The following is a 288,358-nucleotide window of genomic DNA, read 5'->3' as shown; positions in this document are numbered from 1 at the left end:
CTGGAGCAACCGGGTCAGTATAAACAAAATCAGCCCATAACGTATAGGAAGAAGCTCTGAGTTTGATAATGCAGCAGAACAAGGAAGATAGCAAACTGGAAAAGGAAAGTAGCTAGGTGCTGGACCAAAGAGTCTGAGGAGGGGGAAACACACCAGGGGAATTAATTGCTCAAAGAACTAGGTAGGAAAAGAGCTAGTATGGTGTAGCAAGCAGAGTGCTGGACTTGGACCAGAGAGACCCGGGTTCAGATTCTTGTTCACCCTCTCTCAATCAATCAATCTCGTGGTGTGTCGTATGGAAAAAACATTGGATACTGTTCTGTATATTGTTCTGAGTTCTTTCAGGGTGGGCAGGATACAAATGCAATAATAGTTATATGAACAGCTATTACTTAATTATCAGCCCCATATTTAGTTATGTGACATACTTGCCAGGGAATAGAAGAATGTTCTACTCACTAATTTATTTGTTTATTTATTTATACATAAAGGCTGAATATTCAGGGAAGGGGCTTGGAATATTCATGAGAGAGCCTGGTCGCTGCAAGGCTATGGCCCTTGATACATTGAGAATTAACTTACAACAAACCGACCCCAAACACCCTCATCTCAGTCACCTTCTGTGTGCCACCACAACAGATGCTTACGAAGTGCCTTTCGGTATGCCCCAGTGGTTGCTCTGTCAAATTCCATCCACCAGACAAATGGCTGTTTCCAACACATAACTGCCCCTAGCGCTCCCATTATAAGATTGCATGCCAAGCATTCAGAAAGCAAAGCAAGAGCTCCTGCAAATGTCCCCAACAGCTCCAGCCCTGGTGCTGTCGATAATATATGCTACCCCTTACCTGTTCCAGAGGCGCAGCCTGGGCAACAATGAGCACAATAACATTTCCAAAGGCCACTGTTAACAGCCAGCCTGCCTGCAGCACCGACTTCATGCTGACAGGAGCCTGAAAAAAGAAAGGAACCCGATAAGCACAATCTACTCCCAAACAACAACAAAATATTTCATTTTCTCAGTTCCCACAGAATATAGAATACCATGCTGGGACTGAATCCAACCAATTTCCTACTCTGTGAAGAAGGAAGCATCATCATCATCATCATCACCACCACTACCACCACCATCATTATTATTTTATTTTATTATGCTTTTCCACAAAAAAAGTTCACAAAGTGGTTGGCATAGAAAAATAAATAAGAGTAAAATCCATTATAGTTCTGAGGTTCAGTTCACCCATGGGTGCACATCACTTGGTCATTTGTTTCAACTCTTACTTGCTTACAACTGATCACTTACAGCCAAATGTATGAAATGTCATAATAAGAAAACATCTTATCTGTGGTGAAGTGAGGTGACAGAAAAGTTCTATCTAAGAGGTTTGGTCTGTGAGTAAGTTACATTTGACGATGCAGCCATCAAGTGATGACTGGGCAGGTCCAGGACATTTTACTCTGTCCTCCAGCAGCACTCACTTTCCCCCTCAGCTGTGTCATGTGGGGTTTTTGTTAGAGATTGTCGATTTTTACCCTCAATTGGTAAAACAGCAGAGCATTAAGGAATGAACACACACACCAGTTACAGAGTGGGTAGCGGAGGATGGTTTCTTATTGCAGCTATTTAGAGAAAACACATGGAGATCCTTGTATAACTGAATACTAAATGTGTATTGGTTAAATACACTTAGATAGGAAAGACCTATATCTAATCTAAAGGACTACATAACGGATAGGTAAGGAGAGAGAGATGTTTCCATCTGCTCTCTAGGAGGAAATGAAGGATGACTCAGCACAGGAAGTGCTGCAGAGTCAGTCCAGGGTCATAGAGTAGGGACAGCTAGGGAGACCCTTACTCACTGTTTGTACTTCCAATGCCCCTAGTGGTCATTAGGACAGTTGGTGCAAAAGGTCGATGCACTGGAAGTCCATTTCCAACAGTTTTTCTCTTCATAGTCTGTCAGGATCACGAACATAGGGAATGTGGGAGATGAGAATAATCCTACATTACCTATGAACTCAGCCCATCAATAATTGGCTTTCAATAACCTGTTCTTTTTCTGGATTACTCCTGGAAGAGGTCACAGTTGGGAACTGAACCATGGTTATGATAGCACAGTATGAGGCGTTTCTCACGATAGCCAGGGTGCACGGGTGGGCGGGAGTGGGGAAGGGAAACCTTACCTTCCCCACAGGTGATGAAGGCAAAGGTGATGATAGCATGCTACGAGCTCCCACACCAGCAGCCCTGCTGTCCGTGGAGTACAGAGCAGGGCAGAGGGATCTGGTGCTGGAACTTGATGTTTCAGCCTCCGGGTATCCCACAATGCAATGCCTAGCACACATGTTGCATTGGCCATTGGGAGATTCCCCCATCAGATGGGCACTCTATGCACCTGTCTCTGTGTCTCCTCAGGCTGAACTCAGGTTTCATACCCAGCAGCCAGGTTAAGGCTGTGAGCTCACCCATAACATCAGCTGATAGCTGGGTTTGTTTACTGGGTTAGGCAGGTGGGGAGTGGAGGGATCTGCAAGGTACTACTTTTCTTTGTGGTTCTAGGAAAGCACTTGAGAGAGGACATAGGGTCCAGTTAATCTAATCCCAATTATCTTCCCTTTCACATTGTTACAAGCATCATATATTTCTAGACCTTAAGGTTTAAAGAGATTATTCAGAATTGCTTAGTATACTATGAACTATTTAGATTTTCCAATCACCTTATAAACTAGGTCATCAGTATTATACTGTGATAGCCAAAGCTAATTTTTCCATTTACTCTTGGAATCATTTAATATTGTTCCAGAGAGTAATTGCTCCTGTAAATGTTCAGTTCTGTGGACATTTCCTATCCATTTGATCTAGTTCCTACTTCTCACCATTGTTTATCATTATACTTTACCATCATCCTATAATAGATGAAGGTTTCTGTAAAGCTGCATATCTTCTTCCCATTATATACTTCTAGACTCAGATTAAATTATGTTTCCTTTTGTCAAATTATGTTCTTAAGCCAAAGTATTGAATCATTGTCATTAGAAATGCTTCTCTCATTCCTTTTCCTTAAAAAAAAATCTCATTAGAGAGCAAAATGAGCACAAGCAAGCAGCAATGTTTTCACTTGTGCCCTCCTTACTCATACTATTATGAGTAAGAGTGTGTGCCTAATAGTGCCAAAACACTATTATGGCATGGCCATGTCATTGTACAAGAAGATGAGCTGCATAGTGAAATTACAGGTGCGTAAAGAGCAACTGGACAGGCCTTAGGACTAAAGGGAAAACAGCCAGAATTGAGATATAGCAGAAGTCCAGCTGGAAGGAAAATGATGGACTAGGAAGAACAGACAGGGAAACTGAGGTGGATAGATGAGCAAAGAGGCCAAGGATGAACTGAGCTACTGCTTCCCTTGAATGGGCAGTGGATGCCATGTAAGGCCTCAAGATGGTGTAGAAGCATCCGCTTCTGAAGTAATCTCTGCTTTAATCTTGGGAAGAATCTCTTATTCTCTAGTAATATTCCTCTCATCTCCATCTGAGAGCATGCCATAGGTAAGGGGTAGGTCATAACACAGCTATATACATGTGATCCATTTTATTTTCTGAATTAAATTCTGCACAAACCAAACCTTGTAGTGTGAAATGTTAACATCATATGCAGGTTTCAACATTTAATTAAAAAAAAATTTTTTTAATGAACAGAACACATGACAGTAGTTATACCCAGACACCCCCAGTAGTTGCAATGGGTATAATGTCTAAAGCAGTGTAGTGATATTTTATTTTATTTTATTTATTTGTTCATTACATTTCTAGACCGCCCCATCCAAAGGTTCCAAAGGCACAAGAAGTTTAAAAAGACATAAAAACAAACACCATTTAGAACACACTGTTTAAAACAATAAAATAACAATTCTAAAACAATTCAAAACCATTTAAAACCAATTAAAATACTAAAAACAATTTTAAAACCTTGGAAGGCCAAGCCAAACACATAAGTTTTTAGGGCTCTCTTAAAGGCCAACAGCGAGCCTGAACTGTGGATATCTGCCAGGAGTGCATTCCATAGGCCAGGAGCAGCTACAGAGAAGGCCCGGTTCCGAGTCGCCACCAGACGTACCAGTGGTAACTGGAGACGGACCTCTCCTGATGACCTCTATGTGCAATCATACAGAAGAAAGCACTCTCTAGGGTAGCCCGGACTCAAGCCATTCAGGGCTTTAAAGATAAAAACCAACTCTACTTTGTATTACACCCGGAAACATATCGGTAGCCAGTGCAACTGTTTTAAAATAGGCATAATATGGTCTCTCCGGGTTACTGCAGAGACCAGTCTGGCTGCTGCATTTTGAACTAACTGAAGTTTCTGAACTATGTACAAAGTCAGCCCCACACAGAGCACATTGCAATAGTCATGCCTGGAGGTTACCAGATAATCCACCACTGTTTTGAGATTATTCTCTTCAAGGTATGGATGCAGCAGTTGAATCAGCCAAAGTTGATGGAAAGTGCTCCTGGTCATAGCCTCCACCTTACCAGGGTGAGGCCTGGATCTAAGAGCACTCCCAAGCTGTGTACCTGTTCCTTCTGGGGGAGTGTAACATCATCCAGCACAGCAAGATCTAACTCATCCCTCAAATTCCAATCCCCCAGAATGAACAGCTCTGTCTTGCTTGGATTCAGCTTCAATTTATCCCTCATCCAGCCCACTACTGCTCGTAGGCAAGCATTTAGGGAGTGAATGCCATTTCCTGATTATGCTGATAAGGAGAAATAGATTTGGGTGTCATCAGCATACCGATAACACCCTGCATCAAATCTCATGATGACCTCACCCAGCAGTTTCATGTAGATATTAAAAAGCTTTGGTGACAGAATGGATAGTCAGGCTTAAGGAAGAATTAGGCCTTCTTGTAACTGCTTGGAGGGTGGGCATTTCCAAATAAGGAAGGAAGCCAGTGAAAGTCAAATCCCTGTAAACCAATCCAGAGTGAGGAGCAGGGTTTACTGGTCAACAGCCTATAAAGCAGTAGGACAGGGGTATGTTGGGTTCAGTTCAGAGGCATATCTAGGGAAAATAGTGCCTAGGGCAAACACTGAAATTGCGCCCCCTGTCCAAACATATGACACCCATCTTTCAGATAACTTTACCATACTATCAGCTCAAAAATACAAGTCAAGCTCATCAATCTATTAATATTTCAAAAACTATTTAGCAGTGGACGTAGCCAGACCAAAAAATGCTGGAAAACTACAAATTTCAGGATGTTGGGGCTCATGAAATACCCAAATACTATGTGGAGGTGTACTTGGAAAACTAAACAGAAGTGCCTGTCTAATTCTCTACTATGCATTGTAGCATCACTATTACATAAGTTTTAAAAATAAATGGAGAATTTGACTTTTCACAGACACTCTGAAAATAATTAAAGGATATACAGAATAAATTGTGTCACTGCTTAGAATATATTCTAGTATTTCAGAAAGACAGTTAAAATGAGAGAAAGAGAGCAAGAAACTCCCAGTGGGCCTTAATACTAAGGATTTCACACTGATTCAAAGACAAACTCACCATTAATAGCCATATTATTAAGACGTCACATTTAACTCACTTATCACAAGAAGCAAAGTAAAAGCAAATGAATACAATCCTAGCTCATAAGCTTCAGCTCAGTATTCACAAGCCCTGATTCTCTGTACATAGTGGCAATCTGAATATGTGTACAGTGACATATTAAATTTTTAAAAAAATCTTTTTTACCTGTAGATCTTTTGGGGGGCTTCCTAAAGGCCATGGGGGGTCTGCAAAGGTTCCCCCTCCCCCTGCTGGCCTCTAGGGCCTCACAGGGACCATTTGAGCATGTGCAGTGGCCATTTTTTAAACTTATTTTTTTAAAAATGGCCACTGAAAACAAAATGGCCACCATGCATGCTCAAATGGCCTCTGCAAGGCCTGGCATGCCCTAGGGTCTCACAGAGGCCATTTGAGCATGCACGGTGGCCATTTTGTTTTTGGTGGACTTTTTTTTTTTTTTTTTTTTAAATAATTTTAAAAAATTGCGCCACCCTTCAAGTGGCACCCAGGGCACGTGCCCTGCCTGCCCTACCCTAGATACGCCCCTGTTTCAGTTCTTCCCTGGAGGCCTCTGAGTGGGGTCTGATCAGCAACTACTGTAGGACAACGGGAGTCTAAGAGCCTTGGGCTGGGAATCAACTGGGAGTTCCTAACCTGGAAGTAATTAGGAAGAATAGGGACCAGTTTAGCTAGACACATCAGGGAATTTATTTTTCTTTAAATGCTGGATCCGACTGCATAGTTCTTGTAGTTCCTGGGGAAAGGTTTTACTTGAATGGAAGCAGCGATTGTTGATGGCTCTATAGTTCTCCTTCTCATCCAATTATTAATACATCCTTTTTGTTGTTGAAGAGTGTCACTCCTTATTGGGCCCTAGTCACATGCTCTTGAAGGCGTAAGACTGCTCAAGCCTTTCTTGTAGGGAGGGGTTTGTAGGGAGAATATTCTCTAGGAAGAATGAATCTGCTCATATCTAAAGTAGATGGTGGCAGCCTAGTCAGGACTCCTCACAGGGATTTTGTACCCCGCCACACACCTTGATCATTACAAGCAGCATTTTGTTTCTGTAGCTCAGATTGCTTTCACCCTTCCCCTGATAGACTGGCACTCATCAGCCCCCATCAACTAGGTTGCTGGCCCAGGGCCCCTCTGCCCCATCCTTCAGTGACATCAGCAGAGGAATGAGTTGTGGCTTGTTACCACTGCAACCCCACTTGCTAGCAAATAAGACACAGTCAGTCAATGTGGTCAGCTTTTTAGTGGAGATCCATAATGAGGCTGTTCTCAGGAGCAGCCAAGAGTGAGCGAAGGCAGCCAAGCCCGCTCTTGGCTGCTCACATGAAGCGGCAGGAGGCAAGCGGCCGCTGCCACGGCAAACCCGCTTGTGCAGCCCTCCTGCCAAATGAGGTTCAGAGAGTAGCTGTGAAGGGAGACCTCATTTTCTTGGTCGTCTGCTAGCCCCAGCTGCTTGCATCGGGGGAATTGTGCAAAGCATTGGGTGTGTGGCGGGGGTGCACACTTGTGTGGTGCATTGGTGCGGGGGGGGGGTGGCTGGGTGCCGCTTCCTATCCCCTGACCCTCTGTGCTGCGGGCAGCTACCAGCAATCGTGTGGGTGGGCGATTTGCCCACCCAGAAAGAGAAGAGGAATCGTTGGTGGGGAAGGTGAGTGCTAGCACTGAGCAGCCGTCCTCCCTGCTTTCCCTCAAGCCCTTTCTCACCAATCATGGCCTCCCTTCCCATGCACCAAACATATCAGATGTCTAATTTTTTTTTAACTCCATGCTCTAAGGTCTATGTTTACTACCTGGGAATAAGAGAAAGCAAGGCCTGTAATGGAGAACATCACCTCCCCAGCGGATATTAATAGGTACTGTGGGATCTGCCATGAAATATGGACATTATTACTTTTGATGTCTTCTGTCTTCCATGCTTGGATAGTCTTTGCAGAAGTCTAAGGGGAAAGATAGGAAAAAATGTTGGTTCCATGACAAAACTACACAATCTCGACTGCATTTAAATCAGTCTATAATCTATAGTGCTATCCTTCCTAAGACCAAAACAAATGTTCCTCTCCTGGATCCACTAAACAACCAGGAATTCTGTTGAAGGACTAAAATAATACTAAAAGCATCAGCAAACTTTGCTTTTGCCAGGAAGGTACTGGGGTTGTTTATGAGATGCATTTAATCACCATAAAGGGAGAGACAACCACAAGAAGGTCTGTTTAAAAATGCTAAAAGGGGTGAGTGGTAATTGTGAGCATTACTCATCGGACTATGGAGAAATGTCACAAACACCTCAATAGAAGTCTGATGTTGACAAAAGTTTGAGAGGACAGAAAATAATGATGGCAGCGATCTACCTGCATTTTAGTCATATTAGAGTACCATACGCATAAGGTAGTTTCTTTATAGACAAGTCACAAAGCACAGTAGATCCGGTTATTCTAAAAAGTATATATATAATTACAAAAGTTAGACTGGAGAAGGTCAGTCACTTGATAAATTTGAAGAAGAATAGCTATATGAAAAGGAAAGGGATACTGCCAAGAGAACACTCAAAACAGGTCAAGTTGAGTGCCATCAATGTAGTTGCATCCTGATACATACAAATAAACCCTTGATTAGTCAACTCACAACCATTATCTAGGTCTCTGCTTGTTCTAAATGCAATATATCTTTCTCATTACAATGCAGCTATATTTACTTTAGACCTTCCACCCCTATCACCCTAATACACAACATTATCACTTGGAAGGTAATGGTTGCTTCACATGCCATAGAAATATTGAATGCTCATAGTCATGCCTTGTATATTGTGCCAGCCCAAGGTATTTTGCTGCCTGAAGTGGAACACCAAAAGACACCCTGTCCCATTTAGAGTGGTTAAAGAATGGTATATGGACCTTCCCCTCTACCAAGCCTATTATGCATTGCATTCTGCAACAATATTTGCAAATATAGAACAGATAGTAGTTAATCCACACTGATAAATAAGGGCCAGATCTGCCTCCTTGACATCTGTGTTTCTGCTCAGCCACAGTATCAAGAATAAGTAACATCAGGTAGCAGTGTTCCTTCATTATGGCTGGGCCACCTGAGCTAATTTTAGTTGCAAGAAACTGGCATGGTGCCAATGTGGAACTTCCATGTTCAGAGGCAGTATACCTCCGAGCACTAGTGGCATTTGAAATATCAATAATGTATTCAAATTCTTTCTCAGTCTACAGGGTAAGGGAGAGTCTTAGGACAATATAATTTCTTTTTTTAAAAAAATATATGCCATATATATATATATATATATATATATATATATATATATATATATGTGTGTGTGTGTGTGTGTGTGTGTGTGTGTGTGTGTGTGTGTGTTCAGGGTGGGCAGGCACAGGAAGCGCAATGCATCCACAGGACGTGGTGACAGCCAACAACCTGGATGGCTTTAAGAGGGGTTTGGATGACTTCATGGAGGAGAGGTCTATCAATGGCTGCTAGTCAGAGGGCTGTGGGCCACCTCCAGCATCAAGGGCAGGGTGCCTCTGAGTACCAGTTGCAGGGGAGTAATGGCAGGAGAGAGGGCACGCCCTCAGCATCTGTCTGTGGCTTCCAGAGGCATCTGGTGGGCCACTGTGCGAAACAGGATGCTGGACTAGATGGGCCTTGGGCCTGATCCAGCAGGGCTGTTCTTACGTTCTTATGTTCTTATGTACAGCTACCTGTCTATCTGCAGGCTCCACCTGAGTGCAGATTAGCTCCATATCCTCCTCTGACAAGATGGCCATCTGTGTCTGTGACATACTCAGGCAGGCAGCACAAGTTGAGGATGCAGCATCAAGGAAAGGTGACATGCTCTGTGTCCCACTAGTCACCCTCCCAAAAAAGGGCTCCTGTATCCTCCGTTCTCTTTACAGGGCTCCACCTTGCAGAAACCTCAGCTGCTGCTGGTCAGATCTTTCTTTCCCTTCCCTTCCCACCCATGAGTACCTCCTCCTCACCCTCCAAACTCCCAGGACAACCTGGAAGAGCATAGGGGTTTGTACAGGATGCTCTGCCACCTTGTGTGCCGCTGGGCAATATTGGTATGGTGGGACCCATGACACCTCACGGGCTGTGGGCCATGAGGCAGGGTTGCCACTCCGCCCCTAATATGCACCACAGCACCCCCAAACCCACACCTGAAGCAAGATCTTCCACCTCACTTCATGAATGGGTCAGCTGTACATACTGTCGGTTTTGGATCACATGTACTCTATAGGCACCTAGTAGACTATTATTGCCAATTTCAGCTGCTTAAGAAGAGGCACTGAATTCCATTGATCTCAACTGAACTTTCTCAACATAAGGCTTATCACAGTTGCAACATCTCACACATGTACCTGGGAAATAAGTTCCGCAGATTTCAACAGCACTGATTCCCCAGTAAGTGTGCTCAGGATTACACCATAATGCCACACACACTTATTTGGAAGTAAGCCCCATTAAACTCAGTGTGACCAACTTCCGAATACAAACACATTAGATCAGGCTACGTACTTGAGTCCTGACATAGAACAGAGAGGACAAAAAACTGCTCTCATCTTCCTAAGCTCAAAGTACAGAAGTGTCAGCCTCCCCGATCTTAAAGTTATGCATAATGGCTTCTCTAGGGCTCTTCATAAGAGTTTATTAAAATATATGGGCTTCATATGGTCGCAAGAGAATCCATTTGCTGACAGTCTATAATTGATTTTATCAATAATGATAAATATTTAAATAAAGTGAAATAAAGCAGGGCTGGTTTCCCAGCCAGAGGGAAGAGAAGTGCCCAGATTGGCTAGATTCAAATGTTGTCCTGAAACTCTAGTCTCTCCTCGTTTATAGAGCTGCAAATAACAAATTGCAAAGTATTAAGCAAACAAAAAGAAGGGGAAGAAAAACAAATTTTGGTAGTCCTGTGAGAGTTATGGGTGAGAATTGCATTTTTGCCAGATGTCCTTTTCTTTTTTTGTTCATCTGTTATGTTTCTATTGAATTTTCCCATAAGGAGAAATGGAGATAAAGAGACTGTTATTATATCTGTCTGTCCATTCATTTTGCTATTAATCTGTCCACCCATTTGTCCAGCTTCTCTGAAATCATTGCCTTTGCAGACCAACTTGTGCATATTCACTTAGCAATACGTCCTATTGTTTTCAGTGGCCAACAGGACATGCAGTTCTAACAGCAATGGTGGAATTTGGGATGCTGCTACAGCAGATCTGGAAGCTGCGGCACCACTGTAGAGAGCCAGTATTGCACAAGCAGTGTCACCATATTTTCCCCCCATTATCATGAATGGGAAAGCCTGTGGTAGTGCTGCAAGTTCAGCTGCTGGCTCTCTGGAGAAGTGTTGCTTCTTCCAGGTCTGCAGCAGCATTGCTGCAAGTCCCACTGTTGCCATGAGGACTGTGCATCACGTCAGCCACTGAGGCATGTGTAGGATTACACATTGCTCTCAGGCATGTGTAGGATTACAGCCTTAGCATGCCGTCTCTTCTTTCTCTCTCTGTTGTACCACTGCAAAGGACACCTGAATGAGTGTGGATGGAGAATACGATTATGGCCCCTTCTGTGGATGGCTGAACAAAGTTGGGCAAGATGCAGTCAAAGTTCAGCATTTAAAAATCCCATTGACTTAAAAGGGGGAGAGAGCTACCATCAGGAAGACGTAAAAGTGCTTGGCTGTGGCTGCGTGTTTGCAGAAGATGCATGACATTTGCCCATTTTATTCTGCTTGCAGCTAACTTGCAGACCGCTACAACTTTGTTTTTCTGTTTTCTGACATGCTGTAAATAAAACAGCTTCATTTCTGCCACTGGAAGAGGCTCTGTCTCTGTCTCTGAATACATACTGCTTTGCATATGAGGTCCAAGGTTCAACGGCATTTCTAACAGTCAAGAGATCAACCCAGAAATGAAAAAGCCATGTAAACGTCAAAGGGCAACTCACATTTGTTATAACAACAGTGTATGCTGCTCCAAAATCAAGCAGGCCTAGATGCAGGATGAATTCTTCTGCTCCCACTTGGCATTTCACATTGTTGTAGCTTGATATGAAGAGGGAATACAATAGTTCCTGGTTAGCCTCTCATGGCCAAAAAGCACAGGGCACAGTTTTCTTACAAGCTTCGTCAAGCTGATCAGGGGCAATCAATAACCCACGTTTTCCAGTCCTGTGTTAAGCACAGCATGTTACTAGCATTTTAACCTTCAGTGCTATCCTTTTAGGAATAATTGAAGGACATTGATTAAAATTAATTTTGCACTGCACAGTAAATTGCCAGCATTGTTGAAAACATTCTTGTTTCCTTGTGAGATAAATCATCTTACATTCCAGGGTGGTTGGTTGATTTCCAAGTTTCATCTGGTGTGGTCCCCCCACACACTTCCACCCCCGGCTGCCTCACATATAAAGAGTAATGGACCCTTAAATCTATTTCGCAACACCATTAATTAATTAATTAAATTGGTCTCAGCTCTCTCAGACATGCAAGTCCCTAAAAGAGACTTTTTATACAGATTGGTGCATTGGAATGCAAAAGAACATCACAGGTTTTCTGCATGAATGGCTTAAATTTACGAATGTCAGCAAGAACAACCTACCATGAGGGCTGGAAAGAAGAGCAACCATTTGCACTAACCTTTCCCCTCACATAGGTTAGAATACTAGAGTCCTGCCTCGCTCTTCATGCTTAGAGCAGCGTTCATCTGAAGAGATGAACACTGTAAGCGTGACTGCCTCCATTTCCGTGATTGGGAGACTATGCCAGTCTCCCAATCTGGACCAGTCTCCCAATCACTGAAATGGAGGCAGTCACACTTACAGTGTTCGTCTCTTCAGATGAATGCTGCTCTAAGCTTAAAGAGTGAGGCAGGAGAGTGAGTGATGGGCTGGGGTTGGACTTCCGTCCCACTTCCAGCCCTGTGTGTTTGACAGCATTCTCTTTGAATGTCTAGACAGGGGTTAGGTATCAAGATGAGATGTGTACAGTAGGGATGCCAGAGAAGTTCTCCCAAGCCAGATTTGAAAATGATACCTCCTTAGGAACATAGGAAGCTGCCATATACTGAGTCAGACCATTGGTCTATCTAGCTCAGTATTGTCTTCACAGACAGGCAGCGGCTTCTCCAAGGTTGCAGGCAGGAATCTCTCTCAGCCCTATCTTGGAGAAGCCAGGAAGGGAACTTGGAACCTTTTGCTATTCCCAGAGCGGCTTCATCCCCTGAGGGGAATATCTTGCAGTGCTCACACATGTGGTCTCCCATTCAGATGCAACCAGGGTAGACCCTGCTTAGCTTATGGGGACATGTCATGCTTGCTTCCACAAGACCAGCTCTCCTCTCCTTATCCAAGAGGAAGTAAACCCCGAATTCTCCTCTGACTCTTATTAAAATCCAGACCAAAGGAGAATTGCCAGCTTGCAGGGGAAAGCCATTGCCCCCATGGAAGAGTTGTGAGGAGTTTGTTTCCTCCTCCCATCCTTGGTTTTCTTGGTTCTCCCACCCTGATGAATCTGAATTCACTCCTGTTGTTCAGTGCAAGGCAGCCACCAAGCTCCGTTACACGGAAGAAGAGGAGATTCCTCCCCTTTTGCAAATAATTGGGGCTAAAAAAACCCCAAAAACCTGCATCCTCTCCAGGGTACCCTCTTATCACAACCCCCGTCCCATCAGGATTGGCTTTTGCCTCCCTGTTCCAGTTTTCCAGGGTACAGCAGTACTTCAAGGGGGGCGGTGGAAAGTGTATCCACTGCTTAGTTAGGAGACTTCTAACAATGCACAGCAATGGAGATGTTTTCCTCATGTTTTGTCAGGGGACTGCTTTTTCAAGCCTTGGAGTGGTTTGGATAAAGAACCAAGTTATTTCCCTTATTTTTAAAATAACTCACTTTTGAGTCTATACGAGGAGAGCTGGTCTTGTGGTAGCAAGCATGAATTGTCCCCTTTGCTAAGCAGAGTCTGCCCTGGTTGCATTTGAATGGGAGATTAGAAGTGTGAGCACTGTATGAAATTCCCCTTAGGGGATGGAGCCACTCTGGGAAGCAGAAGGTTCCAGGTTCCTTCCCTGTCATCTCCATATAGGGCTGAGAGACACTCCTGCCTGCAGCTTTGAAGAAGCCGTTGCCAGTCTGTGTAGACAATACTGAGCTGGCTGGACCAAAGGTCTGACTTGGTATATGGCAGCTGCCTGTGTTCCTAAGGCAAGTCTCTAGTGTGATGCACACACATTTCTTGGGAAGACGCTCTGTGGTAGAGCACATGCTGCTGTGCCTATGAAGTCCAGGGGTTCAATCTCTGCCATCTCCAGTAAAAAAAACTCTGAGAACCTTTCTGGGAAAGACCTTTGCCTGAGACCTTAGGGTCTCCTGCTAGCCAGAGTTGACACTACTGAGCTAGTACGCTCAATAGTCTGACTTAGTATAAGACTTCATACATCTTTCCAAATGTAGCTCTCCATATAGCTTCAGTCTACGTACTTCTTGATCTCTGTTCTCAGATATAGAATGGCTGTTATGAGGAGAAGAGACAAGGGGAATCAGGAAGAATTAACTGCATCTCTTCCCACTTCCCTACCAGCAAAGTTCCCAGTTTCATGTACCAGAAATGATAGCACTTGCTCTGTGCATCATCGCCTACATTTTTGATCGTGCAAAGAGAGGAAAGTCCAGCAATTGTTCATCTTTCCCCAGGTTTCATCCTTTCTTTTTTATTATTTATTCAGTTTTATTTAACATAAAAAGAAAGAAAGAAAACAATAATGATTACACAATCATCTCTTGAGCTTCCGAATTCAGTGAATATATATTACTTATTACAAATAACAATCCAAATTTCCCCTTCCACCCTTCTTTCATCCTTGCCCTGTAGTAAAAATTACAAACCAGTATAAGTAATGAATAAACCACCCTCAGGTTTCATCCTTTCACTTACCAATGGTGAAGCTGAGTTAAAGTGAAATCTCTCAGAAAAGTTCAGGGATGCAGGACATGGCTATAGTGGCTTTACTCTAGAGCAGGCCTGCTCAGGCCCCCCAGCTGTTTTTGGATTGCAACTCCCATTATCCCCAACCACAGTGGCCAATAGCCAAGGATTATAGGCATTATAGGCCAGCAACTGCAGGAGGGCCAAGGGTGAGCAGCCCTGCTCTAGAGAAATTAAGTACAACAAAATGCTCAAACATTCTCCCTCTCAACAGTGGATCAGCAACAGTGATCCACTGTTGGAAGAAACATTCTCCCAACAGTGGATCAGCCCTATCAATTCTAACAATGCAGATCACTTGTTGTGGAATATGTGTGAAGGGAGGGCATGGACTGATTGTGATTAATCCCAGGGTGCACCTGTATATCCAGTCAGGGTCACACCATGCAATCATTTCTGGCTGGGAAAGCTCCACATGAGTGCCATCAAGTCAAAGGAGCTCTGGCTTTTTGTAGCATATAAACTATGTTTCCTGCCTAGACCATTTTCCTTCCATCCAAGAGACTTTTGTTGGGCCATCTGATTATTCAGATTTGATATAATTGAGCCTGTTTTTTGAAGGCCCTGGATGTGGATGAGATTGATAGTATCAGAATAAAAGCAGAGCCAGAAGAGGAGCTGTAGCTCAGTGGAAGATCACCCACTCTGCATACAGAAGGTCCCACATTCAATCTCTGACTAGGTGGGCTAAGGGTCTGACTAAATGAGGCTATTCATACGTGTGTGCAAAACTGAGCTAAGGAAGCCCAGCCCGGTTTTGCACATGCATGTGCACCACTGGGATTGGGTCCAATCCCAGTGGCACTGTGGCAGCAAACCTGCCTATGGAGCATCTCTCTAAAACGAGGTGAGGGGGATCCCCAAAATGCATTGCGCACTCACACGGGGCATTATTGGAGCTCCAGGGGGAGCAACATGGAGTGATGAGTCCTGGTACCCTGACCCTCAGAGCTACTAGCAGCAGCCGGTGCTCATCTGGGCAGGTGATCTGCCTGCCCAAGGAAAAGAAACTGCTCATCTGCAGGGAGGTAAGCTCTTCAGGGCTTCCTCCCCTCTAACCCGATTGCCCTTTCTCACTGATCGTGAGAAAGGGTTCAATATAAGGCAGTTTCTTATAGTTACCTGACCAGAACGAGCCCTGAAAAATGTGCCTGCAGTGGGAAGTAAAGACATCATATGCTTATTATACTCATGTTATCTCTTTTCCTGCAATGAATGCAAAAAGGCTATATTCAAAATGGGACCAGAGATGCCACAGAGAACCCAAGAAAGGAAACTGAAGTTAGTTCAGAGCACGGAGATTTCCCACAAAACCTCACCTTCCCCGTGTCAGGGTCTTGTAGCTTGAAACACCATAACTTTTGTTAACACTGACAAACTCCTCATTGCCAAGAGTGATATTGACATCCTGGTCCAAAGTATTAATGAATCTGTAAGGAAACTTGATTTCATCATGACAGAAAATAAATAAAGTAAAATAAAGCATTAGATATTTTACTGGAGGCAGGCAATATATTTGAAGAGAAGATTTCATCTGTCTCTTAATGTTTATGGTAAGTTCGCCAGCCAAAAAAATACTATCAGTTAATAATTGTTTCTTGCGCTCATATATTTAACCTCTAAAGCCATGACTCCTCTCTTTGTAGGAGAAAGAGAATGATTGTTGCAGGTAATCCCTTCACAGTGGAATGGGATGGCTGAAGGCCAAACTACGTGTATAACATTATGTATCGTTTGGCCTTTAGGACAAAAATAATAACTTCTAGGGCTGTGCATCGTATTGGGTCCAGCAGGTGTGTTGAATCTTATATGCCCCTTTGTTGGGCATTATCAGACAGAGTTTCACCACAAAGGCAGGGAGCCCTTACAGTCGGGAGTCTAACTGAGATCCCTGCTGATATGCTTGAACTCCATCACAGATCTGACATGCTTGCGGGACCCCCGTCCTCCCCTGCCTTGCCCTCTCTTTCTGTCTCCTTCTCTCCCTTCCTTACCAGGACCATGAGACAGCATATGAAATATCCTCGGCCTTGCTGCTTGCCTTTGACTCACTTTCCTTCTTGGCCATATCCTGTTATGGACCATGGGCTGGCCCGTCCATTTTCAAAATATTTATCAGGAAGGGTACCTTCCTGCCGCCCCTACCCCTGCTCCTCGCCAAAAGGCTTCAAAAGCCTCACTGAGTGTGCTCGTCACGTCCTGTGTCACGTGCGATACACGGAGGTGACACGTGCGACATGTGTGCATGCAGTGAGGCTTTTGAAGCCTTTTGATGAGGAGCGGGGGTAGGGGCGGCAGGAAGGTACCCTGCCGCCCCAAATGCTTACAAAGCAGGGAGAGCTGGCGGAGGGAAAGCAGGGGGAAGGGTAGGTACACCCTCTCCCCTTAAAGATCCACCCCCCTGGCGTCGAACCGGCCCCAGGTCCTGACCGGTCTGGAGGCCCTTAGAATGGGCTCCAGACCGGTCCGTGCACATCCCTAGTAAGGATATAGGGAATTCCCTCCTCTTTGCTGCTCAGTGGCTTATTCTTATCCCTTCCTATCCTTTTCACTTCCTCACCAGCTACCACTGGGTGTAGCCAGAGCAAACAATTGTTACACAAAACAGCCCTTGCTCTAATTGTATTGATGAGATCCAAGACCTAGATAAACTGGGGCTAGCAGTTTCTGTCATACTAGAACAGCAAAGTAACAAATCACCAAAAGCCAGTTCACACCTCACAGCTGTCATTCCTTCTGTTTGCTTTTCTCCCAGGTCTTCAACCTAAACCCAAAGAAAAGCACAATCAGTGTATAATTGCTATTTAAATAAGGACTTTCTTACAACCAAAGAGCATTAGCATGAAAACCTAGGTTCTGAACATAGGCCTGTTGAACAGAGGGAAATTCTAGCAATGTGCTCTTTATTGGGTCCTGGATAGTTTAAATTCTGTAATGAAGGTATTTACTTCCCAAGCCCACACTGGAGTAAATGAGAAGCAGGGTAACTTTCTAAAGCCTCCCATTTCCTTAATGAGATGAAACCCTGTTGCCTCCAACACTTGTTCCTCTATTCTGAATTGGGTACATTCTTTGACAAATGTAAGTGATCAGCCAATCATGCTTTGGTTCCACTGATCAGTGGGGGGAGAGAATTGGAAAGAAAAATGAAGAGAGATTTACCAGGGTCAAGAGCTGGGTAGAGGCCCCCTCAGATGCAGTTACAGATAGGAAGTGTACAACTATATGTGCATTGAACATAATGTGTCTTCATGCATGTAGACCTGTACGTACATACATTGTATAAAGATTGTGCATACATTGAATATGACGTGAAAATAGGGCTATGGATGGCTGTGTATGTCCATGCAGTCTGAGGGTGATAGGCCACCTCCAGCCTCAGAGGCAGGATGCCTCTGAGTACCAGTTGCAGGGGAGTAACAGCAGGAGAGAGGGGATGCCCTCAACTCTGGCCTGTAGGCTTCCAGCGGCATCTGGTGGGTCACTGTGTGAAATGCTGGACTAGATGGGCCTTGGGCCTGATCCAGCAGGGCTTTCTTATGTTCTTATGGACCTCTGGCAGCAGCAAGAAGCACAAAGTCACAAGCCCTGAGTGATAATGGGTGACTGTTTGGGTGAAGACAAGGAAGCAGCAGCACTTCCCTTCAGCTGCGGCACCAAGAAGGGTGGGAATCGACAACTGCTTTTAGTGGAGGGGCTGTGTGTCTTCAGGTGTGCATATTCCCCAGTGCCAGAGCCCAATTTCAACACTCCTTTTAGAGAGCTGATTTCTTGATCTGCCCCAGCTGCAGCGGAAGTGTACAGGAAAGGTGTACAGGAAAGAAGTGTACAGGAAAGTAATATTGTCTGGAAGCATGGAAAAGCTCTAAATAAAGTAGTTTGTTTAGGAAATCCATCAAAAAGATAGATTAAGACCTATCATGCCGCGCGGCACCATTTTTGAGCAGCTTTAGCCAGTGCTGGGCTCCCAACCCTGCCTTTACAAGCAGGGAAAGGTGCTCTGGCTTGAACGTGATATTTACTTGCAAATGGGCCCTTACTTGCAGTCCTGTTTGCAGACTCAACCACACCCATGAGGCAGCGTCTGACATCAGATGTGCATGGGGTGTGGCTTGGGTGGTGAGGGGCTGCTGGTGTTCTCCCTGTGCCATGGCATAGCTTTAAATGCTCTCTTCCTCTAATTAAAATGCTTTTTAGGCTGCAGTTTCTTCTGAATAATAAAACACTCTCCCTCTCCCTCTCTCTCCCTCTCCCTCTCTCCCTCCCCCCAATTCTTTCCTTCCATGCCTATAAAAGGCCTTTGAGTGCTGTGGCAGCTTTCTATTGGTAAACAAACAACAAATTGTACAACAAATTGTACATAAACATGATAAATAATGAACAAATTGTTTGCAAACAATCAACAGCAGCATTTCCCTTGATAATGAATTCAAAATGATTACCATCACATTAGTAGATTCATCCAGTTATCAGGGCTGACCGACACTGATAAATTTTTCATCAATGGTTATAATGCTAACAAGTATACAAAGATGTTACTAAAACCATTCTCCTCCTCAAAAACAACTACTGCTAGCAAAAAAACAAATCAACCAACCCCAAACCAAAGACGTTAGAGCTGAATCAGAAAATTATACTGGCACAGCTAAGCCAGTATAGTTAAGATGAGGAGTGTTTTCAACATTCTGCCATTATAAGCCCGGAACATTCTATTGCTTATATAGTCAAATGTATCCACCCAATCCCTCTGAAATCGTGCACATGTCAACTAGGGGGCAAGAGACACCACCCTTCCAAATGTAGTGCAAATCCATTGTGAAATGGCTGAGATAACAGCAGTTTAGGTTTTTAACACCTAAAAAGAGGTTTCAAAGTTCTGGTGAGCTTTTTTCACCACAGATAGGGAGGCTGTTCTCATGACCAGCCTAACTGTGCCTGGGCTGGTCAAGAGAAGTGGCATGATCCTCATGGATCCTTCCGCTTCCCACCTACCTGACCCCCTTAATGATCCCAGCTTTTAGCCAAGGTCAAGGGTGCTCTCTTGCACCCTTAACCCAGCTACCAGGTATTGCGTGATTCCTTGGGCTACATGCATATTGGTTTCTTTGCAGAGGGGGTTGGTTTTACTGCCTTGCACTGTCTTGCTAGATCTTGTTTGTTTGTGGCTGTTGCAGCAGTCTGCAGTGTTTGATTTGGTTCCCTTGGATTTGCAGTTGTGCGGGCACAGCAGCAGCAGGTCTGTCGCTGTGGTGGTTTTTTGGTTTTCAGCTTGGTGTCTTTTTAGTTGTGTCACTGCATGTTGGTGTTGCAGCCTGCTAGGGGCACAAAACCAGGGTGGGTAGTAGGCACCCATGGGTGCCAACTGCCATCTAAACCCCAAAGCAATCAGGCACTCCTGTGATATTAGGTTATTTTTGAAAAAATCTTTTGCATGTTTTTCATTTCTCCCATAGGGGACAATGGGGATTTGAGGTGGCCCAGCTGGTCAATTCTCCCCTTTGGGGGTGCCTGGGTACCCCAAAGTGGGTTTGGGGGCACAGCAGGTTTTGCTACAACTCCCCCTAGGCAGCCCAAGCTTGTGGGGCATGTGAGTGTGTGTGTGTGTGTGTGTGTGTGTAAGGTTCTTCATAGGGATTCATGGAGAAAACTCATACAGCAACCAAGAATCCAATTTGTGTTTGGATTTGCTGCTGTATGAGTTCTCTCAATTAATCCCTATGAACTTTTCACACACACACACACACACACACACACACACACACACACACACACCTACTCTGATAGAGATAGACTTTTAAGAGGCCAGAAAAGAAAAAATTCCTGGTGCGGGGGACATATACCTCACCAGCTTGGGGCTGCTGGGAAGAATTGTGCTACAACCTGCTGTGCCCCCAAACCCACTTTGGGGTGACCACGCACCACCCTCAGGGTGGGAATGGGGCTGCCTCAAATCTCCATTATTCCCTATGGGGGAAATGCAAAATGTTTGCATTTTGAATTTTGAAAAATCTTCAAAAATCATTTAAAATCACAGGAGTGTCCAATGGGTAGGCACTCACCCCAGTTTTGTGACCCTAGGTCAGGGCTGCACAACTCAAATGCCCTAGTGGGCCGGAACCATCCACAATGTGGAGTGCAGGGGCCGAGATCAAATTTTTAGCACATTATTACATTAAAATTTAAATTATTATATTAGTTACTTGTGCATCTATCCCCCCGTCAATGGACCCATAGTTTTAACCAAGGATAGTGGTCAGATAATAGGTGCTGTCATTGTGTTCAATGAGTGGGGCCTCTAGAGTGCATGTCAGCCCCAAACAAATGCCAAGTCCTCTCCTCTCCTTAAACTGTTGTTGCTTTCAGGCTGCAATGCTAGGCATACTTACATGGGAGTAAGCCTCACTGGGAACATCATGGAGCATATTTCTGAGAACGCATGCACAGGATGGCGCTATAAGGCACTTTCCAGCTCTTGTGTTGCTGCAGAATACCTGAGGCGCCAGTAAAATAGTCTCTGCGGGCCGAATCCGGCCCCCGGGCCTTATGTTGTGCAGGCCTGCCCTAGGTGCTCTGCATAGGGGATAATGGGCCAGTTCGAGTCCCCATTATACTCTATGTAGAACCTTTTAGACCTGTTCAAATTTGAACCAAATGGGGAGTTTGAGCAAAACCAAAACTAAACCTAGCCACCCTGGTTCAAAGCTGGTTCGAATTCGAACCAAACAGGCCAAGCCGTTTTTGTGCACAGCCCTATACTGCAATCCCAATGAATCTGTAGCATTCCCCTGGTGCTGCTTCCACCGTGGCCATCTCTGGTGCAGTTCATTACATTCCTGGTACTGGGAGGGCCTCTTCTGCAGGAAGCAGAGCCCATGGGGCTGAGAATTCACAAGGACACTGGGAAAGCATATGGGGACATCTGAAAGTGTACTTCCTCCCAGCTCTCTTTCCATGGCTGCGGTAGAGTGAACTTGTGAGGGAATACAAGGAGGTGGCAACAGGTTGTGGAAGAGAATTCAAGCTAAAGTGAATGCCTATGAGGAAGCACAAGCTGATGACAGGGAAACGGGGGTCCTTGCAAGCTATATGAGGCAGTGGGTGCAGGGCAACTAATGGACTAATGGCGAGATTATTCGGGCCTTGCGTGGCATATAAGGTGGTGGCAAAAACAAGAAACACAGAGGTTTTACATCAGAAGTATGATGTAAAAGAACTGGAAGACTTCACTTTAAGAGCATGGGTAAGCTCTTCTACATGGTGTCCAATCAGATTTCCTTTTTAAAACTCCTGGAAATTCAGTAATCCAAAAACCTTTGGTTTGAGATGAGAGTTAAGATGCTTTACATTTTCACTCGTTCTCTAAAAATAATGGAAATTGTAAGTTAAAGTACCCATCTTAACTTAAGAACATAAGAGCATCACTGCTGGATCAGACCCAGGGCCTATCGAGTCCAGCATCCTGTTTCACACAGTGCCCACCAGATGCCTCTGGGGAGCCCACAAGCAGGAGGTATGTGCATGCCCCCTCTTCTGCCATTGCTTCCCTGCAACTTCTGTGCTATATAAACTGTAAAGACTTTGTATATTCTGATATATGATGATGGCTGTAAAAGAGAAGCTCCATGAACCCATGCTTTGCCTCGGTCCTTCATTTAGACATTGGGCTGCGAAGCGATGCATCCAGGCAGGCATTGAACAGGTACAGCTTCCCCAACCACTTCCTAGAGATACCCCTGATGAATTTCTGCCTGATGATCTCCGATCAAGGCGAAGTGTGGGTGTATGGAGCCTCATTACTAAATCCATCATCATATACCTGACTGTACAAAGTCTTTACAGCTTATATGGTGAGGAAATTAAGATGGGCACCTTAAGATGCTTTACATTTTCACTCATGCTCTAAAAAGAATGGAGATTGCAAGTTGAGATGGGCACCTTAACTTGCAATTTCCAGTCTTTTTAGAGCACGATTAAAAACGTAAAGCATCTTAACTATCATCCCAAATGAAAGGTTTTTGGATTACAGAATAAATTGTTTGACTTCTATGGCATGAACAGGTGTCTAGTAGGAACATAGGAACATAGGAAGCTGCCATATACTGAGTCAGACCATTGGTCTATCTAGCTCAGTATTGTCTTCACAGACTGACAGTGGCTTCTCCAAGGTTGCAGGCAGGAATCTCTCTCAGCCCTATGTTGGAGATGCTGGGGTGGGGGTGGGGAGTAAAGAGGAGAGAGAGCAGGACAGAGAGAGACAGAAAGGTTTGGCTTCATTTTGCACACCATGGCATCTAGTTATAACTATTGCAGGATCCAGAGAATGGAAGCACTAAAAGGCAGATGCCAGCTACATAAGAACATGGGAAATGGAATGAAAAAAGAACCAAGGGGTCAGAGGACATAAAGTCCATTAGAGAAGGGACACTCCTAACATTAAACTCTTGCCAACATCTCTAGGACTGCATTGTAAATTGGGTTAAATAATTACCTTTGTGATATCAATAGCATAGCATACAATAGTATCTTAAGACTACAGAACCGTAGTGTCATAGGATCTGAGTTAGAGGTATCTTCTAATCCAACTGCTCTGCCCCCCTCCCTTGTTTAACAGCCAGAAAGGCCCAATCCAGATTGGGGTCACGGGGTCAAAGAGTTAAAAACCCCTCCCCCTCCCCCCCCACATCAGAATCTGAGGGGTGAGTTAGATCTTCCTGTGCTAGTTGGGGATACACTCCCCAAGAAGGAGCAGGTGTGCAGCTTGGGAGTACTCCTGGACCCAGGCCTCAGCCTGGTATCTCAGGTGGAGGCCATGGCCAGGAGTGCTTTCTATCCTGCACCCATTCCTTGAAGAGGATGACCTCAAAACAGTGGTGCATCTGCTGGTAACCTCCAGACCAGACTACTGCAATGCGCTCTAAGTGGGGCTGCCTTTGTACATAGTCCGGAAACTTCAGTTAGTTCAGAATGCGGCAGCCAGATTGGTCTCTGGGGTAACCTGGAGATACCGTATTATGCCTGTTTTGAAACAGTTACACTGGCTGCCGATACGGTTCCGGGCAAAATACAAAGTGCTGGTTATTACCTTTAAAGCCCTGAATGGCTTAGGTCTGAGTTATCTTAGAGAGCGCCTTCTTCTACATGATCCCCACCACATGTTAAGGTCATCTGAGGAGATCCGTCTCCAGTTGCCACAGGTTCGTCTGGTGGCAACGCAGAGGCAGGCCTTCTCTGTAGCTGCTCCTGGGCGGTGGAATGCACTCCTGGCAGAAATTCGTAATTTGAGATCATTACTGTCCTTCAGGAGAGCCCTTAAAACCTATCTGTTTGGCCTGGCCTTCCAGGGTTTTTAAATGATTGACAAACTGTTTTAAATTGCTGCTCTAATTTCCAGGGTTATTAAGCTGTTTGAATTGTTGAATTGGTTTTATTCTGTTTTTATAGTTTAATTTTAACTGTTAACTTGATTTAATTGTTTTTATCATGCTGTAAACCTCCCTGAGCCATTTTGGAAGGGCGGTATATAAATCTAATAAATAAATAAATAGTAAATAATAAATCATGATCCTGATCTTGTCAGATCCTCCCATGGCTGTTACTTTCAGGAAATAGCAATAGCACTTACATTTATATACTGCTCTATAGCCGGAGCTCTCTAAGCGGTTTACAATGATTTAGCATATTGCCCCCAACATTCTGGGTACTCATTTTACTGACCTCGGAAGGATGGAAGGCTGAGTCAACCTTGAGCCCCTGGTCAGGATCGAACTTGTAACCTTCTGGTTACAGGGCAGCAGTTTTACCACTGCGCCACCAGGGGCTCAAATACCAAAAAGAACCCCACCAAAAACCCAAAAACCCACCAACAACAACAAACCTTCAAACAAGCACATCACAGCCAATATAATGAGGCTATTCCCATGATCCCTAAGCCTGCTCTCCCTGCAGACCCAGAAGAAGCTCTTCTCGCCAATCGTGGGAAGAGCTTCACTGTGTAGTTTGGCCCTCAGATGCCATGAAGCCATGTAGCAGAAAAATATGGTTTTGAATTCCAGGGTGTGTGGTATGCAGGGTTACTCAGAGGGTTCCAAACCTAAAATGCTACAATTGGAAAATTGAATTATCAGGCCCAGCACATTCATACCCTCAAATATCTGGTGGATTGTTACCATTAAATCAGATACCACGACTGCAATCTTCCCTTTGAATTCACCTGGTAATATATAGAATACTTGTTTTTTTCTCAAATATCTGGTTTTGCCCCATTCGATCTCCACACTTACTAAGTGGCTTGTTAGGCTTCCTTCTGCCTTGTAGACAATTAAGCTGTACATTGACTTTTCGTGGATAGTATGATTAAATATGGAAGGTGATTCTTGGTCCTGGATCTTAAAAAGAACACTTTGTTGATCACTGTTCAGAATTAATTTGGAGTAATCAGCAGGGTCCTGTGGAAAAGGAAGGGGGAGAAAAGGGGGGAGTTTATTCTGTGAAGAAAAATATCAAACATTTTCCCGAGTAATTCTGAATCAGCTAGTGCAGAGACCATATTTATCTTCAGTGTGATGAAGTTGCCATAAAAATATTTAACATTGTCAATTTCACCCGGACAATTTTGGGAGGGAAACATGTTCCCCCTTGTGGTGGCAGCTGGAATTTACTGCTGCTCGTACTTATGAAGCTTTTCACCAGACATAATAAATACTAGTTGTTGTTGTTTACATTTATATCTCGCTCTTCCTCCAAGGAGCCCAGAGCGTTGTACTACATACCTAGGTTTCTTCTCACAACAACCCTGTGAAGTAGGTTAGGCTGAGAGAGAAGCGACTGGCCCAGAGTCTGCCAGCAAGTATCACGGCTGAATGGGGATTTGAACTCGGGTCTCCCCCGTCCTAGTCCGGCACTCTAACTACTACACGTCATTAATAAAGCATATACCTCCACAAGAAATTGACAGTGTAACTGACCATTACATTCTATGCCCAAGTGAAACCCATGGGACAAACTGCTTTTTGTCAACCTAACCTGTAGCACCTTTTCAAAAGAGAAAGGCCACATTCGCACATAATGTGAAACCAGAAGTCACAGGACCTGCGGTTAATTGGTCTAACCATGAATCGCATCACAGCTGTTCGTCTAACTATGGTCCGGCAACCTCCGGAGCCCCTCCCTCTTCCTGGTCTGTCAAGGCTGCATCCCAGCAAGCTCCATAGTGCTCACGTCGCCAGACTGTGGGCAAGGCTTCAGCACTTGGCGTCAGAGTGGCAGCCATTGGTCACAATTGTCAAGGGGGTGTACTGAGCACGATCATACCTTTTCAGAATGGTCCACCCACCCTCAGCAGGGAATGGGTATTTAATTCCCTTTAAATGCCATGACATGCCAGCCCTTCTTCTGGCAGCGACTGCACCGCTGCCATCCTAAGAGTCCCAAAATGAAACTGTCTTGCACAAGCACAATGGTTGGCGGGTGGGGGTCTGGGGGGGCACTATTTCCTGTTACTAAGGAAAGGAAAGGGAACATGATGACTTTCTAGGAGAGGATATGTATATGAGGGAGGGCAAAGGATCCTAGGTTCTTGCCCACTGTGGCCAAGGATGCACTTGCGAGGACTCACCCCGGCAAATCAATCCATGGAGACCAAGCCACACTCCTGCCTCTGTGGCAGCTTGTCACCAGTAGACTAGCATTCTCATGAGAGGGTCAGTCTACTGAGGAGGACCTTGGGCTCAAAAACCTTTGATCTTCCATTGTACTGCACGCCCATGAGGGACAGCACCCAACAAAGGAGGCCCTGCTTGCATGCCGCCCCCCCCCCCCAGCTCTCTCTGGTTATACAACTTTTGCACAGCTACCCCCCTCCTCCCCAGGGAAACCTTTCACACACCCAAAGGAGATTTTGATGCTCCAAGTGTCAGAGTGTAGCTGCCTTGTGCAGACTGGGGAACAGATCTTTACTCTCATCTGAAATCCCCAGGTTCAGACCAGTGTTTCACTGTATGCAGATCTGCCTCCATGGGGAATTGTGGAAGAGGAGAGCCCTGATTTCCAGCGGCCCCAGGAGAGTGGGGTCACCGTTCTAGGCACAAGTAAAGGTGGACATGTTCAAATGGGTGGATGGGCTGGCAGGGGGCATGCTCTGAGAGCTTCTTGGTGACAGTCAAGAGAGAGCTGTTGCCAGGGTAGCTGTCCCCACAGCTTGCTTATATAGAGCCATCTGGCTGGGTGGCATCTGTCATCTGGCCCCCATGAGAGAGTGATCCATGGGAGAAGTGGGACTGTCGTCAAACATTGTTAGAGATTTTGGCCAACACCCCTGTCCACACATACGGTTCTTCTCATGCGTTCTGAAGGGGGTATCCGCAAGGTCTTACACTCTCATGAGTGAGCAGTCTGTTCCAGATCAGCATCTGTCATCATAACATATGACAAATTGCTCCTTTCACTGGGGCAGTGCTGAACCTGCCACCTGGCCCTTCTCATGAGTAAACCAAGGGGATGAGCCCTGGGTATTGCCGCCCTGCCATATGTTTTCTTCCCAGTGCTCTCATGGGGTTGCCCTGCCCGTGTAGCCATCTTGAAGGGGTGTACTTGTGAACATACACCATTGTTGCATCATTTGTGGGGAGCAAAGCACCTAGTGCCCATCTTTTCATCCTGTCGCTTTTCTTTCCGGCTTGCCAGGAGGGGGGAACAAGGGACAGAGTGGGAGGAGGGAATGCCCCTGTGTGACTTGCCATTTGACAGGCTGACAAGCCTAGGCTGGAACATGGCAGCTTCCCTGTTGCCCGGCAACTGCTTTGTTGAATCAGAGTCAGGGGGACAGGGCGAGTGCCGGAGAGACCACCAATAAGAAGCACTGCAGGCATGGAGTGAGTGCGATCTCAGGCGGGTCTACGCTGCCCTCTCTATGATTGCGGCTCCAGAAAGTGAACAAAACCACGATTATGGCACCATCCATGTTTGGACAGAACAATGCTGCCACCAAACCCCAGGTTGGGGCAGCAAAACTTACTACAAATCGAAGGTTCAAACTGGAGTTTGGTGAGGCAAACTGCAGGTTGCTTTTGCCACAAAACCACGGTTGCATGAATTTGGATGGAACTGAGTTCCAACCTCTGCCTTGTTTAATTGCAGTTTCACGTTACATGCTAATGTGCTCATAGTCTTGCCTGTTACTCACATTTATCTATGTCCTGGTAACATCCAGATTTGACCACTACATTGCATTGAACATGGAGATGCCCTTTGTGATGAAATATGTTAGGAGGAGAAAGTATGTATTGGATTGGATCATGTGGCGTTTTAGGATGTAATTTGTTCAGGACGGGGTTAACTCTAAGCTCTGCAATCAGGATGGGAAACCCCTGGTGGAAGGGAAAGTGGCAGCTGAAGAAAGAAAATATCAGTTAATGTATGCTGATGGGAAGAACAGCCTGGTGAAGAAAAAGCTGGGGAAACAACAACAGTATATGGTTTTGAATTACAAAAGCTTGGGTCATCTGTAAAAGCTGTGGAGAAATTATAAGACATTTCCAATGAGGACTCTGTATGACTTGTGTGTGTGAGGAACGAAACTGTGTAAAGTGTAACATAACAGTTTAATAACAAAGTAAGCCAGCAAGCCTACTTTTCAGTCATGGAGGGTCATTAGTGGGAGGGGGGTTAGGAGTTCCAAAATTGGACCCCCTGTAAGCCCTTTAACACCCCTAAAGAGGCACCCAGAATGGTCATGCTTGCCCATAAGAGGGTCCAGGAATGAGGCAGTGGTTCCAGAAGCCTCTTAGGGTGACCAGCTAAAGAAGGAGCCTAGCAGCCACTCCCCATCTGTCTAGGCACCCCGGTCTAGGCACCCCAATCCCTCAAACCAATTTCCCCTATGCATTCCATCCTGAAGACCTAAGGGCAAAGCAGCCAAGCTCACCTTTTTACCGATTTACTCAGTTGAACTCCTGACCTGGACACTAAAGTCATTCAGTCAGTCTCTCAAGCTCTATCTAGTCTCCAGAATCAACATGCCAGTGTTCCAAAAGTCAACATTTAGCCTTCATCCTCAGGAAATCATAGGGACATAGGAAGCTGCCATATACTGAGTCAGACCTTTGGTCCATCTAGCTCACTGTTGTCTACACAGACTGGTAGTGGCCTCTCCAGTGTTGCAGGCTGAAGTGTTTCTCAGCCCTATCTTGGAGATGCCAGGAACCTTCTGCATGTAAGCATGCAGATGCTCTTCCCAGAGCGGCTCCATCCCCTAAGGGGAATATCTTACAGAACTGGATCATGATCCATTGCATTAATAAGGAATGGGTTCTGTCCCTGCGCAGGGACCTCGTGGGTAGACTGACTAGCAACTTGTGACGCCCACTCTGCCCTGCACGTGCTCTGTGCTTCCGTTGAAATTGGCAGTTGGCGGTGCCATTTTCTCAATTTCTATTTGACCACCAAAGCATCAACACATCGTTGCTGGCTCCTCGGTTTATCTAGAAACAAACAGAAAAGAAAGAGAAACACTCATACTTTGGACTTCACTGACTTTAGGACTGTTTTAAGACCATTCTTTGCTTAATGGATTGGATTGGTTAAACGGACTTTACTTTTGCTGCCACGGGAGAAAACCTCGGGGCATTCCTTGTTGACATGGAATTGAATTTTTTTTTTAAAAAAACATGTGTAGACTGCTGTGCAAAGTACCATCAACGGACTATCATGACTCATGTTTACTGTGTTTGGGAGACCAACACAGCACTACAATGTGTAAAATTTGCTGCTCATTTTCAAAACAATGAAGAACAGAGCGCTCCACCTTGATGAGGCATTATGACCGGCAACACCGAGACCGAACTTCCCTTCGACATCAGGGTCGCAGACATGCTCGATGCCAAGCTCAATACTGAGCATGCAGGGATCTCCGGATGCACAGTCTAAAACTGCTGCTGAGGGAGTAGAGCCTGTTTTTAAAAGACCAGAGGAGTCAGTAAGTCAGCTCACTGTCATAAAGACAAGAAGCACAAACACTCCTCAGATGAGGAGAGTGATTCTCTGCCCCATAAGAAGCACCATAGCAAAGCCAAGGGCAGTACACCGTCCCCAACTGCAGTGCAAGCGTACAGTCAGCATTTGGTGTCGGGAGTGACTCGGTCGACATCAATGCAACAGCACGACATTGGGGTCGATGCCAAAGGCTCCAACATCAACATCCAATTCTACCGTAACCTCAGACCACATGATGGTATCGATGTCGATGCAGCCTTTTTGGCACTGACAACGAAATCAGCGGCTTCTCCTCTAGCAGCAGTACCACCCATAAGATTACTTCTGCTGTCTCCAGCAAAAACACCCATGCAATCCCTATGGACTCCCCAACATGAGAATATGGGGGAGAAAGGGGATTTCTTGGATCTGGCAGCAGAGCATAAACAAGATGATGATGTATCCTTAGACCAAAATACTGCTACTTCTTTACTGGCAATGTTGGATTCCTCGACAAGCATCCCTTCGGGTTTGATTTTTCATGAATTCCTTAGTAGTGGCCTCGACATTGAACAAGATGTCAAGGAAGTGCCCATGTCATATCTAAAAACTCCATCAATGTCGCCACTACACATCATTACTATAACATCTACGATGCCCTTCCAAATGATGTCTCCCTTGTGCATACCAGAGCCTGTAGTGACGTGTACTGTCCCTGTATTAACGAGACTAAAGGCACCAGCTACGATGACATAAGTGTTTGTGCCACTCACATGGAAGTCGCATGAAGTCACAAGGTGCAGTATGTAAGTACTCAGGGGTTCCTGCAGCACAACGTTTAAGGACTGCCAAGTCAAAGAGAGCTTACACATTAATGTTGTTTTTGGCATTCAGCATTGCCTAATCTACCGGATGATTGTGTAGAATACCTCCAGTGGAAGGCGCAACCCAGTACAGCCTGCAGAAAGCATACAGAGGTTATTGGGACTAATGGTGTCCTGCAATGCCACGGTACTACAGGTATACACACGTCTGCGTATGATGCCACTGCAGAAGTGGTATCTCAGGAACTTCCATCCCAATGTCGACAGCCAAAAGAAGCTGCTGACACTCCCACAGACGGACTACATTCTCTACGCTGGTGGACAGTGAGGACCAATCTGTTGGAAGGGGACTAGATGGGCCTTGGGCCTGATCCAGCAGGGATGTTCTTATGTTGGTGACGATGGATGTGTCCCTGTTGGGATGGGGGACCCATTGTGCTGAGCATCAATTGCAAAGGCAATGGACAAAACAGAATACCCAATGGCACATAAACTACTTGGAACTGCTAGCAGTATTTATGGCACTAAAAGCTTTTGTACTGCTGCTCAGGAACACAGTGGTGTAAATCCAGCTGGACAATACAACAGCTATTGCGTATCTCAGCCGACAAGGTGGGACAGTATCCTATTCGGTCTGTGCCTTGAGCATACCGATATAGGAATGGTGCATCACCCATGGAGTGTATCCTCTAGCCAAACACATAAGAGGTGTGGACAATATATTAGCGGACGTCCTCAGTTGCTTGAAACAGCTCAACCAATGCCATGAATGGGAGATCAACAGCATCTGTCTCCAACAGGTTTTAGACTCGTGGGGACTTCCAACTGTGGACAGGATTGCAACTGCTGCTAACAGAAAGTGTCAGAGATACTGCTCACGTGCAGGAGTCAGCAGGAGATCACTGGGAGATGCCTTTCAACATCAGTGGAACAAGGGCCTCCTATATCTATTTCCATCATGACCGTTAGTCAATCGTGTGCTGGCACTGATCATGAGGGACAACTCAACCTGCATTCTGGTGATGCCACGGTGGCCACAGCAACCCTGGTTTGCACCGCTACTCAAACTCTCAAGGAGGAGTTACCACTGGTCCTTGACCAGACCTTCTGGTATGGGAAGGTGGAAAGGTGCAACACCCAGATATGAAGATTCTGCAAATGACAGCGTGGAGAATCGGGTTTTTAAAGCGATTTTACTTAATAATCGAAGACTGTCAACAAGAAAAAATTATAGGAGCAACTGGAAAAGGTTCACATTATATGCACATAAGCATGATTATCCCCTAGAAAGGCTACTTTAAAACAGATGTTGCAGTACATGACCTCATTGAAGCTTAGTGGCTTGGCAAATGTGTCCCTAAGGGTCCATCTAGCTACTATATTGTCAAAGCATAGGAGGTCGGATGGATCAACAGTATTCTCCCACCCTGACTGTAAAAGATTTTTAAAAGGAATTAATAATTTATATCCACCAATAAGGAAACTAATGGAACAATGAAGTTGTCCTTGGTATTGTTTTCCTTAACTGAAGGCCCCTTTGAGCCAATGAAGGAGGCGACTCTCAAATTAGTCACTTTAAAAACTGCATTCCTAATTGCCATCACTACTGCCAGGTGTGTGAGCAAGTTGACAGCGTTGCGTACAGACATCCTGTACACTCAGTTCTATCTGCAGAAGGTAGTCATGAGACTGGACCCCAATTTCCAACCAAAGGTAGTGATGGAGTTTCATCTAAGCCAAGAAATAACCCTACCAACCTTCTTTCAAAATCCAGAGACAACACTGGAGAAGGCACTACATTCTTTGGATGTACGTCGTTCACTGTTATATTACTTGGAAAAAACCAAAGCAATAAGAAAAACAAAGAAACTTTTTGTAGCTTACAAAGGAGAAGGCAAAGACCAACCAATCTCGAGACGGAAACTGGCGCATTGGTTGGTGGAGTTGATTGTGCAGACTTACAAACTGGTATGGATGGATGGATCCCCCATGCACAATAAGAGCACATTCAACGAGAGCATACGCTGCTTTGGCAGCACATTTGTCGGGGATTAGGATGGCAGATATTTGTGCAGCTGCGACATGGTCTTCTCAGTAGCCATTTGTAAAACATTATGCCATTGACCTGCGATTGACTGAGCAGGCAGGCTTTGGGAGGAGTGTGTTGAAAAGGGTGTTGCCATAGACTTCTGGGTCTTCTGTGCCCTCCACCATATTGAGAAGCTGGCTAGGCACCCATTCCTTATGAATGCAATGGATCACGATCCACATAAACAAGTTGCTCACCTATAAATTATGATCTGGTAGTGATCTGTTGTATTCATAAGACACCCCCACCCCAAACCTCCCCACAACAGTAGTAAAAAACAAAACCAAACCTTGAAGGATCATAAGAAGATTGTCAGGATATGGCAGTCTACAAGAAACTGAGAAAATGGTGCCCCCAACTGCTGATTTTAATGGAAGCATAGAGCACATGCAGGGCAGAATGGGCATCATGAAGAGCTAGCCAGTCTACCCACAAGGTCCCTGCACAGGCTCAGAACCCCTACCAGATCATAACTGAGCAACCTGTTATGCTCATTGTAACGAACAGGCAGTAACAGCCTTTCTTTTCCTGTAAAGAGCGAAATGGAAGTGTACCCTGTCCTGACTGACAGGCTAGGGATCAGCCATTCAGCCCACAGTGGGTGGGACCTAGAGGCCATGAGGCAGGAAGAGAAGCATGCCTTGGTTCAGAAGGAACTAGGTGGGAGGCGAGGAAAGCAAAGGCAAAAAGGCTTAGTGAGGAGCAATGGCATTTTGTTCCCTCATGGTCAAAAGCTAGCCTGGAGATTTCTCTCAAGAAGCTGGAAGCCGGCTGATGAGCAAGAGGGATGCAGCCAGGAGCAGTCTGGCTGCAGGGGAATCTCTCTCTGCAGGTCCAGGGAAAGCCAGGAAACTTGAATCCTCTGCCATGGCTTTGGTGAGTTCAAGGAAAGAAGCCAGGGTTTTGGCTTCAGAAAGGCTTAGTACTACCGTACTGCTACTACTACGAATATCTATATATCGCTCTTCAACAAAATTCTCAAAGTGGTTTACATAGAAAAATAAATAATACATAATTAAGATGGTCCCCTATCCCCACAGGGCTCACAATCTAAAAACAAACATAAGGTAGACACCAGCAACAGCCACTGAAGGGATGCTGTGCTGGGGTTGGATAGGGCCAGTTGCTCTCCACCTGCTAAATATAAGAGAATCACCGCTTTAAAAGATGTCTCTTTGCTCAGTTAGCCAGGGAATAATTTGTAGTTAGAGTGTGTTAGATTGCTTTTCTTTTTGCGCTTTGCAAATCCTTACTACTGGTCTATTGTGTTTTATCTATAACGTAACTAAGCTAAGGAAAATGAACCAGCATCCCTTTCCAACTAGGATGTTGCAAAAGTCTCGGTAGACTCTCAAAGGTGTTTTTTGTATTTTCTTACATTTGTGTTCTTTCCAACTGTATTTTCTTACATTTGTGTTCTTTCCACGATTTTTAAAATGTGCCACCCCAGTATCATTTGAGGGTGCTTTTTTGATGTATTCTTGTAGTTACTGAGTGTTCCTTTTTCCTGTAACTTAAAGCCTCAGATTGAAGCAGTCTGTAGTATTTTGAATAAAGTTTTCTCTTTTTGTTCTTTGTATTTTACCTGCCTCTGAGTGGATTTCTAACTCAGGAAAAGGGGTTTTTTACTCTGGTGCAAACACATCTCAATTTTAAATTGCTCAGCAACACTACTGGGTCTTCTCATCACATGTAGGCCACATGTGGAAGGCTTTTTAGACTTTTCCCTTAGAAAAGAGAAGGAGGGTCTCCCTGGACATTCACCCAAATCTGGGGGTGGGAGCAAACCCTGTAATAATTAGGGTGTGGTGGCAGCAAATCAGCTACTGAGGAAGCAGTTTAAATTTTTTAAAGGAACAGCCTTGGTTGAGCAGACATGGAGGGAATGGTTCAGCATTTTTCTTTCCCCCATGTGGGTTGGTTTGTTAACAATCATATAGTAGAGGTAAAGTAATTAGCCCAGACATGTGAACATCTTGCATATTCTGTGTAACGTGGGAATACCCATGTGTCCTATCATAGACAAACTGCCTGTTTTATAACCTAACTTACAAGGTCCCTCAAGAGTAGAAAGCTCCCCTCATAACAAACCAAGCCAGTATTAGAACTTGTAAATAAACATCTGTTTTATTCCACTAAGAGAGAAATCTGTGAATAACCTGATTAAAACTCCTCCATGCCTATAAACTCATGTTACCTCAGTGAAAATAAAACTGGCAATCAATACATAAATGCAGTGACTTTGGATGGTGGCAGTGAAATAAGGAAGAAGGAAAAAGGAATAAAGACCTTTAGCAGTCATAGGGAGGCTTCATTCATATACCTCCCCCACATGCTTTTTCTCCCCTCCCCAATTTCACACACACACCCCTGAAACCACACCATTGAAAACCATTTGAATCTTCAGTTAGTTCAGGGTATGGCAGCCAGATTATTGTTTGGCACTATGACTACCAACCCTACAGGACTGGCCTGGAGTTTCCTGGAATCAGTATCAATCTCCAGGTCACACTTGAAAGCAATACTGGAGATTTTAATGGCTTGATATTCTGAAAATTATTGGGGAAAGTATTGCTGGAAGGCAGGGGGAGGGGAATCTCCAGAAATATCTTCAGTCCGAGTTGGAAACCCTATCTGGTATTGGCTGTTCAGATACATTTCACTAGTATTAAGTAATCTTCACAGATTACTTTCCATTTGTTTAGAGCAATGGTTCCCAACCTAGGGGCCTCCAGATGTTGTTGAACTGCAGCCACAATTTATTGTGGCTGGGGATGATAGGAGTTGTAGTTCAACATTTAGAGGCCCCCAGGTAAGAATCATTGGTTTAGAGTATTGTAACTATCGAATGACCTGTAACAGGGTCAGTCTGTTTTGATATTTACAGATCTTTGATATCTACGTTTGACATCTCCTACCTGCTCTTTGATATCCATATTGCAGGCACAAAAATGGTGCCAAAAGAGAGAAAGGATATAGTTCTAGTCTGATGAAGATTTAAACATTATATTTTTATGACTACATTGGATTACAAGGAGCTTGATCTGTTTTCGCTAATGCTACTGATGAAGACTATATTTTAGTCTAAACGCATCTGGCTTGTGATATAGGATTATCAAGAATCTCCTTGCACCATATCACAAGAGGTCAACCTTCATGAGGAACATTCAATTGTGGATATTTATTTATTTATCATTTTTTATACCGCCTGATATGTATATCTCTAGGCGGTGTACAAAATTGAAAAAATTTAAAAGTCGCAAATTAAAATACATGATAATAAAAATAGAATAAAATAATTAAAACAAGTTTTTACAATTATTAAAATTAATTCTGATTAAAAGCCTGAGAGAACAGGAGGGTCTTGAGGTTCTTCCTGAAAACAAACAGAGAAGGAGATGCTCTTATTTCAGAGGGTCACCACCAAATGAGCCGGTGGCAACTGTAACCGGACCTCTCCAGAAGATTGTAACAGGTAGCAGGGATTATGACAAAGGAGGTGCTCTCTCAAATAGCCTGGACCCAAGCCATTAAGGGCTTTATAGGTAATAACCAGAACTTTGTATTTTACCCGGAAACATATTGGCAGCCAGTGCAGTTCTTTTAGAACTGGTGTTATGTGGTCCCTTCGTGTTTTTTATCTATCTATCTATCTATCTATCTATCTATCTATCTATCTATCTATCTATCTATCTATCTTGTATACCACCCTTCCAAAATGGCTCAGGGCGGTTTACAACTAAAACACACCACTAAAACAGTAAAGAGCTAAAACAAATTAAAAAACAATATAACAACAATTTTAAAAAGTTTTAAAACAACAATTAAACAATTACAGTGATTAAAAACCCCGAAATCGGGTTTTGAATTTTAAAATAAACCAGAAATTAAAACCCCCAAAATTTAGGAAGCTGAGAAAGCTTGGGTGAAAAGAAGGGCTTTCAGGTGTTTTTTGAAAATTGCCAAGAGATGGGGAGGATCGTATCTTAGCAGGGAACGCATTCCACAGGCCCATCTCTGTGTAGCCACCAAACGAGTTGGCGGTAACTGGAGACGGACCTCTCAGATGACCTCAATGGGTGGTGGGGCTCATAACGAAGAAGATGCTCTCTTAGGTACCCAGGGCCTAAGCTGTTTAGGGCTTTGTAAGTTATAACTAGCACTTTGTATTTTGCCCAGAAACCTATCGGCAGCCAGTGTAACTCCATCAGTAAAGGAGTAACATGGTCTCTCCGAGATGACTCAGAGATGAACCTGGCTGCCGCGTTTTGAACCAACTGAAGTTTCCAGACTACGTACAAAGGCAGCCCCATGTAGAGCACATTACAGAAGTCAAGTCTGGAGGTTACCAGCAGATGTACCACAGTTTTGAGGTCATTGGTCTTGAGAAATGGGCGCAGCTGGCGTATCAGCCAGAGCTGATAGAAAGCACCCCTGGCCACTGCCTCAACCTGAGAAACCAGGGAAAGGTGTGAATCCAGAAGTACTCCCAGACTGCGAACCTGTTCCTTTTGGGGAAGTGTGACCCCATCGAGAACAGGTAGATCAAAATTGTCTCTAGAGTTCTGACCCCGAACAATAAGTACCTCCATCTTATCTGGATTCAGCTTCAGTTTATTCTCCCTCATCCAGCCCATTACTGCTTCCAGACAGGCATTTAGGGAGGATATGCCAGCTCCTGAAGAAGTTGACATGGAGAAGTAGATCTGGGTGTCATCAGCATACTGGTAACACCCAGCTCCAAATCCCCTGATGATCTCTCCCAGCGGTTTCATGTAGATGTTAAAAAGCATTGGAGAAAGTATGGAGCCTTGAGGGACACCATACTTAAGCTCAGATTTTGAAGAGCAACAGTCTCCAATCAACACCATCTGGAATCTATCCGAGAGGTAGGAGTGGAACCACTGTAAAACAGTGCCTCCCACCTCCAACACCCTCAGATGTTCCAGAAAGATACTATGGTCAATAGTATCGAAAGCCACCGAGAGATCCAAAAGGACCAACAGAGTCACACTTCCTCTGTCAATTGCCAATTGGAGATCATCCATCAAGCCGACCAAGGCAGTCTCCACCCCATAGCCCGCCCGAAAACCAGTATGAAATGGGTCTAGATAATCAGTTTCCTCCAAGACCTCCTGGAGCTAAGAGGCCACCTCCCTCTCAATGACCTTGCCCAGCCATGGGAAGTTGGAAACAGGCCTATAATTGCTCAACTCAGAGGGATCTAATGCAGGCTTCTTAAGAAGAGGTCTAATGATTGCCTACTTAAGACGAGGAGGCATCCTGCCCTCCCTCAGAGAAGCATTTATGATTTCTACCAGGCCACTTACAACAGCCTCCCTGCTAGATAGAACAAGCCATGTTGGACAAGGATCAAGAGGACAAGTGGTAGGCCTCACCGATCCAAGCAGCTTGTCTACATCCTCAGGAATCACAAACTGAAACCGATCCAGTCGAATCACATAAGAGGAGTCGTTGGGCACCTCCAGCTCAGATATCAAATTAATTGTGGAGTCTCCATCTAGGTTGGCCTGAATCCGAGAGATTTTATCTGTGAAAAACTCTTTAAACACATCACAGCGGGTAACTGATGACTCCAAATTCTGGTTCAAGGGATGGGGGGCAAATACTAATCTCCTCACAACCCTGAACAACTCCACTGGATGTGAATTCGCAGAGGCAATACGGGCAGAAAAGAACTGCCTCTTTGCCACACGTATTGCCTGAGCATAGATCTTTATATGCGCGCCATTCATAATCTGTCGGATTCGAATCGAGTCTTTCTCCACTTGTGCTCCAGTCACCTGCCTTGCTGTTTCAGCCCCCGTAGATCTTCCGTATACCAAGGGGCCAATTTTGAAGCGGGTCGGAGGGGACACTTGGGAGCAATCGTGTCTACTACCCTGGTGAGCAAGTTGTTCCAATTCTCAACCAGGGCATCAACAGGATCACCAGCAAAGCCAACATTAAATCCCTCCAAGGCTTATTGGAATCCTACTGGATCCAATAACCTCTTCGGGCGGACCATTCTAATGGGCCCCTCGCCCCTGCGGAGGTGGGAAGTGGTTGTAAGTCCAACCTTAACCAGATGGTGGTCCATCCATGACAATGGGGAAATCACAGGAGTCCCCACCCACGGAACACCATCCTGATCAGATTAAAAGACCAAATCAAACGTGTGACCTGTAATATGTGTCAGTCCAGAGACCGCTTGGTATAGGCCCATAGTTGTCATGGCCGCTATGAACTCCTGAACTGCCTCGGACAGATTGGTCCCAAAATGAACATTGAAGTCTCTCAGCACCAAGAGTCTGGGAGACTCCAACACGAGTTCAGCAACCAAGTCCGTGAGCTCAGTAAGGGATTCCACTGGGCAGCGGGGCGATTGGTACACCAACAGAAGTCCCAATCCATCCCTGGTCCCCAAACTCAAGTACACAAATTCAATATGGTCCGATACCCTGACAAGGACCCTGGTAAGGGAGATGTTATCCTTATAGACCACAGCCACCCTACCTCCCCACCCTCATTCCCTCACCTGCTCCTCTACAGAATATCCTGGAGGGAGAAGCTGGGACCAATCTGGACCACTAGCCTCCCACAACCAAGTCTCGGTAATACATACCAGGTTGGAACCTTCATCCATGATCAAATCATGGAGGAGTTCAGATTTATTTGGGACCGACCTGGCATTACAAAGGAGCAGGGGAAAGCTATGTGGGTTGTTGGCAGTGCTCAGAGAGCTGGCAGGACAGCTGGAAGGGGAAACACATTACAGCAATTTCAACCCAAGTCTAAAACAGCTTAAAACTAATTAAACAGAAGCCCTCTTGCCCTCACCCTTGTTCTCCCCTGAAGTGGCTCCCCCAATGCGGCAACCCCCTTTGGTGTCACCCCTTCGGTGGCGACCCCGCCAGTGGCAGGCCCGCTGCCACAAGGAACCTTCCTATAGAGCCCAAAACTGAGCAGGTGACCTGAGGAACAGCTGAGTCACTCAGGGGCTAGTCCCACAGGGGAAGCAAAAGCAAGCAGGAAACAGCAGAAGGAACCCCAGCACCCACCTGGTCTCTCACTCCAGGCAGCACTGGGTGGGAGCTAGATGGACTCTCCCTTTCTCTCTCTGCTGGGCTTCTACAGTGTTGTCCCAGATTGGTGTTGTCTCAGAGACCAATCTGGCTGCCACATTCTGAACCAATTGTAGTTTCTGGACTACGTACAAAGGCAGCCCCATGTAGAGCACATTACAGTAATCAAGTCTGGAGGTTACTATCATATGTACCACTGTTTAAAGGTCATTCACCTCTAGAAATGGACGTAGCTGATGTATCAACCAAAGCTGATAAAAAGCACTCCTGGCCACCACCTCAATCTGAGAAACCAGGGAGAGATTTGAGTCCAGGAGCATTACCAAGCTACGTACCTGATCTTTCACGGGGAGTGTAACCCCACCCTGAACAGGCAGATCTAAATCATCTCTCGGGTATCGGCCCCCCTACAGTCAGTATCTCCATCTTATTTGAATTTCACTTCAGTTTGTTATCCTTCATCCAGTCCATTACTGTCTCCAGGAAGGCATTTAGGGAAGATATGCAATTTCCTAATGAGGTCGGCATGGAGAAGTAAATCTGGGTGTCATCAGCATGTTGATAACACCCAGCACCAAACCTCCTGATGATCTCTCCCAGCGGTTTCACGTAGATGTTGAAAAGTATTGGAGACAGTATGGAGCCTTGTGGGACTCCACACTTCAGTTCTCGCTTAGCGGAACAACAGTCTCCAAGCGACACCATCTGGAATCTGCCAGAAAGATAGAAGTGGAACCACTGTAAAATAGTGCTACCCAATCCCACCTCCCTCAGGTGGTCCAGAAGGATACCATGGTATATGGTATAGAAAGCCACAGAGAGAGAAAAGGACCAGCAGAGTCACACTCCCTCTGTCGATAGACAGTTGGAGATCATCCATCAGGCCAACCAAGGCAGTCTCAACCTCATAGCCCACACAAAAGCCAGTTTGAAATGGGCTTTCAAACAAAGAAAATTTGACAAAGAAGTGTGAGAAATTCCCTTGGAGTATATGATTCTCATTGAAACAACATGAGAAACATCCTTTGAGACTCTTTCAAGATTTTACAATAGAAAGATTATCTATATATTTAATTCTCTAAGGCATACCCGTGACTAATCCCATGAGTGGCAGCTCTCACGAGAGTTTTGAGAGCTGCTGGATAGCCATGGGACAGGTGGAACAGAGGAAAATGGTGGCTGCAGCCCATGAAGAAAATGGCGGTTGCAATTGGCGAAGAAAATGGTGGTTGCAACTAGTGGTTGCAATTCCGGCTAGCCAGCCAGAAAGCAGGGGGTGGGAGAAACTGGGTTAGGCGGTGGGAGAAGAAGCCGGCCCACCCGCCAGCCACCCAGAAAGGAGGGGGGGAGAAGAAGCCAGTGCCCGGCTGGCCAGAAAGCGGCAGGCGGGTGAGCCTGCTAGAAATGGGGGGGGGGGAGAAGAAGCCAGCCAGCCCGCCTGCCCGAAAGCAGGGGGCGGGGTGGGGGCGGGGGCGGGGGCGGGGGCGGGAGAAGAAGATGGCCCCTGGCTGGCCAGAAAGTGGCGGGTGAGCCAGCAGGCCAGAAATGGGGTGGGGGGGGTGACGGGAGGGAGAAGATGCCCACCCACCCATCTGAAAGCGCAGGGCGGGGAGAGAAGAAGCTGGTGCCTGACTGGCCAGAAAGCGGGGGGGGGGGGGGACAAGAAAAAGGAGGTGTGTGGGCCAACAGGGGAAGAAGGCGGCGGGTGGGTGGGGCGGCCAGAGGCGCAGATATTCTGCACCCAGCCCAGCTAGATTGATATATTTCTATGATGACTTTGATTTTCATAACTGAGAGTGAGTTTTGCTAACTGATTGTAAATTGAATATCTGGGTTATCTCTCTGTGTGTGTGTGTGTGTGTGTGTGTGTGTGTGTGTGTGTGTAGGGAGAGAGAGAGAGAGAGAGAGAGAGAGAGAGAGAGAGAGAGAGAGAGAGAGAGAGAAGAGTTATAGATTGTAGATCTACATTGCCTAGTTTGTAATTTTATCTATATTTCTGATTAAAATAAATTCGAGCAGACTGAGGAGTAGATTATATTTTGGGGCACCTTCTTTTCCATCTCTATATGGCCTGGAACCAGAGTATCTGAAGGACTGTACTCCTACCAGCTCTTTGTATTACCTGCATTACCTATTGTACCTGTATTCCCTATATTACCTATTGTATTACCTATCCGCTCTCTGTATTATAGGCACAAAAATGGTGCCCATCAATTTTCGCTTCCCCAGCTCTGTGGCAGCAGAGGGGAACTGATTTAAGTTGGAGAAACGGCATGGGACAAAGGGTAAACTTCACACACGACAGCCCTAAGCCAAATCAGGGGGTATTTGGCTTATGGCCATCATGTGTGTGAGGTATGTGTTTGTGGTACAAAAGTGTCTGTAGAATGGGCAATGGAGGAGGACATGCTCTGTTGTTTCAACTTGCCCAGAATCACAGGGGCACAGGTGTTCCAAGAAGGGGGTCTTCCTGTATCTGCCTTCTAGTACAGCTGAGGGGAGGATACCGCAACGGGCCAGGGTGCAGGGGCGTATCTAGGGTAGGGCAGGCAGGGCACATGCCCCGGGCACCACTTGAAGGGGGGCGCCATTTTTTAAAATTAAAAAAATAAATAAAAATGGCTGCTGAAAACAAAATGGCCACTGCGCATGCTCAGATAGCCTCTGTGAGGCCCAAGGCCAGGCCTCGCAAAGGCCATTTGAGCATGTGTGGTGGCATGGCCACCACACATGCTCAAATGGTCTCTGTGAGGCCCTAGAGGCCAGTGGGGGAAGGGGAAACCTTTGCAGATGACCCTCCACGGCCCTTAGGAAGCCACTCGAAGGGGCTACAGGTAATTTTTTTTTAAAATAGAATATAAGTCACTGTACACATATTTCGTTTGGCACTATGTACAGAGAATCAGGGCTTGTGAATACTGAGCTGACACTTATGAGCTAGGATTGTATTCATTTGATCTTACTTTGCTTCTTGTGATAAGTGAGTTAAATGTGATGTCTTAGTAATATGACTATTAATGGTGAGTTTGTCTTTGAATCAGTGTGGAATCCTTAGTATTAAGGCCCACTGGGAGTTTCTTGCTCTCTTTCTCTCATTTTAACTGTCTTTCTGAAATACTAGAATATATTCCAAGCAGTGACACAGTTTACTCTTCATATCCTTTAATTATTTTCAGAGTATCTGGGAAAAGCCAAATTCTCCATTGATTTTTAAAACTTATGTTGTAATGATGCTACAATGCATAGTAGAGAATTAGACAGGCACTTCTGTTTAGTTTTCCAAGTACACCTCCACAAAGTATTTGGGTATTTCATGAGCCCCAGCATACTGAAATTTGTAGTTTTCCAGCGTTTTTTGGTCTGGCTACGTCCACTGCTAATTTTTTTTTTGAAATATTAAAAGATTAACGAGCTTGACTAGTATTTTTCAGCTGATATTATGGTAAAGTTAACTGAAAGATGGGTGTCAGATGTTTGGACAGGGGGCGCAATTTCAGTGCTTGCCCTAGGCGCTATTTTCCCTAGATACGCCTCTGCCAGGGTGAAGGCCCTTCTGTGTTTTGGGGCTTCCGGCTGCATTAGGTATACAGCAGGAGATGCAAGGTATCTTAGTCTTTAATTGATGAGGCAGTTTGGGTCCCTACTTAAATCTGTTTGGTGTTCTATGTCCATTATGCATTGTTTGATGAGTGTTTTTGCCTGTTCATAGCCCAGGAAAAGTTGGAGGGGAGGGGAGAGCCCCAGGGATGACATTTTTTTGTCAGAAGTGTCCGTTTCCAGGTGGACTGGTAGTTGTCCTGTAGTGTTACGGGGGCTAGACCCAGTGGGATGAAGGATAATCTTAACCAGCAACTGAGTATGGCCATCCAAACTCTGACCTCCAATTGATTTTTGATAAAAGAAAAAAATGTCTGAAGTTCCAATAACAGAACTCCCACGTTACATCTAATTTGGTAGTATGAATGCAAGAAAAAATGGTTTTGGAGGCCTGCTCATTGTTAGGGCTGCTACTGACATTTATTCCAAGCCCATTTTGGTCCTTCTCCATTCATCCGGGGACCCATTTCGAAGATTCCAATTTATTTTGTGTCTCCATTCATTTCTTTTTATTTATTTAAACTAAAAGAAAGTCTTACTTGAACTCAGCTTTAGCCACTGCCTGAGTCACCGTTGGCAGGAGCTGCAATGAGTTGCTCCCATAAAAAATGGTGGCTGTGAGTGTAGCAGCCACCATTATTTCTGTAGCTGCAGCTATTTTTTATTTTATTTTTTACACTGTGAGGCGAGCAAGGGAAAAGCCAGGAAGAAGGATGGCACAAGGCTTCAATCCAGACTTCTTTAATAAATTTAGGCTTTGGTATAAGCAAACAAATCAAGAAGTGGAGCATAAACAATAACAGATCAGGGGATCTGGCATCAAATGCATCTCTCCTTAAATGAATATCAGTAAGCACGTTATGCAAAATAACAACACACACACAAAAACCCTGCCCATTGATGCACTCAGTATGCTTGTACTTCCTTGTAATGAACCTGAAATTATGGGGACAGGAGGAGATTCACATTTTCAGATTTGTGTTTTAGGTTAATGACTCCTTCTTTATATGCTTTTAATGCATTTCTTTTTATTCTTCCTGCTCAAACATGTCCGTTCTTCCAGATCTAAACTGAAATACTACTTGAGCATGAGCAGCAGGAAACATAAGTTGCATAAAGGGGCTCTTTTTTGGCACATATTCATCCCAGAAGAATTAACCTTTTTTCCTAATTATAAGTAAATATAGTCAGCCATCTGTGCCTTTTCTGTTGAAATACACTGGGGCTTTTTTTGCTGTCAAAGGCACAGTGCCCTGTAGATACATGCCACAGCTCTGTATGGCAGGATAGACACAGGGAGAGGAAGATCAAATCTTCTTGTTCCTCTGGACATATAGGGAAATAAATGCTTCCTTTTTCATGCAGTAGCGATAGCCTGAAGTGAGCAAAGGAGCCATACAACAGGAAGCACATATAGAATGTAAAATACATACTTGAACTAACAAACATCACACTCACTTTGCTTCCCCCTGTGGTTTCCTGGAAATTTACCAAAGGCCTATTGACTTAAGCAGGAACAATCACATTGACTCTGCTGCCCAGCAAGGAAAGGAGAAAGAAGCTCACCTGAAAAGGTTTGATTGTCAGCTGAAAGAGGTGATAATCTTGGATTGCAACTTCAATATCCCTGTCTGCCAAATTCAAGACCTGAATGTAACTTTCTTTTGGAACTGGTGCTGGCATAGCATTTTCCTAATTAAAAGAAAGCATTTTGTTACAGATACTTCCTCAGTGAATATCTACAATACTGTGCATAGGTAGCCAAGGCCCCTTCACCTCCTTTATACAGGCCTGGTTTACACAATCATTCAAATCTAGGTTTAATGTGGGTTACTGATATTAGTGTGAGTGTATGAACCCATGCCAAGGTGGGAATCTCAGATTAATCTCCAGCCATGAATCATGTTTGCATAGGGTAACATAATCACATTGATGTTGTTACTCCATATTAAACCTAGATTCGAACAATTGTGGGAATCAGGCTATAAGTTCTGCAATGACAATAGATCATCCAGGGAGATATTAATGGATAGTGCCTTGTTGCTATACCTTGCTATAAAATTGGTGACTTCCACTCATGCATAGACCTTGTTTGCATCTGACAATACATATGAGAATACATCATATACACACAGTTTTGCAATCTTAGGGTTTTATAGCATGATTGCCATTTCGTTGTGTGGCATCAGTAACGTCTGAAACAGGGAAACCATATGGGATAGGCAGATGCCATGATTAACTTCTCAAGCCAGTAATATCAGCTCCACGAGATGTGGTTCTGGTTAAGAATATCCAGAATATTCAAAGAAGGGGCTGGTTAAGAATATCCAGAATATCCAAGGAAGGGCTCTGCTGGATGAAACCAAAGGTCCATCTGGTACCCCATTCTGCTGCAGACTGTGGCCAACTAGATGCTTCCAAGTAAGGGATGTAGGTAAATAGTCTTCTCCCACCATTGATTTTAAGCAACTGGTATTCAGAGGAACGCTGCCTTTAAACCTGTATGTTGCATTTAGCCATCATAACTCGCAGCCATTGATAGACTTGTTTTCCACCATAAATTTATTTAATCCCGTTTCCAAGTCATCTAAGCTAGTGGCCATCACCACATCTTGTGGCAGTGAATTCTACACATTAATTTGTTTTATTTACGATTTAGAAAGAAACCACATCTGTTCATCTCACATGGGCATTCTCTTTCAAGTATTAGCAGTTTGGCATGAAACCCCAACCACATGGAACCAGCAACCATATCACAAAGTAATGTAAGAATCAACTCTTAGGACCAATTCACCTGCAACATCACATGGTTATGGATTCCAGTGTAAGATTGCTGGGATTATGTCTGCCAAATTCAGAATCTGAATAGAAACTCATTTTGGAAATGAGTAATTTCCTAATGAAAAGAAAAGAATGCTAACAACATATTGATAGTGGGCAGCATTCAGACTAATGCTGCCCTCACATTCGAACGGTTCATGTATGCTAAGATTTTTCCAGTTGCCTCTTCCCTCAGCTGCCCTGAGGTCCCCCAGCCCTCAGCATTGGGAGCAGCATGGACATCTGTAAGGGGAGCAGTTGACTCCCACATGGCTTTGAATGTGTTTAGATTTCTATGTACATATGTGCTGTTTGTGTGTATGTCCGCCAAAAATTCTGCAGACACCCATAGAGGGCTGCAGAGGGGAAGAAGGGGTTGCAATTCTGGTGTCTTTTAAAACATGTATTCAGCAACCAGTAGCATTGAAAAAAAGTAATTGGTTTAAAACACACACACACACACACACACACACACACACACACTGCATTATGCAGAAAGAATGTACTTGTTCCAGCTTACATGCAGCTGCTCAGTGCTTACCTCTATCTTGAGTTCAACAATAGCTGCAGCAGCAAATGCCAGGCCCCCAAGAATCATTCCAGTTGCCATCTTTTTAATGGGTCTGATAGTAAATAAATGTAACTCAGTTACAAAAATGTTCAGTTTAAGATGGATCATGTAATTCCTCTGAGTCTGAGGTCATTGCACATTAAGCCATAGGAAGAGGCAGCATTTCAGGAAGGTACTGCTGAATACAACAATTCTTTAATTTAAAACCTCCATGTTATATTACTATGAGGATGCAATCAAGATCTATTCAAATTGTTACACTATTTTTTTAAAAAAATGCTCTGTGCTTGCAGGTTTCATACAGTCTTGCTCTTAGATCTTCCAGGAGGGACTGTTGTTTGGCATTTAGTTAATGTGTGAGGTAGAGGAAAGCACCACTGATGATTTACTTTCCACTCCTTTTGTGAGGGAAGACAGAAAAATGGCCTTGGGTTATTAAACTATGAGAACCGAAAGAATGTAAGATATATATTGCACATTTCCCAAAGCTCCTAGACCTATAATGACCTATTATTTTCAAAGTGGGATAGTCACATGCAAATACTGCTTAAGTTTAAATGGTGAAGGTGGGGGGCGGTCAGAAGACTGTTTCAGTAAGTGGAGACTCCCTATGTTAGCAGGAAAATATAGGAGGACTGAAAATATTGGCGCCGCCCCTGAAAACCTTCCACCCTCCCGCCCAGATGGTGGGGACCGAGGGCTTTGCATGCATGTAGAAGTCATGCTGGCAGGAACTATCTAATAGTAGTAGTCTGCTTCATTTTCTACTGCCTGAAAGCTGCTAAAGAGTACTTATTTTCCTAGAAACTAAACCAACAGAAATAAAGGTATTCTTCCTTCCGTTACCATCCTTACCTTATTTAAGTTGTATAAGCATTGTGTAAAGGGCTTATTTGTAATTGTATACATTTGCAATACAAATAAAATAAAATAAATCATGTTTGATGGCTAAAATACTTGGATGGTGCCAGCCTACAAGTGTGTGTGCGTGTGCGTGTGCATATGAATCTGCAGTATACTTCATGAAAAAGAGAAACACCATAGTTAGGTGGTGCTAGGTACTTACGTGAAATTAAATTTGCAGAGGTTTATCAAGGGATATAGCCCAAAGTCAAAAACCGGGATGAAGACAAGAATCAAGAGAGGGTTTAAGAACTGTAATGACAAAGAATGCAAGAGATTAGCAATGTGGATGCCAGAAGTCGACACTAACTCAACGGCACACATTTCCTTTCCTTTAACTAAGGACTATTAAAGGCCTGGTTCACACATAATGCATTAGTTGAGGTTCCCCTAGCCTGAGAAATGAAGGGAAACTGAAGCTGGCACTGCAAACAATCACATACCTCAATTTGTTGAAAGTAGTCAAGTTGAGACAGAGGTACACCCTCTGTTTGGGCCTCCCCAGAGGCATAACTAGGGAAAACGGCGCCCGGGGCAAGCACTGAAATGGTGCCCCCCACCGTGCCCCCCCACCGCCCCCCCAACATACTACATTATACTTAGGTTTTTCCTCACAAGCGCCCGCCGCCAAGCCAGGTCACTGACTGGCCGCCAGGCGCCAGCAAAGCAATGGGGGGGTGCAGGCGGCACGGAAGGGACCGCTCGTGGGGAAGGGGGCACCGACGTGCTCCCCTGACTGCTGCAGTGCTGCTGCACTGAGCAGGAAACATTTGTATTAACAAAAAATTTAAAAAATTTTTTAAAAAATTGGTCATGGCGGCGCCCCCCATGTGACCAGAAAAGATGGCGCCCGGGGCACGTGCCCCCCCTGCCCCCCCTATAGTTACGCCTCTGGGCCTCCCCAAGAGACCCTGGATGCTCTCCCAGTCTGCCATGTGCTGCCTTGCAGCCATTGGCCCTGATGGCAAAGCGAGTGGATTTGCCTGGAATTATCCAGAGGTTCATGAAGAGCGTAGGTTCAGACGTAACCTGCAGCTCAGTAGGAGCAGCACGATTTGGCAAGCCAACTTCAAATCTTGATTACACATCTTGGTTTGAGGCCCTGAATGAACCTCAGGTTCCTTCCTTGGCACGGGTTCAGACAACCACAGACAGGTCGGTTACTGACTTTGCAAGTAGGTTCTGCATCATGTGTGAATGACCCACCCATAGCCATTCTTCAGAAACAGTGAGGTAAGACACAAACAAGTGCTCTGAAGCCTCCATGAAAACATTCACATTTTGTTTTGTACAGGACTTCTTTCTAGTTTTGACATAACATGTGACTGCTCACATGTCCATACCATCCACAGCAGATTCTGATTGAATGGCAACATACAAGGGCTGTTCTCAGCCTTATTATTAGGGAAGGAGAAGCCTCCTACCCTGGTTCAGGAGCGATGCATGTTCCCACTATTTAATAATGTGTTAGACAGAAGCAAGGTCAGAGGCAGGGAGTTTGCTCATCTGCCAGGCCCCAACTGGGTAGTAGGGTTTTTCCTGCTACCTTGTTCCAAAGCTTGGGCAGAACCTGAGTAGGGTGTGCTTGTCCTACTCAGCTGGGGCTTGACAGACAAGCAAGCTTCCCACCTTGTTTTTATCTACTACATGATCAAATGTCAGGGACGCTTTTTCCTACCCTAATTCTGATTGTGAGGACAGCCCTATAATCTATGATTTGATATATTAAAATGTAAGGTGTTGAATAATTAAATAATTATGTAGGGCACTGGTGGAGTGTCAAACCAGAGTGCCTAGCCTTGAAGCAATGTTACCTTCTGCATTACCAGAGCCGTTTGCCTTAAATGTCTGGCAAACTGAGCTCTGTGGCCATCATCCAGATTGCATTACCAGCTGCCTAAGATGAACAGCAGTGCCCAGGGTGACCTAGCAGGTGATCTGAATAGTCATTCAGCATATAGGTGCTTATATGCCAATGTCCGAAGCCTCCGGGCCAAGTTGGGTGAGCTGGATGTCGAACAGGTTTGTTTCCGAACTGGTTTGTACATCTCTAACAGTGACTGGGAGTTGCAGAATGAACTCAGGGAGACATCAAAGAGAGACAGAGATGTAATAATGGGTGACTTCAATTACCCACACATAGACTGGGTAAATTCACATTCAAATAATGACAAAGAGGCCAAATATCTGGGTACGCCGAATGACTGCTCTCTAGAACAGTTGGTCATGGAACCAACTAGACAGAAGGTGACCTTGGACTTAATCCTGAGTGGTGCACAGAACCTGGTGTGAGAAGTCAGTGTCGTGGAACCTTTAGGGAACAGTGACCATCGTGTGATCAAATTCAGCATATATGCGAGGAGAGAATCACCAAGGAAATCTCAGACACTTTGAAGTTCAGAAGAGGAAACGTATTTAAAATGAGGAGTTTGGTGAAAAGAAAACTGAAAGGGAAAATCAGGGGAGTCATTTTGCTCCAGAATGCATTGAGGTTATTTAAGACCACAATAAACCCAGTTAGAAGAAGCCCAGTTAGAAAGTATACCAAAAAGGAGGAAAGGTACCACCAAATCCAGGAGGATGCCAGCATGGCTAACAAGTAAAGTCAAGGAAGCTATAAAGGGGAAGAAGACTTCCTTCAGAAATTGGAAGGCCTACCCAAATGAAGAGAACAGAAAGAAACACAAACTCTGGCAAAATAAGTGCAAGGAGATAATAAAAGATGTGAAAAGAGAGTTTGAGGAACATTTAGTTAAAAGCATCAAGCGGAATAACAAAAACTTCTTTAAATACATCAGAAGCCAGATAGGCAGTTGGACCATTACAGACCAGTTAGCTGTATGTCTGTTTGGTGCAAATTGTTGGAAAGCATTCTTAAGGATAAAATTGTTAAGCATTTAGAAGAAAAGGCCCTGCTGAAGGGGAACCAGCATGATATCTGCAAGTGTAAATCTTGCCTCACCAAACCTTTGGAGTTCTTTGGAAGTGTCAACAGGCATGTGGATAAAAGTGATGCAGTTGACATATTATACTTGGATTTTCAAAAAGCTTTTGGAAAAGCTTTTGACAAAGCTTCCTCATCAAAGACTCTTGAGAAAACTTAGCAGTCATGAGATAAAGAGACAGATCCACATGTGGATTTGTAACTGGTTGAAGGACAGGAAACAGAAGGTAGGTATAAATAGACAGCTCTCAAAATGGAGGGAGGTAAGAAGTAGAGTGCCCCAGGGATGGGACCAGTGCTTTTAAATTTATTAATAAATGATCTAGAAGTTTGGGTAAACAGTGAGGGGCCACATTTGTAGATGATACCAAACTATTTGGGGTAGTGAAATCCAAAACATTGCCAGGAGCTCCAAAAGGATCTCTCCAAACTAATTAAGGGTGTGAGCTGTCAGTGACTGAGCAGGAGAGAGATCTTGGGGTCATGGTGGACAGCTTGCTGAAAGTGGTCAACACAGTGTGCGGCAGCTGTGAAAAAGGCCAGTTCCATATTTAGAATCATTAGGAAGGGGACTGAAAATAAAACATATAATATCATAATGCCCTTATACAAATCTATGGTGCGGTCACATTTGGAGTACTGTGTACAGTTCTGGTCACCATAACTCAAAAAGGATATTCTACAACTGGAGAAGGTACAGATGAGGGCAACCAAGATGATCAAGGACCTAGAGCACCTTCCTTACAAGGCAATACTACAACACCTGGTGCTTTTTAGTTTAGAAAAAAGATGACTGAGGAGGCGACATGATAGAAATCTATAAAATTATACATGGTGTGGAGGGAGTGGATAGAGAGAAAATTTTCTCCCTCTCTCATAACACTAGAACCAGGAGTCATCCCATGAAACTGATTGCCAAGAAACTTAGGACTGACAAAAGGAAGTACTTTTCCACACAACACATAATTAACCTATGGAATTCTCTACCACAAGATGTGGTGACAGCCACTAGCCTGAATAGCTTTAAGAAGGGCTTAGATAAATTCATGGAGGATAAGTTTATCAGTAGATACCAGTCTGAGGGCTATAGGCCACTTCCAGCTGAAGAGGCAAGATGCCTCTAAAGAGCAGAGGCACAGGGGCAACAGCAGGACAGAGGGCATGCCCTCAGCTCTTGCCTGTGGGCTCCCCAGAAGTGAAACAGGATGCTGGACTAGATAGGCCTTGGGCCTGATCCAGCAGCACTGTTCTAATGTCCACCAGTTAACGTTAAACCCTGTAGTTAGTTAGTTAGTCAGCATCTACTTCTGAGCACCTTTTCTCTGGAGTAAGGAAACTGCCTAAGTTCCTGTACCCTTTCTCCGATTGCTGTTCTGGATCCAGACTTCTGCCAGTTTATGGCTACACCTCTTGATCTTCTGTGGCTGCCTTGGATCCCCACTCCTGTCTGGCTTTGACTATGCACCCACACCTGGCCCCTCTGAACATTATTTCTTTTACTCTGGAAAACAGCGTATTTATTTGAACATGTTCCTGTTTCTGGTCTACTTGGACTGACCCTGGAACCCCCAGCCACGGGTGCCTGACCCTTGCTGAGGCCTTACAAATTGGTGCTACATAAGTGCAATCAATGGGAGTACAGAGATAATGGAAATATGCAGCAGTGGATAGTTACTGCCCTACCTGCATTTGGTCAGGTTGAAGGATAAATCCTCCCTGAAATGTAATGACATTAAAACTGGTTAGCAAACAAAAAACAAGGCCACTGTGGCAGAACTGACATCAATGAAACAGTCAGCTACCACATGGGGGTTCTTAGCAGCTGAAATGACTTCTCAGTGGCTCCGTGTTTATTTTCATGGACGATTCCACACTCTTCTTGACATGAATGGAACAATGTTTTAGACGCAAGCCATCTGCAGAACATAACAGAGATCCCAGACCAGAGATCCCATCCTATTTATCACAGGACCAAACTCTGTTTAGACAATTTCTCTAAACAGTTGCAAGGACTAGTCAGGGATCTCAGGGACCTTATTTGTTTTTAAAGTAGAACTTTTATTAATATGGCACACACAGATAAATGAATATTTATGTGATGCTTCAACAATTTTGATTGTACTTTGCCCTCAGTCCTGCCCTATCAAACCACCTGATTATCTCTGAGGTGGAGCTAATTTAAATTGGTTCTGTTCTGCCTGTGGGTGTGTATTAGTGAGTAGAAAATTGTGCTTTTTGGGTTGTGGGGCTTGAATAAGATCTTTAGGACCCTTCCAGACTACATGTTGATAATTAAGGTCCATTTCAGAAAACAGGGCTGTTCCCACGATGATGAATAAGGTAGGAGACACATCCTACCCTAGCCCTGGAGCTACGCACGTTCCCATTTTCTGCTCATGCATGAGCTAAAAACATGGTCAGACAGGTGAGAAAGTGATCACCTGCAAGGCTAAATTTTTTAAGTTCTGTTTTTCTTTATTTAGCGTGGGAAGAACAACTGTGCCTATCCAACACCAGCACAGCATCCTTCCAGTGACTGTTGCTAGTGTCTACCTTATGTTTCATTTTAGATTGTGAGCCCTTTGGGGACAGGCAGCAATTTTATTTCTTAATTATATCTATGTAAGCCACTTTGGAAACTTTTGTTGAAAAGCGGCATATCCACATTTGTCGTATTCATGTTTAGTCAGAGGGCTCTGTCCTACTTGGCAGTTATACTCAGTTCTTTAAGGAGGTTCATAATCATGTGTTCACAATCATGTGAACGAGCCTATTATGTTTTGTCCCATGTTTGCTTCCTAGTTCCTCTTGGTTCTGTGACTATTCCTGTATTCCAGCATCAGGAGCATGGTTTCCCCACAAGCCCATGAGTAAAAGAAGCCTTTCACTCATGTATGAGTTATTCCAGGGATAGTGCTCTGAGCAGGGCATCCATCCCCTGCTCAGATATTATGTTGTACCTGCATCCAGATGTCACTCTGTACACGCGTACACGTTTTTCCATGAATGACTGTCCCTGCATTCATGTCCATTAACCTGGGCACAGGTCCCTCAGATGCATGGTACAGACAGGAAATGTAATGCTATACCGACATTCAACATAACGTGGCAATAATTGTACCTGTGTACAGATCTGTACCTGTATACGCTATACACAGACTGTATGAGTGTTGAATAGGGCTATAGTTCTGCTGAGGGAACTATGGGGAAGCCACTGCAGTATAGAGGAACCAGAGCTAGGAGACAAATTATGGGACTTGGCCTTGATTTCAAATCCCCACTCAGCCATGACACTCACTGTGCAATTATCTCTCAGCCTAATATATCATACTGGACTGTTGTGAGCATAAGATAAGCCCTGAGCTCCATCAGGAAAGGGTGAGATGTAAATAAACTAATTTGTGAAGCTGCCATACTGAGTCAGGCCATTGGTCCATCTAGTTCAGTACTATCTACTTTGACTGGCAACAACTCTTTAGTGTCTCAGAATAAGGTCCTTCCCACTCTGCTGCCTGAGATCCATTTTTAATAGGAGATGACAGGGACTGGACCTGGGGCTTTATGCAAACATAGTAGGTGCTCTACCACTGACCTATGGTCCTTCCCCAAAGCTGAATCAATTCAAACAGCAGCAGCAATAACAGTAAAGTGCATCAAGTCGATTTCGACTCCTGGCGACCACAGAGCTCTCTGGTTTTCTTTTGGTAAAATACAGGAGGGGTTTACCATTGCCTCCTCCCGCGCAGTATAAGATGATGCCTTTCAGCATCTTCCTCGAACCGGCAACCTTCTGCTTTATAGTCAAGCATTTCCCTGCTGCGCCAGTTAAGGTGACCTAGTAGTAAAAGTACTATTACTATTATAAAACTCTGAGAAAGCTGAATGGAATGAAGAACTCTAGGAATCCCGCAGAGCCAAAATGTATTACATGCTTAGGGACACTCTTCATTTCTTTGCCATACTACATTGCTTACACTTCCTACAATTATGCTCCTGGTCATTATGGCCATAATTATCATCTTTCTAATGATGTACTTATTTTTAAATCAATAAAAGTATGACCCAATATTACACTGTGGGCCCATCATTTAACACACTGAGTTGTTTTTAAAAAAAGAAGAAACATCATTATCTTGAATAATGCTATGTACTTACAAAGTCAGCATTCATTTTAGTGGCTTGCAGTGTCCACCTAGAACCCTAAGTAGAAAACAGACCATAATAAATACCACAGTCTACGGTATGCAGAAGAGAAAACTGATCATAAAAGGAATGTCTGATGGTTTTGATCTTACCCCACTTCAGCCAGTTTTTTCTTTGTTTTCTTTCTGCCTACGATATTTTTATTAAATTCATAACTTGCTTTCCCTGTAAACATTTTGTCTCGAGTTCAAAACAAAATGCAAATGGCCGAAACAGCAGTTGGCCGTTTTGTTGAAACAACCCGGCTGTTTCGACAAAACAAAACTTGAAATGTTTCAAGTGTTTTGGCCATATAGAACAACGGGGAAATTCAAAACACCCTATTGATCCCCATGGGTAGCTCCTAGGGACACCAAAGTAAGTTGGATGGTAGAGTGTGATGGGTGCTACCTACCACCCAACCCACAAAAGAAATGAGCAGGTGGGTGATTAATTTTTTTAACCTTTCCCCAAAACCCCATAAGTTCCCCCCTTCCTCCCCACTACCCCTCCCTCCTCCCTCCTCCCAGCCAATGGGGGCACAGTTGCCCATGACAACACAGTGAGGGCCTAGGCTAGTTTGAGCAGTATGTGAGTGAGCTCCTGGGCTGGGTGCTGTAAAATCCGGAGTTTTAGAAATAAAGTAGAAAAAATAAATACATTCAAACATGGAGATGAGAACTAAAAAGAGAAAGGGGGTAAACATTAGCAATTGCAAAATGGGTAGACTTCTGCTTTTATATGTTCAACTGGACTCCCACTGCACCTCATTTACAGTGAGAAAATTTCAAGCAATAAGAAATCAAGCTTGGTTTAATATTGATTAATGGTGCCCCCCCCCTCTCTCTCTCTCTCTCTGTGTTTGGTAAAAGATAAAACAAAAATAATGGTTCTTCTTTGCAAGTTTGCAGATCCTTATACTAATAGATTATCCCCAAAACTTTGTTCATTTTCCCTACTGGCCAATCTAGGGTTATCAATAAGAATAACCGAGCATTCAGAGGGACGTTTCTCCAGTGATGATTTACCAAATAAAATAATTTTAAACTTATTGTTATTGGCAATGATGTAATGAGATCAGAGTTGTGGGTGCAATGAAGCAGCAGTTGTGACCTGATGTACGGTACCTGTTGATCAAACAAAGCCCAGAACATTGGCAGGGGGATAAACAGGAACAGGACTCTTGTCACCATTTTAACTTCGGTGATCAGTTGACTCTGTAAAGGGAAACAAAAGGCAAAATGGTAGAAAAAGGAATGTCTAACAAGCAATCATTTTGGGACAATAGCACATTGCTGCACAGAGATCAATGGTGTCTAGGAAAATGTGTTCTTTTCACACTGTGAGGTGGTAGTTCAATTTTCCTGCTTCAAGTACATCAGTTATTTGAATTGTATGTTCAGGGGCTGTCCACAAGCTCTGAGCATGATAAATGTTTGCCATATTTCACACACCCTGGTAAATATAGTAACTTCCTACACAGAATCTCTTGATGTAGCTGAAATGTGTTTTTCAGGAATTCTATTACCTTTCTTCCTGTGTTACTAATTTGGTACTTCTCAGCACATTATTGGAACATCTTGCTGTTAGTCTATATAGTCCCATGTCCTGCCTATGACATAGAAATAGGTTGGCCTTCACATTATTTGTTACACTTATATGCCACAATTTCTCTCCAAGAGCCCAGTAGCTTACGTATGGTTCCCGGGGGTTTCCATCAGACTCTGTATGGGTCCAGACCCGCTGTTTGGGTCCAGACCTGTGTCATATATCTTGAGACCACTCTATGGGCCATTTTATTCAAAGGTACTAGAAGCAGATACACAGATTTGCCTCAGGCTTTTGATTGCAGGATAGTACTAATTTCAGGAACATTTAGGATGACTTCATACCAGGACAAGAGGTACAAGGACATTCAACTAAGAGCCTTTATGAGCCCCTTAAGATAGGTAGGACAAAGGAAGATCTCTTTCTGAAACCCTGGAGAGTTCTTGTCAGTCATTGTAGACAATACTTTGGCCGATGGATCAACAGTCTAAAATGGGGCTGCTCAACTTCGACCCTCCTGCAGATGTTGGCCTACAACTCCCATAATCCTTGACTACTGGCCACTGTGATAGAGGATTATGGGAGTTGTAGTCCAAAAATAGCTGAAGGGCCAAAGTTGAGCAGCCCTGGTCTAAAAGTAGGCTGCAGAGGCAAGTTTGCCCATTACTACCTTCCAACTATAGTACTCAACTGACCTACTATAGTACTATTTAAAAGAGACACAATACTTGACATACAAATCCTCTGATACAAATTTTGACTCACTGAGTATTTTTCTGATGCCCAGTCCAGCCAGTGCTCCCTCGTGGGAATCTGTCGGGAACGATTTTTGATCCGGTTTGTAAAAGCAAACTGGAGGAGAATGGAAGCAGTTAAGAGGCATATATGGGTTAAGCAGTTCTTCTGGTGATGTTACCCCAGGTTTCAATTCCCTCAGTCCACTATCAAAAGCCCTTTATATATTTTTCCATTATAGCTTAAAGAATCTTTGTTATCCCCTCTGAAAGGACTGAGTCCTGAAGGATAGGATACACAAACTTCAAATGAATAAATAAATCTGAGCTTGTTTTCTTGGGTCCACCCAAATCAAATTATTTCTACCGTTTCACTAGATTACATCCAGAAGATATGAAGGGTATCCTGATCTGAGAAGAAACTTTGATGTGTTCTTAGCATTAAGGAACACATGCCTTGATGCTGTCTTGCTAGGGTTCTCAATCTTTTTCTGTCAGAAAAAAATGGGGTACACAGAATTGAAGAAATGGATCTTTGGCCTGGCTTAACAGAAGGCATCTCCCATATGTATAACTCCGTAGCTGACTACATGTCTGCAGTGTCCTTTATTTCTGGAATTTTGGTCTAGATTATAGACAAAAGTTTCCCATACTTAAGATTTGCATTGATTGATCAGTTCAAGGTTTATCTGATGGTACTTAGTATTTGGGAAGCCACCTAATGGCACAGCAGGGAAATGACTTGATTATCAAGCCAGAGGTTGCCAGTTTGAATCTCCTCTGGTATGTCCCCCAGACTATGGGAAACCCCTGTATTGGGCAGCAGTGATATAGGAAGAAGGCATCATCTCATACTGTGTGAGAGATGGCAATGGTAAACTCCTCCTGTATTCTACCAAAGACAACCACAGGGCGCTGTGGTCACCAGGAGTCAACACTGACTTGACTTGACTTGACTTAGCATTTGTACAGTGCTTTTTGTTTATTCTGAGTGCCTTATACATATACAGTATCTAGATGTAATCCTTGCAACAACCCTGTAAAGTAAGCATAATCATTTCTGTTTTACAGCTGGCCACCAAGTGAGTTCAGGGCCACAAGTGAGTTGGGTCAAATTCACAATTCAGTCTCCTAGCCATTACACTACACTAGCTCACTAATCCGACAGTCTGTCAAAGGCCAGCCAGATGCTAATGAGGAGGGCATGAGGTTGGAAAAGCCATCCCCTGTGATTCTCCCTAGTTTCTGGTGTTCGAAATTCTACTGTGTCTGGACATGGAAATTATATTTTGCTTTCATGGCTAATAGTCGTTAGTTTGTATTTCTTTTAAAAAACAATTTACGCTCTAGCCACCATGGTTATGAATTTCATAAAATAATTATGCTTTAATGATTGCATGAAGAAGTACTTCCTTTAATCTGTTATAAATAGTGTGGTAATGAGTTTCACGAGGTGACCTGAATTCAATGTGTGTGTGTGTTTGTGTGTGTGTGTGTGTGTGTTTGGGTGTGTGTGTGTGTGTGTGTGTGAGAGAGAGAGAGAGAGAGAGCAATCTAATCTCTCTTCACACCATTTATAATTTTGTAGATGTCCATCATATAACAACCCATTCTGAGTAATCTTTTTCCTAAATATAAAAACTCCTTGCTGTTTAAATGGTCACAATGACCTCAGTGCTGGAGTAAAGTGATACTAATCAGGATGATAAATAGTAAGAAGCCAGAGTTTCTGAACACTTTGGCCCAAGGGCCTCTGGCTTACTTCCAATAGGCACTTATGCTTTGAAAGAAGTAGGACAATATTCAATTGTACTATAACATTGGGGCTTAATTGGTTATTTGGATAAATCCCTTGACCAATCTGATACTGAAAGTTGGAATCACTGATTGATATAAAAGCCCCGTGCAGGTGACTAAATTGTGGAGACAAGGGCTGGCATTCTGCAAAGCTTCCCACAGGCGTAGTTTGCACTGTGGGAACTGCTACATGCTCTTTTGAAAAGCGTTCAGGAAATTTTGCAAGTGTGCTCTTACACAAGTGCTAGAATTGTGCAAACGCGGTTGCTGATGTATGACTAGTGGAAATAATGTCTGAATATTGAACAACTGCATTTGTACAATTCCAGTGTTGGTGCAAGAGTGCGATGCCTATTGCACGACTGCACGGACACTTTCTAAAAGAGCCTGTAGCAGCTCTTGTGGTGCTAACAGGAAGCTGCACAGAATGTCAGCAAATGAATACACAAAGGTGGGAGGAGGGTCGTCGTGGAGTACTGATCAAGTCTTCTGAATAAACCATACGTATGTATAAACTGGAGAACAAGGTCAGGGTCAGCAGATGTGATCCTGCTCTCCCCTTCATGCATTGGTTATCTCTACATTTCAGTCCTCCACACACTGCAAAGTGTTAATTTCTGGCTCTAGATGAGGGCAAATTCTTACACACATACATACTATAACTCATGCAAACATGTACATACACACATACATACAATGTGTCTCTAGGATCTAGACTTGATCTTAACCAAAAGGCCAAGAACCAATAGATATTTATGATCTTAGAACTATGCATGGAAAACAATAGCAAAGAAACATACTTACCCAAATACACTTCCAAACTTCGAGTAAGATATTCCCTTGTGGTGGACTCTTTTTGTACATCCCATTTCCAGAAATAAACACAACTACAAAAGAAGTGTAGCGAATGGTAAAAATATGCTTACTGCTCTAGAACTCTGAGAAGGGGGTGCCCATTGGCATATTCAAGGATAGGCCTACAAATGGCAAGTGCTCATAGGAAACATAGGAAGCTGCCATACACTGAGTCAGACAATGGTCTATCTAGCTCAGTATTGTCTTCACAGGCTGGCAGCGGCTTCTCCAAGGTTGCAGGCAGGAATCTCTCTCAGCCCTATCTTGGAGAAGCCAGGGAGGGAACTTGAAACCTTCTGCTCTTCCCAGAGCAGCTCCATCCCCTGAGGGGAATATCTTGTAGTGCTCAGACATCAAGTCTCCCATTCATATGCAACCACGGCAGACCCTGCTTAGCTATGGGGACAAGTCATGCTTGCTACCACAAGACCAGCTCTCCTCTCCTTTAAGAGAAGGGAATGGAAATTTTTAAATGTGATCCAGTCTTAAATATTACCCTCATATCTGCATCTGGATGGTTGAAACTCAGTTTTGACCACCTTATAGCACTGGAGGATCTGCAGCAACAGCAACAATAATAAATCAAAGCTGGTATAGTCCTAAAAAGCAACTGCCACATTTGCTGGTGTGTTTTCCTTTTGTAACTTACGTGATGTACTTTTCTAACACTTTTGTCAGATGACATCTAGTAATCACCACAGACACAAAGAAACCATGTGGTACGCAGGAAGCTTCTGGCGCTCTACAGGCATGTCATTTTTTTTTTAGCAAAAGAGAGCACAACAAAACATTCCTGAAGCATCAGCTGTTAGTCAATTCCAAGTCTTGACTGCTAGAAAGACCCATATCTCAAAGGGAATGATAAAGCAAGATAAGGCAACTTGTTTTAAGCTGTGGGAGAGGAAGGTGCTTTTACCAAAAGGGTGGGAATAGGACAGCCAGAGATGATCTCCCACTCCCAGTGACCCATGTAAACCTCCCTTGTATGGCTTTTTTAAAGAAGATCATTTATTTATATTTCTTCCTTCCTCTAAGGCGCTCCTGGTGGGTTTGGGGGTTGTCTCCTCTCCACATTTTATCCTTGCACGAAAGACCAGAGAGCTTCAAGGCAAAACAAGGATTTGAAACGGCATTAGACAAATGTGTAGAAGACAGGCCTATCAGTGGTTCCATTGTGATAACTAAATGGCACCTCCCAGTCCAGAGGCAGTATATCTCTGCATATCCGATATACCCAATGCTGAGGACAAGCACCAAAAGACAGGGAAGGGCTATAACCTTCATACCTGGCTACAAAGCCTCCCAGCAACATCTGTCTCTGGTCATCACTGCAAACAGTATGCTGGACTGGATGGACTCTGGTCTCTCTTCTTAAGCTGCAGGTGGCCCTGGAGGAGAGGCAGGCATGGCTTGGAGTGGGTTGGTTCGGAAGTGTTTCCCCCTCCACTCTGCCCATCTCCACTGTCACTTGACTCAGCCACGGCTCATCCTGGCAGGGTCTATCTTTGAGCTCCCAAGTGGATCAGTATGAGCACAAACCATGACTGAGCCAAATGCCAGCTGAAGGGAGGACAGAGAGGGGGAAACTTTGCCCTAACCAATAGGGGCTGGTTGGGATGATACGTCAGCTGCACATGCAATAAAGATGGAGTCACGGCAAGAGTGCACTTGTCCTGACATTTAAACAGGTATCTAGAGTGCATGCAGAGGGGCAATTCAGATCCCCATCTTTATTGCATCTTCAGCCAGCATGTCATCCAAACTGGCCCATACTCCCCACCTCCTTCTCCAGCCATCTTTCTTCTCTCCTAAGTTTGCAAGAGGGAGTGAGCAAAACAAGTATAAGATCCATCAGGGGTGAATTAAGAGACAGCGGAGGAGGAAAACTGAGTAGATGGGAGAAAACACTGCCCTAATCAATCTGCTCCCTTACCCTTACCAGCCATTCCTGGATTTGGAACTACTTAGATGTAAAGATGGCCACCATGCTAACTAACAAAGCTTATGCCAGCAAAGGAAGAATGTGTGTGTTTGCTGTGCTCTAGAGCATGGGATCTTGCATTGGGGAGGGAATGGTTTTTGCCAATCTCCCCTTTCCTCTGAAGGGCTCTGTGATCACTTCAGTGGCTGTGCAACCCACAGGGACCTATTTTCAGGTAGCACAGAGTGCTTCAGAAGGAAGAGGAGATGGATGGAAATTGCAAACACCCATTCTGCTAAAAGTCTGGAATGTATGCAGGCTTGCTTTACTGCACACACACTTTGTTAGTCAGGATGTCAGCCACAAGAAATAGATCTCCAATTCCCATACTGTTCCAGTAAGAAACAGACAGATGGCAAAATTGTTTAAGATGCTGGTTTTGTCTATGAAAGCCTTGATCGTGTTCACTTGCTCAAGTCTACAAATGCAGCCCTGCTCTAAATTCCATTGTCATCTGAGGTCACAAGGACAGGTTTTTCAGTGGTGGTGTATTGTTGTATTTGCTGTAAGCTGCCCTAAGGGTCTGTCTTGAGTCATGCTACAACTTTTAGAAATGAATCAATTCATGGCAAATTGAGGCCACCTAGGTATGGAGGTCATTGCCTGCCTCTCATGATGGGGGTCTGAGATCAGCTGTCCTCCCTAAGAGTAAGTGTGGCAAGAGATGAGAGAAAGGCAATTTCTTGAAAAGGTGGAAAGCGAGCATGAGGGTCAAACTACATGTTACTGCAAAAACAATGGAAGATTTTTCCTCTTGACAACTACCAGCATGGGAGAAGGATGATTTGGATCATGGCTGTGGCAGAGATAGGATTAAAGACTTTCCCCAGCTGTTGTCCCGAATCTACAGGGACACTGATCCAGTCATTCACTTTTTTAAAAAAACATACACACACAGAACACTAAGCATGCACTTTCTTCAATGTGTCATTTGACCCTGAGTTCTGGAGCTGGCAGGCAGAATGCAACTGCCAGCGATTGCTTTGGCGGAAACTGATTCAGGGACAAAGGCCTGCTATTGCTTTGGGGGAAACTGATTCAGGAGTAGTGCTGCCAGTTCATATCCCTGCTTGCTTCCTACCTGTATTTTTGTAAATAAAATATCACAAAATCACAAGCCACAAGTCTCTAGCACTGTCTCATCAGTTTTCGGCTGAGCCTGTAAAGCTACCATTGGAACATCCTACTGTTTTGAGGACACAGAGAGTGAGAAACAAGTTCAATGGCCGACGTGCTACACAACACAGTGTTGGTGCTTCCAACCAGCCAGGACAACAGTACACATAAAAGGCAGCCACCACTGGGCGAACGGGTTCAAAGAACCCGGGCCACTGCCCCCAGGGGCCGTGCCTCATGGCCCCAGACACCTCTGATGTCAGAAGTGGGGGTGTTATTTGGCTCCCAAATGGGGCTGGGCCACCCCATTTGGTACTGAAATCAGCCCGTGCTGCATTGGCAGTGTGGCCAGAGTGACTCTCCCTGTGTTTTAGAGGCAGGGAAAGCTGCTCCTGGCCTCGTTGCCAACACAGCGGGGCCAACCTCCCTTCCAAACAGGGCCGTGTGGCCCCGTTTTGGAGGGAGATCGGCCCACACTGCACTGGCAGTGTGGCCAGAATGGCTCTACTCCATCCTGTGCTGCCCCATGCAGCGTGGGCCAATCTCCCTCCCAAACAAGGCCACGCAGCCCCATTTGGGAGGGAGGCCATGTCCCCGCGCCTGACATCAGATGGGGGCATGGATTGCCAGCCCCCTGCATCTGATGTCAGATGCAGGGGGTGGGGCCAGGGGGCCACAGGCCGCCGCCAGCCTCCCTCCACTACTGGCTCCCATACAAACCTGCCTAATCCTAAGATCTTCAGATGAGGCCTTTCTTTGGGTTCTCCTGTCTTCTGAGAGCTGGCAGGTGGGGGCCAGGAAATAGGCAACCCTGTTTTTGGAATGCCCTCCTTGCACCTTCAGGTATGTCTTCCCAATGATAGATTAAGGCATTTTTAATTCATCTTTTAATTCAGTATGCTAATATAGTATTTTATTGTTGCTCTTTTTATTCTCTTTATTGGCATTTTTTCAGTTTCTCCATTACTCCAGTTTTTAGTGCAATGTATTTATTATTATTCTATAGCTGTATCTCTATCTACAGTATGTATGAATCCATCTATAATGCTTTTATAATTTTTTTTGTACCTTACCTTGGATATTTTTATGGAGAGATGGGATGAAGATTAAACAAACAATAAAGTCAGCTAATAATAATACTTAGTAAGGTATTTCATATGACCATGATTTGGGGGAGTGATTTGGGGGAGGGAAAAGTTCCTACCCTATTCCTGGCAGATGAGCAGAGCCTCAGTTTGGCTCTGCTAACTTACCCCACACATGAACACAGCAGCCACAGGCTCCATTGTTGCCTCAGGGAACTAGGTCCTCCAAGGATAGAGGGAGGTATCCTACAATGCAATGTGTTCCCAGTAGAGGGGAAGCCCTCAGTTCACCAGCAGCTCTCCTCTGACTCCTCTAGTTGCAGAACTCTCCAACAAACATGGCTGCTGGCTGCTGGGGAGTAGGGGGGTACACGAACGGTTCACAGCAAACAGGTCCACCATGAACCAGGTCAGTTTGAGAAGCTCGGTTGCAAACCTGACCAGCCTTCAGTAAGGCCGGCCAGTTTGCAATTGAACCGAACCAATCCCGGTCCATGATGGACCAGTTCACCATGGTTTAGCAGTTTGAGGGGCTATGCTTGTGAAGGGGAACCTGGTGAGGATTCCCCTTTACAAGCAAAGGGGAATCCTTGAAAAGGCTTCTAAAGGCCAGCTGGGGCGGCAGCAAGAGGGCACCTTTAAAAGTAGATGTAAGGGGCTTCTTAGTCTGGCAGTGGCTGCGGTAGTGGTACCACCGCTCCTTGAAGGCCCCCTGACCCAGACCCAGTGTGCATGCATGTTGTGCTCCTCCAGCAACCCACCTGTGCTGCTGTGCTCCAGATCCGGAACTGATCTGGCCTCCACACATGTGTGGTATCCTCACCAGATTCCCCTTTACAAGCTGAACTGCTGAACCAGTTGAACTGGTTGATTTGACCAAACCAGTTTGTGGACCCGTGGTTCAGTCCAAATTCAATCTGAATTGCGGGGGAAAGATCTGTGTACACCCCTGCTGGGGAGTGCTTAAAATGAGGGTTTCAACACACGATAGGCAGCCCAAGGTAGGGGAGCTGCTATTTTTGCCTTACCTTGGTAAAAATCAAGGTTAAGAAGTCAGACAGGCTTCCTGCATTTGAATGAGCTGGCTGGGCAGGCCTCTCTGTGTTCTTACATGCAGAAAAAGCTGGATTTACTACCTTCTGGATCTTGGCCATATGAAAGGCCTTAGTACTTGCATAGTGCTTTTTGAGTGTGCAAAGCACTTCAGATGATTAGCTTGATGTAAGCCAGTATCCTTCACAGTTTTTCAAGAGGGGGCCACTTTGGCAAAAAATCTCCATATGTTAAGCCATTCCCCCCCCTCCCCAAGGGGCAAAATGTGAGTTCAGTTTCCCACAGTGCTGACCTCTGTGCAGTACTGCATTTTTCTTTGAGCTAGGAGGATTCTTTAACAGAGGTGGAACCTTCTCTTAAGAGTTCTGTGAAGGCAGTGCTGGAAAGGGCTACATTCCTCAGCACTCTGTGCATGCCTTCCAAGATGGTGTAGGGGTTCAAGAGGGCTCTGATTCCCTTAAAGAAGCCCCACTGGCACTGGGCAAAGTGCAGCACTGTGTAGTCAGCTCTGCATGGTGCCAGGGGAAAGGTTCACTGGCTTTACAATGAAGAATACTGATATATACCGTACAACAACCCTGCCTGGAGGCTTTACACACAGGGTTTTTAGTTCGAATCTCCTCCAGAACGGAGTGTGCTAGTCCACATATTAGCTGCATTTACCCCAAAGTCCCTGCGGGCTATCAGGGACCAGTACAGACAGGAATCTGTTTCCCCCCGAATCAAGGCTGCACATTCTGGCTTAGCCCAAAGTATGTCCGGCTTTAAAAAAACCCTCTAGTTTCAGCAGCTTTTGAAAAGAAACACGGAGTCTTCCTGTGCTTTTTATGTAGGCTTTAGATATCCAGAATGGAGACTACAGCAAGCTTCGAAGAGTGGGAGGGGGTGGCCAGAATGACAAAGGAGGCACTTGCCTTCAGAGCTCTTTTGCATCTCAGCTGGCTGGTGCATGCTTCCTGAAATCTTCCTCCCCACCCCCCACCCACCCCACACCCCCTTGGCTCTATGAGGGTCCTCCTGCCAAATTCGTCTCCCCTGCCCACCCCATCTCAGCTGCTGCTGCTGCAGCTGCCAACCCCTCCGTTCTCAGCAGCAGGCACTGACTGCAGGCAGCTTGGGGGAGACCAGTCAAGCAGACAGGCTTTGCAACAAGCGGCAGACTCTTGGCTGTTTCCATTCCCAACTTCTCTCTCACAGAGAAAGTCAACGCGAGGAGGAGGGAGCACTGTTTTGTAACTGACTCCGCTGGGGACAGAGGAAACTTGACATTTGGTGTCGGTTTCCCAGGCTGGATGGGAAGGTGTTTCCTAAATGCATCCAAGGAAGACCCCTTTGCAGAGGATCGATTGCTTTCTGGGGGGCTTGTTGCTCTCCATCCCTGCAGGATCAAGTCCACACCACACCCCACTGCACGCTGAGTAATAATGTAATAATGAAGGGAGGTGTCTCTTGTGTCCTCCAGGGTTGTGATTGGTTGGAGAGAAAACCCGAAGCCAGCAGTTGGACCACACACAGGAGAAAGATCACAGGGAATGCAGTGGGGATCCAACGGTTATGTGAACGGTCCATCTAATCCCCCGAATTAAACAGCCTTGAATATGCTGCAAAATAGATTCACTCCTTGGATACCCCGCGGCATAAAGCCATGTGTGAATAACTCCCAGGTAAGTATTATTGCCACCATATTACAGCTGAGGCTGAGAGGGAGTGATCTGCCTAAGGCCACTTAGTAAGATCATAGCAAAGGTAAGATTTGAAAGGGGGGACTTATGAGTCACAGCTTACTCTCTTAGCCACTACACTACACTACACTACACTACACTACACTTTAGCTGTGGCCAATGGTACATGCTTATCCTTCAGGTGCAGCAGGGTCAGTGGATGGTAGCATGTAAATACTCTGTTATTGCATCTACTACTTACCAAGTGCTATAACCATCAGACTAGCAGGAACACCAAAAGCCAGAGCATAGCAGTCTCCTCCAAAGCACTTCACATCTCCTAAGATAATGAAAAACAAGACTCCATTTTATCGTGTTTCAGTTCTATTCTCCATCTCATTCCATCATCACCACAATGTAAAGAGGAAAGATTAACATTACCACTTTTTTTCTCACTTTAAATTAGTACATAGAGTTTCCCCACTGAGTCAATCTGCACATGTTCAATCCAAATTGCGAATGACTCATTACATATTGAAGGCAAGCAACAGCAGCTGAACTCTAGACCAGGTTTCACCAACCTGCAGCCCTCCAGATGTTGCTGAACTACAACTCCCAGCATACCTAGCCTGTGGCTAGGGGTGCTGGGAGTTGTAGTTCAGCAACATCTGGAGGGTCGCAGGTTGAGGAAGCCTGCTCTAGACTAATGCTGCATTTGTTCAAACATGTTGCACTAGTGCAAGGATGTTGCACTAGCTCAGGCCTGCTCAACTTTGGCCCTCCTGCAGATGTTGGCCTACAATTCCCATAATCCCTGGCTATTGGCTTCTGTAGCTGAGAATTATGGGAGTTGTAGTCCAAAAACAGCTGGGGGGGCCTAAGTTGAGCAGGCCTGCACTAGCTTGTTCCAATAAGTCAGAAGCTTGCATTCAAGACCAGTGTCGCACTGGTGCAACAGGACAATTTTGTGCAACCTATGGTGCACCTTCTGCTATGAAATGTTTTGTTCAGTCAATATATGTTGCACAAAATTATGTAAAATTATGTATGTTATGAGAAAGCAACACTTGCCCACATGGACCAAGAGTGCAAGTGCTTGACCAACTTTGAGCATTCGATCAGCTATGCAACCTTCTTGAGTGGCTGCACCTTTTTTCATTGCACTGGAGTAGCATTCATCTGGATGTCAGCCAGCATGTCTTGTTTCTACCCACTTTTGAAGGGGATGTGGCATTCTGAGCATGTGCTCAACCATTCACAAGACCATTCAGCCATTCAAATATATGGCAGTACTACTTGTATTGGTTTTGACTTTGAAAAACTAGTTGAATGAATCTATATCTTGGACCTGTGAGAAGTTTGCAAGTGATTGTCTCTGACTTCTGTGAGCTACACTGATGATAGTAATGGTTTGAAGGTCCAAGAAATTGGGTGAGTGATAACATAATCACATACTTGCATCACAGTGTACTGAACTCTGCACAAATCTATCCCACCCATGTAGTCAGTACACCAGCCTGGTTGTGTGAATTGGTCTCATGTAGCTGGTGGTCTGGAGAAAAGAGAAGCAAGCAGTGAGATTGATTGATTGATTGATTGATTGATTGCCATCAAGTCGGTGTCGACTCTTAGCGACCACACAGATAGAGTCTCTCCAGGATGATCTGTCTTCAACTAGGCCTTTTAGATCTCTCAGTGGTGCATTCATTTCTGTCATAATTGAGTCCATCCACCTTGCTGCTGGTCGTCCTCTTCTCCTCTTTCCTTCAACTTTTCCCAGCATTATGGACTTCTCAAGGGAGCTGGGTTTTTGCATAATGTGACCAAAGTATGATAGTTTGAGCCTGGTCATTTGTGCGAGTGAAAATTCTGGATTGATTTGTTCTATGATCAATTTGTGTGTTTTCCTGGCTGTCCATGGTGTCCTCAAAAGTCTCCAGCACCAAAGTTTGAAAGCTCGATAGACACATCACAGCATCTAAATATCCTTTCCAAGGCCTCCATTACAACCTTACCAAATGCTAGTCTGTGGCGTATTTCTTGACTGCTGAATCCTTTACTGTTAATGGATGATCCTAAAAGGCAGTGAGTTTACTCGAACCAAAAGCTGTAAGTTGGGGTCAGGGGGCGGGCAGGGCAGGCACACACACACATGCACACACAGGGATGAAGAAAGAGGGAAACCTCTCAAGTGCACAAAGAATAAATTTATTTGGTCCAATAAACAGTCTGCTTAAGAGGCATTATAGAAATAAGGCACTCTTCTTTCTCAAACAGCTTTGTTGCAAAATGGAATCCATTGTCCTCATGAAGACTTTTTTATTGAAATGTTTGGACAAAATAAATGGATTCTTTGTGCATCTTAGAGGTTTCCCTTTCTTCACTCCAAGCAAAGAGTTGTTCAGACTAAAGAGTTAGATCACAGCTGGAGGCTGCATAAGGCCAGGTGGAATCCCACTAGTTCCTTATGTCACCCGATTGCTATGGGAGCTCATAACTGCAATGCTACCTTCTGGCCACCTGTGGCATTGACACCAAACAAGGCAGCAACTTTCCCCTCTGGCAAACCTCCTCTGGCAGTGAACAGAATCAGCCATCTAGTTGCTCGTGCCTGAGTCCCTGGCTTGAAACTCCAGTTGCCTTACACCAAGTGGGACTCAAACCAAGAACCTTTGAGAAGCAGCCACTAAACAGCAAAGGCGATTGGAAAAACATTCTAGGCTTGTTCACACAATCGTTAAATGGGTAGAACAAGTGTTCTGCTCAGGTTTGGGAGCTGTGTGCACTCCCAGTTTCTGGTTGTCTGTCAGTAAAAAGCAAGCTAGGAGGTGGCGGGGGCAGTGATCATGTGCGAGGCTCATATTGGGTACGAAGGCTTTTCCTCCTATCTCATTAAACAGTTCAGTATGAGAGCTGGGTAGGATAGGGCTGTCCTACCCACTGCAAGCCTCGTACATGATCACTCCCCACTCCTCCTACCTTGCTTTTTGCTGACAGACAACTGGAAATCGGGAGCATGCACAGCTCCCAAACCTGAGTAGGACGCTTCTTCTACCCATTTAGCAGTCGTGTGAGTATGCCTATTATTTGCACTGCTGGTAGACAAGTCAGATTCTGAGCCAAAACCTGTAGGTGTGTGAACTACCAGCACCTTCAGCAGCCTCATATACACAATATGCAAGGCTGCACTTTCTGCAACAACTACTGCATTGCTTTGTTTATAGGGACACTTGCCGGACTCTAGGTACATGGATATATCCAGCTGCAAATTGTGGTGTTTTTGGTTAATCCATTCCTTGATCCAGGCCAGCGTTTGAATGGCGCCTTAGTTACTTTTATTCCAGTCCTGGAGTTGAGGCAGGGCTAACAAATAGCAGCAAGAGCACTGAATGTACTTGCCTCTCCGTAAATAATATCTATTTAAATAAACCATTAATATTCCTGATTCTGCTCCACTGCCTGCCTTGTCCTTACATACCACAACTCTTTCCTCTGGATTCTATACAAATAATCCCAGGAGAACTGTTTGCAAAGCTGGAGTTTAACAACCACCACCATGTATTCTGCACTACAGAAAACAAGAACAAGTGAAAAGGAAGTTCTTAGTGAACACCCTGCGTGACATCTTTATCTAAAGTTCGCAATAATGTGTACATGATGTTGGGTTGCTTTGCTTCAAGAGGGATTAGCTGAAATCTGACCGTCCAGAAAGCATTCTGCTCCACGCCCATAGTTTGTTTCCTGATCTGCAATGGGGAGCTCAGAACTTTGGGTTGCTCAATACAGCAGCTATAGATGTCATATGAAAGTGACAAGCATCATAGGACACTTCTTTTTCTCTTCCAGAAAGAGCCAGATTTCCTCATACCACTCTGAAGCATGCCTCTGTATATATTTGGCCTGGCAATGACCTGTGTTGACATAAAATGCAGAGTTTAAAAGAAACGGCTGTTTAACTCAGCTACAAAATGTCCTGGGCAACAGCAGCTTACTGGTATTGACACAGCTAAATAGCTTTGCTTTCTTGTGCTTTCGTGCAAAAATAGAAGATAAGCAAGCCCTCCCTTACAGCTAGCCAAAACCAAAAAGGTTTTCAGAAACACACACACATGCACACCCCTTGAATCCTGGAAAAAGAACAAAAAAAAAACAAACAGCAGGGCTGTTCACATGACCCCAAACGGGGTGGGACAAGTGTCCTACCAAGCTTTGGGAGCTGTGCACGCTCCCAATTTTCAATCATGTATGAGCAAACAACTAAGGAGGAGGAGTGAAGGAGTGATCATGAGTGAGAGGGGAGTTCAAGAAGACAGATATTCCTCCTATCTTGTTAAATTGCTGGGGCATGGCACCGTTCTATCCAGCTCCTTTCTCACACACTCTTTCTACCTAGTTGTTTACTCACACATGATCAAAAATCGTGAGTTTGTAATGATGCACTGCCATCATGTTTAGTTTGGTTACTGTAATATGATGACTCAGAACAAGCTTCACAATTTTATGTGTCTTGGCGTTCTCATTTCTGGGGCCATGACTCTTACTAACTTTAAGACTAGATGCAGAAAGGTCAAAGCAAAATGAAGTACTGACAGCTGTGACCTTTCTCTCTCCTCCATTTGACTTTCCACCACGCACACAAGAAGAGAGAGGAGCTGGAGGAGTAAAACCTCATCCTACTTCCAGAAGAGAGGAAGAAAGCACCACTGACTTTTCCTGACTCCTCTGCAGGAGAAGACAAGAATTGGAGGGGGAAACCCCACCTTTCAGGGTCCCTGTAGGATATGGTAATAATAGCTTAGCCCTCATCCCCAAATGGTTTCCTTCCCAAAAAACAATCAGTGAGCTTAAGTGTGCTTTGTGTTGGATTGCAGTCCAATGGGTGTAACAGTATATGGGTGTAACTTGCAGAACAAGAATGTCAGCTAGAAAGTTGTAAGAAGGAGCCACAATAGAGAGTCATAATTAACATCATCTCTTTAACCTTTGTACCACTGATCCTTATGGTTATTTGGTCTGAAATAAGCATGAGGTCACAAACCTCATGACTGATATAGCACCTGCATATAGAGGAATATCCATGGGACATATAAGAGCCCTTCTGCCCAAACCCCTATGGTGCATTGGCATGGGCACTTGGTGTGCTAGGCCATTATTGAGACTAGGAGATCTGTCCAGTTTTTTCCATGCCGTTTAGTCAAGGAATGAAAACTCTTGAACTCGCATTGCTTAACCAAATGGGAGGGGTGGGCTGTATAAGCTTACTTGTTTGCTTCAGTTCCCCAGATTGTCTTGGTGTGGTCTGTGACTCTTTGCCCATGTGCCCAAGCTTTTGTGCCCAACATGTATGGGAATGTCTCTATAAAGGGGTGCTGAACCCATGCAAGGAAGGATTGTGTCCATAGTGTGAAATGCTGTGTCCAAATTTTAAACTGTGGTTTTAAAATATACATGCTGCCTACTTGTACGGCAAAATCAACAAAGCATAATTATGAGTCTAGTCACTGCAAAGCAGCATATAATTTCCTTCATTCAAAAGTCAAGAGAATCAAATTAATGGTGCAGCTAATTCCTGTGGTCATTCCAAATCAACACTGACCTCTCAGTACAGGAGTAATGAAAGTGGAAATCAAACTTCCTGCATTAATGGACAGGTAGAAGACAGAGAAGAATTTACTCCTTTCCTGGACCTAAAATGAGACAAGATCACATCAACACCATTCTTATTAAAACAATACTTGGAAATACAGTGCTGGATTTGTAAAAGAAACTCTGTCAATTTCATTGCTGGGAATCAAAAGACATCCATATTGACATAAAATAAAATGCAAGGTTGCAGTCAAGACAAGATATGGGTTCCCTCCCTCCTTCTCCCCCCACCCACCGCCCCATTATACAGAACTGGAATAAGCATACATAACTGGAAGGAAAGTTGCTATTCTATTTCTGGTGGTGAAAAGGGGAGGATTGCAAAGAGAGAAACATTTACTTATTCAGAACAAGCATCGTAATTGAGTCCCAGTATAGCCTCATTCGATCCAACTTGGCAGTGCTTGACAGCTCATCATGTCTAGACAATATTCTCCACAAAACAAAAATAGAAAAAGAAATCTACTTCATTATAAGCTACATACGCTGACAGTTCAGATAAGAAAGAGAGTGGAAGAAGGTGACAAAGTGAAAAGTCCAAGCTTACAGACCTAAATATATTTGCTTTATACTGTTGACCCATTTACTCCAATGAAACTTACTTCTAAGTGCTAAAAATAACATGTGCAAAGTCAAGGGACAATTAATTTTGCATACTCTAACTAGGAACAAGGTAAAGATATTAGATACTATTTATATATAAACAGTTGTTCTCAGGTTTTGCTTCCCTTTCCATTCTGGGTCATGTTCAGGATCAGATCTAGGAACATCAGGATGTAACAGATGAAAAATATTTTCACCCAACTCATTTTGCACCAGTGGAATGAAGCAATGAAAAAACTTTCTTGATTTTCATAAAGAAGCTGTTCACAAATTAAATTAAATTAAATTAAATTAAATTAAAACTGGTGGGCTTATCTCACTGTGAATGGCTTAATCCATAAATTAGGTGGCATTTTTTCTTCATTTTAATTACTTAGGACTTAACTAAGTAGCTGACAAACTTTCACAGTAAATGGACACTTGTCTGATGCATGAATTCATCTTTGAGCATTCTAAAACACAGGAAAATCCATGGCAAAGTTTGTGTTGTGACTGTTTCTTTTGTTTACTTAAGCACAACTCAGAATAAGCCATGGAAATAGAGAATGATTGTGCTGCAGCCATCCAGTTTAGGAAATGAAAGACAAACAAGACTACAAGGGAACAAGTATATACATACTCTGGAAGCCAAAGATTCAGATTTTACCATCCATTATTTAATTGTAGGTGACTGAACAGAGCAAGAAGCTTCTGGGGAAGCAGGAGAATTCAGATTGAGTGTCATGTCCAGTTTACAGCTGTTCAGCTGGTATTGATATGAAAAGGGATCTGAAGGTGAGGGCAGCCCCCAATTCTCTTTGTATCTGGCACAGAATGATCCTTCAGAACTACTGCATGAGAAGATGGCTAGGTATGGAAGGGCTTCTTTATGTTGCAGGGGCTATTTCTCTTGTAAACTGCAGAATTGCTGTATAATAATAATCATCATCATAAAAAGGCAAACAATTACAAGTTAGAACATTTATGTGCAAGACTATCTTCTGGGGTCTAAGACTGCGAAGACTCAAAGGCAGATAATAGAATGAAGTGAAGAAATGGAACTAGGTGGAAGAATCATGTGTTGAAGATAACAGTAATGGAGGACACCTTTGCCGCCCTAGAGCATCTTCTGGGATGTGTTCTTTCAGCAAATCCATTCCCTTTGTCACACTGACCTTTCCTCAGCCTATATTGCCCATCTTCCCCGGCTTCACTATAGGCATACAGAACTGCCGTGTCATGGTTAGGGAGGAACATATACACTCAGCTGGAGTGATGCATGTACGAGTCATATGAAAGGATATGTGTCCCATACCTTGAATATGCTCAAAAATCACACATGAATACATGTAGTGTGAACTATAAAAAATCTGTAGCACAAATAAGTAGATATTTATGAAGAATGGAAAGGATGGCACTTGATGACTTGTTGAACATTTACACAGAAAATTGTGTAAGAATTAGAAAATGATGGCAGGATTTCAAATGCCCACTCTTCTAATCAGAAATTGGGTTTTTAATATATGAAAATGTATCAAATGGATGGTTTTTGAAAAATGGTTTAAAGAAATACAGCATTTAGAATGGACTAACAAAATAAAAGGCAGCTTTAAATGTAAAACAGTAGAGATGGCATTATTTTAAACACATTTTGTTACAAAGATCTAGATAGCTTGGAGGTATTCAGAAAAGAGACTTTTTAGTTTGTTCAAAATGCTCTACTCATTAGGAAAAATACTCTATTGTTTTGTTTTGTTTTAACAAAAAGAGAAGCTATACATTTGATCTGGATCAATTAATGGCGACAAAAGCTATCCCACAGATTATGAACATATGAAGCTGGCTTATACTGATTCAGGCCATTGGTCTATATAGCCCACCACTGTCTATACTGCCCAGCAACAGTTCTGCATGGTTTCAGACAGGGATCTTTCCCAGTCCCACCTGAATAGGCCAAGGATTGAATGTTGCTGAGCTACAACTCCACTAGGAGAAAAGGCAATGGAGAAAAAAACAGCAAACAATTCAAGAGAAAGAGCTATTTAGTGTTGAAACATACAAAGCAAAGCACAACTGGAAAAGATTTGGGACATTTAAAAAACAAAACAAAACAGGTATAACTCTCTTTTACAGATCAACAGTAATCCTGGATAAAGGAATGCCCATGGGTAAAGCCTATAGAGACAAACTGATAGGTCATCAGTTACAACATTCTTGAACATGACCTATGAACAGTTAACCTTGTGGGTATTATAACCATGCAGGATTAAATGACACTATCGTGCCTATAAACTAACAATGAAAAATCATATACGAGAGCCACTTTGAAAGCAAATCAATTCTCCGCCAAACATTGAGCTGCATAACACACCAATGAATCCATATAGAAATCAATTGTCTTCCATTAGCCCTTCAGTTGCAAAGAACACAGATTTTCAACAAGCTGTAAACAGAAGCCTATACTGCAGGAAATCTGCAGAACTCTGAGAAGAGCTGGTTATTCTTTGGCTCTTCCTCCATCTAAATCTCAACGAATCAGAATTATTTGGATTTTTGTCACCAGATGTGGCTGGCGATATTGCAAATGATTTGTTTAAATCTAGTAGAAGAAAACGATCTGTAAGGAGTAATTTATTTTAATTAATAAGTAGCCTTATTTTCAATAAGTAGCCTTATTTTTTTTAACAAAAACCTTACCCCTGTGTGTGTGAAATCTGCAGAACTGCCCTGACTTTGGGCCACTTTAATCAGGTGCATTATATCTTCCATTACCAGTACATTCCCTATTTCATGAAACCACTGGAATTTTGTAGATTGTAATAATGTATTCAACATGCAAATTAATTCTGGCCTCACAGCTCCTGTATAACAGGACTAGTTCTCTGCTGCCTGGATGGATTTCTTCTTGTCAATAACATTTAAGAGGTGTAGCAGCAGATCTTTAGGTGCAGCTGAGGTGGTAAAATATTCAGTTCACAATACCAAAATATCCCAGTAGTCTTGGAGTTTTGCTCAAAGGAAGTGAGAAAAAAGTACTCTGAGATTCACAACTCCAACTCCTCCAGCATCTTATATATTAAAGAAATTAAACTTTAAGCATACAGCAGAATCTTTAAAAAGATTCCTAAGACACACTTATTCATTCAAGCTTTTAATTAGATTTGTAAATTATGATTTTGTTTCTAAATTGTTTTAATGTTTTAATTGGTGTTTTACGTTCTATTTGTTGTAAACTTCCAGAGATGTGCGTTTGGGGGAGTATATGAATATACTAACTGACTAACTAAAACAAACAGTTCTGCAAAAAATACTTGAGAATTAAAAGGTGCCTGAACAAAAGCAACTTTTAAAAGTGAGGACTCTCTTATATTTAGGAGGGGGAGAGCAACTATCCATATTCAACCCAGCACACAGTGCCCCTCCCAAACAGAGGTAAAGTAAAATGTGCCATCGAGTTGGTGTCGACTCCTGATGACCACAGAGCACTGTGGTTGTCTTTGGTAGAATACAGGAGGGGTGCACCTAGGTAATTTGGGAGCCTGAACCTAAAGGCCTTTGGATGCTCCCTCCCCCCTGCAAATTAAGCATCATCATGCTTGGACAAGCAACCACACCACCCGGGACAGACCAAAGAGGACTTGGCGGGGGGGGGGGGCAGAGGCTGTGGAGGCCCTGGACTTTGGCCCAGAAGTGCAGGGGTAAGAGCGCCTCTGCTCCCAATGGTTGCTGCTTCTCTTGTGTTTCTTTTTAGTTGTGTGCCCCTTTGGGACAGAGAACCATTTTCTCATTCTTTTTGTCATTCATTTTGCTATGAAACTACTTTGAGAAGTTTTTTTGTAGAAAAGTGGTATATAAATATTAATTTATATAAGGCACTAAGAACAAATGCAAAAGAGCAAAAAAAGAAAAATCAACAACAAACAGAAAGTGCCGCCTTTGTAAAGAAGCAGATAAAACAGTGGACCATAGGGGTGTGCATGGAACTGTCTGGCCCAGTTCGGTTTGAAACACATCGAACACCGTCCGGTCCGGTCCCAGACCGGTCTGTGAATTGTTTGTTTGTTTGTTTGTTTTTAATTAAATTAGATTATAAGTACCTTTAGGCCCTTCGGGGGGCTTGCTGAAGCCACGGGCGTGGGTTCCCTCTCCCCCCGCCGGCCTTCCTCATCACTGCCACAGCCTGCCGCAGCCGGGTAACGAGCATTTTCAGCCCTTTAGGGCCTCCATAAGAGCGCGCGGCCACCATTTTGCCATGGCCTCGCAGAGGGCATTGGCACATGCATGGCGGCCACCAAAATGGCGGCCGCACGCTCTTACGGAGGCCCGAAAGGGCTGAAAATGCTCAAGTTACCCAGCCGCGGCGGGCCTCAGCAGTGATGAGGAAGGCCAGTGGGGGAGAGGGAACCCGCGTGGACACACACACACACCCGCGGCTTCAGCAAGCCCCCCCAAAGGGGCTAAAGGTACTTATCATCTAATTTAATTTTTTTAAAAAAAACAAAAAAATTCGCAGACCAGCCGGACCGGACCCGGCGGTCCGGTTCCAGTCCTACGGAACCGGGAGTGTGTGGTTCAGTTCGACCCGGAACCCCCAAACCCCTGGACCGGACCACCGGACTGGTCCGCACATCCCTAGTGGACCACCTAATCAACTGTTGTAAAAAGATTGCACAGACTGACTACAAACAAAGGCATGACAAGGTAGCAGGGATGATACACTGGAACATCTGCAAAAAATACAAGCTACCTGTAGTCAAAAATTGGTGAGACCATAAAATTGAAAAAGTTGTAGAAAATGAAGGTGCAAAAATATTATGAGACTTCCAACTACAAACAGACAAACAGCTGCCACACAATACACCAGATATAACTGTAGTTGAGAAGAAAGAAAAACAAATCAAAATAATCAACACAGCAATACCAGGTGATAGCAGAATAGAAGAAAAAGAAATAGAAAAAATAAAATACAAAGATCTACAAATTGAAAATGAAAGGCTGAGGCAGAAGAAGACCAAGATAATCCCAGTAGTAATTGGAGCCCTAGGTACAATACCAAAACAACTTGAAGAGCACCTCAACACCACAGGGGCCACAGAAATCACCATCAGCCAATTACAAAAAGCAACTTTACTGGAAACAGCCTATATTCTGCGACGATATCTATAACAACAATATTGATAATAAAATTCAGGCATCCCAGGTCCTTGGAAAGGACTCGATGTCTGGATAAAACAAACCAGTCAATAACACCTGTCTGACTGTGTAAACAAGAGATAATAATAGGAGGGCATGTCATTTGAAGCTAAATTGTTATTTGGATGATAAAATACCAGGATTGAGAGAATTCAGACCATCTGTATTCTCTGTCACCAAAGTTAGAGATCACTTATTAAAGTGGGAAAATGTAAGCAGACTTGAAGACCTACTCTTTGTATGTGTAGTATTGGTTATGGAGACCACTTTGCCCAAAATGTGGGTGGTATATGAATTTTAAAAAGTGGTGACAGTTTAGGATAAGTTATTTCAGCTAAATGAAGCAGTTTAATTTCAGCTTGAAGGAATATAATCCCCTTGGGAAGAAAGTGTAGTTTAGCACATTTCTCTAGTCAAAGCCAGTGCTTACTCAGTAGTTCATTAATAAAACATAAGCGCTGTCACAGGTATGGAGGACCATAATTAGTATGTACAAAAATGTTTGTGTTCACACTAAATATAGCAAATGTAATTTTGTTCTTACATCTGACCTTTGGATGACTAATTATAAACACAGAGATTCAGAAATATATGAAACAAAAATAAGTAGAAAGGTCCTACTTTGAAGAAATAAGTTTCTGCAAAAGGTTTTTCACACTGATTCTTTACTTGTTTACTAAGGAACTAATAGTGCTGGCCACATTTTCCAGGACCCACCCATTGGCTTTACCCTCTTAGCCAGATTACACCCATCTATTAACCACTTTTGTAACCTTAGAATAATATTGAATGTTTAGACAGTGGCTGACATCCTGACTGAAGCGGCTCCTAAAAGCAGGACACGCACAGGCCAGCATCGGCACCAGGTCCAGCCTGTCCATACAGGCGACCCAGGCAGTCGCCCAGGGCATCAGGTTTTAAGGGACACCAGCACCCCAGCTGTCCCAGGACAGCCCAAGATGGAGGTCACAGTGAACTGTGGGTGAGAGACAGGTGGATGCCATGCCTAGCCTGGCTGGGAATGTCGCTGCAGAGGTGTGAGACACCAAGGAGAAGCCTCATTCCCCAGAAGCCATTGTTGTGCAAGCTGCCTCTGCTGGGCCTCTTCACTGACAAGGCAACAGCAATGGAGGAGGCGGCAGAGGAGACCAGGGAGAAGGAGGTGGTGGCAGCACCTGGCAAGGCCCAGACTGGGGAACGGTGAGTATGTGCCCCAGCGAAGGCAGCGGTGGCCTGTCTATCCACTTGCCAGCTAGCTGCTCACTCTCTCCTCCAGCACTCAGGCAGATGTGAGCCGCATGCCCGGTGTAGTCTCGTGCCAGACTCCAGGTGCTGATGAGGCAACGTGTATGGTGGCTTAGAGCTTGAGGACTGAGGAGGAGGAGGAGGAGCTCCTCCCACCTCCAACCCTGCCAATACATATACACCACTTCTGGTTGCCAGGTACATGCAGGGCTCCGGCCCTCTCAGCAAGGGTGGTGAGATATCCCTAGGACCAGGCCTGCTCGGCACTTACAAAGTGTTGATGCTCTTGCTCAAGAGCATGTTTATTTTTGCCACTCTCCCCATGTTGCAGAAGCATTCTTTGACAATGGAAACACGTCCCCGAGGATCATACAGCCTCCAGGGACATGTAATGATGAGTCAAACAGCATTCTAGAGCATGTGAAGGGTGGAAAAAATAATAACGCTCTTGTGCTGAACTGTCCAGGCTTTGAAAGTGCTAAGGCTTGTGCTTACTGCTGTTACTTACTGCTCATTTACTACTCAGTGTGTTCAGTGTGCTCACTTACTGTGGTTAGAAGCACACAGACAGCATTTGTTAGGATGTTATCTACAGGGGCATAGCTAGGGAAGAGGGGGCCTGTGTTCACTCCTCTCCCTGATGGCCCCTTGGACAGAAAAAGATAATGAAGAAAATAAGGAGGGGTGGAGCTAGGGGGCCCTCAGGAACTAGGGGGGGCTGGGGTTTTTTTAACCCATCCACTCAATTATAGCTACACCCCTGGTTATCTACTATGTAATGTTCTTCATATATATGATTTAATTCCTACAACAACCCTATAAATTATTATTATCCCTATATTGCAGATGAGGGATTGAGGTTGAGTAGGTGTGGCTTGTCTAAGGCCACCTAGTGAAACACAGAAGCTGCCTTATACCAAGTCAGACCATTGACCCATCTAGTCAAGTCAGACCATTAGTCCATCTAGCTCGGTATTATCTTCACCATCTAGCTGAGTATTGTCTACACTGGCAGTGGCTCTCAAGATTTCAGGCAGGCGTCTTTCCCAACCCTATCTGGAGATGCAAGGGATTGTACCCAGCAGCACCTTCTGCATGCAAGCAAGGCAGATGCTCTACCACTGAGCTATAGCCCCATCCCCATGGCTACAGCATTATCTGCACAATCCATGGTGGGAGGCTCAGATACATGCCCACAAGGCTTCTACAGAGCCCTGTGAGATTTCTAACTATTAATGCCTGAGCAATGCTTGGAATTATAAGATCTTTTTCAGAAGTTCTCCTTTGGTGGCTGTGAATAAGCTGGTTGGTGGACGCAATGAGGGATTACTTTTAGTTTTTTTGATAGATCTCCATAAGTTTTAATGTATTGTTATCCATCCAGGTCTTATCTGTTTCCAACAATGTCTTGGAGATTTTAAATGCTTTTATAAGAAGAGCTGTACTTTCTGTGGTGGGGGGGGGGCATAACTCATTAGTAGAGTCACTTCTGATTCTTGGCATACAGCTTATTTGAAGATGCTTATTTGATTTGAGGTCCCAAGCAAGGAGCGCTTTTTTTTTTAAAACATTTTATATCCTGCTCTTCCTCCAAGGAGCCCAGAGTGGTGTACTACATACTTAGGTTTCTCCTCACAACAACCCTGTGAAGTAGGTTAGGCTGAGAGAGAAGTGACTGGCCCAGAGTCACCCAGCAAGTCTCATGGCTGAATGGGGATTTGAACTCGGGTCTCCCCGGTCCTAGACCAGCACTTTAGCCACTACACCACGCTGGCTTCTCTAAGCTTGTAGTCTTAAAACTGTGTCAACAGTAATTCTTGCTCTGTGTTGGGATACACTTATGGACAAACTTCCTTGAGAGCTGTATAAGGGACACCATGGACTCCTGACATTCAGAGATCTCATTGGGCTTCAACAAAAGGAGAAAATCTCCTAAGGCTCAAAATCCCTAAAGATGCCTGGGCAGGAATAAACCATCATTGACGTCCCCATGAAGTCTGATCACCACAGGCTCTTTTAGAACTCTGCACAGCTGCGCCCCAAGTTCTTGCATCATAAATAAACTAATTAATAAATAATCTTAAAGCAACATGTGTTTGGTTTCCCAAATGCACAATGGTTTTCTGTGTGGCAGCCAGAATTTTTGGAGGGGGTTTTGAATGACCAGAACTGCAGAACACAATTTCAAGCTGATTGGCAGACAGTTAAAATGGCTTCCCTGCCACATGGAGTATGTGCAGTAGGAATGACTCCATTAGCAAAAATGTTCTTGTTAACGTTTCAGGATGGACCAGAGAAATTCTTAGGTATACCAGTTTGGTTGCAGAGTTGGGGCAATTGTACAATTTCTGTGGGAAACATAGGGTTTCCTGCAGCAAACATATATTATGGACCTACCTCATATTGAGTCAGATCATTGGTCCATCTAGTTCAGTATTACCTATACTGATTGACAACACCTCTCCAGAGTTCCATACAGGGGCTATCCCCAGTCTTATCTGGAGATGCCAGGAAATGAACTTGGTACCTTCTGCCTGCAAAGCAAGTGCTCTACCAGTGAGTTATGGCCTCACTCACAGAAAGTACAGATCTTTTAGAAATGCATGTAAATGTATACACCTATCTGGAAACCCTGCCCCAATCAGGATTGCTTACTGCATGTACATTTTGTTTAAAAGTTGTATATACCTGCATGTATTATGTCCTGGCCATCAGGGCTGTCCTTAGAGAGCCTTGGCTGGGTACAGGACCTGGGGCAAATCAGCCAGTTCTGGGCCCCCTTCCAGTTAATTCTAATGGGAGTTGGAATTAACCCCCATTAACCCCAATCACCCCTAAGGAGAGCCTTGCTGACCATACATGGTGATTCCTACAGAAATAACAACTATGTAAATCTATTCCTAGAATTTACATGACACTTCTTAATTGCATGTTCACATATCAGTCTCATCAGGAAATGGCATAACTCCTTAAATGCCTGGCTGGGAGCAGTAATGAGCTGGATGAGGGATAACAAAATGAAGTTGAATGAATCCAAATGAAGTACTGACTGTGGGGAGTTGGAACCCGAGAGATGGTTTAGATCTGCCTATTCTGGATAGGGTTACACTCCCCCTGAAAGATCAGGTATGTAGCTTGGGAGTGCTCCTGGATCCCAAACTCACTCTGGTTTCTCAGGTTGAGGCAGTGGCCAGGAGTGTTTTTAATCTGCTTCAACTGATGCATCATCTACACCCATTTCTGGAGATAAATGACCTTAAAACAGTGGTACATATCCTGGTAACCTCCAGGCTTGATTATGGTAATGCACTCTATGTGGGGCTGCCTTTGTATGTAGTCTGGAAACTACAATTGGTACAGAATGCGGCTGCCAGACTGATCTCAGGAACAACCCAAAGGTACTGTATAACACCGATTTAAAAAGAATTGCAATGGCTGCCGATAAGATTCCGAGCGAAATACAAAGTGCTGCTTATTACCTATAAAGCTTTAAACTGGCACTAAGAGAGCACCTTCTTTGTCATGAACCCTGTCATCTATTGCAATCAGCTTGAGAGTTCCGGTTACGTTTGCCACCAGCTCATTTGGTGGCAACTTGGGACTGGGCCTTCTCTGTGGCTGCCCCGAGGCTTTGGAATGGGCTCCCTGTCAAAACAAGAACATCTCCATCTCTGTTTGGTTTTTGGAAAATCTTCAAGACACACCTGTTCTCTCAGCCTGTTAACTGAAATTAATTTTAAAAACTGTTTAATTGTTCTATGACATTGTTTTTAATTTTTTTATCCTGTGAAATTGTTTTAATTGTTTTTACTCTGCTTTATATTGTTTTAAATTGTGTACACCACCTAGAGATACTCATATCAGGTGGTATATAAATATGATAAATGAATAAATAAATTTCTACTACTTCCCTTAATATATATTCTGATTTACTGTAATCCACCCCTGATCTTAAAATACTGTACTAGAATAGGAGAATGACCCTAAACAGTTCTACCTTTGAAGCTTCTTGCAACATGAGAAAAGGGGAGTTTGTGCAAATGCTCTGCAGAGAGATGTGTAGGCTCAAGAAATTAGGTGTGTGCATGAACTGATTCATCAGACCAACTCACTGGACCGGCTTACCCAGACAAACCAGCTCAAATCGGTTCAGAGCGGTTCACAATTGAACCAATTGAACTGCCCTGTTCACGGCGGACAGGTTTGACCGTGAACCGGTCTGTGCACACCCCTAACCTTGAGCCTACACATCTCTCTGCAGAGCAGATGCACACAAACTTCCCTTTTCATATGTTGCAAGAAGCGATAAGAGCAGATGTGTGAGTGCACTCACACCACTGCATTTTTCAAAACTTCTTGTAAAAGACTATGAAGTGGCAGTAGTATGTCTTGCTTAAGGATAGAGGACTGGAGCAGAGGACATATAATATCAATCTTCCAAGACAAAGGCCATTAGAAAAAAGAACAACTGTTTCTTCATTCAGAGTTTGGAATGTTGGAGTGGAACATTCAAAGGTCCCTGGGCTCAGTTAACCATTAGCCTGTAGCAGCCGCTGGGGATCTGCTAAAGCCAGGAAGGTAGAGCTGCCTGAATGCTGTGATTAATTAGCTGAAATTTGTAAAGCATTTTGAAGACAAGTGCTGTGTTTTCTTGTTGTTATAATCACATACTAATTAGCTGTTAATTATAAGATGATTACAAAATACTACTACTTATTATTATTCATAATATTGCACTTATGGGAATCATATAACCCTCAGGCACTGCTGCTGTAAGATAAGTGATAGAAGGTTTCCAATTTCTCAATTACAATTTCTCTTTGCTTTTAAAAAAAAAAACAACCACCACATTTCTATTTGTTTTGAGTTACATGCTTTACATTATTCTGATATTGCCAGCCCTCTTTGCCTAAAAAGAGTCCTTCTGTGTACTTTAAATCTATTCTTCTTATTTTTATGTATTCATATTGTTTTCCAGACACAGGCCAAGATGCAAACTTCAGGATGATATAGTACACATAATCTCGTGGAAAATCAACATCCAAAGAACTGCTTCTCTAATACTTAATAAACAGGATTTGTTCTGTTTTATTTTGTTTCTGCAATATCCTAAAGCTGTACTACTATTATGTTGCCATCTGTTTAGCACTCCTAAGTTAAGCAGGCTAGTGAGCGCATTTTGTACCGGGATGTGAGATCTTACAGAAAAATACTTATCTCTAAGATGTTATTAATATAGTAGCATTATTTGATCTCTGATTACTAGTTTACGTTCAGCATAGCTATCTAAGGTTGTGAAGAAACTAATTCAGGTGCCTACTTCCTTGAATTCCAACTTGACCCACTGTGATGCTTTTTAAAGTGTTTTTTTCAGATAAAATCTCTTGCATTCGGGTCAACCTGGATACCTGTATGATGGCAGGCAGAGTCTGGCGGGGAGGTGTCCAGAAACTCCTCTTGCATGGTTAGACTGGATCTGTTTCAAATTATGACTCTTGAGGATGTGGACAAGTTGCTTGGAGCAGTGTGGCCTACTACCTGTTCTCTCGACCCTTGCCCAACTTGACTTATATCATTTGGTGGGGAGGTTTTTAAAGATGGCCTTGTTAACATCATAAATGCATCTCTGAGGGAGGGCAGAATGCCTCCTTGTCTTAAGGAGGCAATTATGAGCTCTTTTTTTTTTGAAGAAGCCTACATTAGACCCCTCAGATTTAAGCAATTATAGTCCAGTTTCTAACCTTACATGGTTGGTCTGGGCAATTGAAAGGGTGGTGGTTTCCCAGCTTTTGGCAATCTTGGAGGAAACAAATTATCTGGACCCATTTCAAACTGGCTTTCAGGCAGGCTATGGGATTCAGACTGCCTTGGTTGGACTGATATATGATCTCAGATTGGGAATTGTAACTGGGAATCATCTTGCCAGTCACAGAGGGAATGTGACTGCTGATTGTCTGCAAAGGTTGGGAATGGGAGGCACTGTTTTGCAGTGGTTCTGCTCCTACCTCTTGAGGAGATTCCAGATGGTGTCACTTGCAGACTCCTCCTCCTCTAAGCGGGAGGAATTATATATGATGAATATTTATATGATGCATATTTATATACTGGTTTTCAACAGAAGTTCCCAAAACAGTTTGCATAGCTATTAATTGATTGATTGATTGATTGATTGATTGATTGATAGGTTTCCTGTCCCCAAAGGGCTCACAGTCTAAAAAAAGGAATATTAGATAGACACCAGCAACAGCCACTGGAGGGATTACTCCGGTCCACATTACTCCTATCTTAAAAGCATTACCTTTGCTGCCCATATGTTTCTGGGCAAAATATAAAGTGCTGGTGATTATCTATAAAGCCCTAAATGGCTTGGGCTCAGTGTATATAAGAGAACACTTTCTCCTTCAGGACCCCCCCCACACACACACACACACACCTATTTAGATCTTCAAGAGAGGTCCGCTTGCAATTGGCCCCAGCCTATCTGGTGGCGACTCAGGGAGGCTATTCTCACGATGTGGGAAAACCAGGCTAAGAGAGTCCAGTACGGTTTCCCCACATCGTGAGAACCACCGGGCTCGCAGGTAAGCCTCATGGTTCAACGGCAGCCAGCTCACCTAAGAACCCCTCTCCTAAAACAAGCTTAGTGGAGCACTTGCTCTGCTAACCCCATTTTATTGATCGTGTGTCACCGTGGAGCACCTCCATGCTGCGGCGACACATGGGTAGACCCCTGACCAGGAATCTCCCCAGAATGTCCCAGGCACTCACACAGGGCATCCTGGGACTTCCGAGGGCCGGCGGCCCCCAATCCCTGCCACCCCTATCGGCTCCGTGATGGAGCCGGTAGTTGTGTGGGTGGCCGATCCAGCTGCCCAGGGATGGCTCTCTGCTCGAGTGCTAAGCCCACTCTCCTCACCGAACCCTCCTTGGCTCCACACGTTGATTGTGTGTAGAGCCTCATGATCGGGTCTTTTCTATAGCTACCCCAAGGCTCTGGAATGAACTACCTGCTGTGGTAAGAGCTTCCCCATCTCTAACAAGTTTAAAAAGAGTGCTCAAGATGCATTGACTTAATCAAGCTTTCGCTCAAGCCGTTGGTTTTCAGGGTTATTGTTACAGCTGTTTTAAACTGGTTGATGGTTTAAAACTGTTTTAATGGGGTGTGTTTTTTTAAAAAAAATTTAACTGTTTTGATATTGGTTTTAATTCTGGTTTTACTGTTTATTTGTAAACTGCCACGAGACATTTGTATGAGGTGGTATATAAATAAATATTTAATGGGGTTAAGGGACATTATGCTAGCAACCCATCTGCCCATCTACTCTGGGAACAAGTACTGAAAGAAAGAGGCTTATGGGTCTGGAGTGTGCTGCCTGATTTCTAGCTGTATCCAGACATTACATGATTTGTGTGAATTTCCATGCATTCACTTTAAAAATGAACCTGGGCACTGGTCCTCTCAAGGTGACAGGGGACAGATGGGAAGTGTAGTATGTGTTGAATATATTATTTATTTATTTAGTTATTTATTTGTTTGTTTGTTCAATTTCTATATCTCCCTTCCAAAAATGGCAGTATAGCCCTTCCAAAAATGGTGGTATATGACTACAGATATTTATATACATTTCTCAAAGAGGTTTACATAGAAAAATAAATAAATAATAAACAAATAAATAAGATTATAATTAAGTGTACACACATACAGATCTGTATGTGGGTATACTGTACACAGACTGTAGCTGTGTTGAATATAATGTGTGATAGGCCTACTGTGAATGGATAATGTTTCTGCCTAAAGTGATGCCTGATCAGAGTCCGAGATCTGAGAAAGGCATTTTGATGTGCTTTAATGGCAGTGGATGTTTCCTGAATGGGCAATTAATTTGCAAAGCGGGATCTGAAATGAGTGATTGGCAACTTGTGTGTGAAAAATAACGATTTGGTAGTTTTTAATTAGGAGATAGTGACAGGGGGTGGAGAGTGCCATGAAATAACTGAAGGGTTATCTTGAAATTCTCTCTCAGGGACCTGATGCAAGTTTGCAGATCTGCTGCCTTTTAGTAGTGCCTGTTTGTTTCCATTTATGTTCTGCTTGTGTATTTCTAAATAAAACAAATAATACACATGCTCTCTTTATCTGAAAGAAACTAAACCCAAGGCCTGGCCACTACAGCTGGTGTGCCTCAGAGGCAGTGGGAGTAATTCAGAAGTCTCTGATACTAGCCTGCACAGTTTTGACCCTCCAGCGGTTCTTGGATCTACCATCATCACAAGCTGCAGTGAACAAGAGTAAGGAATGATGGGAGTTGTAGTCCAACAACAACAGCTGTAGGCCCAAAGTTATGCAACCCTGCTCGAATCAGACAGGGGCCCTCTGCCTGCCTCAGTTTGAGATCATGCCATATACAAGTGCTTGGGATGATGAACAGAAAGGGGAATTACTGGCTGACTTCAGCGAATCAACCCTGCTGCTTTGACAGAATATATCCCTGATGAACAGTAATGCAGGGCATCCAATCTGCAGGCACAGCTTAGACTGACCCAGGAACCTGTTGTGGGGCAAGAAGGTGACGAGAGAGGGACTATATTCACAATCTGAAGGACATTTAAAGAGGCTGAGCAGCATATCAGAACGCATTTATCAAGGAGGGAAGACTTTGGCAAAGAACTATTTAACTGAGAGGTGATGTGGATGGAATGTCTGCTTGATCTACATGTCCCTATGGCTAAAGATCCTTTGCTAATCAGCAAGAATCAATACGGACATGGGATTCTCCTGGCTGAAGACCAAACTGGTTTCCGCACAGGCCGTTCTGTTATGGACCCTGCTTTAATACTACAACACCTAGTAGAAAAATATACTTCCAAATCCAACTCTGCTTTTTATGCAGGATTTGTTGACTTTAGATATGCTTTTGACCTGATCCCAGAGGTTGCTAGTTCGAATACCCGCTGGTATGTTTCCCAGACTTAGCAGACAGACATCTTGCTATACTCCTATATGCAGATGATGCTGTCATTCTCTCACAAACTCCAATAGGTCTAAGAAGAGCTTTGTGCTCTCTTGCTACCTATTGCAAAAAACAACTTTTAGAAATTAATTATAACAAAACTAAGATCCTGGTGTTTGCAAAGAGACCAGAGATTCAGAACTGGTTACCAAATAGGCACAGGTTAGAATAGGTTAAGTATTTCAAATACCTTGGCAATATTCCAGTCTTCAGGCAGAAGGGTTGCACACAGAGAATATGTGAGGCGGAATGCATACAAGAGTGCATGCACAATTCAATCTTTCCATTGCTCTAGGGGAGCCCAATTTATCCCCTCTGTGATAAAACTCTTTTTGGCTGAAGTACAAACAGAGCTCCTATATGGAGCTCAACTTGGCATGTGCTCTAACTTCTTTAAGGTGGAAGCCATGCAATCTAAGTTACTGAGGAACATTTTTCAGGTACCCTGGTGTGTGCCCAGTGCTGCCCTTTGTCTGGAAGCAGGACTGCTTAAAGTAGAGGCCAAAGCATAGATATATATGTCTTCGAATTGTGGCTGAAGCTGGTTTTACACCCTGCAGGTCTAGCTCCACTTGTGCTAAAGGATATCTATCACTCCTGGAGGCTTTACACACATGGATTTTAATTCAAATCCACTCCAGATTGGAGTGTGCCAGTCCACATATTAGTTTTGTTTACCTCAATCTTTCTGTGGGCTATCAGGGACCAGTACACAACCGACTGCTTTTCCCTGAATCACTGTTAAAAATTACTGTGCATTCTAGCTTGGCCCAAATTATGTCTGGGGTTAAAAAAAAAAAAAATCCTCTATTTGTGGCAGCTTTTCTTTTTTTTTTTTAAACCAAGCTTTCTAGAATGCCACAGGACATCTTCTTTGATGTGTAGATTGGCCATTGGCAGTAATTCAGGAGTATGGTCTGCTCTGAGTGATTTGCAATTGCAAGCGCTGGGGGAGGGGAGGCTGTGTCATGCATTGAGAGAGAAGTCAGCTTAGTTAGGATACCTGTGTACTGTCACAAAAGCAACTCTCAGTAAGCTAGCCTTTCCATCAGCACTTGACACAGAGAAGGTGTGAAATCTGTCTTATTTTTGGCACATAGTGCAGCTCAGACCTGCCAGTTTGGACAACTGATATTTCCCCCCTCCTTCAAACTAACCCTTGAGACATTTCTCCTGGCAGGAACCTGATGCATTTAAATGGCTTGTGACAAGCAGAAATGTGATTGTAAGTGCTGGGGGGTTGTTGTTGTTGCAGATTGGTGATACTCTGTTGAGGGGGGGGGAGATTCCTGAGTTAAACACAAGCACAGAACACGAATTGTGTGTCTTGCTAAGCTTTAGATATGCAGAATGGATGTAACCTGAGCCCTTTGTTGTCTAGATTCCGTTAGGGTGGTGGGGGTGGGGGTGGTAACATTATGTGATGAAAGCAGTCATTCACAAAATGTTAAGTGTCTTGCTGTTTGATCCAGCTGTTTGGCAACTCATTCTTGCGCTCTTAGCTGTCAAACTATTTTTTTAAAAGCTCTCTGTCTCGCCTCTTCCTCTGTGTTGGAGGGAAAACCCAGACCAGGTAGGTGTGAACAAACAGGAAAAAGATCTGCCAGGGAGTGCGTGGAGGAGCTGACAGCTATGTGAACTGTCAAACTAATCCCCCAAAGTAAACATCTTGTGAATCTGCTGCAGAGCAGATTCGCTCTTCAGATACCCCGGGGCATAAAGCCATGTGTGAAAAACCTCCAGGTGGAATAGTGAGCTGGAGGAAAGGCTGCATCATTATGGTTTCTCCCCTTTTGCACTGATAACTCTAGGGTATGAAAATGCCAGGGTAAAACTCAGACAAAGAATGTATGATATGGAGCATCAAATTGATCAGGGCTCTATTCCTGTTGGTGTCCATTTGGGCAACCAAGTTCTGAGTTTCAGCCCTGCCAGATACCTAAACCAGATAACTATGCCAAAATACCGCAGAGCTTTGACACAGGCACAATGCAACGCCTTGTAAACAGCAGTCCTGGGAGGGAGGGAGATATATATATATATCTCCAATCCTACAAAGAACGTACTTGTTTCAGCAAATTGGGAGATATTGAAACATCATCTCACGTGCTCCTCTATTGTCAATTTTACCAAGATATATGGCATAAACATATAACCCCTTTTATCAGCTGTCATCCAGGTTGTACAGATTCTTTTTATCTTGATTATCTTTTAACTGACCAGAATAACTTGAGATCTTATAATGTGGCTAAGTTCTGTTTAATAGCCAGTAAAATTCACCAGAAGTTTATTAAGAATCATTGTTAACTGATCTTTATGCTTAATTACTGTATCATAACCCTGTAGGTTATGTAGGGGTTTTGTTGTTGTTGTTGGGCTTTTGTTTGTAAACTGTGCGGGTCTGTGACTATAATAAAGGAATTGATTTATTGACATAGGATTCTGCAAAATCTAAAGCAAAAAGAAGCCAAATGAATCACTTGGGATGTGTTGTTGTTGTTGTTGTTGTTGTTGTTATGTTTAAGATTATTGTTCTGATAACTTCCCTATAGTCAGCCCCCCCCCCACATTTTGTCTGAATTACATGTTTTATGTTATTCTGCGCTCACTAGTTCTCTTTCACTAACACATCCCTCTCCATCTTTTGCCTGTTCTTATTATATGTATATATTAATATTGTTTTCTAGTCACAGGCCAAAATGCAAATTTGGGGGCAGAGAATATATAATCTCATGTAAATCAACAGCCAAAGAACTTGCTCCCTCTGATTGTTAATAAACAGTTTCTTGCAATATCTCATAGCTGCAGTATTAGGTTTGCATCTGTTTAGCACAGGACAGTGAGTGTGTTGTGTGCTGAGATGGGAAAACTCTACATAAAAATACACAAGATGAGGCACAAGATGATTCTCTAAGGTGCTAGTGATATAGTGTGTATAGTGTGTAGTCCTGCTTAGACTCTGACTCCTTGATGAGCTTAAAAAATGTATGCTACTTTAGTTTTACTGAGTTTCCAGTGCCCAGTGGGAGCAAGTATCAGAAGAAAGAGAGCTATGAATACAGGAGCATAAAGTACAAACACATGTGGGAAGGGAAGAAAGGGAGGTTTTGACTCAGTGTGCTAGGGGAATACAAAGGAGGGAGGGAGAAAGCAATTATGTAAGCCAGCATTAAGCTTCATACAGGCGAGTCTGTTTTGGCTAGATTTGTGTTTATGTGAAACAAGAACTTCATCACTTCTTTTTCTAACACCAGAACTTCCTTATTGATTAGACTCAGTGTTTCAAATTAGACCTATATACCATCTCCACAAAGCCACTACAGATGGTATAGAAAATGTTCAAGAGCTCAGAGATATTCTCTGCTGCTTTCATCTCAGCTTCAGTGATGGCACTAGAGAAAACATTTGGGGTGGGGCAGAGTAACTCTTTCATGAGGCAAGGTAAGGTAGTCACCTCAGGCAGCAGATAACTGGGGCACCAGGAGAGTAGCAAAAGTCTCCCACTGTTGCCATTAGAGCCGCTCTTCTGGACCGATCTGACCCAGACTTTGAAAGGATCACCTTTTTTCAATCAGCGCTTGCAAGAAGCATAAAGAGAGGAGAGGAGGCTGCTGGCACCCTTCTTTCTTTCCTGCTCCCTCTCCCCCCAATGCTACTTTCAAAGCTTGCAAAGGTCAATTTTAAAAGATGCCTGGCCCCCACCAAGGGCATGGGTGAGGCAGCTTCCTTTGGGCCAGCATCCTTTGGGCCACCCCTAAATGGGGGAAGCAAAGAAACGGTAACTGAGCAAAGAGGCACCTTTTCAAAGTGGCGATTCTCTTAATTTAGCAGGGGGAAAAGAGCAACTGGCCCCATCCGGCCCCAACACAGCTTCCCCTCCAGTGGCTGTTGCTGGTGTCTATCTTATGTTTCTTTATAAGATTATGGATCCTTTGGGGACTGGGACCCATTTAATTAATTAATTTATATCTTTGTAAGCCACTTTGAGAACTTCTGTTGAAAAGCAGTATATAAATATTTGTCATATTCAGTATATAAATATTTGTTGTAACAACAGCTGCACTTCCAGCCATGTCCGAGAATAAAGATAGAGAAATGAATCAATGATGTTTTGTGAGTGGTGGATCAAGGAGATGAATGAAGTAAGAGGAGGCAGTTGCCCAGCTATGTCCCATTGTGGTTCTACTATATCCACATTTTATTTATCATTTTTATACCACCTGATATGCACATCTCTAGGTGATGTCCCAAATTTAAAAAAGAACTAGTTCTTTTATAAGAACCACAGGCATAATCAACCTAGGTTATCTCATACTAATCGGGTTAAGGGAGCACAGCCCGGTTTTGCATGCTCATGAGAACCACTGGGCTCAAGGGTGAGCCCAGTGGCTCCACAGTGGCAAGCCCGCCTAAATAGCCACCCTCTTAAACAAGGTTAAGGGGAAGAGTGCTCCCTTACCCTCAGTTTTTTTTATCCGGTGTTAGCCGCTACTGCTTGCAGCCACGGCTGGCACACTTGGGGGGTGGGGCAGGGTGGGGCATTATTGGGGCTCTGGTGGGCTTTCCTGAGCCCAACCCCCGGAACGGCTGAGCGAGGCACAAGCGGCCCACAGGAGAGCTGCTGCTCATCTGGGCAGGCGATCCACCCGCCCAGGGAACCGTCAGTAAAACCCTTCAGACCCAATCCAATCAGTAAAACCCTTCTTCCCTGCAGATAGCCTGCTAGCTCTTCACACGGATCGTGTGAAGAGCTTCTTAGGCTATTCACACGATCCCTGTTGGGGCGGGGAAGGCGGTGGGGAGAAAGGCAGGGTTTCATCTACCTTCTCCCCAGATGATCCTTTGCCAGGTTTTCGACATGCCACTACATGCACCTATGATCTGCACAGCTCCATGCAGCATGGATCATTCGAGGCCAGGACTCATTTCCCCAACCTCTGGATATCCCTCAATGCAGCATGTGACGAGCGTGGTACTCCGAGGGACTACCCCAGGAGTTAGGCACCCTAGACACCCAACCCTGTGTGTGCTCAGGCTGCAAGCAGCCTGAATACAAACACATCCCCAGTGCTGGGGTTAAGGGCATGCTCATATACTTTACTGTGGCTCAAGTCCAGGGTACAAAGTCGTTTTAAGCAGGTAGGCAGTGCCAGGATCTGCACGGACACCAGTGCTGCACACAAGCAGCCTAATCCAGGCTGGGCTGCCCTAGGCTGCTTGTAAGAACAGCCTGACTTGGTATTTTCCTTTGAGTTCCTGAACTATAACTGGGAGGCTTTTGACGTTAACCAGAAATGCGGAAAGAAGATGAGCAAGTCATGCACATCTCTGCTTTTTGAAACTTTGGCATAATATCCAAAGCATATTATCCTGCTGAGGGACTCTGTTGTTTTTGTGCAGTATAGATCTGTTTAAACAACCATTTCATGATGCATTAATAGAGTCGTGTAAATCAAAGGACTGAGAAATTAAACAGATAGAAGAAACAAAAATCTTACATGTTCGTCTTCAAACTGATCTCCACCAAATGCCGCCACACAGGGTTTGATGCCTCCCGTTCCAAGAGCAATCAGCGTCAGGCCAGTCATTGAAAGAACCCTTGAAACAGGGATAAAAATCTCAGCATCACAGAAGGATTTGGGAGCCCCCTAGTTACATTGGACTCTAGAATCCTTGCAACACGTGACTCATTTGAACCCACTGCTCGTCTGAATGCCACATCCCTGTGGCAAAATCTCACATCACACAAGACCCATGTGAGTGGAACCAAGTGCGTGAGTCCTTCTTACCTGACTGTTGCCGAGCCAGGGAAGAGAGCAACAATCAGGTGTGAAAAACCATAGTTTTTAATGTCAAACTACATGTACTTTAAGCCCATCATTAGCACTGATGGGCTTGACTTTTCTTTTAAAACTAGCAATCCATTGGGGAACAGTCCCCAATGGATTGGAACCATGGGAAGAGGGAGCTTTAAAACTGTTCCTGATGTTTAAAAACATATATGAGATGTTATATACTACATTTATACTACATTATATATGACATTTGTGCACTCTTCTTTTTACTGTTCTTTTTTCCTGCCACAGTCCCGATCACTGGATCCCTCACTGCTTCCATTTACCACAGGGGAAAAAACAACAACTATGTAAGAGCTTTTCTTGTTGTCAGGTAGCAGACACAGAGGGCTGTTTCAGACACAACACGGATCCTCGGTTGAATTTGATAATCCCCGCGGTGTTTTTCCATCCGAATGCACCTCTCAAATTCACCCAAGGTTCAATTTGGCCAAACTGAGCTTTGAAACCATGGTGTGTAGTTGGCGTGTTTGTTTTAAGTGTGGCTAGATTTGCCATCATGTTGCATCCAAACTGGCCCCCAGGCTTTATTCTCAGCTTATTGCGAGAGGTTTTTCCCAGAGCTGCCACCAAGAAGCAGCCACAAATTGGGCAAGTGGCAAAGGGAGGGGCCAGAAAACCCACCGACAGCAAAACAAACCACGCTGCTCTCGAGTCATCTGCAGAGGGAATTCTCTGCTTGTTTTTGGAAGCTTGGTTATAAGCTCCCATGGCTCTGCATTTTGTCTGACAGGGCCCAGAGAGAGGACTGATCTGAACTGGACCTTGGTGAGGTGGGTAGGGCAAAGGTCCTCCTCTGCCCCATGGTCTCAGTCTTCAGAGGAATCCAATCTGGCTGTTATTTTTAAATAAAACTTAAGTCCATCAACGCTAATGATAGGCTTAGCATCATAATGTTTCATTTTGGCCCTTTTATTCCAGTGATTGCAGAATGGTGTGCTAGGGCATTCTAATGAGCCAGAATAATTGGTTTTATTATTTATTTATAGCAATTTTAAGTCATTTTAACTTTTAACTGTTTTAATTGTTGTTTTATAAATTGTTAATTTTGTTGTTGTTTTATTATTTGTAAACTCCCCAGGGCTACTAAATATATCCATATAGACACTGAATGAATGAATGAATGAATGAAAAAGCAAGTTTTGGTGTGCCTTGAGACCATGTTGGATGCACCGTCTTCTCTATGCCTTTTGCAGTGGGGACACCCATTACAGCACTGATCCTTCTTTTCTCTGCCAATATACGGGTAATATATCATCCTGCAGGAGGTAACAAGGGTGCACCAGAATTCCCTGATATAGAGCTGACAGGTACAGGGGAATCCCAGAAACATCAACATTGCCAAGAAAAGACATCCCCATCCCCAAATGAAACACAGAATGCTCAGGGGCAAGCAATATTAACTACTGAAACAGTGGCAAGGATGTCTGTGTCCGTGTCTATCATTCCAGGAATTGTGCTACTGCTTAGATCAATGAGTAGCAAACTAGATGAGATGTTAAAGGAAGCATTGTTTCATAAATTTGTCTTTTCCCATGTAAAACAGCAGCTGCAGTGGCCCTGATCCAGGGCCCTTTAACATCCCAAGATCTCACAAGCTATCATTTGCCCTGAAGGTGTCCTTTCCTGAAATAAAACCCCTTGGAATCCTGTAGTGACAGGGTGCTGACAATGAGAGAGGCTCGGCTGTCATGCACATGTGACAGGGCCTTTATTTTATTTATTTGTTTGTTTGTTTGTTTGTTTATTGTTAAATTTATACCCCGCCTTTCATTAAGAAAATTCCAAGGTGGCTCACAATAAAATTTAAAAACAAGATTATAAAAAAGACACATTAAAATATTGAGAGAGAGAGAGAGAGAGAGAGATACACACACATACAAATCTGATTTTTTAAAAAAATTAAATTAAAACACAAGCATCTCTTCTCTGTTGCAGCCCCCAGATTCTGGAATGCTCTCCCGGTGGCTGTTCACTCCTCAGTCTCTATCACAGTTTTTAGAAAGCATTTGAAATCTTCACTTTTTACCCAAGCTTTTATATGGTTGACTCTGCTGCTTCTTTGTATTTTGTATGGTTATTTTATAGCAATAGCAATAGCACTTACATTTATATACCGCTCTATAGCCGGAGCTCTCTAAGTGGTTTACAATGATTTAGCATATTGCCCCCAACATTCTGGGTACTCATTTTACCGACCTCGGAAGGATGGAAGGCTGAGTCAACCTTGAGCCCCTGGTCAGGATCGAACTTGTAACCTTCTGGTTACAGGGCGGCAGTTTTACCACTGCGCCACCAGGGGCTCTTTTATGCTTGTGTGTTAAATCTTTTTAGTCAGATCTATGTTTTTATATTTTAGCTTATATTTTAATTGTGCATTTTTTATAATCTTGTTTTAATTTTTGTGTGAATCGCCTTGGGATGGTTGTAATGAAAGGCAGTATATAAGTTTATCAATCAATCAATCAATCGTGATAGCATGCCTCCCATTTTAATGCAGACACAAAACAAGCAAACATGCCCAACTTTGTATTGATGTGCCTAATACATTAGAACAGGATCTTGCTTCAGGGAAGTGGACCCCATGCTAGTAGCAATAATTGTTACAGAAGCCTCAGGGCTGATTCAAACATTCTGCAAAATCACACTGATCTTACAGTTCCGGAAAGAGGCTTTCAGATGGAGGTCAGCCAATGTGCTTCCTTAATGAGATTTAGCAAGCTTTGCCAGCCTTATTTGTTTAGGCAAGCTTTTGAATGCTGAGCTGTTCAAAGCGATTAACAGGAGCTACTGTATCTGTTTGATGGAATTTAGATTTGTGCTGCTGCCATTTTAGATCAAAAAAACACCTCAATCTGCCAGAAGGGTAAATATGATTGCTCTTAAGGGGTATAGGTTAAGGAGTTTAGATCAATTTAGTATAGAAAAGGCTTAGGGGATATTGGGGTGGATTTTATTATTCACATTACTCTTAATAGTAGCTTCAAATGCCACACATTGCATCCTTCTTAAAATGTTATAGTTTGCTTATGCTTCTATTTTAATGTATATTTTGCCACACATTTACTATTTCATGTATCTTCTGCCACACATTTACCATTTTGTATGCCTTGAATAAAACTTTTAAGCTTTAAAGGGTGTGGTCTTGGATTTTGGGTTTCATCATACAAAAAGCCTACTGGTGCAATAAAAGGACCAATTTTTCACTTTTCATCATCCAATATGACAGAATCTCCTCGGATATTGATTATTTATTTTATTCTAGAATATCAGGAACATTCCTTTCTCAATTTATAAGGTAGCTGTACTTGATCAAATTCCACCAACTGAAATGTTTGTTGTTTCAAACCCCATTTCTAATCCACATACAATTTGTATTTTTGTTGCTTTTCTCTTACCAAATCACAAATCTCTGCATCCTCAGGGTAAGATGGCATAGAAAGCCCTATCAGTTGTTGCCATTGGGGAAGTTTGGTGGTAGTTTTGTGTCCTATCAGTAGTTCAAAAGGTGATTGTCCTGTAGTAGAATGGGGAGTAGTTTGATAAGAAAATAGAGTTTCCCTGACTGCCTCCTTCCAGGGTTGTTGTAGTATAGTAGCCAGTTGTAAACTTTACCTTACTACCCACTAAGCCATTCCCTCGAGGATGGTATAAGGAAACAGTCTTGTGTTTTATCCCATGGTTATGCAAATATTGCTCCATTTCAAATTAGGTGAGCTGTGTTCCATTGTCAGTCACTAGTTATTTAGGAAGACCTCCTCTTACAAAAACTGCAGCCATGAACTGGATCACCTTGTTTGTAGTAATGCTGTCAGCAAATGAAACTTCTGGCCCCTGGAATAACAACCCACCATCACAATAGCAAATCTTTGTTTTGTGGGTTGGTTATCAAAAGGCCCCATTATATCCAAGTTTTCCCCAGGGAGCATTGGGATCCTCTACTAGAGTCAAGGGGGTGGTAAAGGTCTTCTGCAATTTGTCAGATACAGCACTGCAATTTTTCAGATATAGTGTCTGATTACATTTTCAATGTGTTTGTCCATACCCAGCCACCAAAATTTTTCTCTGATTCGCCTTTTAGTCAAGCTCATGCCCAGGTGACCTTCATGGGCAATTTTGATCACTTTTGCTTGTAAGGATGTTGGCACCACCAAACGATCAGGCCTCAGCACCAGCTCATTGAGAAAGTACAGCTCACTCGCAATGTTCATGTATGTTTGCAGATGTCCAGGTACCCTGTTTTTCCATGGCCATCCACTGGTTATGTAAAGTTTCAGTTCAGTAAACACTTGATCAGCACTGAGGGCCACTTTCCACTCGGAAGATGTGATCACTCCATGAGTGGATGAAGCTATTTGCATAACCACTACGCTTTAATCCTCTTCTGTGATTTCCTCTTGGCTATTCTTGGGGTCACTCAACTTGATCCTCAAGTAGTAAATAAAGCAGATAGGGGTTTATTGTCTGACTGTAAAGTGAATTTTCTGTCCCACAAGTAAGTCTTGAAGGGCCTCACTACCCAGAAACATGCTAGAGCTTCTTTTTCAGTGTCAGAATACATCTTCTCTGAAGCTTTCAGCACTCTGGAAGCAAAGGCAACTGTAACTGTCCCTTGTCTCCTTTTTGCTGGGTCAAGACAGCACCCAAACCATATTCAGAAGCATCAGTCGTTACAATAGTGTGCTTGTTGGTATCAAAATGCATTACAGTTAAATGCTACATGGAGTGACTTTGGAGGCAAATTATCTAATACTCACAAAGTGAGTATTGAAGTGCATCCTTGTTATGTGGCTCTGGAGCTTCCGTGTTGTCAGAGTTTTCTTAAGACTTTGTCAGTTTAACATCATGCTCCTCAATGGTTTTGCCATACAGTAAAATGTCACCCTGAAAGTAAGTGATGCCATCCTAAGTCCCAAAAATTGCGTGCATCATTCTTTGAAATACCAGAGCTGCAGAGGCTAATCCAAAGGGCAGTCTTTTGGATTGTAAAAGACCCTTTGAGGTAATGAAGGCTGTGTATTTGAGAGAACTTTTGAGCAGAGGAATTTGATTATAGGCTGAAGAAGAGTCCATAGTTGTGAACACAGAGCCTCTTTCAGAGTAAGCAGCATTTCATTGACATTGGGTAATGGATGACAATCCACTACCATGTTGGAGTTCACATCTCTTAAATCTACACACATTCAAAGTGTACCATTTGATTTCCATACAAGAATAATGGGAGAGAACCATTCTGATGAATCAAAAGGTTCCATTATGTCAGCACACTGCAGTCTTAAAAGCTCCTCTTTAAGTGGTTGGCACAATTGTATGGGTTCATTCTTCACATTATCATCATTCACATGACCTTTTGCTGGGCTGGGGAAATCAGGATAGCACCTACCTTCCACCCAGATGATCCATTGATCGGATGATTCCCCCAAATGATCCAACGATCAATCCCAGCCATGCGGCTTGCACATCCACACGACTGGTGCTGCCACAAGCTGCACAATGTTCTGGAGATTGGGAAAATGCATCCTGGTCTCCAGCTATTTTACAATGCATTGTGCAATGAGCACGGTGCACTGAGGGATTTCCCCATGAGTCAGGTGCTCTAGGCACCCAGCTCTGTGTCTGCCCAAGCTGCATGCAGTCCAAGCATACACATGACCATGTACCTGGGCAAAAGGGTGCACTCACACTCTTTTACCCAGGTAAAAGCTCAGGTTAAATTCCCAGGCTACACAAAGCCAATTTTCACCGGCCTGCATGGAAGGTCACTTGCAACAGGGGCAAAGAAGGGGACACTTTGCTAAGGTTTATAAGTCTTTTGTCCACTACATTTATGGTTTACTATATGATAAGGATGAAGCAGATGAACCACTTAGTGACAGAGTTTTAAGCGTGACAGACTCAGGGCCTGCTTCTCCACATTGTCAAGTAAAACTTAATGGCCATGAAGTGCAAGTGATGGCTGATTCCAGTTCTCCATATGCTATCATTTCCGTTTAATTTACAAGAAACTCCTTACTACATCAGATCTGTACCTGCAGCCTTCAGACATCTACCCATGAGGATATGGAGGTTCCCCTATTGCCATAAATGGATACTTCATTGCTATTCTGGAATACAAAGGACATACTGCAGAAGGGAAAATGTCACAAAAAGGAGTCTCAATATTGGGCTGGAAACATCAGAAAGATCTACAGATAGTGTTAGACCCAAATTGCACGGAACCCATATTACAGATGATGAGGCACCCATATGCTGATATAATTGCTGATTTCTCGGATGTTTTTGCTGATACTCCTGGCACTGGCTTTGTGGGCAGTCTCCACATCAGTAGCATTGGTAGCTACTCCTTTCTTATGTTGCCACTTTCTGTGGCAGTGCCATACGAGAAGATTGGGTTTTGAAGGATTTGGATTGAATAGCTTGGATTTAAGGAGATTGGTTTTGGAGTACCAAAGAGAGTGATTTGGCACAGTGAAATGCATTTTACACCCTCCTAGCCATCTCTATAATTTTATCCAAAATAAGTTTCCACTCCAGTAGCAGTTTTTCACGCAGTTTGGAGCACTTTGTTTTCATAACAATTTGATCCCTGATAATTTAATCAGTAAAGCTGGAAAGCTCACAGGTTACACTTAAGGCACCCAATGCTGTGATATAATGATCGATAGATTCACCAGGCAGTTGGGCTCTAGAAGAGAACTTGTAATGTTCAGCAATCACATTCAAAGTAGGATTGAAATGATCATCTAAGGCTTGAAGAGCAGCTTCATAAGGGTTGGCATTCCCTTCCAAGTTGGCAGGAAAGGGCAAATGATTATATATTGGTTGGCCTTCAGGGCCCAGGTAGTGGAGCAATATAGCCTTCTGCTTTCCTGGAGTAAAATCAGGGGTCTGTATGGTGAGGAGGTAATTGCAGAAATAGGACCTCCATCATTTCCAGAGAAGAGCAGGTTCCTGTGGTGGACAAGAAAAAAGGTGGTGTGGGATATGAGCCATGCTGCAGTGGGCATCCAGTGAACAGCAGAGTCCAGGATTGATAATGAAAAAGTACCTTCAGGAGTTGTGCAAGTCAAGAAGCTGGAGAAAGAAGCAGCAACAGCAACAGCAACAGAAGAATGCAGCAGTTCAGGAATGTAGGGCCAGTAATGCAATGGAATGAGGATGTAGGAAACTTCACGAGCTTTGCAGATTCACACACATAGTGGGTTCAAAATCTCATCACCAAATGTTTTATAGCTACTTCCTTCATAAACATAAAGCAAACCTATGTTTGTTTAACTAAGCTTTTTTCAGAAACAACTCCCATTTCTCCTCATTTCCCTGCCTTTTCTTTTTGACTCCAATCCCCACACTCTCTATAGGATCCCCACTGGGACAAATTTCAAATTAACAAAACATGAAAGGTTGCAAGTCAGAATACAACAGGGGGCATATTTAAGCCTTTCCCCTACACCATGATCTTGTTTTGGATTGAAACTCCAAAGCTGCTATTTTGTCATTTCTGTGAGGGCATGGCCGGAAGTTGCTATTTGCTCCCATAGTAGTTCCCTGCTGGGCAAACAGTAACTTTGGGGACTTGATCTATATCAGGACAGAGGAAAAGGTTAAACCTGCAACATGGCTGTTGCAGAGGCTGCTCCAGAGAGGAGACGCTGTTGTTGTTGTTTTTAAATTAAAAACCCAGAACAATGATGCATTTAATGTCACTTCAAATTTGTGACATCCAAGGAGTATATTACAAAGTACTTTTTAGCCTATGTTCCAGTAGGCTTATGACATCACCCGGCATTCAGTCCATGTGTCTGTCCCTCACTATCAGCTTCACAATGCCTGGACAAATATGAACAGTTGTACAGCCAGATACAGTTGTAGGGAAACATTGGGACACCTCAACAGAATAGTTTATGACGGTGTCATTGACTCCAATTCAAGATGAACACATGAACATTTGAGGTGCAATTGGGCTAAGTTGTGAACCGCTTAATTAATTTGAACCAAATTTGCTACAGGTGTGGGGACACATAGGGATGGCTCAAGGACATAGTTTGGACATAGTTTATAATGATTTCAACCACCCTGACACAAGATGGCAGACATGTTAATGTGTGAGGTGCAAGTGGGAACCAATTTGGATCAAATTTGGTACAGTTGAAGGCAGGGGCGTAACAAGGTTGGAGTGGGCCCAGAGACAAGATTTTAAAATGCCCCCCCTCACTGAAGCTCACATCATTTCTTTAAATCTTAAATTACTGTGGACGATGCAAGTCATATAATGGTACTAGAGAAAGACATGCTGTTCTGGTAGCTCCAGGTCTTAACACTCACATCAATTTCGGAGGATGACTACAACTGAAGGAAGCCTGGGCGGGTGTGCGGCTGGGGGAGTCAGTCATGTGACTTGCCTCTGGGGGTCCCCCCAAGGCAGTGGGCCCCCAGACAACTGTCTCCCCTTGCCCTATTATAGTTACGCCCCTGGTTGAAGGGACACATAGTGACACCTCAAATGCATTGTTTGTGATGATGTCATCTACCCCCGTTCAAGATGGCAGATGCAGGAATGATTGATGCACAAGTGAGCTAACTTGTGAATTGCCTAACCAAACTGCTGGATTGCCTAACCATCTTGAATTTAGTCCAATTGTTTAAAAAGCTTGTTTAAACTTGTTTAAACATTAGATTGGGCTGTGAATGAACAGCAAGATGCACTAAGCAGAGATGGTCTAAAATATTTTTCAGACATTAACAGCAAAAAGGTTAGGCAGAATGCATATCAAAATCGCTGTCAGTTGGCAGATGCAGGAATGATTTTTTATTTTTTATTTATTATTTAGATTTCTAGACCACCCTTCCAAAAATAGCTCAGGGTGATTTACAAAGAGAAACAACAAACAAACAAGATGGCTCCCTGTCCCCAAAGGGCTCACATTCTAAAACGAAACATAAGACACACACCAGCAACAGTCACTGGAAGTACTGTGCTGGGGGTGAATAGGGCCAGTTACTCTCCCCCTGCTAAATAAAGAGAATCACCACAGTAAAAGGTGCCTCTTTGCCCAGTTTATCAAACAACCACATAAACTGAATTTCACCAGTTACTTGAGGGTGAGAAGATCTTGACAAGAGTACGATACCATCATTTTGGCTTATTTTGAGCTGGTCTGACTATACATGTGCAGCAAAATTCTAAGTGACCATGCCCACAGAGACAAGATACAAAATGTGGATTCCACATTTAATATAGGCACAAACATCTTGAATTTTTTAGCACATTACAACATAACCCATGAATGTAAAAGAATGGTATACATGGCACACATCTCAGTAATATCCCCTCCGAAAACTGGACAAATAAACAACTATTGAAGATTTTTACAGTTCTGATGAGATCATTAGAAAGCAGAGAAGTTCAGTACCACAGGATTTAAAATAAGATTAAAAACTTGTACAAATTTCAATTATTCTGATTAGGAACTGATGGACTTTCATCCAGCACAGCAAGTCTTCAGTGCAAAAATTAATCAAAGTATCAGCACTGGGGAAGTTGACTGAAATAAATGTACCAGCTTCCCAATTATCAAAAACTAAGAGATGGGCTATGTGTGAAACTCATCCTAGGGTTCACTGTTCCCATGGTGAATATTACACCTCCTAGACATAATCTATCTATGGAGAGGAGAGCTGGTCTTGTGGTAGCAAGCATGACTTGTCCCCATAGCTAAGCAGGGTCTGCCCTGGTTGCATAAGAATGGGAGACTTGATGTGTGAGCACTGCAAGATATTCCCCTCAGGGGATGAAGCCGCTCTGAGAAAAGCAGAAGGTTTCAAGTTCCCTTCCTGGCACCTCCAAGATAGGGCTGAGAGAGATTCCTGCCTGCAACCTTGGAGAAGCCGCTGCCAGTCTGTGAAGACAATACTGGGCTAGATAGACCAATGGTCTGACCCAGTATATGGCAGTTTCCTATGTTCCTATGTTCCTATCTATGTGGACGCTAAGAGTCGACACCAACTTGATGGCACTTAATCAATCAATCAGACATAGTTTAGTACAATCATTGTATGAATTAAGGTCAGCACCTTGTGAGTTTATCCGCCTCTGCCAGAAAATGCCATTGATGTGAGCAGGAAAGCACTCTGCCTATGATGATGCGAGTTCTAAATTATACTGCTGTGGGATAGGAAATTTGCCATAACCAGCTTTGATGCTCAAATTATAAGGCTTATGCAATCTTCTTTGCAAGTATGACTCCATCACTTATCTGCTTATTACCTTTACTTGTCTACGAATACCTTCCCCCCTCCCCCAGAGATGTTCATGAACCTCAGTTCAGCGCTCCAGGGAGGGAAGAAGCGAGTGGGATTTTAAAAAAAGATTCATAAGTAGTCTGTTGACTGCAGCCATTCAGTGTTTTTAATGCTGTCAATATGTTCCGTTTTGCTTAGTTCTAAAGATCAAACACAAATGAACAGCATCCTGTTGATTTTTGAAATGCTTTTGTATTAATGGTGAAGGGGGGAAGGTAGGGATATGCACAAACTGAGGTTCATGCACTGGTTTGGTGATGAACTGGTTCTGATGAGGTCCAAACTGGTTCAGCGCCGTGGGGAGGAGAGCGGCAAAAGTGACCATTAAAAAGGAAGAGACCAGGTCCTTACCTGCTCTCTGCCACTGCATGGAGTTTCCTACTGCGGCATCACTCATCCCAAGAACCTCTGTGTGGCGCTGGCATGCACATGGTGCTCGCACATGCATGGACACCATTTGCATGGTCAGCAACACCCTGCTGACCATGCAAGTGGCACCTGTGCATGCGCTGCCACCATGTGCATGCCAACGCCATGCATGGTTCTTGGGACAAGTGTCACTGCAGCAGGAAGCTGCATGCAGCGGCAGAGAGCAAGTAAGGACCTGGTTTCTATTTTTTAAAGATCCTGTTTGCCGCTCCCCTCCTCATGGCACCGAACCAGTTTGGACTTTGTCAGAACCAGTTTGACACCAAACTAGTGCAAGAATCTCGGTTTGTGCACATCTCTACTTCCCTACTCCACCCCCCTTTCCATTCATACGAAAACATTTCAAAAACCAACAGGATGCTGTTCATTCGGGTTTGATCTTTAGAACTAAGCAAAATGAAACATATTGAAGTTATTCACACGAGCAGGAGAAATCGGGCTAAGGGAGCCCAGCCCAATTTCAGCCTGGTCATCTGCTACTACAGGAACCATGCCACTTCCATCAGCAAACCACCTAAAGTACCCCTCCCCTTAAACGAGGTTAGTGGAGCTGGACTGGTGCTCCGCTAACCCCGCTTGGTTGCTCGTGTGCTGCCGCAGCGGAGCTCCGCACCATGGCAACACATGAGGAGACCCCCCACCAGGAGGCTGTAAGCAGCCTCCTCGGCTCAGGGGTCTCTGCAGGATGCCCATGCACTCGCGTGGGGCGTCCTGGGACTCCCTGGGGCCACATGGCCCCTGATCCCCACAGCCATGTGGGCGGCCGACCCAGCTGCCCAGCTACAAGTGGCTGCTCGTCTGTGGGGAGAGCGGGCTAAGCCCACTCTCCCCACAGAACTCCGTCAGGCACTTCACATATGTTGTGTGAAGCACCTCATTGACAGCATTAAAAACACTGAGTGATTGCCGTCAGCAGACTACTTATGAATCTGGACAAAGGTTCTCTTGCAGCTCATTTGTGAGCTGCCTTCTAACAGCACAGTCCATCAAGCAATGCTCTTGTTCATGCCGTACTGAATGATTGGAGGCTATGCTGGAGCAAGGCTTGATGCATTGCACCCCAAGATTTGAGACTGGTGGATTTTCTAATACAATGCACTGGCAGCAGCTTTCAAGGCTGTGAAGTCCAGACATGACAGGAATAAAAACCCATTGTGAGGAGATAAAACAGGCCTCACAAAGCCTCACAATGCTTATTGCAGGGTGCATTTGAATGCTCTATACATTAATACAAGATAATTAATAATAACATTATCAGAACACTGCAGACTCATTACTTCAGTACTTACACATGAACAATCTGGTTTCCCACACTTGGTATTGCCCCGACTGACTTGATCACATGCCCAATCACATAGACAATAGAGAGATAAATGATTGTTCTGTGGATGAGGAAAGAAAAAGTGAGAATTCACTATCAGCCAAATGCAGTGGCATGATTTATAATTTGAAGACAGAATGTGTGTCTGTGCTTCCTGATAGGGAAGAGACATGTTTCTGTTACACCATTTCCTGTCAAAAGCATAGCTCTTCTTTCTCCATCTTCTTCAATGTGTTCGAGCAAAACTGTGGCTGAACAGAAGGGAGAGGCACTGCTAATGTATATGACCATTCTGGTTGTAGTAGACTGTTTTTTAACCCTGCTTGTGGCACACACACACACACAACCCAGAAGGAGGTCATTCACTGTGTTCTACCTGGGTTTGGGAGCTGTCTGTGCTCCCAATTTTCAGTTGTGTGGAAACAAGGTAGGAAGAAAACTTGGGTTGAAGTGACCATATGGAAGCAAGGTAGGAGGAAAACCTGGGTAGCTTTCTGTCCTACCTTGCTTCCACACAATCACTTCTACCCAGGTTTTCCTCTTACCTTGCTTCCACACAACTGAAAATTGGGATCACACACAGCTCCTAAAGCTGGGTAGAACACAGTTTTTGATTGTGTGCATGACCTCAAGGTGTTTCCACACCAGGCATGGTCCATGAGCAGTACTGTAGTAGATTCCTATACTGAACCTCCAGGGTCTAGTCCAACCCATGACTCTAGGAGCCGGTAGGTAAGATAGTGTCCTGTCTTATTATCTATGGATGCTATCTAGAGGAATTTAGATGTACCTAGACTGCATTGAAAAAAATGTTGCATGCACAGAAAGTCAGTCATGACTAACTTGTCTCATTGATTTCAGTGATACTTAGTCATGTCTAACGTTCTTCAGATATAACCCAATCATGCTTAAATGCATGCACAGCAGATCTCAAAGGGATATTAAAAATACATACAATTTTTCCTCCTAAGCAGGCATTTCCTATTCCACATATTCTCTTATAATAAAGTGGTTGATTGATCTGTGGTATTACAAATCTTCTCTCATTTGAGGATTTTTCTTCTTCAAGGTTTCAATAAAAGGGCATTGGGATCAGTGGAAAGGAAGGAGAAGAAAACTAAACACTTCAGTTCACAATACAAGTGACCACAACATGGGGGGTGGGGGGAATGTATCAATATAATTTCTCAATAGAAGTCCTAATGCAGTAGTTAAGATAAGGGGTTAAGCATTCATACCTTCAGGTGGTTTCAAACTGTAGGACGGTCTGTACAACCCCATGAGAATTAATGTTAGAGTCATTATAGACCTCAGATATTATTCCTGTATAGTTTATTATATTATAAACCATCATCCTTAGTTCAGCTTCATATTTGTTTACATTATATCAGTAATTGTCAGATGTATTTCAATTTTTTAAATTACAACTGGGATCTATTTAATGCTAATATCAGATTAGTAAAGAGCCTTGTTCAAGCATAGGAGAGTAGGCTGTTTATTTTGCAAGGCTTTTTAATGCTGGTGCATTAATCAGTCAAATTGTGGCTTTTGTTTATACTGATCGTGGTTTCATTGAATATGGTTTTGTTAGCTACTCTGGGCTTGTATTATGAGGAAAGGCAGAATATAAATCTCTAAAACAAACAAACAAGGGCTACATACAGTGTACACAACTGTGGCTGCTTGGGTCACATGCTCTTGGATTGGGGCCACAGGTTAATGTGCTTAAGCCCATGGATTTCAAATCCACGAGAGGGGGCAAAATGTCATCTGATAACTAAAACATGCAACTTCATAGCAAAACGTGGAAAGTTGTAAGAAGCTGAGTCTCTTGACATGAATCTTCCAGAAATTATTTGGCTTGCTCACTGCAATGCTATGCTATTTTAACACGAAACAAGTGCCCCTCTATCAAATTCTCCAAGACATGCAAACTCTAAAATACTGAATAGAATCATAAGATGCCAGATTAAAGCATTCTTTTAAAAAAAACACCTCATAGCATGATAACACATCGACAAGTCATGAAATACTTCACTAAAATTCAGTGGCAAACCCACCTACAACTTCTTGTAAGAACTTATATCAACAATTTTCAAAAAATAGTAAAATTTATTCAAAATGGGGGAAAGCCCTGCTTCAATTTGTGGCACAAAACCCACCCCGCAAAACAAACAAACAAAAGAAACAAACAAAACCACCAAAGCTAAATTCCATATGCTAGAAGTAATCTGCTTCATCCTTACTTGTATTTTCCCATCCAAGAGTCAGCAATGAATGCACCAATGACAGGTGTAAAGTAACACAAACTTGAGAAAGCATGGTACACAGCAGTGGACGTATTCTCATCCCAGTGGAGGAAGTAGAGAAAATACAAAGTCAGAACAGCTGAGGGGGAAACAAAACAATAATGGGTTGCATAAGTAACAAGTGAGGCCCTGTGTGTGACAACAGCTGACACCCTGACTAATGAGGTGTTAGTGCTATGTGAGAAGTACTGATGGTGGAGTTCCCTACTAAAGCAGCACCAGCATTTGCATGGCAGGTTTAATTTCAGCTGCCTCTCCTTCCCCCAGAAACATTCAGTGCCACCCAAATATATGACCCTGATGGTTGTGTGACCCTTGGGGACATGTTTTCAGCTGGCAGAGAGCACTTCTGGGGTAAGGGGAGGTAAATGAAATGTGCCCCCTGCATGAGTGCTGATGCTGGCACTTGATTAGTCAGGATGTTGGCCAATGATTCTTGTCAAGCTGTAGATATCACTGCCAATTTTTTCCTGATAGAGGCTCTGTTCCTTTACCAGAGGCATAACAGCTTGAAATTAAAGAGGCTGCACTTTCACTGGCAGGGAGATTCAGGAATGTGGACTATGGCCTTTCTGCAAATGTTGGCTGTCATGCCGCTGATAAAAGCACAGAGCTTGTGTCAGAAGAAAAGCTGGCAACCCTGGCTACCAGACCCAAAATCCTTTCCCTTCTCTTTCCTTCTACCCTCCCAACCATTCTCAGTGGGTTACAACCTTCATACTTTGCTAGCAGTTTTCCAGTGCTGCTTCTATTGCTATCCCAAAAATAAGAGGCAGGATACACTCAGGTGCCAGGTTTACAACCTTTCATTGTGTCCTGTTTATGGAAGAGTTTACAGGATACAGCCGAAGGAGGTATTTGAGCCCATTCAAGATCAGAAGAGAAGGAATCAAGAACTGAATCTTTTCAAATAATTCCTACCATTAATTCCCCCTGCCATTCATCTACATAAAAGGCAACATAATTACAAAATAAACTAAATTTGTCTCCGAAATACTGAGAAGAAATGATCAAAGATATACCACACACCTCCCAGAGCCAGCATGGTGTAGTGGTTAGAGTGCTGGGGAGACCCGAGTTCAAATCCCCATTCAGCCATGATACTAGCTGGATGACTCTGGGCAGTCACTTCTCTCTCAGCCTAACCTACTTCACAGGGTTGTTGTGAGGAGACACTTAAGTATGTAGTACACTGCTCTGGGCTCTTTGGAGGGAGAGCGGGATGTAAAATGTAAAAAAAAAAAAATAATAATAATAATAATAATAATAATAATAATAATAATAATAAAGATTTTAGCAAGAGGTAGAAAGGGAAATAGTAAAGTTCCATTAATACTTAATGTAGAATTGGGGTTATTGCTTTTGTTTACTGGAAGTAATACAAAATTTGATAATAGCATTCTGTTAAGGTTTTTTGTTTTGGCAGCACAAGGATTAATTGCCCATAACTGGAAAACTGCTGAAAATTTGGATATCACTAACTGGTACAAAATAATATGGGAATATATGCTTGAGAAGTTTATTTCAGCTCAATGTAATAATATTCAACAAAAGTTAAATAGATATGATTTCAAGCTAGTATGGAAACCTGTTATAGATACTATTGAGGTAAACAGGGTTTATTATAACCCAAGTAAGATTTTGGTTGAAATGATCAGGAAGATGATGGATTTAAATATCAAAAATATGTAATTGTGATTGATATACCTGCTAAATATGGTTATACCAATTGTACATATTGTAAATGTTTAATTTTTTTATTCCCCCCTCCTATTTTGCTGTACCACCAATGTATTATTCATCTTAAATAATAATAATAATAATTTTTTAAAAAAAGATATATCACACACCTTTCATGCCATAGTAGGAGAAACGCTCGCAAAACTCATTCACCACAATGAAGGCGATGCTGAGAGGGTAATTTGTACCACATATTTTCTAAAGAAGCAAACCAAAAAGAGGCATATCACGTGAAAACCTGTCCTTGTATCATGCCTACCATTAACATAAAATCCCAGTACCAAATATGCATACTATACTTCAAAATCTAAAAGAGATAGGTGTCCCTGGTGAAGGGATTCAAGGGAAACACAAAACTTACACTAAATAAAGGCTTGTCTCAGAAAGAGATTGACAAAACACTGAAAGAATGTCAAATGGAGGTGAATAAGCTTGCATACATTTGTTCTCTGTATACATTTTCCAGCTATAGCAGACATTCTACATGGCTTTGTACATTCTCTGGAAGTGCTGAAACAGGAAATCCAATTGAGAGTCCAGGGTTATATGCAAAGTGGGGGATGGCCAAGAATCTCCCCCATGGGAAGATGCATGGCCACTTGATAAAGAGACAGTTTGTGTGAGGGGAAGCTGTTGCAAGCAAATAAACTTTGTATGTGTATCGAAAGACATTGCTGGAGCAAGCTGAGTGCAGTGCTCGAATTACAGGGGGTTCAAAGCAGTCTCAGATACCTTACCTTCGTGATGTTTCCCTTAGCTATAGTTACTTTTTAAAGAATGCTACAGGGGACATTATTTAGCTGCAATGGAAAGGAGTTAGGGATGGGGCTTGTGAGTGTCATTAAATGTACTGCTACCTCTTCCTCCATAATTTGAGCATTGGGTGAATACCTATAGTTTTCCAGAATGTTCCTTTTATTCCACTTAGCCGTCAGTTCTAATCAAGAAACACATTCCAACACATGTGTGTCCTCTCTGTCTAAGTATCCACCGAGTGACCATGAAAATGTGCTACCATAAGAATGAAATCAGGAAATCATAATTTCAGTGTGAGTAGGACTCGACTCTGCAGACATAAAATGCCAAAGAATTATTACATGGCTGAAAACATAGTAACACTAATATGGTTTTCAGTGCCAAACCCTTACTTTTGTCCTCAACTTTGAGAGGCTTCACTGTACAACAAGAAAACAATGCTAGCTGGCATTTCCCCCAGAGTGCATCAATTTGTGGTGTTATCTCAGGACATTTAGATGCAGCAGCATCTACAGAGAAACATAAACCTATTTGACAAATCTGAACACTGTAATAAGGTACAACATTGAGACTTGCAGTTAGGGTTGCCAGCTAGGGACTTTATAAAGGACATGCAAGTATTTTGGAGTCCAAATGGCTCCCCCACCCCATTAGGAGGAATAGAGACTATTCTTGGAACAAACAACTTTTTTTCGCATGTGTTGTGGTGCCCGAAGTTCTGGGGAGCAGCTGGAACATTTTGTTCATTCTGCACACTTTGTTCTCATGAGCAGCTTCTCTTCCTCTGTCTCCTTCCCCTTCCTGCTGACCATCTATCCAATGAGGAAGCCAGAGAGGAGGTTCTGCTTTCGTGGCAGGTTGCAGAGCCACGTGATTCAGGAGCACGGATCGGTGAGCCTGGCAGGTGCAGCTTGCTTCCTACATGTGGTGGTGGCGACAGCGAGAAGTTGGCAGCTCATTAACTAACTTTACTCAGCAGTTAGCTAACTAACTGTACTCAGTTAGCAGCTACCCCTGCTGAGTAAAAAGGCACCCTTTAAAGTGCTTGCAGAGAGGCGGGCTTGGCAACTAGCTGGCTGTTCTGCCTTGAGCCAAGAGCAGGCGCGGCCCGTGAACGCGCCTCCAGGGGCGGGGCAGGCGGCTTCTTTAAGTGTAAACAGAGCTGGTGCTCCGTGCTGCCCATCAGACCCTGCAGCGGGAATCGCCTCCACCAATCACCAGGCTCCCACAGAGGCAACCCCCCCAGCAGCGGCCAGGTTAGGGGTGGAGGCAATTCCCCGCCGTGGGGGCTGCTGGGTGGCATGAAGCACCAGCTCCGTTTACACTTAAAGATGCCACCCACCCCCCACCCAGGGGCGCGTTCACAGGCCACATATGGCCAAGAGGTGAAGCTGGCCTGACTGGGGAGAGCAGGCTGGGTGACCTGTGGAGGAGGAGGCGGAGGAGGAGAGGTGGTGGTGGAGGTGGTGGAGGAGGACAGAGGACTGTGTGTGTGGTAAACCTAACCAGGAGATGAATTTACAATTAAGAAGCAGGGGCCTTGAGAACTGGACAGCAGACTGAGCAGACATAAAGCTCACCTGGTCATCCGCTTCACAGTGGTGAGCTGTATTTCTTCAATTATCCAATTTCTATCAAATTTCTATCAAATTATCCAATTTCTATCAAAATATGCATATATAATACCAATAAACACATGCAAATTTTATGCAAAGTAGAGCTTTTTTTTGTCAAAAAGTGTCCTGTTTCCTTCCTTCCTTTTTCTTTTCTTTTCTTTTTTTGTGGGGGTGGAAGATAGCAGCTTTATTTATTCACCATCTGGACCTGGCAACCCTACTTGCACTTCTTCAGTTGATGCTGTAATGGTACTTAGAAGGAGAACCTTCTTGGGAAATATGCTTAGTCCCTTACAGACATTCAAGTTAACATATGTACTGGGGAGCAGGATCATAGTGACCCAACCTGTATGCATCTGTTTAAATCAGTGTAGGGAGCTCCTGCATGTACCACTGTAAGCATGAAAGCTTTGCTCCTAGAGGTGTGTATTCATTTTGGAACAAATTAAATCTAATGAGGCCCATTCAGTTCAGGTTCCATTCCTTCCCAAACTAACATGGCAGTCCACAAATGGTCATAAATAAGTACGGAGAGGATACATTTTCAGAACCCCATTCAATGCCCATCTGTTTTCATTTTGTTTTAATTAATTATTGTTTTAACTGATATTTTTGCCACTCCTTGTGTTGGCAGTGGCAGGAAGTACCATTTAAAGCTGCCTGCTGATGGACAACATCTTGAATACCAATGACAGCCCTCGGATGTAGCAGCACCCCAGGGTGAAAAAATGATGACCGCCATGAAAGGATGATGGCCATAGTCACCATTTTCTCATGTCAGTGGCAATTTGTCTTACCTTCATGAGCCCAGGATGACACTAGTGCTGCTCCGAATGGGTGAACAAAAGGAAAGTGGGGGAGGGGGAGAAATGTAGGTGAATTCTGGAGGTTGGCCAAGCTTTATTTATTTGAAATGTTGTCAGTTAATTGTATTTACAAAATCACTACTTTTAATTAGTTGAGTGGCTAAGTGATCCCTTGCTATCTTGCCCCAATATCTAGCCCATTTCTTTTTGTTAAAAAACAACAGCACCAATATTACCCCTTCTTCTCCCGCTGCACCAGTACACAAATATAGCACTAAGAATAGAATCTGTGTCTTAACCATCTAGAAATAATAATAATAATAATAATAAATTCAATTTCTATAAGGCCCAAAAACTCACATGTTGGGCAAAGGGAATTAAGAAAAAAGCTTCTGTGAAGTGGCACTAGCCCAAATCAAATTTTTGTTACTGTCCTGAATTTGGGAGCTGCTTTTAAAATAAAGACGCAAGATATGGGCCCACAACTTCCCTATCTGCATATACCATTCTTCGTTTCTTCAAAAGAGAAAATTATCAGAATTTTCCAGGAAACCCCCACCCCAAGAAATATAGTAGTAATTCATGCTGGTCACTGACTGAAATAAAGATTTTTTATTATTATTATTATAGTAGTAATTCCCCGTTTTATTACTATTCCCATTGATTTATTTCCCCCTTCGTCTGAGCTGCCTTTTTAATAGATCAATCAGGTTAGCAAGAGAGGATTTCATTTTGAACTTTAAATGCTAATTCCAACCCTAGGCAAGAAACGGTGTTTGTCTGTCTGAGGCCAAACACAACAGGGAAGAGCAAGAACAACAAGCTCTGAAGAATTTTTCCAGGGAAGCTAGAAGAATTGAAAAACCAAGTTAGAGGTAATACTTACCGGAGATTTTTTCTCAGGAGGGCAAACTCCTTTTGGAGGATTATCTCCTGCAGGAATAAAAGCATTTTTAGATACTTTTTCCGGTAAGAGAGCCATCCTGTTTTTTCAATTTGCCTCATGCAACTTTGCTGCCGTGGTGAGTTGGCTGGGAAGATTTCCAACCGTGTGGCTTGAAGTTTAGTTCAGATTTAAGTTAACCCTGATTGTGCACATATCTGTGCCGTGCTGAGGCTGGAGGATAGTGGAACTAGAAAGAACAAGAACAAAGTTAAACTGGACTGAGTAAGCTATCCTTAAATCAGTAAAGTCACAGGGCTGTCATCAGCACCTGTGGGCAGGGTTGTGTGTGGTTTCTATGACACACTTCAGGTACTGGAAGTACCCTAAAGCTGAGTCAAGCGAGATGAAGATTGAACAATAATCCCTGTTCCAAATGCCGAAACTCATAATCAGGTGTAAGGTTTGTGGCTTTGGGCCATCTCTGCTATAATAGTAGGCTTATTCTGCAGGAACCACAGGCATCCCTGCCTATTTGAAACTAGCTGGTTGAAGCAAAAGGAACACACTGAATACACAAGGTAAATGATCTCCGTGTGGCATCCATTTAGATTTCCACCACTCATTTACTTTTTAGATTCTTGCCCTTTAAAATCTCCAGTAGCTCGCTAATAAACTGTTTCCTAATAAACAGATGCTAAGGGAAGAGCAGAACATAAGGTTAATAACTAAATACATATAATAACTATTAAGAGCTGCCAGCATTCTTTTTAAAATCCCTCTTAATAAGCTGTTATCTGTACTGGTACCTATGATACCTGTATAGGTAAATTACCTGTATAAGTAATATCCTCATACACTCCTTAGCAGAGGTGGGAGTAGTGCACACAGAGCTTCTTTATCACTGCTTTTGTGTTTTGTGGGAGGCTGCAAATTAGGCTGTTTACACCCTGCACTATTTCATGGGCTGAGAGTGGATAACAACTATAACATATGCTCCAACTATTAACCATGGGCAGCCCCTACATTCTGAAACCCATTGCTGGTAAATCACTGTCCCTATTTTATTACTTTAAAGAAAAGGTGTGGGGTTAAATGTTTTAGCATGTGTTTCTTGACACATCTGTAGCATGCATTGGCGGGGCGGGGGGGCAGTATCCCTGTACACTTTTAAAATGAATGCAGGCACAGCCATTCACACTAAAACATGTACCTGTGTACAGACATCCATACACTTGTATAAAATAATGTCTGAATAGAGACTATGGATCCAGCATATAGGAGGTGGAGTTGAGTTTTCAGCAATGGGTAATCAGGGGGCAGGGGATATTTTATATGTAAAGTGAGGTGTTACACATGTGTCCCTGTTTTAATTTGTAAAATACTGGAGGGCATGCCATATTGTCCCCAACCCACCCCCAATATATCCCTGTTTCTGAAGGACGTATGACCTAAACACATAAGAAAGAAAGAAAGAAAGAAAGAATAAGCAGCCCAGTCCTGCATGTCTTAACTCCCCACAACATTCAGATATCATTCTCCATATTACCCCTTCCCCCACCACAAATAAATTCCCATTCCCATCCCTCACTTCTACTCGCAGAACATAGAGCCCTGAGGGAGAAGGATTAAAACACAAAGAAAGGAAATTTTAAGGTTCTTCTAATATTTTTCAGTAAACCAACTACTTGTTTTTACTTGGGAGGGAGTTTGTATAAGGCTCAAGGATAATGCTGCAAAAGAAAACCACTGCTGTTAAACTACTAATAAGCCCACTAGCATTTATTTTATCCAAAACCCCACAAACCTTGTGTATGCTGTATGATATACTTTATAAAATTTTCCCGAAAGATGTTTTTTATTCCAGTTAAATATTTTGTTGTCATTGCCTCTACAGCTATGTCTGCCACAGAAAGGTTTGTCAAAATCAGTTGAGAGCTGGTTTAGTGTAATGGCTATGGGTGAAAGCTGGGAGCCAGGAAGTTCCATGCCAGGGGCTTAGCTAGGGGAGAGGGGGCCTGTGTTCCCCCTCTCCCTGGGAGGGCTGGAGCTGGAGGGTCCTCAGGTTGAGCCGGAGGGCACCGGGTTCTTTCAACCCATCCGCTCAGTTATAGCTACACCCCTGGTTCCTACTTTGAATTTTGCCTCAGGCCATAAATTAACTAGGCAGCCTTTAAAAAGCCTCTATCTTTCAGCCTCAACCTCCCATATTGCAGCCCAAAAGGGTTGTGGTGAAGGGGATTGAAAGTATGTTTCTGAAATGCCTTGTTTGAACCATCTAAATCACTAAATGAATTATGAAGAAGATAGTCATAGTGGCAGCAACAATGACAAAGTGAAGGGATGGTGTAAACATTCATGTTACTCCGTATAATATCATCTCCTGGATGGGTAGCATCGTCTTTCATTCAAGTGGGCAATTTGAATGTTCCTGTTGTGCACTGCCTCTTTAAGAGGCAAGGCCAGGAGTCTTCAGGATGAGACAGACCATGGAGATGAATAAGGAGGAATAGGAGGAAACTATTTCACTTTCCACAGAGGTCTCTATGAGTGGTTGAGCCTGTGTGATTTCCTCAGGGGCATGAACAGTCTTAGGCCAAGATGGAGCATTAATCAGAGGCATTTCTCAGTTATTAAGTTGTACTGTTATTTCTCCTGTCCATATGTTTTTGCCCTGGGCTTTTCCCATTGAACTGTAAGCAACAAATAGCTGAGTAAGGAAAAGTCTACTGTTCTCGTACAATCAAATTTGGCAATGAGGATGGAATATATCTGATGGAGAAACAGACCAAAACTGTGAGAACAGCATTCTGAGAGCAGACTGGTTTTTGTTTTTGTTCTTGTTTCTTCTTCATATTGCTGCTGTGATTAAAACAGCTGCACTGGGCCATACTGAAGAATTTGACATTAATCAGATGACAATGTGAGAACTAGCAACTTGTTTCTTTTATGCTGAATGGCTATATTATTACCAGGAAGCCAATAAAACAGAAGGCATAGAACAGAAGCATGCCATCCTGACCATCTCTGGGGCAAAAAAAACATTCACTGGTGTTTGTTCCCTTATTGCATCTGCCCCATCAAATATGAAGATCTACCCTGAAATAGTTACTCTGCTAAAAGCACATTCCCATCCATGGCCATTGGTTCAGAGGCAGTCCTTTCATGAGGCAAGGTGCGGTGGACTGGTTGCCACAAGCAGTGAATGAGTGGGGCACCAGTGAGGCAGCAAGATACCTCCTGCCTCCCCCCACCACCCAAACAACTCTTCACTGAGTGATGGCACAGCCATCACTCAGCAAGAGCTGCTCCTCTCCTGCTGACCCCCACCTTCTCCCCTCCTCTTCATCACCACTACTCATGTGCTGCTGGACTGATAATGAGGAGTGGAAGGAAGTGGAAGAGGGAATAAGGAAATGCATTAGAGTATCTACAGTACTCTAGTGCTCTTTCCATAATTCCTCATGTGCTTCCTTCCAAGGGAGGAGGCTGAGAGAGGAGACACATTAAACATCTCATGCTGCAAAGGAGGAGATAAGAACAAAGACAGCAGATGTGGGAGTGTACATGTTGGCACACTCAGTTTAGCAATGGTGGTGGATATTGCTGCCACCACGGGGGGGGGGGAGGGGGTGGCATTTGGCACCCTGCCTCATATTCAAAGATGTCTTGAGCCATCACTTCATCTATTACCCTACAGTTCATCAATAAACCAATAAAAGCATAAAAGCATCACAGTCTGTGTGGCAAAACTCTGTCATCTTGCTGAATTTTGTGGATTTAGTGATCTCCTGGATAGCCTGCTCGAGAGATGTATCTAGGCTGGGGCAGGCAGGGCATGTGCCCTGGGCGCCACCTGAAGGGGGGCGCCATTTAAATTTTTTTTTAAAAAAAAAATGGCTGCTGAAAACAAAATGGCCACCGCACATGCTGAAATGACCTCTGCAAGGCCCTAGGCCATGCCAGGCCTTGTAGAGGCCATTTAAGTATGCACAGTGGCCATTTTGTTTTTGGCGGCCATTTAAAAAATATATTATTATTTTTAAAAATGGCCACCGCAAATGCTCAAATGGTCCCTGCGAGGCCCTAGGCCTTGCCAGGCCTCACAGAGGCCATTTGAGTATGTGTGGCAGCCTCCAAAATGGCCACCATGCCAATCTTTGCAGGCCTGAACAGGCCTGAAAATCAGCCCAGGACGGGCTGAGGCAGTGAATTAAGAGGCCAGTGGGGGGAGGGGAAACCTTTGCAGACCCCACCCCCAATGGCCTTTAGGAAGCCCCCCAAAGGGGCTGCAGGTCAAAAAAATTTTTTAAAAACTAATATAATATGTCACTGTACACATATTCAGTTTGGCACTATGTACGGAGAATCAGGGCTTGTGAATACTGAGCTGAAGCTTATGAGCTAGGATTGTATTCATTTGCTCTTACTTTGCTTCTTGTGATAAGTGAGTTAAATGTGATGTCTTAATAATATGACTATTAATAGTGAGTTTGTCTTTGAATCAGTGTGAAATCCTTAGTATTAAGGCCCACTGGAAATTTCTTGCCTCTTTCTCTCATTTTAACTGTCTTTCTGAAATACTAGAATAATTTCCAAGCAGTGCCACAATTAACTCTGCATATCCTTTAATTATTTGCAGAGTGTCTGTGAAAAGTCAAATTCTCCATTTATTTTTAAAACTTATGTAATAGTGATGCTACAGTGCATAGTAGAGAATTAGACAGGCACTTCTGTTTAGTTTACCAAGTACACCTCCACATAGTATTTGGGTATTTCATGAGCCCCAGCATACTGAAATTTGTAGTTTTCCAGCATTTTTTGGTCTGGCTACGTCCACTGCTAAATAGTTTTTGAAATATTAAAAGATTAACGAGCTTGACTTGTATTTTTCAGATGATATTATGGTAAAGTTATCTGAAAGATGGGTGTTGGATGTCTGGACAAGGGGCGCAATTTCAGTGCTTGCCCTAGGCGCTAGTTTCCCTAGATACACCTCTGGCCTGCTCTGTGACTGCCTCATCTGCAGGATTAAAGAAAAAGCAATCCAGTGCTGCATTCTCTCTGAACCAAACTGACTTTCACAATTGCAGGGCAACAAGCATCAGCAACTGAAGGAGCCTTCCATAATGTAAAAGAAATTTGACTCAGACCTCACCAATGTCTATACACTCCCAAAGAATTGAGAAGTGGATCATGGGCCCATAAAGAGGTTTATACCATCAATAAGATCACATAAACCAAATAATGCACATGCATTCTTAAGTTGTGGGGGGCAACCTCAATGAAGGGAATGCAGGTTTAGGAATGCTGAGGATCATACCTGCAAAAAGAAAGGTCACACTGAGAGAGTCCATCTCTATTATTGCCTGTCTTATCGGGATTTGTGGGGTGAACTGTTATCTCCCTTACTACATAATTTTCCGGGTCACTCTAATGAATTCTGTGTGTCTTGGTTATAGGCTGACCAATTTACAAGGAGTCACCCGCAACATTGCTAAGTTTTGTGCTGCTTCTTATAGATTACAATAAGTAGTAGTAAAGGATACCCCCAATCAGTAGATATTGTATGTAGGTGATAAGTGTAATTTTTAGAAAGATTATTTTATGAGGGGTTTTTTTAATGCAAAGCAATGTTTAAAGTTGATATTAAAATAGTCATAGACCGAAACAAAGAAATTGATTGAGAGAGTCTGACAGACAAGGGTTGTAAGTTATTGTTTGTTTGTTTGTTTGTTTGATTGATTGTTTAAAATATGTCTGTATCACTTCTCCCATCATAAATTTTTCTACAAAGTGGTTTACAACATAAAGTCAGGAAATCCACATGTAAAAGAAAAAGATAAGAAACAGCCACAAGCAAAAAAATCATGTTAAAAATCAGCCAAGTGGTCAGCATCAAGAATTAAAATCCAACAGAAATAAAAAGGGGGTTAAAACCAGCCAACATGGGGGCCTATTGAATTACTCTCAGGCTGGGAATTCCATAGGCACAATGCCACGACAGAGAAGTCCCTTGGTTGCTGCCAAATTACTTTCAGTTAGTGGCAGACAGGACAATAGGATGATCTAAGGGTCCTATGATGATCTAAGGGTGTGAACAAGTTAGAAGCATCCCCTGAGAACTACAAAATTTTCCTTTGTTCAAAATGTTCATGCTGTGGAGAGTGCTATCTTGGAAAAGGATTAGAGCTGTAGAAATAAGTGATCAGAAATACAAAATGGAAGTTGACTCTGGATCTGGAGTTTGTATGCATCATAGATGGAAACACTTCTTCATTATTTCCAACTAGGGGTGTGCACGAACCAGTTCCAGCAGTTCGGTTCGAATTCAAGACAAACTTGAACTGGACCACCTGACTGCGAGCCAGTTTGAAACAAACTGGCCCCTAGTTTCGTCCGAGTATCAAATTGGGCTGATCCAGTTCGGAACCTGTTTGGCAGATCAAGGGGGCATGTCTGTAAAAGGGAATCCTGTGAGGATTCCCCTATACAAGCAAGGTAGAAACCCTGCTTACCTAAAAAAAAAAAAAAAAGCCCAAATAGGTGCAGGTGAAAGGACACCTGTAGTCCAAGGAGGGCGGTGGTGGCAACACAGCTCCACCTCTCCAAACTGGGCCCGGTGCTCCAGTGTGGCCTGGTTCCTGCTTCCACGCATGTGTGGAGGCTGGAACCGGGCTGAGCTGGAGCACCGGTCCCAGGCTGGAGAGGAGGAGCTGCATTACCACTGTCCTCCTCAGACTACAGGTGGCCTCTCGCCCGCCTCTATAAGGATTTTATTTTAGGTGAGCAGGTCTCCCCCACTGCTTGTAAAGAGTAATCCTCACCAGATTCTCCCTTACAGGTATACCCTCAAACTGCTGAACCCCCTTTTGGGGGGGTCCAGTCCAGTTTGAACCTGAACCAGTCAAACCTAGTCAGTTCTGCACACCCCTATTTCCAATATCTCCTTTCTAATTTAATGAAACCAAATTGTCATTTTTAGGACTACAGTGGATACATTGTTCATATCTTTACTATGGATGGAGGCTGCCTCTCATTAGGAATATGCACGGAACTGCGGCTGGGCAGTTTGGAAGGGCCGGGTTTGGTGTTTTAAGGGCAAGTGGAAGGTGCACTTACCTCTCCCACCGCTTTTCACTCACCGGCGTCATTTTTTCTTAAAAACCTTTGGGGTAGCAGTGTACCTCTCTGCTGCCCCGTTGCCCTCTTCAGCCAGAAGTAGCGGGCGCACGCATGCCCAGTACTTCCGGTCACTTCTGGATGAGGAGGGCAACGAGGCAGGAGGGAGGTACACTGCGCCCCAAAGGTTTTTAAGAAAATACGATGCTGGTGGGAGAAAAGTGGGGGTTGGGTTAAGTACACCCTCCCCCCGTCCTTAAAGCATCAACTCCTGGGGCCTTCGAACTTCGAACCGGCCCCATGTTCAAACCTGTTGGGAGGCCCATAAAAGGACCTCCGAACAAGTCCATGCACACTCCTACATCTCATAGTAATGAAAGGGAATCACAAAAGTATTCTGGAGATGAACTAGCTCACACCCCTGAGAATCAATGTCCAAGTCACACATATGTTCTTCAAAAAGAGATTGAAAAAACTAACACATCAGTTTCCGCACATAATCACAGATATTCTAGGAGTTAAGAAAGGTCTACTTATGACCTTCCAAGTGGATTCTGTTAATAACACCCATCTTTATGAAGGCTTGAGATGCACCCAGAGATTTATGTGGAACTAGTTAATCCCACTACACAAGGATTTATGAGGCCAGTTGTGCACACAAACTGGCCCACACCTATTGTTCCTGACTTGACCCCTAATGCAGGTTCAGGTTGTTGCCTCTGTTGGGATTACAAATCTACCGTAAATAAGGCACTAAAGTAGAACCCATAGCTGGTGCCTACCATTGACCAGTGTGTCTGTTCTCACAGGAAGGAAGGGGTTTTTTTGGCCACATTTGAACTCATACAAGCTTAACAGCAATTGATACCAGCTGACAATGTTGTGATGCTTGAATCATTATCACACATTGAGGAGCCTTCCATGTGAAATGCCTCCCATTTGGAATTTCAAGGGGTTTTGTGGCAGTTTATGGAAACACTGCTAGCAGGAATTGCAAGGTTTTGACTAGTTTTGATGAAGGGTTAACCATCCCATCTGAGTGACTAACTGAATAATAGGTTAGCTCAGCACAAGACAAACTGGCCTGCTGCCAAACACCACCATCCTTAGGTTGTCATCTTTCTACACCACAAAAGCCTTGAATGCTGGGTACACAGCCTCGCATGTAAAATCTGGTTTCCCTCTCTCCTCTCCTAAGCCCTCTCTTATGCTGTCTGTGAGGTAAAACTTAACAGATTAAAAAAGCCAAACCTGGCAGGAGTTCCCAATATTTGTTACTAAACAGGAATCCAGGACACAATGAAATCCTTATTCTTGGGCTGTGTGAAGGATAAACCCCATTTATTTGACTCTTAGAGGAGCCTTGGACAATATTTAAGGTAATTAACAAAGTAAATAATTTATTTGATTTTACTAATAGTCCACTTTACTAATATTATTTGCGTTTAAAAGCTTACAAATTAGGGGCAGGGTCTATCCCCTCCTCATATATAGCTCCATGCACATCATTTTGCACTTGTGTAAATGGATCCCTATAGGGATTCTGCTTAGCCGTTATCCCATCCTTCAGCTAAGTGTACTTTGTGCAGGGCACACTATGGTGTACTTTGCCATGATCAAGAACATGTTCCTATCCCTTGTACACCTTGTGTAAAGGTATCTAGGGGCCGCCTGCTTTCCAGAGTCTCAATAGGCATACTATTTTCACCAAGAGGATGAACTGCCTATGACCCTGTAGAGGAGGGTCCACTAACTCTACATATGTGAGGCATGAAAGGACATCCCATAACAGGGGTGGATGCATTCCAGGGAAGAAGATCCCTTTCTTCCAACTGTTTATTCTGGCCCTCGAACAAGGTCTCCATTGATCTTTATATTTGCACTGAAAGCATCCAAATTTAAAAAGCCATTCGCTTCTTCTAAAACTGGAATGGCCCAATTGGTTCTCTCCCAGATGGAGCTACATATTATGCTTGACATGGCGATGCCATCAAAATTTTTAAAAAACAACAGCCCTGTGTCAAGTTCTCTTCATTCTCTCCCATAATGTTTAGGTACTCTTCCTCATGTATTCTAATCTTGTACATTTATTTAACTCACATCATAGGCTGTTGTTGCCAAGGTTGGGGAAACTCAAGAGGGGATGGACTATTTTATTTTATTTTATTTTACATTTATATCCCACATTTATGCCCTATAATGTATTACTTATGCACTATTTTGATTCAATAAATAAATAAATATTATTAAAACTATTCCATAGTTAACGCAAAATAAAAACTGTCTGTTTTTAAGTTACTGCCCTTTGTCATTCCAGCTTAAACCTTACAAGGTCCTCTGTGGGGGTCCTGTTCCACAGCCTGACACTGAGTGAAGCCTGCTTGTCAGGCGTATGGACAACCTCCAGACTATGCCTATGTTATTGCCTCCAGACTATGAAATGCATTCCCAAAGAAATTCCACACTCTTCCATAGCTCCCAGTTTTCAATAAATGCTACAACATCCTACAGTTAGGCCTTTAGATATTAGCCTGATTTTTCTTCTGTCTTTTCTTTTTTTGCTTCCTTGTTTTAGCTGGCCGGATTTGCTAATTACACTCTGTCATTGTGATCTGAATTGATTTTTGTTGCTGTTATTGTATTGTTCTTTATTTTGATTTTATATTGCTTATATTCTGTTTTTATCTGTTGTATTTATCTGTTGTAACCCTGAGGTTATTTTTAATGAGAGGTGGTATATAAATATATATGTGTGTCAGCATTCCTGGTGGGGGGGAGGAATTCTCCAAGGCAAACCTACTGCCCTCCAGCACTAAATTTTAGGCGTGGGCATGGCCTCAGAGCTGGGGAAGGAGGGAAGTCCATTCACTCCCTTCTTCTCCTATCAGCGGGAGCAAAAAGGTCTGAGCACCTCTCCGGGAGACAGTCAGACCAACAAGCCCATCCCGTCTGATCTCCTTATCCTCGGCAGCCCCTGGCTTAAATAGAGCCCTGCATTTCAGACACTCCTCCCCCACTTCCAACCTGCTCCATCTTCCCTGGCTGGGCAGGTGTAGTGGCCAGACAACCCCTGGCTTCCAAAAGGGAGTTGTTCTCTACCTCCACTCCCTTCCTTAATATCCCTGCACCCATTTTCATCTGTGGAGTTCATATTGTTGCTCTTCCTTCTCCACCAAGCTGCTGTCTCCTGGGCTGTCCCCGCCCATCCCCTGCCAGCTGTTGCACGTCTTTCTGAATCCTCCCTGACTCCTGAGAGAGAATTACTGGTGTTGCCTTGGCGTTTGGAGCCTCCGGCTTCTCTTGGCACCCTGCCGTTTGGCTGGGTACACAACCCCGTCTCGTGGGGGAGGATAGGAACTCCAGACAATATAAATAAACCCAAATCCAAAGCTTTGGGTAAGAGACATGCCAAAAACCAGTTGTCAGGCTTATAGCAGAGCCCAGACAAAGCTCAGGCATACCAAGCACCAAATATCACATCAATCCAACAGGTCACAGTTGAAGAACATGCAACATATGGACTCCCAAGTGACTGGCCCCAGTTAATCATTCCTTCATTGCATGCAATCTAGGGAAGTGGAGAAATTATTTAAAGTGGAAATTATCTCTGAATTTCAGGGTTTTCAGGGTTCTCCCAAGGAGAAACTGAAATTCTTTCAGAAATTCCTGTTTCCTCCCAAGGAAAATTTTTGGAGCATATTGGCAGATGGTTTCTCCACATCCCAGTCATATGTCCTGAACCAGCATTTCAGTGTGGATGCAGAAGCTTCAATGCGCACCCCAAAACTTCCATTTCCACAAAGAAGAGCAACTCCACCACACACACTAAAGGATGAGCAAGCAGAAGTGCCCCCTCCGTCAAAGTCAGTGGGGAAACTACAGCTCTATATGCACCTTGGAGCACACAAGGAGTACAGATTCATGGGCATCATATCTTCAGTTTTCTAGGGAGGAGGGAAAGCCTAAAATAATCACCAACCTTGTTGCTTCTTTTTTCTTCCGTTTGTGTTTTCCCTCTCAGCCATTTCTGAAATTTCCTTTGCACAATGCAAATCCAACTGTGTGCTGGCAAAAGATATTCACTGAGACATCCTGACTGTCTCTGATTAAATCTTGTTAATATTTTACATTACTGTTTTGGCCTCTTCTCTACCTACAAAAACAGTAGATGCAAACTCCGTACCCTCTCTCTTCAGCTAAAGTTTTTCTCTAAAGATTAGCTGCAGTTACTTATTCTCAGTTTGGCTGAATGAAAGAGCATGCACAGACATTTGCGTTTAAATGTAGCCTATTGATTTTTTTTAAAAAACCACTTGATATGCTTTTGAGAGTTGCAGTTCTTCAAAAAAATCTCTATTAGTTACAGCAGTGATGCTTGTTCAAAGGGGTTGGGGGGTATTATTGAGGAAACAGGATGTTTGCTCCAGTTTAATTAGGCCTAACTCATTGCCTGGCATAAATGGCCACCATCTCCTTGGTTTGAATGGAATGATGCCATCTTACACCAGCCGGGAATCAGATTCTTACTGTGTCCATGTGACACTTGTTAATGCTGAAAGAGGAGACAAGCTTCTTTCAGTCTTCCTAACAGGCTGGCTTTTATTCTTGTTTCTGCACACCAGATAAAGTTGCCATTGTTTATAGCTATTATGTGCTATTCAAAAACATGTTTCATAATGGTACATAATGTAGTTAACGCTGTTGTGGTGGTGGTGGTTCTCCTCCATACTGCAAATGTATTTAGAAATAGTGAACTTGCCAGAAATATAGGTGCTTATGAGGAATAAGAACATAAGAACAGCCCTGCTGGATCAGGCCCAAGGCCTATTAATTAATCATTTATTTATTTATTTATTTATTTATTTATTTATTTATTTATTTATTTATTTATTTAAAAAAACTTTTATAAACCCTTCCAAAAGGATCAGGGCGGTTTACATTAAAACACCATTAAAATCAGTTAATAATTAAAACAAAAATTATAAAAGCATAAAACAATGATTAACAATTTAAAACATCGTAAAACAGCAATTAAATAACCAGAACAATTTAAAAACAAGTTTTTAAAAAGCTGAGAAAGCCTGGTTGAAGAGATGTGTTTTCAGAAGTTTTTTAAAAACTGCCAGAGATGGGGAGGATCGTATCCCAGCAGGAAGCGCATTCCACAATCTCGGGGCAGCAGCCAAGAAGGCCCGCTTCTGTGTAACCACCAAACAAGTTGGTGGCAACTGGAGACGGACCTCCTCAAGTGACCTCAATGGGCGGTGGGGCTCATAGCGAAGAAGATGCTCTCTTAAATACCCAGGGCCTAAGCCGTTTAGGGCTTTATAAGTTATACAGATGCGTAACTATAGGGGGGCAGGCAGGGCATGTGCCCTGGGTGCCACTTTAGTGGGTCACGTGGGGGGCGCCTCATGGAGGCGCGCCTCACGGTTGGGAAGCGACGCCGGGCCAGACGGCAGGCCTTGGCGTCGCTCTGCACTTGGCGATCCACCGCCGCCCGCCACCGCCATGCTCACTCCCACGCTGCCAGAAGCCATGGGGCACACGATCTGCCACTGCCGCCCGCCACCGCCGTGCGATCCGCCACCGCCCGCCACTCCCACGCTCACTCCCACACTGCCACAAGCCATGGGGCACACGATCCACCACCGCCGACCACCGCCATGCGATCTGCCACCGCCCGCTGCCGCCGCGCTCACTCCGGCCAGGGCGCAGGTATGTGGGGGTGGGGGGGCGCTATTTCAGGGGCAGAGCTTGCCCTGGGCGCCGTTTTCCCCAGTTACGCCTCTGAAGTTATAACTAGCACTTTGTATTTTGCCTGGAAACCTATTGGCAGCCAGTGTAGCTCCATCAACAGAGGAGTAATGTGGTCTCTCCGAGATGACCCAGAGACCAACCTGGCTGCCGCATTCTGAACCAACTGAAGTTTCTGGACTACGTACAAAGGCAGCCCCATGTAGAGAGCATTACAGAAGTCAAGTCTGGAGGTTACCAACAAATGTACCACTGTTTTGGGGTCATTGATCTCAAGAAACAGGCACAGCTGGTGTATCAGCCAAAGCTGATAGAAAGCACCCCTGGCCACTGCCTCAACCTGAGAAACCAAGGAGAGGTGTGGATCCAGGAGTACTCCCAGACTGCGAACCTGTTCCTTTTGAGGAAGTGTGACCCCATCTAGAACAGGTAGATCAAAATCGTCTCTAGAGTTCTGACCCCGCACAGTAAGTACCTCCGTCTTATCAGGATTCAGTTTCAGTTTATTCTCCCTCATCCAGCCCATTGCTGCTGGAGAGGAGAGCTGGTCTTGTGGTAGTAAGCATGACTTGTCCCCATAGCTAAGCAGGGTCTGCCCTGGTTGCATATGAATGGGAGACCTGATTTGTGAGCACTGCAAGATATTCCCCTCAGGGGATGAAGCCACTCTGGGAAGAGCAGAAGGTTTCGAGTTCCCTCCCTGGCTTCTCCAAGATAGGGCTGAGAGAGATTCCTGCCTGCAACCTTGGAGAAGCTGCTGCCAGTCTGTGAAGACAATACTGAGCTAGAAAGACCAATGGTCTGATGCAGTATATGGCAGTTTCCTATGTTCCTATGCTTCCAGGCAGGCCTTTAGGGAGGATATGCCAACTCCTGAAGAAGTTGACATGGAGAAGTAGTTCTGGCTGTCATCAGCATACTGCTAACACCCAGCTCCAAATCCCGTGATGATCTCTCCCAGCGGTTTCATGTAGATGTTAAAAAGCATTGGCGAGAGTATGGAGCCTTGAGGGACACCATACTTAAGCTCAGATTTCGAAGAGCAACAATCTTCAATTCACACCATCTGGAATCTGTCCGAGATGTAGGAATGGAACCACTGCAAAACAGTGCCTCCTACCCCCAACGCCCTCAGATGTTCCAGAAGGATACTATGGTCAAGAGTATCGAAAGCCTCCGAGAGATCCAAGAGGACCAACAGAGTCACACTTCCTCTGTCAATTGCCAATTGGAGATCATCAAGCCGACCAAGGCAGTCTCCACCCCATAGCCCACCCGGAAACCAGTTTGAAATGGGTCTAGATAATCAGTTTCCTCCAAGACTGCCAGGAGCTGTGAGGCCACCACCCTCTCAATTACCTTGCCCAGCCATGGGAGATTGGAAACAGCCCTATAATTGCTCAACTCTGAGGGATCTAACGCAGGCTTCTTTAGAAGAGTTCTAATAATTGCCTCCTTAAGACAAGGAGGCATCCTGCCCTCCCTCAGAGAAGCATTTATGATTTCTACCAGGCCACCTACAACAGCCTCCCTGCTAGATCGAACAAGCCTTGTTGGACAAGGGTCAAGAGAACAAGTGGTAGGCCTTACCGCTCCAAGCAGCTTTTCCACATCCTCAGGAGTCACAAACTGAAATTGATCCAGTTTAATCATATAAGAGGAGTTGTCGGACACCTCCATTTCAGACATCAAATTAATTGTGGAGTCTCCATCTAAGTCAGCCCGAATCCGAGAGATTTTGTCTGCGAAAAATTCATTAAACACATCACAGCGGGTAACTGATGCCTCCAAATTCTGGTTCAAGGGAGAGGGGGCAGATACAAGTCCCCTCACAACCCTGAACAACTCCACTGGACATGAATTCGCAGAGGCAATACGGGCAGAAAAGAACTGCCTCTTTGCCGCACATATTGCCTGAGCATAGATCTTTACATGCGCGCCATGTCATAATCTGTCAGATTCGAATCGAGTCTTTCTCCACTTGTGCTCTAGTCACCTGCCTTGCCGTTTCAGCCCCCGTAGATCTTCTGTATACCAAGGGGGCAATTTTGAACCAGGTCAGAGGGGACGCTTAGGAGCAATTGTGTCTACTGCCCTGGTGAGCAAGTTGTTCCAATTCTCAACCAGGGCATCAAAAGGATCACCAGCAGAGCCAACATTGAATCCCTCTAAGGTTTCTTGGAATCCTACCGGATACAATAACCTCTTCAGGCAGACCATTCTAATAGACCGCTCGCTCCTGCGGAGGTGGAAAGAGGTTGTAAGTCCAACCTTAACCAGATGGTGGTCCATCCATGACAATGGGGAGATCATAGGAGTCCCCACCCACAGAACACCACCCTGATCAGAGTAAAAGACCAAATCAAGCGTGTGACCTGCAATATGCGTCGATCCAGAGACTGCTTGGGATAGGCCCATAGTTGTCATGGCCGCTATGAACTCCTCAGCTACCCCGGACAAATTGGTCCCGAAGTGAACATTGAAGTCCCCCAGCACCAAGAGTCTGGGAGACTCCAATGTGAGTTCAGCAACCAAGTCCGTGAGCTCAGTAAGGGATTCTGTTGGACAGCGGGGTGATTAGTACACCAACAGAAGTCCCAATCTATCCCTGGTCCCCAAACTCAAGTATACACATACAATATGTTCCTATACCCTATCAGGGACCCTGGTAAGGGAGATATTATCCTTATAGACCACAGCCACCCTACCTCCCCGCCCTCATCCCCTCACCCGCTCCTCTACAGAATATCCTGGAGGAAGAAGCTGGGACCAGACTGGACCACTAGCCTCCCCCAACCAAGTCTCGGTAATACACACCAGGTTGGCCTCTTCATCCATAATCAAATCATTGATGAGTTCTGATTTATTTTGGACTGACCTGGCATTGCAGAGGAGCAAGGTAAGGTTATGTGGGATGTTGGCAGTGCTCCCCGAGGTCAAAGAGCTGACAGGACAGCTGGAAGGGGAGACAGCTATTAGGTTTCTGACTATCCTTCCCCTGGAACAGCCTGCTGACCTGCCAACGTTACTTCTTCTATTCCCCACCACCACCGGAATAGCTGCCCCACATTCAACAAAGGCTCTCCCTGCCTCCCCATCTCCAGACAAACCCACACATTACAACTTCAACCCAACTTCAGCACAACTTAAAACTGGTTAAACAGAAGCCCCACTATTGAATGCCTCCCTCTATACAAATAGTTGGACAAAATGTCCAGCCCTCTGACAAGCAGTCCTGGGGGGAGGCAGATGGCAACCAGGGGGGCAGAAGAGAAGAGGCAGCCAGGCAGGCACCCCAGCCTCTCACCCTGGGGTAGATGGTATCCTCTTCTCCTCCTCTCCAGCAGGCCTACCTAGTCTGGCATCCTGTCTCACACAGTGGCCCACCAGATGCCTCTGAGAAGCCAACAGGCAAGAGGTGAGGGCATGTTCATGAATTTGTCTAAGCCTCTTCTAAAGGCACCCAAGCTAATAAGAACATAAGCTAAAACACAGTAGTGTGGCAGGGCGGGGGAGGACAGAATAGCTGCCTGCCTTCATGTCAGGGCCAGCTCTACTATGAAGCCGGCTGCAGACTGTAGTGGGCAATTTCAAGAGCAGCATGGCAGCCTACCTAGCACGTTCCATGGATGACCTGCAGAGGAATGGAGATACAATGGAAATTGCCTTAGATTCTTGGTCCATCTAGCTCAGTTGTCTGCATTGTCTGAGAACGGGCAACAGCTCTCTTTCAGGCAGTGATGGCACCAGAAAAAACATGAGGGAGGGCACAGAAGGGGCAAGGTACATTTATGGGTGAGCAAGCTGTGTTCTACATATTGGATTTCTGAAACAGAAAATGGGGGGGGGCAGTGGGGAGGGGACAAGCCACTTTGGGGGGCTTGTCCCTTCCCAAAGTGGCTCAAGCCGTTTCCAGGGTCTTTCCCAGCCCTTTTTGGAAATACCAGGGACAGAACACAGAACATACTGCACACAAAACATATGTGCTACCTCTCCGCTACAGTTCCACGCAAAATACTGTTTTTCCTCTTTGCTTCTTGAAAAAAGGAAGGAAGGAAGGAATGGTGTCTGTGGAGGGGGGAATGATTTAACAGACAAAAGAGGAAGAGGAAGGCTGCAAAATGTCGTCATGGGACTGGTGTAGCCTGCTGTCCTTAAATAGGGCCTGAGATCAGATACGGTTCTGTACAGACAGGCATAACTGTGTGTAGTAACTGTGTTAGATACACACCATAAGGAAGACCAATATTCAAATGACAGTTATGTTGTACTCCTGATACCACAACTGGCATCTGCCAACCCACAAAGAATAAATTGCTTGGTGTCTTCTGATTAGATTTATAATCTCTCATGAAGAAAAAAGAAGCTGCCCATTCTGTATTTGCAGCATTACAAACATTAACATCTGTCTAGCAAAGTTCTGGGTAGCCCATTGGAAAAATGGTCAGGCTCCTATTGCTAACCACATGGCTCTGTGGTCGCCAGGAGTCAACACCAACTCGATGGCACAACTTGCTGACTTGCAAATTGCTGGAACACAGCAGTTACACACAAAAACTGTTGGGTCCTAAGCAGGAAGCTCACGGTCTTCAGATGTAGATTTCTTCAAAGCTGGGCTCACTTTCTGAGGTATACAGACGATGATAAGCAAAACTGGTCTCAACCTAGGTTAGTTCAGAAAAATAAACCCCCCCAAGCCATGTGATTTTAAAAACAGTTAAGGCTTCTTCTGACTTTAAAACATAAGATCGTTTACATAACCTTCAAGTCAGGCGGGGAGGGTGGGTGGGGGGAGGCAAGAGCACGTACCCCCCCCCCCGAGATCTGTGGTCCTCCTTGGCCACATGGCTCACATGCCCACACAAGCAGCTTTCCTGCGAGCCACACAACCATCTGGAGGCCAGGAAAACATAGCCCAGCCTCCAGAAGCCCCTAAATGCACCTTGCAAGGAGCATAGTGCATTGAGGGACTCTGCTGCAGGCAGCCTGAGCAGACACATGACTGGAGACCTGGGGGTGGGGGGAGGGCATGTTCCCGCCCTTCTGCCCAGGTTAAGGCCAGAGTTAAAACCCTGGGCTGCCTTGGAGAGGCAATGCCGGGATCGGCCACGTTCCCAGCACTTCACACAAGCAGCCCTACCCAGGTAGTGCTGCCCAAGCTTGAGCAGACCTACTTGTGTGAACTGCCTCAAGATCAGTTTGTAATGTTCAAATGGCTGTCGTTTGAATACTGCTTGAAAGTTTATGTATTACAACAGCCTGTTTCCATCATCTCATTTTGTTTTCCTTTTATCGGCTCTTTGATTTAGTCATGCTATATACATTTTAAACCATTTTTCAATTGTAAGGCATTTTAAAATAAGATCACACCTGACACAGCCAATAAGCAACCGTACAATGAAAATTTATTTACAAGAAAGGTCAACAACTCCATCTCCATCCATGAAGGTTTTCTGAATATAAAAGAAGAGAAAAGCAAATGTTTAGAGAACAAAATTAACTAAACAGTCTGTTAGAATATGAGACAAGTTTGTACAATAAGGGTATTAAAATCTCTGTGGGAGGGAGCATGATCATAGCTCACATATATGGATCAGGATGAGCTTTTAAATGGTTCAGTGAGTATTCCAAGGCAGAAAATTAAGGGCTTGGGTTACTACTCCAGTTTTCCTAAGAGAGACTCTGTTTCTTTAATACCCGTGTGACAAGCAGATAGTCAACAGGCACTGCTTTGCTAGACCTGAAGGTGCAGTGACAGGGAAGGTGTACCTGTTGAATTTCTGCCTGTCATAAAGCACAAAGCCTCTGTCAAGAAAAATGTTGCATGCCTGTTAGGAGTAAGACGTAGTCTTCTCTGCAACTTGCTGTGCTTTCCTGTGCTCCTGTCTTACTTGAATTCAGAGTACGTGTGTTCTTTTGTCATCCCCGTTCTTGGCAGTCTTGCCTGCTCCAGATCCCTGAAGCTTTGCCTGCTTATTCCTGCTGTGTGCCAGTCCTCCTGTAGATTCCTCACTTCCCATGTATACATCTTTACTCTCGTGTCTCTCAATTTGTGGCTGGATTGGCTGTAATGGTTAAGAGCTGATATTTCAATTTTGACTTTACTATCAGATTATCTCCTTGTGTGTTTTGTTGATGTCATCTTGATTACCTGATTTAGCAAACCAACCGTGTGTGGTACCCTTGAGTCAAAGACTATCTTCTTGTACCTGAGGCTGCAAAAAGCCACTCAAGCTGCCATAAAACCCATCATTTAGTCAACATTTCATTTCATCAAATACTTTTTTAAAAAATGAGATGTGCCATTTTGTTATTCAACAGTGTTTCCTCCAGATACACTAGACAGATTATTTTAACACTGTAACAAGGGTAGAGAAAATAGCTTATTTAAGGGTGTATTTAATTTATTGTCATCCAACATTTAGCTAAAGGAAAGGGAAAGTGTGCTGTCAAGTCGGTGTCGACTCCTGGTGACCACAGAACCCTGAGGTTGTCTTTGGTAGAATACAGGAGGAGTTTACCATTGCCATCTCCTGCACAGTATGAGATGATGCCTTTCAGCATCTTCCTATATCGCTGCTGCCCAGCAGGGATTCGAACCAGCAACCTCTGGCTTGCTAGTCAAGTCAAAATTGTTTAATTTCTTATGGCAAATGGCAAAGACTAGTAGCCATTGATAGACCTGTCTTCCATGAATTTGTCTAATCCTCTTCTTAAAGCCATCCAGGTTGGTGGCTGTCACCACATCTTGTGGCAGATAATTCCGTATGTTAATTATGCATTGTGTGGAAAAGTACTACCTTTTGTTGATCCTAAATTTCTTGGCAATCAGATTCATGGGATGAGCCCTGGTTCTAGTGTTATGAGAGAGGGAGAAAATTTTCTATCAACTTTATCCACACCATGCATTATTTTATAGAACTCTATAATCTCTCCCCTCAGTCATCTTTTTTCTAAATGAAAAAGCCCCAGGTGTTGTAGCCTTGCATCGAAAGGAGGGTACTCTAGGGCCCTGATCAAGTTGGTTGTCATCATCTGCACCTTCTCCAGTTCTCTAATGTCCTTTCTGAGGTATGGTGATCAGAACTGTACACAGTACTCCAAATGTAGCTGCACCATAGTTTTGTATAAAGGCATGATAATATTAGCAGTTTTGTTTTTGATCCCCTTCCTAATGATTTCAAGCATGGAATTGGCCTTTTTCACAGATGCCACACATTGAGTCAACACATTCAACAAGCTGTCCAACAGGACCCCAAGATCCCTCTCCTGATCAGTCACTGACAGCTCAGACCACATCAGAATATAAGCAGAGGTGGGGTTTTTTGCACTAATATGCATTACTTTACACTTGCTGACATTGAACCGCATTTGCCATTTTGTCACCCACTTCCCCAGTTTGGAGAGATCCTTTTGGAACTCCTCAAAATCTGTTTTGGATTTCACTACCCTAAATAGTTTGGTGTCATCTGCAAATTTGGCCTCCTCACTGCCTACCCCAACTTCTAGATCATTTACAAATAAATTAGAAAGCACTGGTCCCAATACAAATCCCTGGAGGACCCCACTTCTTACCTCCCTCCATTGTGAAAACTGACCATTTATACCTACTCTGTTGCCTGTACTTCAACCAGTTACCAATCCACAATTGAACCTGTCCACTTATCCTATGACGGCTAAGTTTTCTCAATGAGGAACTTTGTCGAAAAATTTTTTAAAGTCCAAGTAAACTATGTCAACTGGATCACCATTAAGGAGAGGAGAGCTGGTCTTGTGGTAGCAAGCATGACTTGTCCCCATAGCTAAGCAAGGTCCACCCTGGTTGCATATGAAAGAGAGACTAGAAGTGTGAGCACTGTAAGATATTCCCCTCAGGGGATGGAGCTGCTCTGGGAAGAGCAGAAGGTTCCAAGTTCCCTCCATGGCTTCTCCAAATTAGGGCTGAGAGAGATTCCTGTCTGCAACCTTGGAGAATCCGCTGCTAGTCTGTGAAGACAATACTGAGCTAGATAGACCAATGGTCTGACTCAGTATGTGGCAGCTTCCTATGATCCATTATCCACACACCTGTTGACACTCAAAGAACTCCAATAGGTTGGTGGGGTAAGATTTACCTTTGCAGAAGCCATGCTGGTTCTCCCTGTTCTTCTATGTGCTTAAAATTTTTATCCTTGAGAATGCTTTCCATCAATTTGCCCAGAACAGTCTGTGATTTCCCAGATCCCCCCTGGATCGATCCCTTTTTGAAAATCAGTGTTACATTGGCTACTTTCTAGTCCTCTGGTACAGAGCCCTATTGTAGGGATACACAATATATTTTTGCAAGTTGTTCAGCAATTTCACATTTGAGTTTTTTAAGGACTCTTGGGTGGATGCCATCTGGCCCTGGCAATTTGTTAATTTTTTCCCCCAGACAGTTTACAACGTCATCTCTCATCACCCCTTTCTGATTCTGTTCTTCATCCTCTGTCCCTGAAAAGTTGCATTCAGAGACAAGTATATGATCAATATCCTCCGCCATGAAGACAGATGTAAAGAACTCTAGCTTCTCTGCAATTTCCATATGCTCCGTAATAATCCCTTTCACTCCCTCCTCATCTAACTGTCCAACCGCCTCCCTGGCAGGTTTCCTGCTTCTAGTGTATTTAAAGAAGTTTTTGTTATTCCCCTTGATGCTTTTAGCTAAATGTTCCACAAACTCTCTTTTCACCTTCCTTATTGTCTCCTGGGGCTTTTACACACAGCAGGTTTTACCTTGAGTTTACAGGGAGGCTTTATTGCGAACTCAAAGTTTCCCAAAAACAACAACACAAATAGTGGATTTTTTTTACCCTGGATATAAATCAAGTTACACTCTCATGCACTGTGAAAAACCCAAATTGTGTTTTAACTGCTCCCTGATAACTTGCAGGGACTTCGGGATAAATATAGCCGAGATGTGAATGCACCCCCTCCATTCTGGAGGAGATGCAAATTAAAGGGCTTCAAAAGCCCCATGTTAAAAGGTTCCTGGGAGTTATTCACACATGGCTTCATGCTGCAGGGTAAATGTTGAGCAAAGCCACTTTGAATTACACTCGCGGCATTGAGGGAAGCAGCCCCTCCCCTCTGCTCTCAGTTTTTGTTTTTGTAAGTTCACATTGCATGCCTCCATGTTTTCCTTCTAGCCAATGGTGGAGAGGGGAGATTACTAAAGAGCTATATCTGCATTTCTAAAGAGAGTATCCCTCTTATCATGCTAATGATTCTATGTCAGTGCTTCTCCCTATTTGCTTCAGCGTTTTCAGAAAACTTAGCTTAAAACCATCATTTAAAAACCCCGGAAATACCTTGAGATAAGATAGAATTTGCAAGACAAAGTCCGACTTGTGTGTGGAGTGGGTCCAAGGATCTTGAAGGGACTTCTGGGTATGTTTGGCTGGTGTGTGAATGCACACAGTTTCTTCTGAAGGAGATTCAGAGTAGAAGCCTTGTCTGTAAAGCCTCCTGGCATTTCTTTTGCCAGATCTTGTGTTTCTTTCTGTTCTCTTCATTTGGGCAGGCTTTCCAATTTCTGAAGAAAGATTTCTTCCCCTTTATAGCTTCCTTGACTTTACTTGTTAGCCATGCTGGCATCCTCCTAGATTGTAGCATTCTAGCTGAAAGAATGCGACATTCAATTATTCAGGAGATAGGGGTTAGGGATAAGGGGCTTGATGAAAAAGTGGTAGTAGTACAGAGAGGAAGCTGACGGGAAGGCTGGGGAGTTAAACATTCTGGACTTAATGGGAAGCTTTTTGAGGAGGACCTAGTTTAATTATTTATTTGTTATGTTTTTATACCACCTAGTAAAAATTCCTGTAGGCGGTTTGCAAAATAAAACAAATCACTAAAATACCAAAATTTAACACAATTAGGAACCATTAACATCACCATAAAAATAAAACGACCTGCTTAAAGGGATGTAACTCTAGAGCTCTCTTAAAGGCCTACAGAGAGGGCAAGCCTTGTGTATGGACTGAGTGTGTGTCCCAGAGCCTGGTGGCTATAGGGAAGGCCTGACTCCAAGTCAGCACTACTTGAGCTGCTGGCAACTACAGGCAGACCTCTCCAGATTATCTTAACAGGCATCATCAGGCATGAGGGTCATTGAGAAGAAGGCACTCTCTTAACTAGCCTGAAATCAAGCCTTTTAGGAATTTATGGATAATTACCAGCACTTTTTATTTTCCCTGGAAGCATTCTGGATTCTGGAACCCAGGACAAAGCTTCAGCACAGGTGGCCCCTCCAAGTTGTCCCAGAATCCTGGCTGGGTTGGATGGGTATTAATTAGCACATCTCCCTAACCAGATTGCATTGATGTATAAATAATATCAGAGCCAGTGTTGGGGGTCAGCAACATTGCGTACCTGCGGAAGGCCCAGGCCCTCAGAAAGGTCTACTCTGATTCCTGAGACTACCTTTTTCTCACAGCCTTCATATGATGATGGTGTAGCAACCTTCTTGGAACCCACCAAGGTACGAGGGAGCCCATGGAAGGCAATTTGCCAAGACCTTCCTAAACCTGGAGCCAGCCCAGAGTAATACTTATTGTGCCTTTAGCTAATATGGCTAAAAATGTTTTTATCTGTTATTAAAGTAAAAGCAACAACAAAAACATGTATGCATTTGACCATATATGCTAGAAGCATGATATCATTAAGTAGTTCCCAATGTTTGGCCATCCTTTGGCCAAGGATGATGGGAGTTGTAGTTGAACAATATCTGGGAATGGAAAGTTAAGAACTCCCAATATTGTTGTGTTGTGTTGTGTTGTGTTGTATAGTATAGTATAGTATAGTATAGTATAGTATAGTATAGTATAGATTGATTGCATTTTTATACTGCCCCATCCAAAGGCGGTACACAAGTAAAAAACAAAAGCAAACACCAATTAAAACAAACTGCTTAAAACAATAAAAAACAAAATTAACAGTTCAGAGCCATTTAAAATCAATTAAAAATACTAAAGAACAATTTAAAAAACCTTGGAAGGCCAGACCAAATCAGTAAGTTTTTAGGGCTCTCTTGAAGACCAATAACGAGCCCAAACTACGGATATCAGCTGGGAGTGCATTCCACAGGCCAGGAGCAGCTACAGAGCAGGCTCAATTCTGTGTTGCCACCAGACGGACTTCTCCAAATGACCTCAATGTGCAATAGGGATCATACAGAAGAAGGCACTAAGGTAACCCAGACCTAAGCCATAGATGTGTATGTGACAATTAGCTTATGGAGGATTACTAAGCCTGTTGCATATACATTTTAATAATATTTTTGTTAAAACATTCTTTTTTATCATGGAAGTGTTTATTGTATTTTATATTAGAAGACCTTTTAATCAGATATTGGAGATTATGCATATATATGTTTCTTTTCTCAGTGAAGAATCATCTATGCTTAAAATGTTTTGGGAGCTATTGCTGATTAAGAAATGATTTGTAGTGGGGTAAGCTGCAACTACTGGGAAGATTTGATTTGGAGTGAGGGTACAGTGGGCAGTGAATATGAAAATGACAAATATTTATATACTGCTTTTAGAAATACAATGAATATTTATATACTGCAGTGAAAAGATCAAGCATCTCCACCACCACTACCACTTCTCCACTCCCAACTGCTCCAAAAGCAGCTTTTCAAAGTGTAGACAACCAGCTGGCTACTGTAACACCTCTGAGTAATAGGTAGTTTGACCCCAAGGTGGTTAACCTTACATTGAAGATGAATACATGCATTTCTCTATATCTCCATCATGCCACGCCTACAGGGATCACTTCACTGATCACTAAAATATAATAATCGGCATAGTAAGAAAGCCCCAGGCAGCAATGTTAGTGAAGCAAATTGTTGTCTACGGAGACAGGCTTTGGGCAAAATGCCATCTGCACAGACCTGAAAGAACCTTGAGGTTTATGGGTCTTGCTCACAAAACTCACATTAAAATTTATTTACTCCACATAATAAAATGTAATTGTTTCAGAAGAATGGCAGGCTGCATTTCCTAGCCTTTCCAGACTATCAAAAAACCCCAAACCTGAATAGTGATGCAATATCCCATCCCAGAAGTGGCTCATTGCTTCTTGCCATTTAAGGCAGGTTATACCTCAGTCACCTCGCCCCTTTGCCAACCCCACCATCTCAATAACCCTGTCACTTCCACCATTCTGTCGACCCCTCCCTAGCCCCACCCATCAGATCAGAAGCCTGCCTGAAACCTTTGAGAGTCGCTGCCAGTCAGTGTTGACAGTATTGAACTAGATGGACCAATGGTCTAACTAGATGGACCAATGGTCTAAGGTAGCTTCCTATGTTCCTATGGCACTGCTTCTCTTCTCCCTCACCTTCTCAACGTGCGTCGTGTGCGCCAGCCCCGTCTCTCATTGCCGTGTGCCTTCTCCAGCACCAAGAGTGTACAAGCTTAGTGCTAAAAGGGAGAGCACAGTGGCAGTAAGAAACAGGTGCCAATGAAACTGGAGGCAGACCATGCTGTTATAGCAAAGAGTAGCACATGCCAGTCCCAGCACACGAGCAGAATTACACTGCTTGTTCTTTCCTGCAAGCTGCCTCATACAGCAGTATATTTTTTATCTGTACCATGCCTTTGAAGGGCTTGTATCCAGGTTCACTTTTAAAATGGACACAGGTACAACTGTTCACACAAACACATGTATGAGTATATAGACATCTGTACACTCGTACAGCATAATGTCTGAATTGGGCTCATAATGTGTGAATAACTGTACTTGTACACAGATCTGTACCAGTGTACACTGTATACTCTTGGGAGTGTTCAGCATAATGTCTAAATAGAGATCAAGTGTTGAATATAATGTGTGAATAGAGCTTATATTATTCAAAAATCAGCATCATGAGGGTTAGGGTTATGATGTGGAACACTGGAGCATCCCAGCTTTCTAATCATGGGACGAATCAGGGACGTAGCAAGGTTGGAGTGGGCCCAGAGACAAGATTTTTAAAAGCGCCCCCCCCAACTGAAGCTCAGCTCATAAAGTAAAGAAATCTTAAATGAGGCTGAATAGTGGTAACAAAAAGCATTGGAGAGAGAGAGAGATGAAAGTTTGGGTGGTATCTAAGTTAAATATATAATATAATATAATATAATATAATATAATATAATATAATATAATATAATATAATATATAATATAATATACACACCTATGAGCCACAATAGAACATCAACCTAAATTATTTTTTAAAAGGTTTTGTAATTTGTGGATGATGCAAGTCATTTAATAATACAGAAGAGAAAGACATGCTGTTCTGGTAGCTCCAGGTCTTAACACTCACATCAATTTTGGAGGATGAATACAACTGAGGGAAGCCCGGGCAGGTGCGCGGCTGGGGGAGTCAGTCATGTGACTTGCCTCTGGGGGGAGCCCAAGGCAGTGGGCCCCAAGACAACTGTCTCCCCTTGCTCTATTATAGTTACGCTCCCGGGACGAATATCTCCATGCATATGGCTCTTAATTCCAGAGAACACATTCAGAACACCCACCCACCCCACCCTGCTGACATGCTCTGAAACTTGTCCTTGCTCTCTCCACTCTCCACTTCAGAATGTGTCAGCAGAGGGGCAGCACCTCTAAGTGCATTCTCAGGTTTGCTGTACATGGGTACAGAGTCCCTACATTGAATAACACCTGAACATGGCTAATGAATTTTCCCCATATTTTCATTTAATCTCCAATAGCAGCCATTAAGCCACAGATAGTGTGTAAGTTATCTAATAAGGACTGTTGCAGAGTGATAAATTAATCATTTTAGATGAGATAAACAAGCCATTAAAGATGTTTGGGAACTGCCTCAAAATAAATTACTGAACATGATAAGATGCTACGGTGTGTCTGGTCAACAGAAGGTTTGCATTAACATTTCAGGGATCTGCTCTGTGTCCAGTTTAATGACATGGGAGCAACAGCATTGGCATAATCACAGCCACAGAGGGGGAAATGTCATTAAAAGCTGCATCTGGAGAATTACTGCTCCTGTAGGCGCTTTCAGGGGACATATTTGCCCTAAGATTTTGATACTGCCATGAAGTAAAAATGGTTTGTAAAAAATCCCCTTTTTACAGAAGGGGAACATTTTCCACTGTCAAAGATGGGTTGTTGTTTTTTACATGTGCTGTTACCTTGTAATAAGAGGGTGCACTGGAAACTTGTGGTGCCTTTGTAATATCTTTATTATGCATGAATCTACAACAAGTACATACTTTTAAGCAAGCAGACTCCTAAAGTAGGCAGCACAACTGTTAATCCTGCTTCATCCTAAAAGCAACTGTTATGACACCAAAAGCTGAACCCCAGTTTATATCAATTCCAGCTAAAAATTGTCTGTATCTGCTCAAGTTCAAACAGCAGCATTTTTTGTACTCCTCACAGTAGCTGAAGGGTGAGAATCCCAAAAGGCTTGGGAGAGATTACTAGCCAGTAAGAATTGTTATTAAACTTCATATGCCATAAGCTGTCAGCTGATAGGCTTATTGGCAATAATCAATGCAACCAAAACTCTTAACGCCAATATATCATAAGCCTGCCATAACTTTCCCTCATGATGCTGATTTTTGAATAATATAAGCTCTTTTCACACGTTATAGCCAACGCCTGGTCCCTATTTAGATATTATGCTGAACACTCATAAGAGCGTACAGTGTACACTGGTACAGATCTGTGCACAGGTACAATTATTCACACATTATGAGCCCAATTCAGACATTATGCTGTACGAGTGTACAGATGTTTATATACTCGTACATGTGTTTGTGTGAACAGTTGTACCTCTGTTCATTTTTAAAATGAACCTGGATACAGGCCCTACAAAATGCATCGTACAGATAGGGAGTGTACTTCTGTACCTGTGTTCAACATAACATGTGAATAACTGTACCTGTGTACAGATCTGTACTTGTTACACTGTACACTTGTACAAGTGTTGAACATAGCATGTGAATGGGTCTATGTTGTACATAGGCACAGCAGTACACTTCCTCTCTGTAGGAATAGCATTTGAGGGACCTATACTTAGGTTCACTTTTAAAATGTCATTTATACAATATGTAGTAGTGTACAGATGCCTGTACACTAATACAACATGAGTAGGACTTAAATCTTGGTCAATAAGAAATGGAAGCAGTGCACAAAAATAACACATGGACACTCACAGAGCTACCTGAGGGAAGAAAGACTGTGGAGTGCAAGTGGATTTTTAAAATTAAGCAAAATGCAGAAGGAGATGTCCAGCATTACAAAGCAAGACAGGTGGCAAAGAGGTTCTTGCATATATATGGGGAAGATTATGACAAGTCATTTGCTCCTGTTGTAAAACACACTTCAATAAGGACACTCCTAAGCATTGCAGCAACAAAGAAAATGCAAGTCCATCACATAGACATGAAAACTGCATTTCTTCATGGAGTATTCAAAGAATATATTTATATGGAACAGCCTCCAGGATTTATGGACCCTGGTAAAGAAAAACGTGTATGTAAGCTGCATGTAAGTATTTATGGACTAAAGCAGACTGCAAGAGCCTGGAATGTCAAATTAAACCAGTTGCTAGTCAATGAAGGATTTACCCAAGGAAAGGCTGACCCTTTCAAAGACAACAAAAATGACCTATATACATACTTCCGTTGATTATCTGATAATTTGTTATGAAAATAAAGAGGACAGCCTTGAAATAATAAAGCACCTGAATAATGAGATAGAAGTAAAAGAACTTGGGCCTATTTCACACTCTCTTGGGATACACATAGAGAAGAGGATGGAAGCTATTTGCTTAACCAAAAACAGAAAATAAATGATTAGAGTATTTAGAGGCCAAAGGGACAAGTACACCTGTGGAAACAGGTTACCTAAAACAGAAGGAGGAGAGTGAACTTCTGCCAGATAACACTGAGTACAGGTCAGTGACTGGAAAACCTTTATATGTAGCTATGATAACAAGACCAATTATTATTATTATTATTTTAAATTTATATCCCGCTCTTCCTCCAAGGAGCCCAGAGCGGTGTACTACATACTTGAGTTTCTCTTTCACAACAACCCTGTGAAGTAGGTTAGGCTGAGAGAGAAGTGACTGGCCCAGAGTCAAATATAGCTGCATCCGTGGGAATCTTGAGTATGAAAGTAAGCACACTCAGCAAATATGACTGGACTGTGGTAAAGAGACTAGGCAGGTACTAAAAGGGACAATCCATCTAAAATTAAAGTTGCCTGCTAGTAGTGGACCCAAATTAGTAGGTTATATGGATGCAGACATGGCTGAGGATCAAACAGACTGGAAGTCAATCAGTGGTTATGTATTCTTTTATGGTGGTGGAGCAGTCAGTTGGTGTAACTGCAATCAATCAATAGTTGCTCTCTCATCTACTGAGGCAGAATATGTATCTGCCACTCAAGCATGTCAAGAGGTGGCGTGGCTGCACAAGCTAATGTCGGATTTTGACATAGACGAACCAAAACCCACTGAGATGTTCAAGGATAATCAAAGCTGCATCCAGATCTCACAAATTGAGAAAATTAAATTTAGAACAAAACACATTGAAACAAAATATCATTATGTGTGGGATGCACAAGAAAAGGGACTTGCAAAATTGATGTATTGTCCAAGTGAACAAATGGTAGCAGATGTGCTAAGCCGTTGCCGAGGGATCGTTGGAAAACCTTAAGAGAGAAGTTGGGACTTACAGACCTCAGCACAAGCCAATGAGAAGGAGTATTGGAGCTAGGACCCTGGCAGCATCAGCTCCCAGCTGCCATGTTTCATAGTGACCCCTGGGGGTGGGGTTTAGGGTCATGGATAAAAGTGCTGGACTCCTCCTCTCTTTGTTCTTCCAATGTTAGTCTCCATTTTGTCTCTCCAGAGATGGCTGTTTATTTTGGTCTCTCTCTTCAGCCATGAGCTACAGTTGAAATTAAGCTGCAGGTTTTTTCACATTTGTTTATAGCCTTTTCTTTAAATAAATCCTTGTCGTTCTTCAATACTAAAGAACTGTCTCTAGACCTCTTGCTTTGCTGCTTCCTCTCCAAACTGGTTTTGCTTTGCTATTTGGGGATGTCCATTCCTCCCCTACAATATGGAAACCATGAGGTATTATCCTATATATCAAAAGGTGACATGATAGTGAAACAAAAACTGGGGCTTGCTAAAAACACAGGTTTTACACATTACTATGTTAGTGTGATGCCAAGTCCCACACATACAAAAAAGCAGTTCAGAATCACTTGGGAGATTCCAGGCAGTGACTTTAAAGTATATAGTGAATGGTTCCTTTGAGGCAGTAGCAGAGTAAATAATCACTGTAGGGTAGGTCTGATGCAGGCTATCCCTTCTTTATGCATTGAGATCATTCCCTTTGAGGGACTGTCTCACTAGGGCTGAACAACTCACTGTGGTTTCTAAAGTTCTTAGAACACAACACACTGACTGGAGACTATTCATGTGTCATGCAGTAGTGCAAAGTGAACTAAACTGTGTTTTTCCATGGCTAAGAAAGCACAGGCATTATCAGACCCCCAATTTGTAACTTGTAGGGTCCTTTTGTACTCCCGTTGAACCTACTTACCTTTCCTCCTGTCCACAAGCCTAGATTTTGCAACCAAAATACATTAGGGAAATAAATGAACCAAAAAAACCATAGTGGGCAAAAATATGTTCAGATTTCTGAACAACAGGTGTGGAGAAGCTAAATGCACAAATCTCTCTTTTGTCACCCATTAATATACACATACTAAAGCAACAAGAGTTACATTCTGTATTTATTGGGGGGAACCCTACTCCTCTTCTGCTGACCATGGTCTCTTGGAACTCTCCATTCTATTGGAATTTGGAACCCAGCATATGTGGAATTCTTCACAACATGGTGTGAATGCAGAAATCGGAATGATCACTAGTGTGAGCAAGTCTTTGGGCTTACATGTGTGAGAGCTAACTTGATCACAACCGTGGTCAACGGGTCACATTTGGAAGCTGATCCATTCCAAATTTTTGGCCTCGAATGCTTGGAAGACATGAACTGGTCCGGGGCATTTTAATCAATCTCCCTTGCTGTTGGCTATTTATGTCTAGGGACTGACTAATTTCAGAGATGAACTGATACTTTTCATCCCTGGTTTCAGAAGGAAGGTTGTGTGTCCTCCTCCTGGGCAGTCTCTTTCTCATCAGGAGAGGAATTTTATCTTCCTGGAGGGGTGGAAGGGAACCTTTATTCCTACTTTGTGGAGTATACTTGCAATCTACTGGTGTCTTCTTCCTATCAGGAGCCACCTCCCTGCTTCCATTCAAAGAGTCAGGAGTTGTTTTCCTGTGCCCATCAGACATTCTATTCTTCCCTGCCTGTGATTTGTTCCTACTGCTGCATAACTTGTTCCTCCCAATATGAGACTTGCTTCTCTTGGCATATGGCTTTCTTGTTCGAAGCCCTTTGGCACCACAGATAGTCAACACTGGTTTGTGAGGGACTTTAGCATATACAGGAGACTTTTTCCTCATATCATTTAATTCTGATGCTCTGTCTGATTCAGACTCAAAAGTTAACCCACCATTCTCACCAATAGGTCCCTGTTTTTCATCCTTCAGCTCATTCTTTCTAGGACGATTTTCATTTTTTATAGCATGTTGGTTGTTTTCTTCATCCAGTTGCTTGTATCCCCCAATATGAAGTTTTCTATTCTCAGCCTGCGAGTTGTAGTCAGAAACTGTCTTGTGTTTCATAGCAGCTTCACTACACACAGAGTCTGATGTTTTGTGACCAGGAGACGCCTGATCTGACTTTTTTGATCCATGATACATCTTGCCTAGCTTGGATTGTCCCTCCTCTGGCCTAGGTTGCCCCTTTTTTGTTCTGATATGCCCATCATCATGTCCCTCCCCTGGCCTATGAATTCCAGGATTGCCCTTGTCCTCTGGCCTGTGCTGCTTCTTGATTGTCCTGTGGTGCCCTTTATCCAGATCAGAATTCTTCTCACCTGGCTTGGGAAACACAAAATACCCTTTGTCTGATCTGGTGTCTTCTTCTTCTGGCCGAAGTTGTCCCTTATTTGTCTTTGAGAAACCCTCATTCACAGATGTTTTGCCTTCTCCTGGCATGGGAAATCCAGGATACTTTGCCCCTGGCTTATGGCAACCCTTGTCTGATTTGGAATATTCCTCAGCCTTTGGACATTCTGCATCTGCTTTATGATGCCCAACTGAAGTCCCAGAAGAACCCTTGTCTTCCTGGTGATGCTTTTCTTGTGCCCAGTTTCGGCACTCTTCTGCCCAGTTCCGCCATTTGTTTGCCCAGCCCCGCCACTCATCAGCCCATCGACGCTTTTCACATGTCCAATGACGCCATCTGCCTGAGCAATGATGCCACTTGTCCAGCCTGTAATCCCACTCATTTCCTGGTGCTCCATAATATTCTCTATCATAAACAGGTATGCCTGCAAGAACCAGAGTATATTAGTCAACTAAAGTACCGTTTCAGCAATAGTAGGCCTAGGATCTACAACCACACCTCCCCTCAATGTTTGACATGGTTTGCTCCCCATTTGCTCCTTCACTTACTAGAAGAAGCTCTAACAGCCTGACTGCTCAGAAATAAATCCTACTGGCTCACATTCTTTGCAGCATAACACAGGTGGTTCAGCACTAACCATGCTGCTGCATGTTTCTAACACACCACCAGTGTTGTTGCGGAACAGAGGTGTTCTGCTGTGACTTAAAATGGTGCAAGCACAGCTGTGCAACACCCATTATTTTCACTGGATGTTGCATTTCTCAACTGTGCTTGCACAATTTGAAGTTTCAGCAAAACAGCCCTTTTGCGCAACAACGCTGGCCATGTTTTAGACACATGCAACAGTGCAGGTGATTCTGAACTGTCTTTTTACACTGTGCAAAATGTGAGCCAGTTAGTTCAATGAGATATACTCCCAAGTAAATGAGTGCAGGATTGCAGTCTTAGTGAAATGGTCCATGTTTGCATGCTTTAAGGGCTATACTAGCTGACCCCTCACAGAGCTTCTGTGTGACAATACACTCCCTCCACATTCAGGCATAGTCTCTCCTGCCCTCCCCCCCCACTGCTGCCCCAGTCTCTCCCGTCCCCCATTGTCTGCCCCAGTCTCTCCTGCCCCCCCCCACTGTCTGCCACAGCATCCAGGCCTCCTGCCCTCCCCCCACCTTCTGCCCCAGTCTCTCCTGCCCCATGTCCTTCTCCGCCCCGGCCTCCTGCCCTCCCCCCACCTTCTGCCCCAGTCTCTCCTGCCCTCCCCCCACCTTCTGCTCCAGTGTCTCCTGCCCCATGTCCTCCTCTGTCCCGGCCCTCCCATGGGCAGTGGGGCTTTGCCCGCCACCTGTCTTCCATCTTGGCCCTGTCTTCCATCTTGGCCTCCTCAGCTTTGCCCGCCATCCCTCCTCCATCCTAGCCCCTCTGTCCTCCTCCTCGGCTTGTCCTCCTTGCTTATCCTCAAGCATGACCCCTGTGGAGTCTCGCCAACCACCTCCTGGTGTGTGCCCCTCCCTCTCGCCATTGGTCACAGCTGCAGCAGGGGCGGGGCTTGCCACATCCCCACGCATACCCCTGGTCTGTCTCTAGGAATTAATTATGTAGATTGATGCTATGCTGCAGAGTCACACAATTTAAAGCCATTGTTAATGTTGATTCCATAGCATGAGATTTGGAGGATATAAATATGATAAGAATTCTTGTAAATTATTGACACAAAAGTTTAAATGTCTGTCATAAATGTAGAACTATTTATATGTAGGAGATGTTGATGACAGAAGTTCTAACTTCTTTAGCCCATTGAATAAGAAACATAGCAAAATTAATGTGTAGTTTATAGAGGCTATGTGTGTTACTCAAAATATTTTGTGTTTCTCTTATTCAGAAAAAAGTGACTGATTGCTGTTTTATTAATTCAATTTTCATTCTCTCTTTACCCCAGGAACTTTGGTTTTCTTATTGTTTTGGTCTCATCACAGGGACTGAATAATGTGAGTTTAAAAAAACCTATGAGCCAGGTTGTTCTGGGTGTCTCAGATTTTTCTGTGTACTCTTTTCAACGAAGAGTACGTAGCTCTTCCTGGAAATCAGGTTTCTCTGAGGTGCCCTATGTGCATTGAAGAAAACATTCAACATTGGCCATGTGCTGTAAACTGGCTCACTCCACTTTACCATTAACATGGATAGATACCGTCTTCCCGTCCTCTTCAACTTCCAAGTACTTGCTTTCATTCTCAAGATGTCTGAAGGAGAGAAAAAGCACATGTGGTTACTCTAAAACAAGAGTTCCAAACCTTTTAAATTAAATTTACCACTTCTACTGCAGACCTTCAGCTCAGGTACCTCCTTGGAGATTGTGTGTGTGCGTGTGTGCGTGCACATATAAAAATGTAAATGTTACAGTTAGGGTGACAGCCACTCTCACTCTTCTACCCAAATAAAAGAACACAGCCACAATCAATATAATTATCTACTTGCAACAAGGGAGTTACTAAAGGCTCCCCAACCAAGATTACCCTCCATCCACCCACAACCAAAGTCTGCTAATTTATGAATATTTACATACCACTCTTCAACAAAAGTGGAAAAAGAGTGGCAGCGGCAACAAGCAGGCATGCACACATGCACGCCAGCATGTGAAGGAGAAGAGAAAAGCAGCAAGGAAGTTGGCAGAGAATGAAACAGGGACAAGGAAGAGCAAGGAGCCTTGGTGAGGACAAGGAGCCCTGAAGAGAAGCAGTGATGACAAACATACACATGAGCACATGTGATATGCTTCAGCCTGCCCACTGCCAACCAATAGCAAGCTGGATGTGCACGCCACTGACAGAGCTTGCAACTGGCCGAGCTCTGTCAGAAGGATTCAGGACCAGATGTGGAGGTGGAGGAGGAGACCAGAGGAGATGTGGGGGCAGCGGAGAATCCTGGAGGAGACACTGGGGCAGCGGACAGGAGCAGGGAGTTCAATCCAGCATATAGCTGAGCCTCTGCTGAGTATCACCGAGGACTCTTCAAAGTACCACCAGTATCACTGGTTGGGAATCCCTCCTCTAAAAGAAGGAACAAATGCTTTAGGGGAAAGATAACCTTCTGCCCCAGGCATCCTTCTCACACTCAGATGAAGATATTTTCATGCCACACTTCAGTGTTCATGGTTATCCCTCTTGTGTAATTCTCCTATACAAGAATTCTCCCTGTTAAGGGAGAATATATGAATATGAGCCAGTAATGTCTTCATGCAGTAGTGTAATGTATTCACGCAGAATTTGAGGCAGTAATGTCACACAGTTTTAACTTCAGTTTCATGTGGAAAGATAGGTCTGTAAAATTTGCCCCATGTGGAAAATTAACACATTAGAGAGAATTCTAATTTTAAAAGCTTCCAAATTTAAGGCAATTGCTTTACCATTGAAAACCAAAATGATAAAGTATGTACGTGACGGTTTTACCACTGCAGGTATATGTACTCAGGAATCATCCCTCACATTCCTCTGCTGACAAGTTCTGTCCTCCCACTCACAAGCTGTTGTCTTGCACATTCATATAATAAAGTTTCCTTTTGCATTCTAGAAGGCTGACATATGACTCACACATATACCTTTCAGACGAAATCTTTACCCTCCCACACTCCACAATGAAAAGTGGCTCACACACAGTGCAAGTTGCTATGTACGCTATAACACAGTGTGCAAGTTGCTGTGCAAGTGCAAGTTGCTGTGCATGCTGTAACACAGTGTGCACCTCTGCTCTTGCACATGTTTTACATGTGTGCAAGTGCACACTTGCACAGCTGCTTGCATGCACAACAATGTGCACAACAGCTTGTGCTGTATGTGAGTCAGTAACCAACAATGGGAGAAATTTAAATTCATAATTAATTTATTACCATGAAAATGAGGCATTAGTGGGTCATCTGACTCCCTCCCACACATTCAGTCATATTAAATGTAAAGAGACCTTTGGTTTAAGATGAGAGTTCTTGTTTGTATTCTAAAAAGCATGGGAATTGCAAGTTAAGATGGTCACCTTAATTTCTGTACCATGTAAGCAGTAGCAACTTTTGTATATTGTGCTGGCTTTGCAAATTTGGCCCTATGCAATCACACTTTTGCTTAGTCTTTCAGCTTGACACTGGACTAGGGAGGGATGCATCCAGGCAGAAATTTAACAGATGCAGCTTTCCCCATTCACTTGCCAAAAATGTGCTTGATTAATGTGTGCCTTCCCATTACACCCTCTCCCGCGTCACACACATTTTTCAATGGGATTGTGCCATATTTCACACAGGTTTTTAAATGATATTTCTATTATCCCATCCCCACACCACTTCTATAGGGACTGATCTACTATCCACCCCTGCCACACACATACACACATTTTAAAAAGATTGTTTTCATTCTAAACCCCAATTTGTACAGGATTTTTCCATTCCCTCCTCATCACTCTTTATTAACAGTAGAGCTTATTCTGGAGAAACATGCAAAGGACTATACTATTTGGCAGACACAAGGGACACAGCAAACCTGCAGTCTGTGTTCTGAGTGAAGGTCATGTTAGCCACACAGTTAAGCTTGCTATGGTGGCTCAGTTGGTTCACAGTGTTCAATTAGCAATAGCATTGCTAATTTATTTGATTTATTAAATCAAATATAAATAAATAAATATGTGGCAGCCATATTTATTGGAGAAGAGATTCCTCAGGGAAGAGTCAATCGTGTCATTTGATACATGCTGCCGTTTACTGATTTCCCTGATATATTGGGGGACTTCAAAGGCAAGGGATTTCAAAACATAGTAGATCCCCCCCCAACAAAGAATGCATTCCATGATTGATTCCGGTTTTTGGACACATTCAGAGAGGCAAGGGTGGCGGGGGGAAATGTTACCTTTGGCTGAAAATAGGTTGCCAAAATCTGAAAATCTGCTTCTTAGGGCTCAAATTTCAAGCGGCTGTTATCTCAGTCATTTTTTCAACAGATCTGCACCAAATTTGGTCAGGTGGTAGAATGCCACATAGTTGCTCCTTGCCAGTTTTCAAGCAGACTGAAGTGATGGTTTGATTTTATGACAAAATGTTCAGGGCATATAATGGTTAGGGATGTGCAAAAAATTTCGGGCACAGAACTATCTGTGCCCGAAACGAACAATTTCAGGTGATTCGGGGCCAAACCGAATCACCCCCGATGTCCCCCGATATTTTTCAGGCACGAGCCGAATCACCCGAATTTCAGGCACGAAAAATTCGGGTGATTCGGTTCACGGTTGATTTTTGGTGATTTTTTAAAGTTTTAGTGACTTTGGGGCAGTTCGGGGGCATAGCATGGGATCTGGGCAAAAGGAGTGGGGTGGGGTGGTAGTGCCTAATGGGTGCAGGCTACCACCCCAATTTCAGGGGGATTGGGCAAAGGGCTGATTTTTGGTAAATTTCTGAAAATTTCATGTCTTTGGGGCAGATTGGGGCATATTGGGGCAGAAAGTGGGGCCTGGGGCAGAATAGTGGGGTGGGGTGGTAGTGCCTAATGGGTGGAGGCTACCACCCCAATTTCAGGGGGTTTGGACAAAGGGGTGATTTTTTGAGAATTTTTGAAGTTTTAGTGACTTTGGGGCAGTTTGGGGGCAGAAAGTGGATCTGCCCCAAAATAGTGGGGTGGGGTGGTAGTGCCTAATGGGTGGAGGCTACCACCCCAATTTCAGGGGGATTGGGCAGAGGGCTGATTTTTTGAGAATTTTTGAAGTTTGGGTGTCTTTGGGGCAGATTGGGGGCAGAAAGTGGATCTGCCCCAAAGGAGTGGGGTGGGCTGGTAGATAGTGCCTAATGGGTGGAGGCTACCACCCATCCCCAATTTAAGAGTGATTGGGCAAAGGGGTGAATTATGGTGAATTTATTTGTATGAGGTTTGTCTTCATAAGGTGAAGTGTGCTAAACTGATTACTTCCTCATATTATTCATAGTAAAGGAAAGTGTGAAAAGTGAAAGTGGGGTCAGGAGAGTTGTTTAATTGAAAAAAATCTCATTTGCTATGACAGAATGAGAATTCACACCTCAGAAGTTTTTTCTGAGGTGTGAATTCTCATTCTATCATAGCAAATGAGATTTTTTTTCAATTAAACAACTCTCCTGACCCCACTTTCACTTTTTCACACTTTCCTTTACTATGAATAATATGAGGAAGTAATCAGTTTAGCACACTTCACCTTATGAAGACAAACCTCATACAAATAAATTCACCATAATTCACCCCTCTGCCCAATCACTCTTAAATTGGGGATGGGTGGTAGCCTCCACCCATTAGGCACTATCTACCAGCCCACCCCACTCCTTTGGGGCAGATCCACTTTCTGCCCCCAATCTGCCCCAAAGACACCCAAACTTCAAAAATTCTCAAAAAATCAGCCCTCTGCCCAATCCCCCTGAAATTGGGGTGGTAGCCTCCACCCATGAGGCACTACCACCCCACCCCACTATTTTGGGGCAGATCCACTTTCTGCCCCCAAACTGCCCCAAAGTCACTAAAACTTCAAAAATTCTCAAAAAATCACCCCTTTGTCCAAACCCCCTGAAATTGGGGTGGTAGCCTCCACCCATTAGGCACTACCACCCCACCCCACTATTCTGCCCCAGGCCCCACTTTCTGCCCCAATATGCCCCAATCTGCCCCAAAGACATGAAATTTTCAGAAATTTACCAAAAATCAGCCCTTTGCCCAATCCCCCTGAAATTGGGGTGGTAGCCTGCACCCATTAGGCACTACCACCCCACCCCACTCCTTTTGCCCAGATCCCATGCTATGCCCCCAAACTGCCCCAAAGTCACTAAAACTTTAAAAATTCACCAAAAATCAGGATTTTGCCCAATCCCCCTGAAATTGGGGTGGTAGACTCTACCCATTGGGCACTACCACCCCACCCCAAAATTTTGCCCCTGGGCCCCTTTTTACCCCCCCGAATCGATTCGGATTCGGATTCAGGTTAAATCCAAATCTGAACCGAATCAAGGGTGATTCGGGTGACCCAGATTCGGGCACAAAACAGAACAGGGGTGATTTGGTTCGGGTCCGAGCCGAATCACCCGAAATCCCAAATTGCACACCCCTAATAATGGTTTTGTGTTTTTATTCTTCACCATATTTATACAAGTGCTCCCACACCTGTATAATATACAACACTGTCTTCCACACTCTACTATTAACTGACCAATGGTTTTTCCTGTTATCAGACTACTAGACTGCAATATTTTGGACAAAGTGTTTATAGGGAAGGCTATGTTTGTGCAGCTCCTTGGACAGGAGGTCCCTTGATCTACTCAGGGCTTTGGGGCATGTTTGCTCATTACAAACATAAACAGTTATGCATTTGGGAGAAAAACTTAAGGGAAGACTTAAGAGGAAAATTGTCTTATTCTTTTTACCTTTTGGTTGTGATTTTTTTGCCATTGATGAAGGCAGTCATAATGGAAAAGTGGTGGAACCTTTTAGGAGCACTGAAGAAGGATACAGAAAAATCTGGAACACAGATGGCATACACAGATTATTGAGTGCTCCAAGCCAGAAATCTTCTTCAGTAGATGAGCTCATAAGCATTCCTCTGTGACATCCCATTCGCTCATTCAAGCTGCTTTAGCAAATCATGCCAGCAGCTGTACTAGTCATAGAAACAATGGCGTGAAAAGAACCTGTGTAGTTGTTGAGCCTACTTCAATCCTTAGGAATTAAAGGACCTCTCCATTGTCTCCTCCACTCCCTACAGACTGTTCACACGTTATGTTCAACACTAATACAATGAGTGTAAAGTGTACACAGAAAAGATGAATGCAGATACAGCAGTACCCGTCCCGTATGTACCATGCATTTGAAAAGCCTGTGCCCAAGTTCATTTTTAAATGAATGCAGGTACAGTCGTTCCACAAAAACATGTACAAATGTAGAGACATCTGTACACTCATGCAGCATAATGTCTGAATAGGACTTTTATGTCAGCTTCAATGCTTTCTCTGTTACTATAAAGGGAGTAAGGGGCGGAAGGGTTCCCCATTCAACTTGCTTCCTGGTGTCAGCAACAGAAGCAATGGTGTGCCTCCACGATCATTTTGTTGCCATCACAGTATAGACAGTGAATTAACCAAATGACTGAAGCCAGTAATAGGCTTTTACTTATTTTTATTGTATATTATATACCCACTTCTCCCTATTTATTCAAAGTGCCTTACATAAAAAGTTAATACACTGCATCCTGGGGCTGCTGTGGAGTCCGAAGGCAGCCCCGATGCTGGTAAAAATGGGCGGGAGCGCTAGCAGCACTTCTGCAGTTCCCCCAATTGTTGCAAATGGGAAATACTACAGAAGCACCGCCTGAACCACCAGTATGAGGACTGCCTTAGAGTCCTACCCCAAGGTGCAGCTTATGGCTCATTGTGCATTATGTGGGCCAATATCAGAAAATAGTAAATCGCACACAAGAGCTCTTCTCTATGTTAGCACATCTCTCCCCACCCCACCCAAATCATATTTTCCTTAGGCTCCATAAAGCCACATCTTTCAGCCTTTCCTCATAAATCCCAGAGTTTTGTTTCTTGTTAGTAGACACTCTCACTTTTGTTAAAATGTGGCCCCCCAAAATCCATATATGTTGCTCCAGTCAGAAGGCTAACTACAAAGTAATTGGGCACCGGCATTAGATTCAATTATACCAAGTTAACTGAGGGAGCAAACAGGGCTGACAGCTAACTGGATTTCCAGATTTAAAGATTACCTGAAGAGGAACGTTGTCCTGTGAAGAAGATTTTCATACCATCCTGATCAAACACAGACAGATGTTTCTCATCATCAGCTTTCTCTAAGAAAAGACAAAGGGAGACAATTACAAACATTGTGCACGCTGAGAGGAATGTATAAATGAGATTATTCAAAACACACACACACACACGTAACTTGTGAAAACAATCTTGTGGCATCTTAGTGACCAACAAATTTATTGTAGCATCATTGTGAGAACAGCAGTGTTTCCCGGATATCTTCTAATAAAACTATTTCTTGCTTACAACTCACTGGAAAAACTCATTGCAGAAAAATTAGATTTGTGGGAGAAAAAATAAGCACATCTGAAGATTGTAATGTCTCTAGTTATTACTCCATTAAGGTCCAGGTCTGTTTGGGCTCCTCAAGAGATCATATAGGTCCAAGCACTCACACAGGTTCCCTTGGCAGAACTGAGAATATTTTCCCAGTTGTGCTTTATCATCCTGAGGCCTTATGGGATTACAGCACACAACACTAATGGTATTACTGAGGCCATAGTGCCCTTTCCTTAAGGGATCCAAGTGGGGATTAAGGAAGGAATTCAGAGGAGAGCCCTGCTTGAAGTCTGGGAAGACGCATTTCTACTGTTACACAATATGCCATCTTCAGTGACAGAAGTGTTTGTCTATGAAACGGTGGGGAGAAAGACAGCCAGCTTTTGCTCAGTAAAACTTGACTATTCCATTCTCCAAGGGTGGCCCAAGGTATTGGGTGCCTGAGGCAAGATTCCAAATGCTGCCTTGCCCCATGTTCCTGATGGAGGCCAGTCCACTTTCAAAACTAAACCTTTAAAACACAGGGGTTGGGGCACAGGGGGAGGGAAGGTTGCCAGCAACCTCCTCTTATCACCCCGCACTTCTTGCAAGGTTTGGAAGAAGTGTGCAGAGACACTTCTTGCAAAGGACAGATTGCTCCATAGAGCTTCTCTAATAGGAATGATGGGAAGCATCTTGTTCTTCTGCTGCTGCCCCAATAATCTGTTGCCTGAGGAGACTGCCTTGCCTTGCCTCATGAAAGGTTCGCTACTGCTATTCTGTTTTACTTACTCTTACCTTCCAGCAGTCTAAAAACCAATACTTCTACCACCACCACCAGCAGACTGAAGCCTTCCATGACTACTATGGTGAGCTGCCACCATTGTTTTTATATTACTGGCTGATGTGGCGTGCAATTCTTAGGGACATAAGCCCGCTTCAGACGTTAGGAGCACCAGCTGTGCTCACACTTACAACTGCAAAAGTTGGGAGGAAGTCCCGTCCCGCACCGTCAACCCTTCCAGTCAGCCCATTCATGCTTACAGTTCCATTTGTCTGAAGGGGGAGGAGCCATAAGTGTGATGGTTGGTGCTTCTGTGAGCACAATCTCAGGTAATCCAGGTAAGTGAGGGTATTAGTGACAGCATGGGATGGGACTTCCTCCCCACTTTTGCAGTTGTAAGTACAAGCACAGCTGGTGCTCATAATGTGTCAATAGGGCTATGGAGTGACTTGTGGCACCACTGCTATAGAAACAGAAGCTGGCTGCCAATAATCAAGGCTGGAGAAATTGGACAGTAGCGATAGACATCCTGCTAACCGAGTAAAGAGGTGCCTTTTAAAGTGGCAATTCTTGCACATTTAGCAGTGGGGAGAGCAACTGGCCCTACCCAACTCCAGCACAGTATCCCTCCAGTGGCTGTTGCTGTTTCTACCTTATAGTTCTTTTTAGACTGAGTCCTTTTGGGTCAGGGTATCATCTTACTTGTTTTTCTGTGTAAGCTGTTTTGAGAACTTTTGTTAAAAAGCGGTATATAAATATTCGTAGCAGTAGTAGAAATGTTAACGTATTTCTTCCCATTGTCTTCAATGGGGGAAAGTGCAGTAATACTTATAGCACTGTTTTGCTGCTACTTCCACCTCTGCAGGCAGGGGCTGCAAGTCACTCTGTGTCTCTAAGAACTATATATCATATCAGTCATTATTATTATTAACATGTATATGCCACTTTTCAACACACATTGTGGTTTACAAAGCAATAAGAAAATAATTCCCTATCCCAAAGGGGTTCACACAGTCTTAAAAAAAACCCAACGGGAGACACCAGCAACAGGAGGAATGCTATGCTGCATTGACTAGAGACAGTTGCCTTCCCTCTGCTATTTGTGAGACAACCACCAGTTTAAATGGAAAGTATTCAGTACTGTGAAGTTTTAACATAGCATTATTATTGTTTTATTGGTTTCCCTTTTTCTTAGAATGGCATTTCTTGGTTCTAATGAAATGTGAAACATGCTGTGTAAAGTATTTTAGCAGTATACTGTACAAATATTTTAACATCAGTAAAATATTTATGTTTTATTTATTTTTACATCTGTAAAAATAATTTATGGCTATATACGTACTTCAGTCTTGAAAGGCTTTTCAGTGTGAACATATGTGTGAGTTTTGAAAGGCTATGCTTTATTGGGTTGAATGCAGTCCAGACCAATAATGTTTACCTAAAAAGAGTACCCCATGTATACTTTCCTTTATAGCTCCAGAACATCATGGCTGAAGGGAAGAGCTGGAGTAAGTATCCAATCAGTGAATCTTTCAACCCTCAGGAATTGTGCACGGGGGCATTTCCAAGGATATATTCACACAGCTATTCCTCCTGTTGGATTATGGCTGGGGCTCCAATTGCTAATAGTTGCCTCCTAATGGTGAGGGAGGGCTGCTAGAGAATCCCAAGGGTATTTTCCCTTCTTCAGATATTTCCTGCGAGGGCTTGGCAAATCCTTGTAAGCCTGTAATCTGCTAGAAAAAAGAGCAGCTCCAAAGTTTGCTCCAAGCTGCTTTCCATTCTACCAAGCTATAGCTCCCCAGGCACAGTCCACACGTACATATTTTAATAGCTGTTTGAAACTGGAAATAGTGGCCGACATGTTCTGCAGCATAACATGGGCGGTTCTGAACTGCCCACACTGCTGCAGACTCCAGAATGCAGGTGCACTACTTTAAATATTTGTGCTCTTGCACAAAAATGCAAAACCTCTAGCAGTTCCTTAGGAGCCTGCAGAAGTGCAGATGGTTCAGAACTGCCCGCATTATGCTGCAGAACATATTGGTCAGGGTGATTAAAAAGGTTCTAGATTCCTTTTAAAACGTATGAGTAAATAAGCCCTTATTGGCCATAAGTAATACAGTTCTTGGGGTATAAAACAATTTATCTGCATTTGTTGTAAACAGATCCATCTTTTGTCTACTGAAACTCTGGTAAAGTCTATAGGCTTGATCAAGTGTTAGATGAGGACTTTGTCTCTGCTCTGCACTTACTTGTTCCTTTCGAAATATCCTTGCTGCTTTCATCATAGTGGTCACGTGTACTTTCTGAAATAGAAAACTGAGTCTGAGGAAATTTGGAGTTGCATCTTATCCTTGGCTTTGAATTAGTCCAATGTTCTTTCTGCTGTTCTGAATAACAGTCAGTAGATTGATCTGTGATGGAAATTGTTGGTTCAAATTGGACCATAGCCATACTTTTTGTATTTTAATTGTGTATTATTTTAACTATATTGTAAACCGCTTTGAGATGAGTTTAATGAAAAGCGGTATATAAATTGAACAATAAATAAATAAAAGTAAATTTTACCATGCTTTTAACTATTCTGATGAGATGAAAAGAGATAGTTGAAGCATGTTCAGAACTAATTCATTCACCATATGTGGTGTACAGCCTAAATGGTGTTGCAATTTCAATCCATGTTAGTTATATTTTAGATTTTGGATGTATCAATCAAAAATAAATGAATCTGATCCTATTAATATCCTTCCTCTTGGAAGCAGGAAGAAAGAATGGCACTAGAGAGGCAAAGATGTTGTGTGCCTTACTGTCTGAAAGGACTTTGTAAGCCTCCACGATCTCCTTGAATCTTTGTTCGGCTTCTTTCCTGTTGTCTGGATTTTTATCTGGGTGCCATCTGAGCACTTTACTCCTGTACCTGCATAGTTCCACAAGGTACACTATTAGTGCCCACTGTCTAACCATCTGCCTATGCTACAATCAACGAAACATCTCCAGTAACCATAATTGCCACCCCGATCTGGACAACATCTCATTCATATGACAGGTAGTAACTTGCCTTAGTACACTCTCCTACTACACGGAATCAAACCTTCATCCATGTAGCTCAGTACTGTTGACACAGACAGTGGCTCCCCAGGATTTCACACAGGAATCTTTCCCAGCCCCACCTGAAGATGCCAGGGATTTAACGTAGAACCTTCTGTATGCAAAACATGTGCTCTGTCACTGAGCTAAAGCCCCTCCCCTTAAAAATTGAGCTTTAGCACTGCAGAAGATACATCCTGGCAACTCTGGGTGTCGGCAGCTACCTCCTCTTCCAGGTATCTGTGTCACTGCATCTCACCAGCCCAGTCTAGTTCTTTTAATGAATGGTTAGAGATAGAACTGGGAACCCTTGGCTCTGTGTCTGGCTGCTATATGCATTATATCACTCTCCTCCCCACTGGATCCATTTATCCCCAATTATCCATTCAATTTCCCCTATCATTGTTGCAGTCAAGAATCCATGAACAGCCCCAAAAGGGTTAAGGACAGCAAGAGGAATCCAATCACTTAATATCAGGCCCTGCTGGCAAATGCTGACATAGCAGGGGTACGGACTGGATGACTGGGGTCATGTAGGCAAAGTGGGGTGACCTGAAGAAGGATTTCTCTTACGCTCTTTTAATATCAACCAAAGAAGCACTTCGGGGAACATCCAAGATTTTGTAGTAATCCAGCATGATGTCCATCCATCCAGTGCAAAGATTAGCTGAGAATATGAGGAAAAGAAGCAGCTAGGTGTTACAAGGCAATTTCTTTTTCTGAAAATGCAAAAAACAAGCAAAACCACCACCACCAACAACAACAACAAAACCTATCTTGAACATAGACATAAGATTTGTCCAAAGGCAGAAGATCCACTATAGCAATTTGGGGCTAAACCAGGGGTGGGGAACCTTGGCCCTCCAGTTGTTTTTGAACTACAACTCCCACCATCCCCAGCCACATTGTGGCTGGGAATGGTGGGAGTTGTAGTTCAAAAACAGCTGGAGGGCCAAGGTTCTCCACCCCTGGGCTAAACCAACAAAAGAGGGAGAATTAAGACAGCTACAGTTCAGAACATGAGAACAGCTGCCGGGACTAGTATGTCTCTTTCCCTTATGTTCCCAACACATTACAAATCAATTATTTCAAGGGAATACTTAGCCTATTTGCAGCCCAGTCCACTGGCAAACTTCTAACTGGCTTGCCAGTGAACTGCTATGTAACAAAGCTAAATATTCCATCACAGATCCCGCCCCACCCCACCAAATGCATTGGGAGCATCAATTAAAGAGACATGCCAGTCCCAGCAGCTTCTGTTCTCCGATTGCATGCTGATACCATAAGCCCAGCTCCATCTGCTCTCTCAGAGAAATGTCTCCCCCTCACCCAGGGATCATGGTTCTTGCGCCACTACACATTATCCAATCAGAAAAGAGTTCCCAAAGATCCCTGGGGGAAGTGAATGGCTATTAAAGCCGTTTCAGTCTGTGGCGTCAATATGTCCCCAAAATGAGATGCCATTTGGGAAAAATAACTTCTTGCACTGATACAAACACATATATTATTAGGACACAGTGTCTCAACTGTGTGTTGGGCAGAACTGAGCTAGGGGCACAACAAAGGTCCCAACTCAGAAGAGGAAATAATCAATTTCCCCTTAGATATAGAAACCATATAAACACCATTCTCTCTGTGTCTTCTTTCTTTATCCTCCTTCCCAGGGTTTAGCAGTGGCTAATTTAGAAGAACAAAGAGGTGTTCTGTTGCTGTACTTCCCCAATGGTTACTTTTACATTACTTCCCCAATGGTTTATGCGAAACAGTTTGCTGTGCAAGGAGTTTGGGCCAGAAGGCTGAGCACGGAAACCCCTCCTAACTAACAAAGCAAGTCAACTGTCTTTTGGTTAGTTGCCTAGCCACTTCCTGGAAAGCAGGGAAGGGAGGCATTCTCTGCTTTCGGCCATATTCTACACTGCATACCATCACCAGAGCAAAGGATTGGGCAGGAGGTATCCTTTCCCCATACACTGACACCGTTAGTCTTGCACTTGCACCAGAGCAGCAGCTGCCATCAGTGCCTCTCTCCAACAGTAATGTGGGAAAGCTGCTTCCCCATGCAAGAATACCACCCAAGGCACGTTGGTGGAAGACAAGGCTGCCAGCAACATTTGCCATATCCTAGGGCAAATCCTATCAAGAGCAGCCTCTTTGCCCATGCCACCATTTTCACCAAATGTGCGAAAATTCAAATTGAAAAATAAATAAAGTGGAAATGAAGGGTGGCTAAGTCCAGGGGGTTTAAGAAACATGTGCTCTACTTACATGGCAGTAGCCAGTGATGGGCACAGGGTGCAACTCATACCTCCTAGTTACTAGAATTGGGAGGTATAAATTACTCTTTAATTGCAGAATTGTTTTCCCATTTGCATAATTTTTGTAGCAGAATTCTAGGCCTCATTCTCTACTCTTTATCACTCATGAAGCACAATGTGCTTTGTGCTTAATTAGCCTGTCTCTTTTCCTATTGTTTATATAATGGTTTTCTCTTCTTGCTCTTCAGTGGCTACAAAGGAGATTCAGAGTGTAAGATTTTGTTTTTTTCAGTTCTAAACCTTTAATAATAAACTTTTATTTTTATAGCTTGACTCACAGCCATTCTGTTGACAAGGTACAGAATGTTCCCATTTGTGGATTTCTTTCTTTTATTTTCCTCTCCCCCACTCCAAAACATCTGACCTTTTAGTATTTTATATGACACTTACTTTTTCTCTGCCTGCTGGTAGTTGGTCCTTGACGCAGTTATTGCTCTGTTATATCACTATAGCCAATTCTAAGAAATTTTCTTGAAGTTCAATTCATTCTTCTGCTTGCCTAACGAGTGATAAAAATTTACACCTATTGTAAAACTGTGAATAAAAAGCTGATTGCAGAAAGTAAAGACAATCATGCACTATAACATTAACTAGCTCAACTGGGCTGCATCACTATTTAAAAGAAAATTTGTCTCATAATCAAAAGAGTGATTGTTTCAGTTTCTTAAGACGATTGCCATAAAAATAAAAGTATTTTATGACATTGTTACTGCTATATGTAGTTTGACTGAGGCCTTTTACCTTTGTTGCCAATGGCAATCAATCTATTAATTACAAAGCCAAATGCTTCTGCTGAAAGATGAGGGCACAAATCTCTTTTTACAAAACAATACAAAAATGGTTTTTAAAGATAAATCAACCAGCTGAGCAGAAGGGAAGAGGGGGGGAAACAGAAGCTAGAAGGACCTTATTGTTTTCCAACAGTCCATGGAATGGAACTTCTGCTGAGCTGAGTCAGGGTTCCGTATGTAGAACAAGCACAGTTATGTCACATACGTGCAATAGAACCAGTGTCCTTAAAGCAAATTGACTCTTTCCTTAAATAAATTGTTATTTTGAGAAAGACAAGCAAGACCTTTCTCACCCTAATTTGTGCAAGTCTATGAGCAAGACCAGGTTTTCAGTGCCAGATGCAGGTGTGACCTTGGTCAGCACCAAACAGTTGCTTAGAATGTGGAGGATACAGCAATTTGTCGATAGAAACAACTAACTGTCATGCAACTCTGTGTAATTTTTGCGCTTGCACAACAGCACTCTATGCAACTGTGCAAATGTTACATTCTGCTGCATGCACAATGTTGCACAGTATGTCAGCCAGAGAGAAGAAAAAGGAGACTCCACGGGCAGATATAATAGGGCGGACGGGTTCAAAGAAACCAAGCTGCCAGCTGACTCGCTGCTCCCCTCCCCCTGAAGCTCACTTCCCAGCCGTGTTTGTTGCTGGGGTGCGTGTTTCATTCACTTGCTCCCTTACTCGGAGCAAGGGAGAAAATTAACAAAACATGCACCCAACAACGAACACAGCTGGGAAATGAACTCTGGAGGGTTCGCACAGACCTTCTGGGTCTTTGGCCACATCCCCTTGTCCGAGTGTGGCCACAAGAGAGTGTGGCCACAGCCCTGAAAGAGCTTGTGATCCCTCCAGAGCTCATTTCCAGCCCAGCAAACAAATGCCAGCTGGGAATGAGCTCTGGAGAGCTTGCATAATCCCTTTGGGGCTGCGTCACATGAAGGGGTATCACTGGTGCACACACTAAAAAACTTCAGCAGGGCTGCCGGGGATGAGGGCGAAAAAGGGCCCCACCAGCTCCCCTGGCTACGCCACTGGGGGACTCTATGGACATTCTGCTCCTGGGTCTCTCAGAGTCTTGAAAAGGCCCTGAGAAGGGGCAGTGGATGCAATTCTGCTCCTCCTCCATATGCTGATTAGTACCACATTGTTGTCATTTCACAGAGCCTTGCATTCTCCTGGGACTCAAGGCAAACAGCAGCAGCAGCAGCGGCTTGCTCCCAGCACCCAGCCTGCTTCACAAAAGAGATTAATCCCCAATGCCCTGGCAGTATGGATACAGACGTCCAGCTTGCCTAGTGGATCAGTCAGGCAGCAGCACGGGAACTGATACAGTCTACTACTCCATTGTCTGTCCTGGTAATGGAATTTCTTCTAGAGATCCAGACAAACAGTTAGGGGGAGGGCAGGAAGTTGTTGTTGTTGTTGAGGTCTGAGGATTTGCAACTTGCAAAGATATATTCCTATGCCCAAAAGCCTGGGGGAATCGAACAAACTGAACAATGAAAAGATTTAAAAATTGCCAGAGGTAGGAGCAACTGATTTATGCATGGAAGATCGAAATAAATAAATATCACTATAGAACTTATTGGTGAGATTATTAGATCAGGAGATGGTAGCAGCCCTCACATATTGAGAAATAAATACTGAGGATGGGGCAGAATTATCTGGCATAGTGAAGGAACATAAACAAAAATGCAAAGGACAAAATGAAAGCAGAAAGGTCTATGGCCCTGGCTGATGTAAATCAGCACAGATCTATCGGACTGCTCTGAAGTCTAGCATAATTCACCATCACGCTAATCTGCTCTGCAGTGGAAATGGTTCTGTCTCAGAAATTTTTGTCTAAATGCTGCTTCTGCACTCTTAAGGTTGCACACAGATAAGATATAACTTGAACAGCGAGCCCACTGTGAAGAGGCATAGTCACCATAGTTTGTACAATCTCATTCCCTGGACTGACCTCAGAAGAAATTGGTTCTGTGTGTCTCCTGCTTCAACCGAAGACTTAAAAGTCAGTGCCTGGGACACCCTAGATGAGGCCACAACAGAGACTGGGGCAGATATGCACATTCTGCTCCTTTTGGGTGCTGTGTGTACTTCTGAGGGTTGCAGCCTCATGACATCCTAAATCATAGCTTTACCAGGTCCTTCAGTGCCCAAACAAGACTGCAAGGCAGTTCACACGATCAATAACTGGGCAGGACAAGTCAGTTTTGGAAACTGTGTGCATTCCCAAATTTTGATCATCTGTGAGGGAAAAGCAAGGAAGGGGGCGCCAGCAGGGATAGTGTGCTAAGCAGCAACTGCGTGAGGGCTTTTCCTCCTACCTAATTCAGCAGCTGGATACTGCTGCTGGTTAGAACAGAGCCCTCACATGTTCAAAAATAGAAGAGCACACAGCTTCCAAAACTGGGTAGGACACTTGTCCTACCCAGTTATTGACTGTGCGAACTGTTTTAATGGCTACCCTATAGACGATGCACTGGTTCTTAGGTTTGAAGGAGCATTCAGCTTGCAGAATTTGCATTACGGTATACAAGTATGTTTCTCCTGAGTGCGTCTGAGCAGTATCCATTCCTGACAACAATACTTAAGAATTACTCTATAGGACTATTTAATTTCAATAAGACTATTCAAGAGTAATTTAGTCTGGAAAAGAGAATTCTGAATCGGAACCCCTGGCTTACTTTTTACCATCCAGTGGCATGACAAAGAAACGCAAGTTACAGATCCAATCCTGCAGAAAAGAACAATAAATATTCTTTCCTATAGATGCACCTCAGGAGGGAAATGTACATGCCCCATACATACACTTTGACCATCAGCTCCTTCCTTCTCAAGTGGGCACCTGCACCAGATTTGGAAGGAGACATAAGATTTAGGCTCAAGGCCCATCTAGTCCAGCATCCTGTTTCACACAGTGGCCCACCAGATGCCACTGTTTGAAACAGACAAAGAAAGCATGCTTTTTCAGCATAAGCATTATGCAAAAATATGTTGCTCTTCAATTTCTTTGGACAGCTACAATCTGAAAAACATTCCTTTCAACCATGGGTTCACTGACGATCAGGAAAAACTACCATCCACACAAAAAACAGGTGGCCTTTGGGTTTTGCATACTAGTAGTGTCATTTTTACAAGCAGTTACTGGGAAGGAAAGAGGTCTCATTTGGAATCAAATACACAAGCCTTCAGAAACCTTACTGTAGTTTTGCAATATGCCTGGCTTACACCCAGCCTCTTTCAATTGCCCAGCAGGGGATACTTGCCTCATGCATCATTTGATTGCTGATACGGTATCAGGCAGGAAAGAGTCAGTGACATTGGATCAATTCTGACAGTTCTCCTCATCCATCCAGGCAAGCATATGAGAACTCACTCTCTCTCTCTCTCTCTCTGAGGTAATTCTGAGGCAGCAGGAATTAAGCATCTACAGTTCTTAACCTTCTTTATCTGCCCCACATGTATGAGTCACCTCCAGCAGAGCTATTAAGTTATTACATTGCTTTTTATATGAACATCATTCCCATTTTCAGAGAGAAGATAAGCTTTCAATTAACTGCAGATTTAAACAAGCTTTATTGGGAGGTAAGCCAGCCTCATTTCTCACACCAGGAGAGAGAATGTTCTTCTTTCCCTCTCTGTGCTGTAATAATGAAAAGAAACATCTCTATTCATTATAAGAACAACTTTGAACAGAATGAGAGGGTTAACCATCACCCTGACTTGTTATCACTGCTTTTTAGTCTTATACAACTGCACGATGCTGGGCTATGGTGGAATGCCTGGTCGACTCCAGCACAGGGATATGAGAATATTAAAAATATCCCAGCACTACTATGGAAAAGTTAAGTATATAATGCAAGGGGACTGTGAAGATTTTAATTACAGATTTTCTCCAGAAATCTATAGAAACTGTGATTAAACCCCTAATTGCTTTTAAAGAAGCGAATAAACAGTCAATGAGATGAACAGCAGTTTCTCTCCTTCTGAGGATATTTTGTGCAAGTAATAAGAACCAAATATGATTATTAAGCATCAGCCTTCTCTCACAGCCTCACCATCACTGTTTCTCATGGGCACCACTGCGTCTCGTTGTTTTGTGGATAAAATATTGGCCTTCAGCCAGGGAGAACCTAATTCAAATCCCTACCTAGCAGCTAAGTTCATAGGATGGTCTGGGGCAAGTTGTTATCTACTAGTGCCTAATTTATCTCACAGAACTGGTGTAAAGGTAAAATGGGATTGCCTCATGTACTGAGTTCCTCAGAGGGAGGCTGGGATATAAATGTGAGATACAACTAAAGAGATCTGTCCTATGGAGCCTGGAGGATTTGTTGACTGTACATTCCCCATTGAATTAAGTACTAACTGAACTCTCCCTCTACCATGTGAGTGTGTGCACGCACACATGCACACAGACACAGCTGATATAATAAAACAAAATTTGATTGCTCTGCATAAAACATTTTTAATGCAAGTAGAAAAGCAGAATTCCAATTTATCTTGTGCAGACTACTAAAGGTACAACATTACTGCAGTTGTCCATTTTAGCTCTGGAATACAGTTCAACCACTTTTAGTCCAGTGAGGAGGGAGAAATGGTATAAAGGGGGTACAGAAAATCCTCTGATACATTCATATTAATATAAATGGGAAGTGCTATATACAGTACAGAGGACTACATGAGGACATGGCAATGGTAAACCCCTCCTCTGTTCTACCAAAGACAACCACAAGGCTCTGTGGTCGCCAGGAGTCGACATTGACTCAACAGCACACTTTACTTATATGGGGATCAGAGTAAAAAAAGAGCCAGTTCACATGATCACTTTCTTACTGCACCTTGGCTTTTGATAGGCAGCATATTTGAAGAAATCCATAAAGACTGTGATTGAATGGAAATAATGCCAGCTTGTGTATTTTCACTGTGCCAGCATAGGTATAGCAGAAGAGTCAATTGAATGTTGAGTCCAAAACAAACTTCCAGGTAGGCCTACAGCACAAGGAATTAGCTAAAGGTTGATTCACATTTGAAACATGACCCTATGAATCAATCTTTGGATTCTAAAGTAACCCGAATTTGATATATGCTATATATATATATGCTGCACACTGTAAATTCAAGATTTATAAGTGGTAGCATTCTGGATGTATCAGGGTCAGATAAATATTGCTGGTTGATCAATATACCCACAGCATTATTTCATGTTTAGCAGAGGAACCAATTAGTGAGGGCAGGAGGGAGCCCCTCTTTGTATTTTAGGTATGAATATACATGGTCTGAAGGCACATAATAAACTCCTTTCTGAAACTAAGAGGGTCTGGGTCTTGACAATGTGTGAGGGTTCTCCCTGCCCCACAAGCATTACCTCCTGTGGATGACTTTGTGCCCTCTGCTGCCTTCTTGTGGTCTCAGATAAAGAAGGAAGGGGATTAGTGTCACTAGTCAGCGCCCTCCTCCTCTCTGGGCTTGCCTCTCTCTGGCTGCCAAGCCTCAGGAAGGAGGTAATCTCCTCATCAGTCTGTTTCACCTCACCCCACCCCTCAAATATAGCACAGCAAGTTGCACATGGTCCTTGATGCCACAACTTGAGGCAGAGACACCAATTATGTAAACTGTGAGCTTCTCTGGGACAGGGAGCTGACTTATTTTTTTTGCTATGCAAACCACTTTGTGAACTTTGTTGCAAACAATATATAAATTCTAAATAATAAAAAAGTATGTTCTAAAGAGTAAAACAACAATAATGTCGCCTGGACAATCTAGCCAGGGTTGACGTTCTTGTCACTGGCCATGTCTGCCCTGGTTGCCTTGGCAACAGTTACAGCCAAGTAGGCATCTCAGCTTCTCTTTTGGCTATAACCACAGTCACTAAATACACCCACATGCACCCCTCAGGAACACATTTCACCAACCTTCTGGTTCTCACACTGAGCCCTGGAGAAGTACAGCTTGCAAGTGTTGCAAGCTTGCCTGGAACTCCACTTTGTTTTATTACTAAACACATTACAGTACTGGAAGAGAGGAAGAGGAAACAGGCTGCTGCTGTGTATACACACACGCATATATGTATACACACACACACACAAAATATTTATTTATTTATTTATTTATTTTTGATTGATTGATTGATTGATTGATTGATTTCTATACCGCCGTTCCAGAAATGGTCCAGGGTGGTTTACATTAAAATATGCATGTCCAATACATAGATTCATGTACTTTCCCCCTTCAAAACTGTGACTTTGACCTGTGTTAACAAAAATGCTATAGATATTTTGGGGTATTAGAAATGAAATAGCCACAATATTATTCTTTAAAACATGGGGGCGGGGTTTGTGTGGTGTGTGTTGTAATTTAACTGAATCTATCCAAGACTGGGCCTTGTGAATCCATCACTCTGAAAGTTCATATCCAATACACACACCCACACCCAAAACAGAAGTGTGAAGTGGTGTGTCCACTGTTTAGCTCTGCTTATATACGTCTGCTTCTCTTCCTTGAAAAGTTTGCTGTCCTACATTAGGGATCCTCTAGCTGTATTGAAAACAAGCATCCTTAAGTACAGAAGAACAGAAAATGGTCAAATCTCCACAAAGAGCTTCATGAAACAGCTTTGTTTTCTTTCGGTTCAGAAGCTTTAAAATTAATATAAAGCTGCTGCCATCTAGAGGATATTATAAACATATTTCCTGACAGCGGGGGGGGGGATAAATACTGTAAATCAAGATTACCCTTTAACTTTTTTTTATCCTTAAAGAAATGCTTTAGAAGTAAATATTCTTTAAATATATCATTATTTATTTATTTTATATCCTACGTAATTGAACATTGAATAAAGTGACTAACAACAAATTCAAGTTACAAAATGACATATCAAATCAAAGATAATTAAAAATAATATAATACATACAGTAATTGCAGCCACTAACAAAGATAAAATACACCCTCCCTCTCAAAAGAATGTAAGGTCCTACTTTTCCTCCTGAAGGCAAGGAGGCTTAGGGTAAGCTAAAACTCCCTGGGTTGTGTGTGTTCAAAGATTCAGAGCCATAAGTGAGAAGGCCTAGCTTCATACTCCAGCAGAGAACACTCATGAAGCACAGTCCTATGCATGTTTCCTCAGAAGTAAGTTTCATTGTCTCCAAGGGAAAATTTGCTAGCTAAGAATACCAAGCTAGGGTACTTTTTAAATATATTTATACCACCTGATATGTAAATCTCAGGTAAATATGTAAATATATATTTTTACCATACCACCTGATATGTAAATCTCTAGGCAGTGTACAAATCCCAACATTAAAGATCACAGATTAAAATACATAAAACACAATAAAAACAATATAAAACAAATTATTATAATTATTAAAATTCAAATTAAAAGCTTGCGAGAACAAGAAAGTCTTGAGGGTCTTCCTGAAAACAGAGAAGGAGATGCTCTCATTTCAGCAGAGAGCATATTCCAAAGACCTGGGGCAGGCACAGAGAAAGCCTGGTCCTGCGTCGCCACCAGACGAGCTGGTAGCAACCGTAACTGGACTTCTCCAGGAGATCGTAAAAGGCAGAAGGGTTCATGACAAAGGAGGTGCTCTCTTAAATAGCCTGGTCCCAAGCCGTAAAGGGCTTTATAATAACCAGCACTTTGTATTTCACCTGGAAATCTATCAACAACCAGTGCAGTTCTTTCAAAACCGGTGTTATATGGTCCCTTCGTGTTGTCTCAGAGACCAATCTGGCTGCTGCATTCTGTACCAATTATATTTTCCAGAATTCATACGGCAGCCCCACATAGAGCACATTACAGTAGTTAAGTCTGGAGGTTACCAGCATATGTACCATTGTTTTAAGATCATTCACCTCTAGAAATGGACATAGCTGACCTATCAGCCAAAGCTGATAAAAAGCGCTCCTGGCCACTGCCTCAACCTGAGAAACCAGGGAGAGCTTTGGATCCAGGAGCACTCCCAAGCTACGTACCTGATCTTTCTGGGGGAGTGTAACCCTATCCAGAACAGGCAGATCTAAATCATCTCTCAGGTTCCGACCCCCCACAGTCAGTACCTCCATCTTATTTGGATTCAACTTCAGTTTGTTATCCTTCATCTAGCCCATTACTGCACGCAAACATGCATTTAGGGAAGATATGCCATTTCCTGATGAGGTTCACATGGAGAAGTAAATCTGGGTGTCATCAACATATGGATAAAACCCAGCACCAAACCTCCCGGTTCTCTCTCCTTCATGTAGATGTTAAAGAGCATTGGTATATACAGACTATGTTCTTAGCTATGTTCCTGATATTAAACATGCCACATAGAAATAAGAACCCGAATGCTGACAAGGTTTAGAAAAATGATGTTTGTGTGTGCGCGTGTGCGTGCGCACGTGTGCGCATGCACGTGTGTAACAGAACAATGTGCAAAACAATGTTCATATATTTCTGTGACTTGTTAAAATGAACTTTGTATCTTGATATGCATTCCATGTACATATCAGCAACGCATTTCACCAGGCAAGTGAAAAACATGAGATTTAAGAAGCAATAAAAAACAAACAGTATGAGTGAATTTATTCTGAAAATTAAAAAAATTCTTAGCTGTGTTTCTAAAGCTTAACTACTTGTATTGGTTAGCCTTCTTTCATTCCAATAGCTAACACAGACAGATCAGAAAGATGTCACCACCCACTGGAGTTCATATCTGGGTTACAGTCATGGTTAGGTCATATAAAAATTTAATAAATAAATGCATGACAGACAGATAGATGTAAGAATCAAAAATAAAGTATACCAAGCATTATACATAATCAACAAAAGCTCTGGCAGGCAGTAACTGATGTTTTCAAAAGACATTTGGACATACAAAGCTGAATGAGATCATTGGTTCTCCTAGATTAGTATTGTCTACTCTGAGTAGCAACAAATCTCCAGCCATTCCCAATCCTGTTACTAAAATCTTCCTTCAAAGGGAAATACTAGGGATTTAATCTGCAACTTTCTGAATGCAAAGCACGTGCTCCTCTACAACTAAGCTATTGTCCTTTCCCATTTAAACTTAACAGCTTTTAGAAAGCACCTTTTCCCCTCACTTTTCCAATTTTTCATCCTTACCAGACTACTCCAAGCATATCTGTGTTAGCTACATTGTAATTCAAATAGCTGAATTGCTTTTGGATTTGTAAACCAAGATCCATGTTTGCAAATACGTTCACAATGTTCAATGAAAATAGGGAGGAAAGCAAGCCAAGAAGAGAAGAATGCTGAAAGTAAAACTTGTTCCCGTTTGGTATGTAAAATAGCTATAACTTTGAACTGCTTCTGTTCAGTCAGCATTAGCAAGCCCGTGAAAGTTTTAAATTACCTCATAAACCGAGAGCCAAGTGAAAGCACAGTATTACTTAAACAATCAAAAAAGTATAATTTGCTGCTGTAGATCAATGTAGAACCTTATTAAATAGAGAGAACATTATACCACAGCATTTTTGCGTTATTATTTATTAATGTGGCTTTTCGACTTTAGCTACAGTGCTTGGTGATAAGAACTTTAATGGCCTTACACCTGATGGATAATGAACCTAATCTTCAGTTATATGTATTTATTTTCAAAGTTAGCAAACTCAAGGGCTTTGCTTTCAAGCCCCTCAGTGTGCTTCCTGGGACTAGACATGGGAGACTACTGGTCTTAGCAAAGGATTTAAATGTAAGAAGGACTCTAGAATTCTGTGCTGATAAAATAGGAGAAATACTGATCTTCTTCATAGGGTCGTGGATGTGCTATGGCTTGTAAAGATATAGCTTGTAAAGTGAATTACTGTGGAAGGTTTATATGCAATCTGTGCTTTAAAATGTTATATCTCTGTGTGTACTAAATAGAGGACAAAGTAGTATAAAGATTTTGTCATCAGCCTGAAGGAGCTTTGACACTTAAGACTTAAATCACCTTTGGGTTGAATCAGCTTCCGATGTGTGTAAAACCAACATTGGCAGTAATGTAGATTCATACATGACACAAAAAGCATGAGGGAAGCTCACGTACATTTTTAGTGTAAAATTACATTGAGACAGTCAACAGTGGATAAAGTGACATTTGTAACTAAGTCCATGCTCTAAGCCCAAATACATATGACAAATAATCACATCCCATGTTAACCCCTGCCTTAATTTTCGTCCCCTCCTACTGTTGTCTCAGTTGAGTTGATAGCTAGATTATGAGCCCTGAGGGGCAGAAGCAAGTCCTTGCCCTGAGAGGCTCACAAGCTTGAGACTGTATAAAGTACCACGTGCATAGATGGTGCTTTGCAGATAAATAAATATGTTTGAATCATCTATTGATCTGTAGACCTTCAGATAGACTGTATTTCAGAAGTTGACTATGCTATGGAATATAATGGCGTTTAGAGCGCTGTCAGACATTCTCTAGTTTCAATTTCTGGTTTATACATAGTCATTTTGATGGGGGTAACATTCCCCCCAAAATATTGTATGAATAGCCACCCTTTTTCAGCATCATTCCGTGTTGGTGGTTTCTCTTTAACAGCTGCTACTAGTTTGGTATCATTTGCCCCCCTAGTTGTTGGCTTTTTCTCCTTCCATAAGTGAGATCACATAAGTGATCTCAGCCAATCAGGGATCACATGACTGGGACAACATTATGATGTGATTATTATGCTATGTGGTGGTGATATCACTAAAGTCAAAGAGCAAACGGAGATAATGCTTCCTAGATCAATCACAGGGGTGATGCCAGCCAATCACGAATAATGTTGCATTTGGTTCACAGCCAAACAGCTTTTAACATTCTGTTAAATTTTACATTATTTTAATGTTTTAATTTTGTTTTAATTTGTGTTGTTTTTATTGTAAACCGCCCATAGACATAAGTTTGAGGCGGTATATAAGTATGTTAAACAAATAAATCAGATTTAGTACAGTCAGATAAAGTCAACCGAAAGTCAGGTAAAGTCAACCAAAAGTGAGAACTAGTCAGGGAAATTTAAATGAACACTCCCAAGAAGTGTTCAAAAATGATGGGTGAAGGGAGATATTTTTCAATGCTGTCAAAAATATTTTCAGAATCTGCAAGTACTTTTCACTCAATAGTATTTTAGTAGTTTTCCACAATTGTATTTTAATTTATAACACCTCCTCTTTATATCTGTATGGGGCAGAGAACCATTATCTAATGCTTAAAATTATAATCTAACGAATCCAACAGGAGACATTGTGGCTATCAAAGTACTATTGTTTTAATGCTAATATTAAATTTATCCCAAAGACTAATACCTTATGACACTGACAACTCAGTTTGCTAGTGACCTTCAGGAATTCAGTTTCTGATTGTATACAAGATACTGGGGCCATTGACATGACTGGGCGAGGGGAGGCAGGTGGGCAGGGGGGAAGGCTGGTCCAACTCACCTTCCCCCAGACGAGCACTGAAATGTTGCTGGGAGCGCGGACCATGCTCCTAGACAATCCGCGCTGCATGACGCAGTACGGAGCTCCAGAGGTCAGAATGGAATGCAAAACATGACATGTGCAGTGCTCTGGGGGATTCCCCCAGGAGATGGCCATTCTCAGCACCCGCCTCTGTGTCCGCTGGGGCTGAATGTGATCCGGAGCCTGGTTAAGGGCTCGCTCACTCATGCCTTTAACCCTGTGATTGAGGCGGCTGATGCAGGCGCTGCTGAGGTGATGGCAGAAGGCACCTTTAACTGTGAACTAGTAGGTGCTTATTTATCCTCCCGCCGCACCTGAAAGCCGTTTGGAGCAGCAGTGCGCCGCCCAGCACCCACTGCAGCGGACGATGGGCTCCGCCACTCAGCTGGCCTCCACACATGCATGGAGGCCATTTGCTGGCCATGCAAATGGCCTCCACCGGCTGAGTGGCGGAGCTGATCCTCCACTGCAGCAGGTGCTGGGCAACACGCTGCTGCTCCAAACAGCTTTCAGGTGCGTTGGGAGGATAAATAAGCACCTACTAGTCTACAGTTAAAAGTGCCTCCCACTGCCAACCGGGGGCACCCACACCAGCCGCCACTGCCCCAGCTAAAAGCCAGGTTAGAAAGCTGGGCTAGGTGGCACTGCCCCATTGGGATTAGGCCTGATCCCGGCAGTTCTCACACATAGCCTAACCCAGGCTGGGCTTCCCTAGCTTGGGTTAGGGTGCATGTGAGAACAACCTCACCATATCTGTTCAGATAAAGGGAAAATAAGAGTGTTTATCAGAAGTTCTAGAACAGCAAGACATTCAGAAGATGAACTACTAGTTTCAAAGAACCAGTACCCATTATGAAAACCATGTGATGAAGTTTATATCTAATACAACTTCTTTTAATTTTTCAAACAAAACTGCATAAATGCCACTTCAACTGTTGGATTAATTCCATAGATATTGCCTTCCCTATGTTCACTAATGTCCAATTTGAGAGAGAGAGAGAGAGAGAGAGAGAGAGAGGGAGGGAGAGAGAGAGAGAGAGAGAGAGAGAGAGAGAGAGAGAGAGAGAGAGAGAGAGAGAGAGAGATACACAGACCCAAAAGATTCAGTTTTATCTGAGATATTTCAAAATAGAATATTTTTCTTCTGTTCTCTTTCTACAGTTAGACCACACAGCATGGGCTAAGCATGATATTTATATAGGGCTAGTACGTACAATTTTGTTGCTATTTTACATCCCAGAAAAGCCTGTTCCTTTGTCACTTTTCCTTCAACTTTCACTGCTGAACAACTATGCAGATGCACCAAACTGTATAGCTGTTTCTGTTCATTTCACCAAATGCACTGTGGGATCTCATCTAGATTCTCAAGTGTGGACAAGATTGGTCACAAGGACAGACCAACATAACTCCATATTGGTTTTTAAAAAGCATAAAAACCAGTTGTTTAAAAAATGGAGGGTACTGCCCCAAAGAGCATAGAGGGTTTTTTTTCCTACTACCTTTGCATGAGATAACGGGGCATCAAAGCAATCTCAGGCTCTTTGGTTTGAAAAGGACAGTACAAAGCACAGAGGTTTTTCATATATTAATTGAAGCAAGCCTTTAAAGGACATTTATATCTGATATTTAAGCACCATAAAAGTGGTAGATTATGGACACATCCCATCCTTCCATTCCTAGAGCTAGGGGTCATTTCCCAGGAGTTCCGATTTTTCAGATCCATATTATACCTATCTCAGCCATCTAGCTGTTCTGCCGTCTTCAAAGGAAATTTAATCAGACTGGCTTGTAACTTTTATCACCAGGGCTAATGAAGCTACAAGAAATGAAATTGGGTTACAGTTCAAACATCCTGATCTAAGTTTGCTTTCACTTCACGAACATGAGCAAGGAGGGGTGTTGAGTTTTCATCTTTAAGGCTGTTAAATGATCAGGTGGTGCAGAGAATTCCCCTCAGCTAGTGCTCAATTTAATTGCATTGAACAGCACAGTGAGGAGCCAGGAGGCAGGAGAAATATGAGCATATGGATTCATTGTTGTAAAAATTTTACATCTTGAACGGGGGGGAAAGAATCAATGACTTTTCCGAGCCCTGCTTTGAAGTAGCAAGAGGCAGCAATGGAGGAGAGCATCTACCTGAATGAAGAACTACTTACACCAGGGTCCTATTGTAATCAGCCCCAGGAACTTTCTAAGACCTACATGATGGGTGCCACTATCCATCTACATGGATTAGCACATATAGATGAACAGTATCTTCTCATGGACAGGCAGAGGTGCTTTTACCCCTGGACTTCCAGGCCGAAGTCCAGGGCCCCCACACCCTCTGGGGGCCTCCAAATCTATTTTTGTCTGTCCCGGGTGGTATGGTCACGTTAAAAATGTGTTTAAAAAAAACAGGAGGGTGGCCTTCCAAAGGCTTTTAGGTCCACGCTCCAAAAATTACCTAGGTGCACCTCTGTGGACAGGTCTTTCTTTCCTGCCTTCCAAAAGAAAAATAATCAGCACTCTTTGTTACCTTGTGCTCCCTAGTTCCCCAAGGGGTAGGAAGTTATATAACAACCTTTCCCTGTGGGGAGACAATACTGGTGCCTTTTCTACAAAATTTCTTCTATACAGAAGTACAGGTTAAGCCGATAATAAGCAAGCGCACATACAAGCAACGTTAATCCACATTCTGCACATTTCATTGGTCAATGATGAGAAGGTGCTTCCACCAGCCAGAAATCTCTTAGCAGCCACTTCCAGCAAATTCCAAATATTATTTCTTTTGACAATATTCGAATTCCAAATGTGGCTTGTGGGCCAAATTGTATATTGCACAAGGAATATACAATAAGATCTCCCAATTTTTTTTAAAAAAAATCAGCTGTGGTTGGGGGAAGCACTTTGGGCTGAGGAAGCTGTGCTGAGGGCGAAGGTATCTAACACTTCCCATTCCCCTGTACCATTTTTGTGACTGAAACCACATACATTATTAAGCTGCTGTTATCTGTATAGTGTCTGTATTTTGCAATGTGGCTAATAGCAAGTGCAGGAAATGATTTCTGTCAAAACTTCTGCAAAGTTTGCAAGGGTCAGTTCTGAAAGGAAGCTAGACCCCTTTTGTAGGACGTAGGGCAAGGCCTCAGAACTTTAGAACTTCGCCTCAGGCACCACAATATCTCGGAACACCTCTGGCAACTTCCCTGGTCCAATTTAGGAGCTCTGTAGCTGCCTTTAAGGTGGTAGTGGTGTTTTTTTTTTAAGGGAGACCCAGTAACAGACCTCCTGTTTAGCATGTAAATGTAATTTGGCTTGAGACAGATGGTTGTGACAAAAATTCCAGTGGGTTAAAATCCAAAGTGCTGGTTATTACCTGAACAGCTTGGGCCCAGGGTATTTAAGAGAGCACCTGGTCCAGTTGTGCTTGCCAATGGCTCGTTTGGTGGCGACCCAAAATCTGGCCTTCTATAGGGCTACCCCGGGGCTCTGGAACATGCTCCAAATGAAATCAGAACCCCATCTCTGGTTGGTTTTAAGCAACATCTGAAAATGCACCTTAGAAAACTCATGACATATGGACTCTCTGTGGAGTTCCTAATTTCAATGGACCATGGCAATGCGAGAGCTTTATTGAGGCAGTGCATTCTGTATATGGCAGAGGGATCAGAGCTCTGTTTCTAAATATGCTAGATTAGGTGATAATGGATTTATTTATAAGGCAACTAATTATTTATCTTGCCTTATAACTTTGAACTTGAGGCGAGTTTTTTTGAAGACTCACTGTGATATCTTTCCCCCCGGCTGTTTTAGATGGCAGATTTTATAACATCCTGTATAGGAACAGACAATGTCCATGTGGTAACCTGGAAGTTGAATCAGTCGACCATGTCCTTTTGCGTTGTCAGTTTTATTGTGATATGTGTCAAGAATTGATTGTTCCTATTCTGCATAAGTATCCAGGTAGATCTAATGATGTTTATGTTGTTTTCCTCCTTTCAGATCGAAAACCTGAAAATTCTCTTAACATTGCTAGATTCTGTGTAGTTGCCTGCAGAATTCAGAAGAGATGCACTGACCATTCAACATATTAATATGTTAATGTGTTAATTATCTGGTTCTGTTGATAATCTACATATTTATTCCTCTTAGATTTACCCGTCACTAATCCCATGCGTGGAAGCTCTTGTGAGAGTTCACAAGCAGAAGCACCGTGGTGATTGGGCAGTGGAGATTCCATATGAAGATAGGGAGGAGGAGCCTGTGATGGTTAAGGTCAGTTGGAATGCAACTGTTACTGGTCAGAGGAGGTTCTTGATTGTAGAAGAAAGGAATCTATATATACTAGCCAACCTGCACAGAGCATCTGTGTACTCTTTGGGGCCGGCTGTTCCCCCCTCCCTCCCGCTCCATTCTCCCTCCCCCTCCCTCCCTTCTGCCCCACACTCTTGCCCCTCTTACCCTCCCTCCCACCCCACTCTCTTTTCCATTCCCCTTCCTCCCACCTCACTCTCTCTTGCCCTCTCTCTTGCCCTCTCTCTCCCCCTCCTGCCCCCGTCTCTCCTGCCTGCCCTCCCTCCCTCCCCCTGCTCCTCTCTCGTGCCCTCTCCCCCTTGGAGAAAGAGGGAAAAGGGAGGAAGAGGAAGAGAGAAAGAGTGAAGGGCGAGGGGTGGTCCCGATCCTGTCAGTGGCCTGAGGGGAACAAACGGACATCACGGTGCCGATTGGCAGCAAGGAAGGGCCCAGTCAAGCACTGCTGCTGTTTGGGGCTACCAAGACCATTAGCGGAGGGGGGGGGAGGCAGGCAAGGGATGGGCCCGGGCCTGTCAGTGGCCTGAGGGGATCGAGCAGCCATGGTGGCAGTGAGGAAGGACCCGGTCATTCGCTGCTGCTGTGGTTGGGAGGAGCAGGGCTTGAGTGAGGGTGTTTTACATGATTTAGTATTTTAATTGTTGTTCGTGCTTTTAATTTTTAAACTGCTCAGAGATTTTATATGGGGCATTAAATAAATGTGATAAATAAATAGATACTAGCCATCAGAAGCCATCACCATTAAGTGCCAGACAAGCTATATAAAAACATATAAAGCGGGCTATCTTGCATAGCCATAGATCTGTTGTGGGGCCCATATGGTGACTTTTAGGAGAGACATGGCACTTTGTTTCAAACTGCAAGCAGGTCTAGGATTACAGAGTAGAGATACCCTGAGTTTTGCTGAGGTAAGGTCCTTGGTGTGCATCTCTGTTGTGTCATTTGTAGAGTATCTAGGTGTGATGCCTGCAGCACATTCTTCCATTATATGAGACTCAGCAACCTAGGACTCAAAGTATTCAAACTTGATGTGCTTAAGCTAAAATTTCAGGAGGAATATGAGCAATAAAAGGAATTGCATTAAAAATATAAACCATCTAGAGAGAAGTTTTACAGATTCATAAAAAGAAGGCAAAGTGAATTAGAAAGATTATTAAAAGGACAATATCTGTTTCAGACTATCAGATGTACAGAGATTTCTGATTCCCCCTCCCCTACCAAAAAAAACAGCAGTCTGCAAAGTGATTCTCAATAGACAGTGCAAATAAAAAATGTGGCACTAAAATGAAAGCGAAACATCAGCAACATCATTTGATGAAATGATAGGATTTATGAAGTAATAGGACACGGAAAGAAAGAAAGCTGATTTGGATTCAGAAGAGAAAGCCTGGAGCCTTTACATGGGGTCAGAGTTATATATGATGATAACAGAGAGGTAATGTGAAGAAAATAAAAATGAGAATGGCTTTAGTGGCGAATTCACAACTCATCATTTTGGCATATGAAAGAAAATTAATGAAAACATACCCCACAATTCCTTGGAAAGATGAAAAGGGACTCACAGAACACTCATATTTAGGAACCCAAACTAATAGGGTTAGCATCTTCACTGCCCCCCACTCCTCTTCCGAGTCCTTGAACAAAGGCCTGACACTTGGTATGTGTGTGACTCAGACACACAGACAGGCTTGACGAAAGAGCAAGAGAAAGGTGCATGGCAAGGAAGGTGGGGGCGGGAGAGAGAGAGAGAGGCCTACAATTGGCTCCACCTCTCACTATCCCTGGTTCTGCCCATCACTTGCCCTGCCTAATGCCCCCCAACCCAGAGCCACCAGCTGCCACTCGGGTGTGTGTGTGTGTGTGTGTGTGTGTGTGTGTGTGTGTGTGTGTAGCAGATTAAAGCCTCTGTCTCAGAGCAGCTCACGTGGTGGGGGGATGCTGAATCATCCCTGGCTGAATCATCCCTGGCTAGGGATGCTGAATCATCCCTAGCTGCCTGGCTAGGCTTCTTCTAAAACTTATCTATATTTCCAGTAGAATTAAAATACTGCCATCACACCCCTCTTATCGACAGAGCTTGAACACCCCTGGGCTTGGGGTGGAATCCCAGGGAAAACTCTCTTTATTTTGCTATTGGATAATTACAAAAACCTTCCACATGTAGGCTTACATGTGATGAGAAAACCTGATAGCTGCTGAGCTCTTGAGAATGTTTTTGCACCAGAGAAATCCCCTTCCATCCCCTGCTTTCCTGAGCTAAAAACCAGCTATAAGAGGCTTGTAAAAAGAAAAGGGGGGAAAACCCCAGTTTTTCCCAGTTACTACAGACTGCTTCCATTTGAGGCTTCTAGCTTTCTTCAATACACTCAAAATACTTAGGTTACAAAAATAGGTTGTTTTAGGCACGCTTAAACGTTTATAGAGACTTTTGCAATCAGATACCCCACCTAGGTAGGGTGGGCATAGGCTAGTGGTTCTTATTTTAATTACGTTACTGGTAAACAATAATAGCACAGTATCAGGACTATGCAAAGGCACACACATGCAAATAAATATAAGTTCCTAACTCACAGTCTTACAAAACAAACTGTTCTCTATGCCAAATTCCCTTTTCCTTAAACTCACCCAATTCCAGATGAGAATCAAGTTTCCTGCAATCCTTTCTTTCAAGGATCTACAGAGTTATTCCATGAGGAAAAAAACCTCCACGCTGGCTTCAACCATGAGGTAGCAAAACTCAATTGCCCCTCACTAAGCCTTTCCACATGTGCTTCTCTCCAACAAGACCGCCCTCCTTGTTCCCAGAATTTCCAGCAACCACTCTTTAGGTCCCACCCACCTGGCTGTCCTGGAGTTCACCAGCCTGTCAGCTGAGACAAAGTTTCACTCCCTGTTAACTCTTTAGAGGGAGTGAGGCTGATCACTGCAATATTTATATATGCTTCTTCTTATGTTGCATTTTCCTGCTTGTATTTTGAACACATGTATGGAAGCAGTCAAAAATGTGCTGAGATGACCATCCTTTGTTGTATTATTTACCATAAGTGCTGTACTGAATTTTTGTGAGGTTTCAGTATTCATTCGGGCATCGCATCATGAAACTGTTTACCAAAAAAACCCTGCTACTTTCCACTCTTCCATGCATTCTTTGTGCCTGTTCACAATCATTTCTCCCTGTGTTTGTTGCTACTTGAAGAGGCAGAAGAGGGGACTTCTTCTCATTGCTGAGGCAACCTGGCTGCTGCTAGCCTTAGCAGCATTACAGTATGCATACAAATGTGCATCCCATTGAAAGTAATGTAGTGCAGAGGAACAACATGCATATTCAAAAGTGCATTGAGATTTGCACCCAGATGTGTATCCAAATGCAGATGTCGTTTGTCTGCACTTCATGAATGAATGGGATGTACATTTGAATGGGGGAAATGTCAGCCCCTTTGCCTCGACAACATATGTTCCCTCTTCCCCACATACCCAGCTTTTTGAGAACAGTTTTTCACTCTTTCACCAAAGAGTGCAAAAGGGAGTTGCTCAAAAGGGAGGCTCAGTTCACAGCAGTGAAAATGTTCACAAACCCCACCCCTGCCCCATTTTGGCTCAGCACTGCTTAGCACAGCTGGCTTTGTTTCATCTTTCCCATCCTAGGTGAGCCGCAGTAATTGACTCAGAGTCAATATGATGATCTGTGTGAGTTTAGTAGCATGGGCTCATCTTCCCCTTCTGTTTACCTTCTCCTGCATGCCCTAAGGTGAAGTCATCTGGTGTGAACCCTGATTGCTTCTTCATATTTGAAAGAACTCGAATTATTTCTTTCTTAACAGGAAACCACCTGGAAAGTGCATTTTGCAAGCAGTTTATTCCCTGGTTCCCTGTTCCCAGATGTGTGTGAGTTGTAATGGTTTCTCAGGCATTGAAAAACTGGTTCTGAGGCTGAGCTGAGGCAAAGACAGTTAACTGACTTGTAGCTTCATCTTTAAGGAAATTAAGAGATCGCCAGGATAAGGTACATAGCTCCGCAAAACTCCAATATTCATTGTTAGAGAGGCCATATAGTGACATTTTGACTGTACTGACAAGTATTTATAAAACATTTCACAGCTAGACATTAGAAGAATTGGTTTTGCAACTTAGCCTATTGTGGCTGTTCCTAAAGTTCGTGCAAGTTCCAAATACTTCTGAGCATTAACAAAAATCAGACTTCATGCTGCCCTGCGGACAATACACACAGCTTGCATTAGATATTTACCATTTTAGACAAACTTCACTTAGCAGACTTGGCAACTTCTGGAAAGCTTGTGGGAGACATTCCACCAGGCACTAGGGATGTGCATGGAACCAAGTGGGGGTGGTTCGATGGTGGGGGTGCTGTTTTAAGAGTGTGGGAGGGTGCACATACCACTCCCTCCACTCTTCCCCTGCTGGCGCTCTTTTTTTCTAGAGTCCATCGGGGAGGCAGCATGCCTCCCTGCCACCCCATTGTCCCTGTTTACCGGATACAACTGGAAGTATCCAATGCACCTGCTCATGCCAGGCGTGGGCATGTATATGTCATGCATGCAACGGCGCGAAGTGTGCACACCCGTGCCTGGTGCATGCAGGTGCATTGGATGCTTCCAGTTGTATCTGGTAAATGGGAGCAACGGGGCATCTGGGAGGTATGCTGCCACCCCGATGGACTTTAGGAAAAAAGGAGCACCAGTGGGGGAAGAAAAGAGAGAAGGGTAAGTGCTCCCTCCCTCGCTCTTAAAGCAGCACCCCCACCATTGAGCCGGTGGAAACAGCCACTGTTTGAACTGGTTCGGAGGCCCATATATGGCTTCCGTACTGGTCCCATGCACATTCCTACCAGGCACCAACAAAAGCAGTGATGACAGACTTGTGCCAAACCGAGGCCAGTCATACCAGCATTAAATATGGCAAATGACATATAAAGGGAGGAAATGCCAAACTGGGTATATAAGTTATCACTGTGTCAGTCAATATAATGTGGCAGATAAATTGTTGGACTTGGACTGGAAAGACCTGAATTCAAATTTCCACTCAGCTATGAAACTTATATTACCTTGAACCAGTCAATTAATGTGAGGATAAAAAAAAGGATAATCCCATGTATGTTGGTTTGAACTCTGGAGGAAAACTGGGGAACTGACTGACAAACTATGCAAATAAAACAAAAACCTTTACACAAATCTTTGCACAAAAATCTTTGCACAAACCTTTGCACAAAATAAAACAAAAACCTTTGCATAATTTATCTCTGGAGAACACAAAGCTGGCATGCCATTGATCTGTATATCCCAGTCAGGGGCTTAGCAAAGTTGGAGTGGGCCCAGAGACAAGATTTTAAAATGGGGCCTCCCTCACTGAAGCTCAGCTCATGAAGTAAAGAAATCCTACATTATTTTTTAAAGGTTTTGTAAATTGTGGACGATGCAAGTCATTTAATGGTACTGGGAAAAGACATGCTGTTCTGGTAGCTCCAGGTATTAACACTCACATCAGTTTCGGAGGCTGAATACAACTGAAGGAAGCCCGGGCGGGTGCGTGGCTGGGGGAGTCAGTCATGTGACTTGCCTCTGGGAGCCCCCCCAAGGCAGTGGGGCCCCAGACAATTGTCTCCCCTTGCCCTATTGTAGTTACGCCCTGATCCCAGTATTATTGTGACTGGCAATGGCTCTTCAGGGTCTCAGGCGCTGAGCCCCTTTTAACCACCTTGGGGTTTTCTTTTAACGAAAGGCAGTATAGAAATGTAAAAATAAAATAAAATAAAATAAAATAAAAACCAGAAATACCAGGGACTGAACCTGGGACTTGCTACACATATTTTCTACCACTGCACTAAGGCCCCTCCTGCCACAATCTGTGTTTCCAAGATATTTAAAATCGCATAGTAAAGATTGTGCTGACAGAATGCAAATTAGAGAAGTCTGGAAGGAAGAATGGATGAGACTGCAGTTCATAGCACAGCAGAATAGCAACGAAAAGCAAAGTGAACATACTACATAGCACAACTTGATCTTCTTTTTCTGCATTGTTGAGTTATTGCAAGAATCCAGCTGGATTTCTTCTGTTTCCGATCAGATCGAAGCACAAGCGCCATATTAATTTGAGAAATGGCTGTGAAGGAGAAAATCTTTAAAGCACAAAGAACTTGCATGGCATCCAGTTCTAACATAATGACAGAGGTGCCGCTCCAGAAAACTCAGGAATGATGGACTCCACTCCCTTGGTCCCTTCAGCGGCACAATTAATACAATTCCATTAACTTCCAAAGGTGTTTTAAATAGTAATGCACTGGACCATTAATTGTAACAATGTCAGCATGCTCTTGCTATGACATTTACCCTAATTAGTAATACAGCCTGTTATTTAGCACCAGCTTTCACTGGAGATAATTTATACTGGGGCTCCATAATCAACAGAAGCATTTTAGACTCCACTCTTGCAGAATCAAGACCAAGATCAAGGTACTGATACTGTCGGAGATGGATCGGGGGAAACACAAAACAAGAACAATCTTGAGAAAGATATATATAACAATCATATATCTTTTTAAAATAATGTTTCTCACTGGGAACCTTGCCTTATTGCTCTACCTTCCTGCACTTACTTATTTTTTCTCCTCTGCTTTCCCTTAAATCACTGCATTAGTTATTAAGTCATTGACAATGATTGGGTTCCAGGGAGAGTCTTAGCTTATTTTATGGTTAGTTATGAATATATTTGATTTGCATTCATAATTTGTTTAAATTAATGAAACATGATTTGTGTTCATAATCTGCTTTAAAGTTGGTCTGTTCTTTATAACCAAACTTAGTAAAGTCAGTGTAAAAAAAAAAGGAGATAGATCTTCCACATTATCATCATAAATGCAAATCTGCCTAAAGATTCTTCATTTCCTGAACTGGAAATAGATCATGTTCCTTACTGAAAACAAATGCTCTTTATCAATTAAGTCAGCAATTAATCTTTCTCTGAGGATGGAGAAATTGTGGTTTTTTTTAACATCTCTACATAATTCTTGGTGTCCCCCCCACAAAAAAAACCCCAACTTAAAAGCTGAGTGATTAACAAGTAGATGCTAAGTGGTGTCTCTTAGGGACTAGATAGGACCATAGCTCAGTAGCAGAGCATCTGTTTTGCATACAGAAGGTCCCAGGTTCAATCCCTGGCATCTCCAGGTAGTGCTGGAAAAGACTCCTGCCTGAAACCTTGGAGAGCCACTGCCCGTCAAAGTAGACAGTACTGAGCTAGATGGACCAATGGGCTGACTTGGGAAAAGGCAGCTTCCTATGTACATATGTTTTAAATGCTATAAGAAAGTCTGTTTGAAGTATCCTGTGTTATGCTAACATCCTGCTAAAATCTCTTAAGACTTGTATATGTCCCTGAGCACAAGATTATAGCCATTGTTTCTATCTAGGAAGTGTGTTTACACATGCTTTCTCTTCAAATGTATTAATCTGAATCCTTTTATCCAGCCATATGTTGTGATTGCTTTCATGCAATTATTCCTCATCTGAACGGACTTTGCCAGTGTGATGTTATGGCTAGAGTGGAGAGAGCTGGACCAGGAAGACCGGAGTCAAAATCTCCACTTGACTGTGAAGCTCTCTAGACCCAAACTACCAGTGAATTCTAGGCCTAAGCTACTCTCAGCCTAACGTTATGCGTACTTACAAAGATAATATGGGATATCCAATTTAATCCGAACACCATGAGCTCGTTGGAAGCAGGATGGGTTATGAATTAGATAGACCAACAGACAGAAGACAAATAGATATTTGTTGAAAATGGCTATCTATTATGGAAGTCTAAGAGAAGATGACTCCCAGATTCTGACTCTTCTTGATAGACAGAAACTGAAATCATTTCCCACATTTTACCTGGAATCTATATATCCAACATTATGTTTGATTAGATCTGGATTAAAGGGTGTATAGGCCTTTTCCAGATCCGCAGTTTTATGAATTGCTGTCTACACTTTAAAAATAGAGCTACATTCTCCAGGGGGAAAATACTTTGAAGGAACAGGAGTGCAAATCAGCAACAAAAGCAAATTCCACCACAATTCACCAGTTTTCTGATCTGGCACTGGCATGAAAGCTATGACCTGCTAAGTCACAAATGTCCACTTACACACCCATCAAGCCTGTACATTAGGATAAGATGAGATGCAGTTTACTGGAAGATAAAGCACATGAAAGAGACACTGTAAACAAGCCAAAAGGTGCCTTTGAAGGTGCTCAGAGCACCCCAAAGAGCCTGGCCCAAAGGTCGTTGCCTTATTGCAGCACATTGCAACAAGTCATCGTCCTGTTTCCCTCAGATGTTACACTGCCATGAATATTGATATTCCAGCAAGGACGTAAGGAGCCTCTTTTTTAAAATAAAGAAATCAGGCTGAAGTTAACACTTATTTTAATAATGGAATGTCTTCTGAGGGATTTATAGAGCATGAATATCTCAGTAATAGTAATGGGCACATCAATCAAAAGCTGGTCTATCCTTCCAAGGCTTTGTACACAGTTCAGTCATCAGCAAGACCCTGCAGGTGACGGAAACGCTATTGTGCCCCAAGGCTGCCAGTTCTGTGCCCACTCCACTACTCCATGAGTTCCAGCATCACATATGTAGTAAATAAAGAAACGTAAAGCATAGAATAGGAAATGCCCTTGAACTGACTCCTGTAGGGAGCAATTACGAAAGATTGAGAAAGGCTGTAGATCTTGAAGGGCAGTGCTATTCACAGAGAAGTTTTCACTTCTCTGGCTGGCCACATTCAGAAAGTTTTGTGTTTTAAAAAAAATCCTGCTGACTGCTGCTTTCCAGTCACATGTCTCCTTGACCAGCAGTATTCACTGGCCAACATGATGTGCAGTGATAAGCAGGGGCGGATCAAGCTTTTTGCCCCCCCACAGGCAAAAAGGCTTTTGCTGGCCTTTTACCTTAAACAAAAAAGGGTTGCCTTTTTTAAATAAGGTAAAAAGGGGGTACTTTCTCCTCGCCCACTCCACCCTTGCTGCAGCTGCCACTGCCCACAGAGAGGGGCAGCAAAATTTGAGGAGGGGCGAAATTTGCTGCTCCTCAAATTTTGCCGTGGTAGGCAAATGCCTACTCTGCCTCTCCATTAATCCACCACTGGCGGTAAGGCACTGCTGTGCACTGAATCAAAGCGACTGCAGACTCATAAGGCAGCCCCGTTGCTGCGGGGAACAAACAGTTGCAGCATCAACATAACTGCAGTTACTCCCATTCATGACACTGTGGTGGTGCAAATTGCACAACCATTCATTCCATGAAGCTTTGGGGCTGTCTTCAGATTCTGTAGCAGCCCTGACGTGGTGCGCAGCAGAGCCATACTGCTCTGAATCACGTCAGGCAGCGGCTTTATTGAGCTCAGCTGCATATGCAAGCCAGTGAAAAGCTGCAGCTGAGCCCTCAGCCTAGCTGCCCCAGCCAAACCTCTAATCAATCTGCTCTTTAGTATTTCAACTACCATCTATAAACGACATCTGTCAATATACTACAAGAACTTTTGTGTGGGTTTTGGGTTTTTTTTTGGTATTCCTGACAATGTTACACCTAAGAGTCCTGCTGAATCAGATGAAAAGTCCATCTTGCTTCTCACGGTCAGCCAACCTGATGCCACTGGAAACCCCACAAGCAGGACAGCCCTCACCTGCTGTTGTCTTCAGCACTTGTCATTCAATGTCTAACAACCATTGACTGACTGATCTCTATATATTTATCTATTCCCCCTTTACAGGCATCTAAACTAGGGGCCATTACCACAATTTGTGGCAAAGAGTTCCGCAAGTTAATTATGTGGAGAATTATTTTGTCTGTCTTGCATGTTCTGCAAATCAATTTCATTGGATGACACTAGGTTCTAGTATAAGAGAAAGAGAAAAACTTCTCTATCCAGATTCTCCACATCATGCATAATTTTGTAAGGCTTATTGATGTCCCCTATTTCATTCATTCATTCATTCTATTTCATTCATTCATTCATTCATTCATTCATTCTAACATATTTTTATACTGCCCAAAACATATGTCTCTGGGCGGTATTAGTTTCCTCCCACAAACTAAAGATCCCCAAACACAAATCTGTACAAGCCTTTCCTTGTAGGGAAAATTCTCCAGGCCTGAACCAGGCACCTGGACATAGAGAAGTATGTTATGACAAGCAAATATAAGACAGTCAATGAAGTTTTACATTTCTTTAATTGGTCAATTAATTGATTAAGTAAAAATCAGTTAATGAATACTCCAATCTGCTGCAATTAATTATACCTAACAGCCAAGCTGCAATTTATTGCACTGCAGGACAATGATGATGAGTACTCTGTGTCATGCCCAGGAAGATGGCAATAATTAAACAACTATTAATAGTGATCTGAAATACAATCATTGAGCCCTGATGTTTTTCCATCCTTTTTAAACATTTCCAATGGGGCGGGGAACTCTTGCAGTAATTTAAAGATCTTGAAGGAATACAGTATTTCACACATTAATTTCTAGCAGTAAATAGCCATAAGAAGGAATTATTTATTTCTTATTTTTATTTTTTAAATTGTAGGCCAATTTTGGGCAAAAATCCCCAGAGAGTCAAAATAAAAATACATTAATTAAAACAAATAGCTGGTGCCCACTTGAGAAAGAAGGAGCTGATGGTCAAGGTGTATGTATTGGGTACCTTTCCCTTCTGAGATACATCTCAAGGAAAGAATATGCATTGTTCCTGCCTGCAGGATTGGACCTGGGATTTCTATTTCCTTGTCATGCCACTAGAAGGTAAAAGGTAAGCCAGGGGATCCAGTGAAGAATTCTTTTTTCTTGCTTCAGTATTAAAACAAGAAGAAGAAACCACTGACCAACATCCTAACAGTGAGCCTGCTGCACGATCTTCTGGAACATATTTTTGGGTGGTGCAGGATCCTTCCAGGGGAAGGAGAGATTGACAAAAACAATCCCCCTCCCCTGCACTCCAATGCAATAAGCACTGCAGAGCTCTCTGCTGTGAGGATTGTTCTTCCTGGTGTACGGCACATGGTTACTCAGGATGTCTGCTACTAATATAATAAAAATCATCCAAGAATAATTAAGAACAAGAGGCAAAATAGAAACAATAGCCATGGCAGAATGCATGTATAAGGCCCAGGTTCAGTCCTTGACATCTCCAGTTCAAGAATCCCAGCTAGCAGTACTGAGAAATATTTCTGCCTGAGACAGTCTGCAGGCTGCTGTCAGTCAGAGCCGACAATCATGAGTTAGATTGACCAATGGTTTGATTCAATGGATTGGATCCCTATTACCATTTGTGTGAGTGGAATGGCACTTCCACTCATACAAGGGGAGATTTCTACCAACTCCCTGCTACAATGGTCCTGTCCTGTCCTACCTTCCTTGACCCTCAGTATTGGCTTTTGGGGGTGCTGAGAGCTGCAAAGTAAAGCAAAACAGCCCCATCCCACAAGAGGTGTGTCACTCATGGTTCTCTGGATCCAAGCCAATGTAAGTAGCATCATGGGTCTGATTCGCCAGGAAACAAATCTAGTCAAGTGAGACAAGGACAGGGAAAAAGTTGCCAGTTTATTTTAGGTCTAGTTGCAAGTGTTAAGAACAAGGCTACATTATAGATGTATTCAACAGAGTGTGAATTACGTATCTGGAGAGTGTACTTTTCATCTAGACTACCTGGATACAAAAGAACACATTATTAAAATGGATGTGAATTTAATGATGCCTTTGGTGCCACTAGAGACCACATCTATGTTGCATAGTCAGCATTTGCACAAATACTCAGAAATGATGGTTGCAGGAACCACAGGAGGTGGTTGCTCTTAAGACTGTAGCCACTACTGATTTTTCATGGGGGGATGGGAGGGTTAGCCTTAAATTGTGGCTAACATAATTCTTTTGAGGGATTCCAAAACTCTAACACTGATGCCTTTGCACCAGCACAGGGGCAGAACAAGATTGCAGGGTCTGCAATCCATCTGCCAATACCACGGGAAATGCTGGAGGGGTACGTGCTGGAGACAGGTTCACTCACTGTGCTGGATGGCTGCCGATCTGAGAGGAGTTACCCATTATCTTTTAAATATTGCACCTTTAACATGGGAGGTTATAGACCTCCCATGTCACATCTAGTTTAATGCTTAGTCATTTGTCTCTGTCTAGTCCAGCACTGTTTCCAGTGGTGGCCAGCCAGATGTTTCTGTGAAGCTGACAACCAGGTCACATATGCAATAGTGTTCCCTGTTGTTTGCTGCAAGCATCTGGTGTCCACTGGTAGACAATCTCACAACACCAACGTTGTATTTAGCTGCCATTGCTGGGAGGAGGACCTTTCTTGGCAGGACTGAAGTAGAGCAGGTAGAAGGAGCTTTAAGTGAATGGAGACAAGGGCAGGTGTCTTATGGTAGGACAAGGAGGACAGGAGGGGCAAGATGGGGGAGGAGAGCTAGTCTTGTGGTAGTGAGCGTGAATTATCCCCTTTGCTAAGCACCCTTGAGGGGATGGGGACATAGCTCAGTGGAAGAGCATCTGCATGCTTGCATGCAGAAGGTCCCAGGTTCACCCCCTGGCCTCTCTAGGTAGTGATGGGAGAGACTCCTGCCTGAAACCTTGGAGAGCCACTACCAGTGAGTGTAGACAGTACTGAGCTAGATGGACCAATGGTCTGACTCTGTATAATAGCAATAGCAATAGCAATAGCAATAGCACTTACATTTATATACCACTCTATAGCCAAAGCTCTCTAAGTGGTTTACAATGATTTTAGCATATTGCCCCCAACATTCTGGGTACTCATTTTACCGACCTCGGAAGGATGGAAGGCTGAGTCAACCTTGAGCCCCTGGTCAGGATCGAACTTGTAACCTTCTGGTTACAGGGCGGCAGTTTTACCACTGTGCCACCAGGGGCTCATAAGGCAGCTTCCAATAGCCTGTGTTCCTATGAATGTCTTGGGACTCATAAGAACAGCCCTGCTGGATCAAGCCCAAGGCCCATCTAGTCCAGCATCCTGTTTCACACAGTGGCCCACCAGATGCTGCTGGAAGCCACAGGCAGGAGTTGAGGGCATACCTTCTCTCCTGCTGTTACTCCCCTGCAACAGGTACTCAGAGGCATCCTGCCTTTGAGGCTGGAGGTGTCCTATAGCCCTCCAACTAGTAGTCATTGATAGACCTTTCCTCCATGAAGTTATCCAGATCCTTCTTAAAGCCATCCAGGTTGTTGGCTGCCACCAGATTTTGTGGCACAGAATTCCACAAGTTGATTATGTGTTGTGTGAAACAGTACCTCCGTTTATTTCTTGTGAGCAACAACTGCCACTGGTAAGGATGAACCCATTAGGCCTTCAAGATTATTGTTAGCAGAGCACAAATTCACCACCATTGCTCTTGGCAAGTGATCACACCAAATCCAAGGTACTTTTGCTTCCAGAGCAGCTACTGAAGAGTCCTTTAAAAACTTTAAATTGCTAAATCTCTTTGCAAGTTTCCTAAAGAGAGAGAAATGACTTCTTAAAGAGAACAACCAAGTCTCACCTCTCGGCTTTTAAGAGTTTAGTCTGACAGACAGGGAGCAAAATTCGACCAAGGAATGAAGAATTGCCCTGTTATGATCTATTGCTTGGGAGCTTATTTGTCAGTGACACAAGAACATACATAACGGCCCTTTTGAATGAAATCAGCACTGATGCGGTTGACAGTGGTGTTTTGCTCTTATGTCTGGATCAATTTAACTTCTGAGTGGTTGAAAAGATGGGTCTCATATAAAAGTGCTGACTGGGCAATATGGAAAATAATTCTGCAGTGGCATTAAAAGCAAAGCAAAAGTCACCATGACAACCTTAATGATAGTGTCCCTTTGCTAACTGTAGAGCTGTTTGATAGGATGCCCATCCATGGTGACAGAATCAGTCTCTTGGAAGATGAGGTTATGGTAAATTCTCTCTTGCAGAAACCGCTCATCTTAGAATGCGTTGGCTATCTGGTAGTAATAAATTATTTTCTGCTCATGGAAAGTGTTCTGAAATTGAGGAGGACAGGCAAATACAGTACGAGGCTGTTCTCATGAGCTGCCGAGCCTGGGCTAGGCGGCTCGTATGGAGCACCAGGATCTACGCAGATCCTGGGGATCCCACCCAGCCTAACCCCACTCCTTAGCCCTGCTCCTAGCCAAAGTTAAGGGAGGGTGTGCGCCCTTAACCCAGTTGCCGGCTGCACATAACCCCAAGAGACACAGAAACAGGTGCCTAGAGCACCTGTCTGATGGGGGAATCCTCCAAGGCACTCTGCTCATCGTGCGGTGCCTTGAGGGATATCCAGAGGCCGGGAGATCAAGTGCTGGCCTCTGTTGAGCCACACTGCTGGGAGCGGCATGGATAGTGATCCACACTGCTCCCGGCAGCATGGATCGTGTGGGCGCATGGCTCACGCACCGAAGACAAGAACATAAAACCCCTGCTAACTTGGCAAAGAGGCACCTTTTAACGTGGTGATTCTCTTTATTTAGCAGGGGGGAAATAACTGGCCCTATCTGCCCCCAGCACAGGACCTCCACTGACTGTTGCTGGTGTCTATCTTATGATTCTTTTTAGATTATGAGCCCTTTGGGGACAGGAAGCCATCTTATTTGTTTGTTATTTCTCTGTGTAAACCACCCTGAGCCATTTTTGAAAGGGTGGTATAGAAATGGAATAAATCATCATCATCATCTGGGGGAAGGTTGGTTAAACCCTGTCCCCGTCCCCACCCTGGCATTGGTCGTGTGAACAACCTCAGTATGTTCAAATTGCCCAGGGCATCCAAAACAATGGAATAACTGGAACCTCAGGTAGATGGGCACACTATGTTTCATTCTTATTTTCTTCATCCTCCCCCCCCCCCCCGCCCCCAGGTGCTCAGTGTAGCAATGGCAGGGCTCTGAAAAATTGCCTCCTCAACTTAAATACATACATTTAGGTAAACTAACAGGCAGCTTTATATAAGCTTCAGCTCTCCCTTCCAGGCAGAACTCTAGAAGCAGCATCACACCTTAGGCTTGAGCTCTGCAGCTCCTTATTCAATGCTTGCCACTGGCAGTTGGTGCTGCTCTTGTGTGAGGAGAAGGAGAATTCCACAATCTGTGACTTAATATCTGTCTCCCTCCTGGGCAGAGCTCAAAAGACATCATCATTATTGCCACTGAGTTCTTTTCAATCTCTTTTTAAAACTTTTTTCTTTCTTTTTCTGTTTGGTCTGTTTTAACACTGTGAGCCCCTTGGGGATTGGATGATTAAAACAACGATGTAAACCACTCTATAGGACCAAGCAGGATATAGTGGCATTTTATTTTTTAAATGTCTAATTAACATTTAAACAAAATCTTCTGCTGGCTCAGCGGTGGGGGAAATTCTTGACCTCCATCTCCCTAGAAAGTACTCTGCGCCACTTGAAAATATTACCAGGAGGGCTGCACAGCCCTCAAGGACATATTTTTGGGTTAGAGGGCTTCCAGGGTACAGGAGATCACTGAAGTTACACACACACACACACACACACACACACACACACACACACACCCTGGTTTGGAACTCTTAAGAAGCACTGGTGCTACATCTGTGCTTCTTCCTTTGCACTGGTGCTTCATAAGTCAGAAAATCAGCTGAAATGAAGCCAAGAAGGAAAGGTTCAGCACTGGTCCATATGAACTCCATTCCTAGCTAGCAAAAATACAGATCAGGTGGTGCTGTGACTGGTGCTTTAGTGCCCAACTCAAAATCCTGCACTAATCATACTAGCCTAATTATGGAAGCCATCCCGGAGCAAATGCTCACAAATGTACCTTTTAGATTTTGGCTTCTATTCTCGTGGGCTATTTCTTTTCCAAAAATATAAATAAGCAACATGCACTTATCATTTTTATTAGAATTTTCTTGACAGATATTATAAAGCAGCTGGAATAAAATTCAGGGACATTCCAAAGACGCTTTGGCTAAGTTGCTCCCTGAATAAGTAATGACTGAACTGCCGTTCTCTAAATTGTTGTGTAATCAACATGCAGGATGCTTTTCATTCCCTACCAAACACTATATATCACTACTGCTTTCAGTGACCCTCAGCTGAGATGTAAGACACACACAAAAAGGGGGGGGCTATAAAAATTAAAACCAAAATCATTTGACGTTTGAGTGCTTTTCTGGCCAGCTGCCACCCTATGGGTGGTGAGTGGTGACTATCAACACTGGTGACAGATATCTCAAGGAAAACAGGAAGCAGCATTCAGATGACCACTGAATGGCCTGTGGTTCTTCAGACCCACCCTGGAGAAATATGATCTGGCCCTACCATATTTCAATCAAGTATTGACAAAGCTTACCTAACGTTTTACTAATAAGGAGAACAAAAATTTTATTGAGTGGAATTTTGCATACATGAATGTTGCAGTGCTCCAGATCATCTTGTACATAAAGCCACGGTTGTCCCAGAATACCCTTTTATTTATTTCTATTTTTAATATGTTAATACCTGGCTCTGTTCTTCGGGGCGGGGGGAGGGGGGGGGACAGTGGCTTGCAACAATCACACCACAACCAAAACCATAATATCAGAGCAAAAGGGGGGGGATGCAGCATAAAACAGCAAAATATATGAGGCCATTACAACAGCAGATCAAAAAAAGGTAGCAAGGGTGGAAAGAGAGGCCCAATGCCGTAACACAGGGTTGCACAACTCAAATGCCCTGGTGGGCCGAAACCATCCACAACTTGGCGTGCAGGGGCCGAGGTCAAATTTTTAGCACATTATTACATTAAATATTATTAGTTACTTGTGGATCTGTTCCCCCTGTCAATGGACCCATAGTTTCAACCAAGGATAGTGGCCAGAGAATAGGTCCTGTCCCTGCTTAATCAGTGGGGCCCCTAGAGTGCATGCCAGTCCCAAACAAATGCCAAGTCCTCTCCTCTCCCTAAATTGTTGTTTTCAGGCTGCAATCCTAGGCATGCTTACATGGGACTAAGCCTCACACCATGGAGCACATTTCTGAGTAAGCATGCACAGGATGGCACTATGGCAGTTATCAGCTCTTGTGTTGCTGCAGGATACCTGGGGGCCAGTAAAATAGTCCCTGCAGGCCAAATCCGGCCTCCGGGCCTTATGTTGCGCAGGCCTGCCGTAACAGAATAACAAGACAGCGAAACAGCCCTCTGCCCACATAGAAGGCCTTTCTGTAAAGCCAGCCTGTCTTTTCTAGAGTCTGCAAGGATTCAGCATTAGAGCTCCCTCATGTGGGCATTCCTCATGAACTCCATAGCTGTGAAGGCCTTATTGCTAAATCATGGCAGTAACTTTATTATGGAGCCTGACACGTTATGAGAGGGTATGTTTGTATGGTAAAATACACCTTAGCTCCCCAATCATTCTGAAGACTTGACTGGCCCCCAAGAAAACAGAAGCTGGCCATTTGTGTCCTAGATGTCACACAATAAGGGGCAACAGACAGACAAGGTTACAAGAAAATCCAATTTGTTTCATTGGTGCCTAGCTTTTCAACATCATTTCCAGTGATATCAATAGCTTACAGTGCTGCTGTCTCTGACTGAAGCTGTTCCTGGAGGTCCCCCTCCCCCCATTTTCCCCCCTTTTAATTTTGAGCCATTCACATCTCCAGAGTTGCTTTCAATGATCCACTGGAGACCAATGCTGATTCCTGGAGGCCCCAAGCCAGTCCTGGAGGGCTGACCAGTCATGGAGAGGAGAGCTGGTCTTGTAGTAGCAAGCATGACTTGTCTCCTAGCTAAGCAGGGTCCACCCTGGTTGCATATGAAAGGGAGACTTGATGTGTGAGCCCTGTAAGACATTCCCCTTAGGGGATGGAGCCGCTCTGGGAAGAGCACCTACATGCTTGCATGTAGAAGGTTCCAAGTTCTCTCCCTGGCATCTCCAAGATAGGGCTGAGAGAGACTCCTGCCTGCAACCTTGGAGAAGCCGCTGCCAGTCTGTGTAGACAATACTGAGCTAGATGGACCTATGGTCTGACTCAGTATATGGCAGCTTCCTATGTGCCTATGACAATCCTAAGCTGGGGAAATTTGCCTTATCCTTCCATACATAGGAGCACTTCTTAGAAAGGCTTCTTAAGGCTCAAATCCTAAGCACACTTACCAGACAGAAGAAAAGGACTCAGACCAGGGTGTAGTGGCATGATGGATACTGTCTCTTTTAAGAATGTAAATAGTCCTGTGCTGGTTTCCCACTAGAACAGTGTGGATGGAGTTTGCCTATGATTCTGTTCTGTCTTGGTCTTGTGAATATCTGCAGAGTTCTCCTGGCTGAACTTGTTCAATAAAGAAGCCTGTTGCTAAAAGCTGATGATCTCATTACCTCTGCCCCAAGAGCCTAGTGGAGAAAGACTACCAAGGTGATCCCCAACATGAGTACACCCAAAGGACCCACAGCCATAGGAGCATATTACACAGGGAGCTCGTACTAACAGCTGTTGAAGGGACCAGCACTAACTGCTGCAGCAGCCCCATTCCTGCCTTCCCAGGGGCACCTGAAGACCTGTGTGCCCTGTGGACAAGGCAGAAGAAGAGAGCCCAGGCTAGGAAGCTCATACTATCAGCTTCTGATGGGAAGTACCAAATCTGAGACTCTCTTTTTTCCTAATATTTTGTAACTTTGTTGTTACAGACTATCTAGTACCAAGATAGTACCAAGGCCGATCTAGTCCAGCATCCTGTTTCACACAGTGGCCCACCAGGTACCTCTGGGAAGCCTACAGGCAAGAGCTGAGAGCATGGTTTCTCTCCTGCTGTTGCTCCCCTGCAACTGGTATTTAGAGGCATCTTGCCTCTGAGGCTGGAGGTGTCCTATAGCCCTCAAACTAGTAGCCATTGACAGACTTGTCCTCCATGAATTTATCAAAGCTCTTCTTAAAGACATCCTGGATAGTTAATTACACATAATTAACCTATGGAACAGAACTTCCTTTTGCTGGTCCTAAATTTCTTGGCAGTCTGTTTCATGGGATGACCCCTGGATCTAGTGTTATGAGAGAGGGAGAAACATTTCTCACTATCCACTCTCTCCACAACATGCATAATTTTATAGACCTCTATCATGTCTCCCCATAGTCACCTTTTTAAATAAACTTAAAAGCTGCAGGTGTTGTAGCCATGTCTCATAAGGAAGGTGCTCCAGGCCTCTGATCATCATTGTTGCCCTCTTCTGCACCTTCTCCAGTTCTATAATGACCTTTTTGAGATACAGTGACCGGAACTGTACACAGTACTCCAAATGTGGCCACACTATAGATTTGTATAAGGACACTATAATATTAGCAGCTTTATTTTCAGTCCCATTCCTAATGATTCCAAGCATGGAATTGGCCTTTGCACCCCCAGACCCCAATGAAGAAAGGACATGCTTAGATGGAGTAAAATAGGGCCACATTATTAATGTACAGCAGAATAAGACTTGTAACGAGGTACCTAATTAACCAGAGTGTGGGTACTCCTCCCATGTGGAGCCTACTAGGGAGGGCCATCCCACACCAGGGCAAAGGGCTGGGTACTGATTTGATCAGGCACCAGGTCCTGACCTCCTCTCACCACGAGGCTTTCCCCCACTGTGGGGGGGGGGGACCTGACCTACCCCAACCCAAGCTGCCAAACTCTGAGTCGGTGAGTCGAGCCACCCTCTTAGCAGGGGCCATTCCCAACCCTCCAGGCTGCAAAAACCCTGAAGGGCTGTTCCTTGGCCTTCCCTCACCACAAATGGCCCTCCGGCTGAACACCATTACTCAATCTACCTACCCAACACCCGCACTCTCCTGCCAAGTGACCCATTGCCTTCAATCCATACCTATGACCCAAACCCAAAGGACTCAGTGAGAAGTAGGTGAAAAAAGACCTCACCCAGTGCCAATCCAGTGTGACTCAAAAAAATTCCTACTTGGCCCCCGTAGGTGATCGGCTATCCTTCACTGAGTACAGGGCAGGTGGGTGGGTGCCATGCTGTGGAGCAACTGGGCTTAATGGAGGCAGGCCAGTGCTGTAACCGGCCCACCGCCTTACCTGATTGGCTGATCCTGGCCATGTGGAGGGGGAAGCAAGATGGCAGCACTGTGCCTGCCTCATGTGCCGGTGGCACAACCCTGCTCCTGCCTCATTGCACATCGGGGACCAGTATTGCACCCCCAGACCTCAATGAAGACAGGACATGCTTATCTGGAGTAAAATAGGGCCACTTTATTAATCTACAGTGGAATAAGACTTGCAACAAGGTACCTAACTAACCAGAGTGCAGGTACTCCAGGGTGAAGGGCCGGGTACTGATTTGGACAGGTGCCAGATCTTCGCACCATGAGGCTTTCCCTCACTGAGGGGTGGGCAACCCAACCCAACCCAACCCAACGCAACCCAAGCCGCCAAACTCTGAGTTGGTGAGTCGAGCCACCCCCTGAGCAAGGGCTATTCCCAACCCTCCAAGCCACAAAAACCCTGAAGTGCTGTTCCTTGGCTCCCCTCACCCCAAATGGCCCTCCAGCCAAACACCGTTAATCTACCTGCCCAACACCTGCACTCTCATGCGAGAGAAGTTGGGGAAACCTCTGTTTAGCCCCACTTACCCCACCCTGCTAGCGCTTTCTGAATACTTCATTGCAAGTCCCGGAGGAACAGCTCATTCCCCCATTCAGTCAAATGTACTCCACCCGCCCTGTACAGCGAAGTGTCCTGAACCTGAATGCCAGTATGCAGGATCACCCTTCTGCCCAAGGCAGTGACCGTTCTGCCAGTCTCCCTGTTCACTTTCTTGCACACCCGATTAAAGCGGGGGGGGGAGGCTGCCCCCTCCAGCTCAGCCATGGAAGCATGTTGGATTTTATCTGAAATGACGTGGCACATCAGCCACCGGGAGAAGCCATAAATTGCCCAATCCGGATGCCACCCGGAATGTGCAAAACTCACGTACTGCCTCCAAGTACCGCTCTTGGATAGGTGAATGGCCTCCTCAACCTTTAACCTCCAAGGTTACATAGGTTGGCAGGAAAGACTTCGAGGAGTTCCCCGGCTGTTGGTGTGAGGGTCCGAAAGCGCTCATCCTGCATCCAAGACAGCGCATCCATGATGATCCTATTATCCAACCCAGGTACATGCCGTGCACCAAACTGAACGTTGTGCCACAAACATTGCAGCATGAAACACTGCACCAAGTGCACCACCTGGAGACTACTGGAAGTCCCAGAGTTGATCACATGCACAGTCGCCGTGTTATCGCACCAGAACTGAACAGCCTAATCAGGGAACTCCTCAGACCAAATGTGCACCACCACTACAATCGGGAAGAATTTTTAAAAATCAGATCTCATGTGACACCCCTCACTTCCCACTCCATGGGCCATCTAGCTGCACACCACCTCTCCCGAAAGAACAGGCCGAAACCCTGCTCACCTGCTGCATCAGATTGGACTTGTAGCTCAGCCTCCAACAAGAACTTGGAGCACCAGAGTGAAACACCTTTGAAGTCCCTAAGAAATTCAATCCACATCCTGGCATCCTGCCTAACATTGTGTGTTACCCGAATCTGGTGATGTGGGGCTTTAAGTCCCTTGATGGCATCACACAGCCTCCTGAGAAAAGCCCACCCCAGCACCACTACCCTGCACACAAAGTTCAGGTTCCCCATGATGCATTGCATCTCCCTCAAAGTCACCTTTTTGGCTTCCGGCAGCCGTCCCAGCTGCAGCTCGAATGCTAGGACCTTGTTGGCTGGCAGCCAGCGGCATTGAGCAACTGTGTCTATTTCAATTCCAAGGAACACTAACCTTGTGGTGGGCCCCTTCGTGTTTTCTGCTGTGAGCGGGATGCCTAGTTCATGAGCCAGACCTTGGAATGTGCGCATCAGGTATCCACAGCTTGAGGAGCAGTCTGATCCAGCAAAGAGGAAATCATCAGGAAAAACGGACCACAGAAGTTAAGCCAGATCTCTCCTGTACCACCCACTCTAGAAAGGAACTGAAACGCTCAAAGGCGGAACAAAGAGATGGAACACCCCATGGGTAGGGCCCTGTCCATGTAGTAAGCCCCATCAAAGGCGAATCACAGGAGGTCAAGTCATCCGGATGTACTGGCAGGAGCCAGTATCTAGGGAAAATAGCGCCTAGGGCAAGCACTGAAATTGCGCCCCTGTCCAAAAAGGAATGATGGGACTTGTAGTCAACAAAATCTGGAAATCCCTGTTAAAAGGAACACTGTACCATATAGACATGGTTGTTGATCAAAACCTGAAAACATGAGCTATCTCTGTAAAAGACTTAGAACAACAGTCAGGAGTTATGTGAGGATTCCAAGTGTCATTTTTTCTGTCTCCTCTCATTCTTTAAAAAACATGACTTTGTCCTAGAGGATCACCTGCCCAAATAGCCACTAGCAAAATAGGGGAAGAAGAAGGTGGTGGTGGTGGGGGTTCTATAAACCAGTGAATGATTCCTGCCAGCCTTTGTCTTATGATGACTGTTGGCTCATGATGGGGTATATGTGCATTCACCACACTAGTGCTTAGTTTGACACCAGGAGGGAGGAGGATACATTAGTTTGCCACACTAGACAGAGGAATTTGCAACAGGAGCAGTCAGCCAAGTTCTGTCATGGCCAAAACCAGCCTTTGCCAGACTAAGAAATCATTGTAATTTGCCCCTTCCCATCACAAGCAGTGTGCTGTTCTTTTATTATTGACTCTAAATCTCAGATATCCCAGTCATGGATGGAAAATTCAGGGTCAATTTACAAGAGACACATTTTCTACATGGAAGTTGCTTCTGTGCAGGTGTTGTACAGAAACCCATGTGTAGTGATCAATACATATGTATCTGTTCCGCCAGGGGCATAGTAAGGTTGGAATGGGCCAAGATGAGATTTTAAAATGGGCCCCCAGCCCCACAAAGTCCAGGGCCTCCACACACCCCAGGCCCCCATGGATTTAAGTCTGATATTTCAAAATAAGTATGCTGCCTGGAAATACATTTCACTGAATTCACACACACACACTTCACAATATATAGTGATATACATTGAGTACTATATATTTGTCCTACTTTTAATGCCTAGAACACACTAGAAACACTAATTATTAAAATGGCCCCCTCGCTGCAGATTAGCAAAGGAGACTTTCAAACATGCAGTGTGAGCCTATGTATGTTTTCTCAGAATTCTGAACAAATTCAGTAAAGTTTGATTCCAGGAGGTTTTTCACATGAGGCTTTTAAAGCCCTTTAACACACGTCTCCTCTGGAATAGAGGAGCTGCATTCACATGTTGGCCAGATTTACTCTGAAGTCCCTGTGAGTTATTGGGGAGCAGTTCACACACAAGAAAAATACAATACAATACAATACAATACAATACAATACAATACAATAAAAGCACAACATATGCTTCACAGTTCTCACTCAGACCTTCTGGGTTGCAAAACAACTTGAACATAAAGTGCATTTATAAATGAATGAATGAATGAATGAATATAATATTGTTTGTTCCAACTTCCAGAAGTTTTTGTAATTTTCTGCCATGAAACAAGCCACTTATAGGCCTTTTTAGATAGTTTTTGTTTTTAAAGCCAGCAATTTTTTCAATCTGTTTTAAATTCAATATTCAGAGACTTCTCAGTCTCCCCCCGCCCTGCCATATCAAAGCCCTATGACAAAACAGGTCCCTATATAATAATCCCTTTCACTCCCTCTTCAGCTAATGAACCAACCAACCACTTCCCAGGCAGGTTTCCTGCTTCTGTTGTATTTAAAGAATTTTTTTAAAAAAATATTTAATAAAATAATACATAAACATGAATAGTAAAACTGATACATAATGACATTCATTAACCATCCTTCCAGATATGTAAATAACTAGATGGAGGAGAATGACTAAAATTATCTTGATTTGTGAACAGAATAAAATATGACTATATCATGAAAAAATAATTAGAATTCGCTTGACCCGCTCGAAGGCGAATAATATGGGTCAGTTTTTCAGATATGGCAATATGCCACATAGACTGATACCAAGATGTCAGAGACATGGTTTTATGCTTCCAGTATTGTGCAATGGATAATCTAGCCACAGTTAACACAAAAACTATAAGATCCTTAGACAATAATGCCAAATTAGCTCCCGAAAATACATTTAATAGAGCCAACTCTGGTCTCATATCTAACCTCTGTTGTGTAATTCTACCATTTCTAAAAATACCTCTGTCCAAAAGCAGAAAATACTGGGACAAGACCATAGATGGAAGTATGTTCCCCTATTTCCACAGCTGTTCCAGCATAGCGGGGACAAACTCTTATTAATGTGCAATAATCTAGAAGAGGTCAAATACCACCTGTGAAAGAGCTTAACAAAGTTCTCTCTAATTCGGGAAGAGGTAGAAAACACCGGCTTCCATTTCAGTATTCCATTCCATTGTGAGTCGCTAATAGTTTGTTGTAGGTCATTTTCCCAGGCCAACTTAAGGCCAATTAATGGATCAGATGTTTGCATTATTAGAATCTCGTATAATCTAGCAATAAATCCCTTAGAAACTTCTGAAGCCTTTAATATTAATTCTCAAATGTAGTCAAATTCCTATTAGCCTGCTTAACTATATCAAGATGTAAAAAAAAAAAAGGACAAAAACCGAAGAAAATTTAACCAAAAGTAATGCTTATTCATAAACTTCTCATTTTTGTTATTCCCCTCGAAGCTTTTAGCTAAATATTCCTCAAACTGTCTTTCCACATCTCTTATTGTCTCCTTGAATTTCTTCTGCCAGAGTTTGTGTTCCTTTCAGTTTTGCAGGCCTTCCAGTTTCTGAAGGAATTCTTCTTCCCCTTTATTGCTCTCTTTACTTTACTTATTAGCCATGCTGGCATCCTCCCAGTCTTGGTGGTACCTTTCCTCTTGTTTGGTATACATTCTAACTGGGCTTCTATTATTGTGGTTTTAAATAAATTCCATGCATACTGGAGTGAAGTGACCCTCCTGACCTTCTTTTCAGTTTTCTTTTCACCAAGCTCCTTATTTTAGAGAAAGTTCCTCTTCTGAAGTTCAAAGTACCTGAGACTTCCTTGGTGATTCTCTCCTCGCATATATGTTAAATTTGATCACACTGTGGTCACAGTTCCCTAAAGGTTCCACAACACTGACTGCTCACACCAGATCCTGTGCCCCACTCAGGATTAAGTCCAAGGACACCTTCGCTCTGGTTAGTTCCACGACTAACTGTTCTAGGGCACAGTCATTCAGCGTATCTAGAAATCTGGCCTCTTTGTGATTGCCTGTATGTGAATTTACCCAGTCTCTGTGTGGATAATTGAAGTCACTCATTATTACAGCTCTGTCTTTCTTTGACGCCTCTCTGATTTCCTTCTGCAACTGCCAGTCACTGTCATTGTTTTGATCAGGAGGGTGATAGCACATTCCTAGCAGCACATCTCCTTTCAGGCCTTGTTTTGCCACCCACAGCATAGTAGTTTTAGTATTTTTAAATTGTAAACGGCCATCAATGCCTTGACAGAAATATGGTATATAAATGCAAGCAGTAAAAAAGAAAACCAATCAATTAATAGGGACTTGGTCTCTGATTAAAGTAATGAAATTCAAACTGGTTAGCAGGATCATGCTGCACATTAGAACATGGAGGCATCAGTTACCCGCTGTGGTGTGTTTAATGAATTTTTCGCAGACAAAATCTCTCGGATTCGGGCCGACCTAGATGGGGACTCCACAATTAATTTGATGTCTGAACTGGAGGTGTCCAACAACTCCTCTTATACGATTCGACTGGATCAATTTCAGTTTGTGACTCCAGATGATGTGGACAGGCTGCTTGGAGCGGTGAGGCCTACCACTTGTCCTCTTGATCCTTGTCCAACATGGCTTGTTCTATCTAGCAGGGAGGCTGTTGTAGGTGGCCTGGTAGAAATAATAAATGCTTCTCTGAGGGAGGGCAGGATGCCTCCTTGTTTTAAGGAGGCAATTATTAGACCTCTTCTAAAGAAGCCTGCATTAGATCCCTCAGAGTTGAGCAATTAGAGGCCAGTTTCCAATCTCCCATGGCTGGGCAAGGTCATTGAGAAGGTGGTGGCCTCTCAGCTCCTGGCAGTCTTGGAGGAAACTGATTATCTAGACCCATTTCAAACTGGTTTTCAGGCGGGCTATGGGGTGGAGACTGCCTTGGTCGGCCTGATGGATGATCTCCAATTGGCAATGGACAGAGGAAGTGTGACTCTGTTGGTACTCTTGGATCTCTCGGCGGCTTTCGATACTATCGACCATAGTATCCTTCTGGAACGTCTGAGGAGGTTGGGGGTGAGAGGCACTGTTTTACAGTGGTTCCGCTCTTACCTCTCAGACAGATTCCAGATGGTGTTGCTCTTCGAAATCTGAGCTTAAGTATGGTGTCCCTCAAGGCTCCATACTCTCGCCAATGCTTTTTAACATCTACGTGAAACCACTGGGGGAGATTATCAGGGGATTTGGAGCTGGGTGTTACCAGTACGCTGATGACACCCAGATCTACTTCTCCATGTCAACTTCTTCAGGAGCTGGCATATCCTCCCTAAATGCCTGCCTGGAAGCAGTAATGGGCTGGATGAGGGAGAATAAACTGAAGCTGAATCCAGATAAGACGGAGGTACTTATTGTGCGGGGTAGGAACTCTAGAGACGATTTTGATCTGCCTGTTCTAGACGGAGTCACACTTCCCCAAAAGGAACAGGTTCGCAGTCTGGGAGTACTTCTGGATCGTCTCTCCTTGGTTTCTCAGGTTGAGGCAGTGGCCAGGGGTGCTTTCTATCAGTTCCGGCTGATACGCCAGCTGCGCCCGTTTCTCAAGATCAATGACCTCAAAACAGTGGTACATTTGTTGGTAACCTCCAGACTGGACTTCTGTAATGCGCTCTATGTGGGGCTGCCTTTGTACGTAGTCCGGAAACTTCAGTTGGTTCAGAATGAGGCAGCCAGGTAGGTCTCTGGGTCATCTCGGAGAGACCACATTACTCCCTTGTTGATGGAGTTACACTGGCTGCCAATAGGTTTCTGGGCAAAATACAAAGTGCTAGTCATAACTTATAAAGCCTTAAACGGCTTAGGCCCTGGGTATTTAAGAGAGCGTCTTCTTCACTATGAGCCCCACTGGCCGCTGAGGTCACTTGAGGAGGTCCGTCTCCAGTTGCCACCAACTCGTTTGGTGGCTACACAGAGACGGGCCTTCTCGGCTGCTGCCCCAAGATTGTGGAATGCGCTCCCTGCTGAGATATGATCCTTCCCATCTCTGGCAATTTTCAGAAAACACCTGAAAACACACCTCTTCAACCAGGCTTTCTCAGCTTTTTAAAACTTGTTTTTAAATTGTTTTGATTATTTAATTGTTGTTTTATGATGTTTTTAATTGTTAATCATTGTTTTATGTTTTATAATTTTTGTTTAATTATTAGTTGATTTTAATGGTGTTTTAATGTAAACCGCCCTGAGCCTTTTGGAAGGGCAGTATAAAAGTTTTTAATAAATAAATAATAATTAATTAAACAAAGAAGCTGACCAAGCTTCCCCAAATATAACTGGAAACCATTTGACTGTAGCATTGGCCCAAATAGCTGTGGCAACACAAAGAGTTATTTCTGCCACTACAGTACATTCTAGATGTGGAAGATGGTGGGGTGCCATCCCTGACACTTCTGTACCCAGTTACTGCTAGAAAATATGCACAAATCATTGCCCCCAAATAAGCCGCACTATCAGGCCAGATTTTGGGGGAAACACTATGCAAGGACACCTTTCCCCCCTCCAAGGTTGAGCGCCTGCTTTTCCATGCTGGAGGGCATGCCTCTTCCATAATGCTAATAACCTCCTGCTAATGATTCCTCTCCCAGCAAGGTTTCTCATACATGATGGGAGTGGAGCTAAAGAGCTTTTCCAGACACTGATATATTTCAACATCACTCCAAATTATTACAAAAAAAATAAAACAGGGAACCCACGCTAGCTCCATCTGCTGGCAATCTGCAGCAATCTATGAAACAACCATCCTTTTCCAACTTAGAATAAAAGAAGTATGAAAGATGGCTGTTTCACTGATTGCCACAGATTGCCACTAAATGGTGCAAAGAATGTAATGCTACCTACTCCTTTGTAGTGTAGATTTCTCATTTTATTTTTCATAGTAGCAGCATCTGGGAGAGCCCATACAGGGGCATAGCTAGGGGAGAAAGGGACTATGTTCACCCCTCTCCCTGGCAGCCCCTCAGAGTGAGGGAGATAATGAGGAAAATAGGGAGGGGTGGAGCTGGGGGCCCCTCAGGAGCTGTGGGGCCCAGGTTCTTTGAACCCATCTGCTCACTTATAGCTACTCCCCATAGCCCATAGTAATGTGGTACCAAATGTGGCACTGTGCTTACCCAGCTGTGGATATGCGAATCCACAGATATCAAGGTCCTCCTGTATAAAGGGAGCAAAACTCTCAAGCACTGCAAACCTCACTTGATTTTAGCCCTTATGAGGGAAAGCCATACCAATAATGCATTTACAAATGTAAGGGGATTTGCTTGAAAAGGCACACAGAAAGACTGCTAAAACTCTAAACTGCACTTGAGAGTTTCTGTATGTATATTGACAAATATGTGGCAAGTATAAACCATATACAAGAAGCTCATTGCCAGACATTGCACTGGAACAGGCTAAGGAACAGTGTCTCATTTTGCTGATATGAACCAGCAGAGCATGTACACTACACCTATTACTAGTACCTAAGCAAGGCTGGCATTTGTGAGAGACTTTTCTGCACATAGATTTTATGGCAGAAGATTAAATATAATGATGCAAGCACAATGTCATTGCTTGCTTTGTGTGCACAGATCTGTTCATTGGAGATAGAGGGAATATGCATTTTGCACAATTGTTGTATTATATCATTGAATTTATTATGGCTTATTTCCATACATAAAATGTGAAGTATGGCTTGGTTTTTAGACATTTGCATTTACAGAGAGATTTTGTATTGCAGAGTCTTTATTTGATTCATAACTCATGGATATATACTAGCTTTTATTATAACAGAATCATCCTCCCTCCTTTTCAGTTGACCAGTGAAGTCACAGCCCCAATTAAGCCGATAACACTGTGCAGAGGCTTCCAGCAGATGGCAACATTTTCTTATTGTTCAGTCCTCTAACTTACATGGCAAGGAAACAGAGGATTTTTTTTAGCATGGGGCATCTAGATGCAAAAATAGTAAGAGTGGGGAACAGAGATAAGTGTTTGTAGGCTGGAGCAGCTTGAGGCCTTTAGACAGATAGGGTAGCATCTACAGTTGTCTGGAGCAGGAGTCACCACTCTGGAAAAGACTAGAATGCTTGCTCCAGACCAGAATAAGGACTTCTGTTCCAGAGTAAGGACAATCGTGTATGCTACCCATTCAAAAAATATGTGCCCCTTGAAACTTGGTTTACTACCACACTAAGGGTCCTTCTATATTCTATACCATCTTTTCTTTTTGCATGTGTGCAAAAGCGTATTAAAATACTTAAAAGACAGGAGTTAAGATGCTTGATGAAACTAATAGTTTGTTGAGTGCTTAACACTGTGACAAACATTGTTATTCCTCATCTTAACTCCTGCACCTGTATTATAATATGCTGCACAGCGCTTACAGATTTCCACTCAAGACAGCAGTTTTGTGATCTGTATATTTAATTTTCCTGGCACGCAAACCACAGTTGTCTCTACCTAGGATAAGACAATACTTCAGAGAGCAGATCCATCGCTTACTGTTTGGAAGGTGTTGCCATGGACATACAGTATATTGGGTATTTGTGTTGTTAACTACTTTGTATGAATACTCCTGCTGGATCAGATCCAAGGTCTGTCTAGTCTGGGCTCCTTTTTTTTTTTTTTTTTTTTTTTTACAGTGGGCAGTCGGATGCTTTGGGGAAACCCAGAAGCAGGAGGACATGTAGGCAGGTGAGTTTTTCCTCCTGTTGCTTCTCAGCAACTGATATTCAGAAGAGTCAGCATGAACCTGTTAGTCATCATGACTAACAGGTATTGATAGACCTGTCCTCTATGAATTTTGTCCCTTTTAAAGCCATCTAGCCTAGTAGCCATCGTTACATTATATGAAAGTAAATTCTATAGACTGAATAAGTTCTGTATGAAAAAGTGCTTCTTTTTGTCTGTTCTGAATTTCCTGCCAGTCAGTTTCATGGGATGATCTCAGGTTACAGAGTTATGAGAGTGGGACAAAACTCAATCTCTGGGTCAGTGTTGATGATGCAGTCCCCAGCACGTGTGATAAATGAACACACTGGGAGGACATTCCAAAGGGCATGCTCTCAGCATGCTCCTTCCTAATCATGTGTGCCAGGGGCTGTATCATTGGAACCAGCCCTCTATTGGCTTTCTCAGCACCATCAATAATTGTATAAACCTTTATCATGTCCCCACATTAGTTGCTTTCCCCCCCTAAACTAAACAGCTTCAAATGTATTAGTCTTTCCCCAAATAAATGGTGCTCTGGCCCCTGATAATTTTGATTGCTCGTTTCTGTATGTGTCCCCAGTCCCCTCACCACCCACAGAAGCTGTCTGCTCTCCAATGATTAGCTAAGAAATGGACAGGGCATTGATTTGTTCTAGACAACAGAAGCAGACCTTTAACAATGAAAAGAAGCTGCAGTGTTGTTCCCCACTACCCCCCGAATAATTTTACTAGGATTGTTATTTAACTGATGAATAAATTATCTGGATTCAATATTGAGTAATGAAGTAACCAAGTAACTCTTACACTGAAATTCAGCTTACGTGCTAAGTGACGTTCTGACATGACACATTCTAATAAAACCAAACAAAATCAAAATTTACCTGCATACAGATGGGGGCTAAATTGACTGACTATTCAGGAAACCATTTTTGATGTCGCAATAGAAACATTAGCTCACTGTAAAACATCAGTGCCGTGTGCTGTGGCAGTGAAAAAGGCAAATACAATGGCAGGGATTATTAGGAAAGGGAATGAGAAAAGAACTGGAAGTACTGAAGTTTGATTATATAAAGCAGTGATGCCACCACATTTGGAATACTGTCCACAATTGTGTTCACCTCCCTCTCAAAAAGGGATATGAAGGTCTGAACATTCTACAGAAAATGGCACACAGAACCATCAAGGAATTGAAGTGACTTCCCTAGGAGAAAAGAAATACTGTCCACAATTGTGTTCATCTCCCTCTCAAAAAGGGATATGAAGGTCTGAACATTCTACAGAAAATGGCACACAGAACCATCAAGGAACTGAAGTGACTTCCCGAGGAGAAAAGAGTTTGGGGCTATTTCACGCTTTAATTAATTATATAATTTAGATTCTTACTATATAAGTTCTAGAGGATGAGCCACCTTATCTGTTACAGGAAACATTAAAAAGCTTTTCACAATGCTGTTAAAGACTAACCAATTTATTGTGCATAAGCTTCCATGGCCTGGAGCCAATTTCATCAATAACATGAAATGTATCTGATGAAGTGGGCTCTAGTCCATGAAAGCTTATGCCACAGTAAATCTGTTAGTCTTTAAGGTGCCAAGGATCTCCTCAGTGTTATATATTATTTGTATTATATAAACAACCAGAACTGCTGAGAAGGATGGGACTTTTTAGACTAGGAGATAAAGACTTGACATGACACAGGTTCTTAAACCTGAATAATGAATAATGTGGAGAATGGATACAGAACTTCTTATCTTCTTTAATGCTCCAGCTGTAGCCACCTAATCAAATAGATCAGAGGCAGATGTGTGTCAGACAAAATAGTGCTTCTTCACACAATGTATAGTTAACTCATGCATTCATGACCACAAGATGTGGTAATATTCATCAAAAACCTGGGGTGAGACAGAATATTACCTCAGTAAATGCATTCCTGAACCCACACTGGCAGAGATAAAACAAATGTGATGATTGCGGGCATATTATCAGCCCAATAATATGGCATGGTGATGCGGCCACTTCAGGCAATGAGTTGTTAGAGATGGGGAGGGGGTCCCTCCATCCACCAGCTACCACAGCCTCTCTCATCATACCTTCCCACCAAAGTGCCCCTCTTACCTGCCCTCCTACTCCCCCTGTTCTGCCACCACTTCCTCCTCCTCTTTTGAAAAAGGCAGAGGTTGAATAGGGACAATTCTCCACCTGCTAAATTTTATTTATTTATTTATTAGAAACATTTGATATACCGCCCACTCCAAAGACTCTGGGCGGTGTACAAAAACATGCAAAACAAGACAGCATTAAAATTATATTCTAAATAAAACTAAAGTAACTAAGGGAGGGGGGAAATAGGTAAACTACAGGGTAAAAGCCTGGTGAAAAAGAAAAGTCTTCAATCTAAATCTCTTAAATCTAAGAGAATCACCACTTTGAAAGGTACCTCTATGGAACTCTAGGGGAAGAACCTATCTGAACAGTATCAGAACAAATACTGTGATAAATCTTGACCTCTGTAGAAGCTTCCATGTCAGGCTTGCTCTTTGGTCTGAGCAAAGACTGCTGATGCACACCTCCCATAGAAACTCTGGGGAGAAGGCATCATGACTGCTACATACATACAAAACAGAATGCACACAAAGGCTGTAGGAACAACACCATATGAACTTTGGCATGGTCATAAGCTGTCCAGCAGATGGGAGCCTGTGCCAGCTGGTCAAAGAGTCAAAAGAATGATAGCATACATCAGGTGAGAGATTCAGCATATAGATGCTTATATGCCAATGCCAGAAGCCTCCGAGCCAAGATGGGTGAGCTGGAGTGCTTGGTGCTAATGTAGAAATCGATATAGTGGGCATAACATAGACCGTGGGTGACAATACAAGGCCTGAAAGGGAACGTGCTACTGGGGATGTGCTATCACCCTCCAGATCAAAATGCTGACAGTGACTGGGAGTTGCAGCAGGAAATCAGGGAAGTGTCAAAGAGAGGCAGGGCTGTAATCATGGGTGACTTCAATTACCCACACATAGACTGGGTACATTCACAGTCAGGTCAGGACAAAGAGGTCTAATTTCTAGATACGCTAAATGACTGTGCTCTAGAACAGTTGGTCTTGGAACCAACCAGAAAGAAGACAACCTTGGACTTAATTCTGAGTGGCACCCACGACCTGGTGCATGATGTCAGTGTCATCGACCCTTTAGGGAACAGTGACCATAGTGCCATCAAATTCAGTATACATGTGAGGAGAGAATCACCAAGGACATCTAACACAGACATTTTAAATTTCAGAAGAGGAAACTTCTCCAAAACGAGGAGTATAGTGAAAAGAAAGCTGAAAGGGAAAATCAGGAGAGTCATTTCACTCCAGGGTACATGGAATTTATTCAAAACCACAATACTAGAAGCCCACTTAGATTGTATACCCAAAAGGAGGAAAGGTACCACTAAGTCCAGGAGGATGCCAGCATGGCTAACGGGTACCGTCAAGGAAGCCATAAAAGGGAAGACGACTTCCTTCTGAAACTGGAAGGCCTGTCCAAATGAAGAGAACAGAAAGGAACACAAACTCTGGCAAAAGAAATGCAAGGTGACAATAAGGGAGGTGAAAAGAGAGTTTGAGGAACATTTAGCCAAAAGTATCAAGGGGAATAACAAAAACATCTTTAAATACATCAGAAGCAGGAAACCTGCCAGGGAGGTGGTTGGACCATTAGACAATGAGGGAGTGAAAGGGATTATTAAGGAGGGTATGGAGGTTGCAGAGAAGCTAAATGAGTTCTTTGCGTCTGTCTTCACGGCAGAGGATAATGAGCATATACCTGTTCCTGAACCAGGCTTTTTAGGGATGGAGGCTAAAGAGCTGAGTCAGATAGAAGTGAAAAGAGATGATGTTCTAAACTGTCTGGAAAAACTGAAAACTAACAAATCACCAGGGCTCGATGGCATCCATCCAAGTAGGGATGTGCGAACCAGTTTGAACTCAAACTAGTTCAAATTTGAACCAGGGTGGTACAATGGTTCGAATTCGAACCACACCATCCATCAGGTTCGAGCTGCAGGTTTGAATTCGAACCAAACTGGGGATTGTTCAATTCAAACCGTTTTGAACTGGTTTGAACCTCCAAAAGTGGGTGGGGTGGTAGCTGGCACCCATGGGTACCTATCACCCAAACCCCAAAGCAATCGGACACTCGTACAATTTTTTAATGAATTTTTGAAGTTTATTTTTATTTTTCTCTCATAGGCTATAATGGGACTCAAACCAGCCCATTATTCCCTATTGTGGATCACATAAGGGTGCCAACAACCACCCAGACCCTGAAGCAATCGGACACCCCTATGATTTTTTATGAATATTTGAAATATTTTTAATTATTTTTCTCATGGGGTATAATGAGACCCAAACCAGCCCATATCCCTTATTGTGGAGCACCTAGGGGCACAAAAGTGGGGTGGGTGGTAGGCACCCAGGGGTGTCTACCACCCACAAAACCCCAAGGCAATCAGACACTCCTCTGATTATTGGTGAATTTTAAAAGTATTTTTGAATCCCTCATACGGAATAATGAGGATTGCAGCAAATGTATAGCTTCACGTCCGGGGGAAAGGGGTGTCCTAGAGTGAAGTGTGGTTGGTGGTAGTTCCCAAAGGGGGCCAGGAAGCTATCAGAATTATTTGAAAGGAATTGGGCAAAGGGCTGATTTTTAAGTTATTTTTGAAGTTAAGCCTCTTTAAGGTTTTTCTCCATAAAGAAGCATGGAGGTGTCAACAAATGTATAGCTTCACATCAGGGGCAAAGGGGTGGCCTAGAGCAGAGTGTGGTGGGTGGTAGTGCCCAAGGTGGGCAAGGAAGCTATCAGAATTATTTGAAAGGAATTGGGCAAAGGGCTGATTTTTAAGTGATTTTTGAAGTTTATGTGTCTTTAAGGTTAGCAATGAGAGTGGATTCATGGTTTGTCATTGAAAATCTTATATGCTACCAAAGAATCTACACTCAGAACACCTCAGAAACAACAAAACCCAATACCCCATGGGTTAGCAACCCATGGGGGTGGTTAGCACCCTCTGTGCACTACACCACCATTCACTCTGGGCCACCCCAGCACCCCAAAAGTGGCTTTAAGGTTTTTCTCCATAGGGAAGAATGGAGATTTCAGCAGCCCCATAACTGCACTTGGGGGGTGCTGGGGTGGCCCAGAGCAAAACCAAAATCAAACCACCCCCTCCTGGTTCGAACCTGGTTAGAATTAGAAGCAAACTGGGCAAACCAGTTTTGTGCACATCCCTAGAGTCCTCAAAGAACTCAAATGTGAAATTGCTGACCTCCTAGCTAAAATATATAACTTACTAGTGGGCCCGGGCGCAGAACATCTGCGCGGGCGGGCCGAGTCCCGCCGCCGCGGCCGGGCCGAGTCCCGCCACCACCAACTCCGTGCTGCCAGGCTGGGCCGGGCCGCCCCAGCCACCTCACATCTGCGGCCGGGCTGGGGCCTGCCGCCGCCGCGGCCTGGCCCCCTGCCGCCGCCGTGGGCCGAGTGCCGCCGCCGCCACCAGCGGGCCGAGTGCCCCCGCCGTGGTGCCCCCGCCGTAGCCGCCACCACCAGTGGGCCGAGTGCCGCTGCCAGCAGGCACTCCTGGGTCCGCCAGCCAATCAGACGCCCCCCGCAGCCCAGCCAATCAGCTGGGCTGCCGGGACGCATTTTTCCCTGGCACACCCAGGAGAATTAAATATATAGATCCTTGCAATTGGGCTCTGTACCAGAGGACTGGAGAATAGCAAATGTGACACTGATTTTCAAAAAGGAATCCAGGGTGATCTGGGAAATTACAGGCTGGTTAGCTTAACGTCTGTTCCAGGAAAATTGATGGAAAGCATCCTCAAGGATAAAATTGTAAAGCACATAGAAGAACAGGCCCTGCTGGGAGTGAACCAGCATGGCTTCTGCAAAGGTAAATCTTGCCTGACCAAACTTTGGGAGTTCTTTGAGAGTGCCAGCAAGAGTGTGGATCAAGGCGATCCAGTTGACATAGTATACCTGGACTTCCAAAAAGCTTTTGACAAAGTTCCTCATCAAAGACTCCTGAGGAAACTTAGCGGTCTTGGGATAAGGGGACAAGTACATGTGTGGATTGCTAACTGGTAGAAGGACAGGAAACAGCGGGTAGGTATAAATGGAGAGTTTTCACAATGGAGGGAAGTAAGAAGTGGGGTCTCCCAGGGATTTGTACTGGGACTGGTGCTTTTTAATTTATTCATAAATGATCTAGAAGTAGGGGTAAGCAGCGAGGTGGCCAAATTTGCAGATGATACCAAACTCTTCCAGGTAGTGAAATCCAAAACGGATTGTGAGGACCTCCAAAAGAATCTCTCCAAACTGAGGGAGTGGGCGACAAAATGGCAAATGTGGTTCAATGTTTAAGCACCTTTCTTATGAGGAAAGACTACAACACCTGAGGCTTTTTAGTTTAGAAAAAAGATGACTGCGGGGACACATGATAGAGCTCTATAAAATCATGTATGATGTGGAGAAAGTGGAGAGAGAGAAATTCTTTTCCCTCTCACACAACACTAGAATCAGGGGTCAACCCATGAAATTGATTGCCAGGAGGTCTAGGACCAACAAACAGAAGTACTTTTTCACACAACGCGTGATCCACTTGTGGAACTCTCTGCCACAGGATGTCATGACAGCCAACAACCTGGATGGCTTTAAGTGGGGTTTGGATAACTTCATGGAGGAGAGGTCTATCGATGGCTACTAGTCGGAGGGCTGTGGGCTACCTCCAGCATGAGAGGCAGGATGCCTCTGCGTACCAGTTGCAGGTGAGTAACGGCAGGAGAGAGGGCTCACCCTCAACTCCTGCCTGTGGCTTCCAGCGGCATCTGGTGGGCCACTGTGTGAAACAGGCTGCCGGACTAGTTGGGCCTTGGGCCTGATCCAGCAGGGCTGTTCTTATGTTCTTATGTAAAAGGGGACTCTGCTAATGTCCTTGTGCTTATTTCTGCCTAGTTTGCCTAGTGGATAGGAGTATTAAAAATAAATGTTGCACTTCACATGTTAATATATCCATTCTGTATAAGCAAGACTGTATTCTCTTTGTGCTGGTTGTCTGGATTTATGCAGATGTTTAAAAATTATGGAGGATATAGGTGGAATGTTGCAATGCAAGGGCTTTCTTGGACTTCAGTCTGAATGAAGGAGAAATGAAATATTGCCAGATTGGAATGATTCCTAGGAACTGTTTAACTGCAGTTCACTACATGGCAATTCAGAAGATGATTGTGTAGTTGCCTACAAGCATGCTGACACATTTCCTCCCCTAAAAGAGCAAAACAACTATTTTGGGGGTGGACATTAACATCTGTCCTTGATTTGGCTTAGCTTTGAATGGATACCTGCTACCCTTGTTGCTCAATTTTTTCTTCAATCCTTCCATTTTTAGTAAGAGATGCTTCAGTTTGCTTTGTTCTTGAGCATAATCAAAATACTTATCAAGTATAATTGAGTTCTATAGATCTAGGGGCAAAATAAATGGCTATGCAATATTTTCTCCTTGCAGATGCTAGTAACAGATCACTTTTCAAGTTTTGTTTTTTTTAAGTTCTTCTTAAATGCTTGGGAGGAATCAAATACATGATCCAGCTGTCTGCAATTACTCAAGCTGCTGTGCTACCAGTTTTGGCTGAAGTGTGAGGAATTGGTGTCAATGTGGACAATTTTGCCCGACTGCCTACTGAATCCAGTGCAGGTTTTTTTAGGAATACAGCTGAATGCTGTGAAAATGCAGATCTTGTGTAATAAGGATTCACTTGGCCTCTTTGTGGGATGCTGTGGCTCCATCTGCAACTGCATGCATTGACTGCAAATCTGCATTAAGATTTGCAGATTTCTTTTGGGACATTTACTATTTATGTGGCATTTGGGAGAAGCACTGTGCTTTGTAGAGATTAATCAGGCAGAAATTCATCAGGGCCATCTCTAGCAAGTAATTGGGGGAGCTACACCTGTTGAATTTGTCTGGATGCATCCATCTCTCTGGTCCAATGTTGAGCTGAAAGGCCAAGGCAAAATGAGGGTGCATGCAGCCCAGTTGCTGTACAAAGTCTTTACAGCTTATGGCATGGAAGCTAAGATGGGCACCTTGCCTTCAAAAATTTCCACACTTTTTAAGAGTACAAGTGAAAATTGAAATCACTTTAACTCCCACTTAAAAGGAATGGTTTTGGATTACTCAATATACTTTTGAGTGCTAGTTTTTGGGCTGGAAGCATGTCAATTCATTGGGTATTTAAGGGTATAATAGTCAAGATGAAAGACTGATACAGCTTGATAATTCCCACCGCCCCCCGTTCAGCTCTTCAGTCCTATAAATAGACTCAGAGCTTATTAAAAAGTTAACAAGTTTCACTCTTGGGAGTTCAGTTATTCACCTGTGAGGCGCTGGTGTTTCATCATCACTGGCAACTAGCAAGGAAGTCACTGAGAAGAGTCAGCACAAAGGGGAAAAAGAAACTCAAGGCATCCAGCAAGGCCTTGGTTAAAAATATATATATTCAAATTCATATTCCTTTTTTAAAAAAAGAAAAAAATCCCAGAGCGTTCATGACATCCTGTGCAGATGGTACTTTCTAAATTGAGCTCATTGTGGTAAGAAACATTCTATAAACATCTCATTTACTGAAACAAGGAATCACACCATTGTCAAGATAGCAGCCATTGAGGAACTCTCAATAAATTACTCCTGTTTTACTTGGTTGATTGGACCAGAAGGCAAGCAGCATACAGCTGCTGCTTTTTTCAATTGAAAACATTTTGTCAGACAATAAATTATGGCTGGGGATGAGGGCAGTTGTAGTTCTACAACAGCAGGAGTGCCAAAGGTTGCCTGTCCCTGCTATAGAGCAGCTAGAGACATTCAGTGAAAGTGTAGTCTAGTCCAGGAATTAAGGCTGACTTCACTCTTGCATGGTCTACCTTTTAATTTTTTAATTGAACTTATGTGGTGTTATAGTCAGGGATTCTCCCTGTCGTTCATTTTCTTGGTTAGGTAATTTTAACCAGGCACCAGCATCAAAGTTTCAAAACAAAGCTTTATTTCATTTGCTAGCACACAGCTTCTGGGTGCAGCCGGCCGCTCCTTCTGGCAATTCATCATCTTATATACTGAGCCACAAACACATTCCACACCTGCACATTGCATACAAGCCAAAGCATTACTTTTAACTCCAAAGGTTCCGATTTGCTTCCAAGTGCCACACTTCACATTTACACTCTAAAGGTTTCTCCCTCTCCCCTCCCAGACATTCCCTTTGCCATTGCCGTAAAATATCTTCAAGGCGAGGGGAGGAGGCATCTTCCAGCCACCGCAAGTGCAGCTGATAAGGCATCTGTGCAATCCAGCCGTGCTATTTCCAAAGAATATTCCAACAGTGGTTTGCTATTATGTTTTAAGTTTACCAAGCAAGGAGGCACACTCAAAATCTCTTAAGATATAACTGATCTGTTAACTTAAAAACACAAGTGTGTTGCTGGAATAAATATCTGACTTTATTTAGACATTACATTGTATGTGAGTTCAAGTGTCTGTACATGACAACACTGGACTCAAGGACTCAGTATAGGGCAGCTTCCTATGTTCCTACACATGTACATGTTTTCCTGTCAATGACTCTTACTTGCATTCATTCGAGGGGTACAGATCCTCTCGAATGCAAGGTACAGATAGGAAGTGCACTGTTGTGTGTGTGTTGCTCTCTTTTGTCTGAATGTAACTGCAGTGATTTCCCCCCACCCTTTGGACTTGATAAGAATATTAATAGGTTTATGTGTTTCTATTTTAAGTTTTGGGTCTGTTTGTTTCTCCTTTGGGCCAAGTGGACAGACGGACTTGGAGGACCCAGCAAATCTCTTATCTCCTTTGCTGTGGTAAATAATAGCCATGCCACAGTGGGTGGGTGAGATATTTTTAAACATCTCTATAATTTATTCTTCTTGACTAGGACTGCTTATTTTCTGCAGTTCTATTTATGTTGAATTTTGAAAGGCTCCTGGTGCAGAACTTTAGTCTGAGCTTCACTTTTCATTCAAGTGTATATGGTTAGTTTAAAAGCATGGAATCAGGGCCAACAAAAGCTTCCTTAGTTTAGGAGGCAAAACATCTGCACCATTTCTCATGACCAAGTCTTTCTATAATCCGTCTTCTGGCCACCATCATGCACTAGCGCTTGCAAAATAATCCTAATATTATGGATATAATAACCCAAGTGTAATCTAATAATCCAGTATAATCCAAATATAATTTATTGCCAGATTTGTATAATAAAACAAATAAACAAATACTGGTCTTAAGAGTATGCAAATTGAATAGGTTTATGCACATTTTTTTTTAAAAAAAAAACCCTGCATATAAACCTGGAGCCATTTTGCAATACATGAAAGGAATGTGTCCACAAATTTGGCTATGGCTAATCACATGATTCTCCAATCACTTTTTTTTGGTAAGGAGCCTTTGTGCTTAATCATACATTTAGCATTGTGTATTTAGCAAAGTTAGCATTTGTTCCCCAAATTGACTTAGGAAATTTCCAGGCCGCACTAGTTTTGTAGCAATTTAGCGTGGTGTAGTGGTTAGAGTGCTGGACTAGGACCGGGGAGACCCGAGTTCAAATCCCCATTCAGCCATAATACTAGCTGGGTGACTCTGGGCCAGTCACTTCTCTCTCAGCCTAACCTACTTCACAGGGTTATTGTGAAAGAGAAACTCAAGTATGTAGTACACCGCTCTGGGCTCCTTGGAGGAAGAGCGGGATATAAATGTAAAAATAATAATCATCATCATCATCATCCATTTTTCTGCAATAAAGAGTCTACAGCAGCATATTGATAAAAACATATGGACAAGATAAAACAATACAAAATCATAAAATACATACAGAAGGCAACATCCAGGCTAGTTAGTCATGACTAAGCACAATTGAAATAAATGACACAAATTAGTCATGACTAAATGAAGTCCCATTAATTTCAATGGGACTTTGTAAGGACTAAGTTAGTCTGGATGCTGCTCACTCATTAAAAACACAACAAACCAGAGCAGCAGAGGAACTCAAAAAATACACACCAGCAACAAATTAAAACAAGTCAGCCACCTGTCTAGAACAGAAAGGTTTTCACAACCCAGCAAAATATGGAAAATGGGGGGGGGACGCATTTAAACCTGTTTGAGGGGGGAGATAGTTCTACTACAATCAAAGCACCACTAGCAAAAATGTCAAGACCTGAGTCACACTAATTGCACCTCAGTAGGTGGTAGGAGATGGAACATTCTTCCAGATGAAGATCTTCACATTCAGGCAGGTTCCTATAGGAGCTCTTCCAAATGGTGATTGAATGCAGCTTTGCTACATTTAGGCTGGTGGTGGTGGGAGTTCATATGAGGGAACCCATTTACAGTGCCATCAGAAGGTGCCATTCATACAGCCAATGGCATTATTCAGCTGTGCTCCTGACAACTGGCGGTTACTGTGCATTATATGCATCCTAAAAAAAGTAGCACTTTGGTGAAGTGCTCAGAACCTTAGGCACTTCCTGGTGCAGTAAAGCCACCCATCTTGGAAAGGTCTAGGAGAGGTAGCCCTGAAGATAGGCTGAGCCCAAACTGTATATTGGCAACACACCGTAGTTAGTAACACACATCACCATCTTTTGCTTGTGCTCATGGTTGCCAAGAGTGCGGTTGTGCAATTGCTTCTGGAGGACTTTTAATACTGGTAGAGCAAGCTACTTGGCATATCAAAGTGAAACCAGATATTTGTTAACAGCAAGGTATTTTGTACATGGGATTATGTGGTGTGGGAAACACAGAGAGAAGACACTGGGGCATGGGCAGAACTGGGGGGGCAGCCAGGGCACAGGCCCTAGGTACCACTGAGGAAGGGACGCCACACCAGTTCCTGCCACGCCCACCCCAACGCCCACCCCATTGCCCACCTGCCTAGCCCTAGGGCTCCTCAGCCACTTGCCATCCTGCTTGCCTTGCCCTCTGGTTCCGGCCTAGGATCAGACTGCAGAGAGCAATTCTTCTCTCCCTGCCTCTCAGATGATTGGTGGGTGGGCGGGACTTCCAGAGAGGCCTCCACGTAGGTCTCTCTGAAGCCTGAACTTGGCAGTCCCCAAGCAAGCCAGGAAGGAGGCAGGAAGAGTTCTCTGCAGTAGCAGACTCTCTGCCCAGATCATCCAGCACAGCTTTTGCCAGGTAGACTGTGAATTCCTTTCTGTGGTTACCCCCCTCCCAACGTATATAGGGATCTGCTTGCCATAAGGCTTTGATGGGGGGGGGAGAGAGACTGAGAAGTCTCTGAATATTTAATTTAAAACAGATTGAAAAGTTCCTGGCTTTAAATTTCTGGCTTTTTACTATCTAAAAAGGCCTGTAAGTGGCTTGTTTCATGGCAGAAAATTACAAAAACTTCTGGAACAAACAATATTATACTCACTCATTCATTCATTCATGTATAAATTCACTTATGTTCAAGTTGTTTTGCAACTCAGAAGGTCTGAGTGAGAACTGTGAAGCATGTCTTGTGTTTTTATTTTATTTTATTTTTCTTGTGTGTGAACTGCTCTCCAATAACTCACAGGGACTTCAGGGTAAATCTGGCCAACATGTGAATGCAGCTCATCCATTCCAGAGGAGATGTGTGTTAAAGGGCTTTAAAAGCCTCATGTGAAAAACCTCCTGGAATCAAACTTTACTGAATTTCTTCAGAATTCTGAGAAAACATACATAGGCTCACCCCGCATGGTTGAAAGTCTCCTTTGCTAATCTGCAGCGAGGGGGCCATTTTAATAATTAGTGTTTCTAGTGTATTCTAGGCATTAAAAGTAGGACAGATATATAGTACTCAATGTATATCACTATATATTGTGAAGTGTGCGTGTGTGTATTCAGTGAAATGTATTTCCAGGCAGCGTACTTATTTTGAAATATCAGATTTAAATCCATGGGGGCCTGGGGTGTGTGGAGGCCCTGGACTTTGGGGGTCTGGGGGCCGATTTTAAAATCTCATCTTGGCCCTTTCCAATCTTGCTATGCTCCTGGCGGTCACTACACATGGGTTTCTGCACAACCTCCTGCACAGAAGAAATTTCCATGTAGAAAATGTGTCTCTTGTAAACTGACCCTGAATGTAATGTTCCATCCATGACTGGGATATCTGAGATTTAGAGTCAATAATAAAAGAACAGCACACTGCTTGTGACGGGAAGGGGCAAATTACAATGATTTCTTAGTCTGGCAGGGGCTGGTTTTGATCCTGGCAGAACTTGGCTGTCTGCTCCTGTTGCAAATTCCTCTGTCTAGTGTGGCAAACTAATGTATCATCCTCCCTCCTGATGTCAAACTAAGCACTAGAATGGTGAATGCACATATACCCCATCATGAGCCAACAGTCATCACAAGACAAAGGCTGGCAGGAATCATTCACTGGTTTATAGACCCTCCGCCACCTTCTTCTTCCGTTATTTTGCTAGTGGCTATTTGGGCAGGTGATACTCTAGTCTAAGACAAAGTCATGTTTTGTTTTTTGTTTTTAAAGCATGATATGAGACAGAGAAAATGACACTTGGAATCCTCACATAACTCCTGACTGTTGTTCCATAGAGAAGGCTCGTGTTTTCAGGTTTTGATCAACAACTATGTCTAGATGGTACAGTGTTCCTTTTAGCAGGGATTTCCAGATATTGCTGGCTACAAGTCCCATCATTCCTGTTTGGACAGGGGTGCAATTTCAGTGCTTGCCCTAGGCGCTATTTACCCTAGATACGCCTCTGCACTGGGCAGCAAAGAGAAACAAGACAACCTCAAACCAAGGAAAACAAATACTGTGGCGGTGAAACTAGCAAAGGCGTGGTGTAGTGGCTAGAGTGCTGGACTAGAACCTGGGAGACCCGAGTTCAAATCCCCATTCATTCATAAAACTAGCTGGGCGACTCTGGGCCAATCACTTCTCTCTCAGCCTAACCTACTTCACAGGGATGTTGTGAGGAGAAACCTAAGTATGTAGTACACTGCTCTGGGCCCCTTGGAGGAAGAGCGGGATATAAAATGTAAAAATAAAAAATAATAATAAAAGGGAAGAGAAAGGTGCATTTGTAAATCAAGAGGTTCAGCTGCAAGCTTTTCAAATGCATTTTATAACATGCCAGATTCAAGGAATCCATCTCACAATAAAAAGCTGATCCTACTATGCATATTTAAAAATAATTCCACTAGACTCAGTGAGAATTTACTCCAAAGGAAATGCAAATAAGATGGCAGCCTAAATGTAATTTATATTTAATGGAAGTAAAACCTTTTTGGCATAGGCATCATGAAGAACTAAAAATCTCCAGTCTCTACTCCTTGCTAGCAAAAAAATAAAAATAAAAATGTTGGGCAACATTTTGTATAATCTCCCATTGATGCCAAGAACCCACTGGGGCTACTGAGCAACTTCAGAGTACAGGCCCGATGGTAGAGAGACAGAGCCACGACAGAGTGCCTTAAAGTGCTTCCAGGCACCTTTCCATGGATTCTGATGGAAAGGAGTGCTGCACTGCTGCCCAGAAGTGCTTTAAAGCCATTCTGCTGCAGCCCCGTCACTGCATTACTGGGCTTGCCTCTGCATTTGTGCAGCAGGAGCCCTGGTGGGTCCTTCATGTCAATGGGAGACTGTGCCACAGAATGTCACTCACTGTAAATATTGGTTATTTTACTGTTTTCATCAACATCTGTGGAATCACAAGCTTATCTGTATATTGTACTTTCAAGCTGAAATCTTGTGCACCATTAAGGGCGATTTGCGGATTTAAGGGGGTTTTGTAAATGCTTTCTGTATAGGTTCTGTGTAAAGTGGTGGTGTGGTTAGCATGCTGAAAGAAGGATGGGGAGACTCAGATTCATCAAGTTCACTGGGGGACACTGGGCCAATCACTCTCTCAATGCCCCACAGAATTCCAGGTTTCACCCGGATTTTAAGTATCTCACCCAGATTGCTTCGCTCACTCAGGTTCTCCCGGATTTCAGCTTTCCTTGGAAGGGTGGGAAATTTAGACAAATAGGCTTGCAGTCCTGTACCTCCCCCACTCCCCCAAAAGAGGGCTGTTAGTGTCTTCAAGGACTGTGCCTGGATCTGCTAGTCTGGTTTGAGACTGCATGACAAACAGCAATGTAAATCCAAGGTCCCAACTCTTGCCCCAGCCCCTAACTCCACTGTGTTGCAGGAGATCTTGCAGGAGCCAACACTGCACCAGAGCTTGAGGCTGATTGCCTTCAAAACAGTGGCTCAAAATCTGGGAGGAAGGCGACTTGCAATGACAATATGAGCTGAAGATCTCTCCCATTCTCTGACTTTTAGCCAAGACAAACTGCTAGAACTTCTAATGTAATATTTCAACTGCTTTGGGCAATGCTAGCACAGAAAGATCTACCCTGAATGAACAGACTGCTAGCATGCCAAGTTCACTACAACTTTCCTCTCATATGTATATTGTGTTATTCACAGAGGACACCTGACTTCTTATAATCCATGGAAGTCTTGTTGCCAACTTCAGCAGGGAAATGTATGCCTTTTATTGGCTCAAATGAATAAACAAGCCTTCAATCATCACTGAGCTCAGAGAACAACAAAAGCTAAATGGTGACTAGATCTCAATTTCAACACAAACTAATTGTAGCATGCAATAATTTAAAGCCACTTTGGGTAGGGCTCTGATCAAAAGCCTTTTTCAAATCTTTGCTGAAGTCAGTATAGTACTTGCATCACCAAATAAGCATATTTTAATAGCACAAAGACATTGCATTAGTCACAGGGAGCAGGGAGATCTAGATAGTTCTTATTGTATTATCCTCAAATCTGAGACTTGGAATTGGAAAGAAGTATGATCTCTGTCTCTGCAGTTCTCAGCCAAGCTGCATCTTCTTTCCTGTTTGATCTTTTCCTTTATGTCCGGGATGCACAACTTTGGTCCTCCTGCTGATGTTGGCCTAACTCCCATCATCCCTTACTGGCCACTGTGGCTGGGGATTATAGGACCTGTACTCCAAAAACAGCTGGAGGGCCAAAGTTCTGCAGCCCTGCTATATACAGAATTTTCGCTTAATATTTTAATTGTGTCATTTTTATAGTCTTGTTTTTAATTTTTGTGTGAACCACCTTGGGGTTATTTTAATGAAAGACGGTATATAAATTTAACAATAAATAAATAAGTAGTTATTACACCCTTCCAAAAGCCTTTAAAAATTATCTTTGATCAGGAAACATTAAATGATGAATTTGCAAACATGAAATATTTGTAGAAACAGGCATCTAAAGAAGGAACAGGCATCTAAAGAAGAAACCGTCTTTACACCACTCTTTCTTGCTTAAAGAGCCAGCCCTTGTCATGAAGTAATTATAATCAGAAGCAGGGATGGGCAATATGACCAAGAACCCACGAGTCACCTTATTGTGTTGGCAGGCTTGGGGGCAGATCCAGGTTCAGAGAGTCTTGCCTTACTAGAGCTTGCTCCTACCAAAAGGTGGCTAATCATGCAGTTAGCAACAATCTCAAACTGAAAATCATGAGAATAAACACATTTGGAGATTATATACGACTACCAGATCTTTTTAAACAGAGAATGAGGAAGTTGCATGTCAATGATCTAAAATGCATTAGATGAGAATAGGGGGATTAAGCAGGCAAGTACTTTTAAGACTTCCTGTCAGCTAAATGGACCTTTCAAATCAGTCTTTCCTGCCCGCGCACCCACCCACAGCCCCCCTTTATATAGAATGGATCTGCTACTATTCAGAAGCACCAGACTTGGCACTGCTAAACAAGATTATCTACTGCTAGCAAGAAAGCTACCTTCAGCCGGTCTCAGGTGTGAGTCAGTGTATCAAACATGTTATTAGCATGCACACCCAAAACAAAGACTAAATGTTTTTCTGGTGGATAACAATTATCTTGTAGCTTTCACGAACTTGACTGAGCAGTTCATTCTAAACAACAAAGCAAACAGAACATCCCTTATGAAAACTTTACTGCTTCCACACAGTGAGTTTGTTTTATTACTTTACAATCACACACAAAGGCAACTTTTTCTAGTTAGCGCAAGGATAAAAACTGTAGTTGTTGCCTTACTATGTGTAACCAGCTTCACTTAGTTTAAATAATTTGTTACAAAAATGAACAGGCAACTGGCAAGCATTGTAATACACACAGGAGATAGCCCATTTTGCATTAAGGAACACTAAACAAATGCATGCATCTTTCTTGGATGTATTCTTAATTGGATGTACAGGGTGTGTCTTATTCCAGTTTATGCAATGTAATCCACCCAGGCGTGAAATGTCCAAAACATGTTGGAAACTGCCACCACTGACACAGCTCATTTCATTCAGAGAATGGGTCATGGGCAAGGCACCTCAGCCAAGTCTTGTCTCCTTGATCTTGTAATCCTGATACTCTGCCATTCAGGACTTGTTTTAACGTCACATTTTTGCTTACATGCTGAAGGGACAAATGAGATATTGTACTCTTCCTAACAACCTTAAAAACCTGCCCTGACTTCCTCACATTAAGAACATTGTGCTCCACTTCTCTCATATCATTCACCTTTAATTTAACTGAATTTTTCAATAATAATAAATAGATTAAGATTTCTTTCTGAATGTGAACAAAGCAGCACAGCTGATTCTCAACAGTAGCACAGTAGGGCACTTAGAATTCAGACCACAGGAGGATGCAGAAGTTGGGAAGCCAGCAGCAACCTTGCTGTTTTGTGAAGAAGTGACAAAGAGCACAGGTAGCTGTGGCCTTTGTCTGCCTGGGTGCCCAGGAGGTCTGCTTTAATGAGGAAAACAAAATAATGAAGTGGAAATGTGCACAAGGAGAATGCGCTCCATGGGCTTCTTCTCTACTGTCTCCTGGGCTTCTTTAAGAGGGTGAGGAGGCTTAGACTGCCATGGCTTTCCACTTGCTCATAAGTCCTATTCAGACACTATGTTGTACAAGTGTACAGATGTCTGTAAAACTGTACATATTTGTGTGAATTTAAGAAGTGAACCTGGGTAGGCCCCTCAAATGCATGGTACAAATAGGAAATGTATTGCTGTACCTGTGTTCGACATAAAGTGTGAATCACTGTTAGCCGTGTACACTGCACACTTTTGGTACAAACATTGAACATAACATGTGAATTAGACTACTGTCCATTGAATAGCAATGATGGTTTCTGCAGCTCTTTCAGGAGAGTGTGCAGCCCCACGTCTGCTGTCTCAATCAGCTGTGTGCTACATTGCCAAAGAGAGAAGAGGTGTGCCAGTTAAATGGACTGGCCCCACTTCCTCCCTCCTAGAAGTTCTAATCCTCCTAGGCCAGCAGAGCCAACTCAATACTGCATCAGCAGGCCAACTTTGTCAGACCAGGTCAGTGTCATCTCTAGGCTGTGAGTGGAGGACTTCTTCAGCTTTAGCATTTTCTCATGCAATCAGAAGCAGGTATTGCATAGAAAAGCCCTATGTGGAATCCCATTACAGAAAAGTGGCTCCCAGGCAGTTATACACAAAACTAACTTTGATGACAAACCAGTTATGGAAGTTTAAGTCTCACCATCCAGCATTTGAAAAAGAAATGAACATTATGAGAAATGCATCAGTTTCTGCTGAAACAGCCATGTTTAGTCAAGTATATATTGTTGAAATGTGGCTGAACCTAGATGTTTAAAATAAACATTTTGATGTTTCAGAGATGTCATGTCTAGATTCAGCACATCTCTCAAGTAGTTATACAGTAAACTCTTGCTTTAAAGAGGGAAGTCTAAGAACATTTGTATTCATGCAGTCAGGCGGTTATAGCACCTTTGCCATCTCTTATGCTTCCATTTCTCCAATCCATACAGTTTTCTAGCTCTCAAGGTAGCCAACCTTGTGTCAATTTTTCCAACTCACTTGCAGTTATCTTTCTAATCAGAGCATGGTTGTGTTAAAACGTCACACACATCCCCACCAATATATGACCATTCCAATTCATGAAGTATCTGACTTCCCACTAATAATGAGAGATCTGGTGTATATGGGCAATAGAACTGCTCCTATTCTAGGATCAAGCAAAAGTGGCCACACATGACAGAGCAGAGTTTGGATGGTGATGCAGGGAAAGCTGTACAAGACTGCATCTAGTAATGCACATGTTGTGCCATGCAGGATTCAATGCTTCATGATTACTCTGCAGTTGAGAAGTCACAGAGATCTCTTACTCTGCACTATGCCAGATTCCAAAGAGGAAAGCTCCATGGAAATCCTCAAATAAAGACAATTATCAGTGAAATGATAACTTTTATTAATTTATTGAATTTCTATCAAAAGGAATGTATTGAACCTAACAGAATTTTAAAAGACCCAGAAAGCTATCAAGATGCTAAAATGATCAGTTTATCCAGGTGTATCACAAAGGCAACCCCCACTCCCAGAAAGTTTTATTTGAGAGACTCAGATTAAAACAAAAAGGATAACACAATAAAATTCAGAGTTTGCTGATGTATTGTTCAACAATTACACCATATTAAGTAGTGGAACATATTGTTTGGCAATTTCTTTAACATCATTAGCTACAAAGATAAAAAACAACAGACTTCAACTGTTTTCTCCTACTTACACATACATATACACAAAGGTTCTCAAACCTTTTATCAAAAACCTGCATAGTATAAAGAACTTCCTCCATGTCTATCTAACACATAGTAGTTAGCTGTCTGAAATTTTAAATACAGGAGGTAGTGGAGACTAAACCCTGGATCCAGCTAAAAAGAATGAATGCCAAATCCAGAGATTTGGAAGAGCCACATGAAGTTATGGCAAAAAGGAAAAATGCTGAACTTGATTTCCAATAAAGTCAGAAAAAATAGGTCAACTTTATTATGAAAGTTGGTAACATTCCTCTGTCTTGAACGTTATAAACTTAGTGCAAAACAAATGTCTTCTCATCTTCAGTAAAGGAAGTGATGCATCTTTAACGCCATGATTTCCTCAGTCATCACTGTCACTTCCAGATTCACTTAACTGGAGATCATTTCCTAAAATTGAGAGGGGGGGAAAGTCATATACTCTATAGAATTCCTCCCACCCTAAAGGGAAGAATTCTTTTTTTTTTAAACCGTGTATTGGTCTGTAAATCTAAACATAGGCCTGTGCTCAAGTAGTGAAACCATGTGGATAGAGGCACTATTACTCCTGGACCTTGAGGCCCCAGTCTGTGGCCTCCAAAGTTCAGGGGGGCCTCCTGCAGCCACCCCACGCCTGCCCCACCACACAGCTGAGAGGTGGCGATCAGGGGGTGGGGGTGAGTCAAGCAGACCTCCCCGCACCGGCAGCAGTGGGAGAAGGCCTGCTCGGTTCACTCCCTGGCCACACATGGCGGCTGAAATTGAGGGGGGGGAATTGAGGTTCAGCATAGTGGCTGCAGGAGTCCCCCAAAAGTAGGGGGGCTGGGCACCAAAATTACCTAGGTGTGGCCCTGCATGTGGATGCTTATGCCATATGAACTTATAGCATATACGTTTAAACAGCATATACACCTCTCTTGGAAGTTTGTGCTTTTAAAAATGGTTTTAAAAATGGCAAACTGAATAAGACAGTCATAAGGAAACAGTGAAACTAAATAGCAACTCATGTGCAAACCACAACAGATGTAAGCTATGTGCACACAGTGCAAGCATATGTAGAAAAAAAAGCTCAAAAAGGGTCTGCATTTTCCAGATGTCATTAAAACCCAAAGGGACTCCTGACTAAACTTACAGCAGCTTTAATTATCAGTTTGACTTCTTATGAAATGTTTCCTTAACACTGCCTTTTCTGAAACACTGCTAGTTTGCACTCTCTTAAAACTACATTCTCATTTGTTAAAAAAAGCTCAAATGAGAATCACAAAAATCACTTTTTGTTCCACATTGTCATAAGTATCTACACCAACAGAAATAAGTTATGCACCAGCTGCACCGTACCATTCTTTTCCCTTCCATGAATTAAAGAGCTCTTGTGCAACTCCTATTAATTCTAACGTAGGTTGTGCAAAAGAAGCTCCCTATGAACCATGCCATTAGTGTTTCAAGTGACAATTTATGGCAGCAGTCCAGTGAGACTCAACTGACAGGAGGGCAGGTTGACAAAGCTCCTTCAGACTGAATTAACACGTTTTCAAACAGAGGTTATTTAAACAGCTTTTATTTACACCTTTGCATCAGCATGTAAACACATTACAATGTGTGTGGGTTTTGTTTTGTTTTTAATAGCAAATGACTGGCCGCCATGTAAATTACTAGTGCAAGTTTCAATTAAAAAAGAGAAATTTAAATTTAAAAGGTATAGAAAATTTAGCATGAACAGAAGTTTCAAGATTTTCTAGTTCTCAGATTATTAATTTATCTAAAGCAACATTTTTAGAGATAGGTCTAGGATAGTAGCTAGATTAGTCCATTGCAACAAAAGGCAGAGTTCTGTGACAGCTTATTGTCTCATGGGTTTTTACTTCATTGAAGAAACCTGCTACAGAACATGAATCAAAACACTGACCAGATTAAAATCCGTCTTGGAGATGGATTTGTCAAGATCTTTTAACTAAGGAAAATGGGGAAAGTTTAGACTAGTAAACCCTCTGTTTTTGCTCAAATAAGGGAAAATTATATGAGAACAATCCATAGATGGTATGACTCCAGTGAGATTAGCACATATTGCTAAGAATACCTCAGCTAAATGTTGGAACTATGATTGTAAGGAGAAGGGGGCCTACTACCATCTATGGGGGACTTGTCCAAGAGTTACTAATGTCTGGGAATTGGTTTTTATAGCGATGGCGAAAATCACTGATCAGCAGATTCGGCCAGATCCCACCTTGGCATTATTAGATATTTTTTCAGGACAGTTAGAGACACTGAAATCAAGAATTTGCTGTCCTTCACATTGATAGCAGCTAGACTGATCATAGCTCAAAACTGGAAAGAAGGAGTGTTATCCCTAGAGGATTGGCATAATAAATTCTAGTATATAGCAACAGCTGAAAAGTGACTTATTCTCTTAATATTCAAAAAGGTATAACTCCATCTCAGTCTTTTATTATATTTGGTATGATCTATTTATTAATTATAAAAATTACAGAAAGGTGAAGACAGCTCAATTTATTTAACTTTGGAAAGATGTATTTTTTAAAGAATGACTGTGACGTTGTAGAGTGTAACATGTTTAATGTTTTGTAATTATAGGGTTGGGCCTTTTTTTCTTTTTCTTAAATGATAGTTTTTATAAATGTATTGTAATTGTATTGTAAATGTATTGTCTGGTGATTTGAAATAAAAAATTAAACACAAAAAAACATGCTATTTCATTGCACATATAAAAAGATAAACTTAACACTTAATATTCAAGTGGTAAACCCCAGCAGTCAAAGAAGGGCTTGAAGGTACATGATACTGTCCTACTGCTGAAGCTAAGCAGCTCTGGACCTACAAATATATCAGGTGTTGCACGCCACAGGGGAAGCTAGGCCACACTGCACTAGACTGCGGGAACTCCTTTTTAGTAATCTAAATGCTTCCAACACACATTACTGTTTTTAGTCACAATGTATATAGCTCAGTATAAGCCAATACGATCTAAGACATGTGGTAAAATGGCACAAGCTTTAATTTAGTATAATCAGTGGTTAAACAAGTTTTTATCTCAACTTCTAATCCAAGCCTCAGTAGGCCAAACCCTCACAATCCAGACATAGTTTAAAGTTACAAGACAGAAATATAAAGGCATGTGGTTTCTTTTTAAATTCCTGAAGCATGAATCTAAACAAGATGCTCTGTGTCATATACTTACGCAGTGTGTTCATCAGGTGGCCACTGCTCTCTTGATTTCTGTGATATCCAGCATCTACATCTAGAAAGGCCACTTGGGATACAGCCATCACAGGAGGCTGTAGATGTGGCATTGAAAAGGGAAGAGACCGCTTTGCATCTTCATCTTCTGAGTCACTAGAACTATTTTCACTGCTTGATGAAGAGGATGATGAATTCTTTGATTCTGATGAACTGTCAGAGCTACTCATCTGCTCTATAACTTTAGCTTCTGCTTTCAGCTCTGAAAAGGGGATTCAAGTGAAAAAACAAGAATTTCAAGATTTAAAAGGATAGACATTAACTTGATTGCTTTATATTCACAGTATTAAACTTTAAACTGAGAAACACTTATAGAGGTGAAAACAGACAATAAGCTAAGGAGTGAGCTTTGTACCATATGTCTGATAGTAGAGTACAATGGATAGGAAATCTGACTGGGACCAGATAGAGCAGGTTCAAATTGCCACAGTCAGAGAGCTCACTGAGAGATCTTAGGTCAGTTATCAGCTCACAACCTAACCTACCTCACAGGGTGAATGCACAAAGTGAATGCAAGAATAAGGTCAGGGAAAGAGTATGCTGCCCTGAGTTCCTGGGAGAAGGCGCAGAATAAGAAGGTACTGTAATAATAAATACGCTGCTTCTTGGGTGTAAAGGTGATCTTGCTGGGGCAGGGGGTGAGGTGAGGATGTATCAAACTTCCTGATCTTCTGCACTACAAAACCCATCAGGCAATGTTTTACTCCACCAACTTTAATCACATGATTGAGTGCATGGCAACTACTATTATTGGTAGACTTTCCTCTGTACTGCCAAGGGCTGAGTAGTCATGTAAAAGTCGGCTTCTGCTCCCAATCATATGTTGAGCTTGGATCACCTTTTCACACAATGCAACCAGTTTCCCAAGCTATTGAAATAGTAAGCAAAAAAGCAAATCTGGACTCCATGAGTAATGCCAGCTTCACATAAATAGCTCATTCAATGGCAGCATGGACGAAAGATGGCATCACCTAATTTAGAAAGTTGCTTCAGGTGCAAATGGGTACATAAATACACTCAGATAAATATCTTATGTGTCTCAAGATTGCTTTGTAAAGTCCTTTCAGTCTTCATGAATGTGACTATGTCTTATATACTCACAGGTCTGAAAACAATACTAAAGGAATATCAGAATGTTGCACAATAATGCGTAGAATAAACTTTGTCAGTCTAATTAGTTTCCCCTCTCAACTCCATGGAGATTAATTGTTCTCAGAGAAAATTCAGCATTGTTGATATATATAACAATGTCTGTTATGGAAATAAAGTGGGAACAAAATATTTTTTCTCTCTTCTTCACAAAACCTTCCCTCTTCCTTTTACAACACAACTGCATTAAGAAAGTAAGATTCAAGATTGTCTGCATTACCCAAAAACATGAGTAGTAAAAAGCTAGGAGAAAATATTTTTGCTTTCTCCTTCCTGTACTATTAAAGAAAGTTCTGGTGAGCCATCAGGTGAATCCTGAATGATTCTTTCTCCCACACACAGATACTTTAAGGTATATGGGGCCCAGGCACTTTTGTATTTTAAGGAGTCTTGAGTGAGGGATTAGTTAGAGTCAGAGGAAGTGCTTTTCCTATAATACTAATTAACCACCTCCAAGATGGTCCTTTCAGCTGAGAATGGGACACAGACTAGCATTTTAGAGGATCGTGAAGAGGGCAGATTTGGGCCACAGGATGATTGCTATCAAGCATGCACCCCCAGATTAAAAAGCTTAGGGCTGCACAATTTGAGGTGCTGGTCTGTCTGCCCTGATTTTAAAAAGCAACATATTTCCTGTATACTTGAGGTTTCCCTGTGTATGTAGTGCTCATGCACACATGTCTGTAGTGACCACACTTTGCTGACATACTGGTCATCACCGACTAGAAATACTCACTTTATTATTGGAAATAATGATGCTTCCCATTACTTTAAAAATACTTTTATGAGTCTTGCATAAAAGCAGAAATCCAGCAGGAAACTATCAGGTATTGTAATACTTCATGCACAATAAAATGGTTTACAGAATGTGGGGAAACTGCTTTAGGATTTGGTGATTCACTCAGAACAAGTTCTAAAACAAACTAACCAATCCTACAAGAGAGTCTCTCAGTTTTACATGCCCTTGAACACCCTGCCCTGCAGCACTAGAGCTGTTAAGGGAATTAGATGCCAGGACTTTCTGGTCAGAGTTTTCATTAAAGAAACATTTGTACAAGAAAGATTTTTTTGTACTGTGGTCAAGGACTGTCTTACAAAGATGTTCTGGCTGTCAATACATAGAACTACTACCTGCCAGCATTAATTCACCAAACAATTAGATCTTCCTTCCCTACTGATCTTTCTCTAAGCTTTCATGAATGTGAACTTTCAACAAGAAGTTCAGCATGCCTCAATACATGACATTCCTACCAAGATTAAGTCTTCTGAAAAGGAACAAACAGAATTCTTTTCAAGCCACCAGAAAAGGTTTTCAGAATTTTTTCACCATCATATATCTATATGTAATTGAATTACACGTATGTAATTACAAGTATGAATTACAAGTATGTAATTCAACTGAGCTGATTGCAGAGCTGGTGTTGGAGTTGCCCAGGCTTTTGGTGTTGGGTGACTTCAATGTTCACTTTGGGGCTGGCTTGTCTGGTGCAGCTTGGGAGTTCATAGCAGCCATGACAACTATGAGCCTATCCCAACTGGTCACGAAGACAACACACATTGCTGGCAACACTCTCGATTTGGTCTTTTGCTCAGTTCAGGGTGCTCTTCCATGGGTGGAGACTCAAAGAGCATCTCCATTGTCATGGACAGACCACTATCTGGTTAAGGTTGGTTTCGTGGCCACAACCCACCTCGTCAGGGGTGCAGGACCTATTAGGATGGTCCACCCAAGAAGGCTACGGGATCCTGTAGGATTCCAAGAGATCTTGGAGGGTTTTAGAGTTGGTTCTGCCAGTGATGCTGTTGATGCTCTGGTAGAGACCTGGAACAGGGAGCTTACCAGGGCAGTAGTCACTATCACCCCTAAGCATTCTCTCCATTCCACTTTGAAACCGGCTCCATGGTATACTGAACTGCTACAGGAGCTAAAGTGGCAAGGGAGAAGGCTGGAGAGTAAGTGGAGGAAGACTTGACTTGAATCCAATAAGACAGGACACAAAGCCCATTTTAAGGCATACTTTGCAGCAATATGTGCAGCAAAGAAACAATTCTTTTCTGCACCCACTGCATCCACAAGTTCACATCCAGTGGACAGAGTTGTGAGAGGAATGACTCAGGTTCCCTACTCTGACTTTAGATGTGAATTTTTCATCATCCCACTGTGATGCTTTTAACAACTTTTTTGCAGATAAAATCTCTTGTATTCGAGCCAACTTGGACTCCACAGTTATGGCGGAGTCAATTGTAGCAGCGTCCGGTAACTCCTCTGGTTCTATTAGAATGGATCAGTTTCAATTTGTGACTCCCGATGATACAGACAGGCTCCTTGGAGCTGTTAGCCCTCGGTGTTGGATAATTATAAGCCAGTCTCCAACCTCGCTTGGGTGGGCAAAGTAATTGAGAGGGTGGTGGCTGATCAACTCCAGGCAGTTTTGGAAGATACAGGAGAACCTCTTTACTCAAGGGGGTTCCATTCTTCACCTACTGCAGTGAGTAACAGCACCGCAAGTGATGAGGCATTAGGGCTATGGGGAAAGGAGGGTTAGGTTCCAGGTGGAGTGGGGGGGATTAAAGTGCCAAAGCAGACCCCAAATGACTCAAAAATGGCCCAAAATTTACTGTCACATGCTCCATGGGTCCCCCAACGTGCCAAGGAATGCCCTTCCAAAGGGCAAAATGCCCCCGCAACAGCAAAAACTTATGGGGGCAAGTTTTTTTTTTTTAATGAGTCACAAAATGGCTCCTCCTGTCTCGTCGAGACAAAATAGTGGCCAGAAGTGACCTTTGTGCTCTAGGAACTGTGGATATGTGGGTTTTAACCCCTTCATATCTGTGGATACTGAAAAAGGGTTTCAATGAGAATCCTTGTGGATATGCAGAGCTGAGAATAGTGAGGTTTTCCTGTTCTGATTATCTAGATCAATTTCAAACTGGTTTTAGAGAAGGCTATGGGGTGGAGACAGCCCTGGTTGGCCTGATGGATGATCTCTACCAAGGAATGGAAAGAGTGAGTGTGGCTCTGTTGTTTCTTTTGGACCTCTGCAGCTTTCAGTACTATCAACCATAGTATCCTTTTGGATAGCTTGGGGGATTTGGGAATAAGTCGTACTGGTCTGCAGTGGTTCTGTTCCTATCTCTCAGGTAGATTCCAGATGGTGCCACTAGGAGATAGGTGCTCTATGAAATGAGAGCTATTGTATGGTGTCCCTCAGGGCTCCATTCTATCTCAGATGCTTTTTAACATCTGCATGAACCGGGACAGCTATTCCAGTGGTGGTGGGGAACTGATGAAGATATGGCACAGCTAGGTCAGCAAGCTGTTATGGGAAAGGGAACTCAAACTTAATTGCCATTTGCCCTTCCAGGAAGCCTACCACCTCTTTGACCTTGGGAGAGCAGTGCGAATAACCCACAGAACCTCACCTTATTACTCTAATGCCAGGTTGGTCCAAAATAAGTCAGAACATCCATGACTTGATTATGAATGAAGGAGCCAACCTGGTATGCATTACGGAGACCTGGTTAGTGGTCCAGTTTAGTCCCAGCTTCTCCCAGTGGGTTGCTCCACAGTGGAACAGGTGAGGATGTGGATGGGGAGGTAGGGTGGCTGTGGTCTATAATGATACCATCTCCCTCACCAGGATCCCTGGCAGGGAATTGGCCTATAGTGAATGTGTGTGCCTCAGCCTAAGGACCAAGGATAGAATGGGACCTGCTGGTGTACCAATTACCCCACTATCTAACAGAGTCCCTAAATGAGCTGACAGACCTGGTGCCAGAGTTGGCATTGTAGCTGCCCAGGTGGTTGTTGGTGGGGGACTTCAATGTTCATTTCAGGACCAGGTTGTCAGGAGCAGCTCAGGAGTTCATAATGGCCATGACGACTGTAGGCCTATCCCAACTGGTCTCTGGACCGCCACACGATGTTTGTCACATGCTCAATTTGGTCTTTTGTTCTGATCACGGTGGTGTTCCACGGGTTGGGACTCCTGTCATCTCCCCATTGTCATGGCAGACCACCATCTGGTTAAGGCAGGACTTGCAACCACAACTCACCTCTGCAGGGGTGAAGGACCTATTAGGTTGGCCCACCTGAGAAGGCTATTGGATCAAATAGGATTCCAAGAAGGCTTGGGAGGGTTTAAAGCTGGCTCTGCTAGTGATTCTGTCAGTGCTCTGGTACAAACAAGGAATAATGAACTCACTAGAGCAGTAGACATAATCCTCTCCATCCTTTCAGTCACGTCATCTCTGACCTGCTTCAGAATCAGCCCTGTGGTACTGGGAAGAACTATGGGAGCTAAAGCGGCAAGATAGGTGACTAGAGCACAAGTGGAGGAAGACTCGGCACGAATCTGACAAATCACAACACAAAGCACATTTAAGATATATGCTCCGGCAGTGCAGGCAGCAAAGAAGTGGTTCTTTTCTGCCCACATTGCTTCCACAAAGTTGTGTCCAGCAGAGTTTAGGGTCATGAAGGGGTTAGTATATACTCCTCCCCCTTGAATTTCAACTTGGAACCATCAGTCACTTGTGGCGAAGTCTTCAGTTTTTTTTTTTGTAGATAAAATCTCTTGTATTCAGGCCGAACTGGATTCCACAGTTACTGCAGAGTTTACTGTGGAGGTGTCCAGCAACTCCTCTTACAGGATTAGATTGGATCACTTTCAGTTTGAGACTCCTGAGGATGTAGACAGACTGCTTCGGACTGTATAACCTACAACCTGTTCTCTTGACCCTTGCCCAACTTGGCTTATTTCATCTGGTAATTGTATCATCAGAGATGGTCTGGTAAATATTATAAATGCTTCTCTGAAGGAGGACAGGATGTCTCCTTGTCTTAAGGAAACTATTACTGGACCTTATTTGAACAAACCTGTATTGGATCCCTCAGAGTTAACTAATTTCAAACTTGTTTCAAATCTTACATGGTTGTGTAAGTGATTGTGGAGGTGCTAGCCTCAAACTCCAGGCAGTTTTGGATGATACAGATTATCTAGACCAGGGTTTCTTAAACTTGGGCCCCCAGATGTTGGTGGACTACAACTCCCATCATCCTCAGCCACAAAGGCTATGTCTGGGGATGATGGGAATTGTAGTCCAACAACATCTGGGGGCCCGAGGTTAAGAAACCCTGATCTAGATCAATTCCAAATTGGCTTTTGAGCAGGCTATGGAGTTGAGACTGCCTTGGTCGGCCTGGTGGATGATTTCCAATTGGCTATCGACAAAGCAAGTGTGACTCTGCCTTTTGGATCTCTCGGTGGCTTTCAATAGCACCAACCAAGATATCCTTTTGGGTCACCTGAGGGAGGTGGGATTGGGTGGCACTATTTTACAATGGTTCCATTCTTACCTCTCTGGTAGCTTCCAGATGGTGTCACTTGGAGACTGCTGCTCTGCAAGGCAAAAATTAAAGTATGGAGTTCCACAAGGCTCCATACTGTCTCCAGTGTTCTTTAACATCTACATGAAACCACTGGGAGAGATCATCAGGAGGCTTGGTGCGGGGTGTTATCGATATGTTGATGACACCCAGATCTATTTCTCCATATCGACCTCATCAGAAAATGGCATAACTTTCCTAAATGCCTCCTTAGAGGTGGTAATGGGCTGCATGAAGGATAACAAACTGAAGTTTAATCCAAATAAGACTGAGGTACTGACTGTGGGTGGTCAGGACCCGAGAGGTGGTTTAGTTCTGTATGTGTTCTGGAAGAGGTTACACCCCCACACACACACCTGAAAGATCAGGTACGTAGCTTGGGAGTGCTCCTGGATCCAGAACTCTCTCTCTGGTTTCTCAAGTTGAAGCAATGGCCAGGAGTGCTTATCATCAACTCTGGCTGATATCAGCTACACCCATTTCTGGAGGTAAATTACCTTGAAACAGTGGTGTATATCCTGGTAACCTCCAAGCTTGATTACTGTAATGCAGTTTATGTGGGGCTGCATTTGTATGTAGTCCAGAAACTACAATTAATATAGAATGCGGCAGCCAGACTAGTTTCTGGGAAAACCCAAAGGTGACACATAACACCAATTTTAAAAGAACCGTACTGGCTGCTGATATGTTTGAGCGAAATACAAAGGGCTGGTTATTACCTCCAAGACGCTCAATGGCTTATGTCCAGGTTAGGGATGTACACTAACTGAGGTTCTTGCACAGGTTCGGTGTCAAGGGGAGCAGGGAGAAGGATCTTTTTTTTAAAAAAGAGCAGGTCCTTACCTGCTCTCCACCGCCACATGCAGCTTCCTGATGTGGTGGTGCTTGTCCCAAGTACCCACGCATGGCACTAGCACAGACATGGCATTTGTGCAGGTGCCATTTGCATGGTCAGCAACACCATGCTGATCATGCAAATGGCACCCATGCATTTGCGGACACCATGTGCTTGTTGGCGCGGCACGCAGGTACTTGTGACAAGCACAGCAGCAGCAGGAACCTACATGCAGCGGCGGAGAGCAGTTTAAGACCTGTTCTCTTATTTATTTATTTTTAAAAAGATCCCTCTCCCCACGGCGCCGAACCTGTGTACGAGACAAGATCCATGCACATCCCTAGTCCAGGGTACTTAAGAGAGCAACTCTGTTGCCTATTAAGATCATCTGGAGAGGTCTAGTTACAGTTGTCACCAGCCCGCTTGGTGGCGACTAAGGACCGGACCTTCTCTGTGGATGTCCCGGGGCTCTGGAACATGCTCCATTTCACAGTAAGAGCTTCTCCTCCTCTGTTTGCTTCTAGGAAGACCCTCAAGACACACCTGTTTTCTCAGGCTTTTAACTGAAATTAATTTAAAACTGTTTAATTGTTTTTATCCTGTCAGATTGTTTTAACTTTTTATTCTGTGAAATTTTGTTTTTACTCAGTTTTATTTATTTAACATATTTATACACCGCCCAAAGCGTAGACTGCCTACAGATGCTCATATCAGGTGGTATATAAATAAAATAAATATACACATATGCACGTTTATCTCAGACTGTACTCGTAAAGTAAGGCATTACACCTAAAAGCCTCTCATCAGGCATATCCAATTTTAAGGAAGACACACATTGTCTCCTGGCTATCCAAGGCACATGACATGAAAGTTGTATCTAGGCAATTAGGATAAGCTTTACATTGTTAAACTTTTCAGATTCATGTTTAAAAGAACATCTTGAACACATGACTATAATATGCACCTTAAGCAAGTAAAGATATTCAATTGCTAGATACTTTCATGAAAAAGTCAGCACTTAGCTACCACTCTCAGAGACAAAGCACAAGGAAATGGGACTGTTATTCAAGCGAATCAAGGAAAGCACTGGAGACTCAGGACTAAGGAGCTATGATCACTGTCACTAGTTCCTGGGCTAATACAGATGGAGGATCCAAGTGACAGACACAGATGGTATTGCTACCATTTGCATTGTTTCTTGAACAGTGTTCTTCTATGCTACACCAGACCCCACTGGTAAGTAGAATATCAGGTCAAGCAGAGGTTATGTAGCCAATTCCACATGAGATATAGAGGATGAGACACTGAAACAATGGCAATCCCCCACACCCCCGCAGGAAAGGAACTCTGTTCAGTGACTTCTGTCACAATTGACTTTGGTTGTTCTTATCCTCTGTTTGGGCACATTGTTGTAGTCTGGATGAAAGGATATTCCAGTCTAGATGACAGGATATTCTGTTAAAGGTTCCTGCTCAAATGCATCCAAAGCAGACATGGAAACACCTTCAGGTCTTTTCCAGTCATACTCATTCATGATTTTTCAGGAGGGTCTCTATGTTTACAATGCAGAAGCAGCTGTTACCAAATACAGTCATCTAGAGAATGGTGTTAGCACTATGTAAGCATATCCTGCAATTATCCTGAAAGGGCATATCCTAGAAGACAGCAGGCTATTCCAGGAGAAAGGATTTTAGTAATCTAGTTACTATTTCCACTTCTGGCTGCCCTGTCAATTATCAGGTCTCGGAGAGCAATTCCAACTGCCCCTAGAGCCTAGCAATGCTCTTCTGTAATGCCAGGTTGGTTCAGAATAAGATTGAAATCATCCATGACTTGATTGTGGATGAGGGTGCTGACCTGGCATGTATAACTGCAACCTAGTTGGGGGAGGCAAGTGGCCAAGTGGCCCAGCTTCTCCCACCAAGTTACTCTATTGTGGAGCAGGTTAGGGGAGGTGGGCAGGAGGGGGGAGTGGCTGTGGTCCAAAAGAACAACATCTCCCTTACCAGGGCCCCTGTTAAGACAGTTGACTTATATTGAGTGTGTATTTCTTAGGCTGGGAACAAGGAATAGATTAGGGATTCTGTTGGTATACCATCCACCCCGCTGCCCAACCAACTTCCTAACTGAGCTGACGGAGCTGATCTTGGAGTCACCTATTTCCCCACTGTCATGGGTGGACCGCCATCTGGTTAAGATTGGTTTAACAGTCACAATTCACTCCTGCAGTGGTGGTGGACCCGTTAGGATGGTCCGCCCAAGAAGGCTGCTGAATCCAGTAAGATTCCAAAGGGGCTTCAATTAAATTAAAATTGAATTGAATTAAAACCCTCAAGAGTTTTAGTGTTGGTTCTGATGGCTGGTTCTGTTGGCTGGTTCTGTTTAGTGTTGGTTCTGGTGGGTACCTGGAATAGGGAGCTCCTCAGGGCAGAAGACACAATTTATTTATTTATTCTTACATTTTATATCCCGCTCTTCCTTCAAGGAGCCCAGAGCGGTGTACTACATACTTAGATTTCTCCTCACAACAACCCTGTGAAGTAGGTTAGGCTGAGAGAGAAATGACTGGCCCAGAGTCACCCAGCTAGTATTATGGCTGAATGGGGATTTGAACTCAGGTCTCCCCGGTCCTAGTCCAGCACTCTAGCCACTACACCATGCTGGCTCCTAAGCATCCCTCTGACCCACTTCAAAATTAGCTCCATGGTATACAGAGGGTTATGGGGACTGAAGCAGCAAGGTGGGTGACTGGAACACAAGCAGAGGAGAAATTGGCTTGAATTTGGCAAGACACAGCATAGAGCCCATTTGAAGGCCTATGTGGTCGCAGTGTGTGCAGCAAAGAAGCAATTCTGGTCTGTGCACACTGCGTCTGTGGGTTTGGGTTGAGCAGTTATCCTGGGTTGTGAGGAGTTTAATTCATGCTCCTTTTGTTTTAAATCTGCCCCCGGTGACTATATTCTGCTATAACACTTATAATGGGTTCTTTGCAGACAAAGTCTCTTCTGTCCGGGTCAGCTTGGACTCCACTATTTCTGCAGAATCTATTAAGGGGTGTCCAGCAATCCCTCTTGCAGTATTAGATTGGATCAGTTTCAATCTGTGATTCCTGATGATGTGGACAAGCTGCTTGGGGTGGTGAGGCCTACTACTCGTTCTTTGGCTCCTTGCCCAGTTTGGCTGCTTTCATCTTATAGGGAAATTGTTGGAGGTGGCCTAATTGGCATCATTAATGCATTGCTGAGGAAGGGCAGAATGCCCCCTTGTTTGAAGGAGGCAGTGGTTAGACTGCTTCTTAAGATGCCTACCTTGGATCCCTTGGTGATGACTAGTTATTGGCCAGTCTCCAATCTCTCATGGTTGGGCAAAGTAATTGAGAGAGTGGTGGCTAATAGCTCCAAGCGGTTTGGAGGGAAACTGGTTATCTGGCTTTAGAACTGGCTATGGGGTTGAGACAGCCTTGGTCATTCTGATGGATGGCCTCTGCTGGGGAACTGACAGAGTGAGTGTGTGAAAGATCTTTCGGATCTCTCGGCAGCTTTAAATACCATCAACCATGGTATCCTTCTGGATCGCCTAGGGGAGTTGGTGATAGGAGGCACTGCTTTGCAGTGGTTCTACTCCTATCTCTTGGGTAGATTCCATATGGTGCTTAGTGACAGTTGCTTTTCCAAACAGGAGCTATTATATGGAGTCCCTCAAGGCTCCATTTTGCACCAATGCTTTTTAATATCTACATGAAACCGCTGGGTGAGATCATCAGGGGATTTGGTGCAGGGTGTTATCAGTATGCTGGTGAGTGCTTGCATTGGCAGCACATGTACTAAAATTGGAACGATACAGAGAAGATTAGCAGAGTATACTGGTGACACCGAAATCTATTTCTCCTTATCATCAGGCAATGGTATTCATTCCTAAATATCTGCCTACATCTGCGTCCATTCTTTAAAGAGAATGCTCTCAAAACAGTGGTGCGCCAGCTTGTAACCTCCAGGCTTGTCTATTCCAATGTGCTCTACATAGGGCTGCCTTTTTACGTAGTTCGGAAACTTCAGTTAGTTCAAAATGCAGCAACCATATTGATCTCCGGGGTAACCTGGAGAGACCATGTTATGCCTGTACTTAAACAGCTGCACTGGCTGCCGATACAATTCTGGGTAACACACAAAGTGTTGCTTATTACCTTTAAAGCCCTAAATGGTTAGGTTCTGGTTACCTTAGTGAACACCTTGCTCTGTAAGATCCCACCATATGTAGAGGTCATCTGGAGAGGTCCATCTCCAGCTGCCACCAGTGCGTCTGGTGACAACTCGAGACAGCTTTCCCTGGAGATGCTACTGGGTTGTGAAGTGCACTCCCCACAGAAATTTGTGGTTTAGATACATTATTAGCCTTTAAGAGAGCCTTTAAAACTTATTTTGTAGCCTGGCCTTCCAGGGTTTTTTAATTCTTTTAACTGATTTAAACTATGTTTGAATTGTTTAGATTTTATATGGTTTTAAGTTTGATTTTTAAATTATATTTTATTTTGGTTTTGTAAACTGTCCAGAGCTGTTGGATGGGGTGGTATAGAAATTTAATTAAAAAAAAATAAAAAATACAGATTACCGATGTTATTCCTTCAATATCTCTATGAATTCTTTAACACCTATCGAATTGCATCCTAAGTGGCTCCTGCATTAATTGAAGGCACTTCGGCTGATTTTCATTTATCTCCCTTTCCTTCTGCAGCCCTCAACACCCCATACAATCCTGTTCCAGTAGGTTCCCTCACTCTCAGGAGCAGATTTTCTGCTGTGCTGAGCAAGGGGTGGGGAAGATTTTTTGCATAATTTTCCATCTGTGCATTTTGCATAAGTTTCCATCTGGACTGCTGTGCTGAGCAAGGGGTGGGGATGATTTTTTGCATAAGTTACCATCTGCCACCCACACTCCTTGGAATACAACCTATTGAGTCTTAGTACAGTCATCCCTATTCAACCGTGAGGGTTCCGTTCCAGGAAACCCTCATGGCTGGCAAGTTCGCAGTTGGTGAGCAATAGAAAAGCATTGGATACAGGGGGTTAGGGGAATTGCGGTCACGAAAAGACCGAAAAATACAGAATGACAAAAAAAAAAATCACCATAAATACCTGGAATCCCTTTAAATCACTATTGGTCAGCAAGAGGAGTGAGGGGGACCCCCAGAAATCACCCCCAAACCTCACCAAACCACAGGTACTCGAGTTGAGGTTGGTGAGACCTGTCACTATTTCCACTATTGACCAGTTTGGTTATAATGGCCGCATCCTAGAATTTAGTGTTATACAAAACTAGTAGCAATAAAATAAAGAATTACTTGTCTATACTAGTCATAGCATTCACAGAAGACTGTTTGATGATTACTAGTTGCTTTCACCACTTCTCCAGATGAAGACAAGTTTCAAAAGCTGCTGCAACATAAGCCAAGTACCGACTAAGGTAGTAAACCTGTGTTGAGGCAGTATTGTTTCAATCTGCAGGTGGCAGCTCACATAAAATATTCATACAAAAATATTTTAAAATATTCATACAAAGAAATATTCCTTGCATGTAGAAGACTGGCATGTTAGGGGAAAGGGTTCTAGTCTAGCTTCCCCTTACATGCCAGTTTTAACTACTGATACTTTTTTTTTAAGTCAAGGAACTTTCAGTCCTGCAAACCCCCACCTGCAGTCTGAAGCAGTAAGCCCAGACACAGGGTCACTACCCCTAAAGAGGAATTAGGCCATGAACTCCAATGTCAAAACCTTAAGATTACAAACAAAGCAATCTTAGGATTCTGCAAAGGCCTTTAAACAATACAAGATGTAGTTACAATTTACCTCTTTCAATATCATCCATAGGACAGGTTGGAGACATCTTCTCTTTTGGTGGAGAACATTTAACACTATTTGGAATCTTATTTGCATTTCGCATTAGTTGCTGCTGCTGCTCAATACGAGACTGGACCTTACTGCTTCCTTCACCTCTGCATGAAAGAATTAAAGTTTTAGATGCCTTTAAAAAATCTTATTTGAAAACTTTGTGGAGCTGTTTGTTAGATGTCCAGCTAGCTTTTAAAGAACTGTTTTTCTACTATTCTTGACAGAGAACAACAAGAACAAGAAAGTTCTTCCCACATAAGACTTAAAGCCACCAGAATTTAAGCATATGTTAACAAGCAATACACAAGAGGAATCTCCAGTGTTGTCAGAACTATTTCATGTTTTTAAAACCATACCATGGTATGGATCTGAACTAACAACATAAAGATTTAAGTTACTCTAGCTTGAAGATTAAGGCTTCAAGCTTTAATGCACTTTAGTGCTTAAGTTAGAAAAGGGCAGACTCAAACTACTCAACTAAAAATGTTTATTTATACTAAGCAACAGCACACAATTTTTCATTAGTTAAAAATTCACTTTTTACTAACAGTAAATGACAAGCAAGGAATCTGACACTTCTAGGTATGCCAAAAAATATAGGAAAACTGATGGAGCAACCTGTTGTTTACATGGAAATAGAAGTGTTTGCTGCTTTATCAAGAACTTGTACAGTGCCCAATCCTAATGTTGAAAGTTGCATTGCATTTAGTTTAACTCCTCCATCTACTTCATCCAAAGGACAATTTCTACATTTATCCAGGGTGTAGGCCAGGGTTTCTCAACTTGTGGGTCCCCAGATGTTATTGGACTTCAACTCCCATAATCCCCAGCCCCAGTGGCCTTTGGTTGGGAATTATGGGAGTTGAAGTTCAATTACATCTGGGGACCCACACGTTGAGAATCCCTGGTGTAGGCATTCAGCGTCCCCCAGCATCTCCTAGGCAAGGTGTCAAAGCAAGCATGAGTGGCCCTTGGTTGAGGATGCGAGACAGGGAGTAGTTCACACAAAAATAGGGTTCCTTTCAAGGCTTAGGGCTAACTCTGAAAAATCTTATAGAGATGTACATTTCTACTTCAACAAATACAGGATATATCTTTGAAACCTCATTTTGCTAAACATGTAGCAGTCAGTTTTCTATTTCCTAATTTAGACACAATTGCTTTAACCATAGCATTTTCAAACAAGGTAAGGAAACAGCATCTTTTTCAGTTTTCCACCCACCTGGTTTTCTTCACAGTGATATTGCTACTAAGCTTCTCTAGTCTACATTCTCCAGTATCATGGTTAATAATCAAGATGCATTCTTTTTGGTATGGCTTCTTGGAACCCTTGAAAACTGTAACTGGTGGAGTAGAACCCTATTTTAAATAGAAAAAAATTACTACCATAGGTACTTATGTAACTGCCCTTTTCCTAGAACTAAGAGCTGTTTGTCTCATGGTTTAGCATTTTGTATGTTTCACAGTGTATTGCCTCAAGAGCATCTATTTAATTGTTTTTTTCAAAGGCAAAAAAGGTCACTTTTGCCCTTGAATGAATTTTTCAAGAATCTGAGATGACCACAAAAATATAGTCTTTAAAATGAATTGACTTGTCATAACAAAACTAATGTTTTCGGTTATTTCAAGGTTCATCAAAAGATGAGGTTGAATTCAGCCCATGAAAGAGCTGACTCATTCTCCTAGTCTGTCATAAAACCATATAGAATTTTAACTTCACTCCTTAATTAACATATTCCTCCAATTATGAAGTTGCAATCAAAAGCAAGTTGTTACTGGCATCAGTAACTGAAAACCAGCATTAGTTTGAACTATCACCTTCTTTTATGGTACTTGTACAAGGATGGCTGCAGACCTTATGTTATTTGCTCTTGTCAGTGGTGACTTCACAGATGCATACAGCATTTCTTATCCACACCCCAACAAGTACATTTTGGTCATTTAGCACAGAACCCTAAACTTTCTAGATCAAATATTTTAAAAAACCCAAGATCTCTTGGCATCTTCTAACACTGAAGACAGGTTTCTCCCTGACCTGTTCAATATGTTCTTGAATAGGTCACTCCCTGTCAGCCAACCACTTATAAAATTACCTTACCAGTTTGTTAACTCTGATAAACAAGGTGATGATTGTAAATAAATGGATTTTTTCCCTTGGCCAAATATTAAAGCAAATAAAAAGGATACATCGGGTACTGAGCAACAATGAGGACATTTGTCAGGCAGACTATGAAAAAGGGCAGGAAGTTATTCCCCAAAAGTGCAATGTGATGACATCCTACCTAATTACTGATTTTCTACTCATCTTTGACAGCTGAGTAGAACCATTTGACATAATATGCTTTTCTATGCAATCCTAAGTGACACTTTTAAAAGTTGTGGGGGGAAACTGGGATTTTCAAGAAACCGCACCAGATTCTATTATTCAGATTCTAAACCTTGCGGTACAATTCAGTTAAAGTATCGTATTTACCACACTAGGTTCCCCCTGCCCCCACAAATTCTCTGATGTTAGAAACTGTGTGATCATCTTAAATTCAGAATCCTGTTCCATTTTGGTAAATAGGTATAAGCTGTATTTAGCCTCTATTTTTAAGGGGTTAAATTCAGAGTCATATTCTATTTGGCTAAGTACATTATCTAGAGCCTTGAGCCCAGAGTAACTGAATATCATTTATTTGGATTATTGGACTTTAACATTTAAGACCACGCTGCCAACATAAATGTCTCTCTTATCTACATGCTTAGAACTCCTTTTAGCAGTTCAAGGTAATTGTGGCTGTAAGTGAACTGTAGAATTGTTCACTAAAGCAGCAATCTGCTGTACTCTTACAAAGGAGCAAGTTCACACATTATACAACAATCATATTTGCAGCAGTTACACTGATGTTTCCACTGTAAACATGTACAGTGTAAAGAGCAGACATGTCATTAAACACTTAAGGACATTGCTGGTATACACCAATCGGCTGCAGCTCTGGACTCAAATACTTGTCTAAAAATGCACATCTGCTCTTTATGTCATGCGTGTTTACTGTAGGAAGGTAGTCATGGCAAATATGAATGCCTCATTACCTTTAAGTAAATAACAGTTAATTAAGTCACTAGACCCTCTCCTTCACTAAAAGGGATAATAAAATCTTACCTCAATATTTGGCAAAGTTATTGTCACCTGTTCACCTTTACCAACTTCGAGGTCTCCTTCACAGGATGTATCAATTGACGCAGGTTTGAAGTCATCTAAAGCAAAAATAATAAAAACCAATGCTGATTTTGTTTTTCAGGACTTTCTTAAGCACTGATGCATTCACAAGAGAGGGGGAAACATTTGGTCATTCAGCTGGTATCTTTTCAAATGCTGCTTTATCCAGCATTTCGTGTTAGGGCCTTATCCAAGGACTTTCTGAGATTACCTACGCCAGAAAGTTTTCTGGACACCCATCATAGCTTCCGTTACACTTCGGAGCTCTAATGTTAACTTTAAATTATTTGTTTAAGCTGTACAAATTCTCCAAAGTATGCTAACATAGCTTTAATCGAAGCACTGTCCTTTATCGCCAAATTCAAATGACCAGGAGAGAACACCACAGAAGTAAAATTCAGAAAAGAAAATTCTTCACATTTCAGATCCAAAGGCAAATGTCGAGACAAGTTATTCCGAAGACCATGCAATAGAGAAAACTGCCACTCTAGATAGTTACATGAATAAAACCACGCTATACCTTTCTAACAGAACAAATTACAGCCCAAAGACATTAAAGAGCACATTTTAAAAGAGCTCAAGTAGAATCTAGTAAAAGCTAGTAATGTTCCATTGACATATTTTTTTTAAAAAATTCAAAATTTGGGTTTACTGACAACCAGTGGGTTAGAGCAATGCAACATGTAATCATTCTTTGTTTTTAACATAATGTTTTCCTCTTGCTAAGTATGGTCCAGAAAATTAAAATGCAAGTCTAGCCTGTTTACTGGCAGGGTTTGGTTTTTTAAAGCACTAGAAATAGCTAAGATAGCATTGGTCCTGCCAACTGAGCCTGTTAATTATTGACAATGACTGTACAAAGTGTTTAAATAAGTTTAAAACAAACAAATCAGCATAAACATAGTTGGGAACTAAACCAGTCTCAAGCGTTAGTACACTATCCAACATTAGTGAATCTACACTAAAGCCAATGCAAACCTTAAATACCGTTCTACTTATTCCCAGGAGAGAAGCATTAACAAAACCATTGAAGGTACGATATTGTAAAAAACATTCATAAAGCTTAATCTTCTCAATCTTCTCTGTACCCATCCCTACAAATAATGACAACATATGCAGTCTGATTTTTACTAAAACAGCAGAATTCAAAGGGTTCAAAAGATAGAATACACACTTTATCTACAAAAAGCAATGTAGGTGGGGGAGGAGAAGAGAACATATGTATGGTTTGCTTTATATTCTCTGGTTGCTGCATCTGAAAACAGCCTCTGACTACAAAAGCTCATGCCACAATAAGCCATTGTTAAGGTGTCACTTGCTTTTATATCACAGAGGTTTATAGGGCAGATACTATTGCTAAGAAACATCTGGAAACTCTGCGTATCACTCAAACCTCCTTTCTACAAACCACATTACAATCCCTGGGAGACTTCTCCACTTATTCCCTCCCCCCCACCCCCCCCAGTCAGGAGTGCCAGATGTATTTAGCCCAGGTTTTTGTCAGTATAGCACTAAGTTTATTCTGTGTAGAAATTATAAAATGATAAATATATCATGAAATATTGCCCACTCACCTTTTTGTCTTTTATACCTGCGTGCACTTTAATGCTCTCATTCCTCCCACTCCCATGAATTAATCCGTCAATAAGTTAAACAGTGTAACAAACACAAACGAAATTCCAATGGCAAGGGGCCTCTTGCTTTCAATATTTCTACTTGGCACTGCTTTAAAACACACACACACACACAGCCTTCTGACAGCTTGAAGTGGAATAGATTTATTGTAGCAGACGCTTTCGTGGACCAGAGTCCACTTTATGACCCCGCGGCAGCGTATGCCACCATAAACCTGTCCGTCGCTTTGGAGAATCTTTGTAGGTTCACAAGACAACCATCATCAGCTCTTGGGCTTCCTATAGGACTGTCCTTCCCCACTTCTCTTCCTCCTCCTCACGCCACCCGCTCTGGACGCCCGTCCAAAGCACACACACCGCAGCTGCCAACGCACCCCCACCCCTGCTGTTCACCTCCCCAATTTGCACAGCCCCTTCCCCCCCCCCCCGACCCACTTCTCTCTCGGAGTCACTTACAGCGCACGGTGTGGAAGGCGCAGCGCGGCTGTCTCTCGAAACTCTCGCCCAGCAACAGGGCTCGCTCCTTGCAGTCGAAGAGCGGTGGGGCCGCCCCGTTCATCCCGAGACCGAGCACTGCCCTCCCTGTGCCCCTAACCCCTCAGACTGCGTCTGTCCCACACGAAGAAGAAGAAGAAGAGCCACTCAAGCAGCCTCCACGGCCAACGAGCATTTCCCTCCCCATCTCCCAGCTGGGAAAGGGGGACGGCGGCACCACCACGCGCTACCCGCACAGAAACCACGCCCTCTCGCATCAAGCCTTCTTCTCAATGGAGGATTGAGCGGCGCCACCGCCCGCTGTCCTTTGAGGGGCGGGGACAGTATCTAGGGAACGGATGACGTTGAACGAGGAGCGTCAATCCTTTCTATTGGCTGCGGCGAGCCGTTCAGCCGCGCCTCTATTTGCGTCCATCACTAAGGCTTAGGGAGCGCCTCGGATGGATGAACGTCCTGGAGCTGGGGCGAGGCTTGAGCCCTAAAAGAAAAACGTGCCGTATGCAAATTACGACGGAAGGACGGTTGTGGGAGAGTGGGCGCGGTTATGCAAAGTGAATTGCTCGCGCTATGGACGGCGCTGCCATTGGGGGGAAGCGCGTGTGACTTCACGCCGCGGCTGAAATATGACGTCAGAGGATGAACTGCTGTTGCTGTAAGGCCTTTTGGGTCCTAAGAGAAGCGGCTTGAGGAAGGGCTGGCAACAGCTAGTGTGTATGTATAGCTCTTTGGGTATAGCTTAGCTTAGAGTCTGTGGAGGGTGGCTGAATTCATTGTTTTCCCTCGCTGTTCGACTGAGTAAGGGCACAAGGTCTTGGGAGACTGTGCTTCATCCTTGGCACTCTTGAATGTTGTTGAAGGAGTCAAGTTCAGGTTTGCACTTAAAACTCAAAATGCACTTGAAACTCAAAACCCATTTCCATTCCACTGCCTCAGCCTTTGGCAGTGATACTGCATCTTATTGCATTTTGTATTTTCTTCTCGTCGAAAGCAGGTGCAAGAGTGAAGCTGACTCTGTACTTTTATTTTGTACTTTATCCTGACGGTGTGCACCAATTTTATCCTGGTGCCTCCTGTTTGAGGGAACATTGCACAGGAGCTTTTTCTTCCTTAAGAAATAAGCTGTTGGTACTGAAACTAGAAATACATAATGGTGCTATATTTGGTCATTCTTATATTTCAGTGTTCAAGCACTCGAAGAAAGTAAAACTTGCAAGTCACTAGCTATGACCTCTGTTGGGACTTTTTGGTTTTCCTTTTTGCTTGATTCTCTCACAAATTTTAGTCTGCAGTTGTTGTTTTCTAAGCGGTATTCCCACCCCAAACCCTGAAATATTTTAGTTATTTCTACAGGTTTCCTATACTCTATTCAGCTGTAATCCTTTTAAAAACTGATTAATGCAATCAAGCTGGTAATTTCTAATGACATGAGCTAATTGCCTTGTGTCTTGTCCCATCAATGCCAGCTTGGATAGATATTATACAGGAAGCTGCCTTATACAGATTCAGACTGTTGGTCCATATATCTCAGTATTGTTTGCAAAGCATATGCTCTACCTCTGAGCTATAGTCCCTCATTTCTCAGGACTGCATCATCTTTCAATGTGTAGGAAAGACCTTTCTCCATGATGCTGGAGAGCTGCTGCAGCCAGGGTAAACAGTATTGGACTAGATGGACCATTTGTCTACAGTAGAAAGGAGGTCCTTATGTCCTTATTGTGCAATGATCACTTAAGAGCTTTTGATAGCTGTCCAATAATGATGATGATGATGATAATTAATAAACTTTATTTATTAGCTGCCCCATAACTAATTGTTCTATGGTATAAGAAGCTGTGCCTTCTAGATCAATCTAGTCCAGTTCTGTTTACTCTGGCTAGCCCTAGCTTTCCGGGTTCCTGGGCAAATGTCTTTCCTGCATAACTTGGTTGAGATTATTTAACTGGAAAAGCCAGGAAGTGAAGCTTGAAACTTAAAACAGGACCTCTGCAATTTAGAGATGCTCTCTAGTTTCATTGTAGAAAATAAGTGTCATTAAAGGAATAGATTTTCAATAGAAGAAAACAGTTGATGAATCTACGATGTTGGTTCATTGGGGCAAGTTTTAAATAATTATTGAACTGCTTCTTGTAAACTGGTTCACTTGCTACACAACCACATCAGTCTAACTGAAGATAAATGTGTTGCTGTTTATCTTACTTCCATTCTTTCTTTTTATTAAAAGGTAGTTCATCAGGTAGTTCATCTGTGAGAAATTATGTCACTACCAGTGGATCCCAGAATATTATCTCTGGCTGCCCAGGTCACTGAAAGCACCCATCAGGATGTTCCTGTGTTGCTGTTGAAACTAAAAGGTAAATAAGTTGAAATTGTTTAGCCCTAAAACCAAGTCTGAAGCAGCAAGGTAGGCGACTGGAGCACAAGTGGAGGAGAACTTGGCTCAAAATTGATAGAACACAGCATAGAGCCCATTTGAAGGTATATACGGAAGCGGTTTGTGTGTGGCAAAAAAACAATTCTGGTCTGCATGCATTGTTCCTGCAAGTTCGTGTTCAGTGGAGTTGTCTCGTGTTGTAAGGTATTTGCAGGGGCGTAGCAATAATTGAACGAAAGTGTTCAAAGAACATGGGCCCCCAGCTCCTGAGGGCCCTCCAGCTTCATCCCTCCCTATTTTCTTCATTGTCTCCCTCACTCTGAGGGGCCGCCTGAGAGAGGAATGAACACAGGCCCCCTCTCCCCTAGCTACGCCCCTGGGTGTTTGGTTCAGGCTCCTTCCATTTCGAACCAGTTCCAGGAGACTATGTTCTGCCATGATGCTTTTAATCAGTTCTTTGCAGACAAAATCTCTTGTATTTGGGCCGACTTGGACTCCACTGTTTTTGCAGAGTCTATTAAGGTGGTGTCCAGCAATCCCTCTTGCAGATTAGATTGGATCAGTTTCAATCTGTGATGCCTGAGGTCGTGGACAAGCTGTTTAGGGTAGTGCAGCCTGCCACTTGTTGTTTGGATCCTTGTCCAACTTGGCTGCTTCTATCTAGCAGGGAAATTTCTGGAGGTGGCCTAGTTAATATGATTAACTCATCGCTGAGGGAGGGTAGGATGCCTCCTTGTTTGAAGGAGGCAATGATTATACTACTATGTAAGAAGACTTCCCTAGATCTCTCTGTGATGGATAGTTATAGACCGGTCTCCAATCTCCCATGGTTGGGCAGAGTGATTGAGAGAGTGGTGGCTAACCAGCTCCAGACAGTTTTGGAGGAAACAGATTATCTAGACCCATTTCAAATTTGCTTTAGAGCAGGCTGTGGGGTTGAGTTGGCCTGATGGATGACCTTTGCCAGGGAATCGACAGAGGGAGTGTGACAGTCGGTTCTTTTGGATTTCTCAGTGGCGTTCAGTACCATTAACCATGGTATCCTTCAGGATTGCCTGAGGGAGTTGGGGATAGCAGGCAGTGCTTTACAGTGGTTTCCCTCCTATCTCTCGGGCAGTTTCCAGATGGTGGAGCTTGATGATGGTTGCTTATATGGAGTCTCTCAGGACTCCATTCTGTCACCAATGCTTTTTAACATCTACATGAAACCACTAGGTGAGGTCATCAAGAGATCTGGTGCAGGGTGTTACCAGTATGCTGATGACACCCAAATCTATTCTTCTTTCTCATCCGTATTAACCATTTTAAATGGTTTTTATATAGTTTTAAGCAGTGTGTTTTAAATGGTGTTTCTTCTTATGTTTTTTAAACTTGTGCATCACCCAGAGCCTTTAGATGGGGCGATCTAGAAATGTAATTAATAAATAAGTGGTGTGTAGATTTCTGTCTGTTAGGGCTTTGCATTCCATCGGCCTGATAATCAGGTCTGACGCAATGCAAGCTCTAGTGGAGCATTTTAACCAGAAATGATTCTAATTAAAAATGCCTCAGATATTGGTAATTTGTCAGATACTCTACCACATTGTATCAAATAGGATCCAAGGATGGGGGCTTTACCTTTCTTAAAGGTTCGGCTGGTCTGAAGAGATAAGAAGCAGCATTTCAAAATGTCACGTTTCCTTGCCTAGTGCTTCACTAGAATACAACAGGAATGTCATGATGTTGTGTCCTGTTCTGAGGTTCGCTCTGCTAACCTCATGGTGGGGGGCAGTTAAGTGGGCTAACCACCTGGAGCCACTCAGGTCCCGGCGGTTCACATGTGCGGGGGAAACCAGACTGGGCTCCCTTAGCCTAGTTTCCTCCACGCGTGTGAATAGCCTCAGAGATTTGGGGGCGGGGGTGGAATGCGGAAGATCTTGAAATCCTGACACGGGAAGCAAATATGATTTGATAGGTATCACAGAAATGGAGTGGGATAAAACTCAAGATTGAAACATAGAAGTTGAAAGATATAATTTGTTGAAAAGGAATAGTCCCAGCAGAAAGGGAGAGGAGGGTTGCATTAAATAATGCACACACCTGCACAAAATTGAAGAGCATGGAAGCCCAGTTTAAAGTGTTCAGGGAGAGATAGAAGGGGGAAGACATGGAAGAAGAAACATATAACAAAAGGGAAAGTTCAAAAAAGTAGCCTGAACTTATGGGGTAGTGTGTGGAAAGCTGAGGCTTGCAAGTGATGCCAAAAGGAACAAAAAGGTGTTTTCCTAATATGTGCAAACTAAGGTCAAGAAAGTTACTAATAGGCTGCAGTTCAATAGAGACAAATGTAAACTCTTGCACTTACGCAAAAAATATATAAAAATATAAATTAAATTCTCAAGCATAGTATGAGAGAGACCCGGTTTGGCAGAAGGACTTGTGAAAAGGATCCAGGTGCCTTAGGCCACAGGTTGAACATGCAATTTTAGACTGTGGTAGCAGCATCCAGATCGTGAGAGATAATTATTCTACAGTGGTCCCTCGACTTATGATGTTAATCCGTTCCGAACGCATGTTCGGAGGTCGAAATTTTCGTAAGTCGAAGAGCGCATCCACGGAGGTCTGAAAACATTCATAAGTCGAGGAAGCCGCATCTAAAAATTCGTAGGTCGAGTAAGCCGCATCTAAAACGGCAACGACTTCCGGTCTTTTTTGTCATTCGTACCTCGAAAACAGCGTAAGTCGAGTAGTTCATAGGTCGAGGGACCACTGTATATGTTTTCAGACATAGGCTGGATGTCCATGTGGTAGGAATGCCGTGGATGGCCATTTGACAGGCAAACACTGAGAAGGGGGTTGAAATGCAAGATGTGCAAGGTCCCTCTATGAATAACAAGGGATGAGGCACAGCAGCTTTATAGTTGGAGGGTTAGAAAAACAGTCCGTTGCTACAGGTCTACCCCTCAGTCATGGAAGTCTCTGTTGCCAGAGTCTGGCAATCTGTACTATGAGGAACAAGGAAGTTTTGCCCTTTGGTTACCAGAAGCAAATTTCTGCTTTGCAGACTTCTCTCATGGTGGTTCAAAGCCGTTTTTAAACTGCCCTAGCCTCAACTTACTTATAATAATATTATTTATTTATTTACATTTTATATCCTGCTCTTCCTCCAAGGAGCCTAGAGCAGTGTACTACATACTTCGGTTTCTCCTCACAATACCCCTGTGAAGTAGGTTAGGCTGAGAGAGAAGTGGCTGGCCCAGTCACCCAACAAGTAGTATGGCTGAATGGGGATTTGAACTTGGGTCTCTCCAGTCCTAGTCTAGCACTCTAACCACTATACCACGCTGGCTCTTGTACCTCCACTTCCATCTAACTCTCTCTCATGCCTTCTCATTCATCTCTTCCCATCTTGTTTCTTCCATCTAATGTCACCTGTCAACCTAGGCATGAATTGCCCTACTTGCTTGTTCAATTTGCCTTTATGCAAATTTTAAGATAGTAGTGGTTATAGTAAAGCAGGCAGAGAAGAGGTAGCTGGCGTTGCACATTATCATGTTATGCTCAGTCTGTTTGTCCCTATTGGCTCACATCCTGACTAAACTATTCAAAGGAAGTCCCTCTGAACATAATAGGACAAGTTAATCATGGGCTTCCTTCGAATAATTTATTTAGGGTGTTGGCCAATATTTTCAGTTTTAGAGTGAAAGGGTAATATGAAAATTAAAACATTGTTGACGCATGGATCAGGAATTTACACAGTTCTTTGGCGGGGGGATCTTTCCTAGATATTTTAACCAGTGCACCCTCTGGAAGTAAAGAATTGCAGAAAATTAAGCAAGACATATACTACTATGATCTGGCTCAATACTGCCTCTTAGTCCTTACACAAGATTATACCAGAGTGTTTGGAGGCTGGACAACAGCAGCCCGGATAGCAGAGATACTAAGGTAAAATCCACCATGGTTATGAAAAGTTATTCCTGAATTGTTTCTAGCCCTTCTGTTTTCAAATTATGGTGTGGTTTGTGGGCTTGAGGGTATGGGGGCACTACCTGTAAACTACTGAGTGTGGAAACAATAGTGTGTGGTCTTATTTTCTTAGCCTCTGTTCTGTAGGCCTTGAGGTGAGAGAGGAGCCTGAAGAGTTTTATAATAAACTACTTCCTTCTGCTGTCAACAACCTCCTCTTCTTGGGAAGGCGCTTGCAAGCTCGATTTGTCCGAGCAATCAAGGTATTTGAGCTGGATGGCTTAATGTTTAGTGGAACCATTTTGTAACCTGTTTACATATTTAATTGTTGAATTATACAGGCAAAGGATAGCAGTGTTTTTCCAGGTCCTGGCATGAAAGTTGTTCACCTTGCATGCTGTGGGCCAAGGGCATGCTTTCCATGGGATCAGGACTCGAAACAGTGATGTGCTTGCGCCCCCCCCCCTTATTATATTACTTGGGATCCTGTGACTTTAAGCAGGAACTTGGAAAACCCACTTTCATTAATTTACTGAGCACACAAAAATAACAAGCCATTAGAATTGTGGCATTTGGACTTGGCAGAAGCTGTAGAAGTATGTCACCGCAAACAATCTGATATAGGTGTGTTTTTCTGGAACTTCTGAAAAATATGTATGGACTTGATACAACAAATTGGTTTCATGGGTAATCATGCTTCAGATCTGCTTTACAGCATCCAAAAGCAAAACAGAACTGGATTTAAAAACAGAGTGGTTGTCCTCACAACCAAAATGGGAAGGGCTGGGGGGAAGGTAGGAGTCAACCAGTCTTCCTTCACATGATCAGTGGCTACCAGATAAGTGGCATGAAGCCAGCGGCCCAGCCACCAGGTATCCCACAATGCACTGCATTAGCAGTGCAGTGCATTGTGGGAATTCCTGCTGCTGGGTTGCTCCTTCCCCAGCCCCTGTAGTTTTAATGGCTGCTGGCAGCCCGAGCACCCATATGACACAGGCATGTCCTCCTACCTCACTTTTAGCCCTGGAACAAAAACAGGGCTACCTGGGGGTGGAGTTCTGGGATTGTGAGTGATCCCGCTGCTTCTCATAACCAGCCCTATCCATGTTCTCCCTGGTCGTGAGAACAACCTCAGTGAGTCAGTGTACCAGTGGTAATTGGCCAAGGAGCCAGGTGCGAAGCGGGACCACTGGTGGCCTGGCTGCGGCAGCAGCCCTGCTGACACCGCCCCCCGCGTCTGACGGCAGATGCGGGGGTTGTGTGGTCTGGCTCCCGAACAGAGCCTTGAGGCTCCCTTGGGGAGTTAAACTAAGGCTGGCGCTGCTTTTGCAGCGCAGCCAGGAGCGGCTCTTGCAGCTCCAGCCTTAGTTTAGCTCCCAAAGGTGCCATGTGGCCCCCGTTCAGGAGCTAAACTAGCACTCCCGCGTCTGACGTCAGACGTGGGGTGGGGGGCGTGTCAGGGTCGCGAGACACGACCCGGGTTCTTTGAACCCGTTGGCCCAATGGTGGCTCTGCCCCTGCAAGGAGCTGAACATCGTTCACACAATGGCCCTTAAATTCTATCCAAAAGCTGGTTACGAACAACATGTCACACTTGGGTTAATAAGTGGTACTCATATGCACAAAGTCCACTCTCCAAATGAGAGCTCTTATAGTTCTCCATAAGAATATGTACCCATTTAGGCTTCCAGATACTCCTAAGCAGATTACTTCAGAAGATTCTATTGCTTAAGGACTGCCTTATGTATGATGCTTGTCTTTATGGATGTAACTTTGCTTGTGTAGCTTTTGTCATGGTAAACACTTTAGAAAGCTTCAGTTAATACATGTAGAATGCATGCCAGAGCTGGCACACAATTTTGGAAAAAAGCAAACAAATGAGGATTTATTTATTTATTCAAAATATATACGGTTTACATTAAAATAAAAAACACATAAAACAATTAAAATTAAAAAAATTAAACCCAGATTAAAATTAAAACTAGATATTAAAAGCCAGGCTAAAAAGATGGGTCTTTAAGGCTCTTCTGAAGGCCTCCAAGGAAGATTATCCTCTCCTATCTACGGGAAGTGCGTTCCACAACCCAGGGGTGACAACTAAGGTGGTCTGATCTCATGTTGCCACCAGATGAACTGATGGTACCCAGACACATTCCCCTCATGATGATCTTACTGAGCAGTGGGGATCTTGTAGGGAAAGGCATTCTCTCAGGTAACCTGCTTAAGCCATTCAAGGCTCTAAAGGTGGTAATCAGCACTTTGTACTTTGCCCAGAAACATATTGGCAGCCAGTGCAACTGTTTAAGAACAGGCATAATGTGGTCTTGCCAAGATACCCCAGAGACTAATCTGGCTAACACATTTTGGACTAACTGAAGTTTCCAAACTACAGGTGAAACTCGAAAAATTAGAATATCATGCAAAAGTTCATTAATTTCAGTAATGCGAATTAAAAGGTGAAACTGATATATGAGATAGATGCATTACATGCAAAGCGAGATAAGTCAAGCCTTAATTTGTTATAATTGTGATGATCATGGCGTACAGCTCATGAGAACCCCAAATCCACAATCCCAGAAAATTAGAATATTGTGAAAAGGTTCAACAGTAGGCTCCAGGTGTCCCACTCCAATCAGCTAATCAATCCATAACACCTGCAAAGGGTTCCTGAGCCTTTAAATGGTCTCTCAGTCTGGTTTATTAGGAATCACAATCATGGGAAAGACTGCTGACGACAGTTGTGCAGAAAACCATCATTGACACCCTCCATAAGGAGGGAAAGCCTCAAAAGGTAATTGCAAAAGAAGTTGGATGTTCCCAAAGTGCTGTATCAAAGCACATTAATAGAAAGTTATGTGGAAGGGGAAAGTGTGGAAGAAAAAGGTGCACAAGCAGCAGGGATGACCGCAGCCTGGAGAGGATTGTCAGGAAAAGGCCATTCAAAAGTGTTGGGGACTTTCACAAGGAGTGGACTGAGGCTGGAGTTAGTGCATCAAGAGCCACCACACACAGACAGATCCTGGACATGGGCTTCAAATGTCGTATTCCTCTTGTCAAGCCGCTCCTGAACAACAAACAACGTCAGAAGCGTCTTACCTGGGCTCAAGAAAAAAAGAACTGGTCTGTTGCTCAGTGGTCCAAAGTCCTCTTTTCTGATGAGAGCAACTTTTGCATCTCATTTGGAAACCAAGGACCCAAAGTCTGGAGGAAGAATGGAGAGGCACACAATGCAAGATGCTTGAAGTCCAGTGTGAAGTTTCCACAGTCTGTGTTGATTTGGGGAGCCATGTCATCTGCTGGTGTTGGTCCACTGTGCTTCATTAAGTCCAGGGTCAACGCAGCCGTCTATCAGGAGATTTTGGAGCACTTCATGCTTCCTTCCGCAGATGAGCTGTATGGGGATGCTGACTTCATTTTCCAGCAGGACTTGGCACCTGCCCACACTGCCAAAAGTACCAAAACCTGGTTCAGTGACCATGGGATTACTGTGCTTGATTGGCCAGCAAACTCACCTGACCTGAACCCCATAGAGAATCTATGGGGCATTGCCAAGAGAAGGATGAGAGACATGAGACCAAACAATGCAGAAGAGCTGAAGGCCGCTAATGAAGCATCCTGGTCTTCCATAATACCTCATCAGTGCCACAGGCTGATAGCATCCATGCCACGCCGCATTGAGGCAGTAATTGCTGCAAAAGGGGCCCAAACCAAGTACTGAATACATATGCATGCTTATACTTTTCAGAGGTCCGATATTGTTCTATTTACAATCCTTGTTTTATTGGTTTCATGTAATATTCTAATTTTCTGGGATTGTGGATTTGGGGTTCTCATGAGCTGTACGCCATGATCATCACAATTATAACAAATTAAGGCTTGACTTATCTCGCTTTGCATGTAATGCGTCTATCTCATATATCAGTTTCACCTTTAAATTTGCATTACTGAAATTAATGAACTTTTGCATGATATTCTAATTTTTCGAGTTTCACCTGTATGTATGAAAGGCAGCCCTACATAGTGCTCATTGCAGTAGTCCAACCTGGGAGCTACCACCTGGTGTGCACTGATTTCAGGTCAGTCTCTTCAAGGAACAGGCGGAATTATCGAATCATTCTCGGCTGGTAAAAACGGTACCTGGCTGTAGCTTCAACCTAAGGCGCCAGGATAAGATCCGTGTCCAAGAGCATTCGCAAGCTACGAACCTGTTCTTTCTGGGGGAGTGTTACCTCATCCAGAACAGGAAGTTCTATCCCATCTTGCAGATTACAACTCCCCACAATAAGCACCTCCGTCTTGCTTGGATTGATTGTGACAACTGCGCACTTGCAGTGGTGCAACAGTAGTCTGCAGTGCAAGTTCCATACTTAGCACAACTTACTTGCTTTAGATTGTAACTTTGCCTTTTTTGTTACATTCCTGGAAAACATTTCCTTGATTGCTTAAAGTAGTGAAATAATCCTGCTTTTCAGTAAAAATCTTAAAGCAGTTTACATAGTAAAACAAATAAGAAAATGATTCCCTGTCCCAAACACACTAACTGGTTGAAAAACAAAGGGAGAAGCTAGGAACAGCCACTTTGTGCAAAACAGGGATGAAACCTAGGAAACATAGGAAACTGCCATATACTGAGTCAGACCATTGGTCTATCTAGCTCAGTATTGTCTTCACAGACTGGCAGCGGCTTCTCCAAGGTTGCAGGTGGGAATCTCTCTCAGCCCTATCTTGGAGAAGCCAGGGAGGGAACTTGAAACCTTCTGCTCTTCCCAGAGCGGCTTCATCCCCTGAGGGGAATATCTTGCAGTGCTCACACATCAGGTCTCCCATTCATATGCAACCAGGGCAGACGCTGCTTAGCTATGGGGACGAGTCATGCTTGCTACCACAAGACCAGCTCTCCTCTCCAAACATAGGAAACTGCCATATACTGAGTCAGTCCATTGGTCTATCTAGCTCAGTATTGTCTTCACAGACTGGCAGTGGCTTCTCCAAGGTTGCAGGCAGGAATCTCTCTCAGCCTTATCTTGGAGAAGCCAGGGAGGGAACTTGAAACCATCTGCTCTTCCCAGAGCAGCTCCATCCCCTAAGGGGAATATCTTACAGTGCTCACACTTCTAGTCTCCCATTCAAATGCAACCAGGGCAGACCCTGCTTAGCTAAGGGGACAAATCATGCTTGCAACCACAAGACCAGCAGATGCTCTACCATTGAGTTATGGTCCCATCCCCTATTACTAAATAAATATCTAAGTACTACTTAGGTTCACAATATCATGTCAGTTTGGTGTTGAACATATGGAGCTGCCTTCTTAGACCGTTGCTCTGTCTAGTTCAGTTTTGGCAATGCTGACTAACACTGACTTGGGTTTCAAACAAGAGCCTTTCTTAGTCCTAACTAGAGATGTTAAGTATTGAACCAGGAATCTTCTGCTGGCAAAACAAATAGGCATGTGCACAAAGTGTGTTGGTGCTAAATCGAGGCGTTGGAACGCTTTGAGCTGAATCATTTGAAGGATTTCGGCGGAGGGCAAGCGGGGGCTTTAAAAAGAGGAAGGCCGATCTTAACGGCCCCACTGCAGCTCTGTCGGTATCAAACACTGCACTGCAGGGCTGCTCTCAGCAGCGGCACCTAAATGGTGTATGTGCATTTATGTCTGATGCCACTTGAGGGCTGCTGGGAGCAGCCCTGCAGCTGCATGGCACAGCATTGAATACCCAAAGAGCCAAGGCGGAGGAGCAACAGAGGGTCAGGTAAGACCTTCCTTCCTCGTTTTAAAATGCCCACTCTCCATCACCCCCGATGTGCGCAAAATGCTTCATGCACAACCCTAAAAGCAGCATGTGGTGCCACTGAATGACAGCCTCTGCTTCACATCAGTTGTCATTCCACAGTTTCAGGAATCAAAGCAAGGCACATTATCTTTGAAATCTGTCCTTTGTGGACTGAGTCTCGTTATGCATTAAACTAGTTGTCCATTGATAAGTACCTGATTGAATGGGAGCAGCTGGTCCTGACTTTTTTCAGAGCCTTAACTACTCAAAATTGTCCCATGCCAATTGTTTTTAAACATTGCAAAAATAGCTCCTAGAATCTTGATGTACAGATTGATCTGGTGACTTGCAAAGCTACAGGCAGAATATTAATTTAGATACTTGGATCCCAAGAAAGCTCAAAGTGGCTTTCATGGGGCTTTTCTTAAGATCTCCCATCTCAGTAATGATCAGGTCCCTACTTGCTTAGCTTTAATAATGCTGTGTGTGTATCCACAGCATGTTGTGCCTACTCCTATCTCTGCAAAGAAGTGTCCATGCTACAGTGGTAACTAAATGTAGGCAAAACACTGAAGTATAGATTTCCTAAGCAAATATGTTTATGTGTAAAGTAAGAACAGTGGCACTAAACATCTGGTTTGAATTGCTTTAGATTGCTCAAAAGATTTTTTCCCCTTCAACACACACATACAAAGCTGGTGATGTATAGTTTGCATGGCTGAGGTGGTGAAATTAAGCCCCTTAAATTGCATGAATTGTTGTGCATGCCTCAGGAGTAGTGGCAAAAAAAAAAATACAGTAACTAATTCTCAGCAGTGTACTATAGGGATAACCTTGACTATATTCTGGTGACATACCACAGTCAGCACTCGGGAGATGCATATCCAAGGTAAGCCTATGAGGTGTGTCATTAACTATGGCTATCCAGTGTCTCAGGTGTACTGTTTCTAAGTCAATAGCACAAAGAAAGATAGTATCACAGCTCTGTTAGCTACTACTTGCATAAGAACAGTCCTGCTGGATCAGGCCCAGGGCCTCATATAGTCTAGCATCCTGTTTCACACAGTGGCCCACCAGATGGTTTTGGGAAGACCACAGGCAAGAGCTGAGAGCATGCCCTCTCTCTTGCTTTTACTCCCCTGCAATTGGTATTTAGACGCATCTTACCTTTGAGGCTGGAGGTGGCCTATAGCCCTCAGATTAATAGCCATTGATAGACCTGTCCTCATGAATTTATCTAAACCCTCTTAAAGCCATGCAGGCTGTTGGCTGTTGCCACATCTTGTGACAGAGAATTCCATAGATTAATTATGTGTTTTATGAAAATGTACGTCCTTTTGTCGATCCTAAACCTCTTGGCAATCAGTTTCATGAGATGAGCCCTGGTTCTAGTGTTATGCAAGAGGGAGAAAAATGTGTTTCTCAACTTTTTCCACACCATACATAATTTTATAGACTTCTTTATCATATCTTCCCTCAGTTGTCTTTTTTTCTAAATTAAAAAGCCCCAGGTGTTGTAGCCTTGCCTCGTAAGGAAGGTGCTCCAGGCCCCTGATCATTTTGGTTGCCCTCTTCTGCACCTTTTCCAGTTCTACAATGTCTTTCTTAAGATGCGGTGACCAGAACTGTACGCAGTACTCTAAATGTGGCCGCACCCTAGTTTTGTATAAGGGCATTATAATATTAGCAGGTTCTTTTTCAATCCTCTTCCTAATGATTTCTAGCTTGGAATTGGCCTTTTTCACAGCTGCCACACATAGAGTCAACATTTTCAACGAGCTGTCCACCATGACCCCAAGATCCCTCTCCTGGTCAGTCACCGACAGCTCAGACCCTAAATAGTTTGGTGTCATCTGCAAATTTGACCACTTTGCTGCTTATCTCAACTTCTAGATAGTTTATTAAAAGGCACTGGTCCCAATCCAGATCCCTGGGAGGCCCCACTTTTTATTTGCCTCCATTTAGAGAGCTGTCCATTTATTCCTACCCTCTGTTTCCTCTCCTTCAACCAGTTACCAATCCACACAAGAACTTGCCCCCTTATCCTATGACTGCTAAGTTTTCTCTAGTGTCTTTGATGAGAAACTTTGTTGAAAGCTTTTTGACAGTCCAGGTATACTATGTCAACAGAAACATAAGTTTTGAGTGGTATAAAAATATGTTAAATAAATAAATAAAACTGGATCACCTTTATCCACATGCCTGTTGACATTCTCAAAGAACTCCAAAGGTTTGGTGATAGAAATGTGCTCAAATCATGATTCGAGCAGTGGTTAGAGCCCTGTTTGGGTATACTATGTCAATTGGATCACCTTTATCCACACATTTTTTGACACTCTCAAATAATTCAAAAAGTTGGGTGAGGCAAGTTTTACCTTTGCAGAAGCCATGCTCATGCTCTTTCAGCAGGGCCTCTTCTCCTATATGCTTAATAATTTTATCCATGAAAATGCTTTCCATCAATTTGCCTGGAACAGACATTAAGCTAACCGGTTCTATAATTTCCTGGATCCCTTTTTGAACATCAGTGTTAAATTGGCTACTTTGCAGTCCTCTGGTACAGAGCCTGATTGTAGGGATAAGTTATATATTTTTGCAAGGTGGTTGGCAAATGCGTTAATACTACACACAGCATATGTATATTGTTGTGTCTATGAAAGGAGCCAGCATTTTGCAGACTACTTAAGTAGCATTTGGGGGGCTGCTTACAGAGCGAATTGACTGTAATAGCAAGCTTTCTGCAGACAGGATTGTAAGCTGCTCAGGAGAAACGTAAATGAAAAGGGAGAGATGAGGGTTCAAATACTGCCAAGAGGAAATAATAATGTGGCTTCTATCAGGTACACTCAAGCTTTTTGAGGCCTCTGCTGGCAACAGTCCCTTCAGATGGGAAAAGGGAGGCAGCAGGACCAGAACTCAGGCCTCTCACTGCAGATAGCAGGCCCTCATCTCCAGTTGGATGTGGTACAGAATCTGCTGCCCCATCCTTTCCAGTATGTATAGCCTATCATGGAGACCTTTGTGTCTTGTCGCAGTGATTTCTGCTTTAACAGTCATCATTAGGAGGGGGTGAAGTGAGAGTGCATATGCACATTTGTGCTTGGAACAGTTATAGCTTTTATTGAACAGCATCCATTGGGATGTGAGTTTTAATAGCATCACAAAGAAATTGAGTTGGCATCATTTTTGGTCTTGCAAGGTCCCTTTAAAAGCCTTTAAAAGTTATGCAACAGACAGAGGAACAATAATAGCAGCTTTCCCCATTGTATACTAGATGAAACTAGTATACCTTTCACATTACTGTCCAACCTGCATTCTGGAAAGGCACAGGAGGGCAGAAATGGCAACTCTGGAGAGGAACGGCTGGATTCCCATTTGTCACTATATAGCTTGCTTAGGGTTTACATGGCACTGAAGTAAGAAACATTTTTGCTTCTACATGTAGAATAGCTGCCGGGTTGCATCTTACCCTAGCTACCCACTCTTCTGTTGGCAGTTCCCCTGATGTCTACATTTGGTGCTTCACCAGTTGGGGAAAGACAACTAAGTAACTGCAACAATACTCGCACATCTGTAGAGAGTTGCACTGGAATCTGTTCACACTTTCTGTTCTGTTTCATGTGCTATGGCACATATCCTGCAAAAATATTTTTAAACCTCTTTAATTAAATTTTAATTAACTGAAACATTAACTGTTTTGTTTCTTGCTGTATTGTTAAATAGTTGTACACTGACTGGAGATCTAGATGTTAAGTGGTTTATAAATATGACAAATAAAATAGTACACTAGTAGCAGTGGGTGGAATGGAGTGTTTAGTTCTCACCAACTGAGGGTCAAACTAGATACTAATTATATCTCTGCTTTGTATGCTCCATCATGTTCATGTGACTGGTTACACGTGGTCCTCCTTTGTTCTCTATTCCCATGCATAATCTCCATTTGTGTTTTTCTGACCGTGGAATTCTATGAATTGTGATTTTTCTCCAAGATTACCATTGAGACCAATCCAGCAAGTCCTGTATTTCACATTTCATTCTTTATGGTTTCGTGGTTTGTTCCTGCCTCCCATCCATTTTCTCTGTAGAATGTTCTGGGTGCTACTGTGCCTGTTTCTATGCCTTGGAAGTTTTGGCTTCATTTTGAAATCCTTCCTCAGTGAAAGTCCTGGACACCAGTGACTGGATACTCAGTAAAGTTGTGCCGTCAAGTCAGTGTCAACTCCTGGTGATGACAGAGCAATGTGGTTTTCTTTGGTAGAATACAGAAAGGGTTTACCATTGCAATCTCCTGTGCAGTATGAGATGATGCCTTTCAGCATTTTCCTATATTGCTACTGCCCAATATAGGTGTTTCCCATAGTCTGGGAAACATACCAGCGGGGATTTGAACTGGCAACTTCTTCCTCCTAGGCAAGTTTCCTCCCCACTGTGCCACATGAAATTAACTTCAGCTGCAAAATCCTGCATCTTTTGACACACAAGGATCAGAGTTGGTGGTGGGTGGGGTGGAATATTCAAATGCTGCTGTAATTAAAATGTCTAATTTGATTCCGAGGTGGGTCTGAGGGACAGGATCACCCCTAACCCTGGCTAATAAGTATAGGCTGAAGATAGAATTACTCTCAAAGTTAGTTAGTTTGTTTGTTTATTTAATTTATTGTTAAATTTATATACCGCCTTTCATTAAAAACAATCACAAGGCGGTTCATATAGAAAAAATTAAAACAGGGCTATAAAAATTACACAATTAAAATACTATGCTAAAATATAAAAACAGATCTAATTTAAAAAAAATTAAAATACATACATAAAAATAACCAGACAATATACAAAAAAGCAGCAATGGAGACAATCACATAGTGTATATCTTGATGATTGTAAATATAATTTTTCTACTTTTTTGTGAAGGATGAAGAGAAAAATGAATTTTTACACTGTTTCAAGACAGTAACTGATGCCATCTGCTGGCTGTGTGGTGGGCATATTCAGCTAACAGAAAATGGTAAGGTGTGGGGAGGCTGAAAGTTCATCGCTGTTGCTGGAAAACATAGTTCGTGTTCAAATATTTGTCCTTTATGTGATTATGCTTTTACAGAACAAAGTTGTTGTTGTTTTGGTTTGGGATTCTCCCCCGCCCCCAGGTAAAACTACAAAACATAGATATTGTTCCCACTGAATTAGATTTTCTATTTTTACTCTAGTGCTTCAGAATGAACATTTTCAGCATCTGCTAATGACTGACGATGACGTAGTTTCAACTACAATGATGTCTGTGTTGCAGAATGTTATAAGGATCAACAAGTAAATGGCTGTTAAATTATTTCTTATTATAAACATTTATCCTAATGATGCTTAAATTAAAGCTCATCTTTAAAGGCAACTAATTACATCTCCAAGGCAATTAACTTATTTCAACTATGAATTTACTTATATAAGCCAAGGCTGAAGGTTAAAGCTACAGAATCACAGATGCTTTCTTAATTACTATTTTACCTTAGAATGAATGATTGTATAAATTCATTCACAGTAAACACATAGACCTGAAGGCAAGGACCTTCCTAGACAATTTATTATGCTTTTATTTCTCATGGATTTTATTTTATTTAGTTATTTATGGTTTGATTCATACACTGCTTTCATTAAAATAATCCCAAGGTGATTTACAGTATAATTAAAACACACAACTAAAACAATGCACAATTAAAAGTACAAATATTCAATTTAAATATAAAAATACTACATCTCTATTTAAAAGTTTAAAAACCTATATAAAACCATAAATCAAAACACAGAGCAGCAACAGCGAAAAACAGTTCTCATACAAAAGCCTGGGCGAAGAACCACACTCTTTTCTTGTTTCCTAAAACTGTGCTGGAAACTGAGGAGTGGATGCCAGCCAGGAGAGCATTCCAAAGCCTGGGGCAGTGACCAAGAAGGCCTTGTCTTGTGTGCTTGACAGCCAAGCCTCCCTCACTGTTGGCACACGGAGCAGAGTCCCCTCCGCTGATTTTGTCAAGCAGGCAGAAAGAAATCCTTGGGAGCAGGCAGTCCTTCAGATATCTAGGGCCCCAACCAGATTGCAGAGAGTTCTTACATCTTTCTCAGGGTTAGTTCTTTGTCAGGACTTCACATTTATTTTGTGGCTAAGGCAGGGTTTTTGATTCTGAAAATGCTATTCTTCACCTTAGCTAACATTTGGTTATGCAGTTGTGTGCGAAGGTCCTCTGTTGGATATTTTTGTAATTCTAATAGTGATATGTGACTTCCTCCACCTCAACCCCCCCCCCCCCACACACACACCATCTCCTCATGACAGCATTGTTTTGTGAACCGTGGAGAGTTCTCTGTGTCCACACCACCAGGCTATATTTCTAGATTTAGATGCAAGGTATGATAACTATTATTGCAAGAGACAGGTGATGTTTAGTTTCAATAATATCCTAGAACTCTGGAGGACTCTTATCAGTTTAGCATACTGTATTCTCTTAGTATAGAGAAAAACAGCACAACTCAAGCAGATCCATGTGTATGTTCTCCATATGCCAAATGACTAATTAATTCTACTAAGAGAAATACCTACCACCACTAAAAATGAAATAGGTAGAGTAGAGAATTATGGCCATTTTAAAGAAGCTACTCCAGTGTTTGGTACAATATGAATTACTTACCACTGCATTATAGAACTACTCATCTACATAACTTCCTCTGTGCCTTCTTCCTGCCATAGCTAGCTTACAATGTCCTTCAATCTCTTTTCTCATGTCAGTGCTGCCTTACTTCAAGTGGCTGAGAAGACCTTACATTGCATCCTAGATGAGCTTGTTTACAAACTTTCATCTACCATCAATCCTGTCATAGGAAATGCAGCTGTAAAACTGTTGCTGTTGATTGCAGAATCTGATCCCCAACTTGTGACATCATTGGTTACTCGCTATAAAGGTTGGTCACTCTGTTTGCTTGGACTTTGGGAAGAATAATAAAGATTGGAACTGGTTGGCCCCGAAAGGCCAATTTTTCACAGTAATTTTTTTTAAAAAACCTCCTTAGTACAGTCTAGCACCCATGTGCCAGTTTACTGTTATAAAATGTCTTGAGTCGTCTTACAAATTGAGGCACTAAAATATTCTGATACCTGTTTTGAACAAACTATTTTATTAATCACAACAAATGTCATGCTGTCCCTTTTGCAAGGGAAGGTATGACCTTGCAGCAAAGCTGAAGTTGCATGAAACAAACAAGCAATAAAACAAGTTTATCTTTTGCATTGCCACTCTGTACCTGAGCTCCCCAGAACTAAAGGTAAAGTGTGTCGTTAAGTTGATTTTGGCTCCTGGCACCCACAGAGCCCTGTGGTTTCCCTTAGAACTACCATGGTTTAATTACTGTCTCATTAACTTTCATGATATTAATGACATGTGAAAATATTTACTCCTTAACAAATCTAGTGTAGTCCCACCAAATTGTTCTGCAGTGAATGCCCATGAGTACTATCTCTTCTTTTTGGGTGTTTGGTTCCTTGTTACCACTCAATAGTTTCTGACAAAAAATGCAGATTGACCACCCTTTCACTCTTATATGTTGCACTGTGTTGTGTAAAGTCTAAGATTTATCTTGGTGTGTCTTGCTTACTAAGGACTACAGACTCTACTGAGTAAGCAGTGGACTGGCAAAGGATTTGACAGACAACTCAATCAACTTTTGGACTTGCTGTACTTGGAAAACTGCAAGGCGGGTGAAATGCAGGTGTGCTGAAAGTTTTGTTTATAATTCTGTATGTGGTGGAACTAGCTTGTGCTAGGGCTCACTAAAGCATTGTTGTATCATTCAGCGTTTCCATCCAGCATTTAACTGCTGTGTTATTGGTCCAATTGATCAGTAAACAAAAATTGCACCTCAAATGGAAGAATAAAACTAGAAATTAATGCCTACTAAGTTCTAATAGTAACAGCTAGACATACCTTGTTTATTCTGCCCTGAAATGTTTAAAAAGCATTGTGAACATTCCATGAACATATGAAAACTCAAAATGTTGGTGTCCTGCATTGGGAGCTTGTTAGCTGTACAAATATAATAGTAGCAGGAGATGGTCACACTGCTACCCAAAGATTCCTCCTGTACCTTCTTAAATTCACCACTGACTGAATTGAGAGACAGAACAGTGGTGGTTTTCATGCTGCTTTGGCCTCCCAGTCCTTTCACCCACTCACCTCCCCATCTGCTGAAGTGAGCAGGGCTCCAGGCATACTGCACATTAAAGCTGGTTTAATGTGGGCCTGATTCAGGTAAGGCAGCAGATCTAATTAGATCTGAATTGGGCCATTGTCACTGCCCAGTGGTAAATGAATGTAATTATCTGTTGATTTCAGAGACTAAATCAAGCAGCTTGCTTAATCCAGGCAGCATGGAGAGGATTTCAAACCCGAAAAAGATTAAAGCAGCTTCCAAAAGCAGTAACCACCTTGCAGAGGAATTTCAGGTAAAAGCAGGGTTTTGCTTTGTTATAAGTGTGTACATAGAAAAATTAGAGTTGTTATAGAGGTTTGGCAAGTGTTGAGACATAGTTACAATGATGTATATACAACAATTTTACAATTATATATACAAAAATAGTATATACAACAATTTTCCTCTTGGTTTCTTATCTCATCAGGGATACAAGTGGTAATATGGTATAGGGTTTTTTAAGAATAGAAGAAGGCCACCTACCTTATATTCCCCTGAGATCAAGAAAGTAACCAATATGGTAGAATGCATTTAGGCCTAATCACTTTATGCTGTTCCTCTAGTAACTTGTACAGAGCTGTGGAGTGTCTCTGTCTGTGATTTCTTAATTGGATCCAACTGCGTTCCTTCCTGTTCTCATAGGTTCTTATTCCCTGTTGCTTATAACATTATTCCCATTGCCCACATGACTATTGTTCCCTGCTTCCATCAGACTGTATTTTCCAGTGTGAGGTATCCAAACCTGCAAAAGGTTTGCCAAGAGAATACATTGTGCAACTTGTAAATTGCATGTTTCTAAGCACTGAACTAGATTTTTGATTACTTAGTTGTAAAAGGGCTTTCTGGAATAGAATTGTGGATTTCCAGACTTTAACCGAAAATACAGTGTCTCATCAGGCACTTGTTGGAAAAATCCATTAGAGGGCAGACTTTACACATGTGAATTTCCAGGTGGCAGAGCATTTTCAAATTAAAATCAGAATGATAGTGTCACTGCTAAACATGCTGGCCCTGGTCCAGATTATTTTTGCACAACAGTGCATATGCAGCCCAAGACAGGGTGTGCTTTGATTATGGAAATATGCCCCAACCCCAATCTACACATAGTAGTATGAGTGAATGGGAGCTCTGTTATAGTTATAGTTGAATTCTGGAGCTTCAAATAAAGCAGGAAAGAGAGAGAGAGAAAATATCAGACTGAAGAGCTCAGCACAGAAACTGCTACTCAAGAATGAGAGCTCATCAAGTGCTCATGCTTGAAAGTGTGTATGTGTGTAGAAAGTGCTGGTATGTTGCCTGATCTTGCAAAGGAATTCATGCAGAGAAACTGTTTGAGTACTTATATCCCCTTTGCTGAATCAAGAGGAAAATTCTTAACTCTTCTTGGTCTGCATGGTTTCCATGTTCTTCAGCCACCCAGAGATGTAAGTTTGGACGGGGTATAGATTTAATAAATAAATAAATAGATGAAATCATGCTCTGCCATGAAATACTTTTGCCCCATAAAAAAGCGGCAGAACTCTAAACTGTGAAAGCAGCACAAGAAGAATTTGAGGAACATATTGCTAGTAAATGTAAAATAAATATTATTTTAAATACACTGTTAATACAGGTTGAGTATCCCTAATCCGTAAATACAAAATCCGGAATGCTCCAAAATCCAGAAACCACCATGGTGTGCGCCCGCAGCACCGACTCGTTGCGGCCTAGTTTTCATTACATTTACAGCTATCTGTAGTTATTGTAAATGCAATACTTATTCATTTTTATACTTTAAATAAAACCTAAAAAAATACAGTGTACAGTAACCTTTCGTGTTTAGACTTGGATCCCATGCCCAAGATATCTCATTGCAAATATGCAAATATTCCAAAATCTGGAAAAGTCCGAAATCCAAAACACGTCTGGTCCCAAGCAGTTCGGATAAGGGATACTCAACCTGTTGCAAGTCCAAGTACATAATACCAGCTGGATCATGGTTTATATTACTATTGACATTCTCAGAGGATTCTAAGGAGTTGATGTGGCAGGATTTTCCAACTTCTTGCAAAAATCCTATTGATTCTACTTTAGGAAGATTTATGTATGCTTAATAAATCTACCATCTCCCTTTAAATATCTATATATTTAATTCTCTTGGGACATGCGTGCCCAGGATTTTGCAGCGGAACTCTCGCGACACGCTGCGAGAGTTCCAAAGTGAGGACTGAGGGGGAGGAAAGTGTCAGTGGTGGTTGGCCGGCGGGCGGGGGGAGAGAAAGGCGGGGGCGGGCCGCAGGCGACGGAGAGAGAAAGGCGGCCTTGGGCACCCGCCCTGAGCCATTCAAATAAATAATAATTAATAATTATTATTATTATTAATAAATAATACATCAAAATAGGAAAACTAGGGAGCCCATTGGGCCATCATATGACAAACATGTGAAAGGATTACTAAAGGAAAATTTCATTTTAGGCATTTAAATGTTACTTTTTAGGTGAATCACATAACATTTTATATTAAAATATCAACACTAAGCATTAACTAAAAATTATACAATAGATCAGACAAGCAGCAGAAAAACTACAGCCAGACCTTGTCATGTTGTGCTCTTAGAGCACACTGTCAAATAATCTATCTTGTGTCTCCTCCCTTCAGGGAAAGATAGTCCCTCAGTAATTCAGGCGTGGCAGTTGGGGCCATCTTGGCAGGAACAACTGGGAGCTGAATAGTGGCCAGGATAGGAGATTGCAGAGAAGCAATCATTGCTCTTCTTATGTTTCCATCTAACCTACTTTTCAGGGAGGGCATCTGCAGTTCTAAATCAAATAGGGATTGTAAGAAGTGAAGACAATAAAGCAAATCAAATTAAAAAGTCACCAGTTCTGGACAATATACATTCAAGTTTTAAAGATGTCAAATGTGAAAAGTTTTCTAGTTACTAGTGGAGAGGAAAGTTGCTAATGTAATTTTCGGACCTCCGAAAAGTATAAGCATGCATATGTATTCAGTACTTGGTTTGGGCCCCTTTTGTAGCAATTACTGCCTCAATGCGGCGTGGCATGGATGCTATCAGCCTGTGGTACTGATGAGGTGTTATGGAAGACCAGTATGCTTCATTAGCGGCCTTCAGCTCTTCTGCATTGTTTGGTCTCATGTGTCTCATCCTTCTCTTGGCAATGCCCCATAGATTCTCTATGGGGTCAGGTCAGGCAAGTTTGCTGGCCAGTCAAGCACAGTACACTGTATACTTTTCAGAGGTCCGATATTGTTCTATTCTACAATCCTTGTCTTCTTGGTTCCATGTAATATTCTAATTTTCTGGGATTGTGGATTTGGGGTTTTCATGAGCTGTACGCCATGATCATCACAATTATAACAAATTAAGCCTTGACTTATCTCGCTTTGCATGTAATGCGTCTGTCTCATATATCAGTTTCACCTTTTAATTTGCATTACTGAAATTAATGGACTTTTGCACGATATTCTAATTTTCCGAGTTTCACCTGTATATAGATAGTTAAAGGTGGATGGTAGATTTATTAAGCATACATAAATCTTCCTAAAGTAGAAGTAATAAGATTTTTGCAAGAAGTTGGAAAATCCTGCCACATCAACTTCTTAGAATCATCTGAGAATGTCAGTAGTAATATAAACCACTAGTTATTTTAGGCCCGTTAAATAATGGGCGCTAGGAGAGTTGTGCGCTCCGGGCCCCCCACCGCCATTCCCCCTCCCGCCGCCGCCAGCCTCCATACTGCGGCTGGTCTCCCCGGCCAGGCAAGGGCCCCAAGGTCTTCCCCCCCCACCCGGCTTCGGCGGCGGCTCTGCCACCACCTCGGCCGGCTTCCCCTGCTGCCTCTTCCCCCCGCCTGGCTGCGGCGGCGGCGCCAGGCCTCGGCCATGGCTCTGTCGCCGCCTCGGCCGCACTGCGTCCTGTGGCCGAGGCGGCGGCTCTGCCGCCGCCTCAGCCAGCTTCCTCCGACGCCTTTTCCTCCCCACCCGGCTTCACGGCGGCCGCTTCTCCTTCTCCCATCCATCATGGCTGCCTGGTCCCGGCAGTCGTGTCTCCCTCAGCGTGTTCTGGGCATGCGCTCCGCGCATGCCCAGAACAGCCGAGGGAGACACAGATGCATGCCAAGCTCTTTATTATAGAGGATGATCCAGCTGGTGTTATGTACTTGGATTTGCTACAAGTTGAGTCTCCCTTATCCGAACTGCTTGGGACCAGAAGTGTTCTGGATTTTGGACTTTTCCAGATTTTGGAATATTTGCATATTTGTAATGAGATAACTTGGGCATGGGATCCAAGTCTAAACACGAAAGGTTACTGTACACTGTGTTTTTTATATTTTTTTTAGGTTTTATTTAAAGTATAAAAATGAATAAGCATTGCATTTACAATAACTACAGATAGCTGTAAATGTAATGAAAACTAGGCCACAACAAGTTGGTGCTGCGGGCGCACACCATGGTGGTTTCTGGATTTTGGAGCATTCCGGATTTTGTATTTACGGATTAGGGATACTCAACCTGTATTAACAGTGTCCCTGATCAAAGTCTCCTGAGTAAATGTAGTAGTCTTTCTAGTAGGCTTTTTCAAAGCATGTGGCTGGTCACTGCTGGAAACAGGTTGATGGACTAGAACAACACATGGGCTCAGTTTTGGGTCCCATTCAGCAATCAAATTAGCTATGATTCTACAAAAGCTTTAAATCAGTCCTATGGAGGAATACATTCCAAAGTGTTTATGGCTGACATATTAAGACACTATCTAAAGAAGAACCAAAGCCAGATATGGGTTTAAATATGGTTTTGAGGAACCTGAAGCAACAATTAATCACTAAAACTTCATTGTAGAGCTAAAAGAGAACAAGAGTTGCAAGATATAAAAAAGCAGAAAGAAGAAGAGAGTCTGCGCCAACAGTTGCAGCTTCAAAGACAGAGAGCCATGAGGCTTTTTCATGAACGACAACTTACACTACTGGAAATAGTCCATGCAGGTATGAGTATTGTAGAACTTAAGCACAAGTTAAGGGTTATTACAAAGACATTTCTTCAGGCAAAAAGCAAAATGTCCATGCTCTTCTTGTCGCCTGAAATTTCTTGTCTCCCAAGACATGCCCTGTGTCCTTGAACACTAAAGGCCTTCTCCTTACATGGCCAGGAATGTATGCAGGATGTATCAGTTTGACACCTTTTCTTTAAGGAGTGAAACATTAGGTTACATGAAATAACCCATAAGTAGTAGACTAAGAAACCAAACTTGTTAGATTATTCAGAGCTCATAAGTAAAATGTTTGCCATTTTGAGGCATATTCCAATATTAGTTGGAATATCTCTTCCTGGGTTCCCACGCCCACTACCCCACTCCCTATTTCCTTTACTTGTGGTGAAAAGGTAATTAGTATCCTGGAAGATCACAGACATCAAAAGAGAGCCATCCACATTCACTTGATCTGTGCATTGTATTGTATCCATTTGTTTCATTAGGTTGCACTCAGCCATTGAGGACCTAAATCAGGAACATCATCTCCATATTTTGGCCTGGATCTGAACCACTCATTATAATGAAACTCTATTCACTTATAATGAGTGGTTTGGATCCAGGCCAGAGTATGGAAAGATTAGGGCCATTCTCACGATCAAGCCTGAGGGCGAGCATGCAGGAAGCCTTGGAAATCTTGCCTTCCCCCGCAGACGATCATCCTGTTGGTGCTGAGCTTGCGGATTATGTGCCCAGACACTCTGACGCTGTCCCAGCAGCGCAGAGGCACAGGGCGCGAGTGCCTAGTCCTGGTCCTCAGATACCCAAAATGCACCATGCCAGTACGCTCTGCATTGTGGGGTTCTCCACGGCGATGGCTGGGAGCCCACTCCTGTGTCAGCACCAGCGGGTAGCAGCTGGTGCTGCCACAGGAGCAGTTAGCCCATGTGAAGGGTGCACTTGCACCCTTAACCTCTGCTGCTAGCAGGCTGCCTAAATGTATTTGCCACTGAGGCACCGCTGGGAGCCATGCAACTGCAGGCAGTTCTCACAGGCAGCCAAGCCAAGGCTGTCCTAGCCTGGTCTTGGTTGCTCATGAGAACAGCCTCATTATAGCAATAGCAATAGCACTTACGTTTATATACCGCTCTATAGCTGGAAGCTCTCTAATGATTTAGCATATTGCCCCCCAACATTCTGGGTACTCATTTATGTTATGCTACTCATTTGCCCAGATAGTTAGCCCAGTGAAGCTATATAGTAATAGCTGCATCCCTACACCATCTGATCTGAGAAGCTGAACATACCGTAGCATACAAGCCTATAGCTCTCTGATCCCCTGGAGACAAAATGCCCGCAGAGGCAGTTGTGGGGTATGTCAGAAAACAAGTCTGCTGTTTCAATGAAATTATATCATACAATACCGGATTTTTTTTCCCCTGGGCCTCCCACCTACTTAAACACAAACATGCTGTGCTTGTGTAATTAGAGGTTTCCTAACAGTGGTTCTGTATCCCTGATTTCCTAGGTCAGGTAGATAAACATATGCATGAAATGGAAGAGAAGTCGGCTTTAATTATCCAAAGAAACTGGAGAGCATTTAGGGCAAGGAGAAATTTTAATCTGCAAAAACAGTCTCTTAAGCAATATAAAGCAGCTGTCCTCATTCAGCGAGTGGTGAGTATGCAAACTAAGAGCAGGCATGGGACAAGATACACTGGTTTAGTGTAATTACACCTCTAGACTCACATGTTACTTGAAAAGGAAAAGCGAATGCACAGGGGTAAATTATCCCCTTGATCTTCCCATCAGACAGATACTGCTATGGCAAGGGAATTCAACTGGGGAATATTCCTTGTTCTGTTACCCTTTAAAAATTCCTGGACAAACCTGAGCTAGATTGGCCAATAGTCTGGCAAGAAACAAAGCTTCTAGGCACTTACCATGAGAAGAACTCTTCTTTCTTCTCTTCTTCTCCAGCAGACATGCCTGCCTGCCTACTTGTATCTGGATAACACCATGGCCTCAGATTTTTCATTTATTTGATTTATATACCACCCTTCCAAAAATGGCTCTGGGTGGTTGATGCTGGGCCCCAGCTGACAGCTTGACACATGGGTCAGAGCACCAGTCCATCTCATCATTGGCCATAGTGGTGGCATGTGTGCGTGTCTGTGTGTGTCAGCAGCACTAATGGGCAGACTGTGACACATCTGGTTGTGGAGCTGGCCAGGGTGGGGGCGAGCTGCCAGTGGTGTTGCAGTGGGTGTGGGTGACCATTAGTCACTCACCTTACATGACCAGCTCTGGCTAGCCCAGCGGTGGGAGGCTGGCCTTCAGGAAGACTAGCTGTTCCAACAAGTCCTCATCCAAGCATGCACGATGGGGTATCACCACATCCCCAGCCATGGAGAACACCCTCTCGCTCCGGACCCTGGTTGGTGGGCCTGAGAGGAACTGTCTGGCAACCACTATCATCTCCAACCAGACCTGGTGATGTGTTTCCCCAAACTGGCTTGGCTCCATCTCCCGACCTGCCATCAGCTGCTGCAGGTATTGGAGAACACACTGCTCATCACTTGTAGGGCTTTGTGGTATCCTCCCATACCTCTGGCAAGACACCAAGGAAGCCTTCTGTGAACCACAGGGTGGAATGCTAAGGCAGAACTACTGGCTCCCTTGGCCCTGCCAGGGAAACCACGTGGCTGGACCAGGAAGTGGTGGTGAGGCTGGTAGGGGTGGACTAGACACTAACAGTAGGTGCTCCAGCACCCTCCTCCTCACTAGCAGAGAGAGGACAGTGGTGGCCTCTGTCTAGCTCACCGCTGGCGGTCCCCAGGGGGCATGGCCACGTTAGCAAATGGGGCCATGTGCCCCATTTGCAGGTAAATTTTGATCAGCACCACGTTAGTAGCGCGGCTGGGAGTGCTTCTCCCTACTTGCAAAAGCAGGCAGGCACATTCCCAGCCAGTTGGGAATCCAGTGTTGGCTGAAGCCTTTCAAAAACCCAGATTGTTTGAACCTTCCCGCACAATGGTGGCTCTGCCCCTACTCCTCCTGGTTGCTCCCCAGCCTCCTCTCCTCAGCTTGCCTAATTTCTGCAACCAGGAGGTCCCTCCACCTGGGTAGCTGGTCAGGCATGATGGTTTTGCCCTTTTTCTTTGGGTCACATAGGCAGGACAATACATATGCTGCCGACACACCCAAGGGTATCCTGAGCCGATCCACCACTCCAATCCTTAGCCAGCCTGCCAAGGTGATTGTTTCCTCAGTGGTCAAGAGCTCAGCTATCGTCTTTTCGAGGAGAAAAGCAGCAGGCAAAGCCTGACTCAGCATTGCTGTCTTGGCACACAAACTGTTCAAGGCAACAAAGACCAGCTTGAGTGCCAAGACAACCTCAGAGATGAGCGCCCATTCCTGGGTTGGATAGCTCACACACCTTCAAGGTGCCAGAGCGTAAATGGCTGGCTCTTGTTCCTGCAGGTGCTGGCGCAAGAGCAAGGCGGAGTTCCACTGGGTTGGTAGATCCTGAGGGATCAGGTGTTTAGGTAGTTCTAGCTCAAGCAGCCTCTCCTTGAACATCGGCCTACCACTTTCACTCTGGTGGAAGTAAGCTGCTGTCTTGCAGCACTTCATCACACGAGCAGCTGTGGCGGCAGCAGGATGGTGCCCAGCACCTGGAGCAGGGATGTTGCACCTGACCACAGCCCCAGAAGGGCAGGTCGCATCCCATGTGACCAGGTTCAGAGTGTGCGCCACACAATGGATGGACACAAACTGAACCTGCTCACCTGCCCTAGTTAAATTCACAACACTGTCTATGACCATGAAGCCCCAGCGAAGATTTGCATGCCTGGACAGCCATCCCTCCACTTGGTGATCAATGGCCACCAACAGCTCCTCTGGCATTTGGTTAGTGTCCAGCACCTCCACACACAGCACAGCCCACCTTGGCTTTGCTGCAGGGGAGGGGCTGACCACACCCTCACCAGCAGATGTCCCCTTGCTCTCCTGTGCCCACCAGTGCACCATGAAGTACAGGAAAGCAGCATACCTCCTACGTCAGCTGGTCCACAGATTTGCAGTGAAGTGCACGCTTGTCAGGGCTTCTGCGCACAGCAGCCCTGACACTGTCTTCCTGCACGCCTGCTACCGGGAGGCCACCACTGACCTGCTGAAGCTGGTGTATGAGAGGGATGTTATAATCGGGGGAAGGAGTTGGAACAGCCAGCAGAACCCAGCATTCTCCACCACTTGGCATGATTGTCATCCAAAGTGCTTCAATCCCCAGTGGCCTGGGTGATGAGATGATGCTCTGAGCAACCAGACCACTTGCCCACTGACTGCACACACTGCACACACAACTTCCCCTGCTTGGGAGCAGGTGCCTTGCTGCTACTCAAGGACACACCAGGGCTATTGCTGCTTGTAGTAGGGATCCCCGGGTGAAGCCATCGCAGATGCTGCAGCATCCCTTACCAAGTGGCAAGACACTTAGGGTCCTCAACCCTGCTGATCTGTGTCCCACAATGGATGCAGGCAGCATGGCTTGGGTCACCAGGGCAGAGCTCAAAGTGGTCCCACACAATGCTGCTATTAGTCCAGGACCATTTTGGTGGTGGTAGTACTGGGGCTGCCAGTCAAGCACCCACCCACCCACCCACAAAGTGAGAAGACCACAAGAAACACCAGATAATGGGGAGGGGGGACAAGAAACACCAGGGGAGCAGCCTGAGCAGGCTGTGCACCAGATAGAAGTCACAGAACACCAGCCTGCAAAAAAAAAAGTCAAATCCAGGTAGGCACACAGGCAGCAGTAACAGGTGCAGCTTGGGACTGCAAAAGGAAAAACAAACAGTCAGCACAGCACACTGTTAGTAAAACCACTGGGGGGCTGGCTACAAGCAATAATGGTGGGTGGGGGGTCCACCCTAGGAAAAAAGTCAAAGCAGCACAGAGCTAAAGCCACTGGGGATGCTGGTACAATGTGTAAAAAAAAAAAAAATAGGGAGAGGGAAGGAAAGCAGTTGTTGTTGGCACAGCAGATTAAAAGGGAGAGGGGGGATAGAGAGACAGATAAGCCCAGCATGCACACTCTGTTTCTCCACTGGGCCAGGTAGGCCCACGGCTACCACTCTGCTCTCCTCTGCTGCTGCAGTCTCTGTCCTTCCTCTCTTCTGATGTATCCTTCCTTTTTAAGAGGCACTGGCACACTGTAAGGGCTATCTGACTCCCAGGCCTTTAAATACTTTTTGAAACTCCCTCCTTTGGCCTCCTCCTTCCCTGCTCTGTCAGCCCTGGCCAATGGGAGCGCAGTTGCTCATCCCAATACTTGATTTAAATGATAACAAGCCAACCAAAAAGCAAGGAAATCTCAAGCCAATTGGAAGTCAGTGCCAGAAAACCAATCAGCAAAGGAAAAATAGGACCAAACATGGCCCCCAAAACATTCAAATCGATTCAAGCTCGAAATGAAGTCATCTCTATTCGAAGCTGAAATAGGTCCTTCATTTTAAGGGTTTTTCATTTCAAGTTTGAATCACTCAAAATGGCTTGAATCAATTCAAATCATTTTGCACATCTCTATGGGAGTCAGCATTCAAGTTCCCAGAAGCTGATAGTTCAAAATGGCAGCAATGATCTGACTTCATTATCAAGTTGTGAAAGAGTACAGTAGGAGGTGTGATCTGCTTCATCTGAGGAGTAGGTCTGTGGCATTTGCAAGTGACACAGTAGGATGTCCCATCCACAGCCCCTTGCTCTTCTCAGAAGGACTTTGGTGATGCAATGCATAAAGTATACGTAGTGCAAAAAGGAACAAGAAGCAATCTTCTTTATATTATATGCTACAGTCTTATAGAAATCTGTAGAGCTAGAGAAGCCCATATACAGAGGGAATTGAGCCTCTCAGCTTGTCATGGACCAATGAATTTTGGTCTGTTCACCCCAGAAAGCAAACTCTCTGATGTAGCCTCCGTGAGACAGTCTTTTGGACCAAAACTGTCTGCTTTAGGATTTTCCATTAAGCCTAAAGACCAAGTGAAAAGCTCAAAGAGTAAGGGCAGAATTGGTGCCCATGCTTCACACTTACTTGGCAAGAGACCTACTGTCAGACCTTGGTAGTCATTCCTTTATAAAAACAAAGGTCCATATATGGAGCACTGAACTGAGAGTCATACTGTTGCCATTGTTTTAGGGGACATCCATGGAGAGAATATTGTGGGAAATTTGGTTTAATGGGGTCCAGAGAATGTATTTGTTAATTTGTGAATGGGATTCTGTGACATTTTTCTCTATGAAGATTCTCCAAGCTCACCAGAACAGCTCTTAAGAAAGTGCCTTGTGGCCAAGATTCAGACTCTGAATAGCTGTCATTTTTTTCTTTCTTATTTATTCCTTTTGTTTCCACAGGTGCTTAAATTCTTAGAAAAACAAAAGAAAAGGAAGACCTATTCTCTCTGGAAACAGCCGAGGTCCCTTTCTGATGAACAAAAGCTGTTATTGCAGGAAAAAATTAAAGACTACATCACACGGCACCCGGTACATCATAATGCCTCCTAACTTCAGGACACTCTTTCTATACCAGTCTGTCAAGGAACCCTCCAACAAACCTGGGTGTTGCAAAGATTTCTGGGGCACATTCTAGGGCTCTATTGCTGAGTGCACAAGGCACTCTCTAGACCAGGGCTGCACAACTTCGACCCTCCAGCTGTTGAAGTATAACTCCCATAGTTCTTAGCCACAGTGGCCAGTAGTCCGGGAGGATGGAAGTTGTAGTCCATCACCTGCATGAGGGCCAAAGTTGTGCAGCCCCTCATCTAGAACCATTGTGCTGTCCCATTGGGTGGGTTGACGTAATGGTAGCACCAAGCACCCCCTGCTCTGGGAGCACATGCTCCCCTCCCCTCAGCACCAGCCCTGCCCAAGCCTTTGCTTCCTGTCCAGGTTCCAATAGGCAGAGAGTGGTGAGTTTGGACATCATGACCAACCGTGGCATGTTCTGCCCTACTTCTGCCAGGGAACCCAACATTTGTAACTTACTCCCAGTCTCAGTTACAGATGTCTGATTTCCTGACAGAAGTAGGGCAGAATATGCCAAGATTGTTCGTGATATCTGACCCCACCAGTCTGCATATTGGAACCTAGACAGGGAGTAGAGGCTCACTCAGTGATGCAGGGAGCCCACGCTCCTGGGGCTGCAGGTGCTTGTGCAAACCTCAGGTGCCACCTGCCCATTGTTTCATGACTGAGTGCAGCCTGAAATGCACCCATCACTCTCCCACAATGGCACACTGTAGAGGGAGATTGGTAGTGATGGAGATTGGTCAAGCTGCCTTTCAAGGAAGTTTGCTTGTCATTGCTGATCTCCCAACTGAGCAGTCTCACATAAGCTTCTAAGGAACTCTGCCTTTGTAGGAGCACCATTTGAAACACAGTGCTACAGAGCAATGGGATAAGATGTTCCTTAGCACCATACTGGCACTAGCCCTGATTTGTATTGGTAACTTGATAATCATACAAGCTAATTGGGTATGGGATTCTATTAATTATGTCCTGATTGCAACCACTCTTCTTCATCCTATACAAGTAGACTGATTTTGAAGCAGCTTCTGGCTTAGTCAATTTCACTTCTAAGGCAAACCTTGAAAAAAGAAGAAAAATGTTCTTGAAATGGCAGGACATTCCCAAGTAGCTGTGCACTATACATATTTCTAATGAGAGCGTTACATGTGTGGCCATGTGGAGATGCATATATCCTTTAGGATACTGATACTAAAATATTTAAGAAAAGATTTTAAAACTAAAACCTGGCATTTAAAATTACAAGCATTGTTGTGTCAAGGCACTATCCAGTAGGTGTCCATAAGAGCTGTATATTAATCTGTCACAGTAATTCTGCTGGCAGCTAGTTCCTGCTTTTTTGCAGAAACTGCTTTAGATTCCAAGTCTATCCTTGGCAAGAGGCCATGACAGGAGAGAACAAACTGTAGAGCCATCATCAGTGGCAATGATGGCTTTACATTATGGCCTCCCAAATCCCAAAAAGTTACCGGCTTTACACAGCCTTTATTGGAGTTCTGCACTCTTTACCCAATGTACAGTAGCACCAGTAATGCATAAATATCTGCAGTTTATATAAACTGAAGAGTAAGCCATGCATATACTGATCTCTGCTTATTTGGACTGTGAAATACAAGATTTGGGGGTTGCTTAGGATTTTGGTGTGTTTTTCTAACCATTAATGTAATAATACGCATTTGCTTCTTCCTGAGTCCTAATTAGGAAACTAAATTTATTCAGTGATGGATTGATGGCTTCAGGGAGAAAACACAGGAAGGAGCATAGTTATTAGATTTACAAGTACCAAAGGATTGCAAATGTTGTGCTGCAGACATCCACAAAGGTTTGAAGCTGATAACCGCTAACCGTGACAGGCATCATTATTTTTCTCCAGGCTTCTGAGATGTCAGAAGAAATGAGCAGGGAACTTCATCAGCAGGCCCAGGAAAAGCTGACCCAGTATGTACTAAAAAGAAGCCTGGAACGCAAGGCAGAGCAGCACAGAGAGGCTTTACTAGCCCAGGTCCAGACCGATGTGAATCAGCTGATGAGTATGTATCCACCTCATTCTTTAGACCTCCTCAGACTTTCCTCTTATGTTAGTGTTACTGCAGTTAATGTTGATAAAGATAGATGCTAAAATTAATGCATGCTACTAGTAGGTGCTGCTACTCTTAAATTGAGAGTTTCCTGTGGAGATCATTATTTACTGTGTAAATTATCCTATCCTGATGTCAAGTTATTTGGATTATGTGCCTCTTCCCCCCACTCCCTCCTCACAATGACCCTCTGCCTAATTCTAATCATGGGTATTTGGAAGTTGTCCCAATGTAACTTACTAGTAAGTAAGTATGTATATGTAGAAATGTCTACATTTATTTGAGCATCATCTCTAACCAGTCCCAGGAATGGTTGATCTCCTGAGATACTCATTTTAATGTTAAAAGGCTACAGTGCAGGTTATATCATCTGCTCCAGTTCTTTTGTGTAGTACTGAGAATATTTCTATGAGGATGTTTTAGAAAATGTAACGGAAATCTTCAACATGCAGTGTGGGCAACTGTTCTACAGATGTTTTCCAAAACACTCTTATATTTGACTTTATGATCTCTAGAATAGCCCAAGAAATTTTGGTGCTGGAGGAAAGAAATCCAAATGATATCCCCTCACAGTGGAATAATAAAAGAAATAGTTGTTAATTTGCTGCCCTTTAATGGTACTCCAGAATTTGCCACCTGAGACAGACTGCCTCACCCTGCCTCATGGTAGGACCAACCCTGCTGGCTCCTTCCAGTGCTTCCTGAGCTGACTCCTTACAGAGTTGTAGCCTGTAATCCAGTCCACTTAGTTGAGTTATTCTAGAGCACCTGGTTTGTCCTTGAGCTGCAGGTTTTAGTTTTGGTGATTTTTAGTCCTCACACAGTTTTTTAAAAATCACATATTCTATATTCCAATCATGGCTGTTACTTTTGCATCTTATTTATTTATGGAGATGGGAATTGGATGCATGGGATTATGCCAAATTTACTGAAAGAGCAAACCCACACAAGCCTCATCTTTTGAAATGAGGGAAGTGAAGAATATGGATTTTTCCCTACACCCACAAATAAGAAATTAACAGAAGGGAAAACATCACATATATGACAAATAGGTCAATGGTGTAATTTGTGTAAAATCAGCTCATATACACACAAAAAGGCATGGATAATGAGGCAGAGCAGTGGCCAGGACATTGCAAGATACTTGTCCAGACAACCTGTGAGAAAGCTTGTTACTTTTTAATGAGTACAAACTTGCAAATGAAGAAGAAAACCCTGGGAATAGAGCAGTAATATTTTTGTAATGGAACACAGAATAACGCATGGGTGCACCAGCTGTATATATGTGTATGCATGCATATATTTGCAGACAAATTCTTAACAGGCCAAAAAACTTGCTCCAAATCATCCAGTGAATTACATGGTAATCTATCGGATAGAACTACTGATGTGGTTCAGTGATAATCTTAAACTATAATTTAAATGGCCATGGATGAGCCTGTAATAAGCCTTAAGTTCACATGCTCCCCTCCCTGCGCACAGTGAAATAAACCAGGATTAAATTTGACAATTTGGTTAACTAATCGTAGTTTGAACAAGCCACAGTTCTCCAAATGCAGCCATGACAGAGATCTGTGGTTAGTTCAAAAGGGAAAGCAGAAATGTTTGACTCCTCTATGCTCACACATGAAGGGGTGGGTATGTTCATGAGCCTCAGGCTCATGCAGGCTGATTCTTGTGAAACAAAACCATATCTTGATGTCTGAGCTAGGCCACTGACCCCCCGCATCCAAATGCAATGCTCTGTCAATTGTATCAACCGGAAACTGAGTTAAATTGCAGCATGTGAAGTTTTTAAAAATTTCTCTTTTAATTCATATGCTTCGTGTGGCATGCACTATTCCTGTTTTTCTGAAATATGAAAGCTTGAAGGCATAGAAACATGGATTAACAGTTGCATAACTGTAGAATAGTATTGTAAAAGGAGTCAACCACTGGTCTGTAGATAGAATGTGAATGGACCCAAAAGAAGGGGAGTCATGAAGAGTGAAGGAATGTTGTCCTAAAACAATTAGATCTAATAAAATTGATCTTTATTGTGTAGCAAAAACATTTTCTTGAAATGTATCATAGACAAACAGCCTAAGATGGTCAGTCTAGTTTCCTAAGGAAAAGGTTATTGATTTTCCCACCCTCCTTTTGTCACAGATGCTCCAAGTCTAGCAGAATCCAATGTGAAAGATTTGAATCTCTTTATGAGTAGATCAGTTCCTGTGGTAGCCAAAGCAAAACAATTGCATAGTGCCATGTTGAAATACACACGCTGGCCCTGGTGGAAGAAGCTTGGAGAAGAATTTTTAGATGAAGAAGTGTGCTCTGATGATCTTCTGGATGCTGAAGTAGGAGCTTTGTTCATTGGTGGAAGTCACTCATAATTTGAAGATAATATACTGTAGTGAAGTTTTGTGTTATTATGTACTGTGTCTGCTACGGGGAAGACCATGTCCCAAGATGGTTTAGCTAGTACTCCCTCCTACACAGATGTAATTTAATTTTTCAGGTGAATTATTACTAATAAAATAAGTTTGTATTTATACAAAAAGATGACACAGCTGTTAGCTTTTTGAATTGGGGATAAAATAAACTAATTTGGGATTTAGGTTTCTATATTATAGATGCTAAATTCTAACCAAAAAGACTAAATTAATCATTTAGGGAAATTGACACATTCAAAACTTGTATAATTAGGTTTTTTAAAGATATACATATGTGCACGTGCACACGCACACACGAATCAATTTTACAGCCATAGGTCATACAGAGAACATACAAAGATTAAAACAAGATTAAAAGCAAAATATGCCAGCAGTAATATAATACAGAATTATCAAGACAAAACAATGGCTCCTAAGAATTAAATCTAAAACAGGATCTCAGTCTAATAGCGACATAAAAGAATTTCGCCACCACCTTAGTAACCTCATTATCTTGATCCTCAAGACAAAAATTCAAATAAAAGGAGTCAGCTCTTCCTGGGAATTGCTCTAACAGAGGGAATATGAGTTCTTTCCTAATATCAGAGTACAGGGAGCAATATAATAGCACATGAGAAACTGTTTCAGGGAGGCTTGCACCACAAGGGCATAGGCCAAAATCTGACGATCCCTTATTAAATCTTTTTTCCAAAAGGGCTGAAGGCAGCACATTCATACAGGCCCTAGTGAAAGGTATCCTAAACTTTAAAAAGTGTAGGGAAGCTAAATATTTAGCACCTCTATTCCCCGAAGGGGGCATGATACCAAAAAATAGAGGAGAGCAGGTCCTATTTCCCCTAGAAACAAGATTCTGGTGCTCAATGTCATGAAGGCGTTGTATAAGTGTAACCTTAGCCTTCTCATTTCCCATGAGTAAAATTTCAGAAGGAGATAGACCCATTTGCAATATTTTGTTGTTGACATATGACAGCCAAGGGCTAGGAAAGGAGTCTCTCCATAGAAACAAAAAATAGGAGGGCTCCTGAATATCCAAGCAAAGTTTAATCCATCTGGTGAAAGTAAGTTCCCATACTTTAAAAAAAAAAATAGTAAGGGATCCAGATACCAAACATAAGGCTTAATAAGGTACACATCTGGGTACCCCAAAGATAGCCCTAAGAAATAATGACTGAACCGTTTCCATCTCTGATGTTACTCCCTGAATCCAAAGTGGGATGCCATAAAGTAATTGAGCTACAATCTTTGCTCGAAAAACTTGGAGAGCCATAGGTATATACTGGCCTCCTTTTGGAATAGTAGAATCGCAGAAGAGCGTTGAGAGTTTTACGAGCAATAGAGATAGAATACAATCTTTGAGATTTCCAGCTAATATTATATTGGAAATGTATACCAAGGTATTTGAATTTATAAACCTGCTCAATATTTTCCTTATTTACCACCCACTTATAAAGTTTCCTAGCTTTAGTGAAAACCAGGACCTTAGATTTCTCATAGTTAATAGATAAGTTATTGTCATTGCAATAATGGGCAAAGGCTGCCAGCAATCTAAGGAGACCAAGAGGGGTCTGGGACAAAAACACCGCATCATCCACATATAGCAAAACTGGCGCACGGATGTCGGCCAATTTCGGGGCATGTGAATCTACCATTTCTAAACACTGCACTAAATCATTGATTAAAAGATTAAACAATGAAGGGGCCAAAACACAACCCTGCCTGACCCCACGAGTGGTGGGGATTGAATCAGAGCCCCATTGGGAGCATGTCTGACTTGGATAGAAGAATTGACATGGAGCTGCATAATCAGGAACAACAACCTTTTGTCCATCGAGGATTTCCCAAGCTTAGACCACAATAATTCCCTAGGAATTAGATCAAACGCAGCTTTTAAATCCATAAAAGCTGCGAAAAGTCTACCTTTGGGAGCACTAGAGTATTTACATGCAAGGTGATTCAGAATCATACAGTGGTCAAGTGTAGCGTGACCTGCTCTGAAGCCTGCCTGTTCGGTCCCTAGGATCTGCTGATCAGAAATCCATGTTTCAAGTTTGGATAACAAATAAAGGGCATACACTTTGCCCACTACCGAAAGCAGGCTAATGGGCTTGTAATTAGACGGGTCAAGATGGGAACCCCATTTGAAGACCGGGACCACTATTGCTATTCTCCACTTAGCAGGGAAGATACCTGTACTGTTTATTGAAGTAAACAAATTAGCTAAGACTGGGGCCCACCAATTCACATTGGCTATCAAAACCTCTGGAAGAATAGCATCAGGACCAGGAGCTTTACCAGTTTTGAGACGGCTAAGTAAATCAGCTATTTCACCTGACATAACCGGAGGCCATAAGGGTAACACCTCAAAAGAAGGTGGCACAAAGAGTTGCGTGGGTTGAGCATCATTATAGAGAACATAAAAGTGGGATTCCCATGTTCTAGCTGGAATCCTGCATAACATATTAGAATGGTTTGCCACCGAAACAATTTTCCAAAAAGCACGGCTGTCTTTTTGGTTTGTAGCCAGTATTAGCTTGTCCCAGGTGTTTTTTAATGCCTGAGTCTTGGCAAATCTAAGGCTCCTTTTATAGGCCTTCTTTATCAAAAAATATGTTGGTGGAAGGTTGTGATCTGAACTCAATCTATAATCTCTATATATGCCTTTCAAATGATCACGCAGCCTCCTGCAATGCG

At 43.3% G+C, this 288,358-nt stretch overlaps 4 protein-coding genes across 12 annotated transcripts in view; 1 reads left to right on the top strand and 3 right to left on the bottom strand.

Annotated features, from left to right (window-relative positions):
• The window catches only part of SLC15A2 (solute carrier family 15 member 2), a 128,429-nt gene extending 3,003 nt beyond the window's left edge, over positions 1–125,426 (bottom strand). The window contains exons 1-22 of one of the 3 annotated variants that reach the window (XM_053283550.1): positions 125,176–125,426; positions 114,078–114,124; positions 110,124–110,211; positions 108,211–108,352; positions 105,933–106,025; positions 93,559–93,658; positions 71,980–72,070; positions 66,646–66,723; positions 59,437–59,519; positions 56,867–56,953; positions 55,681–55,770; positions 54,527–54,571; positions 52,055–52,087; positions 47,591–47,679; positions 46,495–46,576; positions 44,700–44,825; positions 24,852–25,016; positions 17,289–17,335; positions 15,891–16,001; positions 11,540–11,636; positions 7,378–7,524; positions 849–953 (exon numbers count right to left, since the gene is read on the bottom strand). In XM_053283550.1, coding sequence (XP_053139525.1) covers positions 849–953; positions 7,378–7,524; positions 11,540–11,636; positions 15,891–16,001; positions 17,289–17,335; positions 24,852–25,016; positions 44,700–44,825; positions 46,495–46,576; positions 47,591–47,679; positions 52,055–52,087; positions 54,527–54,571; positions 55,681–55,770; positions 56,867–56,953; positions 59,437–59,519; positions 66,646–66,723; positions 71,980–72,070; positions 93,559–93,658; positions 105,933–106,025; positions 108,211–108,352; positions 110,124–110,211; positions 114,078–114,124; positions 125,176–125,221 — 1,992 coding nt within the window. In that variant the 5' untranslated portion in view covers positions 125,222–125,426. Of the gene's footprint in view, positions 1–848; positions 954–7,377; positions 7,525–11,539; positions 11,637–15,890; positions 16,002–17,288; positions 17,336–24,851; positions 25,017–44,699; positions 44,826–46,494; positions 46,577–47,590; positions 47,680–52,054; positions 52,088–54,526; positions 54,572–55,680; positions 55,771–56,866; positions 56,954–59,436; positions 59,520–66,645; positions 66,724–71,979; positions 72,071–93,558; positions 93,659–105,932; positions 106,026–108,210; positions 108,353–110,123; positions 110,212–114,077; positions 114,281–125,175 lie in introns of those variants that run through there. The other 2 variants (XM_053283561.1, XM_053283542.1) reach the window with 2 other exon arrangements.
• A 19,126-nt stretch (positions 125,427–144,552) lies between these two features.
• On the bottom strand, positions 144,553–219,833 carry LOC128342827 (uncharacterized). Of its 5 annotated transcripts, none has more exons than XM_053290849.1 (9): positions 219,753–219,833; positions 161,615–161,723; positions 159,483–159,576; positions 158,630–158,739; positions 158,075–158,128; positions 154,735–154,818; positions 153,395–153,488; positions 148,159–148,229; positions 144,553–146,419 (listed from the first exon to the last, which is right to left on the bottom strand). In XM_053290849.1, the coding sequence occupies exons 3-9, from the start codon at positions 159,554–159,556 to the stop codon at positions 144,945–144,947; spliced, it is 1,962 nt and encodes a 653-aa protein (XP_053146824.1). In that variant the 5' UTR covers positions 159,557–159,576; positions 161,615–161,723; positions 219,753–219,833; the 3' UTR covers positions 144,553–144,944. The 5 variants fall into 5 exon arrangements, with proteins under 5 accessions (XP_053146824.1, XP_053146814.1, XP_053146804.1 ...); XM_053290839.1 differs by lacking the exon at positions 219,753–219,833 and adding an exon at positions 180,376–180,482; XM_053290829.1 differs by lacking the exon at positions 219,753–219,833 and adding an exon at positions 162,131–162,147.
• A 7,284-nt stretch (positions 219,834–227,117) lies between these two features.
• EAF2 (ELL associated factor 2) lies at positions 227,118–249,726 on the bottom strand. Its single transcript, XM_053265456.1, has 6 exons — positions 249,254–249,726; positions 247,107–247,201; positions 245,184–245,320; positions 243,920–244,065; positions 230,645–230,905; positions 227,118–227,859 (listed from the first exon to the last, which is right to left on the bottom strand). Exons 1-6 carry the CDS (start codon positions 249,354–249,356, stop codon positions 227,813–227,815), a joined length of 789 nt encoding a protein of 262 aa, XP_053121431.1. The 5' UTR covers positions 249,357–249,726; the 3' UTR covers positions 227,118–227,812.
• Positions 249,727–249,749: 23 nt separating this feature from the next.
• IQCB1 (IQ motif containing B1) lies at positions 249,750–285,779 on the top strand. Of its 3 annotated transcripts, none has more exons than XM_053265435.1 (14): positions 249,750–249,944; positions 251,514–251,643; positions 255,428–255,590; positions 255,745–255,874; positions 266,291–266,384; positions 266,584–266,683; positions 268,149–268,321; positions 269,016–269,125; positions 269,749–269,858; positions 274,446–274,588; positions 276,101–276,249; positions 280,984–281,112; positions 283,028–283,184; positions 285,381–285,779. In XM_053265435.1, the coding sequence occupies exons 2-14, from the start codon at positions 251,547–251,549 to the stop codon at positions 285,605–285,607; spliced, it is 1,782 nt and encodes a 593-aa protein (XP_053121410.1). In that variant the 5' UTR covers positions 249,750–249,944; positions 251,514–251,546; the 3' UTR covers positions 285,608–285,779. The 3 variants fall into 3 exon arrangements, with proteins under 3 accessions (XP_053121410.1, XP_053121401.1, XP_053121420.1); XM_053265426.1 differs by having other exon boundaries at positions 249,750–250,003; XM_053265445.1 differs by lacking the exon at positions 249,750–249,944 and adding an exon at positions 250,026–250,162.
• Positions 285,780–288,358: the final 2,579 nt, after the last annotated feature.

The sequence above is a fragment of the Hemicordylus capensis genome, chromosome 1 (assembly GCF_027244095.1).
Source record: "Hemicordylus capensis ecotype Gifberg chromosome 1, rHemCap1.1.pri, whole genome shotgun sequence".
Classification (NCBI taxonomy): domain Eukaryota; kingdom Metazoa; phylum Chordata; class Lepidosauria; order Squamata; family Cordylidae; genus Hemicordylus; species Hemicordylus capensis.
The sequence above is the reverse complement of the archived record's forward strand: the minus strand, read 5'-3'. Positions and strand labels throughout refer to the sequence as shown.

Bases quoted from the DNA above. Each gene is read 5' to 3' on its own strand.
- LOC128342827 (XM_053290849.1), bottom strand. From the start codon at position 159,556: ATGGACATCATGCTGGATTACTACAAAATCTTGGATGTTCCCCGAAGT. The intron at 153,489-154,734 runs GTAATCTTTAAA...TCTGTGTTCCAG, and splicing joins AGGACAACGTTCCTCTTCAG to ATTTTTCTGTATCCTTCTTC. The intron at 148,230-153,394 runs GTAAAAAGAATA...TCTCTCCTTCAG, and splicing joins AAAAAAATCACAACCAAAAG to ACATCTTGAGAATGAAAGCA.
- EAF2 (XM_053265456.1), bottom strand. From the start codon at position 249,356: ATGAACGGGGCGGCCCCACCGCTCTTCGACTGCAAGGAGCGAGCCCTG. The intron at 244,066-245,183 runs GTGGGTGGAAAA...TCTTTCATGCAG, and splicing joins ATCACTGTGAAGAAAACCAG to AGGTGAAGGAAGCAGTAAGG. The intron at 230,906-243,919 runs GTAAATTGTAAC...TCCCCTTTTCAG, and splicing joins TATGGATGATATTGAAAGAG to AGCTGAAAGCAGAAGCTAAA.
- IQCB1 (XM_053265435.1), top strand. From the start codon at position 251,547: ATGTCACTACCAGTGGATCCCAGAATATTATCTCTGGCTGCCCAGGTC. The intron at 251,644-255,427 runs GTAAATAAGTTG...GATCTTTCCTAG, and splicing joins GTTGCTGTTGAAACTAAAAG to ATATTTTAACCAGTGCACCC. The intron at 266,385-266,583 runs GTAAGGTGTGGG...TTTTTACTCTAG, and splicing joins TATTCAGCTAACAGAAAATG to TGCTTCAGAATGAACATTTT.